This window comes from Lepus europaeus, chromosome 9 (assembly GCF_033115175.1).
Source record: "Lepus europaeus isolate LE1 chromosome 9, mLepTim1.pri, whole genome shotgun sequence".
In the NCBI taxonomy this organism is placed as follows: Eukaryota; Metazoa; Chordata; class Mammalia; order Lagomorpha; family Leporidae; genus Lepus; species Lepus europaeus.
In genome coordinates this window covers 9,778,646-10,054,263 of record NC_084835.1, presented here as the reverse complement: position 1 = coordinate 10,054,263, position 275,618 = coordinate 9,778,646, and the positions used below count along the sequence as shown (strand labels likewise).

The following is a 275,618-nucleotide window of genomic DNA, read 5'->3' as shown; positions in this document are numbered from 1 at the left end:
GGGGCTTGGGCTGGGGGAACGTGGTCCCAGCTTCCGTTGGCAGTCCCAGGCTGGCGGTCAGGAACCAGCTTCCCGGAGAGCAGCCTGCAGCTCACTTCTCCTTTAACGGCTTTTTTTTTTTTTTTTTAAGATTTTATTTTTAGGATAAGAAAAAAAAGTGGGGGGAAAGGCTCTTTCGAAAATTCTTTCGGTGCAGAATTAATGGCTTGTGAAGTCGGGGCGGGCGGCCGAGCCCGGCTCCCAGCCACTCCCCTGCGCCCGCTGCCCTGGCCCATCGAGCGAGAGCAAGTGGGGCTCCTGGTCTGGGTCTTCCCAGGACCCCCACCCTGGCGCCGTGGGGGGCGCCATCGCAGGGCCCAGCGCAGAGAGCCCCAAGGGGTCACCCCGACCTCCCCTCCAGAGCTCACGGTCTCTGGGTGAGGGTGTGCGATTTTAATTTTAAAACAACTTAATTTTCAGTAATCCATATTCAGGGAAGAAAGCTTATGTAACTGCTGCAAACAGGGCTGGGGCCTGGGGGCCTGGGCCCCCCTGCTCTCCTGCCCACCCACCCAGGACAGCTGAGGGGTGGGGCCCTGCCCGGGAGAGGCAGCCCAGGAGCTGGGCCAGTACCTGCTTTGCAGGGCTGCCCCCCGACTCAGGTGCACACAGGGGACGTTGGCCCGGGGAGGGCTGAGGGCTGAGCGGGCGCCTGTGATCCCAAGAGCTAGGGCCTGGAATTTGGGCAACGGGATCAGCACGGGCAAAGGCCCTGGGGCAGGACCCAGCCAGGGACGAGGGAGGAACGGGAGTGAGGCTGGTGTGGCATGGAGAAGGGATGTGGTTGCCCAGGCCACTCGCAGCCCTATTCTGGAAGACCGCGCCCTCACAGGTTTTGGCCCAGAGTCCCCCAGCCCCACCCATCTCTGAGCCCGGGGCTCAGCCCCCAGGGGGCTCCGCTGTTTGCTGGCCCAGGCCAGCAGGGCCCGCTCGCTGTTCACTCTGCTTTGAAAACCAGCTGGGCCGTGTGCAGAAGTCAGAGGCGGAGGCCTGCCACAAGCACGCACAGGAGGAGCAAGAAGTCTCCCCGGGCTGTGCCCGCATGGCCGTCCTGGGGTGACTGCCCTGCCCCTGCCTGTGGTGGGCAGGTGCAGGCATCTGGGGGCCCCAGGGTGTGGGCTGCTCCATGCCTCAGTGTCCCCAAGTGTGAGGTGGGACCACCCATGTGGATCTGGGGTGTCACTGGGGCTGAGGGCCAGCTCCTGGCCATTGTGTGGTCATTCACTGTGCCCTTGGCCATGCACAGGGGTTGTGTCCCCTTCGCACGCGTTTAAGCCACGCTGCGCCTGCGTGTTTGTGTGCTTGGCCCGTGTTCCTCTCACAGGCGCGTCCTGTGCATTGTTGAGCAGGAGGAAGCTTTGCCAGCACCCCCGGAACCCAGGGAAAGGCAGGGAGGGCGGGAGCAGGACCAGGGGATGGCCAGGGACGAGGCCCCAGCCGCCAGCAACCCTAAGCCGGTGTGCACACAGGACTGTGGCTAGACGCACCTGGCCTCAGTCTGCCCACCTGCAGTGTGGGTAGATGAGGGGATACGTGTGTGGGAAAGGAAGGGCCTTGGCTGGTGGATGCCTCCCTCTGGTGCGTCGTGAGCTGCTGGGGCATGGGGGTGGCCTGGGGCCAGCAGAAGGGACCTCCAAGGTTGCTATGGAGACGCAGAGGCTGGGGCTGCACGAGGACTCGGCCCTCCTTGCTCCCCTCGCCCGACTCCCGTCCTTGGGCAGCCCGGTGACTCAAGCCAGGGTTGGGGATCGGGGACAGGGTCATGTTTGTGTCTGGGGAGCCAGGTCGCAGCGGCGCCGAGGCCCCGTGCCAGCCAGCCGTGCAGCCCGGGAGCCTGATGCTCTTTCTCTTCCAGCTGCAGCCCGAACAGCTGGACTGCGGGGCTGCGCACCTGCAGCACCCACTGTCCATCCTGCAGCCGCTCAAGGCCACGCCCGTGTTCCGTGCCCCAGGCCTCACCTCCGTGGCCGTGGCCAGCGCCAACAACTACACAGCCGTGTTCCTGGGCACGGTCAACGGGAGACTGCTCAAGGTAGGGTCGGGGGCGGGGGGCTGAGGGTGGTCTTGGCAGTTCAAGCGAGGGTGCTACAAAGGAGGGGTGCAGAGGCTCAGAGATGCGCTTTCTCTGCTCGGGAGCTGGGCAGGGCTGAGTGCCAGTCTCACTGCCTCTTGGACCCTGGGCACTGCACGTTCTCTCCACGGCCCTCAGTTTCTCCATCTCTTTAGGGCCGTAAGCTGTCGTGGGCCTCTGATGGTGTGAGGCCACAGCCTGGCAAGTAGGGGCCCCTTCACGCCTTCTGCCCCCCACCCCGCCCCAGCGGCACAGGTGTCTGGAGCGATTCCCAGCAGGCTCCTGGCCCCTTGCTTCCCGGAGCTGGGAAGGGCCGTGCAGAGCCCGCCTTTCCCACACTGGGAGCTGAAGCGCCCCGCCCGTGCCTCTCCCAGCCACCGCTCACAAGCACCGTGGGAGAAACCAGCTGCCCGGACAGCTCCCCTCCTGCGCCAGGCCCTGGCCTGATTGACTCTGATCTCATAATCCAATTGGCAGCTGCCTGAGCAGACGCCGCGGCTTGTTAGGGGCTGGGGAGAGAGCAGGGCCCGGAGGTCAGGGCAGTGCTGGGCAACAGCAGGGGGGTGGGGCTCGGGGTGTCCCCCGCTGGGGCTCCTTGGGAGTAGAGGAGGCCGTCGGGCGGAGACTTGTGCGCTGGGGTCAGATGCTTGGATTAGGATCCTGGCTTGGCCACTCCTGGCCATGTGACCTGGGGCAGCTACTTCTCTGAGCCTTGATTTCCCTGTCCGGCGGAAAATAAGCCAGACTGTCCAGGACCGTGGTCCGATTCTCCCCCACCCCACCCATGAAGCTGCAGTGACTAGGCACCCACTGTCTACGTGGCACCTCGAGGGCCGTGGGCATCTGGGGGCTCGTTGGATCCTCACACCCCTGTGAGGGAGGCAGAGCCACTGTTCCCGCCCTGCCCCGCTGTGCCTGCGACTTCCCAAGACAGGACGGGGAGGCCCGCAGGGTCAGCCCCTCCTGACGGCCCCCACCCCACAGATCAGCATGAACGAGAGCATGCAGGTGGTGAGCCGGCGCGTGGTGACTGTGGCCTACGGGGAGCCCGTGCACCACGTCATGCAGTTTGACCCAGCAGACCCTGGCTACCTGTACCTGATGACGTCCCACCAGGTAAGGCCCGGGCCCAGACCGACGCCACCGCTTCCCCCCCCCCCTTTGCGCATGCTCGTCCTGTTTCCTGCCCCGCCCATTACCTGCTGCCCGCCTCCCAGCATAGCCGGCACCCCGTTCCAGGGCCCAGCCTCAGTTTCCCCAGCCTCCCTCGCCCCGCTCCTGGCAGCCTCACTGAGCTGGGCCCCGCCTCTGCCTCCAGATGACCAAGGTGAAGGTGGCCGCGTGCGAGGTACATTCTACCTGTGCGGACTGCGTGGGCGCCGCGGATGCCTACTGCGGCTGGTGCACCTTGGAGACGCGGTGAGGCCCGGACGCCTGCGCTGGGCGGGGTGGGGGGCTGTGGTGGGTAGGGGGCGCCACCCCCGGGCCTGCGCCCTGACCCTGCGTGCTCGCCGCTGCAGGTGCAGCCTGCAGCAGGACTGCGCCAACGCCAGCCAGCCGCATTTCTGGACCAGCGCCAGCGAGGGCCCCAGCCGCTGCCCCGCCATGACCGTGCTGCCCGCCGAGATCGATGTGCGCCAGGAGTACCCGGTGAGCTGCGGCGGCTGGCAGCCTTCTTGTGCCTGGCGCACAAGCCCAAGAGACGGCGACTCCTGCCCGTGGGGGCCCAGCCAGCTGGGGCAGATAATGAGGACGGTGCCGGTGACCCCTAGGAAGCGCCAGGCACGTGTGGGTGTGCAGGCTGGGTGCCCCTGCTAGGCCTCACCCAACCTGCAAAGCGTGCTCCTAGCACCCCTGTCTGATAGAAGAAGAAACCTTGGCACAGAGAGGCAGAGCAGCCTGCTCAGGGCTGCACAGCTGCAGAGCACAGGAAATGGAATTGGAACACAAGTGGGCTGGTTGCAGAGCATCAGGAGGAAGGGGTACGGTGAGGGGAGGGGAGAGCACGCCTGCCTTTTCCTGGTCCCGGCACAGGGAAGGAACCGGCTCACCACATTTCTCAGAGGAGGCCGCATGCCGGGCCTGTGGCTGTGTGCGGGGGCTCTGTCAGGCGGCAAGGGAGAGGCCCTGCCCAGCCCGCCCTTAGCGACTCCCTTGTCTTCCTGGGGGCTCCTCTGCCTCCTCTCCCTCCCCCAGTGTTCCAGGTCACAGGGGTCCTCCTGTCACCTCCGGGCAGACTGGGTGTGGGTCTGGCTGCTCATTCATTCATTCATCAAGGATGACTGTGCACCTGCCGTGCGCCAAGCACAGTGAGCAAGACAGAGTCCTGGGGGAGGGAGGACCGCGCGGCGAGCTGTCCAGATGGTGACACGCACCACAGAGGAGGAGGGGACACGGGGGGGCTGCATTTTAGGCCAGGTCCGGGTGAGGGGGTGCTGCCCCCGGTGAAGGTGACATTTGAGCCAGTGTGAGCAGCTGGGGAAGGAGGTCTGGGGCAGAGGGGACTGCCAGTGCAAAGGCCCTGAGGCGGGAAGAGGATTAGAGGCCAGATCTTTTTTTTTTTTTTTTTTTTTTAATTTTTGACAGGCAGAGTGGACAGTGAGAGAGAGACAGAGAGAAAGGTCTTCCTTTTGCCGTTGGTTCACCCTCCAATGGCCGCCGCGGTAGCGCGCTGCGGCCGGCGCACCGCGCTGTTCCGAAGCCAGGAGCCAGGTGCTTCTCCTGGTCTCCCATGGGGTGCAGAGCCCAAACACTTGGGCCAGAGGCCAGATCTTGACCAGGGCAACTTAATGGGATTCAAATGGAGTCCCTGAGGCCCAGAGGGTCACGTGCAGGGTCCAGCGCTCAGACAGGGGCCAGGCTCAGGGGGGTGGGGCAGGCCTGGGCCCCGGAGCTGAGGACTTCTGGCCCCCAGGGCATGATCCTGCAGATCTCGGGCAGCTTGCCCAGCCTCCGTGGCGTGGAGATGGCCTGCGACTACGGCAACCACGTGCGCACTGAGGCCCGGGTGCCGGGCCCCGCCTATGGCCACCAGATCGCCTATTGCAATCTCTTGCCCAGGAACCAGTTCCCGCCCTTCCCGCCCCACCAGGGTACGTGCCGATGCCCAGCCCCAGAGGGGTAGGGGTGGAATTCAGGCATGTGGGGGCAGGGCAGGATGTCGGCAGGGATCCCTGCCCCCGCCCCATACCCCATCCTCTCCCTGACGCTCCATCCACCCCAGACCATGTGACCGTTGAGATGTCCGTGAGGGTCAACGGGCACAGCATCGTCTCGGCCAACTTCACCATCTACGACTGCAGCCGCGTGGGACAGGTGTACCCCCACACTGCGTGAGTGGCTCGTGGGGGGAGGAGCCGAGCCCCAGGGCCGGGTCCTTGCTCTCAGGCAGCCTAGAAGCAGACACACCCGGTCCCCCGTGCACTCACACATTGGGCTGTTAGCACGCAGGCCTCTGCAAGCGCTCTGGCTCCCAACTCACACCCTGTACTCTCCTGAAGGCCCTGTGTCCTCCTTGCATACCCCCTGCAGCCGGGAGCTCACTATCTGACAAGGATCCCAGCGGCTCCCAGGCAGCCTAGAGCAAGCCCCCTCTCTCTGTGCTGGCCGCTGCCTTCCGGGTCCCGGTGCCCGGGGCAGGGTGGGCCGCGGGCTGGGAGCTGGGAGCGGCTCTCAGGAGTGCCCTATCTTCCAGCTGCACCAGCTGCCTGTCGGCCCAGTGGCCCTGCTTCTGGTGTACCCAGCAGCACGCCTGTGTCTCCAACCAGTCTCGCTGTGACGCCTCGCCGAACCCCTCGGTAAGCCAGGCCTGGGGAGGGCGCCGCCGCCACCCCCTCCCCATCCCACTGCCTTCTTTCTCGTGAGTAAGCTCCTGTGTTTGAGGACTGGCGAGAGCCTTGCCGAGCACCCCGGGCACCGCCTGTCACAGCTGTCAGGGCTCCTCTGTCCACCGCATGCCCAACCAGCAGCCAGGGCACTGGGCGTGCCCTTGGTTAGTCCCTGAAGAGCGGTATTTGGGAGCTCGCTGCCTCCCTCCTGTGCGCGGCAGGGGTGCCCGGGTGCAGCCGCCACGTCGGGACGAGGTGATGGTTGATGTTTCAGCAGCCCCAGGTGATGGTTGATGTTTCAGCAGCCCTGGGAGCTCAGGACCCATGGCCACGCGGCCAGCAGGTACTAGACCTAGACCTTGAGCTCCACCCCGCTGTTCTGTGCTGTGCTTTGAAGGCAGCGGGAGCCAGGCGCTCAGCCACGCCCCTCGCAGCTGCTATGCAGGATGCCAGGACATCTCGGCCCAGCGGGACTCCTCCTGCTACTTTTTGGGGCCATGTCTCAAGGGCATCTCTTCCTCCCTCCGTGCTTGGCACCCAGCAGGTGCTCTGGGGTGGGCCCAGGAGGCAGTGTCCCGAGGGGATACTTGGGTGCCAGGTCTTGCGATGCATAGGAACTCGTGGGCTGGGCAAGGCGTCGGTGGCACGGCCCCCCAGGCCGCTCTCACCAGGCCTGCGGCTTGGGTCTGGAGGAGGCTGTCTCGGAGGATTACCCTAATCCAGCAGGAGAAGAGGCAGCGTCCGCCCCAGGTCTGCGGAGGCTCTGAGCCCTGTGTAATTGGGCGCTTAATGAAGTGCCAGTTAGCCGCAGAGGCGCCAGGCGGGGTCTGCACAGACGCTGGCACCCCCGAGCTGGGGGTGCTGGGGCCAAGTCTCCTGCACTCTTGTCCCTAGGGATGCCCACATGAAGAAGTGGGGGTGCAGCTCCCGGAGTGGAGGATGCTGGCAGGTGGACGGGGCTGGTGAGGGAGAGTGAGGAATGGACACCCCCTTTTTCAGGGGCCTCCCCCTTGTGAACAAGATGAGGTGGTGGGCTCCCTGTGTGAGGAGCCTGGCAAGGCCGCACCAGGGCAGGCGGGGAGCCTGTGGGGTGCCGGAAGGAGAGAGGGACCAGGCTAGGTGGGTTCTGGGTCGCTGGTGGGCCACTGCTCGGCTGCTTTCAGACACCTGCTGCTGTGGGAGAGTCCTGAGGGCTCCTCCAGTCTCGGGGCCCAGCTGGCCTGTGAGGGACCCCTGCCCCCTGAACTCAGGCCCCGGCGTGGTGAGGGCCCCGGTGAACGGGTGCCTGCTGTGTTTACCGTAGCCCCTGTCCCCTCCCCGCTGGCCTGCAGTCTCACCCTGCCTGGGTGGGAGGGACCCAACTACTTGAGCCATCGCTGCTGCCTCCTGGGGTCTGCATGGGCGGGAAGCTGCGGCCGGGAGGTAGAGCCGGGGCTTGAACCCAGGCACTCTGAGATGGGACGTGTGCTTCCTCACTGGCCCCTGAACCCCCAGGCCCAGTGCCCACTCCGGCTTGCCCCTGCCGAGGCCTTGATGGCTTGGGCTGGGGTGGAAGATCCTTTGGTCGGTCGCAAGCAAGAAATGCCCGGCTGACACTGGCTCTGGCCCCAAGGCATTAACTGGCCCGTGCAAGTGGGAAGTCCAAGGCACGGGGCTCCACGGTGTCGTCAGGGCACCCCACCCCTCTGAGTGGGCTCCATGCCCAGGCAGGCCTCCCCCTAGCTGGCCCCCACCGCACAGCCCCGGGAAGCTGGAGCATCTCTGTTCCGGGCTCAGTGGCAGCCTGTGGCCCAGTCTCACTGCTGGACCTGGGGTCGTGTGCTCTCCCTGGGACACTCACTAGGGCCCAGGGAGGGGGAGCAGGGTCAATCTTCCCAAATCACAGGCCTTGGGGGCTCCCCAGAGGCCAGGCCAGACCTGGAGGCTGGCGGTGGAGCTGGAGGCTGCAGGAGACCTCGGGGAAGACCTCGGGGCAGGAGACAGGGATGTGTCAGGCCCTCAGCCTCGGTTCCGCTCTGTAGAATGGGTGCAAGCATGCGAGTGGCCACGAGTTCCAGGTGGTCCAGGACCCTCAGGGAGGCTCCTGCGCCATCCACTGTGGCGGCTGCTAGTGCTGGCTCCCTCTGCCATCGTCACCTTGCTCCTGTGGGGTGGCGCCAGGACAGGGCCCCCAGCTGGCCAGCTGCAGAGCAGATGTGGCGACAGCACCTGTGGGTCCAGGCCCCCAGATTCCCGGGCTCACCCAGCAGACGGCACAGGGCTGCAGCTCAGGGCCTGCGGGGCTCGCTCCATGGTAGGGCTTTGCCTCGAAAGCCCTCGTGATGCAGGCAAGAGCACGGAGGCCCGGAGAGGGACAGGAGCCGGGCAGCAGCTCCCTCCTCCCGCGGCCAGCTCCAGAGGCCGCCCCATGCCTGGCTCTGGGACTCGTTTGGACCCTGGCCCTGTCCCCGGGGAGACTCAGCACTCTGGCGCGTGGTCAGCAAGCAGCCTGGACAATGAGAGCCTTCTTGTGCTGCTTGGTTCACCCCGGGCAAAATGCCACTTTGTGTCTCTGCGCCTCGGTTTCCTAGTCAATAAAATGGGCGTAAACGACAATGCTGCCTCCTGGGGCTGTTGGCAGGAGGGGTTCGGGGAACTGACACAGGGCACAAGTAGGGGCTGTGTGTGAGCTGCCGGCTGCCACTGTCATTATCACCATCGAGTGTTCCCGCAGGGGAATTGGCCCCTGTGCCACCCTCTCGGAGCTCGACGCCTGATTAAGAATACAGAAGAAAGACCTCTGGGTGGCCCTATGCCATGTCCCCAGAGGCCTTCGGCCCTAGCTGATTGACCTCGAGTCAAGCACGTGGTTCATTGGTCGCCTTCCAACCTGGTCCTAACAGAGGGCCTCCCCCGGAAGTGCTGGGCTGTTGTAGGCCCTGGGGGAGGGCATGGCAGCTCCAGGTCCCTAGCCAGCCAGAGTGGCAGCACAAGGAGGCAGGATGGGCCTCTCTGGGGACCCTGGGGGCTCCAGGATCCCCGACAGGTGGGGCCCAGACTTCCAGCTCTGAGAGACCACTGAGGGGGACATGGTAGACACTGCCCTCCCCTCTGCCTTGGTCCTCAGTTTCTCCCACTGTGCTAGGGGCCTGGATCCCAGCAGCCCATGGAGAACAGCTCCCAGACCAGGCTGGCAGTGGGGTCGGGGGGTTTGGGCGGAGCCCTAGAGACCGGGTGCAGCCCCTCGCTATGCACACACAGAGGAAGCAGAGCCAGGCCCCCCACTCAGCCTCCTGCCTTCCTCCCACAAAGCCGGCCCCAGTGCTGGCGGGTTATTTTGTCCGTCTGTGCCTCAGTCTCCGCGTCTGCGAAACAGGGGTAATAAAAGCTGCCCAGGTCCCACCGTGAGAGTCAAATGAGGCAGTGTGGGTGGGCCAGGCTCGGTGCCCTTGGCTTTGGGGGGTTCCCCCCATAGGCTGCTGAGCCCCCAAGGGCGGGGCTGCAGGAGGCTGTTCCCCTCCTCTCCGCCGAGCCTGGTGTGAGCCCACCCGTGTTTCCTCCACAGAGCCCTCAGGACTGCCCCCAGATCCTGCCCTCGCCCCTGGCGCCCGTGCCCACCGGCGGCTCCCAGGACATCCTGGTGCCTCTGGCCAACGCCAGCTTCTTCCATGTGAGTAGAGGCCAGGCCAGGGCCAGACAAGGAGGCTGGGAGAGAGCTGGCGCGGGCTGGGGACCCCTGCTCTGGGCCCGCCCCACGCCCTGGCACCAGCGTGGGCTCTCCTTGCTCTGAGTGTCCAGGCTCTGTCTAGGAACGGCCCGCTCTGGCCATGTGGGGCTGGGGCACAGGAAGCGAGGTGGGCCGGGCCCGTGGGGGTGGCTGGCGCCAGCAGCTGCTGAGAGAAGCCCTGGCCAGGGTCCCTGCCTGGCCTGCAGCCCATTGTGGACATGGCCGAGGCTGTCCCTGCCCTGCACTGCCCCTGGGACACCCATTTGGTGGCCTCAGTGGCTTCCGTGGAGAGCGGCCAGCCCTGGGCCACTGCAGTCCCCTTGTCCAGATGAGGAAATCAGGCTCAGGGCGGGGCCGGGGATGATGCCAGGTCACATGCGCAGGGCTGGCCTTGCGTCGCCTTGGACTCCCGATCCAGTGCTCTTCCCAGCAGACAGCCGCCCCGCCCCCAGTCTGGGCTGGGGGAGGGGACGCAGCCCTTTCTGGGCCCCTGCCGGAGGAGCGTCCCGGGTGGGAAGCGTTGACGCATCCTGGAAGCGGGCCAGCCACCCCCTCCCCAGCTCCCAGGGACTCGCCATCTGTTGCCTCCACACAGTTGCTGAGGCCCGTGACGGCTGTCACACGTGGGGGCCACGTGCCGGGCATCTGGGCTGTGTCAGGGAGCCGCGTGGCGGGGCTGGCGCTCTGTGAGGGGCCAGGCTGTGACTCTGCCCTGCTCCCAGTGGGGTGGGAGCCTGGGAGCCGCAGGGGACCTGGGGTGGGAGGGGCGGTTCTGCACCCTGGGCCCAGGGGACAGGGACAGAGAGGCCTGAGCCCTGATTTGGGTCCTGGCTGACTGTTGCCAGCTGCATAGCCAGGCGATCTCCGCTCCCTCGGGCACTTCTGGAACACTCGGGGCGGGCGGGCCAGGACCTTGTGTGCCAGGCCACACCCTGGGGAGCCCGGCAGACGACTCGGGATCCACCTGCCTCCAGCTCGCCCAGTGCGGCAGGGACGAAACGGGCGTTTGGCCCCGTCAGCAGCCACGTTCCTATGTTGCCTTCCAGCCTGGGACCCCAGATAGCAGAGGGTGACCTGCCTTCACCCCAGGGTGTCCCCTCTGCCGGTGACAGGGACGTAAACAGGAAGTCCTGCACAGGCAAAACCCAGCACTCAGCAAACAGTTCCTGGAGCTGCTCCGGAGAGGGCGAGATGGGACTGGGGACTGAGCATTTTTTATTCAGCCCACACACACTTATTGAGCACTTCCTGCATACCACAGTAGTGGGCACATATTAGGCACCTGCAGGGTGCAACCCATGATGTTACATGATCCCCAGTTTCCCACCAATCCTGTGAGAGGGAGGAGCCTCTCTCCGTGGTTCAGTTAAGGAGACCAAGGCTCAGAGAGGAGTGACTACTGTCACATCACATAAAGGAAGCAGCAGGGGTGGGATTCGAACCTGAGCTCTTCCAGCTGCTTTCTGCTCCCTAGCAGGTGTCAGAGGGGCCGAGGCCCAGCGCAGCCCTCCCCAGCGGACAGGGAGAACAGCCTGGGTCAGCGGATGGCGTGTTTGTGACACAGGGTGGGCGCCAGGCGTAGGAGAACTCCGTAGAGCCCCAGCATGCACCCAGAATTCGCTGCTGAGGGGACAGGCCAGGTGGGGGTGCCCCTGTGACTTGAGGGGAGCCCCTGGGAAGGTAGGGAACATGAGGCCTTAGGCTGGGCTGTGGCGGCCGCGCTGAGCTTGGCTGCGTGGTGCGGGGAGCCTGAGGGTGGGCAGTCTGCACCTTGCTGGGACCGGGACTCGGCCCGGAGGGCCCCACCTTAGGTTGAAAGAGCAGAGGGAGCCTCGCCGGAGTCTGAGCCCTGCAAGCAGCCCTGGTGGGCGTGGGAGAGGCGTTTAGCAGCACAGAGAGCATGAGGCCCGTGTTCTAGGCGTTATCTCGCTCCTTGCCTGCCCGGGGCACTGGCCCTGATGGCCAGGGAGGGAATTCTGGGGGCGGGGACCACACGGGCTAAGGCCTGGCAGTAGGACGGAGCCCTCCTCTAGGGCAGCCGTCTGCGAGATGCTCAGAGCGTCGGCGGGCAGTGGGCGCTGCTCACACACACACACCGCACCCCCATACCCTGCAGGGTGCAGCCTTGGAGTGCAGCTTTGGGCCAGAGGAGACCTTCGAGGCTGTGTGGGTCAATCAGTCAGTCGTGCGCTGCAACCAAGTGGTGGTGAGTCACGTGGCTCCACATGGCACAGGAGAGGCCTGGATGAGTTCACCCCCCTCCCCACCTTACCTCCTGGACCTTTGGGTGCCCGTCCCCAAGAGCCCCGCCCTCAGCTGTCTCCATGACCCCCCCGCCCCCAGCCGAGAGCCACCCCCTCAGCGTCTTTCCTGTCCCTTGCAGCTGCACACGACCCAGAAGAGCCGCGTATTTTCCCTCAGCCTCCAGCTCCAGGGGCGGCCGGCCCGGTTCCTGGACAGCCCTGACCCCATGACAGGTGGGCGCCCCACCCCTGGGCACCAAGGGATCCACGCAGTGGGTGGGGACTCATTCCAGTGCTCGCCACGCTGTCACCGCGTCCCACCTGGCATTCAGCACACACAGCCCTCGGATGCCAGCCCCAGCGCGGTGGCCAGGCGCCTCTGTTGATGGCCGTGCTGCTCTGTGCCTCCCCGTGCCAGTCCCTCCTCCATGGGGCTGTGATGGCACGTTCACCAACGCCTTGAGAATGGTCTTGGGGTTACGTGGCGCCCCCAGACTCGGGTCGGCGCCGGCACTGCTGCTGCTACACACTGAGCGTCCTGAATCCGAGAACCAGACCCACGCGGGTCCGGGCGCAAGGCCCGGCGCTGCCTCGCACAGGCTGTGTGCGCTGGGGCCAGTCACTCTGCCTCTCTGAGCCTCGGTCTCATCGGTGCCGAGGGCTGAGCTGTAGGAGCAGTGAGCAGCAAGGAGAGTAACGGGGCTCCTGCCTCCCCGTGCTCAGCACAGCCGAGCCTCTCCCCCGTGGGAGCGGGTGCGGATGGTGGGTGTGCACTGGGGGCAGACGCTGCACAGAGTGGCCGGCCCATGCCGCCCCCGTGTCTCCCTAGTCGAGGTCTACAACTGCGCCATGGGCAGCCCCGACTGTTCCCAGTGCCTGGGCCGCGAGGACTTGGGTCACCTGTGTGTGTGGAACGACGGCTGCCGCCTGCGGGGGCCCCTGCAGCCCCTGTCTGGCACCTGCCCCGCCCCCGAGATCCGCATGGTAAGCACCCTTCCCCACCCCGGGTCATTGCACGCTGGCATCTGATGTGCACAGGCACATGGAGCCCCACATCCTCGGGGACTCGGGGACACAGCCAGGCACACGGGTGCAGGATCACCCAGGAACAAAGTGCCCACCTCAGAGGGTTTAGTGGGGGAGTGGGCGGTAATACGGTAGGAAATCGGGGCCCACGTGGGGGCAGGAGCCCCGGAAAAGGCCAGCAGGGCAAAGGCACGGATGTGGGGGGTGGAAGAGATGCTGGGGCCTGCATGTACGAGTCAAGGGAAGCCTGCCCACGGGCTCATACTTGAGGGCTCCACTAACTCCCAAGACTGTTTTAATTAAGCAGGGAAGGACTCTGATTGGCTTAACCTGTGTCAGGTGCTCAGCCAGGCCCCAACAACTTCCAGCTTGGATACAGGGCCATGTGGTCAGACGTGGCCACTGGGAGCTGACCCCAGCGTCTCGCGGGAGACCCCCCTGCATCCCCAGGCCCCCAGGGGCTGAGTGACGCACACACACTCTTGCTGGCCAGCCAGGGACCAGCACGTCCTCTTCTGCACAGTGGGTCTGTGGGACCCTCCCCCTGTTGCGTGTGGCCATGGACGGGGCAGCCCAGCCTCAGGAACCCCACTCACCCCCTCTCTGGTCACCTGGCAGATTGAACCCCTGAGTGGCCCCTTGGACGGCGGGACCCTGCTGACCATCCGCGGCAGGAACCTGGGCCGCCGGCTCAGCGACGTGGCCCAGGGCGTGTGGATTGGCAGCGTGGCCTGCGAGCCGCTGGCCGACAGATACACCGTGTCGGAGGAGTGAGTGGCGGCGGGTAGCACTCAGGGTCCCGCCCCACGCAGCACTGTCCCCGTCAGCCCACACACGGTCCCAACTCGGATGCCCCCGCCTCCCAGCTCTTGCTTTGAAGCAAGCGGTCGTAGTTTCAGACATTTGGGGTCCCGGGCAGTGCTGTGGGCAGGGAATGGCTGGATCTCCTCCTAGGGAGTCGGAAGTCAGGCTCAGAGGCTGGGGACGCCACCCATGCGACCCAGAGTTGCAGAATGGTGGGAGACAGTGGGGTGGGCGGAGGCCCCTCTGCCTGGCTTTCCCCAGCTGCTGGTGTTGTTTTGGGATTCCAGAGTTGGGGGGCTGCTGTTGGGGGTGTCCCTGCTGAGAGCAGTGCAAGAACGGGGTCCTCACACACCCGCTGAGCAGAGCTGCCTCCCCCAGGATCGTGTGCGCCACGGGGCCAGCCCCAGGGCCCTTCTCGGACGTGGTGACCGTGAACGCCTCCAAGGAGGGCCGGTCCCGGGAACGCTTCTCCTACGTGGTAAGGGAGGCCGCAGCCCACCACTGTCCGCCCCCAGCTGGCGCCCCCACCCAAGGCCTGACCTGTGCCTTCCTCGCCACAGCTGCCCCAGGTCCAGTCCCTGGAGCCGGACAAGGGCCCCAAGGCGGGTGGCACCAGGATCACCATCCACGGGAGCGACCTCCATGTGGGCTCTGAGCTCCAGGTCCTGGTGAACAACTCGGACCCCTGCACGGAGCTTGTGTGAGACCCCCCTGCCCGTCCTACCCTTGCTGCCCGGAGACAGCCAAGAGGGGCCCCAGGGTGGGGGCGCAACCTTGCTGCAGATGTCACCCGGTCTTCACTGGCCGTGTCCACTTGGCCAAGCCTAGCCTCAGTTTCCCCTGTGGTGAGAACAGCACCAGTGGGCGGTGGGAAGGGCTCTGCACGAGACGCTGCACCAGTGACGGTGGCCGTGAACTTGGTGCTTCTGGGCTCCTTGCGCAGGCCCAGGGGGTGTGGCCTGTGGCAAGAGTGTGGACCCCAGCTCTTAGTGGGACCCTGTGTTGATTGGGTTCTTAGACTGGACCAGGCCCAATGGAGGGACATAGCTGGGGAACACTGAGGCCCTCGGGAAGGATTGACATGCCCATAGGAAACAGGGTCATCCTGATAGGACGGCGAGAAAACAGTGCTTCTGGGGCCTGGGGAGCAGGAGGAGAGGGGTTCTGGGAAGGCTTCCTGGAGGAGGTGAGATGGGGCTGGGTGCACAGGTGGGCCCACGCTGTGCTGTGGGAGTGGGAAGTGGGAGTTGTCTGCCATCAGCCTCTGCTCAAGGGGGCAGGAGACGAGGCCGGGACCAGTTGAGCAGCTTTAGGGGCCTCAGCGGTGGGCGAGCAGGGTAGGGGGCTCTTCTGATGAAGTCCACTGTGCCCGCAGGCGCACGGACACCAGCATCACCTGCACCGTGCCCAGCGGAGCCCTGGCGGCCCCGGTGCCCGTGTGCGTGCGCTTCGAGCGCCGGGGCTGTGCGCGCGGCAACCTCATCTTCGAGTACATGCAGAACCCGGTCATCACGGCCATCAGCCCCCGCCGCAGCCCGGTCAGGTGAGACCCGGACACGCGCAGCCCCCGGGCTGGCCTCCGTGGGGAGTGGGGGAGGGGCTCACCAGACTCCTGTACTCCCCAGCGGTGGCAGGACCATCACGGTGGCCGGCGAGCGCTTCCACATGGTGCAGAACGTGTCCATGGCTGTGCACCACATCGGCAAGGAGCCCACGGTGAGGGCGGGCAGTGCGTGGGCTGGGCGTGGCCAGGCCTCCCCTGCTGCACCTCCTCTCTCTGTCCCTCTCCCTGTCTCTGTGTGGCTCGCTCTCTCAGCCACGTGTCTCCCCCTGCCTCTGTCTCTCCCATCCTCCATCCCCGACCTTGACCCCTGGCCCGCCCACCCCAGCTCTGCAAGGTTCTCAACTCCACCCTCATCACCTGCCCATCACCGGGGGCCCTGAGCAACGCCTCGGCACCTGTGGACTTCTTCATCAACGGCCGGGCCTACACGGACGAGGCGGCAGTGGCCGAGGAGCTGCTGGACCCTGGGGAGGCGTGGCGCAGCCGCAGATTCCGCCTGGACTACCTGCCCAACCCCCAGTTCTCCACGGCCAAGAGGGAGAAGTGGATCAAGCACCACCCTGGGGAGCCGCTCACCCTCGTCATCCACGTGAGCGCCGTGAGGGCCCCGGGCGGGCGGGGGTGAGCGGGCCGCACCCCCCTACACCATCGCTGTCACCGCAGAAGGAGCAGGACAGCCTGGGGCTGGAGAGCCACGAGTACCGGGTCAAGATCGGCCAGGTGGCCTGCGACATCCAGATCATCTCGGACAGGGTCATCCACTGCTCCGTCAACGAGTCGCTGGGCACGGCGGAGGGGCAGCTGCCCATCACGGTGAGCAGACGGGCCCGGCCCCCGCCTCCCTGCCCGCAGCCCCCCGAGCGCGGTCAGGCTCAGCAGCTTAGGTGAGCACAGCGCAGCTCTACACCCCGCTTTGCCGGACGAGGAGCGAGCAGCCTTGCTGAGGGTCACTGAGCAGCTCCCTCCGGGGCGGGACTTGAAGGGGCGGGGACAGGTGGCTGCCAGTCACCGCCAGCAGGCCTGGAGGGGAGAGCAGTAGAATCCTGGGGTGGGGAGCTCACTCCCTTGCAGGACAGTGCTGACTGGGGAAGCTTCCTCTCACCTGCACTGCAGGTCCCACTCCTGCCTCGCCTGCTTCCCTGGTGCCAGGACAGCCCTACAAGTACTCGGGGACATCTGTCAGGCCCCATGTACCGCCCAGGCCCTGTGTCTCCTCTGCCCCTCCTCCCGGGCGGCAGTAGGATTCGCAGGCCCCCGTACTGAGTCTCACACCTGTGCCAGGCTCAGGATCGAGGGCTCACAAGGCTCGTCCTGCCGAGTCACCCGTGTCCCCTGCGGGTGGACGTGGCTATTTCCGTGTTACTGATGAGGCTCAGAGACCTGGGGTGACTTGTCCCGGGCCACGCAGCGAACGAGAAGAGCCCAGGTGCGAGTCCAGGAAAGCGGCAACCCTCTCCCCGCCCCTTTGCACAGATCCAGGTAGGGAACTTCAACCAGACCATCGCGACGCTGCAGCTGGGGGGCAGCGAGACGGCCATCATCGTGTCCATCGTCATCTGCAGCGTCCTGCTGCTGCTCTCCGTAGTCGGTAAGGAGCCCTGGCCCCCGCCGCTCTGCAGACAGACAGGGCGGGGGCTGGAGGTGCGGGTACAAGATGGTGGACGCCGGGCCCAGGCCATGGCCCCGGACGCTGGGCGGACAAATTCGGAAGCTTTTTTGCAGCCCGCAGGGGGCTGGTGCGGAGCCCTAGCGCAGATGGTGCAGAGGGAAGGTTAGGCTGCCCATGTGATGGGCGCCACGGCTGCCACCCTATGGCATCTGCATGAAGCATAGCTGGCGTGGCGGAGAGGTGGCGCCCTCACGGCTGGGAGGATGTCCGGCAGCTCCTCCCTGGGTTCAACACAGAGGCCCACGATCCCACCCCTACCGATCTACCCACGAGCGCGCACACACGCCCAGCCACCCAGAGGCTTATGTGCACGGCACTGACAACCAGGAGGCCAGAGCTGATGGATGGAGCCGCAGCGTGGTCTCGCCACGCGCGGCCTGTCACTCGGCCATAAAGAGCAGTGAGGTCCTCACACGAGCTCCATGCTCCGTGAAGGCAGCCGCACAGACGGCCCCGTCCTGCGTGACTCCCCTGGGTGGACCTGTGCATCGGCCAAGCGCTCGGAGACAGCAGGGCCGGGGCAGGGAGAGGCGGCAGGGGCTGCTTGGCGGGTCCAGGTCTTCTCGGGGCAGTCGGAGTGTTGTAAAATCAGCTGGCGCTGACAGGTGCACAATCCTGAACATGTGAGAAGCCATGCAATGGCACACGCTCAGGGGATCGATTTTATGCTATGTGCATTATACCTCAATAAAGCCGTTTGTAGAACACGAGTATAGTGAGTGTAGAAAACTTCAGGGGAGAAACGCGAGAAGATAAAAGGAAAAAAATACCCCTCTTAACCTGTGTATGTTTTGTATTTCTTCGCAGTCTCTTTTCTAATAATACTGTGCTGTGTGTATGTGTGTGTGTGTATATATATATATATACACACACATTATATATATTCTTGCCTGCATCCTAGATGGGGATCATAATAGAAAGATTACTTTTTAAGAAATGTATGTGTTTGAGAGAAAAAGATCTTCCAGCTGCTGGTTTACTCCCGAAATGCCCAGAACAGCCGTGGTCAGGCCAGACTAAAGATGGGAACTAGGAATCCAACCTGGGTCTCCCACACGGGTGGCAAGGACCCGGGCATTTGAGCCATCAGCCGCTGCCTCCCAGGGTGCTCGTTAGCAGGAGGCTGGAACCCAGAGGGGCCGGCCCTTTGATACAGCTGCCAGGGTCCCGACTGGCGACCTAGCTGCTCGGCCGAGCACCCACCTGTAGAGAGTGCTATGTAAAGTTTCCTAATTCACAAGTAACACCTGGGTATTGTAGGAGGCCTAGGGAATGGTGTTCCGCTGTCCATTCCCAAGCCCCTTGGCCTGCAGGAGCTGTGCCCAGGGCGACGGTGACCCATAGGCTGGGGATGCCCGGGCCCCTCCTGCCCAGAGGTGCAGCACCACGGCCGGCAGCAGGACCCCCCCCCCCCCCCGCACTCCTCACACCCGGGCCCTGCGGGCAGTGGGCGGGGTCAGCACATCCCTGGGCCACGAACGGCGCCTGACGGCCGCTCTGCTGCCCGCAGCCCTGTTTGTCTTCTGCACCAAGAGCCGCCGTGCCGAGCGCTACTGGCAGAAGACGCTGCTGCAGATGGAGGAGATGGAGTCTCAGATCCGCGAGGAGATTCGCAAAGGTAGCTGGCAGGGGACGCGGGGGTGGCGCGGCGGGGCCAAGGGGCCGGGTGGGGCTCGCCCGTCTGTGGCTGACCGTGCAGACCACTCACCGCCACCTGCTTGCCCGCCCGCCAGGCTTTGCTGAGCTGCAGACGGACATGACGGATCTGACCAAGGAGCTGAACCGCAGCCAGGGCATCCCCTTCCTGGAGTACAAGCATTTCGTGACCCGCACCTTCTTCCCCAAGGTCAGCCCAGGGCCCCGAACCCGTGCTGAGGGCGCTTCGGGCAGCAGCTCCGCCGTCGGGGCTGTGGAGGCCTAGAGCGTTCCTCTGAGCAGCATGGGCCTTGAGCAGTGCAAAACCTGCACACCCGTCCACAGTGGGGCTGGCCACCCGTCCACAGTGGGGCTGGCCACCCGTCCACAGTGGGCTGGCCACCCGTCCACAGTGGTGCTGGCCACCCGTCCACAGTGGTGCTGGCCACCTGTCCAGTGGGCTGGCCACCCGTCCACAGTGGTGCTGGCCACCCGTCCACAGTGGGGCTGGCCACCTGTCCAGTGGGCTGGCCACCCGTCCTGGCGCGCTGAGGGAGGGGCCCAGTTTCTGCATCCAATTCCATTTCTGCTTTCTTGATGTTTAACTGTCCGTGCAGAAGCCAGCTGCTGGTCCCTCCCTCCTCGCGGGATCCTGGGCTTGCCACCGGGCTCACGAGGCTGAGAGAAGGGATGGTCGGGACTCTCCCACACCCCACACTCCCTGTAGTCTCTGGGCCCCTTCCCAGGCTCCTCTTGGTCTCGGTGATTGCTCCTCCTGTGCACCACACTGTGCCCCAGCCCCTCCGTGCCTGCCACGCCTCCTCCTGAGTCCCAGGGCTGCTGCCTTGTCCCCACCTTGCCTGACCTGCCCGGACATGTGTGCCTGTGGCCAGCCCCCTCCCAGTCGGTCCACACCATTCACCGTGCAGCAGCTGAAGCCAGCCCACATATGGCCACCCTGTGCAGTGGCTCCCCCCAGCCTCTCTGCCTCAGTTTCCGCATGCATGCTGAGCTGCTTTGGCTTCCTCTTAAGCCTTATGCCCTCCTGCACTGCCTGATCCCGGCTCACATCGGTTCCTGTGTGTGTGATCCCCTGCAGGGAGCCCCCTCCCGTAGAATCCCACAGCCCTCTGGGCCTGACCCATTGCCTCTTTCTTGACACGGGGTATCTTGACACAGTCCTCCCACCCCGTTTCTTCAGTGACCGGCAGCCTGCTGGGGTGATGACCTGAGATGCTGGGGCCCCTCTGCAGTGTTCCTGTTTGCAGAGAGCATTAAATCCTGTCTTCCCACCCCCACTTCCAGGGCAGCTCCCCGGTGCAGGAGACCCACCCTCTGCTGGGCGAGTGGAAGGTGAGTACCTTATCCGCACACACTGGGCTGCGTTAGGACAACCCTGAGCCTCCCTGTCCAGCGGCTTCAACCCTTTCTTTAATCATGGGACACTGGGAGGCACCTGCCCCTGAGAGGTGGTGAGCCCTTCATCCCAGGAGGCATTCAAGGTGTCACCAGGGCTGGCCCTCCCAGGCCAGGTACACAGAGGATTGGGCCCCATTCTACCTGCTGCTGACCGAACGCAAGGTCAGAGGCCCCCAGGTCCCAGGTAGGGGAGGAGCTATCGATTGACGATAGGATTACATGGGGTGGGTAGGTGCGGTCTCCAGCTCATGAACCTGACCTATCTCCCTGACCTTTCCCACACCATTCCCTGCTCAGAGATTTCCGACCCTCACTCTTAGGGGATGCTGAAGGGCGTAGAGTCATCCGATCTTCTGTATCTACTTCCTGCTGACCGCGGACGCAGGCCCTGCCTGTCTTGGGTCAGGAAATCTCTTCCTATGTAATCTAACGAGCTGGAGGACTTTCGGTCACGGCCAGAGTCCGTGTGGCCGTCACGACTTTCAGAAGCGCTTGACCTGGCACTCAGAAGTTGATCGGTCACTATGAGCAGAACTGGAAGCCAGCCTGTTGCACGTGGAGTGCCCTCTAGGATACCGGGGATCCCCAGCCAGTGGGCGCCGATAGGCTGTCCTGTGCAGGCTGTGAGCATCCTGCAGTCTGAGGACAGGTGCAGAGCCCACCGATCACAAGGTTTCTCCTTGTTCTGTCCGTATGTATTCCAAGGTTTGTCGGTTGTCCATAACCTTGGCCAGAGTGTCCATGGATCTAAGTACTTGCTCTAACAGTTGCCCTGAAGTGTAAGCCAGACTGCCTAAGGTTTTTAAAATTAGCTTCATGTGGCACACCACAACCTTCTAGTAATAGAATAGAAGAACCCACTAAGAAGTTCTCCTGCCAATTACAGCTCCCAGAAAGGGCCGAAAGAGGAGGTAGGTACAGCGTGTCTTTAAGAAGAGAGACGATGTTGCCTTTTGAAGAGGTTTTTGAGATCTTCGATTGGCTCACGGGAGCAGGCAGTCTTATCTTTCAAGTGCGCCTGCGAAGACTCAGGAGGTAGAAGTTTCATCCTTGACCCATGTACCCAGCCTGGGATGCCCTGGGGTACCCTGGCTCTTCGCTGGGCCCCACTGTTGGACTCAACTGAGCCATCGCTCCCAGTCACAGGGAGTTAGGATGCGGTGGGCAGCCATCTTAAGTGCTAGACCCTGGTCCAGGCAGGGTTACTGGGCCCCTTCGGAATCCTCACCACCAGCTGCTTCCGCAGATCCCAGAGAGCTGCAGGCCCAACATGGAGGAGGGGATCAGCTTGTTCTCCTCGCTGCTCAGCAATAAGCACTTCCTCGTGGTCTTCGTGCACGCGCTGGAGCAGCAGAAGGACTTTGCTGTGCGCGACAGGTCAGGCTCTCTCGGTGGGGCCCTGGGGTGGGCAGGGCCTGGGTCTGCCCGGCAGAGCCCTGGGACCCAAGGCTGCAGCACGGACAGCTCGCTGCCGGCTGGGCAGCTGCATTGGCTGGCAGCGTGCCCTGAGCCCCGGGCTTCTATTCCCGCCCAGGCTGGGCCGGGATGCCCGAGGCGTGTGCTGTCGCTCACGGCACTGCTGTGGGTGTCCGAGAAGGTGCCTCCTGGGCCAGGCACATCCCAGCCCCGCTCAGCCGCACCGCCCCGCAGGCACGCGGCGGCCCCAGGGCCACGAGGCGTGCCGGCGCTGATGCCCGCCGCCGTCCGCAGGTGCAGCCTGGCCTCACTGCTGACCATCGCGCTGCACGGCAAGCTCGAGTACTACACGAGCATCATGAAGGAGCTGCTGGTGGACCTCATCGACGCCTCGGCCGCCAAGAACCCCAAGCTCATGCTGCGGCGCACGGAGTCCGTGGTGGAGAAGATGCTCACCAACTGGATGTCCATCTGCATGTACAGCTGCCTGCGGGTGAGGCCGCCCGTCGCTGCCCCCTCGCCGGATGGGTTGCCGTGGGCGCAGGGGCGGGCCCCAGTGCCCGTTGTGCACATGGAGAAGGGAGGCTCAGACAAGGCCTGGCGGGCTGGCCGCGAGGGCTCCGAGCTCACTCGGGGAGGGGCAGAGGCCGCACCAGGGCCGCGTCGTCTCAGCCAGCCAGCCCTTGCTGCTGCGTCTCGGGCCGCTGCTGTGGGTTCAGGAGGAACATCACACTGCAGCCCGAGGCGGCCCCGGGCCGGCTGCACGGTTCGGCGTGGCTCCCTGGAGGGGGTGGCGCCCAGTCCGGGGGAGGCGGCGGGGATGAGCCAGGTGGAGAGCTGGGTGGGCAACGGCTGGGTGGGCAGGGTGCACGGCCCTAACACACAGTGGGCAACGGCTGGGTGGGCAGGGTGCACGGCCCTAACACACAGTGGGCAACGGCTGGGTGTGCGGCCCTAACACAGAGTGGGCAATGGCTGGGAAGAGGCAGTGTTCACACCAAGACCGGGGGCAGGGGCTGGGGTCAGGGTCTGATACAGTTATCTCCCAGCGCCCAGCCCCATCTCACCCCCATCCCAACTGCCCTATGGTGGCGCAGGCCAAGGGTTGTTGGGGGCCTGGGAAGAGGGGCAGAAGCCTGGCCAGGTCCATTACCAGAGCTTCAGTCCAGCCTTGGGCACAAGCCAGGCTCTGTGACCCTGGAGACGTTGCCGCCTTCTCTGGGCTGTGGTTTCTCTCTGTGCAATGGGGCCCATACCCCAGCCCCAGGGGTGTCCCATGGATCCCTTGGGAGTAGGGGAGCAGAGGTGGGCCTGGGGAGGAGCCACTGCGTGGGGTGCTCGGGTCTCCTGCGGGCTGCCTCACTCTGGGCCATCAGGGCTGTGTCAGGGACCATGGGGCCACAACGAGCCTGGCCCAGCTCCCCTGGCCTCTGCGTGTGGCCCTAGGCAGGCCTTCCCCCAGAGCCTGTTCCCTCCTTTAGAATACAGGCCTGCACGGCTCCCAGGCCCAGGGAATCGGCTGCATGAGGCGGGCAGGTCTCTTGCAGGGGCTTGCTTTTCTCTTTAAACCGATCCACCGTTTTAGTTAAATGTCCACCGTAGCTGGAACATGTGGGTCACTTGCTCTGCCCTGACCATGAAAATCCCTGCAGTAAGTCCTTCCTGGCCAGGTGCACCTGCTGACCCCGGAGGTGGGCAGGATCAGGGCGTGAGCCGGTTCAGCCAGCGCCTCCCCCAGTCAGGCTGTGATTGCAGTCACTTGAGGCCATACCTGGGTCCTGGTTTCACCCCAAGAGGCTCCCACTTAGTAGAAAGTCACAGGTGTGGGAGTCCGTCGACCCAGGATTCGAATCCAGCTCCATCACTTCCCAGGGAGGGAGCGGGAATGCAGGGGGAGGGGCTGGGAAGAGGCGAGGGGCTGGGCCCCGGCTCCTGACAGCCCTGTCGCCCTGCAGGAGACTGTCGGGGAGCCATTCTTCCTGCTTCTGTGCGCCATCAAGCAGCAGGTCAACAAGGGCTCCATCGACGCCATCACCGGCAAGGCCCGCTACACGCTCAACGAGGAGTGGCTGCTGCGGGAGAACATCGAGGCCAAGCCCCGGGTGAGCCGGGCCGGGGCTGCTGGCCGCTGGGCTGCTGCTGGGTCCTTGTGTGGCAGCGGCGGCCGCTTGCTGACCCCCTGCTCCCACCCTCTCTCTCGCGCAGAACCTGAACGTGTCCTTCCAGGGCTGCGGCATGGACTCGCTGAGCGTGCGGGCCATGGACACCGACACGCTGACGCAGGTGAAGGAGAAGATTCTGGAAGCCTTCTGCAAGAATGTGCCCTACTCGCAGTGGCCGCGCGCCGAGGACGTCGACCTTGGTGGGCAGGGGTGGGGGCGGGGCACAGCCGGTGGTCCCCGGGGGCTTGGAGATGATTCGCCAGGAGCTCTTCCTCTGAGGGAAGACAGGCCCTGGGGTGCAGGCAGCAGCACCAAGCGCTCGGGAGAGGCTTCCCGCAGGGGGCACGCGGGGGCACTCCGCTCCAGGCACAGGGGTCTCGGCCAGGCCGAGAAGCCAAGGCCATTGGTCCCCAAGGGCCTTTCCTGAGCGCTCGCTGGGCACCAGTCCCTGTTCTAAGCAGCGAGCTGTTAGGGTAAACAGGCGGGTGCAGTGGCTGTCCACACGGAGCCGAGAACATTCCATGGCCCACTGGGGCCGGCAGGCAGGAGGCGGCGCAGATGGGCCCTTCCAGAGCCCCCCTCGGTGCCCCCCCCTGGCACCCTTGCTCTGTGCCCCCACGCCCTCTCCCCTGGCCTCTCCACCTCCCCATGTCACAGTTGGGGTCACCCGGGTGCAGAGCGGAGAGCCTGCCCGCGGGCTCCCTCCGTGCCCTAGGCCCTGACCGGCTCCTTGCCCCCAGAGTGGTTCGCGTCGAGCACCCAGAGCTACATCCTGCGGGACCTGGACGACACATCGGTGGTGGAGGATGGCCGCAAGAAGCTCAACACCCTAGCCCACTACAAGGTGCGGCGCGCGCGCACACACACCCCCACCCTGCCCTCTGCCCTCTGCCCTGACCTCTCCTCTCCCCTCAGATCCCCGAGGGCGCCTCCCTGGCCATGAGCCTCACAGACAAGAAGGACAGCAACACGCTGGGCCGAGGTAGCACCACTCACCCAGGCTGGCGGGGGCATCTCCCATCCCGCGCCCACACCAGCAGCCCCAGCGGGGAAACTGAGGTCCCCAGGGTGGGGTGGGGGGAGGACAGGGGTGGGCTGGGGCCAGGCCAGCCGCCTCTGACCCAGTACTGCACGGGTAGGGCCCACAGCCAGGCCTCCCTGAGCTGATTCCCTACGGGCATCTGGGGAGAGGCCGCGGGAGGGCGGGATGTGGTTCCAATGAGGGCTGGGCAGCTGCCAGGCCAGTGGCGGAGGCCAGTGGGCCCGTGTGCCCAGCCTCGAGGCCCCCTGTTGGCGCTCTCAGATGCCCCAGGCTTGGGAACACGGGCGCCTCCAGGTCTCAGGGTCCCCTCTGGAGGTGGGGAGCAGGCCCCGGGCTGGCAGGATTCTGGGCACAGTGGGGTGGCTGAGTGCTGTCCCCTCCCTGCCACCTCCCCCCACCCCGACCCCTTGACTGCATCTGTCCCTTTGTCTCTGCCTCGCTGTCCTGTCGTTCTCCACGTCACTCTCCCGTGCCTTTCTCTCTCTGCATCTCCCTGTGGCTGTCTCCCTCTCTCTCTGCGTCTGTCCCTTGCTTGCTCTCTTTCCCCTCCCCTCCTCTCCCTTGTTTGTTTATCGCGTGTGTTTTCCTCTCGCAGTGAAAGACTTGGACACAGAGAAGTATTTCCATTTGGTGAGTGCCCAGCCTCAGGCCCCGGGGAGCCAGCCCCTCACTGGGCGTGGCCCGGGCCTCAGGGAAAAGTACTCCCAGGCCCTGGGAAAGGCTCGTGCTGGGGAGCAGGAACCCAGGAGCGTGGGCAGAGCCGGGTGCCTGCGGGCGCAGGACGGACCTCCCCCGGGGCGGCTGGGGACGGCGCCCGGCACAGCACTGACACTGCCAGGCCTCTCAGGTGCTGCCCACCGATGAGCTGGCCGAGCCCAAGAAGTCGCACCGGCAGAGCCACCGGAAGAAGGTGCTGCCGGAGATCTACCTGACCCGCCTGCTGTCCACCAAGGTGGGCCCGGCCTCCGCCTTCCCTCTGCAGCCTCCCCGTCTCCTGTGGGGGGCAGGGAGGGAGGGAGGGGGAGCAGCAAAGACTCCAAGGACAGCTGCTGAGGTCGCCCATGTTACAGGCAGGGCAGTGGTGGCCCAGAGAGTCAGTGATGTCCCAAGTCGCACGGCTCGGGTGGCAGCGTTGGTACCGCAGCTCCCACTCTGCCTCCACTGGTTTCCTATTCTGTGTCCCAGTTTCTTGATCAGTCCTTTCAACGCCCCTGTGAGGTGGGTTCCGCTAACCCATTTCCCAGACAAGACAAACCGAGGCCCAGAGAGGTTAGGGGGCCAGCCTAATGCCGCATGGCATCCCCGCTCAGCAGGGGTGCCCACTTGCCCCCTACACACGGCATGGGCTGACGGTGGCCACCCCACTCCCCCACAGGGCACCCTGCAGAAGTTCCTGGATGACCTGTTCAAGGCCATTCTGAGCATCCGGGAAGACAAGCCCCCGCTGGCCGTCAAGTACTTTTTTGACTTCCTGGAGGAGCAGGCCGAGAAGAGGGGCATCTCGGACCCCGACACCCTGCACATCTGGAAGACCAACAGGTGCGGGCGAGCCGGCTGGCGGCGAGGGCCCGGCACTGCGACCCTGCAGTAGCTGCGGTCAGGCCTGCAGCTCCACCTGCCCGGGTTCAGCCCCTGTTCTGCCCCTCCCCCCGTGTGGTCTCCCCAAGCGACCTCACCTGTCTACACTTCAGTTGCCTGTAAACCCCACCCCTTAACTGCCAGAATCAACCGACGAGCAGCCGAGCAGCCGGTGTGCAATGCAGAAACACTGCCCCTAGCACAGTTCTCCCTCCCCCCTACTTGGGGGGCGCCAGCAGCTCCATTTTACGGAAGAGGACATGGAGGCTCAGAGCAGCAGCCCCTGAGCCCACACAGCCCTCGGCAGAACCAGGCTCAACCCCAGATGACTGCAATCCCACATCCAGTCCGCAGCCCTCCTGGGAGACAAAGCTTAGCTTTCAGGGTCACGCATCCTGCCAAGAAGTTGTTGCAAAAACTTCAGCCTGACCCTCAGACAACAATGGCACCAACGAGAATTTTCTGTCAAGTTGCAGCTTTTCAGAGCTCCGGGATCCCCATGGGGCTCCGGCTGCTGAGTCACTGGGTGGCCCTGGGGTGGGGGTGGGGGTGGGGCTGGGGGGTGTCAGCAACCCCCTCTGGCCTCCCAAGGCCAAGGCTAAGCATCCAGACACCGCCCATCCAGCCCTCCCGCCGCTTGGCGCTAGCGGCTGCCTGCACGGTGGGAGGAGGAGCTTCGCTGCCCTGGAGTGCGTGGGGTGGGGGAGCTTTCTAATGAGAACCAGGATCTGGCCCGAGGCTCCCGGGAGGCTCCCCAGCGGGTGGGGGCTGGCAAGGAGGGTGGACCAGCCGGGCCCCTCCGTTGCCAGGGAGGAGCACGCCAGGCTCCCAAAGTCACGTCAGGGATGGCTGCACCATGCAAGGAGCCGGTGCTGTCCTGCCGGCCACCTGCCTCCCTCCCTCCACTCAGAAGCAGCCCCTTTCCCGCTGCCCCCCACCCCGGGGGGGGGGGGGTACTCACGCTGCCCTGCCCTCCCTGCCCAGCCTCCCTCTCCGCTTCTGGGTGAACATCCTGAAAAACCCCCAGTTCGTCTTCGACATCGACAAGACGGACCACATCGACGCCTGCCTGTCAGTCATCGCACAAGCCTTCATCGACGCCTGCTCCATCTCCGACCTGCAGCTGGGCAAGGTCGGCTGTGCCACGGGGCGGCCTGGGCCCCAGGCGGGGTGGGCGGGAGAGGAGCGCAGGTCCCAGGGGGTCGCTCAGCTATGGGAGAACGCCCAGCACCTGGCGCCCATCCACAGAAACACCGCGTCACGAGGGCTCAGCGCTCCTGCCTCAGGTGCACCTAGCACCAGCCCTGAGTACCTAGGCCACGGAGCCAGCGTGGTGTGCAAGGAGGCCAAGCCGCCGGCTGGCTGCAGCTCACAGGGAACCCACGAGATGCACGTGGGACAGGGTGGTGCTGCCAGCAGGGCCCCAGAGGAGCCTGGGCCTCCCTCGGGTTGTTGCCGGTCCCGTGGAAACCCCGCAAAGCGCGGCCCATGGCCAAGGCCACGGCACCGGCTGTCTCACTGCTGTCCTCTCGGCGCAGGACTCACCTACCAACAAGCTCCTGTACGCCAAGGAGATCCCGGAGTACCGCAAGATCGTGCAGCGCTACTACAAGCAGATTCAGGACATGACGCCGCTCAGCGAGCAGGAGATGAACGCCCACCTGGCCGAGGAGTCACGGGTGCGCGCCGGCTGCTCCACGGGGCTCTTGCCGGGCGGGGTCGGCGGAGGGAGAGAAGCTGTCCACAGCGCAGTGCCCTGAGCACTGGGACACGGGAGTTCTGAGTCTGGGAAGCCGCTTCGGCCCGGGAGGGTTGGGGGCGGCCGTGGTGGGAACCGGGGGCTCCTGCCTCGGCTGGGCTGGGTCCTGTTAGACGGCTGGGGTGACCGCGCCTTGTCCCGCCCGCTGCTCCGTCCTCCTAGAAATACCAGAACGAGTTCAACACCAACGTGGCCATGGCGGAGATTTATAAGTACGCCAAGAGGTATCGCCCCCAGGTGAGCAGCCAAGGGTGCGCACCTGCCCTCTGCTCCCGCTCCCGCCCACCTGCGTTCTCCCCGCCTCCTCCTCTGGTGTTCAAGTGAGCGCAATGTCTGGTGGTCGACACCGGGCCATGTGTTTTGCCCGGGGTCAGAGGCGGGAACCTCCAGCTGCAGCCCCGCTGACCCGGTTGCTCTGCCCTCAGATCATGGCTGCCCTGGAGGCCAACCCCACGGCCCGGAGGACACAGCTGCAGCACAAGTTTGAGCAGGTGGTGGCCTTGATGGAAGACAACATCTACGAGTGCTACAGCGAGGCCTGAGCCGGGCGGGGAGGAGCTTGCCGAGCCGCCGCTGCCGCCCAGAACCACGGCGCCACCTGGCCCCCCCTGTATTGGAGTCCCTGTACCTCTGGCTCAGGCTGGGAAGTGACCAGCAGAGATGGCTTGGGGCAGGGAGAGTGGGGAGCCGGGAGGGGCCCATTGGAGCCAGGCAGAGGCGCTCCAGCTCTGGCCCTTAGGGCACCTCCATCCCCTCAACTGCCCCCAGCTTGGCATCTGGGTGGAGCCCTGAATGCCACAGCCTGGCCTGGCCCACCCTGTCCACCAGCGCATGGGGGCAGCCGCTGGGCACAAAGCGGGGAGAAGAGGCCGCCTGGCCCAGAAACACTACCTCATGCACACGCGCAAGGGGAGGTCTCCTGGAAGCAGCTCGCTGTCAGTTCCTGCTTCAGCCACCAAAACGCTGTCTCCACCTCCCCTCCCCCAGAGGGGACCCTGGCGGTGGGCGGCTGGGCGCTGTCAAGCCGGGTCAGATTCCTGCTGCTCCGGCGGTGATGTTGGTGGAGTGGGCAGTGCCCGCTGCCCCGGAGGCGGCTTGGGGGCCCCTCTCCCCAAAGGGAGGGGTGGGTGGAGAGGGGTAGGAGCTGGGGCCTCCTGGCCTCCAGGCAGGGGAGGGGTTGAGACGCACCAAGGCTGTATGTAGCTGGGCTACTCGATCTTGCTGGAAGTGTTTCTAAAGATAGCACCACTTTTTGTTGTTGTTGTTTTTAAAAAAAGCTTTTATATATTAAAAAACTTCTCACGCGCCAACTGTGAACGGCTGCCGCCTGCACAGGGGACCTGGGGAGGGGTCCCCAGGGGCCCCCATGCAACACTGGAAACGGCTGCGCTGGCGAGCGGCCTGCCTGGCAGAGACCCTCAGCGCCCTGTTCCTGCAGCATGGACCCTCGGGGGCAGAGCTGGCCGTCAGCCCCTTGCTACGCCCTGACTCAGAGCCCCCCAGGGGCTGGGTTGGTGGGGGCAAGACTCTCTGGAACCTTCTTTATAATAAAAGTCTGATGGGGAAAACCTACTGTGGGCTCTGACCTTTGTCCTGAGACGCCAGGGGATGTGGGGGACCCTCGGTGCCTGTAGCGTGACTGCCTGGCTCAGCTTGGAGCAGGCAGATTCAATGAGGCACTGGGCTGCCTGCGTGGGGGCCCCCAGGAAGATGTCCCGGCTGCCCGGCCCTGCTGCTTGTAGCATGCCTGAGGCAGGTGGGGACACTAAGTCTTAGGAGGTGGAGGATTTCCCAGGCCAGGGAAGGACACAGCGGGGTGGGGGTGGGAGGGAGGCTCCCTCCAAGCCAGAGGCCCCACCGTGGCCCCCAGAGGACTGGAAGGTCCAAGCTGATGCTCACGTAGAGGCCCCGAACTTCTTGGCGACCTTGAACAACACGGGCCCCGGTTTTCACTCTGGGAGAGGCCAGCACATCTGCCAAGGCCAATGTCACCCCAGACTTCCTCGCACGGCAGGTTGTTGGCAATAAGGAATCCAAGCTGAGGAAGCCCCCCCAACACAACCCCCTCCAGCCCACCCACCTGGCCATGGGGCTGGGGTGGGGCTCATCCCCCAGCCCCAGGAGAGCCCACCCCCGAATTCACGGCAACTTCAGTTACTGTTTTCCTTTTATGAAGGCAAAGCAGCGCACCACATTTATCAAGAGTAAGAACTAGAACAAAAACTCCGTGAAATCTAAACAGAATCCCACCACATCCCAGCTCCAGAATTAATGAGCACAGAATAGTGAGTTGAAAAGCAAGCAGTCCTTTGCCTTAAAAATAGCTTTCTCCCCTAATGGCTTGGGTGGAGAGATGCTTCATCTCTCGAATTTTCTATTCTGAGCCTTGATTCTTATTAAGTGGCAGATTTTTCTAACGGAAATGATCAGCCCATCTGATAGGGTTTTTTGGCGCCGGGGAGGGTGTGATTCTACAGCGAAGACTTGTTTCCCAGGGAGCACACAAAGCAGCGAGGGAGCAAAGGCCGCGCTGACCCTGGCCAGGCAAAGCTGCTGGGTCCCTGGCTCGGACGGGCGGCGCCAAGGGCTGTCACCAGGATCACCGTGGACATGACCACTCTGCCTGCCACCTGCTTCCGCCCCGCCCCCACGCACCAATATGTCAGGAACATCTTTCGATGTCATTAAGTATTCTGCTGCCTGTCTTAATGTCTGATTAGCATGCGGTTCCCTCTTGAAATGGGGAGACGTGCTTGTCAGCGGAGGCAGCCTCAGTTTTGGGGGTCACTTCCCAGCCCCGAGAAGGGGCCCCCGTCCGTCTGGAGCCCTGAACGCTTGCCTGGCACCTGTGGCCAGGAGCGGGGGTGCCTGCTCCCCACCTGAGACTCACGAGAGAGTGGAGATCGCCCTGCTGAACTTGCTGCAAGGCTGGGAGGTTTCAGGCCTGGGTACCAGCCCCTGCCCAGGGCGGCAACGCTGACTTGTCCTGTGTCACCCAGGGAAGGCGGCTCCTCCAGTCGCAGGCCAAGCTTCGAAGCAAAGGAGGCAGAGGTGGCCCCTGCTGGGGAAAACCGCAGCCCCACCACCTGCTCACCGTGGCCCTTGGAGCCACCGCCAGCAGCTGCGCCACAGGTGTCCCTGGGAAGCCGGCACAGGCACAGCAAAATAGTCTCCTGGGAAACTACTGCTTACCCATTGGCCCCGCCCTCCCCAAGCCCCGCCCTGTGACCCCAGGTCCCCTTTGACCCTTCTCCTTGCCCCCTGCCCTCCCTGGCTCAGGTCTCCTGTCCCCTGGTGGAGGCCTCACCCAGGCAATAGCCACCATGATCCCAGCAGCCTGCCCTGCCCTGGGCTCATTCGCCCCTCCCCCAGCCTCACCTCTGCCACATCCATCACTGGTAACCCCTCCCTGTGCGACCACCGGAAGTCCTTTCACTTCTGTGGCTCCTTGCTCTTGACCTTGCCCAGAGAGCCCACTGCCAGGGGCTTCCGAACAGACACCTTGCCTCTGCACTCAGCCCAGGCTCAGAGGGCCCGGGGCTGGGGACCAGCAATGCCCAAGGGGCTTCTATTTCCTGCAGCCAGGCCCGTGCTGGCTTTTCGGTTTGCTTGTTTATTTTTTAAACACTTATTTTGAAAGGCAGTTACAGAGGGGTGGGGGGAGGGATCAACCGCCCATCCGCTAGTTCACTCCCCAAATGGCTGCAACAGCCGGGGGTTGGGTCAAGCTGAAGCCAGGAGCTAGGAGCTCCATCCGGGTCTCCCACGTGGGTGCAGAGGCCCAAGCACTTGGGCCATCATCAGCTGCTCTCCTGGGAGCATCAGCTGGGAGCTGGCTGGGGAAGCTGCCCCCGTGCTATGGGGGTGTCAGCCAGGGCTGGGAGGTTCCTTTCCAGGAACACCCACTCCCAGAGCCGCTGGCTGGCCTGCAGCTCAGGAAGCCGGGGCACCTCAGGTCTCCTCCACAGCGGCCTGGGTTTCCCACAGCACGCTGGCTCAGGTATGGGAGCGAGCACGTGAAAACCAAAGCTGAACACTGATGGTGAGACAGCCGGTACTGTCACAGCCTGGCTGCCACTGTGTGCAGCTGCAGGCCCACAGGGAAGTGAATGAAGGGGCTGGGACCCAGACTCCCCCTCCTCACTTGAGGAGCGTCACTGAGGTTGACGGGGTTTCCATCACTGCCTTCTCTCGCCAGGATCTGGCCGCCTGGGCCTTCGAGCATGTGCCTACCCCAGGACCTTTGCACCCCCCCTTGCTGCTGGCTGCCAGTCTCCTCCCTCCAGACACAGGCCCCTGCTTGGAAAGGCCTCCCCCGCTGGGCCACAGGATATCAGTCGGCCCTGTCTATCCCCCTGGAACCCCTGCCCCTGCTTCTCTGCGGGGCGCAGGCCCCAGCCCCACCCCCGGGGAGCTCCACCAGGGTTCAAAGATCCTCAGCTCTGCCCAAGGGTCTCAGCTCCATTCCACCTCACAGCAGCTCTCCGAAACACACACGTTCCTCGTCAGTCACACACCGCACCCCGCTGGGGACCCCCCTCAGCTCCCCCTGCCCCAGAACCAAGTCCACATGTGCCATCCCCACCCTCCTCTCAGAGCCACAGACCCCTGCCCTCAGCCGCACCTTCCAGCCCCACCGCTCCCCAGGGCCCTCAGCCTGGAAGGCCCTTCCCTCCTGTATCTGGTACCAAAAGCCACCTCCTCCTGGAAGCAGTCCCAGATCTGACACCTGCGGGGCTCCCACAGGCCCCTGTTGGTCCCAACATCCATGCCCCCAGCTGCTGATGCCATACAGCCTGCCTGCCCCACACTGGCCTCCGCGCCAGCCAGGTAAACAGTAGGTGCTCAGGGGATGTTCATGAGGCACCAAATGGCCACCTCCTTGCATCTCAGCCTCTGGCCACGCCAACTTGCAAGGAAGAAGAAACAAAGCCTTTATTAATAAATAGGTGGCAGTGGGACAGAGCACAGCTCCGTGGGAAATAAAAACACGCACGTGTGTGTCTTCACCCGAGCCCCGAGCCCTCGGCTTTGGCCTTCTTGCCGGACGTCTTGGACGCCGGGGCCTTGGGGGGCAAACCAGGCTTTCTCGGGCTCCTGGGGCCCTCGGACTTCCCAGACAGGGGCACAGGCCCCACCTTGGACCCAGGGCCCTTAGAGGGGGTGGTAGCCTTGGCTTTGGGCCTGGCCCCCATCCCGGGGACCACCCCTCGAGGGGCCTTGGTGGTGGTCTTCTTTCTGGACGGGGAGGCAACACCATTCTTGACCTGCAAGTAAGCCCAGCTTGGAGCCCGCGGGTGCCGGGTTGAAATCCCAGCTCCACACGGCTGTGGGTCAGCAGCCCCGCCTCTCCCAGCCTCAGCCCCTGGGCCAGAAACGGGGACCGTGGCACCTCCAGGGTGCCTCATGTTTGGCAGGAACAACAATGGCCCTCCCGCCCTGGCTGACCCCGGCCCTCCCCGGGACCCCTACCTTGTTGGCAGTGGGTTTGGAGCTCTTGCTGCCAGCGCTGGTCCTCCCGTGGGCCTTGGAATGTCCTGCAAGGGCGGGCGGGGGCCTATGGGAGGCACTCCTTCCAGGGGGAGCGGCCGCAGTCCTGGGCCCCAGGCCGGCACTCGGATGCTCACAGGCTCTGAGACCGGGGCTCTGAGCCTTGCGGTCCTAACTGCCCATACCTGGGTCCCCCTTGCAGGGTGCCTAGAGAGTTCCCTGGACCCCTGACGCAATGCTTGGCCCTGGGGGGTGGGGGACACCTGCTGTGCACCTGCCCCTGCCTAAGACTCCCAGAGGTCTTTAGCTTATGTGCCACGTGGCAGCCAGGATGAGTGTTAGAACAGCACAGCCTTGAGCTGCCTCCGGCCTGCACTTGCCCTGTCTCCCCACTGCCCTCCAGATGGGCTCCCATCTCTCGCCTGTCCGTCGGCTTCTCCCTCCTTCCGCTGTGGTTCCTAAGAGTGCTGTGTTCTTTATACCCCCAGGCCTTTGCACAGGCTGTGCTCCTGCCTGGGACACCTCCTCCAGGAAGCCTGCCTCCTGATTCAGGGGCGACTCAGGCTCCAAGCTCTCTGGCCTTCCTTGCCCCTTCACAACCCTTGAAATATCCAACTGCTGCTCACTCGCAGCCCCCAGCCACCGTGGGCTCTCTGTCTCTCCAGGTCAAGCGTGCACCTAGGACGCCTTCACCTAGAAAAGCAAGTCCCTGCCTCCCGCCCCCAGCCCCTCACACACTCACACACTCACCTTGGCTTTGCCCGTGGCCTTTGATCTTGGACTTCCCTTTGCGCATACTGGGACTAGCAGAGGCCTGCATGGCCTTGTCTAACCCCTCGGACGCCTTTCTGGCCTGGCCCACTTTGGCCTCCGTGTCCTTGGCCTTGGCCTTCCCACCTTTCTTGGGGACCTTCTTGGCTGCACCTGGTTTGGGAGGAGCCCTCCCTGACCCGTCCGGCTTCTTGGGTGCCCGTTCCCCCTGGCCCTGGCTGGAAGGGCCTGGCCTCGCCTCCCTCGGCTTCTCGGGGCCCGGCTCCTCGGGGCCCGGCTCCTCGGCCTTCCTGGCCTTCCTGGGGGCCGCTGGGGCGGACGTCTTCCTGGGCCGCGTCCTCTTGGGCTTGGGCACTAACTGCAGGGAGAGAGCGGGGCTGGGACGGGGAGCAGAGCTCTGGGGGGCTCCCGCCCTATACCCCCAGAAGATGCAGGGCAGGAAGCCCCCTCCCAAATGGGGCTAGGGATGGGTGAAGGCTCGGCTGCTGGAGGCGCCACGTCCTCCCATCGACCACACTACCCTCAGCTTCCCATGGGCTCTCAGCTCCACCTGCTCTGCCCCACCCCAAGACCCCACCCCCTTTACCTCTGCACAGCCCCCTGCTCCCCTCCTTGTTGCCTCCCTCTTCCGCCCTCTCCAGCTAGGCTACTCCCCACTAGCCTCAGTCTTCTCACCTTTACAATGGGCACGCACAGAGGGTGTGAGCACTCCTGGAGCCCAGCTCTGAGGCTACTGCTCCCCTGCCCTCAGACCCCCTCGATTCCCTGCTGCCACCCAGCAGCATACACATCCCGAACCCCAGGACACAGGGGGCTCTGTCCTCGCCCCAGGCCCACTCCCCCAGCACCCCCTCCTGTTCTCCTCCTCGCCCCGCCCATCCACCTGGCCCTGCTGTGACTTGAGTCCCAGCTCCAACCCCTGACCAGCAACTCCACAAGGAGGACCCCTGGCACAGGCCACAGAGCAGCTGTCAGAGAGACTGCTCTGTGCCAGGTGTCGGACAGGGTGCAGGGGTGACCAGGTAGACCTGTGCCTGGGTCCTTGCCATCTTTCTGGTGGCCAACGGCAGCCAGCAGGCTGGGGCTGCCCCCAGCTCTCCCTTCCTCAGAGCCCCCTGATGAGGCAAGGGGACAATGGGGTGGCGCTGGGCAGGGCTGGCCATTGCACGAGTGGAGCAGGGTAAAAGGAGCCCCATGGTGGCAGGGAACACTTGGCAGGAAGGAGCTGGGCGCCCAGCACCCAGATGCAGTCCCTGGGCTCGGAAAGCACCCGGATGGAGACACACAGACGCCACGAGGGTGCCCAGGGCAGGCGGGAGCCCAGAGGGGCACAGCCACCGCCCCCCGCCCCCGGGGAGAGGGCAACTCTGCAGAATGAACAGGCAGCACCCAAAGGAAGACAGGAGGGCAGAGGCCGGGCGGAGGCAGTGGCGCAGAGGCTGGGACAAACGCAGGCAGGGCCCCCCACCTCCCCTCCCGCTGTCCCCTCCGGCGTCTCACTTTGAAGCTGCCGGTGGCGCCCCTGGCCTTGGAGTTGAGCGGCCTGGTAAGGAGGCCACGGCGCACGCCCGTGGCCAGGGCCTGCTTCAGCAGGTACTTGAAGCGCAGTCCGCTGACGCTCGGGTACTTGTGCAGGATGTACAGCTTGATGGCCACCACCGACGTGCCCCGGCGCTGCTCGCCCGCCTGCAGCGCCTCCAGCACCATGCGCAGCATCGGCGGGTTGCGGCGTCCCACGAGGACGCTCCTGCGGCTGCAGCCTGTGGGGTGCACAGCGGCTCATCACCCTGCGCCCGGTCGCAGTCCCCTAGCCAGCTCGGCGGGGAGCCGGGGGTCAGGTGCAGCCCTGAGGGTGCCCCTGAGGACAGGCAGAGTGGGCTGCCGTCTCCCAGGAATGCTCACCTCACCTGTTTTTAAACAATCAATTATTCCTTTTAAGAAACTAAAGTCAGTCCGGCCCCTTTTCCAGACCTAATGACCTCATACGGCACCAGCAGCAGGGAGAAGGAAGAGAACATGGGCTGGCAGGGGCTCTGGGGCACGCCCCAAGCGTCTTCTGCAAGTCAGCTCCCGGTGCAGCCTGTTGATTAATGACAGGTCCCTTAGGGGACCTCCTGCCAAGGGCAGCAGGACCGTGCTCAGGCTGAGCCCGCTCTGAACAGCCCAGCTAGGAAGCGGGCAGCCGACCAGGGTGTGCGCTGGAAGGAACTCTGAGAGGGACCCAACCACTCCAGGTGCGCTGATGGTAGGGCAGCTACTTTTGAAAATGTCCTGAGTTGTTGGAGACAAATGCTGGACTACTTACAGAGGGAAGGATACCTCTGGTGTTTGTTTCTAAATTACTCTGCCCCTCACCCATGACACCAGTTGGTGACTGTGGAAGTTGGTGACAGGTGCAGGGAGCCAAGTCAGACCATTCAGAGGTCTGCTTTTGCATCTGCTTGATTGTTTTTGTAGTAACAAGTAACAACAGGAATCTCCTTCTGGGTCTTGGACCAGGAGAAACGGCAACACAGCTACTGTACTAGTGTAGGTCCACCCAGGGAACCTTACACAACCCCAAAAAGGAACGAAGGACAGCTACACGCCACCACAGGACGAGCCTCCCAACAGGTGGCTGAGCCTAAGAACTATGTCACCAAAAGCCATCTACTGTAAGATTCTGTTTTTATGAAATGTCCGGAGTAGGCAAATTCATAGGCTGAGGCTTGTTAGGGGCTGGGGGCCAGGAGGGGTGGGGGTGACCATCAGGGGGTACAAGTTACAAGTTTTCTCGCAGAGGAGATGAAAATACCCTCCATGGGTTGTGGGGGCGTTGCACAACTCCATGAAAACATTCAAGCCACTTGACAGTTTTAATGGGAGAGTTAGGGAGCAGAGAGTTAAAATGACTCCTCAGGAAGTCACAAAGTTGCAAATGAGACTGGGTGGGGGGTGGGGAGCCAAGAAGCTGTCAGTCATGGGTGTGTGTGTGTGTGTGTGTGCCTGTGTGTGGAAAGAAACTGCAACATGAAACTGGATTTCAATGTGGCGATTGGAAATGTTGATATGATCAGTTTGCAAAAATTTGACGACTTAAAAGAGTCATCAGTTGGCCACAATATATTTAGAAAATAATTTTAAAAAAAATAGAGAAAGAACCCTGTACCCAAAACTCCAGGTCTAGAGCAAAATTGCCAAGAGACTCAATCCGATTTGCCTCCCACCGCCTCCTGGCCAGGAAGAGCTCCCAGCCAGGGAAAGCTCATCTTGGGAGCAAAGCCTGTGGGTTGGCAGAGTCCTGGCTCAGTCACTCCCAGGCCCCGGGAGTTTCGTCTGCTCTCTGGGTCTCAGTCTTCCCATCTGTGCGGTGGGAGTGTGGCCCCCTGCGGGGGTCTGAGCCTTCACAGTCTCAGTGTTATGGGGTTCCCAAGGGGTCCTCAGCCCGCATTCAGGCAGTAACTCCAACTCCTCAGTGTCGAGCCATGCCCAAGTGTCTTCCCCAGGACTATTGTCTCCCTCCCTTCAGCCTCTCATTCAGCAATTATTCAATGCCTGCTGTATACCAGGATGTCCAGAACAGAACCCATTCTCTCCACTCCCCTAAACCTGAAGAGCCAGAAGGAGGACCTGAACTCCCAAGTGCTCCGCCAGCCCCGCCGCCCCAGGGCCTTTGCCCGTGCTGTGTCTGCCTCTGCTCACCCAGGCAGACCTCATTCAGCCTCAGAGCCTCCCCCTGTTCCCAGGTGAGAGCAAGCCACTCTGCCCTGGGCTCCTGGAAACCTCTGCCCGCTCCTCTCCTCGAGGGGAAACCCCACTTGCAGGGCCACCTCCCCTAGGAAGACCTCCCTGACCTCTGCTCATCAGTGGGAGGCCACCTCTGCCTCCAGCGGCCCTCTGGGCCAGCACACGGAAGCCCAGGCCGCAGCACTGGCAGAGCGGCCACCCCAGACAGACTGGGAGCGTCTCGAGGGAAAGCTATGTCTGGTTCACTCGCGGAGACCCTCCTGTCCAAGAGAAACACTGGGTTGTTTGTTGACTGAAATCAGGATGCGACCGAAACCTAAAGCCCAGCCAGCCCTGAAAGGCGCCTCGCTCCCACCCCTCGGCCCAGACAGGAAATGGGCTCCAGCTGGGCCGGCTTCAACCCCCAGGCCCTGCTTGGCCTCGGCAGTGGCCTCCGTCCTTCTCCCAAACAGTGGTTGGGCTCAGCAGCCCCTGGCGTGGGTGCTGGAACCAGGCTGGGAGAGGAGGAGGAGGAGGAGGAGGAGGAGGGCGGGAGGACGAAGGCCCAGGAGAGCCCCGGCAGCGGGTGGTGTCCTCGCTCACCTGGCCATGTGGACGCTGGCAGCTTGGACGAGCCCGCTGCGGAGGTGGAGGTGTCACTGGGAACGCTCTTGGGATCCATCCGGCGGCCAGGTGCACGTAACCAGGCTGCCCCAGGTGCGAGGCTGCTGGGCCTGCCTGCACCACTTAAATACCGGCGGCCCTCATTGGCTGGGAGCGCTCTGAGCCGCTGATTGGGGCAGGAGGGCTGGCCCCGGGCTTGACAGCCCTCCCTTCCGCACTGGAGCCCCAGTGTGGGCCTCTGCTCCTGGGTGGCCTTGTGTGGGTCACTGGCTTCTCTAGGTCCCAGCCCCCACGACAAAGCGATGGGGCTGAGATCCTTGATCACTGTCCGGCCCTCCGCTCCCCAGGGGCTGGGGGTGCTAATGGGGAACCGGGGGCACCTGGGTGACCAGTCCCTCCAGGCCGACAAAGGGCCGTCCCAGCTACGGCTCCTGTTTTCAGGCCACTGCTGGCCTCGGTTTCTCAAAAATGACAATTGAAGGTGGAAGTGCAGTTGGCAAAGGGAAGATCGGCCAGGCCAGGCCAGGCCAGGCCACGGGGCAGCCTCTGCTGACATCAGCGGGGTGCTCGGCACCTGTGCTTGCCTTCTGCCTTCTGTTTTTTTTTTTTTTTTTTTTTTTTTTTTTTTATTTTTGACAGGCAGAGTGGACAGTGAGAGAGAGAGACAGAGAGAAAGGTCTTCCTTTGCCGTTGGTTCACCCTCCAATGGCCGCCGCGGTAGCGCGCTGCGGCCGGCGCACCGCGCTGTTCCGATGGCAGGAGCCAGGTGCTTATCCTGGTCTCCCATGGGGTGCAGAGCCCAAACACTTGGGCCATCCTCCACTGCACTCCCTGGCCACAGCAGAGAGCTGGCCTGGAAGAGGGGCAACCGGGACAGGGTCGGTGCCCCGACCGGGACTAGAACCCGGTGTGCCGGCGCCGCAAGGCGGAGGATTAGCCTGTTGAGCCACGGCGCCGGCCTGCCTTCTGTTTTGAGAGCGAGATTGGAACTGAAAGCTACAATTACTTAGCAAAAGTCTTCGTGAACAAGGACGAAATCACCTGGGAAAACACACCCTCCCGGCGTTCAGGCGCTTCCGCAGAGAGCAGGATCAGAAGCAGAGCAGCCAGGACTTGAACCTGTGCTCTGAAATGGGACGCAGGCATCCCAGACACCTGCCCCGGGGAATGTTCAATGGAAGCCATGATGAGATAGCCCCGTTAAGCTGCCAGCAATGGGCGTGTCGGCAAGGATCAGGACCTGCTTTCTCTGCCCCTACCCACTCCCACGGGTGATGAGGCTGACTGAGTGAGTTTCACAGCAGCAGAGCGCCCCACGTCCGAGCATCTGTCCACACCGCAGGTCAGCATGGGGTGACACCATGGCTGCCGGGTAGGGGAGCTGCGTAGTTGGGATCTGGTTTGAGTGTGACCCCAAAGCATGGTCCCAGTGAGCAGAGCCACGCAGCAGGTGCACAGTTCCGCACCGCCATGTGTGAGACCTGGCGGATGGACACCCGTCCTGGAGACCTCCTTTGCCTTTGTTGCCTGCTCTGGCCTCAGGAGAGATGGCAGTCCCCGGGCCCCTCCAAGGCGAGGGGCCCTTCTTGGGGGTGCCCCAGCCCCTGGGCTTGCTCCCCGGGGACCCTGAGCCCTGTGACGTGGCCCAGCCCTAGCTCTTGAGCTCTGGGAGAGAGGCAGGGGCTGTGGCTGGCTGCTTTCTGGAGGTCTCCCTGTTGCCCAGTGTGGTCTGGCACACAGTAGGTGCTCAGCACACGTGGCTGCGATCCTGTGGGAGCCTCTGAGCCGGCTGAGTAGATGGAGGCCTGAAAACCGCGCCCTGGGTCTGGGCCAGAGCAGGAGTGAGCCAAGGCGAGCAGCGAGCAGCGAGCGGAAGCTGGCACGGGCGGGGGCGGCGATTTTGATCACATCTGCCGGGTGCTTCCAAGAACTGAGCAATAGAGCAACACTCAGCGACAGAAACATCCCCACGAGCTCCGTCTGAAACCCTCTCCCGGCTGTGCCAAGGTAGCGATTCGCATTCGAAGGCAAGGAGTTCGAGAATGTGTGTGCGATCTAAAAACTCCTCCAGAGGGTTGCCTTTTGTCGGGGAGAGGCTGGTGATGAGCTTCGGGCTGCAGGGGAGGGCGTGGAATGGGACCAGTAGGGGCCCCCCTGGAAAGCCGGGTGGAGCGACGGCTCTGTTCTGGCTTCCTGGGCGGGCTCAGGGTCTGCCCCGGCCCCTGCACTCCTATAATGTCAGCACATTTCTGACTCCCTTTCCTGATGATGGGCTGAGATTTGCAGAGGGCTGGGTTCGCAGAGCAACAGCTGCCATGTCCAGTGTCTATGAAAACATTCTAGGTTTGCTGCATTTTTACTTCTGCAGGAAGAAGCCCAAGTTCGGGTCCTTGGCCATGACCCGAAGGCCCTCTGTGTTAGCTAAGAGGACATGGAGGGCTCCTCCTTTCTCTGAAATCTACAACCAGAGGAGGCACCGTCATTTCCAAGTGCACGCCAATGGCTGCACCTTAATGTGACGCCACCAGGGTGCCAGGGAAACCGGGAGGTGCTGGGCAGTGATGTGTCCAGCTAGAATTCAGGGGAGGAACAAAGACTTGCTTCCCCCTTGCCCTGAGACCTCCCTCTGTGTGTTAATTTCTCTCCAAGTCTGCCTCGCACCACAGCAGAGGATGGCTCCTTAGAACCCTGTTCACCTCTCAGTCCCCAGCGTGTCTAGCCTGGGACCATTTCCTTGGCATTGGCTCAACAGAGTGGCGACTGCACACAGCAGGCGCTCCATCATCCTGCTGCTGCTGCGGCCTGGGGCCCGGTGGGAGCCCCCTGGCAGCTTAAGTCAGCTGCTCTCTCCTTCTACACACGCAGCCCCCTAAGGGGCTATCAGACCAAGGGTGAATTAAGGACACAGGGAGGCTCTCCTTTCCTCCAGGAAGAAACACAATACTCTGGTTTTGGGGCCAGTGTTGTGACGTAGCGGGTTAAGCTGCCACCTATGGTGCTGCCATCCCATGGGAGTGCTGGTTCATATCCCAGCTGCTCCACTTCCCATCCAGCTCTCTGCTATGGCCTAGGAAAGCAGTAGAAGATGGCCCAAGTCCTTGGGCCCCTGCACCCACATGGGAGACCCAGAAGAAGCTCCTCCTCCTGGCTTTGACCTGGCTCAGCCTTGGCCATTGTGGCCATTTAAGGAGTGAAGCAGTGGATGGGAGATCTCTCTCTCTGTAACTCTTTCAAATAAATAATAAATCTTAAAAAAAAAAAAAAAAAAAAAAAAAAAAAAGGATGTTCTCGTTGTAGAGTAGAGCTGCCCTGTAAACCTCTGAGCACTGCGGCGAGAGGCCCAGTGGGCTGGGTGAGGTGAGGTGCGCTGGGACCAGCTGCCCGGGACACAGCGTCCGAAATGGAGAGTGAGACCATGGAACCCCCCCACGGCCACCTTCCCCTTTGTGTCCCAGGTGGGAGGCAGGCCTGGTCTAGCCACGTGCCCTGACGTCACCAATAGCAAGACGCTTCCTCCCCTCGGGACCCTTGCTGCTTCTGCCCATGCGGCTCGCTCATGCCCTCCTCCTCCTCCTCACAGCACCCCTGGGTTTCCTGGGGGGATCCTACCTCGCCCACCCCGAGGCTGCACGGCTTCTGTGAGGTTGACACTAGCAGGGTCCGCAGGGATGATCAGGTGACCCAGGTCCAGCCAATGGGAGGACGGCTCTTCAGGACAGTGGTTGGGATGGGCTTAGCAGTAATCAGGTGAACCAAGCCTGGCCAATCAGAGCCCCATCTGGGAGGAGAAGCCCAGTCTGCAGGGTTTGCTGAGCCTGGAGCTGCCAGGGGCAGGTTCTGCCCCTTCGTGGGAACAGTCACCCTTGAACAAGGCCGCTTTGGGTCAGATTTCCTACCACTAGCAACCAAAGGCATCCCGAGTGACATCACCAAGAGGCACGGCACAAAGACACGGTGGTCCTGAGGGTCTTCACAGCCTCCTGCCTCACCTCCCCACCTCAGAGAGGGGGTCACTAGCAGGAGTCTATCTCCATCCCACACCCCTTGGGGATGGGGTCTCTGGTGAGGCCCGTGCTGAGCCATGGCTCAGCAACACCAAAGTCTCTCACCACCTACTGCGTGCCAGAAAGTGGGGGCCACACAGAGTCCACCCCTCAAGGCCACATTTAAGGTCCCCTTCTGCAGCTAAGGAAGTCAGATAGGTGACAGAACTTGCTTGCAATTTCATGGGCCACTTTGGTCTCTAGGACTCCAAACTCAGGGTTTTTCCTATTCCCAGGACTCCTCCTCTGACCCCACCCCCAAGGGGCCCTGGGCGGCTTGGCTCCACCCACTGCTTGATCCAGAACCCCCAAGGTCAGGTGGAAGCCCCCCAGTTTCAATCCAATGCTAAAGAGCTGGAGAGTAACAAAATCCACCATCATTAATGCCAAGCATAGGAGCTGAGCTTTTAATGCGCAATTTGCCTTTGTCTCCAGGCAGAACTGGGGAAGGCTAGAGCTTCCGGCTTTGGTTACGTTGAGGAGGGGCAGTTACCGAGGCAGCTCAATTCTGAGCAAAGACTCCAGAATGGAGAATGGACCAGCAGCTGCTGAAGACAGGATCTCGGCCAGCCGGCAAGCTGGAAACTGAGCCCCACGGACATCCCAGGGAAGGGGGACCCAGCCGAATGTCCCACTCTTTGTGTCTAAGCTCTTGGAGATAAGGGTGACATCAGGGACTCAGCTCTTTGTTAACTGTGGGAGGTGAGCAGGGCTTCTGGGAGCTCCATGCTAACCCAGAGATGCTGGGACCCAGGTGCCAGGGCTCCCAGAGGCTGCGAGAAAGGCCTGTCTTTCTGCAGGCTGCATTGGGAAGGGGAGGCCCTGGGCCTGGGCCTCACGCTACAGGGCCACGCTAGGCCTGGAGGTTGTTCTATCAGGCCTAAGGCTGCGTTCGGCGTCCTGAGACTGTCCCTCTCTGAAGCCCAGCCCCCAGTCCTGGGCTGGCCTTGATTCCTGGCTAATTTTGTAAAACCTCTGGAGGCTGGGTGAGACCCACCCTCTGAATGCCTGGGGCCCTGCCCAGTTCCAAATGGTCACTTGTCGAGAGGAGAGGATCACATGCATTGTATTAATTGATCTTATTCATAACATTGGCTACAGTCTGTACCGCTCCTAACTATTTACAGAGCGCTTCAGCTCACACAGGCGCACGCGCACGCGCACACACACACACACACAGCAGCCAGGGGGCCGGGCAGGGCGTGAGGATTCCCATTTTATGGGGGAAGCAAGTGAGACCCCAGGGAGAGAGACAACTGCTGCCACTCGTCAGCCAGGTGCGAGCTGCTTCCGCCAAGGGAGCTGGAGACAGCCGGTGTGTTCTCCCGGCCCACTCATCCCTTCATTCATTCCTCCACTCACTCCTTCATCCACTCTGTCCTTCCTCCATCTAGCATTTATTAAGCACCTACTGTGTGCCCCGTTCTGTGCTAGATTCTGAGCCCTAAGCTGGGACACTTTTTTCCAGAGAGCAAGAGTTCTTTTGTTCCTGAGAGATGAGTTAGGGGAGGAGGGAAACAGGCAGGTCCCATGGGCCCCTGGGAACCTGGGACTCCAGGTCGGGGTCTCGGTGGGTGCCTCGTCTTGGGCTGCCCCGCTGAGAGGGGAGCATCATTTTTCTCATTATTTTTTTTTTCTTTAGGGAAAAACAACCCTCTCACGGAGCCTGCGAAACTTGGTTCCGACAGGCGCTGCTCCTGGTGGGGTGGCTGTGGCTGGGGGTGGGGTGTGAGGGATGGGAGACTCCTACAGTCGGCCACGGAGTCCCTGGCAGCGCTTAGGCCGGGGCCACCTGGCTGGTCTCCGTCTTGGACGCGGTGGCAGAGGCCTCGTCGTCACCCAGTGGGTTCTTGCCGCAGCAGATGGTGGTGAGCATGCAGTTCCGGAACTGGAAGGCAAGAGGCATGGGTCAGGCTGGGAGGCCGCGCCGAGTGTGGAGCCGGGGTGGCGTGGTCAGAGACCGGCCTCCGTGCCCTTCCCCGTGCAGCCCCCTAGCGCCAATCTGGGTCTCTGGGGGCAACCTTGCCTCTACATCTTGCCACCAGGGATGCCAGCGGCCAACCCCAGGGGCTCGGCCACGGAGGACAGTGCAGGGTGCCTTCTGAGTCCGGGATTCTGCCGTTTCTAAACTTGAGGCCGCCAAAGCCCAAAAAAGGGAATGAAGCCATCCAAGGTCATGCAGGACCCAATCTGCCTGACTCAAAGGGCCATGGGTCCCCCACTCATGGCTTCCGCAGAGAAGCCACTGGCTTCCAGCCTTTCAGCTCCTTGCTAAGCTTTCCAGAGACCGGCACCATCCCACCCCCAGGCTCGGGTCTGTGAGCCTTAAAGTGGAGTCCAGAACCAGAGTGAGGGGTGCTTCTCGCACGTGAGCGAGTACTGCCCGTCTCCCCCACTCCCAACAAGGTCCTGGGCCTCCGCCAGGCCAGCCAGGCAGAATCTCAAAGGCGGGGCCCGACAACCTGCACTTCTCACAAGCTCCCAGCTGAAGGGGATGCGGCCTCCAGGAGCCCCGGCAGAGGCCCCCTCCTCTCCCCAGCCTGCAGGCACCTGCTTGTTCATCATGATGTAGATGACGGGGTTGTAGATGGAGGAGCTCTTGGCGAAGAACGCCGGGATGGTCATGAAGATGGGCCCAAAGTTAGAGCCCTGGTGGGTGAAGATGTAGAACGCCACGCTGGCATAGGGCACCCAGCAGATCAGGAAGGCGATGACCATGATGATGACCATGCGGGTCACTTCCTTCTCTGCCTTCTGCGTGGTGGCCGACTCCTGCTGCTGGGCAGCTGCCTGCAGGGACACAAGGCTGGTGTCCGGGCTGCGGGGCCCAGCACCTGTCCCCAGCACCCAGCTCGGGGCCCTGGAGGGCAGAGGAGGAGACTGGACTGTCTGCGGGGCAAGGCCAGCCCTGACTGTACCTCCTTGACAGTAAAGACGAGCTGCCCGTAGCAGAAGAAGATGATGATCAAAGGGATGGTGAAGTGGACCACGAACATATAGATGACGAATGACTCGTTGTTGACCTCGGGCTTGAGCGTGTAGTAGTCGATTCCACATGAGCACTGCATGCCCTCAGGGATGTACCTGAGTGCGCGGGGGGGAAGGGGGGGCTCATCAGGGAGACTGCCCACCCCCACCCCCCGAGAGGGGCTTGGGATTGGCCCAGCCGATGCACTGGCTGGGTCACTAGCCCCTCTCCCGGCCCCCCTCCTCCCCACTCCCTGTAAACAGGGAACAATGAAAGACTGACTTGGCCTGAGGGTGGGATGACTTCTGGGAAACCGTGTTGTGGTGGGCCTGGCGGCCTGGTGGCTCTGTCACCAGGCGAGATCGCCCAGCCTCCCTGCACTGTTGTGTGTCTCCCCCAACACCTCCTTGCTGCCTCAACTGCCTGGCATCTTTTCACAGCCCCTGCCGCTAGTGCCCTTGGACGTTGGCGGAGAGGAGGGGAAAGCCCCCAACTCCGCTTTCCAGGCAGGTTGGACAACCCAGGTCTGCAAGCCACAGGGGAGCAGCATGTTCTAGGCCCAAGAGAGCCACCGGGGGATTCTAAGGAAACAAGAGGTGCCTGGGGCGTGTTGCTGGTGACATTGGACTGGCCTCTGAAAACCCCGAGCACACAGCGTCCGCACTACCAGGCAGTGACGGGCACCTACCAGGAGATGGAGAAAGAGGCCAGGGCAGGGAGGGCTCGAATTCAGCCAGGGCCTGGAAGGGGACCCCAGGCCGAAGAGAGGAGGGTGGGATGTGGAGATGTCCCCTAAACAGCCAGTATGGCCATCTATGCCACCTTCCTTTATCTTAACCTACCTGGGAGACTGGCTGGGGGTTGGGTATGACCCTGTTCCCAGGGGTCACAGTGGCACCAACTCTACGGGGTTACTCCAAAAAGTGCATGGAACGTGGAATGAAAAAATAGTAGTTTGGGGCCGGCACTGTGGTACAGCAGGTTAAGAAGCTGCTTAGAACGCCAGCATCCCATATGGGTGCCAGTTCAAGTCCTGCTACGCCACTTCTGATGCAGCTCCCTGCTATTAAACCTGAGAAGGCAGCAGAAGACAGCCCAAGTGCTTGGGTCCCTGCACCCATGTGGGAGACCAGGATGGAGTTCCAGGCTCTGAGCTTCAGCCTGGCACAGCCCCGGCCATTATAGCCATTTGGGGAGTGAACCAGTGAACGGAAGCTCTAACTCTTTCAAATGAATAAATAAATACTAAAAAAACCCCAAAACGTTATTTAGTGTGAACACTTCTGAAATCCATGGGCAGTTTTTCATAACATGCACTTCTCACAAATGTCTTGGAACATCTTTCGGACATATGGACTCCAAATTTCTTTTTACACCAAAATTAACTTTTAATTCCATTTTCCATGAGCTTTTGAAGGCCACTGGTCTCGGAAGGCTTGGCTTCCCCAGGCGCTGAGGCCCAAGGTCAGAGAGGCGCTGACCCAAAGAGGATTGGAATTTGGCTTAGGTGGGGATTAGGGGCCCGGCCAAGGTGAAGGGTTGGGGTGCTTGGGATTCTCCTTGACTTGGGGCCCCGGAAGTGGGAGCAGCCCCCTTAGCAACGTTAGGGTCTGGCCCCTGCCCCTGCCTGGGCAGAGTCCTGATGGCAGGACCCTAGGAAGGGCTCCCAGGAGACAGACCCTTCCCTTCTGCCCAGGGCTGTTACCTGGACCAGCCGACGAGGGGCGGCGCAGCGCAGGCCAGGGCCATGATCCAGGTGAAGGCAACACCCATGATGGCGTGGTTCTCGCCGAAGCGGAAGTTGCTCATGGGCTTGCACACCACCACGTACCGCTCGATGGCCAGGACCACCAGGGACCACAGCGCAATTTCACCTGCAAGGCAGTGGGCGCTCAGCTCCCCGCCCACCCGCAGCCCACTGCCTGGCTCAGGAGCCCACTCCTCCCTCAAGAAGGCCCCAGGAGCAGGACTGGAGCAGAGCCTTGGATCCCGCAGAGGGACCGATGTGCTGAGTTCCGCAGAGTTCGGGGTTCCTGAGGGGACCTGATGGGACTGGGAGTTCCCTGGAGGGAGGGTGGAGGAAGCAGATCCCTGGTCCTACAGTCGCTGGATTCTCCCTGCGCTGGGCAGGGCTTGCCTCCTGGCGTCTGTCTTCCTCCCTAGCCCACCTGATCCCCGGGATTCAGAGCTTCAGCAGGGAGATCGGCTGCGCGCTTCCCTGGCCAACTGGGGCATTTCTGAGCGTGAGAGGGGACACTAGTGTCAATTATGTCTGGCTGTTAGCGTAAGCCACGACAGACCCTGCAGAGGAGGGTCCACCGGGATGTGGCAGATACGGGGCCGAGCAGGCAAGGACGACGGAGAGCCAGGGTGCAGTGCTGGACTCTGTCTCCTGACTCTGGCTTCCTGCCAATGAGCATGTTGGGACAAAGCCACCCACACGGAGGACTCAGATTGAGTTCCCAGCTGCTGGCTTCAGCCCACTCTGACCCTGGCTGCTGTGTGTATCTGGGGAGTGAACCAATGGGTGGGCGGGAACTCTCTCTCTGTCTTTCTCAAATGAAAGGAGAGGAAGGAGAAGACAGGCAGGAGAGCCACCCTGTAGCAAGCACTAAGCTCTGCTGTCACCCGGCTCTGCCCTGACATCTCGCCTGCCTCCTCCTGTGTCCCACAGGAAACGTTCCTGGATCTGAGCCAGGACACCCAGGCTCTGCCCTCCTGAAACGAGTCTCCGCCCTCTCTGTGCCTCAGTTCTCTCATCTGCCAAATGGGATCTACTCTCCCTGTTACAGCCCCTCAGTCTTCCAGCGGAGTGAGAGGAGGAATTTGAGTGCACCTGCTGAAGCCAAGATCACCACACAGGCCTCAGGCCTCCCCGTGAAGGGGCCGCTTCTGAGTGGGGCGAGGTCCCCCATTCGAAGGGCAGAGCCTGGGGGTACCCGGGGATCTGGTGGACTGGGGAGGGAGAAGACAGATGCCGGGCAGGCAAGCCCACTGCCCAGCACTGGGAGACTCCAGCAACTGCAGGGCCCAGGATCTGCTTCACACCCTGACCGGGGCCCCTGGAGGGCAGGGACCCATCTTGTCTGCTTTCTCCTTGCAGCCCAACCCATCCCAGGGGCCACGGAGATGCAGGCCCTTCCCGCAGCTCTGCTCCTGGCCCCCCTGCGACTCTAGCCAGGTCATCAGCTCCTCGGAACCCCAGGCTCCCTGCTGTGGAACGTGACCAGGGCGCCTCTCCCAGGTCAGTGCACTGTGCAAGGCCCACCTCCCACAAACAGCCAGCCCAGCTTGCCATCGCGACCAGGGCTCACTGGCTAAATCAACCAAGGCCTTGGATCGTGCTGACCGGAGAAGACAGGAGGGGCAAGAATGAATGTCATCCCCCGTCACCAAGCCTGGGACTGGCCCCCGACCCCTCCCAGACCCCGCACTCCCACACCCCAGGCACCACAGCTCTTACCACCCAGGGTGGCAAAGAAGCCCTCCACGTTGCATCCCGTGGGCCCGAAGACGAAGTAGCCATGCAGGGAGGTGTACAGGGTGGTGGTGAAGCCCCCGAGGACCATGAAGAGGTCGGCCACAGCCAGGTTGAGCAGGATGTAGTTGAGGGGCGTGCGCAGCTTCTTGTGCTGCACGGTGACGTAGAGCGTGAGGAAGTTGATGGGGAAGCCGAGCACGATGAGCAGGAACATGTAGGCGGCCAGCATGGAGAACTGCCAGGGCTCGGCCAGGTAGTACTGCGGGTACTCGAAGGGGCTGCGCACCACGCCTGTCTGGTTGGACATGGGTATGTAGAAGTCCGGGCCCTCCGTTCCGTTCATGGCTGCGGCCTTGGTGGCTACCCCACCGGCTGCTCCGACGCGAGATCGCTGCTGAGGCCTGAGCTCAGCCACCCAGGGCTCCGGCTGCACAACTCCCAGCTCGGACCCCCCCCAGACCCTTATAAAGTGACCTTCCCTCCCCCTAAGCTCCTGGTTGAGTCAGCACCGGGGAGATTGGGGGTGATCATAATCATATTAATCCCCATGGCTGCAACTAGGGGCCTAATTGGCTTCCGAAAGGGGCCAAGGTGACACCAGGTAGAAGCCTGGGGCCAGGGCTGGGAGGGCTCAGCACCCTGGGAAAGTGAACGCCCCCAACTTGTTGGTCCCCAGCTCCTCCTGGGAATCTCTGCCCACCTCTGCCTGCTGGCCTGGGCCTGCTTGGGATCAGACCTCGGCTCTCCGGCCCCCTTCCTGGGAACTCCCTCTTGGGCAGAGGCAGGCTCTCTGGTTAACTCCCCCACCCCGTCAAGCAGCCCCTTCCCCAAGCCCTCCCTCCCTAAGGGACCTCCTGGCTTGCCCTGTCACTGAGCTCTGTGTGGGCAGGGGCTGTGCTGTCCCCATGCCAGCCAGGGCCTGGCGGAGCCCCAGAGCTCAGCAACAGCTGCATTGATGTGGAGCTGACTCGCTCCCTTGTTCATCACATGTTCACGTGGAGGCCAGGGGACGCAGAGATGGAGAGAGCAAGGCCCCGCCTGGAGGAGCTGATGGCCAAGGAGGACGATGTGGGGAGAGCACGGTCCTGCCCCGGCAGTGTGCGCTGTCCATCGCGGAGTCAGGGGGCTCCTGCCTGGGCTCTGAGGGAGGGAGGATGTGGGCAGGGGGCCATGGCGACAGGGCTTGAATGACAAGTAGAGGAGCCTGGCTTTAAGCAGAGGGCAGTGGCTCAGGCAGATCTCAGGGGCAGGAACATGGACAACTGTCCCCCAGAGATGGAGGGGACAGAGATCCTCGGGACCTTGGGGGGCTCCAGTCTGGAGAGGGGGCCGGCAGGACACTGAGGCTATGAGGATGCCACGAGGCTAGCAGCCCACAAGGACCGGTCCCAGGCCAGCAGGACGCTGGGGGAGGCAGTCTGGAGTTGATGATCAGGGGCCCTGGAGGCTCAGGGTTGGCAGGTCCCTCACCTCCAAAAGGAGCATGGTGACACCCCAGGAGGGAAGTGGGGTGGCACTTGGTGATGACCATCAGCCAGCATGAGGGTCACTGCCCCTGTCTCTGAGATCCTTTCCCCCCCTTCTCTCTCTCTCGCCCAGTCTCTATTGAATTCTTAAAGCTGTCTGCTCAGAAAAGTGTCCTGTTTCCCACCAGTGCACCTGCCCCTCCCAGGCAGTGTTGGGGTTGAGCATGGAGGACTGAGGGAGCAGGCGCAGAGGGTGGCGGGGCAGGGGGCGAGGCGCAGCCTCTCGCACTTTAAGACGCTTGACCCAGTGATTAGGCTGCAAGCTAATGAGGTCAAGGTGGAAGGTTTGATTCTGACAGTGTCCCGTGACCTGACAGAGGAGCCCAGCCCACCCAGCCCCTTGCACGGGGCCTTGCCTGTCACCTACTCATCATGACAGCTTGCAAGTCCCTTTGTCTGCTCACAGGGCTTTTGCGCATCTCGACTGTAGGATGAGCGCGCAGGGCAGGCTGGGTCTAGTCTTGCTCTCGACAGGGTCCCCACAGCCTAGCAGGGGCCTGGCGTGGAGCTGGGGAGCCAGGGTTTCTGTCTGCCGGCTTCAGAGGCAGCTGCCGGGCCAGGCTCTCCACTGGTACGTGTGGAATGAACAAGTGAGCAAGGCCTTCTCCAAGTCGCGGCCTGCTCTTCTGTGAGGGGCTGTGGTGACTGAGAACCAAAAGCCGTCACCCAGGGAGGGGACGGTACTCTCTGCTCCATAAAGCAATGCTTCCATTTCTTAGCGAAAAAGCGCTCTTCTGTTCAGAATGGCAGACTCAGAATAGGCCGAGAGGAGCGGGGAGGCCGGAGAGACTGAGGCCAAGGCCACAGCAGGCTGCCTGTGCCACACTACTAATCTGTCCTGGGCAGCCCTGGCAGCCCCCTCCCACCTGGCTATGCTCCCCTCCCCCAAGGAGGCATCTCCCAGGACAGGGCTGCCAGTCACTCACACTGTGGTATAAGTGAGTAAAAAAGGAAAGAACCTAGACTGAGTCACACAGGCCCAGGGCAGAGCAGGCCCAGCTTCTAGGCTGTGTCTCTGGGTCACCTGGACATCTAGAAAGTTCTGCTTCCCCTTGCTGGGCCCCGAGGAGGACCCAGGGGACCCACTCGCAAACCTGCCCTGCTGGCCCCACCAGGGCCTGGCTCGCCGACCCCAAACCTTACCCTGGAGGTCTCAGTGCCCTCCTCTCCCTGTGCTGGCCTCCACACAGCCTGGGCACAGCCAGCTCCCTCGTTTCCTGTGCTTCGGTTCCCTGCTCTGTAAAAGGGGGATGGCTGTGGGGAGCGCTGCTGAGTGCTGGTAACACTGGTTCCTGCTGAGTCTCCCGCAGGGCCGCCTCCCCACTGTGCCCACTCTGGGCCTGCTCATGGCTGCCTCTGAGCTCACAGCCCATTGGAACTGCTCAGCAAACGTCCGTGAGTCAGTGGCTGCTCCTGATCCCTGTGAGAGGAGGCTCGCTCCCCTCTGACCAGGAGGAGAATCTGGGGCGCAGAGGGTCATGGCTGCTCAGCAGAGCTGGGAGTGGAGCCAGGCCCAGCTCCCCCAGCCTGAGGTCTTCCTTCCTTTACCAGGCAATCCAGAGGGCCCTGGGCAGAGGCCCATGGCCAAGCCCAAGCAGGGGCACCTGAGATGATGTCCCCTCTGCTGCCCCCTTGTTCGGGCCGGGGAGGAGCTGTAGGGGCCCATGGTTGGCTGCTTCTGACACACACATCCCTCTTGGGACTTCCCTGTGGGATCCAGTGCTTAGGGGCTTAGCCTGCGGCTGCTAATAGCTCTTAAGCCTCAGCAGGAAAAGGGGCTGCTGGGTCAGCAGCTTCCTCTTCTTCCTCTTCCTCTCCCTGTCTCCCCCACTGCGTCACCACGACTGAGAATGTCAAGGGGGAGTAAGGGAAGGAGAGGGACCCAGTCTCCTCCTCCTGTTTCCTTTTCTCCATCCCTTGCACGCTTTTCGCTGCTTCTGGAACATCCACCAAACACGTTCTGTGGCTGGACTCCGGGCTGACAGAGGACCCTGAGACGCACCCCACCCAGCCCCTGCCTCAGGGCTAACTTCAAGAAGGACGTTGGCTACCAGCCCGGGGCTGCAGGGACCCAGCAGTGCCAGAGGTGGACCAGGAAGGCGCAGGGCGGGTGAGGAGGCCCTCAGAGCGACTGGCTTTGGCGAAGAGCCCCTTGGCGCCGTGGGGAGGGCAGCCGCGTGTGGGCGCCGTGGGGAGGGCAGCCGCGTGTAAGTGCTGGGCCCAGGTGGGGAGGGCAGGCCAGCGCAGGGGTCCCACTGGTACTGGTACTGGTGGGGAAGGGGCATGATCTGGCGTCAGGATGGAGGAGTGTCAGGGAGTCCTGGGGTACAGGCTTGGCCCCGAGTAGCAGGCCCATGCAGTGGGGGCCTCCTGCCAACCACCCCCACCATGTGCACACAGACCCTGCGCCAGGGAAGACATGCAGCAGACTGGAGAAGGGACCCCTGCCCACCTCCACGAGAACCACGAGGCTCCTGGCTTCAGCAGCTTTGCTGGGGAGGTGGCAAACCCAGGCCCCCACACACACAGCTGAGGCCAGGTGGAGGCAGACCAACCTCCAGCGACCTGGTCCTCCTCTTCCTAACTTTCTATTTCTAGGACTACAGATTCACTCCCGAGCCCTTGGAGCTAGAGAGCAGGCTCAATTCCCACCCTCACTTCCCCGCGGCTCCTGTCAGCCTGTGTACCCTCTGAAACACACACCTCCACATCCCCATGGCACCTTCTTTGTCGTGGGCACCTGAAGGGCCCAAGGTCACCACTGAGCTCCATTCACAGACGAAGACTGAGGCTGGAAGCTCGGTGTCAGAGCTGGACGGAGGCAACTGGGCCTAGGAAGAGGAGTGGGCTTGGCCCAGTCCTGGACGGGCTGGGGGAGCAGCAGAGCAGGGCGAGTCCATGTCCCCAGGGATCAATGTGACATTGCCTCAAGACCTATTTGTTGAATGAAGAAGAAGAGATTGCCACTGAGCCCCAGTTTCATCATCTGCCCAACGGACAGCCTCGGAGACTATGAGGGTTAATAAAGCACTTCAAAAAATTCATGGAAAATGAGTATTATGAAAAATCTGCGTGGATTTAAAATTCTGCCTCAAAAGTAAACTTGTTTAATTCCACTTTCCTGGGAACTTTCTGAAGTGCCCTTTAGACAAGGCACGAGTAGTGTTCAGTTGAAGTGGGAGCTCCGATCAGGCTCGGCTCCCAGCACCCCGTGCACTCGTCTTCGTCTTTTCCGGCTGACAACGTGCATGTGGGAGTCTGAGGCTGGGCCCCTCCCTTGCCACCAGCAGGGACCATCTGATCTGTCACTGTGATTGACGCCTGTTGGGTAGCTGGAGCTGTTTTCTCCCTTTCCACTTTTTCCCAGCCATATGCAAATGATTTCAGTTCAAGTAACGCGCTAATGGAAATCCTAACACATTAATAAATGTTTAGCGAGAGAGAGCATGCATGATCGTAAGTAATTAGACACTCAACGGAGGAGTTCTGTTGGCACAACTGTCTGGCTCCCTCTCTTTATTTTCCTTCCTCATCTCCAAAGAGAGGTGCAGAGGGAGGCAGGGAGAAGGGGGCTGGCGGGGGTGGGGGCAGGGGTCCTCTGCAGCTGCTCCCCTGCCGAGACCTCAGGCTCTCCATCCCTCCCATGGGCACATGCACCAGGGCCCCCACTTCACAGACAAGGGTGGTTTTGAAAACAACCCCTGACACGCGCCTGCCCATCTCTTAAAGCCCTCTTGCTTCTTGTTGCTCTGGGGCATGGCATCAAGCCCTGTTTCACCACCTCCCTCACGGCAGGCTGCATGCTGCGAGAAGGGAACCGGACACCAGGGATGCACACACAGGGGCCACTCTCAGCTCCTTCTGCTCCCCAACCCAAAGGAAATCCTAGTTCTCCCTCCATGTGCACGTGGCATGTGGCTGGCCAAGAAAAAGTCCCCAAGAAGCAAGCGCTTTCCTTCCCCAGCTTCTCGCCCGCAACGCCTTCCCCGCCTCGAGCTGCAGGACTGGGTTCTCAGGGGGAACCCATCTCTTTGAGGAGAGGAGGGATGGGGAGAGCCCCGCTGAGGGGCTGGGGCATGTGGTGGGCTCAGGAGAGCAGGCTCCGTACCTCTGTGCCACCTCTTTGGAGCCAGGTATCTAATCTTCTTGTCAAGACAGATCCCCATTAAGCCAAAATAAACAAAAAACTACCCACTCCCCTACTTCTTCCCATATTGCCATTTCCATTAGATTAAATTTTAAGAGCACGCAAATGTAATGTTCCTTTCAGATCAAATTAGAAACAGGTGCACTTTTGCATAAGGAAATTAAGCTGCAGACAATATGAAGATTTGCTAAAAGGCAGACACTGATGAAAATAAGTAGCCCTTTTATTTGTCGTTATTGAGGCAATCTGTGGGCCAAGCGTGCATGCTGACGGTCTGACAGATCTGTGGGCTCGAGCAGGCTGCCACAAAAACTCGGAGCCCTTCTCAAAGTCACAGATTTTTTTTTTCCTTAGAAAATATATGTACACTCTCTCCCCATCTCTGGGTGCTATTTACAAGGCAAGAAAAGCCAAAAATAGGAATTCCAAGGATATACAAAGTCCCTCCCAAAAATACAAACTTCATCTGGGCAGGGGACACTCAGCTTAACTCCTTTCTCCCCCTCGGCGCAGGAGCCTGCAAGGCGGCTTCGGGCGGCAGTCAGGCCTGAGGGTGCTGCTCAGGGTCACGGGCCTGAGTCATCGATGCGCCTCCGGCAGTATGGGCAGCAGGTGTGCTGAAGCACCAGCAGCTCGTAGTCCTCCGAATGGAACATCTGAGGAGAGATGACCTTGGCCTTGACCCCAGTCCACAGCTCTGGGTGCTCAGCCCTAAGCCTCGGCCCAGAACGTGCTGCCAGGCAGGGAGGGCGCTTGGCAGTGAGGCAGAGCTAGAAACAGAAGCACCGTGGAGGGAGGGCAAGGAGGGGCTGAGGCCCCTTTTGCTAAAGGAAGCTCGAAGGCACAGGCCCTCCTGGATCCAGCACAGGTCTGGACACACAGAGCCGGGGAAGTCCACTCCAGACAGTGGTGAAACGCAGGGGAGGAGGCAGGAGCTTGGGAGAACACTGGCCGTGGAGAGATCACTGTGCTCCTCCTGGACACCCGGTAGCCCCAGGGGGTACCTGGGAAGTGGAAAGGCAATAGACAGGGCTCTGGGAGCCCGCAGCCACAGGAGCGCCAGCAGTGGGCACCTACCTGGAAGCAGGAGGGGCACATGGTGATGGGGGCGTCGGGCAGCAGTGAGCGGAAGTACTGCCACCGCAGGGGCGGAGGCCAGCGCTTGATGAGGACGTCCCGGCGGCTCATGGAGCGCAGCACTGACCGGCTCACCACGATGGGCACGAACTCCGAGCCACCTTGCTGCAGGGCCAGGCAGATGGGAAGGAGGGCATGGCACCCTCAGTCAGAAATGGTGCATCAGGATCCTACATTTCTGTGGCTGGCTGGGGAGAACCCCACCTTCTGTCCCAAAGGGCCCTGACAGTGACAAGCTCCTGGAGGCGGCAGTGCGGCTGTCAGCCCCTGCAGACAGACCAGCCTCACAGGAAAGGGTCTTAGCTCTTCTCCGGTTGTCACATCCACTGAGGGTCCCCATGCACACAGGAGGGGGCTGAGGCTGCCCTCCCAACAGGCCCTGCGTGCCTTAGGAGCCCATCCTCACAGAAGCGGCCTCACCTCAAAGCTCAGCTTTGCTGTGAACGGGTCGTCATCTCCCGTGGAGTCCTGGGTCTCCTCCAGCCTTAGCATCTGGGCATCTTGCAGGGGGGACCGGTCAAGGATGGAATCAGTGCTATAGACCCCGGCCACAACCCAGCTGAGTGCGCGGTGGGGCCCATGGTGAGCTGAGGCGCCAGTCACAGGCTGGGTCTCCCTTCTTTGCCTGACAACCGGCCGGGTGTTCCTTAGAACACGGTCCAAGCACAGTGGCATCACCTGTGAGCTTGCTAGGAAGACACTCAGCCCCAGACTTGCTTCCTCAGCTGCCGTGTGCCAACACAGGTCCCAGGGGCTGACAGGTGCATGCCCTGTATTCAGCCTGGGAACACAGAACCCGAGCCTGCACCATTGACAGGATCCTTCTTCCTGCACACAGGACAAGCTGAGGTATGGCCCAAGTTATTCCAACAAGATGCACCCTGGGGTTTCTCCCAGCACAGCTGAGTCGCCAGATCTGGGGATTCCCAGTCCAGTGGGAAACAGGGTTGGCACCCCTGGTTGCCATCTCTCACAGTGTTGTGGGGACAGGCAGTGCTGACTAGGGGCAGAGCTACCCAGAAGCCAGCAAAGCTGGGAGAAGCCCAGAGACAGCCTCCGAGAGCACAGAGCAAAGCCCTGGATCTCACTGAGCTTCAGCTGCTGGCCGTCTGCATGTACTTTTGTTGTGCAGCCTCTTCGGGTCATGGCTCCTTTCACTTGTGTGGAAAAGTAGCCTAACCAGAAGAGCTGGAGCCATCAATATGGACATCACACACCATGTTGGCCACTTATTAGCTATGCATGGCCAGAGGCATGGCCAGTGTCTTTCAGGAACAAGGGTGGGTAGGAGACCCTCACGGGAAGGAAACATGGGGGAAGGCCAAGGGGTGGAGGCCATTCCATGTCTGTTGGCCCTGCCTTTCTCTCCCATCTCTGATCCCCACTCTGCTGCCACATGGGCTTCTCAGATCTTTCAGAAGCCATGAGGCTAGGCTCAGCAGTGCCCCAGAATCCTCTAGGCTCTGGTCCCTGTCCTCACCTTGCCCTGGCACAGCCCCGCCTCCAAGCCCCCCTCCCCCTTCCTGCCTTGCTGTAGACTGAGTGCACTGCTAGCCCAGGCAGACTTCAGCCAGGACACAGGATACTGCTGCTTGTGACCTCCTGCCATTTGTTCTCCCGCTTGTGTCTCGGCGCCTCCAGGTCAATGAGGGAGACGGCTTCTTCATCAGTAATCCCCTCCTCCAGGTAGAATTCAACCAGGTGCAGCACCTCTGGGAGACACAGGACACAAGGAAGCAGCTGAGGGGGCATGGTGGCCTTGGGGCCAGGAGGCTGGCACCGGGCAGCAGTCGACAGGTGGTGTGACCACAAGTTCTTTCCCCACCTGCTGGCAGGCTCCTTCAGGGTAAGCAGGGGTGCAGGCCACCCCTCTGCGTAAGAGACAAGCATACATATCAGGCAGGTGCCTTTAGCTTCCCCTCCTCCTAGGAGCTGGGCAGGCTCCTTTCTGAGGGGCGATGAGAGGGCCTCAGCCCAGCTGCTGCAAAGGGTCTCTGAGCCTTCGTCACTACTGGAGGAGAGGGAACTTGGGAGCCACCTTGGTCCTGTACCAGGGCATTGCTCGTACAGAGCCCTGCTGGGTCCATAGAGAGGGTGTCAGGTGGGCAGCCCTGGGTCCGGGGACGCTCTGTGTGTCCGGCAGCCGTGGCAGCAGCAAGGTGCTCGTCAGCCTGGCTGCCCTCTTGCCTGCACCAGGACTCACCATAGGAAGAGGCAGAGAAGACGAAGGGCTGGCGGCAGTTGATGCAGACGGTACCCAGGTTGTTAAGCAGTGGGTTGTTGGTGGAACAGCGGTAGCACAAGGGCACCAGCTCCTGCAGAACACAGCACAGTCTGCCCAGGGGACACTGGTCCTCTCCCTGCCCGACTCTGGCTTTGGCCCCAGGCCCTGGCCACCAAGAAGACCAGCTCCCTGGGGTAGGGCCAGGCTCTGTGCGGTGCTGAAGCCAGACAAAGGTCTACAGCTATGGCAGAGGCCCAGCTGCCTCCTCACAGGCAGAGCTCAGCAGGACCCTGTGCTACCTGTGTAGCCTTGTTTACCCTTACAGCCCACTGTGGGAAAGGTACCACACATGTCCCCACTTAATGGAGGGGGAAACCGAGGCTCAGAAAGATTGAGATGCAGCTAGGAAATGGTGGTAGTGGAGATGGGATTGGATGCCAAGTCTCTGCTCTGAGCTTGAAAGAGACACAGCTGGCTGGGCTGGAGGCAAGTGGGCTGAGACAGAAAGGGTGTGGATACTCTGGGCAGAATGGCTACAGAGCTACTACCTGGTTCCAGAAACGGGGTCGGGTAGGGCAGGGGCTCCTAGGATGAGAGCCAGCCTGTAGCCAGACTAGAGGTATATACAGAGTCCCCTGCATATGGAGGTGTGGAACAGACCAGGTGCCAGGCAGTGGGGGCTGGGCCCAAGCAGTAGCAAGAGAGCCTAGGGGAAGGCTTGGGGACTGAGCTGGCAGACAGACACGGGGCATTGAAAACAAGGCACGGGAATGCTGAGGCTTCCGCAGGGCCGAGCACAGAGCTCCAAAGACACAGAAACCCTCTTAGATGGAACCGAGGCTGGGCAGGAATCCTCTGAAGACACGGGAGAGGACAGAAAGAGGCTCGTCAAGGGGCTGTGTCCTCACCTCGCTGTCGTGGAAGGGCTTCGAGCGGATGGTCAGGCTACCCAGCTCAATGGACTTCTGGAACCTGGCAGGGATCTTCAGGCCCTGCAGCTTGTCATAGGCGTGCCTGGCCAGCTTGTAGGCACCCAGCGCCTTGCTCTGCTTGGCCAGGGTGAAGAGTGTGTTCCTGTCATTAACAAGGTTAAGGATGGCAGAGACCACCCTGGGAGGGAGCCTGACACTGGAGCACAGCTCATGCTGGTGCCAGGACATGGGCGGAAGCCTGCGGAGAACTTTGCTCCTTTGTGAGCTGTAATTATATCTCTTGGAAAGCAAGGTCCAGGGATTTTTCCACAAATAAAGGCAGCACCATTTCCATTAATATTTTAACCCAGTGGAGGTTCTCTGGGCCTCTTGATGGCTCATCCTGTACCCTGACCAAGCCAAAACAGCTATCCCTGATGTGTTGAGCCTACCAGACTGGCTCAAGGACACCTGGCGTCAAGCGCCCTCCCACTCCGGTCCTGGGCCTGGTCTGCCTGGGGAGCCAACTTCAGGTCCCATTCAGAGGCCACTGGACACCCAGCACTCTCTGCCTGCACTTTACCAGGGGCCCACTGGGCCTGAGGCTGATAGGCCTTTGTGCTCTGACCTCAGGCCACCTGAACACTGCTGGGCCTAGGTTCTGTCTGTCCTCCACAACCCCTTCGTTCCCAGGTAAGCTTCCTTCCCAGCTCAATGTTGGAGGCCCAAATCCCATGCCCCCCACTCTTCAAGTGTTATTGCTCCCCCTACCCCAGGGGGCCCCCTTCAACTCAACCCATCTGTGTAGGTGAGGTCCTTGTATGTGTTTCCAATGGGACTCTTCCAAGTCAGGGACCATGTCAGGAGCCATTTCCAGTCCCCAGTGGACAGCAGAGGGTGAGGCTCGCCCAGAGCTTCCTGGAGAGGTCCAATGTAGTGCCATGACCACTGCTCTGGGATGAGACTGACTCGCCAGTGAGCAGGGTCTCAGGCAGCTGGGAGCCCGGTGGGGGGGGGGGGTTCCCCTGGAATGTAAATGACAGGTCTTTGGAGAGGCCGGGCCCCAGGGAGCACACCTCAGGGCCCTGCTCTGGAAGGCCGGGCTGGAACTGCGAAGGGGCTAAGCAAACAGGGAGCTTGTGAAGAGGATGGAGAGAAGGAGGGCTTTAGGACTTCCAGGACTTTGAAGATTTTGGTCATTTCCTATAGTTTCTGGCCACACAATCCCATCAGGCCCATTTTCTGTTCATGGCCCCACGCTGGCCTTCACTGACACAGGAAAGGCAAACTCGCAGGAACCCCCAGGCCCCTCTCCAGCGCTCCCCCCTGCTTGCTGCGTGCTAGGTGCTCCCCTGGCACATCTACATTACTCTTTGCCCTGGCTGCCTCGGCCTCCAGGATGCATGCTGTCTTCCAGGCAGCCTTCCACCTGCAGGCACAGGACACACCATGGATCATCTCTCCCTGGACAGCAGCTGTGTCACCTGCTGCCTCTCCCTGTGTGTGGGGCACAGTAGGTGTTCTGTATACCTGGGTGAACAAACTCCTTCCCCTCGTCACCCCGTCACCCCGCCCCCAACCTGGGGAAGTGACAAAGATTCCAGGTGCAAAGCCTGGTGTATCCTCCATGTCAGTCCCACCCTCACTTGTGGGTTCTGACAGGGCCTGGGACATTGTGTTGGCTGAGCCCAGAGAACCCTGCAGTGCAATCCTCCCTGGCATGGGCCCCTCGGCCTCCCGGGCTGAGCTTCCTCTGCAGCAGAAGAGCGGGAGGAGGGCAGGCGCTCTCCCCTCCCCAGGGCTGCGGGAGAGAGGGAAGCTTCTGCCAGTAAGCGTTCTGGAAAGAACATCTCGGGGCCATTAGACAAGAGGGGTGGGACCAAGAGTGTTGGAGAGAAAGGATACACTTTAGAGATGCCCAAGGGAGTGTCCTTGGTCAGGCTGTGCAGCAGGAACCTGGAGATGTTGAAAAGGGTTTCAGGAAGATGGAAACTGAATGGCTCCTCCTGTCGCAAGAGAAAAGAGAAAGTAAACTGGGACTCCATGGCAGCTCCATAAAGAGCATATGTGGGGTACACAGCCACTGTCTCAGTCTAGTGAGGCACACATTCTCATCGGCACTGAACTGAGGGGCCAGCCAGCCAAGAATGTCTCTTCCCAGCTGCACGGCCTCCGGGGTTGCTCAGGACCCCATCTCCCCGAGCCCGGGTTGTCTTCATGTAGTTTTAAAGGGATACCCCGAATGCAACTTAGGGCATGACCCCGACACAAGCCGCCTTGAAAAGAGGCATTCAGCCTTTCCACCAGGAGCCTGCATGCCTTCTCAGGGCAGTGCAGAGGCAGCCAGCGACAGCACATGTGGGGTTTCACCTGCTGATCCCCGAACCCTGGCACTCGGAACACACCCGTGGGATGAATAGGGCTCTGGACCCAGAGGCTGCTGGCGGCTCAGCGTAGCAAACACAGGGTCTCTTCTACCAGGAAGGGATGCAGGAGGTTGAGGGGACCCCATCTGAGGGAACCTGGCATGCTGCAAGCTGAGACCACCATGTCTAGCAAAGCTGTGGACGACAAGGATTAAAGCTGGCCAGTTCCCACCCCTGACCCAAACGTGGAAATGGTACGAAACTGACACTCCCCGAGGGGTCCTGCTGGGGCTGACTCACAGGGCTTCCTCCTAACTGCTACGAACTCGTGTGGACTCACCTGGCTGTGGACTTCCTCACTTCACAGCCAGCATTTTCTCTTTCATTCCCACTTAAATTTCCACAGCCTCTCGCAGCTGTGAGAACCCAAGAAAACCTGAGACTGCATCCTTCTCTGGGTGAGAGCCAGGATGAGGCAGGCCTCTGGTTCTACTGCTAAGAAACCTCCCAGAGAGAATGGAGGGTCCTCAGGATGTGCCCCTCTCCTCTGGGCAACAAGCCTGCCTCAGGAAGGAGCCCTCGCTTTCCCTGCCAGTCACCTGACCTGCTCTGTCCCCCAGGGCCAAATCCACCACCACTCACGGGCTGTGGCCTCTGCCAGGAATGGCCTTCCTCCTCCTGCTTCCACTGCACTCGTCCTTGCCTTCCTCCTCCTGGCTTAGGGGCCATCACCTCCAAAATACCTCCCCACAGGCCTTGAAGCTCTTCCCTTGAGGGGCTGTTCTGTTCACTAGACCGTGAGCTCCTGCAGGGCAGGGGCAGTGTCACGTTCCTCAATGCAGATCCTGTCACAGAGCAGGCATCTGTTGAAGCAAAGGACAGCAACGACCAGACCCCACCCCCGCAAGCTGTTGTGAAGCCCCTTAGCTTCGGAGCTTGGGCGCAGGGCTCAGGACCGGCTCAGGCAAACCCAGGCCAAACCGGGGTCTGCCCACTGAGCCTGAGTTTGGACTCTTTTTTTCTGGTGGCTTCTCTCTAAATGAGCACCTGAGAGACATCAGCTGCCCAAGGGGGTCTCATCTCAGGGAAAGCAGACGGGAGGGGAGGTGAGGTCCCTTGAGTGTCCTAACTCCGCTGTGGGAAGAGAGGGCAAGGCAGAGTCTGTCAGAGGAGGCTTTCTTGCCACACTTTCCTAAGAGGCAAAGAGTGGTTGGCACAGACGGGGGTGGGGAAAGTGCCCAGGGAAGGGATCGGGGTAGCTGGGAGGAAGCTGGGGCACTGGTAAGAGCTAAGGCTTCCGTGAGGTCACTGCCAGTGCTTTTCCACTAGGAACTCACTTAATCGTCACAACCTTCAAAAGTAGATACTGTTATTATCCCCATTTCATGCTGAAGGGAGCTGAAGCACAGAGCAGGTAGAAGACTTGCCCAAAATTACACAGTACAACTGGAGTGTGGAGCCTTCAAAATTCCCTTTTAAACCAAGCTACGGTGTCCCTAGGTATCTTTAGGGGACTAGTTCCCCACAGATGACAAAATCCATGAATGCTCAAGTCCCTTAGGTAAATGGCACAGTATTTGCAGAGTATAACCACATTTTCCCAAAGACTTTTTTTTTTTTTTGAAAGGCACAGTTACAGAGAAATTTTCCAACCGCTGGTTCACTCCCCAAATGACCGCAACGGCTGCAGCTGGGCAGGTCCAAAGCCAGGAGCCAGGAGCCTCTTCTAAGTCTCCAGAGTGGGTGCAGGGGCCCAAGGACTGGGGCCATCCTATGGTGCTGTCCTAGGCACATCAGCAGGGAGCTGGATCAGAAGTGGAGCAGCCGGGACTTGAACCAGTGCCCATATCGGATTCTAGCATCACAGGCAGTGGCTCTACCTACTAAGCCACAATGCTGGCTGCACAAAGACTTTCTTTTTTTTAAAAAAAAATTTTGACAGGCAGAGTGGACCGTGAGAGAGAGAGAGAGAGAGAGAGAGAGAGAGAGAGAGAGAGAGTCTTCCTTTGCCATTGGTTCACCTTCCAATGGCTGCTGTGGCTGGTGCACCGCGCTGAACCAAAAGCAGGAGCCAAGTGCTTACCCTGGTCTCCCAGGGCCCAAGCACTTGGGCCATCCTCCACTGCACTCCCAGGCCATAGCAGAGAGCTGGCCTGGAAGAGGGGAAACCGGGACAGAATCCAGCACCCCAACCGGGACTAGAACCCGGTGTGCCGGCACCGCAAGGCGGAGGATTAGCCTGTTGAGCCACAGCGTCGGCCAAGACTTTCAATCACCTCTACATTACAAAAAATACCTGACACATGTACTGCTGTGTAAATAGCTGTTACACTGTACTGTTTAGGGGATAAAGAAAAAAAAAGTCCTACATGTTCATTCAGTACAGATTCAATTTTTTTTTGGTCAGTGTATCTGTGGATCTGGAGCAACAGCCATGCAGAGTGGGCTGAACCAGCCTGCCTTCTCTAGGTTAGAGGGCAGAGAGAAGGGAGGCTAAGAGACAGCCTGTCAAGATCCAAATACTGAAACTGCTACGTAGCAGCGGTGAGACCTTGCCCTGACTACACCTATACCTATATATCTATGCCTGTCTATACCACGGTGTCTCATCTGTAAAGTGGGGGTGTTGGTACTGATCTATGGTGTGACTGGCAGCATGAAATGAGATGATGTCATAAAGCTCTTGCCACACTGCCTGACATATAGTCAGTGCTCAGAAAACACTAACATGTTTCCAGCCTTACAGACAGGACCCGCTCAAACTGCAGGAGCTCAACCAACATGTGCTAAGTAACCGTGGAGACACACAGTACAAGGATGCTGTGTACCACCTGCCACCTGCTCCCCACTGCCACAAGAGTTAAAAACAGGGGCCAGGGATGCGGCACAGTGGATTCAGCCATCGCCTACCATGTCAACATGCCATATCATACCATATCAAAGCACCAGTTTGAGTCTAAGCTGCTCTGTTTCTGATCCAGCTCCCTGCTAATGTACCTAGGAAAGCAGTGGAAGATGGCCCAAGTACTTGGACCCCTGCTAACCATCCAGGTGGGAGATCTGGACGGAGCTTCAGACTCCTGGCTTAACCCTGGCCCAGCCCCAGCCATTGTACCTGTTTGGGGAGTAAACCAGCAGATGGAAGATCTCTCTCTCTCTCTCTCTTACTATCACTCTGCCTTTCAAATAAATAAATAAGTAAATAAATCTTTTTTAAAAAGAGTTAAAATGGTTTTGGGGTGGGCCTTTGTTTAAGACACCATGTTGGATTCCCACACTGCATAACTGAGGGCCTGGGTTTGAGTCCCAGCTCTGCTCCCAATTCCTGCTTCCTACTAATGCAGACCCTGGAAGACAGCAATGATGGATCAAGTAATCGGGGTCCCTGTTACCCACATGGGAGATGTGAATGGAGTTCTCAGCTCCTGGCTTTGGACCAGCCTAATCCTGGGCATCTAGGAAGTGAACCAGTGGATGGGAGATCTGTGTGTCTGCCTGTCTCTGTCTTTGCCTCTTTGCCTTTCAAACAAAAAAAATAATAAAATAAAATAAAGCCTATAAAATGGCTTCATCCAAAGAATTAGAAAATGAGTAAAAAGAACTATTTGGGTATCTGGAGCCCAAACAATTCCTTGTATTTCATAGACAGGAAACCGAAGGGCAGAGAAGTAAAGTGAATTGCACACTGACTCACAGCAAGCCAGTGGCAGGGCGAGGGGAAGAACTCAAACTTTTGGTTAACCCTGGGCTTCACTTGTCTAGGGAGAGAGCCCCACGGAACTTGTACCCCCCTGGCCATTCTGGAGAGACAGTCCTTACCTAGGTGATCCACAGCTGGCCTGAGCCATCAAAGCCTGAACCAAGTATTCATAAAGACTTGTCCCAGCTCTGGACTGCAATCCAGGAGCCCAGTTCTTGCTGCAAGTCAAACAAGTAGCAGACCAAGGAAAATCAAAGGTTTCTCTCCCCAGAGGAGACCAGGATCTCCCAGCAGTTCATCACCCCCGAGGGATATGTCTCCACTCCACAGCCGTGGCTCTTTAAGACAGGTGCAGTGCACTGGCTCCCACTCCCCTTACCGTGTACCGCTGAATGGCGTGGTAGCCGTGGTACAGCTCAGCCAAGTGCTGGAAGTGGTGGAACTTGCCAACCATCAAGTCCTGTTGGGCAGGATCTGCTGTGCACAGGGAGGGGAGATGTGTCATATAGTGCCCGTGCCTAGCACTGGCCACAGAAGAGCCAGGTGATGGCGCTACTGTCGGCATCAGTTATTCTGCAACACCAGACCCACTCCTACCCCAAGGTCAGGAGCAAAGAGGGGCAGTGATAAGAAGGGTGCTCTGCTTAGGAGTGGTGGCCACCCCAGGACGCTGAAGTCTTAGCTGGGCAGAGCAGATGGCCAAGAAGCATGAAGACATTCTCTCAGGCTCCCCTCAGACCTCACACTGCACCCTCCCAGGTCATTCCATGGCAAGAAGGGGTGGCTACCAACCCGGACCTGCAGAGGAGCCTGGCTCAAGGGCACGCTGATGCCAACCTGACTCATGCTCACCTGGGGCCTCTTCCCTCTCTGCTCCTTCTCATTAGAAACACAAACCACAGGCCAGACAGAAACCTTAGGGGGGAAGCAGGACAGAGTGCCCCCATGGGACACAGGGGCAAGCAGAGCTCGGAAGGAACTAGGGCCTGCTCAGATCCCCTCTGCTTCCAGAACTCCCTCAGTGAAAGAAAGACACACTGAGACTGTCTCCCCCTAACCCCCGCACGAGTGAGAATCCAGTGTGTATCATTGTCAAGTGATCTCTTGTTCATCTTTTCATTTAATTAAGCTTTTTTTTTTTTTTAAAGCCAGTGCTTACCCTGGTCTAGCTATGGGCTCCCAGGTAGGAGGGGAGAGAGATGTTCTAAATTAGCTGCATAGGGCAGGACCTCCCAACCGCAACCCAGGTGGCCCCCATCCCACCCTTATCCTTACCACAAACTAGGGAGAGATGACACTGCAGATTATGTGCCGCAAGACAGGCTGATGGACAATACACTCAATAAACAAGCCCAGGGCTTTCATTAAAACAGCCTAGCTCTTTTGATGTTTATCTTGGTGCCAGAGCGGGGCTGGGGAAAACAGCGGCCTGGCCGATGTTCCCTTACCTTGAGCTATCTCGAGGCACTGCATGGACAGCATCCAGTAATAATAGGCGGCATCATTAAACCTGCTCTCCACCACGGCGTTGTGCGTGAGCTGCTCCAGAACCCGGACAGCTTCTCCCTGCCGCCCGGCCTTGTGGAACGCTGAGGGCACAAGAGCACACGTGGTCCGGAGAGCCTGACGAGGAGGCAGGGGAGAAGTCTACGGGGCTTGCGGGGGCGGCGTTGGAAGTAGGACACTCACTGCAGAGCATCTGTAGTGCCTGGCTGCTGGGCTGCCTCTCAGGCAGAAACCTATAAATAACTGAGGCTACACCCTGGTTGTGTGAGACACAACCCTCTGTGGCTGGGAAAAGGCAACCAAAGTAGGGAAAGCCTGGCCAAAAGAAGACCTGAGGGGCCAAACTGCAGGGCAAAGTGTGATGACAACACCTGCTCATCTTTTGGTGGGTTCTGCCCCCTGCTCCACTCCAGGACAAAGCTAACTGAGGCGACACTAACCGGATCTGACATTGCGGCCTTGGCCGGGCTGCACTGTCTATAAAGCGTTTTCTTTGCTAATTTCCTCACAGGCGCATCACAACAGACACAAGAAGAGAAAATCATCCCCTCTTCTGTCAGGTAACAGAGTGGGCTCTGCAACATAGAGATGAGGCATCGTACCTAAGGTCAAAGAAGAGGACCCAGCTCAAGGTCTCTCAAGTTGGTTTCAACTGAGCACTTTTTGATAACAATCTAGAAAGATCTGGCTCAGTTACTGAAACCCGACACTTGCACAAACAAGCCACAAATCTTTCAGTCTTCTCCCTATCCACCAAACAGAAATTCCCTGAGCACTTCCTCTGTGGCCAGCCCCTCTGGACGTCAGGGGCTGCCAGCGAAGCACCTGTGGCTGTGACACTCATCCACATGTGGGCCTCCAGATGATCCCAACCTTCTGCCTGAGAGAAGGAAAGGTCTGGCCTTTGTCCCATCCTCCCCTCCAATCTCTTGTCTGAGCACCAAGTTACTATGGCGATGGATTCTTGGAAGGGCAGGCACAGACAGATGGATAGGTTGATGTGTTTTGCCCAAACATGCAGATACTTCAGCAACTGGGTGCTCTGGCAATGCTGCAGTAGGGGAGAACACGCTGTCCTTCAGCCTGGCTTTTAACTGCAGGGCTCCCACAGAGAGACATTTGTTCCACAATGTGTCCGAGGTGGCAACTGTTACCATATAGAAGTGCAAATGAGATGCTATGGATTATGACACACCCAGCTTCAATTAAAGACATCCTAAACAGGCAGCGAAACACAGGCAGAAGAATCAGGTTCCCCAGCTGGACAGATCCTGGTCCAAGTCTCTGCCGCTCACTGCCTCTGTGACTCTACGGCACACTGAGCCTGTGTCTCTGTGGGGCTGTTGGCAAGACTCAAGGTTACGCAGGTTAAGTGCCCAGCCGGTGCCTCACACAGCAAAGGCAGCTGAGTTTTAAAATCATGATTCCCATTATCAGTTAGAGCTTACTTGCTTGGTTTCTATTTCAGCTCCCGCCTACCTTGTGTGCAGCCCATTTCACCCACAGAGATGCTAAGGAGCAGAGGTCACCCCACTGACTGCAGACAGAATGGAACCTGGGTTTCTATTTTCAGTAAGGAAAGAGGAGGTGACTGTGCTACACATCTGTGGCAGTCCTCTCATTTTGTCCTCACTTAACCCTGGTCCCAGTGACCTCTGCCACTTCCTAGCTATAGGACTTCAGGCAAATGCTTTTACCTCTTTCAACCTGCACTTTCTCATCTGTAAAATGGGAATAACCACCACAGTACCAATACCATGTGACTGTAGTGAAGATTAAGTGAGAATACAGACTGATGTGCAAAGCACCTGAGAGAGCAGACAGAACCTGCGAAGGTCCCTAGGCAGTGGGTGAGGGGCTCACGAGCCATGTACCTCCAAAGTCTGCATCCTTTCCACTGCTTCCATCTCTCATCCCCAAATACATCACATCCCCACGGAACATTGCCTATCTTGGAGAGTGCAGATGTGAGGGGCCTGGCAGCTTTCTTGAAATGTGTTCTTGGGCAGTGCCTACCTTTGCCCCTCCTGCCAGTTGCCAGTCTGTCTGAGTGCCTACCTTTCTGAGCTTCCTCAAAACGATCGTTCTCTGCCAGCCACTGGGCATAGGGCACATAGATGTCATCCTTAAATTCAGGGTGCTTCTCGCCCAAAGCAAAGGCCTGGAGGAAGGAGCAAACCCATCCTTAATGAAGCAGCCCTGCAGCCCCCACGAAAACATGGCACTTGGCTGAATCCATTAGGGATGTCCTATTTTGCCAGCCTGACAACTCAGAGGGGGAGAGAGCCTCCCCACCCAACCACCCCCAGAAACACAAAAACAAATCAGCTCTTTGAAAACAAAAGGCAATTAACAGCAATATGCAAGCGACTGGATTCAATAACAACACAGTCTGTTTCTGAACTACAGAATCGGAAACATTTTATTTTGAGGGTTTGCGTAGGCTCATGGAGCGCAGCAAACAGATTTCTTTTAATTGCAGGCGACACCTAAGGAAACAGAACTGACATTCTCATCATCACTGCTTATCAGCTGTCAAAGATGACTGTGGGCTTGGGGCTGTCCAGGACCAAGTGGCTGCTTCACCTAAGCCCCAGATCACTGGCAGGCCAGAGGAAGGGAAGCAAGCCATGGCACCAAGTCTGCCTCCTGTCTGGCCAGGCCTGTTCCGTGATGTCACTTATGGCCACTTGAGAAACCTCCTGGTACATTTTTCTCAAGATGCCACTGTAGCCTGTCAGTGGCCTGTCACCCTCGGAGGGCAGAAAGCAGCCAAGTCAGCTCTTAACCCAGCAAAGGTCTCCTAGCTGCCCTGTATAAGAGACCGCCCTGGCTGGCTGACAAGGGGAGAGGCCCGGGGTCACTTTCACTCCAGGACACAAGTGGCCCGAGCTGGAGGATGGGAGCCAAGCATGGAGAGGGTGGCATCGGCTGCTCTGCAGTGGCCTGGCTAACCCTCCTCATCCACCCTTCACAGCAGAGGAATTAAGATTGGGTAGGCCAGGAAGGAGAAACTTGGACATGGAAAGTATAGGTGGCATTGCTACAAAATGCCAGCCAGACGGTTTTAAATGTCACCTAAGTGTGTTTCCACACCAGAGACAGTCTGAGCCTGTTGGTGCTGGTCAAGACAGCTCAGACCAACTGCAGGTACTGGAGCCCTTGTGTGAACACTCATGCCCTAGTGCCTACCCTAGAGCCACAAAAGAGCAGATAGCCAATGAAGATTTTCTGGAAGGAAGGGAGGGAGGGAGGTGAGGCGAGGGGAGGGGAGGGGAGAGAAAAGTATTATGGGAAAGCTCTCCAAGACACTATGGCTCAGAGGGTTCTAGGCTCTAGGGTTCTGACCACCAGGCCAATGTTCATTCCACCATGGGAGGCTTATAACCATCCAAATCCCAAGGGGCACCTGTATACACCTGCCTGTGGCCCAGGGCTCAGGCTGCACCCCCCACCCATGAGGCACACTCTGCCCTCACCTCGTCCCAGCACTGGGTCTCCACGTGCAGCTGCACCAAAGACTTCAGGTCACCCATCTTCAAGTAGGTCTCGGCAGCATAGCCGGGGTTATCCAGCTTCTTGAAGTAGTGAGCACAGAGCAGCAGGGGCTCACGCTCAGCTTTGTCCAGCTTCCGAGCGATGTCAATCAACCTGGAAAGTGGAGAGGGCGGGGAGGAGAGGGCCCTGTGAAGTGGTCTGATAGGAAGCAGCAGCAAGGGGCTGTGGGTCTCCTCAAGGGCGGCTCTGCGGCTGTTTGTTCTGTCGTGCCCAGCGCTACCACAGCACCACGGCCTCAGGAGGTGCTGTCAACGGCAGTGAATGGGCTCTGGAAACATAGCCAGGGACCAGGAGAGGCTGCCTGTGAGGGGCATCTTCTGTCACCTCACGTGTCTGCCACAGAAGTTACTAACCTGCCCAGCAGAAAAGAAGGTCTGCCAATTTCCTGCTGGGTCCAAGGTGGTGCTGTGAGCTTTCTCATGTGTGAATCTTCCCTAACGGGTGGGTGCTCCTGTTCTCATTTCACAGATGTGAAGACTAAAGCCTAGGGTGGAAGGTGCAGCCTCCCCCAGAGGCTTCAGAGCCAGGAAGTGGCAGAGTGCTGTCTCTACCACCAATTCAGGAACGCTCACAGGAGAGGAGAGGCTGAGGCGTGAGAATTCTCCAGGGATGCGCGCTAGGGGAGACATGAGCGGCTTGCTCTGAGTGCCAGAAGATGGGTCTGCAGGAAGCCCTGACTGTGCCCTCTTACTGGCCAAGGGGCTGACCACAGTGAGGGGCCACAGGGACCAGTTGGCTCACCCCCTCTTCCCAATGGTGACCAGCCCTCCCGCTGCACATGGGGACATGGGGTGGATGGAATGCACCTTTTCCCTCTGGTCAGGCTGGTGTTTGGAGTGAGACCAGCTCTACTGGGGTAAGGGCTCCGAATCCCAGCCCGCTGAGAAGGAAGGGGAAGCAGCTGCAACAGATCCCATCTCAGAGACAGGCAAGCTGGGGAGGCCTGTCAGTTTGCACTTAGAATAATAATGGCATCTAAAAATAACGCTGCTCAGCAGGGAAAGGACACATTTTTAGGGAAAGGTGGCACAGGCAGCCCCTAAGAGCCCTCTCCCATCGAGTCCCATGGCCCTGGATGAGAGCACCCTTTACAATCAGACCTGGAAGAGGGACAGAACATGCTTCTGATTTCTTTCCTGAGCTAGCTGAGTGTCCCCAGGGTAACTTGAAACACAGCACTTAAAAAGAAAGCGACAGATGAAACACCAGAGGGTAGAGTGGGGCCTATGTTGCTTGGCTCTCCTCTGTGCCACCCCTTTCATGAAAAGAAAAATTTTGGGGGCAAAATCTTTGCCTCCACATTCAAGAAACCTCATTCTTGGACAACAGGATGCAGCAGTAGGTTCCCCACCCCCCCACCAAGGTCTCTTTGGGACAGGCCCAGAGGCCAACCACACAATGCAGCTCAAGTGCTCACTTCAGCGGCATATATACAATGCAGTTCAACAGCACAACTTGTCATGAACCAGCCTGTTCCCCATCCCAGGACCTGGCTGGGCCACTACTAACCTAGAAGCAACTTTGATTCCAGAACAACCAACAGCCTTCACGGCGCAGACTGAGCTAACTTCCTTCCTGACCTTCTCAGTCAGCCGTGGCAACACACGGGCACACGCCTGCACGACCAAGAAGCCCAATGGAGCTCACCAAGCCTATCACATCTTTGAAGCCCACTTCTTTTATTCTATTCTCTACCTTGCAGGTGGCATCGAGCTCGAGGCGGCCCCTCAGTTGCAGCTCTTCTGTGTCTCATACCTTCAGCCCCTGTCCATCTCAGCCTGCTGCGCTGGCCTCTTCTGCGTCTCATACATACCTTCAGCCACCACTGTCCATCTCAGCCTGCTGCGCTGGCCAGCCATTCTCTCTTGCTCTAATTTCCCCTGATGACGGGGTCTCCCCACCTGTGCAAATCTAAGTGCCTCCACTTGGTACCCGAGGTCCTAGTGTGGCCGGTGTGGGCAGCCCTGCTGGCAGCCCGCTGCCCCTCCCTCCAGCTCCCACACCAGCCTCATTCCAACCAGACCCACTTGCTCTTGGGCTCTTCCTCCTGCCATCTCTACCTCTTGACATCTTTCAAGGCCCCTTCCTGCAAAGACGTCCACAGCTGCTCCCAGAATCCTCCTTTCCTTATTACTTAGAACTTTTCTTGCACTTGTTTGGTTCCCACCACCAGACATTTCATGGGCACAGAAATTGCTCAGCAGAGGCTGAAGCTCAGCACATGGCTTCCTTACTATTTGGCCTTTGGCAATAGTGTGTTCCTGGGCCTCGGTTTACTCAATTGCAAGATGGATGCAGAAATGTCACCCGAGGGGCCTACAAACTTACCGCAGTGCCTCGGTTGTAGTGAGGGCTCAGTCCTTGGCAGCTCTGCTGTCTGGGTGGCCCCCTCCTGGGTCCCCAGCACCCTTTGCCCCAGGAACTCGAGAAGTTCCTCAAAATCAGTGACTGCCTGGCTCAATCTCCTGACTCCGCTATGATGTAGTCGCTACCACATTTGGTTTAGATATTTAGAGAATAGCTATTTTTTCCTCGTCAGTCAAAACCAAGAGCTGACATGACAAGACATGCTGCCAAACGTTCTGGGGGCAGGGGCTAAAACCTACATGTCGACCCAGCCGTGGTCGCCGCTCAGCTCGATGGCCTTGACGTGCTCTCCCGCCGAGATGTACATCTCCACAGCGGCTTTGGGCTCGTTGATATTTCTGGCCCAGTCAGCCTGCTTGGTGATTAGCATCTTTGTTTCTTTGGGGTCTCCAGATCCAAGGAAATCCTGAGGAAGCACAACAAACAAAAACACTCCGGATCAGAGCTTCCTGTGCCAGCATTACGTCAGGCTGCCGAAAGCTGGAGCAAGGAAGGGTTCCATTTGGCTGCTGCGGGCGCTCAGGATGTGGCGGGGGCCCATCCCTGTGTGGCTGAGCAGGGGGCAGTCCCAGGTGTCGGGGAGGAGTGCTTGTGGCTGCCCCACAGGTGCTCCTGGGGATGCTGGGACAGTGTCAAGGACTGTGGCCTTCAGTGTTTCCTTCCTTTACTAATGAACACTTGTTCTTCAGCCAAATGGCACTTGCCAGGCCATGGAGCATTGTGGGTGGATGTGCGTGCACACACACTGCAGTGGACAGTCTCTCTCCACTGTCCTGCAGAGTGACAAGCAACACGGCTGTTTAACTTCAAACAGTCGGTCCTAGACTCTGCTCTGCTGTGTGGATAATACCACATACCTGGAGATCTCAGCGGGACTGGCATGTGGTCCCCTCAATGCCAGCAAAATGAGTTCTAGGTTCAGCCTCCTGTGGCCTCCCTCAGCTACCACCACACTCACCACATGCACCATTCACATCTGTTTTCTGAGATGTTCTGTGGCCTGCCCTTAGGGAATCATCCCATTGGCTTGCCCAGGTATGCGTTGAGAACAGACAATAAGCAAAACTCTTCTTTGGTTCATGCATTCTCAACTGAATGTTACTGGACCCAGGTCTGAGTCAGGTCTGCAGGGGTGGGGACCTGAGCCAAGGTGGGCCAGCAGGAAGGGATCTGAAGTGGACCAAGGCCACCAGGAGAGAACTGTGAAGGAAGTGCGAAGCCTGCAATCCCAGAGGCTCAGGGAGCAAGGTGCAGGGCCTGGGTTTCCCCTGCCACGGACCAGGGCTATGCCCAGCTCCCCAGGGCTGTCCCTATAATTTTGAGAAATAGCCTCAAAAAAATCACTGGCATGCAAAATACACACATAGGAGTCACCATAGTTGAGACAGCATTGGTGCTGACATTTAAGAGGTGGGGGCTTTTCAAAAGGGGACACTGAGAGCATTTTCAGTCCAGATCTGCATCGTAGGTAAGACAGAGTTGTTGCAGGGATCATGTATCGTGCAGAAAACTCATCCCCCTGATGACTGTTCATTGGTCAAAGAAGCACAGTCAATGCGTGTAGACAAGACCTCTAACAATTAGCTCACTGCCCCTTACCCATTATTTGCTTTCAAGTCATTGTGTAACCCCTGAAATTGCCCTAAGACAACCCAATGTTTAAGAAAGAGAAGAAACAGTCTAGTTTACCCTGATGCTAGAACCTCAGTTAAAAGAGAGGCCTAGGCGCTGTGGCATAGCTGGCAAAGCCGCCGCTCGCAGTGCCAGCATCCCATATGGGTGCCAGTTCAAGTCCTGGCTTCTCCACTGCTGATCCAGCTCTCTGCTATGAACTGGGAAAACAGTGGAAGATGGCCCAAGTCTTTGGGCCCCTGCACCCGCGTGGGATGCCCAAAGGAAGTTCCTGGTTCCTTGCTTTGGGTCGGCACAACTCTGGCCACTGCAGCCAATTGAGGAGTGAACCAGCAGATGGAAGATCTCTCTCTGCATGTAACTCTTTCAAATAAATAAATTTATCTTTAAAAAAAAAAAAAAAAAAAGACAGGCTTAACCTTGGCTGGCATCTGGTTCCCTCTGGAGCTCAGAGGGGAAGGGGCCTGGAAAGCAGCCACTTACTGTGCCTAGTTTGGGCACTGCAGACTCACCGTTTACTCTTACAGCTACTACAACGTGCACTCTTTATGCTGCCACTCTGTCTACCAATGGCTAAATGAAGTCAGCAGCGGGGAAATAGGCATCTGAGAATGGCAATGTCCTTTAAACGGTCTTCAGCAGACTCTGGGCGCTCAGCGTCCTGGGAGTGACTAAGAAAGGTCGGAGGCTAAGAGACAGCCATGAGTCTGCATGGTCGACCCAGAGAGACCAGCCAGGCCCGCAGCACACAGGCTCGAGGGAGTCTCCTAGGAGGAGCCCTGAGCCGTACAGCTCAGGGAGTTGGGACTTAATTGAGGCTGAGTCTAAATGGTTCCTTCAAGGCTCAACTAACTGGGTTTTCAAAGGCTTTTTGGTTCCATGAATATAATTGACATGTTATCTGGAGGCCACAGCCAAGATTTTGTCCTGCAGTGGACAGAAAAAGGCTGTGCTGAGTGATGAATGAGACTTAACAGTGTTCTCCTGCGTGGTGATTTCAATCAGGACATACTACAGAGAGTGAAGAGCATTATCATTCCCTTTATCACCACATAAACATGTCACTTATCCGGAAAGCATACAATTTATTTGTATGTGGGAATGTAATTTAAAAATTTTCTGAAAACCAGATTGAATCTTGGGAAGCAATTTTCAAGTAAACAAAAACATGCCATGTTAATAAGCACTGTGTCCCCCACTCCCCCAACATAATGCATATGTACACATTTTCTCAATCCCGACTACCGGGCAAAGCAGGGAGGGGACTGAAACAGAACCAATCTACTTGGAACTGTGATCAAAAACTGAAACCCAAAACAAGCTCCACAGTATTTACCTTCCTAGAGACAAACCAGATGGACTGTGTCAGTGGGCACATTTCTGGGTGGGAGACTATGGGTGCATGAAGCCCACCTGAGGAGGGATGAGGGGCCTCCCAGCAGGGGCAGGATTGGGTGTACTCTGTGGTCATGCTGGGCCCCTCTTATTTCCACCGTCCTACAGCCTGGCATTTGTAAAGTGCCCCATGCATTGTTCTGTGCACTCCTTATAACTAAGCTGAGGAGGACACAGAGGCTGGGCACAGGGAAGATCTGCAACCAAGATCACCCCGCAGGAGGAATCTGGACTCATACCGGGCCTCTGGATTCTGGGGCCTTTTCCACCGCAGCAGGGCTGCCGACTTGAGGAGGCTCCAGGGGTTCCAGAAAGGACCATCAAGTGCAAGAAACAAGCAGCTCCAGCTGTTTCTGAGGCCAACATTCTACCTCCAGGGATCTGATCTTTGTTTCAGGCTGTGCTCCCAGTTAAAATGTTGTTACAGCCAGAGGAGAGCCGCACTGATTTAGGTGTGCTCAGTATGCATGTTTCATGAAATCTGGTGGGGGCTGTGGGAGGAACAGGAGCACAGGGAAGCATGAGAAAGGTGAAGAGGAAAACGAGGGAAGCTACCCTGGATCTGAAGAAGGAATCAAGGTGAAAAGGCAGCCTGGCTGGGGCCCAGGTGCTTGGCCACAACAGGTGAACAGTAACTCCTGGGCCACATCACAGGGAGCCAAACACAGCCTTCAGCCCCAGCATCGAGCAGATGGTAGAAGATCAAAGAACACAGTCATCTTCAGGAATAGAAACGGAAAAAAAAAAGGGGAAGATTTTCCATCTTGAACTCGTGAGTTAGATAATTACCATTAATAGCCACTAATTGGTTGTGGCTGATGACTCACTTAATAATATTCTGAGAACTTCTGACACTACCGGGAAAGGCAGGTTAACAGCGGTACCTCCGTAAAGGAAGAGCCCTGCTGCTCGCTGCACCTTGTGCTAGGCTCAACTGCAAATGTCTTGACTGGTTTGAGCTCCTTTGTGGGAGCTGCTCAGGAGCCGGGGCCAGCTAGCTCTTCTCCTATATGGATTCTTAGAAGTCCACACCTGCTGGGGACTAACCTTGATGGGGGACCCCAAATCTGAAAGGGAATCTCCACCTTGAGGAAATGCTCTGCAGCCATCAGGGCAGAGAGACACACGGAGCTAACATGTGAGGGCGGGGTCTGGCATGGCCTCTGCACCCAGCACAAAGGCCCCGTACAATCAGAACACAGGCACCCAGGAACCTAGGCTGCAAGGCCCCACACAGTCCCACTGGACTTGTAGGAACAGCATGTGTCTGAGGGCACTGATGCTTAAAAGCTCCTGACAGAGGTCTGAGAGTTTTGGGGAGGCAGCCCCACAGCCTTGCACTCAACACTTTTGAAGGGGATTGTGCTGGGACAGACTCACACCATCCAACTCTGTCACTCAGGAAGGTCTGAAATGTCACATTCTGTCCCTCTGACACATGCCCAGAAAGTAAGTTTTAGACCAGTTTCAACCAGTGGCCAATGATGGTTCCTTTGTTTACCCATTTGCCCACACCCTGAGACCACTGCTGTTTTCCATCTAAACCACCTCTTGGGGCAAACAACTTGGACACTGCAGGTCAGAACCCTGGGGTACAGGTGGTTACCTTGGCATACTCAAACATGCGCAGGTCAGTGTACATGTCGAGTGCGAGGTTCTCGTGCCCACTCTTCTTGTACAGTTTGGCGGCCTCGTGGAACTTCCCTTGGTAGGAAAACACATCTGCCAGGAACAGGTCATTGTTGGTCTCTCCCCGCTTCTTCCTCTCCTGGAAAAATTAGAAGCACAGGAAATGGCCTCTGCAGCCATGGGCAGGAAGCAGCCTCTACAAAGGGTAGACGTTGCTATTTCCAGTTGAGCCCCTGGGCGTTCCTACTGGAACCCAGGCTTGGCTCCCAGGCTGTTGTGTCTCACCTACATCGCTGGTGGGAATGCTTGACAACAAAAGCAGGTTTTTTTTTTCCAGACAAGTTAAGACCAAAAAAAGATGCAAACCTTTGTTTAGTGGAAATTCCTCAGTTTTGCTTTCCGGTCTATTCTTCCAAGGCAACTGGACAGTTTGGACAGTATGTGTCACCCGCTAGCTGGTGGTTCCTAACTCCCACATCTCAGCCCTGGCTGGCAAAGTTGTGACCCAGAATGATGACAGACAAGGGCACAGTGTAGGGTTTCTGTCCAAGATGGAGACCACACAATAGTAAAACAAGCCTCACTATGTTCCTCTTTCTACAGAGAGCACACTGAATGCATGCTGGGTGCCAGGTACACACTTTCCACACGTGTGGATTCTTCACTCCTCACGGCAGCTGGAGGGGTAGTGATCACCACCCAAGTACCACCGTGAAGGGAGCTCGGATTCAAGACAGACAGGCAGAGGGCAGACGAAGCTGGCAGGTGCACTCAGTTCTGTGGGATCCCGAGTGCTCCCTGCACATCACAGAGCTCTCCCCATGCCACGAACCACAACAGCCCCTTCTGACGTCAGCAGGGGGTTCTCCCTAACACTCCCGTGTACGCATGCGCATGCTTAGCAGTGCCAGGATAACTCAAGGGACTGCACGTTCCTGCCTCCTGGGTTAGGAAATAGTCCCTACTCCACAGCTCAAGTATTTGTAAACACTCAGTCACACCCGACCCCTCATCTGCAGCAGTTGTCTTTTGCTTGTTTTCTCACAAGTGTATCATAGTGGAGGAAGATGATGAGACGTTGAATCAAACTCCTAGACAAGCTGGTGAAAGTTTTAACAGCTGGAGGCATCGTGCCTCCCCACTGACAGAAATAATTTAAAAAAAAAAAAAAAACCTACATATAGTTCTGGCTAATCTGCCCAATAAACTAACTCCGAATAGTTGGAAATGAATCAAGATCTTGCATTGAAATTAAAAAAAAAAAAAAAAAAGAAGAAGAAAGAAAGAAACAGGTTTTAGCAGGCATGGAATCTATGCCCTATTCCCTTGGGGCCCCCGGCAGCTCATCATAATCAATTGAAATGATCTGTGGATACTCAGAAGCCATCTAGCAGGATGGGCAGAGTCCTTGCCTCCTCTTAGCAAAAGAGGAACATTCGCCTAGGCAACTAAGGAACCTCAGTCTGTGGGCCAGGCTGAACAGCAGGCAGCCATGGCCTCGGAGCAGTCCAAGCGGATCTTCACTGAGAGGTACTTTCCTTTCTGTGAAGGGCAGAGTCCTCCAAGTTACCTTATGGAAGCCCAACTCATAGCACCTCAGAGGAAGCACACATTCTGAACTCAGCTGGCCTTGACAAATGATGGGAGCTGGCCTGCGAAGAGCCAAGCTGCTTTTGCACAGAGAAAAAGGATGTTCATGGCTTCAAATGAAGACTCCCTAGACCCAGGCCAGTGGATTCACAAACAGCCTGGGCAACAGGCAGCACTGGACTTCCCAGGCCTCTAACAGGCAGGCAGGTACACAGAAGGTGACACAGACACTCCGTAGGATGCGCGGGGGTCTGCGGTGCGTGAGGAAAGGGTGTACGGCCTAGACTAAAGCAGTAGAAGCTTGGCAAACAGACAGTCGTTGGCTGTGCAGCCTTACGGAGGTGACACGGCCTCTCTGAGCCTGTTTCCTCCTCTACTGCAGAGGTCTTACAGAAGTACCTGCCCTGTGGAGGTGCTGGCAGGATTAGAACAGTGCACACCAACTATGCATGGGATACAGAGCAGACTGCAGTCACGCTTTCTGGTGGTGGTGGGGGGAGGGCAGGGGGAGGGCTCCTGCAGGGCTCTCTTGGGCTCAGCCCTTTGCCCACTGGGATCAGCACAAGGCTTGGCCCATGACAGTATTTATTATGCGAACTGGATTAGAGGGACAAGACATTTGAAGATTTCCTCACCCTTCCATCTGGGAATTCAATGTATCTCACATTCCCTTAGGCTCACAATAAATCTGTTCAGGAGAAAAAAACAAGCACGCCTTTTTACAGACAGCCAGACAGCATGCAATGTGTGGAACTTAAGAACAGCAGGGCCCAGCACCTAGCAACCGGGGCACCTAGCACCAGCTTCTTCAGCCCGCCCAAGGCCTGTCTGGGTTTGGCTGTCAAGGTCTGTGTTCTCGTCAGGAATGGCAGGGCTGGAGGTGCTCTAGAGGCCCGGGGAGCTCAGTTCAGCCCCAGGTGCATTTCTGGGGCTGAGGCATAGCCCATGTACACTGGGGAAGCCTCTGCTACACTGCAGATACTTGGAACCTGAGAACACAGTAGCCAGTTACTGAGGACCTTTTAGTCTGCACAGCCACCTTGCCAGGCAGGTCTGATCCCACTTCTGGACAACAAACCAGTGCTCTGAGAGAGCAGGAACCCATGTGCCCCATGGAGCACAAAGCAGCAGACAGTGATCCTTGCCCCAGGGTGCTGTCTCCACTAGCGGCAGCTCTGCCCTGCAGGGGCAGACACCTGGGCCTTGTTCACGTGTCCTCAGGGCACCTGCTGCCGGGAGGGCTAACGCCAAGCCTGTGCTTGCTTGGGAAGGAAGAATGCTTCATCTGTTACCTCAATGCTGCTGATGAGCTCCAAGTACCGCAGGTCCTGCACCCTGGTGAAGGCCTACAAGGGAAGAAACAAGGAACAACATCAGCTGCCGTCTCAGCTCCCCAAGTGGGCGAGTGGCTGGGGGGGGGGAAGGCAGGCTCCAGAAAGTCAGGTGGCGCAGAGGGGGAAGAGGCAAACGCTGATGATCCCCGTGTGCTCAGGAGGGCTGTGGCCCCCACGAGGCTCGGCTTCAGCCCCAGCATTCGTCCACACAAAGAACAGCAAACAAGTCCTGGTTGCATCCATCACTTTAGGATTAGGCAAAACAAAATCCTGATAGTGCAGCCTGCGACAGTGCCTCCTTGTGAGGCTCCCCACCCGAAAGGAAGGAACAAGTTGTGTGACGCTCTGTGGCAGCGGCATCAGGGCAGGAGTGGTAAGAGGAGGTGCCAACTGATAGGTGACACACACACACCTCCTGGTGGCTTGGATAGAAAGTAGAAGATAGAGACGCCTACCTGATGGTGCCATAAAAACAGGGAACCCAGAGCCCACAGTACTGGTGCAGGGGGAAGCTGAGAAGGAAGAAAGCTGGCTTCTGAAAGCAGTGAGGCAGGCAATGAATCACTCCAAGCAAGCACTGAAAAGCAAACTCCCACATAAATCGAAGTGTAACCCTTGCCTTGGACTCCCTGTCAGTACAGATGCTTTAACCCCTGCTGTAAGTTCCTGAGGAACAGGAAGACAAGGCTTACTGATGATAGCTCTGCTTCTTTCAGATTCTGCAAGGAGCTTAGAGGAACATAACCCACTATGTCCAACCCAATCTTCCTGTGGTTTTGCGGTCAACATTTCTACCCAGCTGCACTTCTGTAATCATCCCATTTGAAATGGGCTGACATAGGCTTAGAAGGGCAGCAACTCCAGGAGCCCTTGGAACTTAAAATGCATAAAATCCTTGGCTGCTGGAAGCCTCTACTCCGCAGCATAACGTCCCCCTTCTAAAAAGACACGGGAAAACAAGCAATTCATCTGGCCTCACTGTGGCTGCTGCACAGAGGACCACAATACGACATCACCTTTCATCCTGCAGAGCCAGGCACCCTGTCAGGCTGGGGACCCAGATGGGAACAGGACTTGGCCCTGCTGCCTTCCGTAATTCACAGGCCCACATTCTACACGGGAGGTAGGCAGGGTAAGCAGATCACTAAATCTCCCTTAGCCAAGAGCTACACAGTGGGAACTGGACGCTCTTGGGAACACAGACGCACTGTCTGGGCATGGGTCAGAACAGGAGACAAGATGAAGTAAGGCCTCCCAGGGTAGGCACCTGGCAGGTGCCATACTCCTGCAGCAGAGTTCATAGACAGGGTAAGGAAGTGGGGGTCACTCAGGGAAAGGACAGAGAGCCAGGAGCACCCATGGTCCACACTGGAGGTCTTGGGGCGACCTTCTCGATCTGCCTTTCCTTAAAGTTCCCAGGAAAGGGGAAAGCCGCGATGCCTGGTGGAGGGAGGAGTTTCTCACATCCTACTCCCAGCTCTGAGGCTTTCCAACTGGAGGGCACGGCCCCACGTACTCCCTGCCTCGGAGCTTTAACACGTTCCTGTGGAAAGGGGCAAGCTTGTGATGCCCTCGACAAGGGTCTTTCTGGTTCTGCTGTGCTGGATTCTAGGATGTGAGAAATCCCCGTGAGAATTCTCCTTCCAAGGTCCTTCAGCCCTGACACATTCTGCAGAGTCAGGGTGAATGGTCACGGTGGTCAGAGTCACAAGGCCAGCCCGTGAGCAACTCCAGCAGACAGGAGTGTGGGAGCGGCCACAGCTCTGTGCAGGGCCATGTCCGGCCGCCAAGCAGCTCTCCTCTGCCATCTAGTGGGCACTTGGTGACAGTCCAGAGCCACCTTCCACAAGTCTGAGCCCTGGGTGAGCCAGGGCAACTTGCACAGGGGAAAAAGAAAGGGTAGGGATTCAGGATTTGGATGAAAGATCAAGTTCTTGTCAATAGCCAAATTCTGTGGCTTTTTGAAAACACATTTTTCACAATAAATATACATACAAGTGTTGTTTACAAAAATAAACAAATGGGGACAGGCATTTGGTGCAGAAGCTAAAGACGCCCCACAGGATGCCTGCATCCCATATGAGTGCTTGGGTTTGAGTCTTGGCTCTCTCCGGATTCCAGCTTCCTGTTAATGGGCATTCTGGAAGGCAGTAGTGACAGCTCAGGTACTTGGGTCCCTGCCACTCTCATGGAGACCTATATTGAGTTCCTGGCTCCTGGTTTCATCCTGGCCCAGCCCCAGTTGTGTGGATTTGGGGAGTGAACCAGAAGATGAAAATCTGTGTTCTGTCTCTCTCATTCATATAAATAAGTAATTTTTAAAATGCACAAACAATATTCTAAAAAAACTGTGGCTTTAATATAATCACTTGTGTTCTCAAGGAGTGCTTTCAGATATGAGGTGGGGGTGGTGGTGAGTAAACAGATGGGGATCATTCCAATTTCGTCTCTGCGCATTCTAACATTTGCTAAGCACTACTCTAGGTGGTGGTGGTGGTGGGAGGGACCGAAGAGGTAGATACTTAGTTTCCTGGGTGTATAGAGATGACAATGAGAAATTTTTTCATTTCATTCCATGCTAAAAACAAGCAAACACACACATTATAGAACTCCTTTGTTCCTCTTCATCCCTCCTGGCACTGCTGGGTGGGGCAAGAGATAAAAGCTCCCTCCAAGGAGAGGCCTCCTCCCTCCTCTGAATTCCCAGAGCCTCCTCCATTACCACGTTGCTGACACTGAGGAGGTCTGAAAACACAATACCATTGTTACTGCAGGACGGCAACTTGCCTTGTTCTAACACAGCTGGCGCTGGTTCTAAATTCCCTCACAACCTCTCAGTTAAGCCTCATGGCACTGCGGCAGATCACACGGCAGTTTGTGTTGCCCTCTCCCCACTGCAGAAACAGTGGGGGCAGGGGGTGTGTGCCAGCCCAGCCAAGTGGCAGCCTGTGGGTGCAGAGCTGCTGCTCCTCAGCCCAGCTTTGGGGCCTCATCTCGTCCAGTCTGCTCTCTCTTCTCAGGCCTGTAATTCCTTACTTCACACGACACATACGTTGTGGCAGTCAAAGGCCTATCTCCTTACTTGACTGGGAAAGCAACAGAGGAAGGATGAAACAGGGGAGAGACCCTGCCTTGGGCTCTGGAGAACAACTCAGCTCAGAACCCTAACTGGGCCTTTTCTGACGTGCAGAAGAGTCACGTGTTTTTAGCTGTGTCTCCAGCTTTAACAGACGAAGGTAGAGACACAGCAGATCAGGTCCCTGCATCGCACTGTGAAGGGATGTGGGAAGTGACCACACTGCTGTCCCAAACAAAATCTGACCATCCTGTCCTCAGCAGAGGGCTAAGGGAAACAGCATGGCGTTACAAACGGACTTACTATTTCTACTGAAGTAAAAGCTACCACTTATTGAGTATCTATATGGACCAGGCTTCCAGGCTTTTAGCTAGGTACGTCACATAAATAGAAGCTACTGAGAGTGACAGCAGCAGCCACCAGGTGCTCCTCCTGTGTCAGGATTCACAGCTACTGTCCCTTCAGAGCCTTCTAACTTGGTGATGGCACCGTTGATCATCATGCCATCTCCACAGAAAAGCCACCTGAGCAGGGCTGGGATCTGGCCTGGGTCACAGTGAGAAGCGGCTGAGCTGAGACCCATACCCAGGCCAGTCTTGCCCTGGATCATAGCACAGTCTGCTTCTGCCTTTCTGCATGACCAAGGCCCTGTCTTGCCTCCTTGGCCCAAGCTCCAGCACACGCTGACCAGAAGCTTACCTTCTTTGCAGTTTCAAATTCTAATCCTTCTAGGGCTTCCATGGCCAGCTCACGCCAATCAGTGTCGGTCACACCCAGGCAAGCAATCTGGTAGGCTTCTTTGAACATTTTCCTATCCAGGTACTGGTACATAGGAGCAGACTATAGGATTTTGTCAATAAGAAAAAAGAAAATTATTGTCAGAGAGAAACGGGGAAAGTCAGGTTCACACAAAGCCTGTCTCCATCACCAGATAGGTGTGCCGACTTCATTACTAACACCTGCAGACAGACACGCCAATGAGTGGCAGCATGCTTCCCAGCCTCGCCCAGCCCACCTTGCCGCCTTCCCTTCTGCCATGCCCCCAACACACACACACACACACACAGCAACAGTGCTCCAAACGCAGATTTCCTTCCACTCTCTCCTCTTTCCCACCTCCAGGACTGCCTTGCCACAAGATGTCACCCTGGCTGCAGACCCTCTGCCCTCTAGAAACTGCTTGATCAGCTTCCAAGATACGTTAAAATGTCGCCTCCTCTGCAAAGTCTTCCTGACCCCTCAAGCCCCCACCTCAAGGGAAGGAGCCTGAACTTAACTCTGCCCTTGCCAGATCTCAGGCTGTGCTGTAATCACACACCTGTCTTCCCAACTAGGCCATGCACAACTGAGGGCCAATAGCAGGGTTTTACTTAACCTACACCCATCCCTCAGCAGGCTTGTGGTTTATGTCTGCTGAAGGAATCAATGACATCACCGGCAGGAAGGGGTCTAATACGGCCTCTTCTTAAGAGAGCCTGAGTCCGAGAAAGGAAAGTGGCTTGTTCCAGGTTACTCGGAAGGCCCTGGAGACCAGCCTCCCAGACTCCGGAGCTAAGGACCAACTCCCTCCAACAAGACAGCTACCTTGCTATGAATACCTGTGAACACACCTAGGAACTTCCCTTTTTCAGGTTTGCACAGTGTTTCCGGATCTGCCCAGCAGCCGGCTCAGCAGGCATTATTCTCCCTGTGGGGAGCCCAGGAGGCTGAGACTCAGTGACTGGTCCCGCCACACACACCTGGCAAGTGGAAACCCTGAGGCTGGAGCCAGAGTGCCTGGGTTCCAGGTTCTGTGCTCCCCTGCCTTGTGAAAGTGTGCACGCATGTGTGTGTACACGGCGTCTTTAACAGCGACAGCGCCTGTCCTTGCTCTGGGACCAGTCAATGTGCTTCAGGGACGTGCATCTCCCCTCTGGGATTCACAGACAGTAGCGATCAATCAGCCAGTGCTTCTGCACTAATGGTTCCCAAATGTGGAACTGGATGTGCTATTTTCTCCATTTGGGGCTTTTATCTTTGAAATTTCCAGATCCATTTTTCGGCTTTAGAGTTGAAAGCAGTGTTTTTTGCTTCAGCCAGGCCACACTGTGGCAGACGCAGCTGCTCCTCTGCGCTTCTCCTCTGTGCTGTGCAGGGCCACTCCCTTGCTTTCCTTTAGTGGGGCAGCAGGGCAAGACCTGGAGAGCGGGTAAGCCCAGTTCAGCCATGTTTGAGCAGGGCGCCCACTGAGTAAATCCTTGACTTCCGTTAGGTGCCCTGCCCAGCCCAAGCTACCACGGCAAAGACAGAGATGTTTTGAAAATAATAACTTGTGGGACCGGTATTGTAGTGCAGCTTGTTACACTGCCACCGGCAGTGCTGACTTCCCATAGGAGTTCCACTTCTGATCCAGTTCCCTGCTCACGCGCCTGGGCAATCAGCTGAAGATGGCCCAAGTGCTTGGGCTCCTCCACCCATGTGGGAGACTCAGATGGAGTTGCAGGCTCCTAGCTTCAAGATGGTCCAGCCCTGGCAACTGCAGCCATTTGCAGAATGAAGGAGCAGATGGAAGATCTATCAATTTGTCTCTCCCTTTCTTTCTGTAACTCCCTTTCAAATAAATTTGCTTTTTTCTTTTTTTAACCATTTATTTATTTGAAAGTCAGAGTTACACAGAGAGAGAAGAAGCAAAGAGAGGTCTCCCATCTGATGGTTCACTCCCCAAATGGCTCCAACGGCTAGAGCTGTGCCGATCCAAAGCCAGGAGCCAGGAGCTTCTTCCGGGTCTCCCACATGGGTGCAGGGGCCCAAAGACTTGGGCCATCTTCTACTGCTTTCCCAGGCCATAGTAGAGAGCTGGATCGGAAATGGAGCAGCCAGGTCTTGAACCAGCGCCCACATGGGATGCTGGCGTTTCAGGCCAGGGTGTTAACCCGCTGCACCACAGCGCCGGCCTCTCAAATAAATTTAAAAACAATAACTTGCTGGGCAGATAGCAAGTGTGCCCATTGCCTCCTTTGTATTTCTCAAAGCCAGCTCCTTTTCCCCCTCCTCTCCAGCCACAATCCCCTTTTCCTCTTCAGGAAACACCTCCTCAGGACTTGGTTCAAGTTGCCCCCCCCCCCCCCAACCAGCGTTCAGCCTTCCTGAACTCCTTTAATGAGCACCCTCTGTACCAAAGGACGAGTAATTGCACTTTGTGGGTTTTGGCTATTTTATGACTCTCTGTAATAATAACAAATAATAATAGGAATTGGGCCACACAGACCTGAAGATGACTGTAATTAACCCCATTTCACAGAAAACAAAATAAGACCCCAAACAGGAGATAAGTTGCTCAAGCTGCAGCTGGTCAAGGTGGCAGGTCAGAGCGTGGAGCTGCATGCAGCTCTTCCCCTAAAGCTCACGGCGCCCTGCCACACAGAGCGTCCCGTGGGGGCACATCAGCTGGGAGCAGATGACCGGTAACATCTGGACATGCTTGGGAGGCACAATCTGAGTGGGAGTTTTAAAAATATACAAACTGAACAAATACCGTGTGAGCTATACTTTACCTCGCTGCTGCATTCCAAACACGTCACCACAGTGCGCAGAAGCCTGACCAGGCCCTGTTGCCCTACTTGGCAGCCCTGACAAACCAGTGTTTGCACAAAATGATGTCAATTTCTAAAGGAAACCAAAACTCCCAAGAGCGAGTTTTATGCTCTCTCCCCTGTATCTAGGCCAAACTCACTGGAAACTGGAGGCTGGAGGCAACAGAAAAACAGCCTTTGTCTGGGGAGGGCCTTTCCTAACCCTTGGCAGTCTGGACCTGCTGCCTCAGCAGGATGGCTCGGCGGCAAGCAGGACTTTGGCTACTGCCTTGGGAGGTCCTGTCAGAGGAAACCCTGGGCCGCCCCTTCGGCTCCTCTTGGCCAGGCAAAGTCAGGGAACAGCAAACTGCATTTATTTTTGAGGTCAGGATGGCAATCTTGGGAGAAAACTTCCAATAAAGCACAGCCTGTTTGGCGCGACTGAGTGGGTTCCCGCGGATGTGGTGCATGGGTTTGGGAAGGGAGCAGATGGGGACAGCAAGAATCCAGGAGGGGCTGGCCCCCCTGGCTCCCTCCTGCCACCACTTCCATCGGCCTCACTCCCTTGCTTTCTCCTGCACTCCTTCTGCTTTTTCCATGTCCTGAGATCTGAATTCTACTACCACTTCCTGAGGAGCTGCTCTGTGTGAGCACCAGTGAGGGCACTTGGCTGTAACTCCTGCAGCCATGAGCCACAAGGACTCATGGCTCAGAGGAAGAAGTGAACCAGCCTAGGGGAAAGCGGTGTGGCAGGCACAAGGGCAGAGCCCAGGAGAAGGGAAGTTAGAAATCAGCCCAAGAAACTCCAATGTCTACAACCTCTGGCCCAGCCATTTTGCTCCTAGGAATTTCTACCAAGGAACTAAGTGGGCTTGATGCAGAGCCTGAGCTAGAACGATGGCCCCTATCTTCAAGAGCAGAGGACTGTGAAGTGTGTAAAAGTCCAACAACATGTGCTGGCTGAGGAAGCTGAGCGACATCTGTACGGCAGGATGCAACGCCGCCATGACAGTGCCAGGAGCAGGGTGTGGTTGCAAAGGGCAGGGCACTGGGGATCTTGTGATGCCAGAGTGCAGTGTCTGGTGCCAGGGGGGCCCCAAAACTGACCAAGGGGATGACACTGCGCCTCAGTTCTGCAAGCTGTTAGTATGACTCCTTCTTGAGGATCGAGTTCTGGAGCTGAAGTTTCTCCTTGGTGCCCGTCTCCATTTGGCAGGCCACACCCACATGGCTTGTCAGTCTCTGATGTCTGCTCTCCACCACTCCAGGCCGGCATACGAAAGCCCCACTTCTGTTCCGGCCTCTGTCCATTCAGGGGACTATGCCGAGCCCCATGCTCCCTCTTGGGCTCCCACATTCATTCTCCCTCTCCCTGTCTCTCACACACACACCACCACACATGCTTGTGTGCACACCTGGCTGGACTCCTAACTTTGTCAGCTCAAAGATGCGTAACTCACAGTAAAAGACCCCAGCTGCTGACAACACTGCACAGCTCTCCCCATCCTTACCAGACGGGAGGTCAGAAAGACATGGAGGATCAGTGATGCCGGGTGTTCACCCAAAGACAGAGCGGCTGCACAAGGTGGAGACAAGGCTTCAGCTGTCCAGTACACAGCGCCTTTCTCAACACCACATCTGCCGCTCCGCTCTCTTCTCTCCTTGATACTCTCTCCAAAGCTGGGCTTCCCTGCCTCATCTGCCCTGCCCCGAGGACAGCAGGCTGGGCCTGGGTTACCTGCGGCACCTCCACTGCAGACATGGAGAAGACATGGAGGCAGAAGATTTTGGAGCCATGGAAGCCGACCACGAAGCCCTGTAGCTTTTGCTGGTGCACAGGGAAGGTGCTGGCTTTGATGTTAAGGTAGCCTCCCCCCGAGAAGCAGAGCATGTCCTCACACTGGGTGTTCCAGGCCACACTGTTGGCATTGGATTCCTACGGGACAGTGAGAAGCCTATGAGAACAACTCTGACCTTCGACACCCTGCCCATATTTTAGTTAAGTGCCCCTTTAAATAATCACTCATGAAAAACTGCTGACAGTGGGTTGGAGGGAAAAGAAGAAAAGTAAAGCCAAAAGAAACGGATAGAGACAAGCTTCTTTATGCATACAGGGCTTTTAAACAAACAAAAAGCTGTTTTTGAGAGGCAGAGAGACTGAGACAGTCAGATAGAAAAAGAGATAGAAACAAACACTCTCATCCATTGGTTCATTCCCCAAATACCCACAAAAAGCACCCAACAGAAAAGACCAGGCCAGGGCTGAAGCAGGGAGCCAGTAAAGCAACCCAGGTATTGCACTTGAGTGGCGAAAACCCAAGCGCTTGAGTGATCATTGCTGCTGCCTCCCAGGGTCTGCACTGGCAGGAAGCTGGAGGCAGGAAACAAACCCAGGAACGACGATGGACAACACAGACATCGAAACAACTAAGCTACTGGGGTTTCTGACTCTCCATTATGTTTGAAAAAATTAATATTCTCCCAGTATTAGCCACCACGTAGTAAGTAGAAAATTAGCAAAGTGGGACTCCATTGCCTTTAAGACTAAATACACATCTCACACACACATTTAAAGGGATGTTTGCCACAGGATTAATGGTGATTGTTTCTGGGCAGGTAGAATTGTAGGTGCTTTCTTTTTTTTGGTTTGCCTGGATTTTTTTTAAGTTATTTTAAACTAGAAAATAATTTATTATCTCTGCAATACACAATTCACACAGTGTATTTTCATAGTCACCCTGGGAGGTAGCCCCTGTTGCCCCCCTCCCACTTCTCTGCTGAGCCGTGGAACCCCAGGGACCAGCAAGACAAATACCTTGATGTCTAGAATCTTTTACAGTGAGCTCAGATTATTTTTATAATAAGAAAAACAATATAGTTGTTTTCATTTGTAGAGGACAGAGTCAGTGGAGAAGAGAAAAAACTAGAAGGTTACAGAGAGAGCTGGGACCTTCTCCTGGCAAGGTCTGAGCATAATCTTCTGGCCATCAGCCGGGACTGGGGAGGACACGCAACTGTCACCCTCCTATGATTCCAGGCTCAGATCAGAGCACACCTGGAAGCTTCTAACCTCCCCCAGGTGTAGCAAGGAAGGAATTTTTAGGGTCCTACTGGGTGCTGGACACTGAGCTACGCTCTAGTCTGTTTCTCCCAGTCACAATTCTGTCAGAGGGTAACTGCTAGCTGCATCTTAGAGGTAAGGAGAAACAGGCTCAGAGAGGCTCACCAACCTGCTCAGGATCACACAGCAGGCGATGTGGGCAGGACGTGAACCTATGTCAGCCTGAGGCTATGGCCCTGCTCTCTGTCTCCTTGGTATTTCTCGGCTAGTGGCAGCCAGGTGCCACCCTCCCTCCGACTGGAGCAGCTCTCACCCTCCAGGGACCCCTCCACCCTACTAGTTCTGTTGCCAAAGACAATGAGGAGCCCTGCAGGGGAATCGATCTGCCAATGGCTGGGAAATGCCACAGTGGCTGTGGAAACCAGTTAGGAGAACTTCTGGCTTTGAGGGGAATTCAGTTCAGGCAAACTGGCACCGACCATTCACAAAGCCCTAAAGAAGCAAAGAGGGACAAAGTCAAAAGCCAGCCAGGTCCTGGGCATGAAGCTTTTGGGCTTCTCCTCCAGAGACACGTCTCTTCCAGCTGCAGGACTGAACGACACTGAATGACGTGTAAACAATGCCTTTCCCTAGAAGGACCTTAAAAGCTCACTTTTTTTTTTTTTTAAACAGGCAGAGTGGACAGTGAGAGAGAGAGACAGAGAGAAAGGTCTTCCTTTTGCCATTGGTTCACCCTCCAATGGCTGCCGCGGCTGGCGCGCTGCGGCCAGTGCACCACGCTGATCCCAAGGCAGGAGCCAGGTGCTTCTCTTGGTCTCCCATGGGGTACGGGGCCCAAGCACTTGGGCCATCCTCCACTGCACTCCCGGGCCACAGCAGAGAGCTGGCCTGGAAGAGGGGCGACCGGGAGAGAATCTGGCGCCCTGACCGGGACTAGGACCCGGTGTGCCGGCACCGCAAGACGGAGGATTAGCCTATTGAGCTGCGGCGCCAGCCAAAAGCTCACATTTTTATAGCATCCCCATGGAAGAAAGAGAAAGGGTGCTCCCCCAATCCCTTTCCTTCTTTCAGATGAGAAACCAGTCCTGTGTCCTTACTGCGCCTCAGGTCACTCACAGAAAGACAGGCCTCTGGGAGGCAGGATGCAGACTTTTTCAAGAGAATCGTCAGGCTAGTCCACCCGCTGAGAGCCTACAGCAAGCTTCACCTGGACTATTATCTCATTTATTGCTCAGCGTAAACAAGCAAGAAGGCTGTTACCTGTCCCTCCTCCTAGCAAGGAAACCAAAATCTAGAGGCTGGCCCAGGCCCTGGAACTCTGTGTGCCTAGAGCAGCAGGCCTCTCTCCCACCTCCCCAGATCTGTGCCTGTGCCCAGCCCCTATCGGTCACTCCTCCTCTCAGAGACCCCCTCAGAGACCCCCACAGCCCGGGGCAGGCGAGCACTTCCTGCAGGGACTGGGAAGTACAGGAGGGTCTCTAATCAAAGGCCCATGTCCTCCAGCACCTTGCAGACTTCACCTGAAAAAGCAGCTCCTTGGTGTGGACGTCATAGACAAGGCATGTGTCGTTTTCATCCACCACGGCCAGCTTGTTTCGGGAGGCACTCATGTCCAGGCAACGCACAGCTGTGGCCTGCTTCAGCAGGACAATGGCAAAGAGATTGTCCACGAAGATCTTCAAGATCTGGCGAAATTTCAGAGAAAAAAGTGTGAGTCACCATGGCAACAGACCCTGGAACACCGCCAGGCTGTTGGAATCCCATGTGTTCTACAAGAACAACTCCTACTAACTCCACCAGAAGCTCTGTGCAGAGAAAAAGACTCATTAAAAGGAAGACAGGGTGAGGGTGTGGCTTATCCATAGGAGACCAGAAGTGTGGTTCATCAGAGGTCCTTGAAGAGATGCCCGACACGCCAAACTCGCTTCAGGGCCTGCTCAGCCTGGAGATTTGCTAATGACATCACCCACACTGCAGGGTCAGAGAGACCCTCTCGCAAAGATCTGAGGCACACACTCACACAGGAAGAGGCTACTGTAAACACTGATAAAACACCTGGCATAAAATGGTGATGCTGCTGCTCCTGACTCCAGCTACCATTCACTGACAATCCTGCAAAAAAGGCAGTATTACCCTCTTTTGTAAAACCTGCATCTCAGAGAGGCGAAGTGATGTCCTTAGGGTCACACAGGTAGAGTAGCTACACAAGAACATGACCCCTTGGGGCAGGCATTATGGTGCAGCTTCTGATCCAGTTCCCTGCTGATGCATCCTGGGAAGCAGCAAACAATAGCTCAGGTGCTTGAGTTCTCTGCTACCCACGAGGAATGGAGTTGAACTCCAGGCTTTGGCTTGGCCCAGTCCTGGCTGTTGCAGGCATTTGGGTAATGAATCAGTGGGGAGAAGATCTCCCCACCCCTAGACCCTAAACCCCAGCTTGTCATTCTGCCTTTCATATAAATAATAACATGACCTCAGGCCAACCTGAGTCCAAAGACCAAACTCTCAGCCTCATATGAGAAGTGACAGCTAAATGCGACAAAGAAGCAGGCTCTTCCCCTACTTGGGTATTGCTGCTCAACTCCTGCTGATTTCATGCTCTGTGGCTTCCATCCCCAGCAAAGACCTGACAAGCCTCAGCCACAAGCCATCTGCTACACAGCTTGGCTCTCAGGCTAATGCAGTTATATTTTCACTCTCAAACTTCCATGTAGCCCACTTAGAACTTCTCTTATTTTGATCAAGGAAAACACACACACACACACACACATATACACAGAGAAATCTGTTAAACTCGGGTAACCCAGATTTTCCATATCTATTTGTCCAAAGGATCCATTCTTCTTACAGCTTCTGCTAATATCCTGAGGATCCAGCACTCTCTAGGACACACACTAAATACACTGTGATAATAGGGACCTGACCCAAGTAATGATCTCTGCCTCCCTCCCCAGCAAGCCACCGAAGCTGCATCTCCCACAAATCTCCCACCTCCTGGGGTGACCTTAAGCACACTAATCTCCTCTACATGCGATCCAGAGACCGCAACATCACCTCTCCAGAATGTGAGTGTGCCCTGAGTCTGAAGGCCACTGCCCCTTTAGCCTGAAGCTGTCCTCATAAAACTAAACTCCAGGCTGCCCTCCAGTGCACCAAGTCCTTTCTCTCATTGGGAACCCATCTCAGGGTCACCACTAGACAGGTCACATGTGGGTCAGACAGTGAGTTGATGCGACTCACCAGGAAGCACTCACCTGTCCATTCTTCAGGCCCACTAACAGACCTTCCCTTCCAGGAGGCCCCCCGATCACTTTGATGTACCGAATGAGAGACTCCATCTGCCACTCCCGTTCCTTCACTCCGCTGAAAGACAGGCACTGCAGGCGTTTCTCCTAGAAAGTAAGCCTAGTTCTGCATGGGTGTTCAAGAGAGTAAGCACCCCGCCCCTCCAACGGAGGTCTTCCCGCACCTGATGGGTGAAAAATACCTAGCCCTCAGTATCCCATCTCCTCCCTGTGGTTGGCACCATGAGTCCTTCACAAGTCTTCCCTGTGGAGCCCTGTGCAGCTTCAGATCTTCAGCACAGCTCTCCAGGCAGCCAAGGCCACAGGTAGCACCCAAAAGCACGCCTAGCTGCCACACTGTCCGGCAACTGCAGCACTACTGGGCTGCTCCAAGTTCTGGGCTCATAGAGCAGTTTCAGCAGTATTTTATACTACAGTGGTCTCTAAAAGACTTGTTCTACTTCTACTACTTCCAGGAGGCCTGGGTGAAACCAAATCTGCCTTTACTTCCAAGACTAAGGCGCTGGACTAGCCTTTTCGCAGTCTTCCCAAACTTTTCTTGGCACTGAGCTACATACTTCCTAGGAATCTACAGTGAGAACACTCTTCCCACGAAAAACTCGAGGAAGTAAAACTTCCTTGACTATCAGTGAGTTAATAAAAATTTTCATGTGTCTATGCTTCTTAAAATCTGTCTTCACTGTGTGAAATACCAATTTTTGTCTAATCCTGGTATAATAAAATAACTTCAATACAGAAAAGTATTCTCCAGTTTATGGCTCTGACTTTCCCAGAGAGTCCAACTCATCCAGAAGTACAGTGACAGACAACGAACAGCCACCGGGTTTGAGGGACCAGGACTTGCTTTCTAGTAACCCTAGTGGGGGCATCCCACCCATGGGGGGAGCAGAGGCGGATTCTGCCTGACCTCTCCAACAGGCTGCTGCTCACCTGGCAGAGGATGATGTGATTGGAACACACCACCAACAGGTTGCATTCAAACTTCTTGACCATCTTCTCCTTCACCCGATAATGCATGTCTGACGAGTCACTGGAATATAGCTCATAGATGAGGATTTTCTCCGGCAGCTGGATAGCTAATCGATTTTTGTAGATGGCAATTTTCTTGACAAGCTCTTTACATTTGATACGAACTGTCAAAGAAAATGAAATCCAGCTCTAGTGAAAGGTTGTTAAGTAAGGTAGAAGGGAGAGAAATTAAAAGCTATCATTTACTTAGTGCTACTGGCAATTACAGCAAGATACTCTCATTAAAACATCCTTGTGGAGCATTCTAATAATCAGCTCGGCTCAGCACTGGGATCCAGAGCAGCACATGGGACTCTCTGTGGTCCAAAGCATACAACCCAGTATGGGGACTCAAACCCTGAGGGCTTCTAGAAATCAGAAGCTCCACTGCATGGCCCCTAATGACCGGGAGCTGCCTACACAACCCACCTCACCTCTGACCACTTCCCACCCACTTTCTTGACAATAGGGTCCTGCCCAAAGTTTAAAGGACACACTAGGCTGCACATGCTCACTGTGGACCAGATAATGTCCCAGAAGGTACACTATGCTGGGCCTGGAACCCTGACCCTCTGGTTGAGCCTCTGCCCACCACTACCCCTGCTTATCTCTGGCAGAAGAACTGCCAGCAAACAGGTGGAGACTGGGCTGAGAGAGAAGTAACCCAGAGTGACTCTGACCAGTGAGGACAAAGGTCCAAAGGACCCATGAAGTCCACCTACCCAGCTCTCAAAGCCATCTTCCCTTACTCAGGGAGTCCATGTACTCCTAGGAATTATTCATGAAATGTTTTAAGTTTGTGCATTCTTCTAGACAGGGTTCACTGCTCTTGTGAGACTCTCAAAGAACTCTAGATCTCCTGGCCCCGGATGAAAAAAGGGCCTAATGGTCTAATATGTTTTCCAAAGGCCAAGGGAAAAAGATTTCCTGTCATTTCAAATGCCCTATCATTGGCGCTCAGTCTATCCCTCTTCCAAATGTCTGGAGGGCGAAGGCGCTGCACTTGCTTCTTACCTTTTTGCTCTGTGATCAGGTGCTGCACGATGACATCAGTCATGCTATCCCTATAGGCATAGCGGTCCTTGTAGAGCCCGTGAACCGTGCTGAAGATGAGCTGGTAGAAGGAGATGGTGCCGTCCTGGCAGCCCACCACCTGCAGGGGTACAGAGGTGCGCATTTCCCACTCTCCACTGGAACCTACTCCCCCATTTGCCAGGATACATGGTCATGATCCAGTTGGCTGAATGCAGCCAATTCTCAGTGCCTCCTGCAATGGACCAACAGAGTGAACGTCCTGTTCTTACCACATAGTTGGAGTCGGGTTTCACTCTGCATGTCCACACCCAGGAGTTCTGCTCCCCAACAGTCCCAAGTCGCACTCCATCCTTGGTGAAAAGGGACACTTGCTTGTCTGACCCCCCCAGCAAAATGTACTCCCCTTTAGTAAAGTAGCTGACGCAGCAGGGGTCAAAGTTCAGTGATCGTTCCCTCATAATCTGAGGAAAGAGAACACACATCAAAGGAAAAACCATTTCTGAAGTCATAATAACTTCAAATAATTAACAGCTTTTCTCACCAACTTTATTTTTTTTTTTAACAATTTACGTGAAAGGCAGACTTAGAGAGACAGAGAGAGAGAGAGAGAGAAACAGAGAGAAAGTCTTCCACCTGCTGGTTCACTCCCCAAATGGCAGAAACAACCAGAGCTGGGCCAGGCTAAAGTCAGGAGGCAGGAGTAAGAAGCTCCTCTGGGTCTCCCACGTGGGTGCAGGGGCCCAAGCACTTGGCCATCCCATGCTGCTTTCCTAGGCGCACTCTCAGGGAATTGGATTGGAAGTGGAGCAGCCGGGACTTCAGCTAGTGCTCATATGTGATTCTGGCATCTCAGGTGGCAGCCTTACATACTATGCCACAATGCCAGTCCCCTCACCAGCATTCATAGGGGAGAGTTGGGAAGAGAGAGAGCTGGCTGGCCTTATCTCTCCAGTTATTCCAACATGGACACACCCTTCTCTTCCCCACCATCTGGTCAAATCCTCAGTTCCCAAAGTCAGTAGCATCTTCCCCAGTCCCACCGAACTGGCCCGGGAATGTGTCAGTCCTCAGCCATCCTAGGTGCTGGGATGGTCTGTATCCTGTAGGCCCTCCTCCACAAAGAGCCCGAGCTATGGCTCAGTGGTTCTTTTCAGCCCCTCAGCTTCTTTCTTCCATCCCCTCTCCTGCACCCCCAGTATTTCACAAAGTTGAGTCTAGTCAGTTAAAAAGGCTGCCCTTAGGGCTGGTGCTGTGGCATAGAAGGCTAAGCCTCTCCCTGCAGTGCCATCATCCCATATGGGCATGGCTTGAGTCCTGGCTGCTCCACTTCTGATCTAACTCCTGCTAATGCTCCTGAGAAAGCAGCAGAAGATGGCCCAAGTACTTGGGCCCCTGCACCCACATGGGACATCACGAAGAAGCTCCTAGTCCCTGGGTTCAGTCTGGCCCATCCCTGGCTGTTGTGGCCACTTAGGGAATGAACCAGCAGATAGAAGATCTCCCTCTCTCTCTCTCCTACTGTCTTTCAAAAAGTAAATAAACCTTTAAAAAAAAAAAAAAAAAGACTGTCCTTTAATTCTGAAACTATGCCCATCCTACTTCTCTTTATAACTAATTTTTTAAAAGATTTATTTATTTGAAAGAGCAACAGAGAGAAGAGACAGAAATCTTCAATCCACTAATAAACTGTCCAAATGGTCACAACATCCACATCTGGGTAAGGCCAAAGCCAGGAGCCAGGAACTCCATCCTGGTCTCCTACGTGTGTGGCAGGGACTCAAGCACTTAGGCCATCTTCTACTACCTTCCCAGGCACATTAGCAGAGAACTGGATCAGAAGTGGAGCAGCTGGGCCTTAAATCCGCACTCTGATATGGGACGCTGTCATCACAAGTGGAGGCCTTTTTTTTTTTTTTTTTAAGATTTATTTATTTATTTAAAAGGCAGAGTAAGAGAGGCAAAGGCAGACAGAAAGAAAGAGAAAGAGAGAGAGAAACAGAGAGAGGTCTTCCATCTACTAGTGCATTCCCCAAATGGCCACAATGGCCAGAGCTGGGCTGATCCAAAGCTAGGAGGGAGGAGTTTTCTTCCAGGTCTCCCAAGTGGGTGCAGGGGCCCAAGGACTTGCGCCATCTTCCACTGCTTTCCCAGGCCATAGTAGAGAGCTGGATTGTAAGTTAGGCAGCCAGGACTTGAACTAGCACCCCATATGGGATGCCAGCACTGTAGGCGGTCGCTTTACCCATCATGCCATAGCATTGGCCCTGAGGAACTTCTTTATAACTAATTTTTGTTTTTTGACAGGCAGAGTTAGACAGTGAGAGACAGAGAGACAGAGAGAAAGGTCTTCCTTCCGTTTTGAGACATAATTAACATACCATACAATTCACCCATTTAGAGTCTATAATCAATAGCTTTTTTATATATACATTATTAATCTGTTACATATTATACACTAATAGATTGGATTATTATATTATTATATATTGTTATCAACTTCCATGTATAAGGTAGAACATGTGGTATTTGTCTTTGCATATCAGGCTTTATTATCTTTATAATGAAATAATTAAGTGATTTCTATATTCTTTCCTAGCCCCACATTAATGCTGTGACTTAAGTTTTTGATTATTTCAAAAACTGAAGCTCATCAGTAAATTGTTTTTTTTTCCCTTATCAGCAAGCAAGGAAAACAAAAAAGTAACTAAATTGCTTGTATGGTTAATATACAAATTGAGGAAAATGACACCCCAAAATATTAATGGTTAACTGTAACAAAGTAGGAAATTTGGCAAGAGAAAGGTTAGTTTTTTTACAGTATACATAATGAATACTTGTTGTTTTAAAAATTTTTAAGATTTATTTATTTACTTGAAAGAGTTACAGAAAGAGGTAGAGCTAGAGAGAAAGAGAGGTCTTCCATCCACTAGTTCACTCCCCAAATGACCACAATGGTCACAGCTGAACTGATCTGATGCCTGGAGCCAGGAGCTTTTTCCAGGTCTCCCATGCAGGTGCAGGGGCCCAAGGAATTGGACCATCTTCCACTGCTTTCCCAGGCCATAGCAGAGAGCTGGATTGTAAGTGGAGCAGCTGGGAAAGGAACCAGAGCCCATATGGGATGCCGGCCCTGTATTCAAGGGCTTTGACCTGCTGCGCCACAGCACTGGCCCCAATAAAATGATTTTTAAAGACAGTAACAGGAAATAACACTAGAACTAAATAACATCGAGATTTCACTGGTTTAGTAGCAATTTCGAAGGTAAGCCCTGAAATCAACTTCAGTAGTTAAAATTTCACTCCTTGAGTCAAGCACTGCTGCCCAAGCAGATCTGCTCCATGCACGGTTGGGAGGCGCAGTCTGGAGCTGGTTTCTAGAGATTTGTGGGTCAGGTAACCGCAGGGTGGTAACCAAGTATACACCGGGCAGTGTTGTGACAGAAGAGCTCACCTGGGATAAGGGAGGCCCATGTCCTTACTGCTGTGTGTTTCCACAAGGGTTCTCTCCAGGTGTATGGAGGCTGGAGCAGAAGGGACAATCCTAGACCGAGTCATCTTAGAACACTTCACTCTGTGATCACCAGTCAAGAGACTATAAGCTGGGGGTCGGTGCTGTGGCGCAGGGGGCTAAAGCCCTGGCCTGAAGCACTGGCATCCCATATGGGCACCGGTTCTAGTCCTGGCTGCTCCTCTTCTGAGCCGGCTCTCTGCTATAGCCTGGGAAAGCAGTAGAAGATGGCCCAAGTCCTTGGGGCCCTGCACCTGCGTGGGAGACCCAGAGTAAGCTCCTGGCTCCTGGCTTTGGATCGGTGCAGTTCCGGCCATTGCGGTCATTTGGGGAGTGAACCAGCAGACTGAAGACCTCTCTCTCTCTGTCTTTACCTCTGTAACTCTTTCAAATAAATAAAATAAATCTTTAAAAAGAGAGAGAGAGACTATAATCTGAAGCCAGCTCCCAGGCTGGCTACAGCTCAGCAGTCGCTTCTTCCTTCGTCAGCACCAGTTTACAGCCTGCACTCTGCTGGTGGTTCGAGTCCTGCAGGCAGTGGATCGCTCTCCAGCCTGTTTGCCACAGCACTTCCTTTTGTTTCCCCATAACCAGCTTTGTAGAGAGCTCTGAGATCTCTCCTCTGTTGGAGCTTCTGAAAGACCCTATTTCCTTTTTTCTTTTCAATATAGTCACATAGTTGTGTAATCATCATTTAATTCTACAACATTTCCATCAACTCCCAATAAAACACTACTACACCTGTTAGCTGTCAATCTCAATTCCTCTCTCTTTATTCCTGACAATCACTAACCCACTTTCTGTGTCTACACACATAGATTTGCCTGAGCTAGACATTTCATATAAATGGAATCACATACTATGTGGTCTTTTCTGTCTGTCAATGCAAAATTGAATTAAGTAAGTTTATTTTGGTGCAAAAAAATTTTTGAAATCCACATTTTTTTCATAATATTCATTTTTTGGGAGCCGGTGCTGTAGTGTAGTAGGTTAAGCCTCTGCCTTTGAAACCGGCATCCCATATGGATGCCATTTCATGTCCCAGTTGCTCTTCTTCCAATCCAGCTCTCTGCTAACAGCCTGGGAAAGCAATGGAAGATGTCAAAGTGCCTGGGCCCCTGCATCCACGTGGGAGACCCAGAAGAAGCTTCTAACTCCTGGCTTTGGGTCAGCCCAGCTCCAGCCATTGTGGCCATTTAGGGAGTGAACCAGCGGATGGAAGACCTCCCTGTCTCTCTCTATATATATAACTCTGTCTCTCAAATAAAAAATAAATAAACATTTTATAAAATAATATGTATTCTCCATGAACATTTTGAAGACCTCTTGTATACTAGTACTGCATTCCTTTTCATTGCCAAATCATATGCCATGACATGCCATACCATGTTTTATTTATTCCATCTTTTGGCTATTATGAACAATGCAACTATGGACAGTGATGTACACGCTTTGGTGTGGACATGTTATCATTTCTCTTCAGCAAATACCTAGAAGGGGATGACGCTGTGGTGCAGAGGGCTAGGCCACCACTGTGACACCTGCATCCCACATGGGAGTAACAGTTTGAGTCCTGACTGCTCTGCTTCCCATCCAGCTCTAATGTGCTGGGAAAGCAGCAGCAGATGTGTCAAGTGATTGGGCCCTTGCATCCATGTGGGAGAAACAGAAGCTCCTTGCTCCTGGCCTCAGTCTAACCCAACTCTGGCCATTGTGGTCTTCTGGGGGGTGAACCAGCAGATGGAAGAGACTTCTCTCTGTATATCCCTCTCTCTAACTCTGCCTTTCAAATAAATATATGTCTTTAAAAAAAAAATCGGGGCCGGTGCTGTGGTACAGCGGGTTAAAGCCCCGGCCTGAAGCGCTGGCATCCCATATGGGTGCCAGTTCTAGTCCCGGCTGCTCCTCTTCCGATCCAGCTCTCTGCTATGGCCTGGGAAAGCAGTAGAAGATGGCCCAAGTCCTTGGGGCCCTGCACCTGCGTGGGAGACCCAGAGTAAGCTCCTGGCTCCTGGCTTTGGATCGGTGCAGCTCCGGCCATTGCGGCCATTTGGGGAATGAACCAACAGAGGGAAGATCTCTCTCTCTGCCTCTCTTCTGTGTAACTCTTGACTTTCAAATAAATAAATAAATCTTTTTTAAAAAAATCTCCTGAGCTTAGCTTCCAAGATCTTTCTCTCAGCCACAATGAACATCTCACAGCTGCTCAAGTGGCTCCAGGCCTCCAAGCCCTCACTTGTGCTGCTCTCTACCCAGTCCCAGCCCCGGCCACGAGCACTCTTTCCCTTTCCTCTGCAGATAGCACCCCCTCCAGGAAATGGCCACGTCTCTCTGCCCAAGGTTGGTGCTCTCACAGCCTGTGTGCCCAGCTCCCCAGCTGTCTCTCACTATTCTGCAGTTACAGGCTCAAGTTCATGTCTCCCCGACAAAATAAAGCCTGAGCTGCTTATTGCCACCAGAGGTTTATGCTGCCTGAGGGGTGTCTTTGTGAATAAAAAGACTATGGATGATTAAAATTATTAAATGAATACTGTTTGTTAAAGAAACAGCTCTTGAGGGGCAGGCGCTGTGGTGCAGTGGGCTAAAGCCCTGGCCTGAAGCACCGGCATCCCATATGGGTGTGGGTTCTGGTTCTGGCTGCTCCTCTTCCAATCCAGCTCTCTGCTGTGGGATAGCAATGGAGGATGGCCCAAGTCCTTGGGGCCCTGCACCCATGTGGGAGACCCGGAGGAAGCTCCTGGCTCCTGGCTTCAGGTTGGTGCAGCTCCAGCTGTTGTGGCCATCTGGGGAGTGAACCAGCGGATGGAGGACCTCTCTCTCTGTTTCTACCTCTCTCTGTGGCTCTTTCAAATAAATAAAATAAATCTTTTTAAAAATATTTTATTTATTTATTTGAGAGGTAGAGTTACAGACAGTGAGAGGGAGAGAGACAGAGAAAGGTCTTCCATCCGTTGGTTCACTCCCCAATGGCCGCAACGGTCAGAGCTGCGCTGATCTGAAGCCAGGAGCCAGGAGCTTCTGGGTTTCCCACGTGGGTGCAGGAGGCCAAGGGCTTGGGCCGTCTTCTGCTGCTTTCTCAGGCCATAGCAGAGAGCTGGATTGGAAATGGAGCAGCTGGGACTAGAACTGGTGCCCATATGAGATGCCAGCGCCGCAGGCGGAGTATTAACCTACTGCGCCACAGCGCCGGCCCCAAATAAAATAAATCTTAAAAAAAAAGAGAAAGAAATAGCTCTTGAAATCCACTTTTTCCTTAAGTTCAATTTATAAACATTTTCCTACTAATAGTAAAAGTGAACAATCAACTGGTTTTGTTCAGTGAACTCAATTTCCAAACAGATCATAAGACATTGTAAATATCCATTTCCATTTACAGCTCTGCTAATTCCCTTACTAATTTAAACTGCAATTATAAGATTAATACATACAATTCTTCTTTCTTTTTCATAAATTTTACATGCCTTACAACCAAAAGTTTCTCTGTTTCTTAGACTAATAAGAAAATGAAAAATCTTGAGTCACAACACAGAAGGCTGGCAGCTCCTGCTGACAGCTCGGTAGCTCCTACTGGCCCAGCCCTCCGGCAGGCAGCAAGTGCAAACTCTGGACCAACTGGGAACAACCGTGCAGAGGCTGTGGGGGTCAGAGAGGCGAGCAGACTCTGGGACCAGCACTGGGAGAGCTTCTCTTTTTTATTTATTTACTTTTTAACTCCTTTTTGCCTAGGGGCAGACCTTGTCAGCATCATGCTGGGTAAGAAAAGAACTTCTGAAGAGACAGTGGTGGAAAGTGAGGCGGGAAATAAGAGAAAAGCAGCACAAAAATTCTGCTGAGTTGTCTGAACACTCTTGAACGTGTGATGCAGAGGCCAAGCAGCCTAACTAATGCACAGAGATTTTAGCTGCTGCCCATCATTGAAAACACAGAATCTGAATTTCGAGTCCAGCAAAGTAAACTGCCTGCTTACACACACACACAGACACAGAAACACACTCATCTTCAGAGGAAGGTGACAGAAATGAGTCTCCAGTTTGTATAATTCACAATTTTCCAGAATACAATCCAAAATTCCAAAGAGCAAAATACAAACAATATTCAAGAGAAAAGACAATCAATAAAGAATGATCTAAGATATCCAGATGTTAGAATTAACAGATGAAAATTTTAAATCAGCCTTTTAAGCTGTGATTAAGGATATAAACAAAAACATGTTAATAATGAATGAAAAAACAGGGGAAAAAAAGAACCAAACAAATTTTACAACTGAAAAACACAATTACCAAAATGCACTGGATGATTCTAACAGAGACTATTAGAGATTACAGCAGAGTCAACGAAGTTTGAATACTCAACAACAGAAATCCTCTAATATGAAGATTAAAAGGAATAAAAAGGGTTTTAAAAAATGACAGGGTACCCCAGTGACCTGGAGGATCCCAAGGGTCTAATGTAAGTGTAACTAAGAAAAGGGCAGAATGCAGAAGACAAAGTATTTGAAGAGATAACAGCCACATTTTCCCACATTTTCTGAAAGACATAAAGACATAAATGTATAGGTTCAAAAATCTCAGTGAGTAAGTAGAAAAATGTAATAAAAAATGTTGTACTTACAATCAGAAGCATAAAATTAATTACTCAATACAACTTTTAAATGGTTATCACAATCTAATCTGATGGATATTCTAATATGGATTCTGATACCTGTGTCCTGGGTTCCAAACCAGGGTTGGCCCCCTGACTAAACTGTGTACCTTTCAACAAACTGCTGACCCTCTCTGTGCCTCAATTTCCTTACACACAAAGTAAGTGAACTGGTAACAGTACCTGCCTCATAAGGCTGATGTAGATTAAAAGAGTTAATCCTTTTAAAGGATTTAAACAATACCTGGAATTCAATAAATATCATCTATTATTATTAAGTCAGATCTTTTAAAATATTACAAGCACCAAAAATGACAAAACTACACAAATTATACCTCAGCCTCATATAAAAGTCTGAGTTTTTGCTAGAGTTAAAACACTTTGCCACCATGAAAACAGTGTTATTTTCTAAAACAAGTTGCAGTTGCCATGTTAGCAGAATGAGTTAGCTTATCATTCAAATGCTTTGGGCCACAACATGAGCTCCAGGGCGGAACAAATGCATGATTATTTCCCATGGCCCTAACCATAATGCTGAACTCTTTTCTTACTGTCACTATTGCAACAAGACCCCCCTCCTTCCCAGTATAGTGTGGTTATCTATTCCCAAGAGTCTTCAACATCCAGGCCTAGGGTCTGGGACAAAGTGAATGTGCCAGTATGTTTTTGTTAGATGACTGTAGACACATATTTGTGGATGGATAGACAGTGCAAGGGAATCGAGATGCAGGATAACGACAAGGAAGCTTTGGGAAATCAGCCACAGGAAACTGAAAGCACTTCATTACCTGCTGCCTTTATCTTTTCTTAATTCAACTGTTGAAGAAATGACCAGTGGTAAGACATGGGCAGAAAAAATGGCCACAAAGCTGGGCTCCACACTCCTGGAACTCTTCTTTTTATCATGACACCAAGAACTGGAAGGCTCCAATTCCGAGCAAGCCATAAAACCTGCTTGGCTACGGTACGTAACCCATACCCGCCTTCACTCCAATCCTTGCCATTTCCTGTCTACTCTCCGGTCATCCTACCATGATGTTCTCCACTTTTTGATCCACATGCCAAAGAAATGAAGAATTCTTGGGACTGGCACCATTGCATAGTGAGTAAAGCCACCACCTGCAGTGCGGGCATCCACCAATGGGTGCCGGTTCAAGTCCCGGCTCCAGCACTTCTGATCCAGCGCCCTACTAATGTTCCTGAGAAAGCAGTGGAAGATGGCCCAAGCACTTGGGCCCCTGCACCCACGTGAGAGACCCAGCAGAAGCTCCTGGATCCTGGCTTCAAATCAGCCCATATCTAGCCATTATGGCCATTTGGAGAATGAACCAGTGGATGGAAGATCTCTCTCTCTCCAAAACTCTGACTTTTAAATAAATATGTAAATCTTTAAAAATAAAAAAGAGAAATGAATTCTTGTGAAGCAAGAATGTGACCAACCCACATCTTGTTTTCTATGTCTCCTGAATACCACAGCGCTGGACCCCAGGTTCCACTCTTTACTACTAACTAGGCAGTACCCTGGGTGTAATATTTCACTGGACTAAGTCTATTCATTTCTAAAAAGTTAACAATGAAGGTCCCTACTTCACAGGATTTTATAAGAAGTCAATGAATAAAGTATATGAAACCATGAGTGCAGTTCCTGGTATGGTATAAATACTCAATAAGTTGGAGTTAACAATGACCATGGATAAGTAATAATGCAAGCTCAGAAAGGGAAAATATACCACAATGGGCTTGACTGCAACAGGCTTTCCACAGAGTTCCATACCTGTTTTCCACTCAGTTGGTAGAAGGAAAGTTTCTGTCCCCAGTCAGCCACAGCCAGGATGTCATTATGATCCTCTCTAATCAACAGAAGACAAAAGAGGTTATGAGGGGCCATGGTCTGTTGATGAGTGTAGCCCTCAAAGTTCAACAAACAACAGGAAAAAGAAAGCCCTGGCCAGGCTGTCAGGCTGCCAAACTGTCCAGTTTTTCTGAGGCCAAAAGTTGTAATTAGGTCCAACCCATCAATCAGTCCAGTGGGAGGAAGGGGAGGTGGGATGTGCTATTTCACTGAACTCCTGCCATGAGCTGATGGTGCTGGGACAGAGCCAGAGACTCCTCATTCCAGAGCTTCCTGGGTAGCACCAAGCTAGAGCAAGCATACAGACCCTAGAGTGTTCTCCTAACACTGGAAGATAAGACAGCAGAGAAACACCTTTTGCAGGGGGAAGGCACGGACTATCTGATCTTTCAATAGAGTGGAAGCTTGCTTCTTCTTAAAAAGAGGAAAAACCTGCTGGCGCTGCGGCTCAATAGGCTAATCCTCCGCCTGTGGCGCCAGCACATCGGGTTCTAGTCCCAGTCTGGGCGCCGGATTCTGTCACGGTTGCTCCTCTTCCAGGCCAGTTCTCTGCTATGGCCCGGGAGTGCAGTGGAGGATGGCCCAAGTGCTTGGGCCCTGCACCCCATGGGAGACCAGGAGAAGCACCTGGCTCCTGGCTTTGGATCAGCATGGTGCGCCGCCCACGGCGCACCGGCCACAGCGGCCATTAGTGGGTGAACCAACGGAAAAGGAAGACCTTTCTCTCTGTCTCTTTCTCTCTCTCACTGTCCACTCTGCCTGTCAAAAAGGAAAAAAAAAAAAAAGAAGAAAAATCTTACTAAAAAGGGAAAATCAACACCTAAAACTAGTTTCTACGGCATTTGGGGTCCTCAGATGAAATGGCTTCTGACTGGATCTAATAAAAAGAGCAATGGACTCAGACCAACAACTAGCTGGTCTCTGAAACCAAGCAGCTGAAGATTGGTGCCTCCCAGGTGGAAGCTGGGAATCTAAGACAGAGGCCTCTGAGGCCGGGTCTTAATCCATCTAATGTCGCCTCTTCTTTGTTAATTAATTTCAGCTTTTCAGAGTGCAGTACTTGGAGTCACTGGAAGCATCAATGAACTGGTAGACACTGCAGTGCAGCCTTGTGTGGAGAACCTAGTCAACAGCAGCAAAGTGGCAAAAGTCACAGAGGCACCAATTCAGAACTCAGAGAAAAAAGACAAAGATGGAGAGGAGTGTTAACAGGAAGGGACCTGGAGATGAGCTCTGTGCCTGGCACGGAAGTCCAAACTCAATCCAAGAGCCCAGCCTGCAGCAAGCCCTCTTGGGGAGGCCACTTATGGGCTGGATTGGTGGGTTTTGTTTGTTTTTAAACTCTTTCCCCTGCCCCACAGGCAATGGAATTCTTTACCAAAGCACATACTCAGGTTGAACAACAAAAGGCTGCTCTGGCTGAAGTACACATGCAAGCCTGAGGCCTACCCTTTCCTCTTTGCCTTGTCCCTCTTTGCACCCATGACCTGGAGGTTCTTCCAAGCAACCTCAGGCATCACAGACACAGCCTGGAAAGTCCAAGCTTGATCACTGTCGCCCAGTCGAATACCCTGGCTACCCCAGCTTTCCCCACTCCCACCTGCCAGTGTTTTCCCTATAGGTCATCTCGACTGAGGAGAAGAAAGGCTGGACAGCCAGGACCGGGGTGCTAGGGCTGTGGGTCAAGATGAGTGACTCCTTGCTAGTAAGTGTCCTAGCAAATGCAAGGCAGGTACAATATGGGACAAGGCTCAGAAATGTGTTCAGTAACAGCGAAGGTGTTAACTGAGACACAGAGCATCCATGCAAGGACATACAGTGCTTGCATTAAAAAGCATGCTTTTCAGAGGATTTCAGTGTTACTGGCATGAGTTCCGTGTACGATGTTAAGTGGGAAAAAGAAGAAAAGGAGGATATGCTATAGCTCGTTACATGAACACACTAAAAGACTGAGAGGAATACACCAAAATGCCAACAGTGACTTCCTCAGAGGAGGGGGTTTTACACCGAAGCTGAACCAACTCCTTTACATTTCTCAGTACTTCCTACAGTTTCTCAGGGTTACATTATAACCTTGACATAAATTTTAAGGGTGTGCTTCCCTGTGTTGCAGGAGCTCCCACCATCAGTTCCCCCAGCCCCTGCACTGCTCCCCTTGGCCAAGGAGTTTCGCAACAGCATCTGTCCCAGCAGGTTTGCATGGGGCTTGGGCCCTTACAAGGAGGGTTCTCACTCCTTGGGACACACTCACGAGTTGTTGTCCCTGAGACTGTCGTCCTCTTCCTCGGGCTCTTCCTCCTCTGCCTCACTACCCTGACTACTGTACACTGCTGACTTCAGAGTGGAAGGGATTTCCTGAAAATATCTGTTGTCAATGACTTCCTCAGCATCCTTGTGCTCTCTGTTCATCCAGAAACTCTCCCAACGGCTGTAGACAGTAAATGGTTGTTCACAATCACATCACCTTGAACTACACTAAAGCTATAATTTCAAAACCTGTCAAGAAGCCCCTGAACCCTACCCGGAAGAAGATGGCCACCAGGTGCAATGGGCATCCTGCTTCTCATGAATTAAAAATGGTAGCCTGAAGCCACAAAGATATCTGTGGCCACAAAATCAAACAGCAGGAACTCTGAGGTAGGCTAATGGCCTCTGATGGCATCAGACATGTATGATACAGTCTGGACTGAACATTATTCAGGAAAGAGCATAACAAACTGGTATAGGAAAGGCATTCAAGTTAAAGAACCTCCCAAGTCAAGTAGGCACCCACCTATAAAATGACATTGGGGTGCTAATTAAGTCCTTCAGTTTGCCTTCAGACAATTTTGTGGGGGTGCTGTTGATTTAATATTACAGGATTATACACAGAGTATTTACAGCTTTTAGTCCACCCTCAGTGTCATATGGGCATAGAAAGGAGAGCATGTGCAAGATGTGACAAGTCAGATGCCAACTGTGGACGTTTAGGATTTTAGGACATTTGTAGACTTAATTTTGGTTTTGGTTTTTGTTTTTGGCATGGGCAGCAGAAAAGATGCACGAAAAGTTGTTTATTAACAAGTGGGCATATATTCTGCCCGGACTTGGAAGGAAGAAGTGAATAAAGGAAAAGACAAAAAGCCACAGAAAGGGCTCAGCTATCAATGCATAAGGATGCAGCCCTCCTGTCTTGCTCACACTCTCCTCACACGTGCACACGTGCACACCCCATGCTCTGGGGGCTGGCCTAGATAGCTCATCTGTTTGGGCAAATCTCTGGGATACTTTCCAAAACTCAAGATAGGCTCTTTTAAAATTCCATTCAAGTGGAATGGGCTCCAAACCAGACCAGTCAAGTGAGGTGAGAAGCTTTTGTACGGAGACCTCTGGAAGACAGAAAGAACGCGGGCTGCCGAGAGAGCCCTGCCTCCTAATTATGTCTGTCCTAGAAGGAATGCAGCCATACAAGTACCTGGAAGGGTTCCAGCAGATGGACCATATCGGGGAGAGGGAGCCCCCCGGCCGCTCAATCTTCACTTTCTCCTCACCATTTTTGTTCCGTATGCTGATGACCCCATTGAACATCCCCAGAGCCAGGTACTGACCATCATTCGTCCAGCTGCGCACACAAGCGACAAAGTGCATGAGAAGAGGAAGGGGAACAGACAGAAAGCAAAACCAGTGAAGATGACGCCATGGTTTAAAAGAACATCTGTTGAGGCCACAGTGGCTAGTTACGGTGCTATCACTCCTGATCCTGATACGAAGTCAGAGCACCTAATAAAACCCCACTTACCTGGAACCAGCAATGAGAAATGAAGGCAGCAGTGCCTTTTCCTGAGCTCCCACAGCCCGCCAGGCATCCCTCCATGACCACCCTTGGCTTTGAAGCAGCCCCACTCCCTACTAGAGCACCTTAGGAATTCACTGAGCATGGTTGTGGCTGAGTGGTGAAGGTGACGGACGAGGGACAGACTCTCTGTCTTGGTGATCCCAGCCCCTGGAATTGGGCATGCCTGGCGGAAGGTGTTCAACATATGCTGAGTCGAAGGGCTACACTAAGAAGTGGAGTAGCAGGAAGAGCCACCCTGACAGAGTGCCTCCTGCGTACCAGGTGTCGTGCTGCATGCTTTACACTCGTTAGTTTGTCTTTCACAACAACACTATCAAGTCAGTGTTTTTTCCCCATCTGTCAGAGACAAGGAGCCTGAAGCTCTATCTCAGAGGGATTCAGTAGCTTTCCTGAGGTCACAGAGCCTGTCAGTGAAGGAATCTGGATTCTAACCCAGGTCTAGCAAGTCGAAGCCTGTGCTTTCTCCCCAGCACACACTGCCCGATGACGGACAACCTCACGTTTCCAGAGAAACTCTGCTTCCTGCGCAGGCCTGCTGCCAGAAAACAGCAGGAGGGCGACTGCAGAGTCCTCAATGGCCCAGGTCTTTCCCAGCAGGAAGATGAGAAAAGCAAAAAGAGATAAAAAAAAAAAAAAAGGCCCAAACCAACTAATTAACCTGACGCCTTCTCAGCTGTGTGAGATAACTGGCTTCTGAGAGCTTCCTCTCCAGAGGCAATACAGCCTGTCTCCAAAGCTGCCCTTCACCTACCTGCAGCAGGTGATCTTGCTGCTTGATTTATATTTGGTGACAGACTTCTGTTCCGGAGACCACAGCCCTTTAACACACAATAATATAAAAGAAGACACACTGGTTGGAATACAACTTAGCAATGAAAAGGAACAAATTATTGACTCATAGAGCAACCCAGGTGGGTCTCATCTCCAGGACTTTATGCTGAGTGAAAAAGCCAGTCTCAAAGTCCTACGATTCTTCACAGCCACTTCGAACAATCTTAAACGATACGATTACAAAAATGAAGATCACAGTCATGGTTACCAGGGGCTAGGGATAACAGGAGGTCAGGAGGGTGGGAGTGGTCCTAAGAGCTGTTTGTGTGGGGATGGAACAGTTCTGTGTAAGGACAATGGAAATCCACACGTGTGATAAAACGACAAACCACTTAGCCATGCTGTGCCAGACCCAGTTTCCTGGTTTTGATACATTATATAAGATGCATCCATTTGGGGAAACTGGATGAAGAGTACAGGAGATATCTCTGTACTATCTTCGCAATTGACTGGGAATCTATAATTATTTCTAGAGGAAAAGTAAACTGGTGATATTCCAACCAACTTTTCAGAGACTTAACTCTCAAAGAAATGACAGCTTCTCCAACCGTAACTAGGACACTGGAGCCAGAGCATATCAGGACTCAAAGTAACGAATGATGCTTTCTGCAAGTCCTGTTTCCTCGCCAGGTCTCCCTGACAGTACATGACCGTAGGTGAGCTCTGCCCCATCCATGGCCCATGGGTCACATTAGGCTTGCTCCTGCCTGCCCCTAGACACCTTGGCTCAGCCCGACAGCACCAGATGAATGCCCACAACACAAGCAAACACTACTCTTTGCCAGAGCTGTGAAGCATGACAAAAAGGGAAATATAATGCACAAATATATTTACACAGCCAGGTGCCTCCTCAAACAAGTTGTTTATTGCCCTCCCCTCGGTTCAGAATGCATCCCCTAAACAGTTCCACCTATGTACATTATCTGCACTCCACCAAGCCAGCTGGAGGAAACCCCTCCCTCCTGGGCCTCCCTCAGCAGTGCCTGCCACAGCAGCTCTGGACGCAGTGACCTGGCCTGGGTCCAAGCCCTGTTTCTACCTCCTACTGGCCAAGTGACCTCCAGTGATCACCAAACTGCTCTGAGGCCTAGTTCTTTCTCCGCAGTGCAGTGGGAATGAGAATAAGACCTGACCTCTGGGGCTGCCACAGAGCACAGGGCCCAGCACACTGTAAGCATACAACAATATGACAACTGAGTATATTCCTACCAATTCTACCACCCTGCAGGACCGCAGGTTTCCTGAGGGTGGGGATTCTATTTTGTTGTTTTAATTCCCAAATGAACCCCTTAGACCAGTGAATCACATGGAGAAAATGCTAACATTTTAAAGTAGCAGTCCCTTACCATTCACTTACACAATATGCTTTCAACTCCACCCTCTTTTTGGAACCTCAGTGAAGTAGAGGGGGACAAAGGGGTGGGGCTGCTATGCTCCACTGAATACGGACGGGGATTAGGTCTCTAACCCTCATCTAACAGCTGTTCCAGTGGACCCACAATCTCTCAGCAAGGAAGACAGAACTCACAGGGCTGAGGACCTTTAATAGAGAAAACCTACACGCCTCTGCCCCATCTCTCCCTCCCGCCCCTCTCTTCCTCCTTGAAACTTTTCCCTGCCACACATGGGGCCAGGAGGGACTCCTCAAGGTGTTCCAGCCTCAGGAAGGACAGTTACAGCCACCTAAACAAGGAACGATGACACATCACACAACCACGCTCACACAGCAAGGAATTTCCCACACACCTGGATGTGGGCGAGTGCCAAGCTGGGGACGGGGAACTGTCCCTGCCAGGTGAGTTGGGGAAGGCTTCCCAGAGGCGGCAACGCCAACTTACGCCTGTGCCCTCTATCCTTCTTACCACTTCCTCCCCTGGGGCCCTTCTTGTTATCTCCAAAGTCTTGCCAGACTCAAGGTCATTATGTGTCTTGGATTCTACACAATTTAAAGAACTGACAGCCTCCCATGAGTCACTGAAGGTAGAGAAATACTACCAATGCTCAGAGAAAACCACCACCTTCTGAAGAGACGCCAGTCTTTTCTGCCCACATTTTCAGCTACTCCAGGACAAATATTGAGAATCATAACCTACCAAAATCACTGGAGGAACAAGATGCCAGCTGGTGGGTCACAGGGTTGTAGGACACACACTGGATAGAATCATTGTGCCTGAAGAGCAAACAACTATAGATTATTACACAGCAAACCATAAGTGTCTCAGTGGCTACAAACGAGGATTTTAACAATGCGACCGCAGCCTGACTTCCCACCGCAGGCTCTCCTGCAGGTGACCAACAAAAGGCACAGGGATTAATGCTCTGTCTCCTGTCTTGCTTCTCAACCCCACTGCCATTACCTAACCATTATCCTGGCCCAGTTAAAACACCACCTCCTCCAGGGCCATCCTGTGGGACACCTCCAGTTTGTAAAACAAATGGAGGCACCTGGTCTGCTGCCAGGTACAGAGGAAGTGCTCTGGTCGTTGCTTTACTCTTTGTGTTTGCAGAATCCTGGAAATACAGGGTGGTGGTGCCATGAAGATACTGCAGACCAAGATTTGGAAACACAGTAAATCCTTAGTAACAGTGACAATTCAGAGTCCCATACAGCACATGGCATCTTGGCTCCAGTTTTATTCTTTCACTTCTGAGTAACACTTTACCTAGTGTTTCCTCACTGGTACACCTGTGTGCACAGCAGCATTATGTATGATGACCAAGAGGCGGAAGCCACCAAGTGCTCATCAACACATGAACAGATGAGTAAAACGTGCTCTCTCCCTACAACGGCGTATTGTTCAGCCTTAACAAGGAAGGCTATTCCAACACAAGCTACCCCATGGAGGTGGCTGGAGGACATTACGCTAAGATCACAGAAGGACAAGTGCTGTATGACTGCACTCATGAGATACCCAGAACAGTCTGATTCGAGGAGCACAAAGTAGAATGGTATGTGCCAAAGGCTGGGGAGAAGGGAAAAGGGAAACTGTTTTAAGCAGGTATAGAGTTTTACTTCTGCAAGATGAGAAGAGCTTTTGGAGACGGGTTGTACCAAGTGACTGCACTTCATAGTCTACTGAACCGTACACTGAAAATGGTTAAGATAATATATTTTATGTCAGGTACATCTTACCACAATTAAAAAACAAAGAAAACTGTTGAGTACATACTATGGACCAGGCACTGCACAAGACACCAGAGACAAAAGAGTGAACAAAAACACATGCAGTGTCTGCCCTTGTTAGAACGCACAGGCTGAGACGGATCAGTCACCAGCATAAATGTAAAACGACAATTGCTGCAAATGCCACAGCGAACCCCACTCCAGGCGAGCAGAGCAGGATGGGCTTCTCAGAGGCAGCACCGTCTAAGCCTGGGGTCGACTGGGTAAGTGGAGGTTAACTTATGGAGGAAGGGGGACCATGAACAGAGCCCCAACAGTGAGAACAGGCCTGGAGCACTCTGACCCTCAACTTCTGGCTTTTACTATGGGTGGATGTGAGACCACTTCCTGAGATGGAGACACTGAGAGGACAGCTTGGGGGTGGGATGTCGGATTAACTGATAGGAGCTGTGTGAAAATCCCCGGCCAAGCGCTGGGCCCACCTGGCAAGTGCTCAAGAATGTTCATTCACTTTGTCCCTAAGCCCACCCTCCCCTATAACTTTTTTTCAAATTCAATTTCAGAGAAAAAAGTTCTTCCTTACGGCTTTTCTAAGGGGCTTTTGCTACTATTCCTCTGTGTCAAACGAACAACAGCACACCTAAATGGTGACTTACGTGTACTTCAAGATGCCTTCCAGCTTTGATGTCCAAATAATAACACTTTTGTCAGCTGATCCAGAAGCAAAGCGCTTGCCTAAAAGTGTTTTTGAAAAGAAAATTCTCACATGTATTTTAAACCAGAATTTCCCAAAGAGTTCTTAAAAAAAAAAAAAAAAAAAAAAAAAGGACCAGTCCTTTAAGTACCTAAGTTTGTCAGCTTTTTCTCAACTACTTGTTGTAAGTTCTAGGAAGAAGGACCATGGAGTTAGAACGCTTGGGTTCAAAGCCTGCTCTGCACTGAGCAAACCAGATGCACTGAGGGCTACCACATGCAGGTATTATATTCTGCGCCCAGAGTAAGCAGTGATTAAAACACACATGCCTGCTGCTCTCAGGGCATTCAGTCCAACGAAGAAGCAGCCATTCAAATGAACTAATCCACCACAAATGAGACATGGTAGGAAAAGATGCGAGTCTGATTAAAAGAACTGGGGGCCTCATTTATTTATTAAACCACAAAATCAACAACAGGAGTCACTGTACACTTGCCCTCCATGTAGGCTCTCTGTCCTTAATGTGTTATACTATGCAAATTAACGGTAAAACTACTACTCAAACAGTACTTTATACTTTGTATATCTGTGTGGGTGCAAACTGTTGAAATCTTAATATATACCAAGATGATCTTCCATATATAAAGATAATTGAAAACGAATCTTGATGAATGGGATGGGAGAGGGAGTGAGAGATGGGATGGTTCGGGTGGGAGGGAAAGCCACTATAATCCAAAAGTTGTACTTTTGAAATTTGTATTTATTAAATAAAAGTTTAAAAAATAATAAAATATTTATTAAACCACGGAAAACAAAGGATCCTCCTCCCCTTACTTAACAGCATGCTTCCTTTAGCTGCCCATACTGTCATAGTGACAGCCCGTAACAGTCATCTGCCTGCCCATTGCAACTTGCCCCCCCCCAAAAGTAGTCTTCTGTAAACATCTGTGGAACTGTCTTTTGGGGTCTCTGATATAACCAGACACAACAGGCTGCAGACAATATTGTAACCAGAGCTTGAGCAGGCTGACTCTGATTGACTGGAGAGTAGCTCAATGGTTCATTATAATGTGGCTTTTTTTCTTCAGTTTTTAGATTAAAAATAAAAATTATTTGAAAGGCAGGATGACAGAGAAAGAGAGGAAGGAAGGAGAGATCAAACTTCCACCTTCTGGTTCACTCTCCAAATGCCCATAACAGCCAGGACTGGGGAAGGCAGAAGCCAGGAGCCTGGAACTTCATCTGGGTCTCACGCATGGGTGGCAGGGACCTAAGTACCCCAGCCAACACCTGCTGTATCTCAGGGTGCACACAGCAGAAGGACAGTTTGGAAAAGTAAGCAGGACTCAAGCCCAGGCATTTCAACATGGAAAGCAGAGGTTCCAAACAACAGCTTAACCATCCCGCCACCATGCCTGCCGCTGGCTCATTACAATGCTAACTGATACCTCTGATGATGAGTCAGGCCAGCTCTGAGCGTGGGATGGATGTGAAGGCCTGAGTTATCATGGCGCTTGCTCAGAGGCGCTCTGCAGCCCTTTCCGCTGCACCTCTCACTTCCTGTCACTTAGCTCTGCCCAGTTACATTCCATTTACCACTTATCCTAACTCCATCAATTCCCAAACCCCTTTCTGAACAATGAGACTGATTTGGGTTTTGATCTTATCTGCCCCAGCTCCCTGCAGGCCTGGAATCATAATAAACGTCTCTCTCTCAAAAGATGAATTCAGTGCTTTCATAACAGTAGCAGTGTGCATGCATGTAGGTGGGCTTGTGGTAAAACAACATTTAAATTTTTTTAAAGATTTATTTATTTGAAAGGCAGAGTTAGAGAGAGAGAGAGAACCTCCACCTGTGGTTCACTCCCCAAAAGGAAACAATAGCCAGGGCTGGGCCAGGGCAAAGTCAGGAGCCTAGAGCTCCAACCAGACCTCCCATGTGGGTAGCAGGGGCTCAAGCACTCAGGCCATTATCTGCTGCTTCACCAGGTGTGTTAGTGGGAACTGGATGGGAAGGGGAGCAGCCAAGACTCAAACCTGTGCTCAAATAGGATGCCTGCATCACAGGAAGCAGCTTAACCCACTGTGCCACAACACCAGCCTCAACACTTGGATTTTAATTTGACAAATAATAATTGCACATACTTATGGAATACAATGTGATCTTTTGATACATGTATATATCATACAATTGCTCATATCAAGCTAATTAATATATCACATCAGAAGCTTATTTTTTTGTGGTGAGAACAGTTAACATTTATTCTTTCAGCAATTTTGAAGTATATGCTATTATTGACTATGGTCACCATGGTGTACAACAGACTTCAAAAGCCTATTGTTTTTGTGCGACTGAAACCTTATACTCTTTGGTCAACATCTCCAGGATGACCTAACTGAGATGACAGTACAATGGAAAAGATGAGCAGAGCTTGGCCAGGTGCAAAGAGAGAAGGATTTACCCACATGGGTAGAAGAGATGTGCAAAGGCCCGGAGGGAGGAAAAGCCCAGCATAACTGAGGAGCGTAGGGGCAGCCAGCATGGAACACTGAGAACATGGGGTGAAGTGGGTAGTAGAAGGACCTCCAGGGGCTTTAGGGCCACAACAGAGATCTTGCCCTTTACCACAAAGCAATGGGAAGCCAAAGAAATGCTTTAAGCAGAGGTTTATATTCACACACCGCCTGGGCTTCATGAGAGAAAGGGCTAGAAACAGGCAGTCCACAATGAGTACTGACTTATTACACTGTTACAGGTTTACAAACAGTCCGAAGAGGATCAGGGCATCCCACAGCAAACACTGGGGAGCCCTCGAATACTCTGGAGAGTTGAGCATGGCCAAGTTTTGCAGGCTCGTTAAGAACTTTTAGACTCCATTCTTAGAGCAAGTGGAAGGTGACCTGGGACAAGTCACTGCTCCCTAAGCCTCAGTATCTTTAACCGAAATGGAAAGCACGAATAATCTTTCCTCATAGGCTCTTTGTGGGGGTCCACTACAACAATACCCAGAAAGCACCTGTCATGGTAGCTGCAGCAGGAGGTACTGGGGTGAGCCCCGACACTGCTGCAAAGCCCAAACAGAAGCTGCTCCCTTTCATTATGATCTGTGTGTGTCCTCCCACACCCTGGCAGGCAGCAGATGCATGGGCATGGGCCCTGGGCTCAGCCTCTGATTCAAGAACGCTAGTGATGGGGCCAGCGCCATGGCTCATTTGGCTAATCCTCCGCCTGTGGCGCTGGCATCTAATATGGGCACTGGTTGCTCCTCTTCCAGTCCAGCTCTCTGCTGTGGCCTGGGAGGGCAGTGGAGGATGGCCCAAGTCCTTGGGCCCTGCACCCGCGTGGGAGACCAGGACGAGGCACCTGGCTCCTGGCTTCAGATTGGTGTAGCTCCAACCATAGCGGCCATTTGGGGGGTGAACCAACGGAAGGAAGACCTTTCTCTCTGTCTCTTTCACTGTCTATCTGTCAAATAAATTTAAAAAGGAATGCTAGTGACATCACTGACCAGCTGTGTGACCTGCAATGATCTACTGACTACCTCTTTGCTTTCACTTCCTCATCTGAAAAAAGGATACAATATTTGCATTTACCGGCAGAGTTAATGTGAAGATTAAAGGACCACACACGCACACACACACACACACATTCACTGTATCATACCAAGTGTTCAAAACATAGAATCAATGCTTTACAAAATTAGCTATTATTATTACTATTATTTCCAAGTTGTTTTATGTTGTTTCCCTTGAATAAAAAATAACAAGATTTTATCTTTGTAGCATGGTTGCTCAATAAATATTTAATAAATTTAAGACAGAATTCAGAATAAGCAGACTTAAACAGCACACTGAAATCACCTTGTGCCTCAATTTTCAGGGGGGAAAAGACCAGTTTAGAGGAGTCCAAAGACTTCAGTCATTACATTGGCCTCATCAATACCTAGGGCTCTGCAGTGGGAGGCCCGGGCTGAGGCCTAGCTCTGCCCTCGAGATGGCGCCAAACCTGTCTTCTCATCTACAAGACAGGCAGGAACCCTTATGCTTCCCAGGGTTGCTGGGCTGTTCAAAGGGTCAGATGAGAAAGCGTATCAGACAAGGCTCTGCAAAGTACTGTCCAAATGCCTCTGTGGGCAGCTCATACTCCAGCATCCCCCAGGGCCTTAACAGTGCTACAAGTCAAAGAGCCCTCTAGACTTAGGAACTCCTAAGGCCCACCAGCCTAGCCGTACCTCCTGAGCCTTCTACAAGGCCCTGGACTGGTTCATGTCCCTGGGGACTTCCAGGACGTAGCAAACAGTTGAGCTCTCTAGGTTCCCTGTTACAGGTCTTCCAATACTTCTATGAACTTGAACTCAAATGTGTACCAGAAAAATGTGACCACCATGGTACAGCACTCCTTACTATGAGGCAAGAAATCAGTATTATACTGTTGATATCAAGTTGTTGAATGATCTTGGCAAGTCACTTGCATTCTCCACATCTTTATATAGATCTAACGTGAACAGATTGCATGAATCAGACCACAACTACATGTATGACATTTTGTATACCTACAGAGTAGGTGTATTTTGCTAGAGAGGGGTTTGTCTATACATAGCTTTCATCTGTCAAAGAGGTCCCACATCCAGAAGTCACAAAGCTGGGGCCTGAATGATCTCCTGGGTTTATCCAAGCACATTGCAATTCCGTGCCCTCTCAGCAGCAGTTCCAGACGTCATCTCTAACTCCACATTCGCCTGATACATGAGGAACTTGAGACTGAGCGGCTCCATGACTAGACCAGTAACTCAGAGCTTCTGGGGTTAGAACTCAGAGCTGTCTTGTTCCAAGTCCACGTTCCTTCCACTGACACTATTCTGTGGGGTAGCAGCGATTCATTTTTTAACTCTCAATTTCAATTTCAAGCACCCAATCTCTGGCCAACACCTCCCCACCTTCTCAACTTTCCTAGTGCCCCTTGAGCAAGAATCCTTCAACCTCACCTACCACGTCTCCATTGCCCCTCATGCTCCAAGGTCCCCTTCTCCCCTCATTACTCAGAAGACATGTCAAGGCCAATGTATACAATCACTCTTCTGTATACACCCTCTGCTCCCTTGCCCTCTCCCTTCACTTGGAGATGTGAAGGGATAGGGCATTTGCAAAACCACTAATCCAGTTAAATCCAACACAATTCCCCCTACATCTATGCTACTCAAAGTGTCGGAAAAACAGGTATCATCACCCAAACCATCGATCTCACCTCAGTTCTTGACCACCAGCTTCTCGTGGGCCTTCCTGTCCCAGGGAACTACAATACCCGGGTCCATCCCACTCTCCTAGGCAGGGAATTCACATTTTTTCCTTTTATTCCAAACTCTGACACCTCCCTCCCCATTCTTACTCTCAGCTGATGTTACCTCTTATCTCACTGAAACATGGAAGGAAATGAAGAAAATTTCCAGTAGATTCATAATACCACACACTCCCACCTGCCAGCACCTGAGGTTGCCACCATGCCCCCATCCAAAGCAAATGCCCATCCATGCCCTAAGCCCCATCTCTTTTAGCCCACTCGACATCCCTATCCTAGCAATTCTCTACCCTCTGTCCTATAGCATCAACTTTCCTCAAGTCCAACATATCCAAAACAGAACCCCTGATCTTCCACAACAAGCTTTCTCCACCCACTGCAGTGGACAGCAACCCCATTCTTTCTTCGCTCAGGTCAGAATCCTGGGACTCAGCCTTGGCATTTTTTTCACATCCTGTATCCATCTCCCCAGTGAACGCTGGCTCCACTTTCAAAACATGTCTGGGATCCTGATTACTTCTTGCTACTTCCTCTGCCCCACAGAGGTCTGACTGGGGGCCACCCTTCGCCTGCAGGATGCTTCCTCACTTGTCTCCCTGATGTGATCCTCACCTCTTATCAGCTGCTTCCAGGAGGCAGCTAAAGGGATCATTTCAAAAATGTAAACCAGATCTGAGCCCTCCTCAAGTGCACTGAGAACCAAAGCCAGAGTTCTTACAACAGCTGACAATCTGGCTACCCAATGTGCATCACCTCTCCACCTCATCCCCTACTGTTCTCTGAGTCTCTATGCCCAGCTCCTGGCAGGCACAATCCCATCTGAGGGCCTCTGCAAAGGGACTCTTCCCCAGATGCCTACTGCGTCAGGCCTTCAAGTCTCTGCTCACCTGTCCCCACCTCCACGACCCCACCTTAACTCCCCTACTCAATACTCCCAGGTCTGTTACTCTCAATCCTCCTTACTCTGCTCCACTTTCTCTTTTTCCACACTTCTTACTTTCCAGCATCCTGCTTAAGTTACCTATTTTTAAAAATATTTATTTTTCATCACTTGAAAACTGAGAGAGAGAAAAAGAGAGATATAATGAATGAATCTTCCATCTGCTGGTTCACTCCCCAGTACCCACAATAGCCACTGCTGGACAAGGCTGAAGCCAGGAGCCCCAAAGTCCACCCAGGTTTCTCACATGGTAGCAGGAGCCCAAGCACTTGAGCCATCATCTGCTGACTCTCAGGTATCTATCAGCAGGAAAATGGATCCGATATGAGCAGCTGGGATTCGAACCGATTCCAATACGGGATGCGGGCATCCCAAGTGGTGGTTTAACCTGCTGTGCCACAACACCCACCCTTTATTTTACTTATTTACAATGTTCACAAGTCTTCCCTCATAACTTCTTCCTTCTCCCCCTCCCCAGCAGAATACAAGCCCCACAAGGGCAGGGACCTTTCTTTGTTTTGTTCTCTGAAGCATCTCAAGCACCCTCAACAGTGCCTGCAGCATACTATGACCTTCAAAGAACACTTGTTGATTTGGAGGAGGGAACTGAAGTCCAAGCAATTTCACTATTTTCCGAAGCTACAGGCTACATTTGAGCTTACAAAAAAGTACTAAAGAGTGAATGAATCAGCAGAGCATGAGTAGCTCTGAGGCCGCCTCTCACCATCCTTCGCATATGCCACACAGTACACAGTGTCTTTGTGTCCCTTGAGGGGCTGAAGTAAGGTGCCATCAGAAGTGTCATAAACCTAGGGAAAAAAAGATGAAAGTATGGATCATCTACATGATATCTGTCAGAGTTCCTGCAGGATTGCTACAGCTATTTTAATTTTTATAACAAAATATGTCAATATTCTAAATTTTTATCAAACAAAAACTGCACTGTGAAACCAGAAAATAAGAAAGAAGACTTAAGCGGATGACCAAGGAGTGGAGGTCCTGATTCTACATACATGTGACTAGGAACCACAATCTTGGAGAGACAAAGTTTCAACTACTCCACTGAGATTCTCAACAACCGGCATTTGGCCCTCCCAAATAAAGCCAGTGCATTCAAAGAGCCAGCTACAACATGATTAAATTTTAGTGCCAGCCCTGCCCCTAACATCAACTTCATACACAGATGTTTCATATTTGCTACTAGAGTCTAAAAGTCATGGACCTGAGCTGAGGGCCTTTAAGTAGAAGGGAGTGTTATAAAACCCATCCGGCACCGTGGCTCAACAGGCTAATCCTCCACCGGCACACCAGGTTCTAGTCCTGGTCGGGGCGCCAGATTCTGTCCCGGTTGCCCCCCTTCCAGGCCAGCTCTCTGCTATGGCCCGGGAGTGCAGTGGAGGATGGCCCAAGTGCTTGGGCCCTGCACCCCATGGGAGACCAGGAGAAGCACCTGGCTCCTGCCATCGGATCAGCGCGGTGTGCCAGCTGCAGCGCGCCGGCTGTGCTGGCCATTGGAGGGTGAACCAACAGCAAAGGAAGACCTTTCTCTTTGTCTCTCTCTCTCACTGTCCACTCTGCCTGTCAAAAATTAAAAAAAAAAAAAATCTGTCACAGGAATTCAGGATCTATTATAGCTGTGTAACATCTACAAACACAGAGAGTCAAAAAAACCATGCCACCTGAGAAATTGGGGCAAAATGCTCTGAAAGGGTAAACAATGTTGGAGAACACCTGTGAAGGGAAACTAACAAGACCTCTCGCAGTGGAGAGGAGTCTGCACAACAACCTAACCGCAGTTTTAAGATCATGGAGTTACCATACAAGAATGGAGATCTGTCAGCCTCCGTATCTAGAGACAACAGAGAAGAGGAAGCAGATCTTACGCAGGAAGAAGGAGCGCTCAGATTGAGGTTTTTAGGTCAAACATAAAAAGTTCTCTGAAAATTACTTTTATTCACTGGGATAGGTTCCAGAGAGAGCTTATGTGCTTTAAAAATAAGAAAAATAGGACAGCGTCCATATGGAATTGTTTAGGTATGCCAGGGCCTAAAAGTTAGGGTCAGGGTATCTGGCTTCCCATGGAAGGAGTGCCTTCAGTCCTGTTGCTTCAATTTTTCATGGGGACAAAATATGAATTGACACCAGCCCACTTTCAAAGGCATTTTGATTAATTGTCTTCAACTTTTTTATGGGTGTCTCAAAGAAGAAAGGGAAAGATTAATGACTCCAAAGGAGGTTTTGTTCACAAGTTCCTATCTGATAGACAGTTTACTTACCTGTTTTAAATAGCCCATTTCCTTCCCTATTAAAAAGTAATGACTGGTTTTTCCGCCCTTGCCTTTTTTATCTCAAAAAAAAAAGGGTCAAATTTCAGAGTACTTACAAGGGGGCAGGGAGAAGCACTTAAAAAGGAAACGCAGACAAAACCCTACCAGTAATCTGTTTCCTGCAGCCAAAATCAGTTGCGTTCCATCAGGCTTAAAGGCGAGGTCATATATACTAAACAGGAGACAAGACAAGACAAAGAGACAATTAGGAACCCGAACCATGAGATCTGCTAATGGCCGGGAAAGCAAACTTTGTTTCCATTATGAAACACTTGTGTGTAGTATGGGGAGAAAAATAATGGCTAAGAATCGCATTTGGTTGCAAATTCCATTCAACCACCACACCTTGGCAGTCCGTTAAATCATGATCCATGAGGCAGTTAGCGCTGTGTCCCAATTTCCTCTTGTCCAGAAGCCAGACGCCAGAAATGACTCAAAGGGTCAACAGTTGAGGGCACTAACTCTTCTGAGAATACCATTAAAGGCTAGACAAACTGAGAAACGTGAAGGCTAGTAAATCTGTACAGATATTCAGTGTCCGGTAGGCGCTGGGCACTACTACACACAGGATGAGTAGATCAGAGTCCCTCCCTGCCCTCAAGGAAATTACCCCCAGTGGGAAGCTGTCCTCAGCCTGTTGTTATAGAGAAGGACTACAGTAGGAGGCACGTTGTTTCTGTAGTGATACCCGGCTGGCTGAAGGAGAAGCAGGAACAGGTGATGGCTACATGCATTCCAGTGGGCAAGCTTCTGGATGAAGCAAACTAGGGCTTGGAGTTCTCTGGCTTCCTCTCGTATTATATAGAAACAGATCCAGCCCTTATTTCTTGCACTTTCTTTCTTGGAACCCATGGTAAATGCCCTTGGCCCATTTCACATTCGAAGCACGGGGAGGTAAAAAAAATCTTATCTTTCATCTGGGCTGTCATCTTCACCTATAAAACAAGGAGAGATGCCTTCCCCCCTCACAGTGTACACAAGCCAGCCTTGCAAGTAACAGCTGACACCTGCGGGTTGCTGCAATGGAGTACGAAGAAAGGGGTCTGCACCTTCACCTGAAACTGCCCTGGGTTATGTGGCTGCCTTTCTGCTCTGTGCACATCTGAGCTCATCTCAGCGAGTCCTGTGTGGCCTCTTTTTTATACGGCTCATCTTGGGGTCACCTATCAGGAAATCATGTGTGGGTTTTTGTTTTGTTTTTAAAGATTTGTTCATTTGAAAGAGTTACAAAGAGAGAGAGAGAGATCTTCCATCTGCTGGTTCACTCACCAGATAGCCACAATGGCCAGGGCTCAGCCAGGCAAAACCAGGAGCCAGCTCCTTCCGGATCTCCCAGGTGGATGCAGGGGCCTGAGGATTTGAGCCATCTTCCACTGCTTTCCCAGGCCACAGCAGAGAGCTGGATCAGAAGTGGAGCAGCTGGGACTCGAAACTGGCAGCTATATAGGATGCTGGCATCAGGTGGCAGCTTTACCTGCTAAGCCACAAAGCTGGGCACCAGGAAATCACACTTTTGAGTGTTTCATTTGGATCAAGCTTAAACTATCCTCCTTTCAGATGTGAAAACCTATTTTCCCTGAAATTCTTGAAATTGCCTTCCAAAATTTAACACAGAGGGTCTGATTTACTCCAAAGCAAACTCTTGCTGTACCTGGAATCTGTATAATACAGGGTTGTGCTGAATTCTATAAAGTCTCCTATATTTTCACTGTTTCAGACACTGTGTTGTCTCTCTAGTCGTAAGCGATTCAAGGGCATGGACCACATTTTATACATTTGTAGACCCACTGCATTGTAGGTCCATTGCCTTGTTCTAGACACACAATGCACATACGGTAAATGAGAAGCTGGTAAAATTTCATCTCAACCCCTTCAGACTTTAATGACATCACGAAAGCTCAAGATTTGGGAAGAATCCAGTAGTCCGGACTCCCTCACCTGGGCCAGAATTCCACAGGACAGCCTTCAGCCTCTGCCGGGCAGGCTCACAGGTCTGCAGGCAGTCAGCGCTACTGCAGGAGGCTCCCTCTTCCCACTGCCCCTTTTACCAAAAAGACAGAGTCAAAAGATAGATCATCGGGGCCAGTGCTGTGGCGCAGCGGGTAAAGCCGGCATATGGGCGCTGGTTCGAGTCCTGGCTGCTCCACTGCTGATCCAGCTCTCTGCTATGGCCTGGGAAAGCAGTGGAAGATGGCCCAAGTCCTTGGGCTCCTGCAGCCGCGTGGGAGATCTGGAAGAAGCTCCTGGCTCCTGGCTTCAGGTCAGCCCAGCTCCAGCCATTGCGACCATTTGGGGAGTGAACCAGCGGATGGAAGACCTCTCTCTGTCTCTCAAATAAATAAATAAATCTTAAAAAAAAAAAAAACAGAATTATAAAAAAAATACATCATCAGGCTGGCGCCGCGGCTCAATAGGCTAATCCTCCGCCTTGCGGTGCCGGCACACCGGGTTCTAGTCCCGGTCGGGGCACCGATCCTGTCCCGGTTGCCCCTCTTCCAGGCCAGCTCTCTGCTGTGGCCAGGGAGTGCAGTGGAGGATGGCCCAAGTGCTTGGGCCCTGCACCCCATGGGAGACCAGGAGAAGCACCTGGCTCCTGCCATCGGATCAGCACGGTGCGCCGGCCGCAGTGCGCCTACCGTGGCGGCCATTGGAGGGTGAACCAACGGCAAAAGGAAGACCTTTCTCTCTATCTCTCTCTCTCTCACTGTCCACTCTGCCTGTCAAAAATTAAAAAAAAAAACAAAAAACAAAACATCATCAAATTCCACGGCACAGATAGAGCGTGAATTCTCTATCCAACCTTTGTCCTGTGCCAATCTTGCACCCAGCCCACTGCACACTGAAATTCCAAGATAACTCTCCAAACCCTACACAATCTCACCCAGCGCCACTTACTTGCTTTGTAATCTTGGGCAAATTGTGATACCTCATTAAATCTGTTTCCTGCTTTGTAAATAGGATAACAATTCCAGCCTCACAGGTTGCTGTGGAGATTAACCAAGGTAACGTGTGTACACATCTGGCCTGCAGCAGGTACTCTGTAAATACCGCTGGTGGGAATGGAAAGTTACAGAGAGCAGCCTGACTGGAGTAAGATGGGCCAGCCTAATATGGCATCATGGGTGACATGAACCTGAGGCACTGCATTTACAAGGGAAAACCAGAGTTCACAGATGCCTAAGGGAGCATTTGGGAAGGATCTTTGGTAGGAAAAGTCGGAGGCTGAACTGGAAAGGATAAATTCAAATGTTAGCAAGCCCACAGAGACAGTGATCATAAGACCCACCTAGCCATAGGGACGATCTGACCTGTCATGTAAGCGCAGGCACCACAGTGGCAGGTCTAGAAACAGAGTCTGTCGCCATGTGAAGGTCAGACTGGAAGCTGAAGAGCAGAGGCCGGGTCAGTGAGGAAGGGCTCATCTGTGGCATCTGGGGTTTTTGAGTTCTACTCTCTTTTATAGATTTTGGTTTTGTTCTGCCTCATTCTGGGCTACCGACTGACATGTCTAGCTGCCCTCAGAACCCGTGCACCCTCTGTTCTAACAGAAACCTACGATTCCAAAAACCAAATAATCAATGCTTATTCATTACTCACTCACTTATTCATCCATTCGATGAATACATGTATCCATCAAATAACAATAACCACCACCAACTTGACCAAGCTCTGGAATAATCCAGAAATAAATAAAATATAGCCATTGCTTTTTAAAGAGTTTCTAGACTTCTGGATTAAACAAATTAAAAACTGGTCTTTATTCTGGATAGACTCTAAGTACCACAAGAGAGAAATGAACAAAATTCTGTGCCAGGGGTTGAGAACACAGCAAATCAGGCTGCACTGGGCCAGCAAATGTTTTGTCTGGCCCACATGGTGTTTTCTTTTGTTTTTTCAGATTAGGTGCCAACATTTAAAAATTAGGACATTTTAGAGAGAAGCCCAGATTTGCAGCTTCTGGTATAAAAAGGAAGATCTGAGCACACAAGGCCAGTTCCTACATGATGGCAACTGGCAGAGCAGAGCAGGCACTCTCCAGTTTCCCACAGTCCTTGCCACTCTATTACTCTGTGGCATCCAAGCCAAACGTGCAGGTGCCAGGTATTACCAGTTTGCACTGACGGCACTTTCACAACTGAGGTTTTTTTTTTTTTTTTTTTTTTTTTTTAACGCAAGTCTATTAAAAGTAGAAATAAGCGACGACACACTGAGCGGGCCACGTGTTTCAAGCGATGTAGGGTACAAGATAGAATATTCCTAAGGAACATGGACCATTCCTTGTGTTTACCACACAAATACTCATCTCTCATTTATGTCCCTGCCCGAGCCCTGCACGCTCTTGAGTTTGTCACGCAAACTCTTGAGTTTGTCGCCGCAAAGCCATCACTCGCTACCAGCAGTGCCGCAGCCACCTCCGAAGGGACCCCTAATGGACAACCAGGATCTCACCGTGAGATGAGCAAAGACAGGGAACACATGTCTGACCCCCATGGCCCGCCACTGGCCAGGGGGCTGGAAAGGCCATCCAGGAAGATTCCTGAAAGTCAGGCTGAGAATCACCCATGCAGTCCGTGTTGCCCGAAATGTACCGTGGTGTGATGGGCGGGTGCGGATGACTTTTCCAGGGCACGAAACACGCCAGCAGGCGAGCAGGGCCGGGTTCGCTGCTGGTCACCTTAGCACCTTTCGAGGGCAGCGGCCACCCTCGGGGCCCAGAGGCCCCCCACCCTGCATCGGCGTCCGGGCGACGCCCGCACCGTCCTGCGCCTGCCAGCTGTACTGGGACACTCCCCTGACACTGAAAAGCGAGCGACACTAATTTCTCACACACGTTGTACCTAAGTTTCCGTGGGAAACCTAAAAACCGCACTTGAGAGAAAGTTCAGTGCGGCGGTGTGGAGAAAGCAAGCCACCGGAGCACGGGCAACGCGCGGGGGCGGCCACCCTGACGGAGCACGGGCAACGCGCGGGGGCGGCCACCCTGACGCAGTTCAGCCGAGGCAGCGACGCGACCGCTCCCTGCGGATGCACAAAACGCCTCGAAGGGCCGCCGCCCCCGGGAGGGTGACCCCGCGGGCTCCCAGACCCCCGGCCCGCGGCCCTCCGCCCAGGCCGCAGGCCCGTTGCCCTTGGCAACCACGCTGGTTCCCGCCGCGGCTGCCGCCATCCCCGCAGACGCTCCGCCCTCCCCGCTCCTCCAGACGGCCCCGCGCCTCACCACTGCTCGACTTTATCTCTCCACGTCAGCACGGCCCTCATCGCGGTTTCCCTCACGACTCGGGCCCCTCCTCCCCGCCTCAGCCACCCGCTCCGCTCCACGAGCCAATTTGGCTACCCGCGCTACCCCTGGCAACGCACATGCGCAGTGAGCGGCGCGCGAGCGCCCCCATAGCTCTGAGTGCGCATGCCTATAAGGGAGGGCGAGAAAAGCAGTAAAAGCGTTACGCGCCACCAATGCGTGCGCCATTGGTCGAGACGGGTGGAGGGGGCGGGACGTTTTCCCCGATAAAGGATATGATTGGCGGAGCCGTGGAAGTGGTAGTGATGGAGGCGGGGGCGGCCGGAAAGCAAATGTGTAGTCTTTCGCGCGTTCATTACTACCTTCAGACTGGTTTTACCTAAGCGGTCTGAGGGGCGGAGGTTTTTACCTCTTGCTCCTCTTCCGCTCCAGGGCCTCGTAGCTCTCGGCCGGGGGTCGCGGCCGGAGCCCGCTTTGAGGGTGACACGGCTGAGATGGAGAGCCCGAGCCTGGGGGATGGCGGAGCTGCCCCTGCGGTCTGCTGTAGCGAGCGCACGGCCCCAGCCCAGCCCTGCGACCTCGGGCAAGTGACTGTCCCCTTTGGGCCTCCGCTTCACCCTTGTGAAACGGGAGCTGGCGAGTAGGCGGGGTGGGCCTCTCTGGGCTTGAGGTACTGGGAGCTGGGGTCAGCCCAGGGCGCGCCCCGCTTCCTGCCCCGAAGCGAGGTGGGCCTCTCTGGGCTTGAGGTACTGGGAGCTGGGGTCAGCCCAGGGTGCGCCCCGCTTCCTGCCCCGAAGCGAGGTGGGCCTTTCTGGGCTTGAGGTACTGAGCGCTGGGGTCAGCCCAGGGTGCGCCCCGCTTCCTGCCCCGAAGCGGCTGGGGGAGCTGGGGGAGGGAGGAGGTCTCCGGTTCGACCTGGGCCGCGGGAGCAGCCACCGGACGCTGCTGGCGTGCGTGTGCTGTGAGGCGAGGGCGGCCTGCCTAGTTAGGAATCCTCAGAACTGCGGCAGGGGAGGTCTGCCCTCCTTTTTAGCAAGAAGCCAGCATCGAACGCTGACGTGACGTGGCTTTTGGGCACACGGCTGGTAAACGGCAGAGCCGCCGGGGTGGCGCTGACCTCGCAAGGTTTCTGTCCCCTTTCCTGGGAAATGCAAACAGCCCCAGTCCCCAAACCGTGGTTCTCACTCTGGTTAGTCACTGATTCTTGCTTAGTTTCCCTGTTTGTAGAAAAGAAATGGGGTTAGTTGAGCAGTGGAGACGGATCCAGCGTTGAAAATGTGTGAGTCAGTGAGTAGGATGCACTTGACCGAAGCTTTTCGGGAGCGGCATAGGGGAGAAGTGTTAGGCTAAGGTGTAGTGGACCTGGGTTCTGGTATCAGGTGTGCAAGTCACTTAACTTGCCTCTCACCCACTTTCATCGGTGAAATGAGAGTAAACGTTGCCAAAGTTAGCATCATGAGGATCAAGAATTAGAGAGATTGAGAAGTCAGAATCTGAAATTATTTATTTTAGGAGGCTTGCAATGAAAAGACGCTTTGGCCCAGAAACACACACATATTATAGGTGAAATGTGTACCTCGTTTATTTGCAGAGGGGAGCTGGTGAATGGAGGTGACCACTCACTGAGTGTTTCAAGGGTTTCTGTTAAGGCTGGACTCAGCTGTTAGTTCATATTCTCAGACTTACACCTAGTGCCCCCAGAAATCTCTGTAACAGCCTTATAGGATGATTAGCATTTTTAATAGAGATTTCCCATACTTTAAAACTCATGTTGGAAGAGAAGAAACTTCTGTGGTGGACAAGAGATAACCTGTAGAACAAGACTGGTTCATGCTAACTTTAATCTCTCCGATTTTAACCTGAATAATCCATGTGGATTCTAGAGTGTCATAGGTTGATATAGAAAAAGGAAAAAAGGGGCTGGTGCCATGGCTCAATACGCTAATCCTCCACCTGTGGCGCCGGCACACCGGGTTCTAGTCCCGGTCGGGGCGCCGGATTCTGTCCCAGTTGCCCCTCTTCCAGGCCAGCTCTCTGCTGTGGCCCGGGAAGGCAGTGGAGGATGGCCTAAGTTCTTGGGGCCTGCACCCGCATGGGAGACCAGGAGAAGCACCTGGCTCCTGCCTTTGGATCAGCGCGGTGCACCGGCTGCAGCACGCCAGCCACGGCGGCCATTGGAGGGAAAACCAACGGCAAAGGAAGACCTTTCTGTCTCTCTCACTGTCCACTCTGCCTGTCCAAAAAAAAAAAAGAATAAGGAAAAAAGGAATAAATTTTAAATGAGTTAATAATTTGTGTGTTGTTTTTCCAGGGATGACGTTGCTGTGAGATTGGAAAGAGCGGGAGAAGATGAGAAACAAATGGTGATAAATGGAAGCAGTGCGTGTAACCCTGTGCTGCCAGAACCCATAGCTTCTGCTGGGTGTGCTGGCACTGCAGAGACAGAATGCCCCAAGTCGGTTCCATGTGGATGGGAAAGAGTTGTGAAGCAAAGGTTGTCTGGGAAGACAGCAGGAAAATTTGATGTGTATTTTATCAGGTAAGCTCACGAGGCCGTAAAGACACTACAGCAAAATAATTTTGTCTTGAGCGGTAGTGAGAATATACAACAGACATCTTGGCTTGTGTCTGTTATTACCAAAAAACCATTGAGGATTCTGTTCTTTCAGTGTCGTTGGTTCATTGTAGCAAGTGATTCGTGGACAGTTACACGTTTCATCTCCCCTAGTGTCTGAATAGTTAATGATGAGGTTGCGTTTACGTTATATTTATAAATTTACTTTATGCTGTTATAGAGGATACCATTTTAAAGTACTCGTTAGCACTTTTTAATTTTTTCTTTTTAAATGAGAAAAGCTCATTACAACATTTGGAAATGATTAATGAGAAATCTGAAGTGTAGTCCAATTCTTTTTGAAAGTTGCTTCTTTTTACTAGCATTAAGTTTCATTCAGTGTCATTTTCTAGCCCCCAAGGACTGAAGTTCAGATCCAAGAGGTCACTTACTAATTATCTTCACAAAAATGGGGAGACGTCTCTTCACCCAGAAGATTTTGATTTTGCTCTGGTTCCTAAAAGGGGCACCAAGTCAAGAAAAAAAGATTGCAGCATGGCAGATCTGACATCTCAGCTGCAAAACAGCAGACACGTTTCAAACTGGAACCTCAGGACACGAAGCAGGCTGGGAAAGGATGAGTGTCCTCTGCCAAGTGCTTGTGCAGAGTTGCAAGGTAACAGAGGACTATCCAACCCTGCTTCCATTCATTTGCCTTCGAAAGAAGATGAGGGTGTTCACAATGTCGCCTCTGGAGGAGGTAGAAAGTCCAAAGGAAAGGAGACTGTGTTAAAAGGAATTCACATTAAGAAAACCAAAAAAGAGTTCAGGACGAATCTTTCAGATTCTGTTCAAAGTAGTAGGAAAAGAAACTCTGTGTGTAATCAAGCAGGCGCTGCGAGCGAGCCTGTTCCGCAGGAAAGTGAGCTTGGGGCAAGCAGCGAGCCCTTGGGTGTGGCCAGTGCTGAAAAGAGCCTTGTGAAAGAAAGCTCAAGTTCAGAATCCAGTTCTCATCCTGAACAGTTAACTTCTGGCATCACAAACGACTTAGGTGCGGCCAGAGAAGCAGAACACAACAAGAAGCGTGAGGATACCCCTTCAGAATCAGAAGAAATCAGAACAGGAGACACTGGGGGCAGGAAGGAGCATTTGCATGGTGACATTTTAAGATGTGGCTCTGAGATGGACAGCAGCTGCTCACAAACCGAGAAAGACTTGACTTCTGAGAAAATATTTCAAGGTATTCAGTGCTTTAAAGTGCTGTTAGACATTATGTGATGAGGAGTGTAGACTCCGGGTCTTGTATTTCCTGCCTGTACACAGTTAAGATACGGGAAGAGAGCCGAGAAATAAGGCCACCTGGCAGATACAGTCTACTCGCTCCTAAGGCCTTGTCTAACTGATTTTCAAGTCCTTTCCTGTCGCAGAAAGAGGATCAGCTGGTTACTGCCATGGTGCCTGGGCAAAGCAGTTTTCCCTTTAACAGCTGCCACGTCCTCTCCCCAACGTAGCAGATGGGGCTCCCTTCTCAATGGCTGTTTCCTTTTTTCCCATTCTTGTTTTTTTTAAGATTTATTTATTTACTTGAAAGTCACAGTTACACAGAGAGAGAGAGAAGGAGAGGCAGAGAGAGGGAGGTCTTCCATCCTCTAGTTCATTCCTCAGTTGGCCACAATAGCCGGAGCTGCACCAATCCAAAGCTAAGAACTAGGAGCTGCTTCTGGGTCTCCCACACAGGTGCAGGGGCCCAAGGACTTGGGCCATCTTCTACTGCTTTCCCAGGCCACAGCAGAGCGCTGGATTGGAAATGGAGCAGCCGGGACTTGAACCGGCGTCCATATGGGATGGCAGCACTGTAGCTTTACCCACTACGCCACAATGCTGGCCCCTCTTTTTTTTTTTTTCTTTTTAAAGATTTATTTATTTATTTGAAAGGCAGAGTTTCAGAGAGAGAGGTCTTATATCTGCTGGTTCACTCCCCAGAAGGCCACAACGGCTGGAGCCGGGCCGATCCGAAGCCAGGAGTTTCTTCCAGGTCTCCCACATGGGTGCAGGGCTCCAAGCAGTTGGGCCATCTTCTTTCCTAAGCCATAGCAGAGAACTGGATCGGAAGTGGAGCAGCTGGTTATCGAACTAGGTGGCAGCTTTACCCGCTACACCACAGTGCCAGCACCCTCATTCTCTTTCCAGCTGGTAATCTTAAGACTTGAAGATTAAAAAGGCTTCATATGTGGAAAACTTGGAGCATGCACTTTTGTACCTGAACTGGTCAAGACTAGTCAGTGTCTTTTCTTCACACCCCTCTTACTTACTTACTTCTTACGAGTGACTACCAATTTAATTTTGTGCATATCATAGTCATTTTTAGCTTCTATTATAATGTAATGCTTCCCTAAAATGCCTTGGCACTCTAAATAATTCAGAAGTATAATCACATAGTTCATCTATTATTTGTAGTGTGCTCTTAATACAGAATTGAGAGCTTAGCAGTTCTGCTTTTATAATACCTCCGTGAATAAGAGATAAAAAAGAGCCCATTTGAGCAGCCCTGTATTAGTAATTTATTATGCCATTATGGTATAATGAATAACTCTTTAAAGAAGAATAGTAATTTTACTTAAAACCCTATGGGAAAACAACCTGAACAAATTGGAGGAACAGGGGTGACACTTGATTCTCGCTGTGTCCCACCCATGGCTTTGTGTCTCCTCAGAGACTAGAATTTTTCTGCCTTTAACAGAAAATGGCCATGTCTGCCTAGGGACTGTGTGAAAACTGAGCTGCTTAAAGAAAGCTTTGGAGTTTGTATAGACTGATTACTATTATAATGGGAAAATGTAAATATTAAAAACATACTTTTATGACTAAGTTGGAAAGAATCTTATTCATCCTAAATTTAACCAAGTTAGCTCTCAACATATAGTGAAGTACTCCTGGGTTACTTGTACTTGAAGTACTTGAAGTACTCCTGAGTACTTGATGTACTTGGAGTAGTAGATTTCCCATTGGCCTAGGTAGAAATTGCCAAGTAAACCACAATAAAGAAGGCTAGTTAGCTGGTGCCGCAGCTCACTAGGCTAATCCTCCGCCTGCGGCGCCGGTACCATGGGTTCTAGTCCCGGTCGGGGCGCCGGATTCTGTCCTGGTTGCTCCTCTTCCAGTCCATCTCTCTGCTGTGGCCCGGGAAGGCAGTGGAGGAAGGCCCAGGTCCTTGGGCCCTGCACTGTGTGGGAGACCAGGAGGAAGCACCTGGCTCCTGGCTTCGGATTGGCGCAGTGCACCAGCTGCGGCGCACCAGCTGCAACGCACCGGCCGTGGCGGCCACTTGGGGGGTGAACCAACAGAAAAAGGAAGACCTTTCTCTCTCTCTCTCTCTCTCTCTCTCTCACTGTCTAACTCTGCCTGTCAATAAAAAATAAAATAAAAAAGAAGGCTAATTGGTGATTATTTATAGGAACCTGCAGAAAAAGTTAACAAGTAGCTGGTAAAAGCAGTCTGCTTAGTTCTCTTTTTTTACTTCCTGCTGGGCTTCCTATTCAAACTAGAGAGGCAGGAGCTAGCATTGTGGTGCAGCTGTTAAGTTGCCACTGTGACAGCTAGCATCCTGTATCAGAGCTTTGGTTCCAGTCCTGGCTGCTGCGCTTCCAGTCCAACTCCCTGCTGATGGGCCCGGGGAAGCAACAGAGGATGGCCCAAGTACATCCCTGGGCATTGTGGCCATCTGGGGAGTGACCTATAGATAGAAGATCCCTCTCTCCCTTGCACGCTCTCTCTCTCTCTCCCTCTCTCTGCCACCCCCTACTATCTCCCACTTTCTTTGCCTGTCAGTTTCCACAATAGAATGCCTGTTGTATAAATAAATCTTTAAGGGGCTGGCGCTATAGCACAGTCGGTTAATCCTCTGCCTGCTTCCCAAGTATCCCATATGGGCACCAGTTCCAGTCCTAGCTGCTCCTCTTCCAGTCCAGCTCTCTGCTGTGGCCTGGGAAAGCAGTGGAATATAGCCCAAGTGCCTAGGCCCCTGCACTGACATGGGAGAACGGGAGGAAACGCCTGGCTTCGGATCGGCACAGCTCCAGCCATTGCAGCTATTTGGGGAGTGAACCAGCAGATAGAAAACCTTTCTATCTCTCTCTCTCTCACTGTCTGTGACTCTACCTCTCAAATAAATAAATAAATAAACTTAAAAAAAAAAGCTTTAAATAAAAAGCAGCAACATCAGCAAACTAGAAGAGCAGAAAACACTAGACATTTTTTGGAAACCTAGATGTTTGTCCCAGCCTCCAATCAATCCCATTAACATTTGGGGAGAGCTGTTTAATTTGTAAGCTTCAGTTTCTTCAAGAAGAACCTGTTTCTTACAAGTGACAACCCTCCCTAATCCTGTTTTTCACATCTTTAATATTATCAGGTAAAATGAGAAGTGAAAACAATGGCTTCATGCTATACAAATGTCAGATATTATTAACTGATATTCAGATTTTCAGGGTATAGCTAAAGGAAGTATTTTTTTTTTTTTTTTGACAGGCAGAGTGGACAGTGAGAGAGAGACAGAGAGGAAGGTCTTCCTTTTTGCCGTTGGTTCACCCTCCAATGGCCGCCACAGCCGGCGCGCTGCAGCTGGCGCACCGCGCTGATCTGAAGGCAGGAGCCAGGTGCTTCTCCTGGTCTCCCATGGGGTGCAGGGCCCAAGCACTTGGGCCATTCTCCACTGCACTCCCTGGCCACAGCAGAGAGCTGGCCTGGAAGAGGGGCAACTGGGACAGGATCGGTGCCCCGACCGGGACTAGAACCTGGTGTGCTGGCGCCGCAAGGCGGAGGATTAGCCTGTTGAGCCACGGTGCCGGCTAAAGGAAGTATTTAAATGTGATGATTTTAAGGCCGGCGCCGTGGCTCAACAGGCTAATCCTCCGCCTTGCGGCGCCGGCACACCGGGTTCTAGTCCCGGTCGGGGCACCGATCCTGTCCCGGTTGCCCCTCTTCCAGGCCAGCTCTCTGCTGTGGCCAGGGAGTGCAGTGGAGGATGGCCCAAGTCCTTGGGCCCTGCACCCCATGGGAGACCAGGAGAAGCACCTGGCTCCTGCCATCGGAACAGCGCGGTGCGCCGGCCGCAGCGCGCCGGCTGTGGCGGCCATTGGAGGGTGAACCAACGGCAAAAAGGAAGACCTTCCTCTCTGTCTCTCTCTCACTGTCCACTCTGCCTGTCAAAAAAATAAATAAATAAATAAATGTGATGATTTTAGAAACTGAAAAGTCTGATAACACCGGTTCCTGGGAGATAGAATCTCCCAATAGATAGTGGTCTCAGGTGTTCCAGGGTCCAAATCTTAGGTTTTTCTTGGAACTTACATTTTATCTGCATCCCTTTTTTTGGTTAATATAAGTGTTCACAGAAGAAATTTTGAGCAATAGGGAAAATTAAGAAAAATTATCACTGAGCAATAATGATTATAACATTTTGTTTTTTGTTTTTAAGATTTATCTATGTTGAAAGAGTTGGGGGTGGGGAGTAAGAAAGGATCTTCCATCTACTGGTTTATTCCCCATATGGCCACAACAGCTAGGGCTGGGCCAGGCGGAAGCCAGGAGCCAGGAACTCTGTCCTGGTCTCCCACATGGATGGCAACAACTTGAGCCATTTTCCATTGCTTTTCCCAGGCCAATAGCAGGGAGCTGGATTGGAAGTGGAGCAGCAGCCCATGAACCAGTGCCCTTATGGGATGCCAGTGTCACAGGCAGAGGCTTGTTATGCCTCTATGCTGCTCTCCCCCCGCCAATTTTTTTTTTTTTCCATTTTATTTGAAAGGCACAGACACAGAGATTTTCCATCTCCTGATTGACTCCTTAAATGCCCACAACAGCCAGAGCTGGACCAGGTTGAAGTGAGGAGCCCAGAGCTCCACCCAGGTCTCCCACATGGGCCGCAAGAACCCAAGTACTTGAGCCATCCTCCTGCTGCTTCCTAGGGTGTGCATCAGCAGGAAGCAGGATTGGAAATGGAGTAGCTGGGACTCAATCCAGGCATTCTGTTGTGGAAAGTGAGAAAGTGAACATCTCCAGTAGTGACTTAACTACTGTGCCACTTTTCCATTCTTAAAAAATATTTTAACAAATGCTTATATGAATGTGTCACAGTTTAACATATTCTTTTTTTTTTTTTTTTTTTTTTTTTTGACCGGCAGAGTGGACAGTGAGAGAGAGAGAGAGAGAGAAAGGTCTTCCTTTGCCGTTGGTTCACCCTCCAATGGCCGCAGCGGCTGGCGCGCTGCGACCGGTGCACTGCGCTGATCCGAAGGCAGGAGCCAGGTGCTTCTCCTGGTCTCCCATGGGGTGCAGGGCCCAAGCACTTGGGCTGTCCTCCACTGCACTCCCGGGCCACAGCGGAGAGCTGGCCTGGAAGGGGGGCAACTGGGACAGAATCATGCACCCCAGCCAGGACTAGAACCCGGTGTGCTGGCGCTGCAAGGCGGAGGATTAGCCTATTGAGTCGCAGTGCCGGCTCATAGTTTAACGTATTCTAAACTGTACCTAATTTTCAGTGCCATGAGTTCCAAGCATAAATCATAGAGAACAGAGTGGTTAAAGGCATGGACTCAGGGCTGGCACTGTGGTGTAGCGGGTAAAGCTGCCACCTTTGGTGCTGGCATCCCATATGGACCCTGGTTCGAGTCCCAGCTGCTCCACCTCCAATCCAGCTCTCTGCTGTGGCCTGGGAAAGCAGTGGAAGATGGCCCAAATCTTTTGGCCCCTGCACCTGCATGGGAGATCCAGAAGTGGCTCCTGGCTTCGAATTGTCACAGCTCCCTCTGGCCATTGTGGCCTTTTGGGGGGTGAACCAGAGGAGGGAAGACCTCTCTCTCACTCTCTCTGCCTTTGCCTCTCTAACTCTGCCTTTCAAATAAGTAAATAAATAAATAAATCTTTATCAGGAAAAAAAAAAAAAAAAGCCTTGGGACCTTTCCCAAGGTGGTCAAAGTATATATGTGGGGCTGGCACTGTGGCGCAGCAGATTAACACCCTGGCCTGAAGTGCCAGCATCCCATATGGGCGCCAGTTCTAGGCCCAGCTGCTCCTCTTCCGATCCAGCTCTCTGCTATAGCCTGGGAAAGCAGTGGAAGATGGCCCAAGTCCTTGGGCCCCTGCACCCGCGTGGGAGACCCGGAAGAAGCTCCTGGCTCCTGGCTTCGGATCGGCGCAGCTCCGGCCATTGCGGCCATCTGAGGAGTGAACCAGCAGATGGAAGATCTCTTTCTCTCTGTCTCTGCCTCTCCTCTCTCTGTGTAACTCTTGACTTTCAAATAAATAAATAAATCTTTAAAAAAAAAAAAAAAAAAAAGGCATGGACTTTGGCCAGACTGCTTGGGTTCGAATTTTAGCTCTGACAGTTAACGGCTATGTGACCTTGGGCAAGTTACTTAATTTCTCTGTGTCCCAGTTTTCCTTGTCTGTAAAGTAGAAACAGTCTTGTAACTAGCTCACAGATCATTAGGATTCAGTTGGTTAATTTATGCCAGTGATTACAGTAGTGCTTGGGAGGCATTTTAGTAGCTGTGGTATTGTTACCATTTGCATCCCTGCATCTTTCCTTAGGCTGAACCCTAGATTGTGTGAACAGTGTTCATTCTTCCTTTTCAGAAGACACCATCCCACGAACACAAATAGAGAGAAGAAAAACAAGCCTGTATTTTTCCAGCAAGTATAACAAAGCAGGTATCCCTTTCACAGTTAGAAAGAACATCAGATTTTAAATATATTTCCAGTGTAAAGTCTTGATGCCGTGTGTTTGTTCAGCTCTTAGCCCCCCGCGACGCAAAGCCTTTAAGAAGTGGACACCTCCTCGGTCACCTTTTAATCTCGTCCAAGAAACACTTTTTCATGACCCATGGAAGCTGCTCATTGCGACCATATTTCTCAACCGGACCGCAGGTGTGTGAATTATTTTCACTTTGTTCTCATAGAGACAGTGTAATGAGGAGCAAGAGTGCTGAATAGATTAGGTGGCCTGGGTGCGAGGTCCATGCCAAATCTGTGTGACCATAGGTAGCCTTCATCTTTCAGCCCTCGCACTCCTCACCTGTGAGAGGTTAGATTGGATACTGCCCACAGCCTTTCCAGTGTTAAGGGACAAATGTTCTTTGAAATCAGTTTTCCATCAGTAAAACTCTGTTACCATTTTTCTATCCTTGGACACATATAAAAGCCTGTGTTTCATTGACTGCACCTTGTATTCTCTATGGTTCTGCACTGGTTATCTACCAAAATGATTATCTAAAATTAATCTCACACAAGACCAGGTTTCAGAACTGTTAGCTCAGTAGATGACTAGTGTTGGTATTGTACTCTGAAAGCAGTTGTCTGTACAGGTAGTGGCTTCTTGTCAGTGGTTAAGAAAACAAAAACCTCTCGATGAGATTTCTAGATGAAGATGTACCTGAACTTGAAGACAGCCTATGGGACATCTTATACTCATTTGGTTATTTTTACTAATCAGGCAAAATGGCAATACCTGTGCTTTGGGAGTTCCTGGAGAAGTACCCTTCAGCCGAGGTAGCAAGAGCCGCGGACTGGAGAGATGTATCAGAACTTCTCAAGCCTCTTGGTCTGTATGATCTTCGAGCAAAAACCATCATCAAGTTCTCAGGTGCTTTCCCATAAACCCAAAGGAAAAAAACGTAGATTTTTACCTATCTAAAAAAGCCGTGCCTTAAACTTTAATGTCCTTGGAGGCTCCACTAATAGAGGTTATTCAGCTCAGGCACAGAAGGCTTAAAAACAGGGTCCTTGCCCCCAGACCACAGTCTCCCACTGACCGAGTCAATGCGTATCTCCCTGGCATTGGCTCAGAACACGTGGACAGGATTAGGGAAAGAAGTCAGTGAAGCAGAAAGGCCAGTCCTTGGCTTCCAGGGTTACCAATGTCTAGTTAGCACAGCACAAGACAGTGGTCAGGAAGAGGCAAATCGTGATAAGGAACCTCGGGAATTCAGAGGGAAGAACTGAGGGTGGGGAGAGAGAATCCTCCCATCCCTTTCTGCTGTTCTGTGCGCCTGTCTCACCACCACACATTTAGGGAAGGTGTCTTTCTAGAGGCTGACCTGACATGCAGGATGTTGTATTCCTCAGATGAGTATCTGACAAAGCAGTGGAAGTATCCAATTGAGCTTCATGGGATTGGAAAATACGGCAATGACTCTTACCGAATTTTTTGCGTCAATGAGTGGAAGCAGGTAAGGCCCACTGCTAGCCAGAATGTCCAGCACATTTTGTGTCTGCATCCAATTAGATGTCCTGACCTCTTAGGTTAGAAATAAATCCAGCATTATAGCTAAAACTCTTTGTAGGGCACAAGAGCTATTATAGTCAGAGGCACTTTTGTTCCCAGCTTAGAGACCAGCAATGGGGTTATTGGCAGCAGAGAAAGGAGCCACAGGCTCTCTTGAGTCCATAAAGACTCATTGGTATGGCCTCTAACTACCTCCAGCTGTTTTTCACTTTTTTTTAGATTATTTAATTTATTTGAAAGACACAGTTACAGAGAGGCAGAAGGAGTGAGAGAGGTCTTCCATTTGCTGGTACATACCTCAAATGGCTGCAGTGGCCAGGGCTGCACTGGTCCAAAGCCAGGAGCTTCTTCCAGGTCTGCCACACAGGTGCAGGGACCCAAGCACTTGGGCCATCTTCTACTGCTTTCACAGGCCATCATAGCAAAGAGCTGGATCAGAAGTGGAGTAGCTGGGACTTGAACCAGCACCCATAGGGGATGTTGGCGCTGCAGGTGGAGGCTTAGCCCACAGCGCTGGTCCCTGTTTTTCACGTCTGGCCCTATTTCTGTCTCAGCCTGATGTTTTCCTCCTGTCAGAAGTATCCCACTCGAAGGAGGTGGGCAAGTTTGGGCTCAGATTGTGTATGTTGTGGGGGTCTCTCCTGATGGTCTCAGACTGTTTGGGGGTGGCTGATTCCTACTTCAGCTACCGTTTTACAGACTATGCCCACCCTGATGGCATCCTAGCAGATGGTGTGTGGGCTTTTCACTGCCCTGTTAGCCTGTGACTCACAGGTAATAATACAAGGAGGCAAAGTCTGGTCAGGGCTGAACTGAAGGACAGGGGCCCTGTCCCTGCTACACCAGAACTATCCACTGTGACCCACCTAATCCATTTAATCTCAGGGTCAGTAACCTCCTAGAAGATAAGCCATGGGGCCAGGGCTATGGCATAGCAGGTAAAGCTGCTGCCTGCAGTGCCAGGATCCCATATGGGCGCCGATTCGAGTCCTGGCTGCTCCTCTTCCAATCCAGCTCTCTTCTGTGCCCTCGGAAAGCAGTAGAAGATGGCCCAAGTCCTTGGGGCCCTGCACCTGTGTGGGAGACCCAGAAGAAGACCTTGGCTCCTGACTTTTGATTGGCACAGCTCTGGCCATTGCAGCCAACTGGGCAGTGAACCAGCAGATGGAAGACCTCTCTCTCTCTCTCTCTCTCTCTCTCTCTGCCTCTGCCTCTGCCTCTCTCTGCCTCTGCCTCTCCTTCTCTCTCTTTGTAACTCTTTCAAGTAAATAAATAAATAAATTTTCAAAAAGAAAAGAAAATGAGCCGTTAATACTCCACGACATGGTGAGGATCAGTGCTAAATTGAAAAGTACTCATAAACTGTACAGAACTACCTTAATGTAAGACAAAATTTTATTTTTAAGATGAATTTATTTACCTATTTGAAAGGCAGAGCACGATAGACAAAGAGACAGAGATGGAAATCTTCCGTCTGCTGGTTCACGTCCCAAATGGCCAAATGGCGGGGGATGGGCTGGGCCTAAGCCAGGAGCCAAGAACTGCGTCCTGGTCTCCCACGTGGCTGGCAGAGGCCCAGGAGTAGCAGGAAGCTGGGTCAGAAGCAGAATAGCCAGGACTTGAACTGCCACCCTCATGGGATGCCAGCACCGCAAACAGCAGTTTAACTCACTGTGCTACAATCCCGGCCCCTATTTTTATTTTTTGATTGTTTATTTTGCAAAGCAGAGAAGCAGATAGAGAACTCCTATCTGCTTATTCACTTCTCAAATGCCTGCAGCAGCCAGGGGGCTGGGCCAAACTGAAGTTGGGAGCCAGGAACTCAATCGGGGTCTCATATGTAGATGGGAGGGACCCAGGTACTTGAGCTGTCACTGGCTGCTGCCTCCCAGGGTGCACATTAGCAGTCAGCTGGAATCATAAGCAGAGCAGGCTTTGTGGGTTAAGCTATCCCCTGCATTGGGCATCCTGTTCTGCTTCTGATCCAGCTCCCTGCTATTGTACCTGGGAAAGCAGCCAAAGATAGCCAAGTCTTTGGGCCGCTACACCCACATGGGAAACTGAGATGGCTTCTGGCTTCTGGCTTCAGCCTGCCCCAGAACTGACTGTTGCAGCCTTTTGGGGAGTGAACTAGTTTCAGTTATCTGCCTTTCAAATAAATAAAATATTTTTTTTTTAAGAACAGAGCCAGGACTTGAACCCGGGCACTTTGATATAGGTTATTGGCATCCCAGGCAGGGTCTTCACTCCTGTGCCAAATGCCCACCCCATTAAGTGTAAAGCTTAATTTAAACATTCAAGAATTCCACTATACTAAGTGTTGTCACACACTTCAGTCATTATCATACTGTTCTTCACCAAACCTTTAAAGCATAAAAAATACTTTTTTTTATTTTTAAAGACTTTTTAAAAATTTGTTTAGTTGAAAGGCAGAGTGACAGAAAGAGAGGGAGAGACAGAGAAAAAAAGGGGTATTCTGTCCCCTGGTTCACTTCCCAAATGGACACACAGCCAGGGCTGGGCCAGGTTGAAGTCAGGAGCCTGAACTCCATTCAGGTGGTCTCCCACATGAGTGGCAAGGGCACAAGCACTTTGGGCCTTCTTCAATTGCTTTCCCAGGCTTATTAGCAGGGAGCTATATCAGAAGTAGGACATGAACCAGTGTCACACGTGGCAGTCTAAACTGCTGTGCCAAAATGTGGACCATTGGCCGGCGCCGCGGCTCACTAGGCTAATCCTCCGCCTTGCGGCGCCGGCACACCGGGTTCTAGTCCCGGTCGGGGCACCGATCCTGTCCCGGTTGCCCCTCTTCCAGGCCAGCTCTCTGCTGTGGCCAGGGAGTGCAGTGGAGGATGGCCCAGGTCCTTGGGCCCTGCACCCCATGGGAGACCAGGAGAAGCACCTGGCTCCTGCCATCGGATCAGCGCGGTGCGCTGGCTGCAGCGTGCCTACCGCGGCGGCCATTGGAGGGTGAACCAACGGTAAAAGGAAGACCTTTCTCTCTGTCTCTCTCTCACTGTCCACTCTGCCTGTCAAAAAAAAAAAAAAATGTGGACCACTAAAAATGTATTTCTGACTAACTTACATAAGACCTCTGTTGGGCCGGCTAAGCCTCTGCCTCTCATGCTGGCATCCCATATGGACACTCATTCATGTCTCGGCTGCTTTTCTTCCCATGCAGCTCTCTGCTCTGGTCTGGGAAAGCAGTAGAGAATGCCCCAAGTCCTTTGACCCGCATGGGAGACCCAGAGCAAGCTCCTGGCTCCTAGCTTTGGATCAGCCCACCTCCAGCCCTGGCAGCCATTTGGGGAGTGCACCAGTGAATGGAAGATCTTTCTCTGTTGCTCCCTCTGTCTGTAACTCTGACTCTCAAATAAATAAATAAATCTTTAAAGAAATGAAAAAAAACCTCTGTCTTCTAATGTATTGTATTTTTTCCAGGTGCACCCTGAAGACCACAAGTTAAATAAGTACCATGACTGGCTCTGGGAAAATCATGAAAAATTAAGTCTGTCTTGAAACTAAAGTTTTCAAATTTATCTGTTATGCATTGCTTTGCACTTTCCATTAGCACAGCCAGCCACTTTGCCAGGCATATAGATTTTAATTAGCCCAACTAGAAGCCCAGTTGGTATTTTCTCCCTCCCCCACTTAATTTGAGAAACAAAGGATCATAGGGAGAGCTTCATTAGTATTTCATGCCCCCAGCACCCACAGTGGCCAGGGCCAACCCCAGGAACTCAGTGCAGGTCCCACACGTGGGTAGCAGGAACCCAGACACTTGAACTGGCACCACTGCTTCCCAGGATCCACAGCGATAGGAAGCTGGAATCAGGAGCTGAAACTGGGAATCAAACCCAGGTACTGTGATAGGAGACATGAGCACCTTAACCACTAGGCTGAACACCTGCCCCCTGGTGTTTATTTTCTTAATGTTGTATCACGGGTGGATCTTTGTCACTAAATGTGTTAGAACGTATTTTTAAGACTTAAAAAAAATAATGTAACAGAAATCCCTAAAATGTGTGTGACTCTTTCAATAATGAAATGTGATATTCTAAACCATTGATAATATAAAGCAGATTTATATCAAGGCTGCTAAAGAAAAGATTAGACTTTCTGTTCTTCTATAGAAAGTAATATTACACAATTGTTACATGAAGGAGAGTGTACAGTCCAACATGTAATGAAAGGTTTTATAAAGTATATTAGGCAGTTAATTAATAAAAATATTTTTTGACAGGCAGAGTGGATAGTGAGAGAGAGAGAGAGAGAGAGAGATTAAAAATATTTTATTTTTAAAAAAAGCTAACCTGCAAAGAAAAAAAAGATTACTTTAGCATTGGTGTGTTCTTGATGACTCCACACTGACTTTTAGATTTGACCCCAGCATCCATTTAATAAGCTGATGTGAAAATCCATTGAAGCCCCATTGCATCTTGCAAGCGATGGCTCATACCTGGTACCTTGATGCTTTTGTGAAAACTCACCTCTCATCTCCCAGTCAGAAGGTGAGACCTTGTAAGCTTTATGCCATTTTTATTATAGAAGTTGTAATTATAGTTCACATACTGAAATATTTACCTTAGAACTCACCAAACAAAAAAATTTTTAACTATTGTAATTGCCACTCTAAGGTATAATTTGAAAATTAAATTGATTGAATAAATGAGACATAAATCACTTGGTGGGGAAGCTGCCTTTGTTGTATTGTGTGAACAGAATCAGGATGGGTGTGACACAGGCCTGCTTGGCTGTTTGCACGTTAGTGAGCACGTGTCAAATTTTAAAGAGGGATGGATTTTGACCAGAGAACAGGAAAATTGGCTGCAACTCCCATTCTGTGTGACAAACATCCACTAAATAATTTCCCATCACATTTTCCTTTATCAGACATTAAAGTAGTATTGAAATGCAAAGCCCTGTGCAGGCACAAAGGTGAAAAGGTTCTGTAGGCCCTCACCCGAAGTGAGACAAGAAAGGGAACAAAAGGGGTAAGGTCGAGGGAGCAGGAGTCAGACACCCAAACATGGCAGCTAAGGAGGTAGAGCGGCTCCGGAGCTCCTAGGGCACGGCCAGTGTGGAGTACGAGCCAGCTCAGGGCACCAGGTGACTGTGTGACAGGGCTGGCTGTCGGATCCCCTCCTCTGCCATCTCCATTGTGATCTCCACAGCCCGGTTGCTCAGGTTCCAGGCCTGCCTCTTCCCCTTTACTGCAGGTAAAGTTGCCTCACCTCTGTATGTGTTTCCTCATCTCTTTAAAATGGGGCACTGGTGCCTGCCGCACAGGGTCACTGTGATTTTGAAGTGGGTACATGTAAGTAAGTGCTTGCTTGCTTTGTTAATGTGGCCTCGGGGTGGGCTGAGCGCCTGCCTCAGGGTCACTGTGCACCTCAGGAAAGGCGATGACCAGCACAGAGGGAGCGCTCAAGCATTTTTGTTCCTAACTTAAAATTGAGATAAAATTCACCATTTAACAAAGTGTATGACTCAGTGGTTTTAATACATTCAGTACATTCACAGAGTAACCATCATTAATTCTAGAACCCGTCCATCACCCCAGGAGAAACCCCATACCTGTTAGCAGTCGGCCCCAGCTGCCCTACCACTCTCCATCCCTGGCATCGGCTACCTCCTGCGTCTGGAGATTTGCCTCTTCTGAACATTTCGTGTAAATGGAATCACCTAGCAGGGGCCCTTTGTGTCTGCCTGCCTGCCTGTGGCCACTGTTTGGAAAATTCATTCGTGTTTAGCTTCCGTCAATTCATTCCCTTTTACGGCCATGGAATGCATGGGTGGATCCCATTTTATCAGCTGGTGGACATTTCAGACGATTGTTTATTATGATTGAGTGGTTCTCAGGTTCTGTATTCCAACCCATGGCACACACCCGCTTCTGTTCTGCCTTGGCTCACGCGGGTTCCTGCAGCGCTCAGAGAGGGAGGGAGGCCTAGAGAAAGAATTGGAGATCTGCCAGAACTCCCACAGATGCGTTCGGAAGGCCGGGAGTGTATCACTCCGGATTCAAGGGGCATCGGGCCGAACAGAAGTTCTGCCTTTGACCAGCGCTGGCACCGGGCACGGCCGTGATTTCCCGCTGTCTGACTCAAGATGGGACGAAGGGAACCCGCAGGCGCTCAGCTGCCTGGGCCGTCGGCTCCCGCCGGCAACCAGCAGGTGGCGGCGCAGAGCCAGCCAGCGCTGGGCACCCGTAGTCATGGCGACAGGCTGCCTACACGCTTAGCGAGAGGGATTGTTTTCCTGTTAGGCACCCTCTCCCAGTGCCGCAATAAGGGATGATTCTTCGGAAGTTCATGAGAGCCTGTTGTGGGCGCTTGTTGCCAAGGCCCACTAGCAGCGCCCTCTGCAGGAAGCCGTCAGCGCCCCTCTGAAATGTATGAGGTCCAGGACTCATTGTGTCGTTCCTGCCCTAGGTGAAGTGTTGCCAATGAGTCAGGCCTGGTCAAGTACATTTCGGCCATGTCCGTGCCTCGGTCTGGTTGGAGTACTGGGTCGGGCTGTCCTCCCTTGGCAGAATCCCGATCGAACTTCAGAGGTGAAGAATGGAACTAAGATAATTTCAGAATAAGGAGGGGTGAATGCCGCCAGGTCCCTATGTCACACTCAGGAGTAAGGTCCAGGGAGTGTGGGGGCTGGGAGGAACAGTTCCATGCCCCTCGAAGAGATTTTACACACTGGGGCTTAAAGGATCAAAAGCAGTTTGCTAAACCAAAAGGGGGAAGAAAAGCATTTGAGTCAAGGGAGCAGCATCCCCAGGAGCCCAGAGACCTGGTGTCTTCAGGAAACTGCCGGCAGTCTCTGGAAATGACATAAGAGAGGTCAGAAAGGACCAGGTCATGAAAGATGTTTTAAGCCAGGTGCTGGAGAAGCAGCTGAGTGTGACAGGAGTGGCAGCAGTCCGCTAAGACAGGGACTCAATTGCCAGTCTCAGAATGTTGGGTGTGGGGAGACAGGAGGTCTGGGGCCATCAAGCTCAAGACTGGAGTTGTCACACTTCTCCAGTACCACACTCATCCATGTCCAGTGAGGAAACAGGGCAAGCCAGAGCACTGGCTGCCTCACCCAGGAACCTGGTTGGGGCCCCAGTGAAATACTCAGGCTGCTTGGAGGTGGGGAGGAGGGGCCAGGCAGTAGGGGACTGCAAGGATTTGTGGGCTGATGGAGCTGGGGCCATGGAAGGAGCTGTCAGAGATAAAGCTCCTGTTGGGAGCGAGGGGGACCTGATGGATGAGGTGCCGTTCACAGGGATGGGGCTCCTACCTGAAGGACTGGTTAGGCGGGGACTGGAAACTGGACACAGGTTCATTTTTAGTAGGTTGAGGTTAAGATCATGGAAAGCCAGGCCAGCTCTCTGCTGTGGCCAAGGGAGTGCAGTGGAGGATGGCCCAAGTCCTTGGGCCCTGCACCCCATGGGAGACCAGGAGAAGCACCTGGCTCCTGCCATCGGATCAGCGCGGTGCGGCGGCCATTGGAGGGTGAACCAACGGCAAAAGGAAGACCTTTCTCTCTGTCTCTCTCTCACTGTCCACTCTGCCTGTCAAAAAAAAAAAAAAAAAAAAAAAAATCCTGGAAAGCCGCCCAAACGGAGATGTTTTAGGAGTAACAGGATGTGTGAAACTGGAGCTAAATCTAAGTCATAAAGGTTGATCTGAGTGTCCTCAGTGTAAAGAGAGCCATAGAAACCAGAGGAGAGGAGGTAGATTAGAGAGCGCAGAGAGCCTGAGTGTACGTCTGGAAGGCACTAATGACTGGATAGGCAGGAGCAGCAGCCAGTGAGGACGCGACATGGGGAGGGGTTTGGATCAGAAGCCAAGGAAGAGTGGAATTGTTTGAGACACCTCCATTCTGTCTCAGAAAAAGAGGGGCCAAGCATATTTTGGGGGCATCAGTGGGGAGGACTCGGTAGGACCATTTGGTAGAAATTCCAGGGAAGCAAATTCTGGGTTGACAGGGACATTTGCAGCAGGGTGAGGTGCCCCCATGTGAAGTAGAGAAGTTCATGTCACAGAAAGTGATGGAAGAAGACCACCCTGTCTCACTCCACCTCTGAAGTAGATGAAAATAAACATTTTTTTTTTTTTGACAGGCAGAGTGGATAGTGAGAGAGAGAGAAACAGAGAAAGGTCTTCCTTTTTGCCGTTGGTTCACTCTCCAATGGCCGCTGCGGCTGGTGCATCTCGCTGATCCGAAGCCAGGAGCCAGGCGCTTCTCCCAGTCTCCCATGCGGGTGCAGGGCCCAAGGACTTGGGCCATCCTCCACTGCCTTCCCGGGCCATAGCAGAGAGCTGGCCTGGAAGAGGGGCAACCAGGATAGAATCCGGCACCCCAACCGGGACCAGAACCCGGTGTGCCGATGCCGCAAGGTGGAGGATTAGCCTGTTAAGCCATGGCGCCAGCTAATAAACAATTTTTTTAATGAGTGAAGGGTGGGCATATTGAAAATGGCTAATTTATTTATACAAAGTAACTCTAATAATTGATTCCAAGCATTGCCATGCATTATTCCCATTTTACAGATGGAAACACTAAGACACAGAGAGGTCAAGTGACTTACCCCAAATCACACAATCAGTAAGTAAGTGGCAGTGCCAGGGCTCAGATTTGAACATTCCGGCTCCTAAATGTCTGCTTTTTTTTTTTTTTAAAGATTTATTTATTTATTTGAAAATCAGAGTTTCAGAGAGAAAGAGACAGAGAGATTATCTATTCGCTAGTTCACTCCCCAAATGGCTGCACCTGTTGGAACTGGGCCAAAGCCAAGGCCAAAGCCAGGAGCCCAGAGCTGCTTCTGAGTCTCCACATGGGTGCAGGGGTTCAAGTACTCGGGCCATCTTCTGTTTAGCAGGGAGTTGGATCGGAAGTGGAGCAGCTGGGACTAGAACTGGTGCCCATATGGGATGCCGGCGCCCCAGGCAGCAGCTTTACCTGCTACACCGCAGTGCCATTCCCAAGCGTCTGCTCTTGATGCTATGTGGCCTGGATGATCAGACAAGATCAGATTGGCATTTTTCAAGTTCATCCTCATGGCCAGTTGGAAGAGTTGGGAGCTGCAGGTGGAGAGAATGAAGTAGGAGGAAGTTCCTAAAGCACTTAGCTTGGTGCCTGCTGTGGGGCGTGCCCAGACACATCACATGAAATTGTCTTCCCCATTACAGCGAGGCAGTGATAAAGCCTGGCACCCCAGGGTCCTGGCAGCCTGACGCTAATGCATTTTCCCTTCCTGGCTCCTTTTCTGGAAAGAAACTCGCCTTTTAACCCTCTTCCCCCAGTGTTCTACCACTCTTCAGTCGAAAATGAAAACACCAGCAAGGTGCCTGTCTTCAATCTTGAACCGGTCACCGCCCACTGCTTCAAGCAGTTCAAGCAGAAGGACTTTCACCTGCCTCAGAGCCGCCGGCGAATCATTATCGTGCCTGGCAAGCAGGACCGGGGGCCCACCCATGCCACACCGCAGCCCCACGCTCCTCCACAGCCCGCCCCCCGCTGCAAAGCCCTGGAAGCTGAAGACATCCAGGAGCCGCAGGAGGACTGGAAGACCTGGCTGAGCAAGAAGCTGACGCTGAAGAAGGAGCTAGAGTCCTTTGGTGACTTAAAGAGGTGGCTGGAGAACAAGCCCAGTGTCACGCCTGTGGAGGCCAAGGCGCTGAACAAGGTCCGTGAGGAGCAGGCTGCTCGGCTGGGGGACCACTTGACCCTTATCAGGACCGTCAAGGTAAGCAGCCCCATCGGCCGGATGAAGATAGCGTTTTAGGGACATGCTGTCTTTGTGTTCCTTTGGGTTAGGTGGGAAGGGAATGGCTCACCCCATTTCAGAGAAGAGTAAGCAGAGGCCCCAAAAGGAGGCGTATTGGTTACCTGTTGCTGCTTAACAAATACCCCAAAGTGTCTTAAAGCAACACATATTTATTACTACACACAGTTCCTGAGACGCTGGGGTCTGGGAGCAGCGGAGCAGGGTAGCTGTGGTTCAGTGTCTCACGAGGCTTCAGTCCAGACGTCGGCCTGAACCACAGTCATCTGAGGTCTCAACCAGGGCAGGAGGATCTGCTGCCAAGCTGGCTCACTCACCTCTGCCGGCAGGAGACCTCAACTCCTCCACATGCATCGCTCTGATTGAGTGTCCTCACGGCATGGCTGCTGGCTGCCCTACTGGGAACAGTCTAGGAAAGAGAGCAAGGAGAAGGCAGCAATGTCTTTTTGGGGCAAAAAAAAAAACTAGTTGAAAGACAGAGGCAGGGAGCTGGTGTTGTAGCATAGCAGGTAAAGCCACTGCCTGAAACACTGGCATCCCATATGGGCACTGGATCTCCCGCTAATCCAGCCGCCTGCTAATGGCCTAGGAAAAGCAGTGGAAGATGGCCCAAGTGCTTGGGCTCCTGCCACCCACATGGGAGACCCACATGAAGCTCCTGGCTCACCCTGGCCCAGACATGGCTGTTGGAACCATCTGGAGAGTGAACCAGTGGATGGAAGATCTCGTTCTCTCTTTCTCTTTCCCTCTCTCTCTGTAACTATGACTTTCAAATAAATAAATAAATCTTAAAAAAAAAAAAGAAAATTATTTACCACTTGCTAATGCATTCTCCAAATGCCAGCAACAGCTGGGGCTGGGCTGGGCCAAAGCCAGAAGTCCAGAACTCAGTCTGGGTTTCCTGCATGGGTGGCAGGGACCCAACTACTTGAGCCATCACCTGCCACCTCCCAGGGTGTGCATTAGCAGGAAGCAGGGATGGGTCCAGGACTTGAACCCAGGCCCTCCAATTTGGGATGTGGGTGTTGCAGCCGGCATCTTAACCGCTGCAACCATTGCCCACCATGCTATGCCTTTTATAACCGAGCCTCCGAGATTCTGTTTTAGAAGCTTCACACTATTACTTCTGCCACATTCTATTTTGAAGATTTTTTTGAAGATTTATTTATCTATCTGAGAGGCAGAGTAAACAGACAGAGAGAGCGAGAGATAGAGAGATCTTCCATCCACTGGTTCACTCCCCAAATGGCCATAACAGCTAGAAGTGGGCCTATCCAAAGCCAGGAACCAGGGGCTTCTTCCAGGTCTCCCGTGGGTGCAGGGGCCCAAGCTCTCGGGCCATCTTCCACTGCTTTCCCAGGCACATTAGCAGGGAGCCGTATCCGAAGAAAGAAGCCAGGACTCATATAGGAGTCAGCCAGTGCCCGTATAGGATGCTGGAGGCACAGGCGGAGGCTTTACCCACTGTGCCACAGCACTGGCCCAGGTACATTGTCTTTAGGAATGAGTCACTGAGTACTCCCACTTGTAATGGAAAGGGAAGAAGGTGCCATCGCAGAAGGAGAAGAGTTGAAGAATTTGTGGATATATGTGTTTGTTTACTTGACGAATTTGTGGATGGATTTATTTATTTATTGGAAAGGCAGAGTACAGAGAGGCAGAGGCAGAGAGAGAGATCATCCATCTGCTGATTCACTCCCTAAGTGGCTGCAACTGCTAGAGCCAAGCCGATCCAAAGCCAGGAGCCAGGAGCCTCCTCTGGGTCTCCCACGTGGGTGCAGGGGCCCAAGGACTTAGGCCAGCTTCTACTGCTCTCCCAGACTCATTTAGCAGGGAGCTGGATCGGACGCGGCGCCTCCAGGACTCATATGGCGCCCATATGGGATGCCACCATTGCAGGCAGTGTCTTTACCCACTACGGCACAGCGCCATCCCCCCAGTCCATCTTGTTTTTTGGATGTTTAAAAATACTCATTGTTGGGGCCAGTTAAGCCCCTGTGGGTTAAGCCACTGCCTGCAGCTTGCATCTCATATGATGCAGCTGCTCCACTTCCACTCCAGCTCCTAGCTAATGCACCTGGGAAAGCAGCAGAAGATGGCCCAAGTACCAGGGCCCCTGCTTCTCACATGGGAGCCCTGGATGGAGTTCCAAGCTCCTGGCTTCAGCCTGGCACCTTGCAGCCATTTATGAAGTGAACCAGCAGATGGAAGCTCGCTCTCTTTTGCCTTCTCTCTCTCTCTTTTACCTCTCTCTCCCTCTGTGTTCTCTCTCTCTCTCTCTCTCTTTCTCTCCCTCCCTCCTTCCCTCTCTCTTTCTCTCTCTAGCTCTGTCTTTCAAATAATACGTTTCTTTAAAAAATAAAATACAAATCCTCACTGTTCATTTGCTCTATGTGCCACACTGGTGCCCACCTGGCTGTTGGGAAGGTCACAATGGTGAGGTTGGGAGAAGGAAAATCTTCTTTTGGCAGACATGGAAACGAGCTCAGGGAGGCCAACACTTTGTCACACCCATGGAGACAGGAGATGACCGAGTCAGCACCAACTCCTCGTCTCTAGGTTGTGGTACAACCACTGAAACTTCTGATTCCAGTTGGAATGCGGGGTCAGATACCTTGAACTGAAATACAACGCTGCTACTTCCCTCATCAGTAAAGTAGGGGTAACCATGGTGCCTACCTCTAGGGGTCGCTGTGACATCCAAATAACTAATTCATATAAGGTGCCTCAGCTAGCAGGAACATAGAGAGCCCTCAATAGATGTTTGCCATTTTCATGATCACGGTCATCTTTCTGGAGACATTTGGGTTGGTTGGCTGAGAAACTTGAGGTTCGGTTCTTGCTGTTATCATAGCCAAAATCTGACTCTCCAAGATCTAACCCACCCCTTTCTGCCAGCAGCAGTGTCTGTGAATAAGCAGAGAACTGAGGGTCGAAACCCAGCCCGACTGCTCACCTGCTGTGTGATCCCAGGAACGTCACTTCACCTCTCTGAGCCTGATTTCTCATTTGTCAGCAGATAAAGTAATAGCTAATTCATAGCATCACTAAGTCACGCAGCAAACAACTACTGGTTGCCTGCCCAGGGCCTGGGATTTTGTGAGATACAAGCATTGGAGACGCGGGTGCCTGGTGAAATAAGATGTGTTCTTGCTCATGAGGTCTTCAGTGTTCTGGAGGAGGCAGACATAAGCCAAGTAGTGACCCTCCTGCCTGCTTGGGCCACCCATAAAGGGGGGTCCACAACACTCCATACGCACAGAGTGGCCATGAGCTGGGGACCAGGGAGTCCCTTTGGAAACTGTCCAGCATTGCACAGAGGTACGGGAGTAGTTTCATTACAAAATAATCCCCTTACCCTGGAAGTGGAGCAGGCAGAGAATTTGGACAGATAGAGAAAAAGGGCAAGGTGTTCCAGGCAGGAGGCCCCACCTGCTGTGGAGGGCATGGGCTGTGGTGCCCTGAGAGACCAGTGTCATTACAGACACAGACAGGTGTGCCAGGATAAGACTGACGTTTCCCTTCTCACATCTAGATGGGGGGACAGGCTGAGAGGAGCAAGCTCTCCCAGGTGTTCTGGGGTGCAGAAGTGCTCTCATGACAATGCCCTAAGCAGCTGGGCTGACCTCAGTGCCCTTGGCACTCTGCCGTCAGCTCAGCTTCTCTCTCCCATTCCCTCTGACTCTGGGAAGTGCACCTTCTTGGCCTGTCTCCCTCAGACTCACTCCTCCACCCCACTTTCTGTCTCTTCCACAAGGAAGTCCTCCAAACCCCGCCCCGCCGGATGGTGCCCCAGCTCCGGCTGCCCAGGCCCTCGTCCCTGTCAGCCTTGTACTCCTACCTGCACAGCCGCAAGATCGAGATCCTGGATTTATTTAACAAAGTGGACCGGAGCAAGTACCAGAAGATCACCAGGGAGCAGTTCATCCTGGCTCTAAAGGCAGTAAGTGTCACCTACTCTCCAGCAGGACACACCTGTCCCCTCACCCAGTCTCCCACTCCAGGTTAGGGACCAGCTCAAGTACCACAGGGCGCATAGACTGTCAGCATTATAACTTTTTTTTTAAGATTTATTTATTTATTTGAAAAAGTTACACAGAGAGAGGAGAGGCGGCGGGGGGGTGGGGTGTGTGTCTTCTGTCCGATGGTTCAGTCCCTAGTTGGCTGCAATGGCCAGAGCTGTGCCGATCTGAAGCCAGGGGCCAGGAGCTTCTTCCAGGTCTCCCATGTGGATGCAGGAGCTCAAAGACTTGGGCCATCTTCTAATGCTTTCCCAGGCCATAGCAGAGAGCTGGATTGGAAGTGAAACAGCCAGGTCTCAAACCAGCACCCATATGGGATGCCGGCGCTTCAGGCCAGGGCGTTAACTTGCACCACAGTGACAGCCCCAAGCATTATAAATTAAAAAGCCAGACTGGAAAATGTGGCTTCCCTGTAGCCACATCAGACCCTGGAAATCAACCTTGCACCCCTGTGTAAGTCTATAGAGCCCACCCAACATGAGCCAGCTGCCTGGGAAGTTGCCATTTTGCCTCTCAGACCCCAGAACTGAGCCAGAGACAGCAGGGCCTTCAGTCCTGCCTCTAGAAGCTTCTAGAGTTTCTTAAGCTCTCATTGGCATTTGAATCACATGGGGTCTTGTCAAAATGCAGCATTTGCACCCCACACCGGAGGACCTGGATTTGATTCCCTGCTCCAGCTTCTGACTCCAGCTCCCTACCAGTGCAGACCCTGGGAGGCAGCAGGCCGCAGGTGATGGCTCAAGTGCTGGAGTCTCTGCCTCCCAGGTGGAGACCTGAAACAGGGCCTCAGCCCAGCCCTAGCCCTTGTGGGTGTTTGGGAAGTGAGCCAGTGGATGGAGATTTTCTTTCAGGTCTCTTTCTGTCTCTAGTGCTTAATCTCTCTCAAATAAATAAGTACTTTTGAAAAAAATGCAGTTTCTGACTCAGTACATCTGTGCAGGGCCCAAAATACTGCATTTCTTCTTTTTAAAAAACAATTTTTTTAATCTGAAAGGCACAATGACTCAGAGAGGGAGAATAGAGAATTCCTCCAAATGCTGACTCACTCCCCAAATGGCCACATTGGTGGAGCTAGGCCCAGCTGAAGCCAGGAGTGTGCAACTCCATCCTTCTACTGATTGGTCAGGTACCAGCACCCTGATAGGGGGTGGCAGCGTTGCAAGTGGCAGTTTAACCCACCAAACCACATAGCACTGTCCCCAAGATGCTGCGTTTGTTTTAAAGATTTATTGATTTATTTGAAAGTCAAAGTTAGAGAAAGAAGGGAGGCAGAGAGAGAGAGGTCTTCCATCCGCTGGTTCACTCCCCAGATGGCCGCAACTGTGGGAGCTGTGCTGATCCGAAGCCAGGAGCTTCCTCTGGGTCTCCCATGCGGGTACAGGGGCCCAAGGACTTGTGCCATCTTCTACTGCCTTCCCAGGCCACAGCAGAGAGCTGGATCGGAAGTGGAGCAGCCGGGACCTGAACTGGCGCCCATGTTGGATGCTGGCACTGCAGGCAGCAGCTTTATCTCAATGCCACAATGCCAGCCCCAAGATGCTGCATTTTTAGCAGTGCTCCCAGTGGTCCCACTTTTATTTGTACTATCTATTTAATCATTTAAATTAATTATACAAAAATGGAAATTTTAATCTAGTTCTTTTGTTTTTAAGGAGGACTTACATTTTAAATTTCATTTATTTGAAAAGTAGTGAAATGGAGAAAAACAGAGGGAAATTTTCCATTTGTTTATCCACACCCCAAATTCTTGCAATAGGCAGGGCTGGGCCAGGCCAAATTCAGGAGCTAGGACCTGAGTCCAGGTCTGCCATGTGGGTGTCAGGAACCCAGCTACCTGTGCCTCCCAGGGTGCACATTAGTGGGAAACTGGAATCAGAACATGAGCTGGGGCTCAAACCCAGGCTCTCCAACATGGGATGAGGGTGTCCTAAGTCCAAACCCCACCCAAATAAGTAAAATTTAAAATCCATTTCTTCGGCTACACCAGCCACATTTCAAATGCTCCGTAGTCTCATGTGGCAAGTGGTTTGCTCAATGAAAAACATCTCCATCATCTCAGAGTTCTGTTGGTATAGCAGAGGTCTGCAGCCTGGCACATGCAGCCTACCCCCTTTAAAATGAAGTTTCGCTGGAACACAGCCACACTCGTTCATCTGTGTGTTGTCTCTGGCAGGGACAGAGTTGAGTAGTTGGACAGAGGCCGTGTGCCTCACAGAACCTCCAATGTTTATTGTCTGGCCTTCTCTAGAAAATGCTTTTATGTATTTTGAATACAATAAAACATACCAGAAAACAAACTAGTGGGTGGGTGTTGTGGTACAACAACTGTGGCTCCGTTGGGCTGCCTGCATCCCATTTCAGAATACCTGTGACCAGCTACCACCTCTGCTCCTGACTCAGCTTCATGCTAATATTCCTGAGAGCACCAGGTAATAGTCCAAGGACCTGCAGGCCAGGATGGAATTTCTGGCTGCCGGCTTCTACCTGGCCCAGGCCAGGCTATTGCAGGCATTTGGAGAGTGAACCAGTGGCTGGAAGATATCTGTCTTTCTCTCTTTGTTGCTCTGCCTTTCAAATAAATAAAAATGAATAAACATTTTTAAAATATATAAAAAAAAAACCCCTGAGGGGAACAATTTAGGAAGAAAGAAGTTTTATTAAAAAAAAAAAAAAAAAAACTTAGGAAGTTAACTCCTACCCCATGACCAAAATAATAATAATAATAATAAATATTAAACCCTCAGCAGCAGGAGAGTGCTGAATTTATTTAAGGGAGGCTTAGTAAAGAATTATTATTATTTTTTTTTTTTTGACAGAGTGGATAGTGAGAGAGAGAGAGACAGAGAGAAAGGTCTTCCTTTTTGCCGTTGGTTCACCCTCCAATAGCCGCTGCGGCTGGTGCACTGCAGTCGGCACATCGCGCTGATCCGAAGCCAGCAGCCAGGTGCTTCTCCTGGTCTCCCATGGGGTGCAGGGCCCAAGGACTTGGGCCATCCTCCACTGCCTTCCCGGGCCATAGCAGAGAGCTGGCCTGGAAGAGGGGCAACCGGGACAGAATCCGGCGCCCCAACCAGAACTAGAATCTGGTGTGCCGGCGCCGCTAGGCGGAGGATTAGCCTGTTGAGCCATGGCGCCGGCCAGAATTATTGTTTTCTAAAGAAGCTGAAGGGCTCTATTTCCTTTAAAACTTTTCTTCTTGAATATTCAGTGTTGCTGGAAAACATCACACACCTGCAAAGCTGCTCCCATCCTTAAGAGAGGGAGTGGTAAAGTATCTCTGCTCCCACTTCACTCCCAGCAGGCAGGCGTGGGCCCGAGAGATGAGGGCGGCAGGCGTGGGCCCCCATTCTCCTGGTCCAGTGCGGTGAGTGCTGCCTTGGACGTGGGCATGCAGCAGGGTGGAATGAGAGGAGGACGCAGCCTGTAGGAATGGCCTTGAAAGAGGGATAGGGCTCTTCAGGCACAGAGGAGGGAACTGCCTGGGCGAGGGCACAGGTGGCCCTGGGAGTGTGTTCCGGGACCAGAAAGGGACCTGGCACATGAGCTGGGAGTGGTATGGGTGGAACTAGAAGATGACGACAAGGGCGTAGGGCCCAGGCTGACAAGGCTTTGGCCTTTAGGTGGAAGCCTGTTTGCCTTAGAGATGTCTGTTCTCTCCTTAGATCAGAGTTCCTCTGATGCAGCAGGAGGTGGAGGACATAGTAATCTACCTGGGCTCCCTGGGGAAGCACAATACCATCACACTGGACATCGTCACCACCACCTACAGGAAGTGGGCCCTGACCCAGCAGAGGAGCACCGTGCCCACCGCGAGGGAGTGTGTGTAGTCCCCACTGCCCCGTGCCTCCACAGCCTGTCCTGGGAGCAAGGGTGGGACGGGCTCCTGCAGTGCTCACCTCTCCTGAGCGTGTTCTTCCACTGGCTCCCTGGGCGCTGGCCACACCTCTAGAACTTCCAGACCCAGAATGGACTCAGGAGGAGCCACTTCTGTCCACTCAGACACGTGAGGCCCAGACCCCGTCCTCAGAGGAGGACGCTCAGCAGGCAGCGCCATCCTCACATCCCATCTGACAGGTGCAGCAGTGACCAGGACGGCAAATCTTCCCCAAAGCATTTCTCTGGGTGCCGGTCCAGGGCCTCCCTTCTAGGAATCCACAACGCAATGCTAAAAGCTAATTGAAATTTGTTGTTCACAAAGCAGAATTAGATTGTGTGTGGAGTTACTGGAAAGTCCTCTTTGGAATTCTGTCAGGGGTATATAGTGGCGTTGCCATGAGCAGTTACACAGGTTGTACACACACGGGGTTCCGTGTGGCAAGCTGTGCATTGGTGAGGCCTCATCTGTCCAGGCGAGACAGAGAAGCTAAAGATCTGGCTTTGGATTTACTCTAGAATGCAAGCGGTATTGTGTTTCACATTTTTATGCCATTACTGTTGTTTAAAAAAATAGAAAACTACAACCTCTCCCCTGCATTCCAGCGCACTCCCCGAGTTCAGACACATCTCTTTTTCTCAATGAAATGAGAATGCACCCCTCCCCCACCAGGTAGGCGGGAATTTCATCTCAGATGTGTTTGGGAGGCTTCCCACCATCCTCGAGGTGGCAGAAGAGCCCTAGAGGGGCAGTGGAGGGGTGTCGGGTGTGCTTCCCTAGGTCAAGACGGGGCAGGGCCCCTGGAGTTCACGGTTGTCCTCCCTGGTGTGGTTCACTTAGAAATGGTGTGCGGACTCTCAGAACGTCTTCTTCCAGTTCCCCGGGAGACTGCCCATCGCCAGTTTCCACAGGCTGTACTGCAGAGGCCCTGTCCTCCCATAGGCAGGGTCTCCACCCCTCTGAGAGCCCAAGGGACCTGAGCATCTGGGTCAGACAAAGGCCCTGAGGCAGCTGTGCCTTCAAGGAGGCTAGGCCGAGTGAGATGGGTTTGGTGGGAAGGCTGCTGAGCCCAGACCCGGCCAGCTGTCATGGCCAAGGGACAGGCCCCTGGGTTTTAGTTTAGGTGCCAGGGAAAGCCGAGGAAACAAGGTAATCCTAGTTTATACTTTTTGAAAGTCCTGTTTGCCACTAGGTGGAAACAAGGTGACAGAGGATCAGAAAAGTAGTGAGAAGGTGAGGGCAGCCACAGCAGGGAGGGAGAGATGCAGTCAAGGTGTCTCAGGTGAGCTCTGTCCAGCTGTGGGAAGGAGGCAGGAGGGTGACCTGGCCTGCGTGGTGATGTCAGACAGCTGCCTGGCACAGTCCACCGCTGGGCCCCCTCTGAGCCCCTCCTTCCTCTGTGTCTTCCTCCGACTCCAGACTTCCTCTCGGCGAGACAGAAGATCTCCCTACAGGCTTCGCTCAAGGCGCAGAAAGCAGATTCCGACTCACAGCCTCGCCAGATGGACCTACTGACAGTGCCCGAGGTTGACACAAAGACGGAGGCGAGGCCCTTGACCCTGGAGGAGATGGAGGACGTGGGCAAGCGCTACCGCGAGAGGAAGCGGCTGCAGAAGGTACTCGGCCAGCCCAGGGGGCTCGGGGCTCCAACACCGGCAGCCTGGGGTCCAGCCATTGCGCTGGCCCATCTGCTCTGCCAGGGGTGGGGGGGGACCTTCCAGGGGGCTTCACCTCTCTGGGCCCTTGCTCCCTCATCTGTGTGATAAAAATAATACCTTCCTCACAAGGTGCTTGTGAAGGCAAAATGAGATCAGTCCCTTAAGGACCCAGTTCCCCTCTACCCATTTTTTTTTTTTTCTTTTTAAATTATTATGTGAAAGAGAGAAAGAGACAGAGACAGACACTTCCTAAATGGCCACAATGACCAGGACAAAACCAGGAGCCAGAACCTGCATCTGGGTCTCCCACATAAGTGGCAGGGAGCCAAGCACTTGGGACCGTCTGCCATCGCTTTCCTAGGCTGTTAGCAGAGAGCTGGATGGGAAGTGGAGCAGCTAGAACACGAACCAGTACCTGTAGAGGATGCTGGCGTCGCGGGCGGCAGCTTTACCCAGTGTTGTGGCCCCTCCACCCTTTCTTTTAATTATGATGTTGTGTCTGGAGACCAAGGGCTTGGCACAGGTCCAGGGCTGCACAGATGAGTGAGAAGAAGTGAAGAGCGCAGGAATGAAAGGTCGCTGGGATGGGTTAGCTCGTCCAGTAACTGCTTAGCCAGAGCCTGCCACAGCGCGCGGGGTACATTCCGGGTCCTGTAGTGCCCAGTTCCTGCCCTCGGGAAGCGGCCAGGCTGGTCAGCGAGGCAGACAGCATTGCTGTGACGGTCCTTGAAGTCTGTCCAATCTGAATGCGTGAGTGAACACGGGCTGAAAGGACAGACGCTAAGTGCCATTACATTCACTTCCATGGCAAGAAAAAGTCCAATGTTCGACCAGGAGTCAGCAAATCTCTCTAAAGGATCGGACAGTAAACATTTCCAGCTCTGCAGACCACGCGGTCTCTATCTCTGATACTCAGCTCACACAGACAACACCTCAACGTGTGAGGTGGCCATGTGCCAAGAAAACTTTATTTATAAAAACAAACGGGGAGGCAGACGGGCATGGCAGCACAGTGGAATAAACGTCCACTTGCAAAGCCCACACCCCAGGTAGGAGTGGTTCCAGGGTTCCAGTAACGGCTGCTCTACTTCCAGTCCAGCTCCCTGCTAACGATGAGTACTTGAGTTCCTGTCTCCCACGTGAAGACCCAGATGGAGACCCTGGCTCCTGGCTTTGGTCTCACCCAGGCCTGGCTGTTGTGGCCATTTGGAGAGTGAACCACTCTGTCTCTTCTTCAGTCACTACCACTCTGCCTTTCAAAAACAAACAGACAGACAGACAAAATAGGTTAGGGGGCTAGATCTGGCCTATAGGCTGAACTTTGCTGATTCTGTTAGAATTTTTGAAAAGATACTTTGTTTTCCTTCTTGGAGGAGGATGAATGGCTGCAAGCTGCCACACACTCCCCAGCAGGGCCCCCCCCCCCCCAGCTCCCCCGTGCTACCTTAGCCCCTGACTTCCACTAGTTTAAGTTCACAGGCAGTCTTCTGTACCGCGTGCCCTGCTCTGGGCCCTGCGCCTTTGTCCGAGAGATGCCGCTGCGGCACTAGCGTGGTGCCCTACGGTGTGTGTCCCGCAGCCCTGTGCCTATCCGAGTTCGGGCTGTGCACGCTGAGCCACGTGTCCTGAGCACTCACGCGCTCTTCAGAGTGGCCTTGACTGAGGCACTGATTTCCCCCCCTGAACCGCAGCCTCCCTGGCCCGGGGGTGGGGGCAGGGCGCGGAGGTGGACGTAGCACTGTGCGCGCCTTCCCGCCTTCCGGCCGGAGGAAGGACACACAGCCCCGGCTGTCCGCGCCCTCTCTGCAGCACCTGATCCCGTCCATCCAGTATACGGAGCGCTGCCGCCTGGTGCGCTGCGGCTGCGAGCGCATCGACGAGCACTGCCTCCCGTCCACCCTCTCTGGGGAGATGAGGGAGATGGTCGACAGGACGCGCAGGGACACCTTTCTGGTCTACCTGCAGTGCTGGAAGCTCTGCGAGTTCTACAGCCTCCCGCTGACGGAGGACATCCTCATGAGAGGTCAGGAACGTGACCGGCCCGGGCAGGATGCCAGGAGCGCCCTGGCTAGGGCGAGGGTGGCATCGGCCCGCACTGCGGCCTGTGGTGGGACGCTGGGAAGGAGGGAGAGAGAAGAGGAAGAGCGGTCTGCTTTGCTGCTAGATGGGATTCCCAGGACGCAAGGCCCAGAGGCCTGGGTTCCCCAGATGTGATTTTGGGGGTTCTGGATTCTGGAGCCCGGAGCCTGGCGAGCTGGAATGGCATTCTAGAGCCAGAAGCACCAGGGACCGGAGTTCTGGGTGAGTGAGCCCTCGGGTTAAGCATGAAGGGAACAGCTCCGAGATGGAAGCAGGAGATCTGATGCAAAGGCTCACTGCTGTCAGAGCCCCTCTCCAGGCCAGGCCTGTTCCCTGGAGCTTCTGCAGAAGCCGTGAGAGAGGAAGGCACAGCAGTCGGGGCCGCCGAGGCCTTGCTCTGCTCACAGACAGGGCTCAGGCCCGAGGGTCCCCCCCCCCCCCGCCCCCCAGCCAGCGCATCCTCTGTTTGGGGTAACGATTTTTCCTTATCCAGCCAATGAGAGCCCTCTGGGCAGAGAGCACCTCAGATGGGTGCAGGCCGGGGAGTCCAGCCCGCTGATAACCGCTTAGTAGTGCCAGCAACGCAAACGTGGAAGTTTGTGAACTTGCCGGTTCCATGGGCAAGACTCTCCATGTGCTTTAAGAGCACAAAGGAGCGAGCTGCCTTTAGGGCGGAGCTTTTCCCACGGAAACCTTGCAGGACATCACTGTGGCCATTCTGGAAAACGCAGCAGTGACAAGGGGCATGTGGTCAGTGGCGGGACTAGAGCCAGGGCTAACCGCCATCTCTTTCCCAAGACAGCGGGCAGCAAACACTAAACGTGCAGCACCTTGGGACTGCACGAGGCTACTTCAAAAAGCTCCTGGAAACATGGAGTTGAAGCCTATTGATTTTGGTACAAAAAATGTTGAAATCCATGCATAATTTTTTTCATAGTACACATTTTCCATTTTGCAGTGCCCTCATGTTCATGTGCCAGGGCTACCGTAACAGGACACCCCAGAGCAGCTGACTGACGCAATGGGGTGTGTTTGCTTGCAGTTCTGAAGGTGGAAGCCCCAAGGGGTCAGCAGGGCTGCTGTCTTCCATGGCCTCTGCCTTGGCTCCAGACGGTCACCTTCTCACTGTGTCCTCACATGCCCTTCACTGTGCGTGTGCAGCCCTGGGATTTCTCGAGTGTCCACATTTCCTCTTTTTTTTAAATTTAAAAAAAGATATTTATTTATTTGAAAGTTAGAGTTACACAGGAAGAGAGAGAGAAAGAAAATCTTCCATCTGCTGGTTCACTCCCTAGATGGCTGTAACGGAGCCAGGAGCTTCCTCTGGGTCTCCCATGTAGGTACAGGGGCCCAAACACTTGGGCCATCTTCTGCTGCTTTACCAGGCCATTAACAGGGAGCTGGATCAGAAGTGGAGTAGCTGGAACTCGAGTGAATATCCATATGGGATGCTGGCACTGCACATAGTGGCTTAACCCACTAAGCCACAAAGCCAGCCCCCACATTTCCTCAATTTTAAAAAAATTGAGGGGCCAGTGCTGTTGCATAGCTGGTAAAGCTGCCATCTACAGTGCCAGCATCCCATTTGGGCGCCAGTTCTAATCCCGGCTGCTCTGCTTCCTGTCCAGCTCTCTGCTATGGCCTGGGAAATCTGTGGAAGATGGCCCAGTCTTTGGGCCCCTGCACCCTTCTGGGAGCCTCAGAAAGAGCTCCTGGCTTCTGGCTTTGGATAAACCCAGCTCTGGCCATTGCAGCATATTCGAGAGTGAACCAGTAGATAGAAGACCTCTCTCTCTCTCTCTCTCTCTCTCTCTCTCTCTCTCTCTGCCTCTGTCTGAAACTCTGCCTTTCAAATAAATAAATAAATCTTTTAAAAAATTATTTATTAGAAAAAGTGACATAGAGAAAGAGAGAGAGAGAGAAACTTCCATCTGCTGGTTCTCTCCCCAGATGGCTTCAACAGCCATGGCTGGGCCAGACCGAAGCCAGGATCTCTGAACTCCACCTGAGTGTCCCATGATGGGTGGCAGGGACACAAGCATGGGGTCCATCATCTGCTGCCTTTAGGTGCATTAGCAGGAAGTTGGGTTGGAAGTGGAGGACCTGGGCCTGGAGTTTGATTCTAGCATGGGATGTGGGCTTCACCTGCTGAGCCACAGCACCCACCCCCACATTGCTTCTTCTTCTTCATCTAATATTTTTTATTTATTTACTTGAAAGGCAGAGTTATAGAGAGAGAGAGAGGAAGGGAGGGAGAGACAGAGGTCTTCCATCTGCTGGTTCACTCCCCAGATGGCTGTAACGGCTGTGGGTGGGCCAGGCCAAAGCCTGGAGCTCAGAGCTTCTTCTGGGGATTCCACATGGGCTCAGGGGCACAAGGAGTTGGGCCAGTCTCCTCTGCTTTCCCAGGTGCATTAGCAGGGAACTGGATTGGAAGTGGAACAGCTGGAACTCAAACCAGTGCCCATATGGGATACTGGTGTTTCAGGCAGTGGCTTAACCCACTGTGCTGCAACACCAGCCCCACCAGCTCCATCTTAATTGCCCCAGGCCTCCCACGTCCAGTCTCACTGGCAGGACAGCCCAGTGCCCCCTTCCTGGTAACGCACTATGACTGTGCCCTGTCATTTCTGGGAGGCTGGGGGAAGGGTCCAGGGACCAGTTTGCACTATTTTTTAATTCTGGTGAATCTACAATTCTTCAAAAATAAAATGTATATAAGGACAATGTATAGAAGGAAGAGCTGTGTGAGATCTGGTGTTCTCTTGCATGCTGGAATGGCTGTGGTTAAGGATACTGTGTTTAACGCTTCAAAGGAGCTATGAGAGGACTTTGTTCTCACCACAAAGAGATGATAAAGTATGAGGTGACTTATCTGCTACGTTCATTGATTTGATTCTTTTTTTTTTTAAAGGGATCTTTATTTTTTTTTTTTATTTTTGACAGGCAGAGTGGACAGTGAGAGAGAGACAGAGAGAAAGGTCTTCCTTTTGCCATTGGTTCACCCTCCAATGGCCACCGTGGTAGGTGCGCTGTGGCCGGCGCACCGCGCTGATCCAATGGCAGGAGCCAGGTGCTTCTCCTGGTCTCCCATGGGGTGCAGGGCCCAAGGACTTGGGCCATCCTCCACTGCACTCCCTGGCCACAGCAGAGAGCTGGCCTGGAAGAGGGGCAACTGGGACAGGATCGGTGCCCTGACCGGGACTAGAACCCGGTGTGCCGGTGTCGCAAGGCAGAGGATTAGCCTAGTGAGCCGCGGCGCCGGCCATGATTTGATTCTTACACAAGGTACATATACATTGCAAATCACACTGCCCTCCAGAAACACATACGATTGTGTGTCACTTAAAAACAAGACAGAAGGAGCCAGCCTCGCGGGGCAGCAGGTTAAGCCAGTTAATACCAGGATGGAGTCCCAGCTTCTCGGCTTCAGCCAGGCCCAGCCCTGGCCATTATGGCTGTCTGAGGAGTGAACTAGCAGATTGAAAATGTCTTCCTCTTTCTCTCTATCTCTCTCTAACTCTGCTTTCAAATAAATAAATAAATAAATAAAAATACATATGTAGGGGCCGCTGCTGTGACATAGCAGATAAAGCCACCGCCTGCAGTCCCAGGATCCCATATGGGTGCTGGTTTGAATCCCGGCTGCTCCACTTCCGATCCAACTCTCTGCTATGGCCTGAGAAAGGAGGATATGGCTGAAGTTCTTGGGCCCCTGCACCCGCAGGGGAGACCCAGAACAAGCTCTGGCTTTTGGCTTTGGATCAACTCAGCTCCGGCCATCTAGGGAGTGAACCAGCAGATGGAAGACCTCTCTGCCTCTTCTTCTCTGTAACTTTGTCTTTTAAATAAAATAATCTTTAAAAAAAGAAGAACATATGTATAAAATTAAAGAAAAGGACATTTCATACTTAAAAAACATTTTTATTAGAATTGTATCTATGAAACACATGATATCTGTTCTCTTTATATTAAGTTAAAAATTTAAAACAAAAATGTGCATTTATTTACAGAGAAAAAGAGGCCCCTGTCTGAGCCAGGCCTGGCTGATGCGTCTCACACATGTCCCTTGCTGCCCGTAGCCCTGCTGTATCCGGGAGACAAGATCATCTTCCAGAGGGACCAGGTGCGCCCACTCCGGCAGCCCGGCGGCTACTACTCCGACAAGAAGGCCTTCGCTTGGAACCGGTCGCTGCACCAGGTCCAGGGCCTCGAGCCCGGCTACAAGAAGATGGACAAGACCGACAAGCTGAGTACCACATCTGCTTTCTCCCTGCCCTTGGCTGCCTGCCCCTGCGTTTGCAGGGACTGGCGCCCCGATGTGCTTGGGGTGTCCTGTGCCCAGGGTCACCTGCGGCACGTGTCTGAGGAGCAGGGCCAGTCCCCTCCCCTGCACGCAGTGCTGCAGATGCCAGGGTTACTTCTCCTCGGAGAGCCACTGGGCCCGCCGAGGACAGCGGGGCCCTTCTCCACCTGCCACTCTGCAGTAGCAGAGCCGGAAGCAGGCTCGCGCTGCCAGGAGAAGACAGCTTTCCCTGGGGCCCTGGGGCCCTGGGGCCTGGCCTGGCTCTCAGACCAGCCTGTGCCTTTTCTTAGATCACCTCCTTGGGTGGGCCAAAGCCTGGACCACCCAGATCTGGGCCGAGCAGTAGGCGACAACCCGTGGCAGCATCAGTGTGCTTCTGCAGGTGGAAGAACATAGTGACACCCCTGCAGGGGGTTGGGCAGCCTGGGAGGGAGGGATGCCGTGAGTGGGAGGGGCCCAGGCCCTCCCTAGCACCTGATGTCACCATCAGCTGCCCACCGTGGTCGTGTGTCCAGAATGCTGGGGAAGGGTGTGCTGAGTAGAGATCAGTCAGGCCTTGGGCTGAATGGACAAGTTACTCCACTGTTGGCCTCAGCATCTTCATGTGTAAAATGGGCCTGACAGCATCCCCTCCCTCCCCTCCCCTCCCTGTCCTCCCCCACCCCTGCCCCCAGGCCACACACTCACAAACACAGGACAGATCCGCAGACAGCACCCGGTCACTGCCATTGTTGACTGTGCCGCTTCTCTCCTGCCCTGGCCTCCAGTGCAGAAGCAGGCCCAGGCCTGCAGGTGGGCCCTGTCCACAGCCCTGAGCACGGGCCAGGCAGGTGGTGGCCTAGAGGCCTTTCTGATCACCCGGTGACCGCCTTCCAGTGCCAGGTGGCTGGGCTGGTTCCGAGCCATGAACTCCGTGAAGGGTGAGGATCTAGGGAAGAGCATGTTGTCCTTAGACTGGACAGAGCTGTAACCGTTAAAGACAGGGCCCCTAGGTCAAGGAGAGACCTTAGCGCTTCCTTGCGTCATAGACTGAGCTGTGAAAGATTCAAGGCCAGGTGTACAAGGAGACTTCAGAAAGTTCATGGGAGATGGAATTCAACTTTGGCAAAAAATTTCAAAATCCATGCATCTGTGGGATCTTCAGACAGCTCGTAGTGATGTGTGCCTGGCCCGGCTTTGGGAAATTAGTGTTTATCACCGTTGTCCTGGAGGCTGGGTTATGCCCTGGCAGGGGGAGCGGGAGTCCGGGCCCCTAAAGACAGATCCGGCAGCAACTTCTATCTGAACATCGGTCCTGACTCCCCCGGAGGCCTCCGCTCTGGGGAGGAAGTGACTCGTCCCAGTCGGCCAGGTTTTGTAGTCAGCAGAGCTGACCCAGGCCTGCCGCGTGTTCCCCTGGAGCCAGAGTCCAGGCCTCACCCCAGAAAGAAGAAATTCTCCTTCCAGAGCTGTGGTTTGAGTCTAAAATGGCGCACCTCGCTGGCTCCGGGCCTGCTTCCCAGAGCCCCTTAGTGTGGCCTCCCCACCTAACCAAACGCCTCACTCTCCTCCACTAGGAAGACACCGAAGAAGCTCAAGAAAATGCTCTTTAAGGAGTTCGAGGAATTCACCAGGTGTGCAGCAGTCCTTCAGTCTGGGGGAGGGAGAGCACACTTCCTGCTGGGGGGGGGGGGCGGAGCACAGCCCCAGGGGCTCAGTGCCCAGCACTGAGAGACGGTGAAGCACGCGCAGAGCGGCTGGTGGGCGCTGCTCTGGGCGCAGTCCCTGCGTCAGTCCGTCCCAGACCTCTGTAGCCCTCCCTGCGCGGTGATTGACAGCTGCACACCCACTTGACGGACGGGGAAGCTCAGTTCTCCCTCAGGGTCACCGTCCCCTGCGTGGCAGAGCAGGGATTTGAGCCCTGGGCTGGCTCCAGAGGCTGCTGTCCGAACAGCACTTGGGAAGGTTCCTGGCGGACAGACGGCGTACGCTGGAGGGCTTGGGTTTCAGAGACAGCCCACTGCGAGTCAAGTTTGCACTTAGCCACTTGCTCCCTGGGTAACCCCGGGGCAACGACAGCCTCTCTGGGCCTCTGGGTCCTCCCCGGGGAGGTGGACCGGACGACAGCACCTGCGCGTGGCGCTGTGGCGTGGCCGGCCCTGTGGTGCTGGAGTTCTCAGCACGGCACTAAATCTGTCTTGGTCCCAGCTGGCGTGCTGTGCTGAGGAGCAGCCCCGGCCCGGGCCTGGCCGCTGTGACAGTACCCGCCCCCATGTCTCCCCCTTTCCAGGAAGCTGAAGGGCAAGAGGTCCAGCGGCTCCCAGCAGCACACCTGCCCCAGTTCCTTCTGGCCGGGTCAGCTTCTGGACAAGCTGCAGCTGTACCTGCCCACGGTGATCGCGGACGGGAGCCTGGTGCTCTTCAGCCGTGTGCGTCCTGAGCGCCACGCCTATCCCGCCACCTACCACCCCGACCGCTGGTGGCCTGTGAAGGACAACAGCTACATGGTCCACGCCTACTATGATTCCACCAAGGTCTACCACATCGACTAGAGCGGCCCAGGCGCCGCCGACCTGGGCGTCCGTGACCCAGAGCCCGAGGCGTTGCGCGGGGGCCTGGCCTGGGGCCTGTGTCTCCGAGGGTGGATGTGGACAGGGAGAGATCGTGTGTTTGACCCCTTCCCCCTCCTGAACTCTGCCCTCAGAAATAAACCAGGTTGGCGTTCCCCCATGCCTCCTGTGACCCAGCTGGAGCGAGTTCTTAGGAGCCGGGCCAGAGCCTGCGGCTGGGGGTGTTCAGCAGACCTCCCCCCGGAATGTGTCAGGGATGCCCACATGGCACCCCTGGACCCTGCAGTGCCCGTGGGGAAGCAGCAGCGTGTGGACAGCTTGTACCCTCCTCTGTGGTTGAGGGGGTAGAAGAGGGTGCTGGGGCTCCAGCCTCAACCCCACCACCTGCAGGCTGCGGCAGCCCGGGCAAGACAGTTCACGGCTGGAGGTCCCCTCCAGCACACCTCACGCCTGGACTCTCCCGGCTGTGGACACCACCATGCTCCGCGCACCCCCAGCAACCCCAGCCCGCCTCACTGCCGCCCCCGCCTCTCCTCTGAGCTCCTGCTGTCGGGAGCACCCGTGACATCTGTGGCGTGTGTGAGGCGGGGAATCGAGGTTTCTGTTTTTCTGCTTCTTGATTTTCACAGTCGTCTTCAAAACAAGCGCTAATGGGGCAGCACGGTGGCACAGCAGGCAGAGCCGCTGCTTGCAGCACTGCTGTTAGTGGTCGTGGAGGGGAGGCGGTGCCGGCAGCGAGTCTCAGGGGTTCTGTCCTCAGCTCAGTATGGAAATAAAAGGCCGGGGACAATCTGCAGACAGAAACCTTTATGGGACAGAAAAGCGTCTGGTCCCAGGGGAGAGCAGGCCGAGTGCCCGAGGGGGGCGCTTGCTTGGAGACGGGTCCCAGGTGTTTAATGCATGACTGTCGTCTGCTCACTGGGTCATTCTGTGCGATGCTCAGTGGACGGGGGTTTCACATACAGCATCTGGATTGGCTTGGGGCTCAAGGACAAAGTGGGGGTCTCCTGGAGGCGGCCTGTCTCCCCCTTAAGAGTTCAGCCCCGTCCTCTGCCAACTCTGGGTGAAAGATTACAGCCAACCTGGAGTTGTGGTTTAGAGCCGCGCCGTCGCACAAGATAGCGGGGTCTCCTGGAGCCGGTCTGAGTCTCCCTGGGGCACAGCCTCTTCCCTGCCAGCTCCCGGTGAGACTGCACCCACCCTGGGGTGTGATTTAAGGCCACGAGGTCACACACGGCGCATGGAAGCTGTCAGTGGGGAGATGCCGGTCGGTCGGCAGGCAGGCTTTGCAGCCGCAGCAGACAGCTTGCCTGTGATGGACGTCCTGCCTATGCCTGAGGGGCCCTCGTGCCCCCAGCCCAGGGCACGGCCTCGCCAGCATCCCAAATGGGCGCCATTTCAGTCCCCCTTGCTCTGTCACTGGAGAAGAGGCCATGGAAGTCCTGTGCAAGAAAGAATTCAGGCCGGCGCCGCGGCTCACTAGGCTAATCCTCCGCCTTGCGGCGCCGGCACACCGGGTTCTAGTCCCGGTCGGGGCACCGATCCTGTCCCGGTTGCCCCTCTTCCAGGCCAGCTCTCTGCTGTGGCCAGGGAGTGCAGTGGAGGATGACCCAAGTGCTTGGGCCCTGCACTCCATGGGAGACCAGGAGAAGCACCTGGCTCCTGCCATCGGAACAGCGCGGTGCGCTGGCCGCAGCGCGCTACCGCGGCGGCCATTGGAGGGTGAACCAACGGCAAAAGGAAGACCTTTCTCTCTATCTCTCTCTCACTGTCCACTCTGCCTGTCAAAAATTAAAAAAAAAAAAAAGAATTCAGGCGTGAGACGGAGAGCAGAGTGATAAGGCCTTACTGGGGACAGGGCATCCGTCAGAATGGAAGGGACAGAGAGCGAGCACCCAGTCGCTCAGAACGGGGGAGAGCGAGGATACATGGTTGAGTGGAGAGAACACACCTGGGCAGGCCAGGCGGGCGGCTCAGCTGAGAGACCGAGGGCTGAGCGCGCAGTCTGTTCGGACTACCTAGGTTTTTAAGGGAGTCCATTTGCCCTCCCCCCTCCTCCATGTTATCAGGTCAGGTAACCCATTTGGTCCTGAGGACAGAATTCTGGGAGCTGTCCTTGGGGAAAGGCTAGGACCCCTTGGAGGTTATCAGGGTCTGAGCAGGACTGAAGTGCACAACGCTGGGCTTCTGGAGCTTCCACAGTAGGTGCTGGTCTTCAGGCTAGTCTCGCACATGGGCTGAATTTCTACCTTCCTACCTAACAGCTCCACCTCTGATCCAGCTCCCTGCTATTGCACCTGGGACAGCACAGAAGACAGTCCAAGTGCTTGGGCCCCTGCACCCACTTGGGGGACCTGGAAGAAGCTCCTGGCTTTGGTAGGCCCAGCCGTTGCGGCTGTTGGACAATGGACCACTGGATGGAAAATCACCCCCCCACACACACACACACACTCTTTTAAATAAATAAATAAATAAATCATAAAAAAAACCCGCTAAGTGAAACAAATCAAGAACAATTTACAAAACTAGGCACAGTTGGCAAAGTGTGGACTTCGGAGGCAAATCTCCAAGCTGCATTTTCCACAGACGTAAAATGGAGAAAATAACAGGACCACCATATAGGATCGTGGTTAAAAGCAGTAACCCCACTGGCTGTTCCCTGATACAGACAACCGCTGTATGCACACGGCGTGAACTCGCGGGAGCCGTTTTGTTCCCTCCTGGCCACTAGGAGGAGCACTTTGCGGTAGGCCAAAGGCGGGCGGAAACTGTCTGAGTTCGGCTTCACTTCTGGCGGAAGTAGATACGCCTCCACCTGGTTTCATTTCAGAAAGAATTTCGAGTTTTCTGCGTAGTACTAAGGGCAGGTAAGACGCATTTTCGGTTACATTCGTAGATGTGTAAAACACAGGTATGCCCAGCATTTTTGGCACCATTAGTTCTGTGACATCTTTATTCTCTTTGCGGGACCCGGACCCGGAAGTACTCGCCCTTTCCCTGCCAGGACCCAGAGGTTACATCCCATCAGCCTTTGCGCACCCCCCTTCCTTCTCTTCCTCGGCGCTGCCTCCGGAGGTGGCGGCCTTCTCGGTGAGTGTTAATCGTGGGCCATCCGCGCTTCTGCGGCCTCCCTCGGGCCCTGTGGCGCCCGGGTGAGGAGGCCTCCCCTTCCGCGGCTCCTCTCTGCGGGCATTGCCTTGTCGGCCTGCTGGAGCGTGTGCGGGGACAGCGAAGCCCCCGGCCCTGGGGAGGCCTGAGCTGCGGAGGCCGCCTGGGGTCCGTCCGAGCTGCGGGCAGCGGCTCAGCGTTCTGGTTGGGACCGGCTGGGCCGCGGAGTGACCTCAGGGGCCCCGGGTTGACGGCCGTGGCTCGGGAGCGTGGATGCCGGCGTTCGCGGGTGACCGCCCATGTGTGGTGTTAACGCGGCGCGGAGCCTCTAACGCGTCTGCGCTCGGGGTGGCTGGGCCGCGAGTGGACTCGCTTTCGGGAGCTAGCAAGTGTCCGCCCGTGCGTCCGCGTCCCCGGTCCCGGCGCGTGTGATCCGGGGCCCTGCCCTGCAGCGGAGGGGGCCCACGTGCCTGGGCTTAGGGAAGACGTAGCTCCTTGGCCTTGGAGAGCGCTCTTTCCTGAGCATTGACTCGGTGCCGGGCACCGGGGGGCGCTCGCTGTGGCCACGGAGCAGGTGAGAAGCCCCCGGTCAAGTTCGAGTAGGCCGGCCCGGGCCGCCGAGGAGGTGCTGGGCTCAGTTCCGTTCCAGGTCGGCGGGTGGGCGAGGGGGCCCTGGCCTCCCGGGATCGCGTCTGGAGAGTGCCCAGTGCTCTGCCAGCTTCGGAAGCGGGAGGGAGAGCAAGGCGGCGGAGCACCCATTCCATTCCCAGCTTGCTCGGTAGCTGGTGACTGGAAGACCCTCTGCTACAGGGCCCTGGGCCCAGCGGGAGAGCCCGCCCGCGGAGGGCTGAGCTAACTCGGGGCTGCTGCTTCCTGCAGGCACCATGGCCGCCCTCAGACCCCTGGTGAAGCCTAAGATCGTCAAAAAGAGGACCAAGAAGTTCATCCGCCACCAGTCGGACCGCTATGTCAAGATTAAGGTATGTGCTTCGACGTGGACGTGGGTGACGGAGGAGTCGGGCTCAGCACCACCTCTGAGCCCGGCTTCCCGAGGAACCCTCCGGAGTGTGCCTTGTTGGGGGTCAGTGCTAGGGGACACGGAGCTGTCGGGTGGTGTTGAGGGTTTTGGATTCGTGGCCTTGTGACAGCGGGAGAGGTGGGTTATCCAGGTCCAGCCCTGCTCCTGTGTGTGCACAGCTCTCACACCCGAGCTCTTACCCCACCCCCAAAGCATGGAGGTCACCGAGTCTTGTTAGGCGGCTGCTGCTTGGCGTTCTTCCGCGTGGTGGTGGAACCAGGACGTGAGCCTCTGCCCTCTGTTCTGCGTCCTTTCGTCCCCAGAGGGGAGACGGGGCGGTCTGCCCAGACAGCCGGCTCACCGCTGTGTTGTTTCTCGCAGCGTAACTGGCGGAAACCCAGAGGTATTGACAACAGGGTGCGGAGAAGATTCAAGGGCCAGATCTTGATGCCCAACATTGGCTACGGGAGCAACAAGAAGACCAAGCACATGCTGCCCAGCGGCTTCCGGAAGTTCCTGGTCCACAACGTCAAGGAGCTGGAGGTGCTGCTGATGTGCAACAAGTGAGTGGCCCCACCTCTGGGTTCCGGAGGCGAGCCTCTGTCCCCGGGCACGGTCAGCAGGAACCCGGCAGCCTCTGGGGTCGGGTCTCGTCCTAGGGAGTCTGAAGTGGTGCCTAGCAGGATCTTAGAGAATGCTCGTTGGGGTCGCAGTGTTTCCTTGGCTGGGGGGAGAGTTGTCCTCACAGCAGAGGGGCTGGCGTGGTGCAGCAGGGTCCGCCTCCGCGTGCTACACTAGCCTCCCATGGAAGGGCTGCTCTGCTTCCTGCGCCTGGGCGTGTGGGAGTGCAGGTGAAGGTCAGGCTCCCGCCTGGGTCAGACTTGTCTCTGGGGAGCGAACTTGCAGATGGAAGGTTGAGCGCTCTGCCTTTCAGGTTTTTCTAAGAACCAAAGATAGAGACCCAAGACCAGAAAAAAAGACTTTGCTTGACACCACGAACACTATGTTCATGTCTAGTACGTCGCAGCCTCACGCCTAAGGGGCCCTGATTCCCCAGTCTGTGGGTGCTGTAGGAGCAGGAGTTGGCGCCCTGCTGAGGCAGGAGGACATCAGCCTGGTGGGACCTGAGGTTCAGAAAGGAGTCGGGGGGGGGGCACACAGGGCTTCTCCGGGCAAGCTCGGGAGGGTGGGAGGTGGCGTGCAGGGACCGCTTGGCCTGGAGTGGGAGCGCATGGGCAGCTTGCTCGGAGGAAGTGGGGTAGCAGGCTTGGAGGGAGTGTATCTGACTGATACGCACAAGGCAGTGTTTTCTCATCCTGTAAGTTGAAGTCCAAAACACTGCGTTTAGAAAGTGGGCTTTCGGCCTGTACCCCAGTGACTGAGTTCCACAGCTGCTTCTGCCTTCAGCGTCCCGCAGTGCAGACCCTGGTGTGGGCATTTGGGGAGAGAACCAGCGGATAGGGAAAATTCTATGCCTGTAAAATAATAATTTTAAAGCAAAGGATGTGGAGGGAGCCCGATGTTTGTGTGCTTGTTTACATGGGGTCTAATCCATAGCGATTGCAAACACGAGAAAATGAGTCAGTATTTTTTTATTTGAAGGCAGAGTTAGAGGTCTTCTGTCCACTGGTTCACTCCTCATATGGTTTCAACTACTGCGGCTGGGCCAGGCTAAAGCCAAGAACCTGGAGCTCCATCCCAGTCTCCCTAGCAGGTGCGGAGACCCAAACACTTGGGCTGGCTTCTGTGCTTTCCCAGGTGTGTTAACAGGGAGCTGATGAGTCATATTCTGATTCGGTTGTTTTTAGGTTGATAATTTAACTGTTCAAATGCTGAGAATTTCGTTTATAAAAAGAATAATGGTGGGTGCCCAAAGCAGAGTGAACAGGTTGAGAGTTGAGTGAAGACGGAACACAGTACCTGACGTATAGCACAAAGGGTTGGCGCTGCTGGCTGCTGTGCGTGTTCCGAGGGTAGTGAGACAGTGTTTGTTTATAAAGACTGGCAGAAGGACTGCCCTTTGAGCTGGCACGTTCCGTTCCTGGGCATTTATCGCTGAGTGAGTGGACAGCAGGCAGGCTTTATGAAGCAGTGGTCAGTTGGAAATAAACAAGACTGTGATGCGTAAATGGTGGGTGCTGGCTGGCAGTTTGCACGTCTGTGCCACGTGACTCCTAGAGCAGTGGGAAGTGCCAGGGCGGGTACGTGTGATGTGTCAGCCACGTGGCGGGTGGGATTATTGAAAATGCAGATGGATGAGGGCGAGGGAGAAGCAGGTGGAAAGCGATGCAGCTTAAGGCTTCGTGAAAATAGTGTGGAGACAGAGGTGATACCTACCTACTACCTGCTTGGAACTGGCATGGGCTCCCAGCTGCAAAACGGCGTTTCTTTGTGGTTTGGTTCGGTTCGGCCCAGATTTGCTTGTGCAGAGAGTGAGGAAGCTTTTCTTGGCCCTCTGTTTGCTGTGCAAATCGGGAATTCGCTTCCTCTTCTGGGAACTGGGCGGAATACTCGGATGATAGGGCTGTGGGCATTCACAGGGCGAGGGCGGTGTGAGTGATTCCTCACTACAGTCCCTCTCGCTGCCAGGGAGCATTTGGCTGGTACGGGGGGATCGGGGAGCTGAGATTGGGGATGCCCGGGTCTGGGGGAGCAGCCGTGTCCCAGCGCCCTTCCCAGTGGGCTGTGTGACTGCAGGGAGGTGACCACAGCCAGGGCCTGCTCCTCACCCCTTGTTCTCTTCCAGATCCTACTGTGCAGAGATTGCTCACAACGTCTCCTCCAAGAACCGCAAGGCCATTGTGGAGCGAGCGGCCCAGCTGGCCATCAGGGTCACCAACCCCAACGCCAGGCTGCGCAGTGAAGAAAATGAGTAGGCGGCTCGGGTGCGCATTTTATTTGTGTTTAAATAAAACCTTGAAAACCACGGGCGCTGTGTCTTCCATAACTGACAGCGTGTGGAGGAGGTCCTGCTGCTGTGGAAATGCCCTGTGGAGGCTTCACTGGGAAGGAGCTTGTAAGGGACGTGGGGCTCTTCCCAGGAGCCTGGCCGCAGGTGCGCAGAGCAGGCTTGGCCAGCTCTTGGGGCTGGGGAAACAGGGGAGGTGGGTGCCGAGCCGGGGCTGAAGCAGCCTGTAGCTCCAGGCAGCCGGCTTCATTCCTGGCCTCCCAGTGTCCCGGTGGAGAGAACGCACTGGAAGCTTCCCTCCGACTGCCTTAGATTCTTACGGAGTGCTCGGAGGAGCCCGCACCTGCTGCCTTAGGCCCAGTGTGTCGGGACAGGCGGGGACAGCGGGGCCGCACTGCTGCTCAGAGGGAGACTTGGGGCTCACAGCTGCAGCTAGGATGGCGCGGGCTTTGCTAGGGGCGCTGGTCCTGCCTGGAGGTCAGCCCCTTGGTGCCAGAGGTAGTGTCCGTCTTCACGTTCACAACAGAGTGAAGCATTTAGGTTTTCTCCAAATTGACTAGGGATGTGTTCAAAAGAAGTGCAGGAAGGAGACGGTCACGGGTTCTTTAGAATCTGTTTTATTAGCCTGAGATGTCACAGAAAACACTTCAACCTATCCTACCGCGTTCTAAATCTATGCGTTCAGAGCCTCCTTGGCATACCGGCCAGGCGTGCCTGGTGGTGATGTGCCGGTGTCTTACGGCTTCCCCATTGGCTACCTGAGTTTCGGTGTTTGAAACACTAGTTCCAGGCCTGCCCAGCTGCCTGTGTCCGTCCTGACGGGTTTCCTAAATGTTTCTTCCTGAGATGCCCGCCGAGCAGTCCTGTGGGCTCGTGTCCAGGTCCAGTGAGGCGGAGGAGTGGGGGTGCTGGGAGCGCGGCCCAGTCTGCAGGGGACAAATGGAGAGGTTTGGGGACACTGCCTTGCCCTGCCCCTCTGCCTCCCGGGGCGAGGGGCTCCCTTCTGGAGGGGGGCTCACCTGGGAGGGCCCAGCTAGCTGAGCTCCATCGAGTCTGTGCCGGGGGCTGAAGCAGAATCCTTCTGGATGCTTTCAAAAAGGGTATTGAGTTCGGGGTTGGACCGGATTTGGGAGGAGAAGTCGGCCATGACGGGGCTCTTGCCCACTTCAGGGATGGTCAGCAGGGCGGCCACGGCCCTCATGGCGGAGCGCTTCAGTTCGTCTTGTTTCTCAAACTCCTGCTTCACGGACCCGGCCTTGACCTGCAGGGGGGGAGGAGCGTCCTTGCCGGAACCTGGCCGTGGCACCCACCCGGCCGCTGCCTAAGCTCTGCTCACCCTGGGCTCCTAGGCTGCCTGTGTCCCCACGGGGCTTTCTGCCATCAGTTCCACTCCAGAGTAGACTGCCTGTGGCTGACTGGGTGCTGACAGGTGGCCCTGTAGGCGCTTGGCTGCACCTCACTGGCAGCAGGCGCCTGGCCAGCACCTCGTGTGCCTGAATCCTGACAGTCCAGCGTCCCGCACACCCCACCAGCAGAGGCGGCGTCTTGCTGTCTGTCGGCTCTTCACCCAATCTAATTCCCGTGCCGTTGCAGAGTAAGCTGATGGCCTATGTGGGGCTCTTCCCTGAGGCATCTGGGCTAAGCCTGGCACTGGTGTTGGGCAGTCCTGGGTTCCAATGGCTCTGCCTGTGCAGCTGTGACCGCTCCATCTAGAGAGAAGAGCCCTCGCAGGGTTCCTGAGACACGGGCCACCCTGGCCAGAAGTGCTTTGGAACCCACGATCTGGGGGGTTTAGGTAATGTTCTCCTGTTTGTTCCACTAAATGGAGTAGCCCTGATATTACAACAGAAAGAGGGAGTTAGAGGTCACAAATAGCCTCCAGCCGGTGAAGTCCAGTTTCCTGGCCCAACAGGTTACCAGGAAGCTTTTGGCTGTAGAGCCTATAGGTCAGCAGTGTGGGCAGGGACTGGGTGTGGTGCGCCAGCACACACCGCACTGCCGGGCACTGCCTGGCTCAGACAGCTGCTCGGGATCTGGCCCGGGGCGAGCCTCTGCCAGTTACAACTCCCCTCTTGAGGGCTGGGAGTTGTCTGGGGGTAGTTTTCCTTTCTAAGCTCCCCGCCCATTCAAAGCCCAAGTTAGTTCTCTGATTCAGTGGGTACTTACCGGCTACCCGCTGGGCACAGCAGCAGCTTTTCACAAGGCGTCCGTGAGGCCAGCCAGGCCAGCAGCTCGGACCTGTGTCCACCAGCCGCCTGCGGCTGACCCCGCTTCCCCAGCCGGGTTTGAGCAGACTAACCGTAGAGGGCGCATCCAACCAGTGCTGTTTCCTTCCTACCTCTAGCACAGGCCTGGCCCTCAGGGAGTGTTCTAGCTCTGGCCCAACTTCCCCTCTCGGCCTCCGTTCCCTGCAGGTGCACACAAGGGGCTTACCTTGGCGGTGCAGGTGGCCCTGAGCGGCTCGATGAGCCGGTCCACCCTCTGCAGCACGGGCGCAGGACACAGGGTCGCCAGCCGGGCAAGCATGATGAAGGTGAGCATCTGCTCCGGCACAAGGAGACAGGCAGGTCTTGGTGGTGTGGCCCAGGCCCAGAAGCCAGAGACCACGCCCAAGCCAGTGCAAGCCCCTTCCAGGGCACTCGCTCCCCAGCCTCAGTTCCCTCTGGAACCCGCTCATGGAAACTCGGTCAGCCACACCCCGCTGAGGACGCTCAGGTCAGGAGAGCAGCAGGGAGGCCACACAGTGCTGGACGTTCTCACAAGAAACCTCTCAGTCAGACCTCACTTTCTCAACACTGGCACCCTCAGAACCAACCCAAACCTGTGCACCAACCACACAGCCAGAGGCCCGGCTGCCGCCGAGGGGGTCACGATGACCGCTTTGTTCATTTGGTTGGAAAGGTAGATGTTCAGCGGCTGGTTCCCTCCCTGGTGCCGACACAGCTGGGGCTGGGCCAGGCTGAAGCCAGCAGCCAGAACTCCATCAGGGGCCCATGGGAGTCAACTTCTAGGACAGCTCCAGATCACGGACTTTTGGTGTGAAAAGGGGGTGGGCACCTGCTGCACGGCACCATGAATGCACACAGTGCCTCCAAACCACAGCCAACACGGGAAGAAGGTCCCGGTGTGCTGCGTGTGTGTGTCACAACCCAAAGCAATGAGCCCCGCTAAAGGGAACAGACTAAAGTTTCCAAACAGTGGGGGCAGAGGGACAGCGACAGTAGCATCCCATATGGGCACCAGTTCAAATCCTAGCAGCTCCACTTCCCAATCCAGGGCCCTGCAGATGGCCTGGGAAAGCAGCATGGGATGGGCCAAGGGCCTGGCCCCTGCCACCCATGTGGGAGACCCTGGTGGAGCTCCTGGCTCCTGGCTTCAGCCTGGACCAGTCTCAGCCATTGCAGGCGTCTCCCTCTCTCTAACTCTGCCTTTCAAATAAATCTTAAGAAAAACCACCACATTCCAGAAGGTATGACACGAAGAAACCTGGCTCCCGACTGCCCCTCCAGCCCTGGCCCCACTGCCATGGGGAGACAGTGGACCACACTGCTGGTGCCGTCTCCTGTCAGTGCAAGATGAGACCGGCTCCCTCGTTCACGCTCTGGCGCTACAGGACTGGACTTCCCTGAGCAAGGGCACAGGGGCCACTGAGACCACATAGACCTGCTGGGCCCAAGCGGCCATTTTTCCAGTTTCTGCCCTGGTGCCCAGTCTGTACCCCAGGTGGCCAAGACAGGCTGTTCTGACGGGGAGGGAGAGGGGGCAGGCAAGCGCGGCCTGGCTGAGCGCGTGGCCTACCCGGATGTCGTAGTGGTCCTTCAGCCCATCCTCCACGTGGTTCAGGAACTCGCAGATGTCCAGCTGGCCCAGGCAGCTCTCGAGCAGCGAGTACATGCACTCGAAGGCCGCCTTCCGCACGTCCAGGCCGTCGTCCACCGTGTGCTTAAAGGGCCCCATCTCCACCTGCAGGAGGGGCAGACGGGCAAGGTGGGGTGTGGCCTCGGGGGACATGGCCTGCCCCACACCCCGCACCTCTCTGCTGCAAGCGGCCCCTGTGCCAATCCCAGTCGGTGTCGTTACTGCCCCCACTTAACCTCTGAGCAGCTAAAGCTCGGGGCCTAACTGGCCTCCCCGGGAACTCAAGGGTGGTAAGTGGTGGCCTGGAACGGAGCAGCCACGTCTCCGGGTGGGCCTGGATGCAGCGGGCAGGATGCCACCTGGGACACGGGCATCCCCTAGCCGAGTCCTGCCTTGTCTGCTGCCGACTCCAGCAGGCTCAAGTACTTGGGTCCCTGCCACCCACACTGAAGACCCGGATGGAGTTCCAGGCTGCTGGCTTCAGCCTGGCCCAGCCCGGGCTGTTGCAGGCGTTTGGGGAACAAACCAGTGGATTCAAGACCTTTCTCCTGCTTTTCAAATTAAAAACAATAATAAGGAAAAAAAAATCCCAGTCTCTCTGAAGCTCTGAACAGCAAGGCCCTGCTCTGAATGGTAAACTCAGCCTCAACACCCAGCCCCTCTCTGGGGAAATCGGCCTGCTATGGTTTGCATGTGGCTTGGCGCCCAGATGGGGAGCAGGTCAGGCCCCTGGGCCGCTGTCCTCAGGGGGACGCGGGTCTCCCTAGCCCAGCCCCCAGCTGGTGTGGAGGAGCAGCAGCGGCCTGGGCCGCCCTGGCTTCTGTCTCACATGCGATGCTCTTGCCTGGCTTCGCCAGAGCCCTTCCCAGAGGCTGAACCAACGGGGCCGTGCGGCCTGGAACTTTGAGCCTCCAGGACCGCGAGCTAAGTTAACCTCTGCCCGTCACACGTCACACGTCACCCAGCTGCGGGTATGTGGCTGTGATGGCAGACAGACGGCTCACCTGCCTGCTAGACATGGCTGCTTCCTCCTCGGGGAGGCCAGGTGGCTCGGACCCTCGGACATCACTGTGTGACGTCCCCGCTGGTGGGTGCCCTCAGATCCCTGCTGTGCCTGGTGGGCTTAAGCCGAGGCAGCAGCCCAGTGAGTTTGTCCCTGCTTCATTCCTTGGGGGCAGAAACCAGCCCAGCTGAGTGCGCCTGATCCGAAGTGCTGGAGCCTGAAGCATTTCAGATCTCAGAACTGGGGGCGCCCTAGGACATCTATACACAGCGAGCCGCCCTGGGGATGGGACCTCACACACGCAGCCCGAAGGCACAGTGTGCCTGGGGCCTGTGTTTGACTGTGACTTATCTCACAAACTCATACATAGATTATTCCAGGTGTGGTGCCCTACCAGTTCTCAATACATTTTGGATTTTGGAGCATTTCAGACTTGGGATCAGGGATGTCGCGAGCACCAGCTGTATACCCGGAGTGGTCCGGAGCCCCTGGGGGATCTAGCTCGCGCGCCCCCCTGCCCTGAGGAGAAGCCGAGGGTCAGAGAGGGTCAGGTGAGGGTGGAGAGCAGGACCTGGCTCAGGCCACGTGGCCCCCAGGCACGCCCAGGAGGCCATGTCACGGGGCAGCCCGGGGGCTCACCTCGCGGATGAGGTCCCGGCGGATCTTGGTCTCCTGGTAGAGGAGCGGCAGGATGTCGCCCAGCAGGTCCCGCACCAGCGAGGGCTTGTTGTGCACAGCCGAGTTGAAGAAGGCCAGCGTGGCGCGGCGCACGTTCAGGTCGGGGTCCTGCAGGCTCTCCATGAACTCCCCTGGCATAGGGCGAGACGGGGTAAGAGGCACGGGGGATACACAGCCGCCTGCTGGGGCGTGGAGGAGGCCGGAGCACGTTTCCCCAGAGGCTCAGGTGTGGCCACGGGAGAGGTGGTGGGGTCTCGTGGGATGTCCCTAAGAAGCTGCCCTGGGTGAGGACTAAGATAATTCTTAGGGGACCCCGAGCTCTCGCCAGGCTGCTGTTCTAAGAGCAAGCTCACTGCCTGACTTGCCTCCCAGTGCCCAGCAGGGGGCGAGGCGGCCTCTGCGGTCTCCAGCTCCCCTTGGCTAAAGTGCTACACACATGCGTCCAAGCTGCAGGGCTGTGCTGGGGCAGGGGTGGGAGGGCGGCGCTCACCAACAAAGCTCTTCAGCAGCGGGTCGATGGGATGAGGCTGGTCTGAGATGAGGAACTTGACCGCCGTGATGACAGTGCTCCGGGTATGCGGCTGACCTGCAGGACAAAAGGCAACGGCTTGGCGAGAGGCAAGGACGCTTCTGGGTGTCAGCAGGTGGCGAGGCGCTGTGGCTGCTCCCTGCCTCCATGGTGCACAGAACCACACTCCCTTCTCACTCACAACTCCACGTCCCGAGTGTCACCCATGGCAACCCCGAGTCTGCCTTTGCCTCTTTCAGCTGCAGGCGAGAGCCCGCCGTCGGGTGAGCACACTGTGGAAGCAGAGAACCAGCAACCGGGGACAGCAGGTGCACCACGCACGACGTCCCCTCCCGCCTTGGGATGGTAGGCCACTGTGTAGACACCTCTCAGTCCTACTCACTAACAAGCCAAGATGATGCCTGATGAATTCATCAAAACGACTATCGCTCTTAAACCTGAGAAGGGAGCGTCTCGGCGTGGGTAAAGCCACACACACACCACACGGCACACCCAGCCTAGCTGGGCCCTTCCGCCCGGGCGGGACTCAGAACAGCCCCCTTTCCAGCTTGGTAGAGGAGAGCTCAGTTCTGCTTTGCTGTCTGAGGAAGCCGAAGGGAGTGAGGGAGAGAGGAGCATGCTTCAAAAAGTTCATGGAAAATGGAATTACCAGTTTATTGTTTTTCTAATTCATGCATTTTTTTCATAAGCTGCTTTTCCCAGGAACTTTTTTTCAGACTCCTCCTATTTATGGATTTCAAAGTTTCTTACACTGAATTCAACTTCTCTCTCAATTCCATCCTCCATGAACTTTGGGAGTACCCTGGCACTTCCCTTACTGGTGAGGGAAATGAATGAGGGAGCCCGCAGGTGCTACCCGAAGCTGGCAGTGGGGCGAGGAGACTGGACAGAGCGCCAAGCAGCGAGCGCCATTTCATTTCCACTTCAAACAGTGACAGGACACCTGCTCTCTAAGTCACTGGGTCCATGATCGCCTGACAGACAAGAGGTAACCAGACTCTTGTCACCCGGATCCTGGACATGACCGAGGTTCTGTGAAACACGTGAGCACGCCGACTGGTCAGAGCTGGGGCGCTGACAGGTGCGGGCATGGCCAGGGGCAGATCGATCAGGAAGTTCCTGAGCCAGACCTAATGTGAATCCCTGAGGGTTATCTCCTTAACACCATCACCACCGGAGAAGGAGCCATGGGGTCTGCCTTTAGAAGCCAGTTCTTAGGTCTACATGGAATTTTTTTTTTTTTTTTAATTTTTCAGTGTTTCTGAAGACTAATGCTTCAATAAAATCCTTTCTTCTAAAAAATGAAACACACACACACCCAGGCCCTGTACTCCCCAGGGAAGAGGTCCGGGCTGTTTCCATTGCGCACCCTCGACCTTAGCCTGGAGCCTCAGGGAGGAAGTACACTCAGGTGGGTGCGAGCCACTGAAGTCGCACTTCGCATCTCCCCCGTCTTCACCTGGGCCCCAGTTAGCTTCCAGAAAGATCTAGGGTGACCAATGAAGACAGGCATGGAACAGGGCGACGTGAAGGGAAAAGAAGAAAAACGAGGTCAAAGGCCCATCAGGGCAGGGAGGTAAACCGGAGACCAGCACGAGGGGTCTACGGGGAGGCCGTGGGCACCTGCTGGAAGCTGGCCAGGCACTGGGCTCCGAGCTTCCCAGGAGCTGGTGGCCGCCTCCTCCCCGGCCCGGGACGCCCACAGACAGCAGCCTCAACACAGCACTGAGGGCCAGACGAGTGTCTTAGAACCCAGCGGCTGTGAAGGCCCTGGCAGCCGTCACGGGCACACGGAGCCACAGCAGCAGCTTCTCAGGGACCACTCACCGTACCCAGCACCTCCGCTGCCTTAGACCTGCACAGTCAGCGGCCCCTCCTGACGCCAGGACCCCCTGGCTGGAAGCTCAGAGGGCTTCCGTTCCCAGGACCCTGAAGCACCCTGCCATGCCCGGACATCACACAGTGCACCTGGCCTCCTGCCTCCTGCCCAGCTCTCCCCTACCCCCAGGGCTGCATCCTGCAATCCCTGTCTACACTGCCGTCAGCATCAGGCAGTACCCGTGCCGGGAACGATGAAAAGGACCACGCACAACGGTTCGGTGCATGCGTCACGGTCCACGTCAAGGACTCCGCCCCTGCAGCCCAGGGGGGCCCACACGAGGAGCCCCCTGTACCTGGACCTCGCAGGCACCGCCGACTCCCACACCTGCTCTGATCCACCTGCGTACCCAGCGGCCACCTGGGGGCAGGGCCGTACCTGCGGCAAGCTGCTTCCGGAAGCGGGGCAGGAGGAACGGCGGGTTCACCAGGACCAGCTTCCCGATGCACTCGGCCACCACCCCCCGGGTGCCCTCCTCGGCCCCCTCGCAGCGCTGGAACAGCAGAGCCCAGATGTCCTCGGCGTAGGGCTTCAGGCTGTCGGGCTGCGCGGCCCCCAAGGCCTCCCGCAGCGAGTGCAGCAGCAGGTACTGGCGGCGCGGCTCCGCCTCGATCTGCGCTAGCAGGAAGGGCAGGAAGTCGGGCAGGTTGCCGGCGCCCACGCGGCCCAGGGCGTAGGAGGCCGCGGCCCTCACATCCTCGCTGGGTGAGCCCAAGGCTTCCACGAGCACTGTCTTCAGCTCCCGCTGGGGGCCGGGGCCGGCCATCTGGCCCACCTCGGCCAGCGAGAGGAAAGCCAGGACCTTGACCGCTGGACTCGAGCGGGGCGACCTGGCGTCGCAGACCAGGCGGCTGGCCGTGCCTGCTGCCTCCTGGGGACAGGCAGCAGAGAGGGCCGCCACGCACCGCGCCAGCGAGTGGAACACCTGCTTGTGCAGGCCCGGCCCGCCGTCCGCGGCCTGTTCATACACGGGTGCAGTGAGCAGGCGGATAAGCTCGGCGTAGTCCACGCACGGTGGCCGGGTCCCCACCAGGGCCTGCAGGAAGCCCTCGGCAGCCGCCAGCACGCCTGCCGGCAGCAGAGGCGACCGGAGCAACCGGAGCAGCTCCGAGAGCACAGGGCCGCTGACCTCCGCCAGAGAGGCCGGCTGCGCCTGGGTCACCGTGGCGAGGAAGTCCACGGCCAGCTGGGCCACGTGCATGTCGCTCTCGCTGACCAGTGCCGGCAGCTCGGCCAGCACAGCCCGCACAGCGGAGGGCGGGAGGCCGAGCCCCTGGCTCTGGGCCAGGGCGTCCAAGGCAGCCAGCGTGGCCAGCCGCAGCGCCCGCTGATTCTTGCGCAGGAACGAGGCCAGGATGGGCAGCGCCTCGGCCAGGATGGGCTGCAGGTCAAGCCGCAGCGGGGACACGGCCACCAGCGTCAGCGCCTTGACGGCGGGCAGCCGCGTGATCTCATTCCGCAGGCGGTCCAGGAGGAGCGATAACGTGGGCTGCAGGTCGTCCCCGAGCCGGTCGCCCAGGTGGGCCACGAGGTGGCCCGTGCAGGAGATGGCCCGCTCCTTCACCTCCTGGTCCAGGTCGGTGGCACGGAGCCGCGCCAGAGTGGCCGCAGACATCTCCCCAACGTACGGCTCGGGGTCCAGCATCCGGGGCCTGTCTAGAGGCCACAGGGCTCGCACCAGCTCCTGCAGCACCAGCAAGGCCTCGGCTGCGATCTTGTAGAAAGGGTCACCCACACAGGCCATCACAGGCGGCAGGAGGGTGGGCAGGTGCAGGTGGAAGGCCTCGGCCGGCTCCGTGCCCAGCAGCCCCTGCAGGAAGGCCAGCGCGTCCATCCGGATGCTGGAAGAGCTGGAGCGGTCGGCCAGGGAGAAGACAATGCCTGGAACGTGGGGAGGGCAAAGCTTACAGGGCAATGGTCCGCCACCTAACGCAGCCCTGCCTGGAAGCAGGGCCAGGGCCAGAGCTGGACACAGCACCTAAGCTCTTATGTACATGGCTCCCAGGGTCAGTGCATGGCCAGCAGCCAGGGGTGAAGCAACCGAAGCCAAGGGACTCACTCGAAACCAGGCAGCAGGGCTTGGAATTAGCCTCGCTCTCACTGCTGGCAGAGGGAGCACCCAGAGATGGAACAGGGGCTCGGCTTGGAACTGGGGTGCAGACTTGGGGACTAGGGCTCAATGCAGACCTGGGGGCTGGGGGCTGGAGGCGGCCCCGGCCCGCGGGCTCCCCGACGCAGCCCCACCTACCTGACACCAGCACGGGCATGTGCTCCGCCAGGCTGCCCGGGACGACACCCGCCAGCTCTCCCAGGAGACTGAAGCAGCCCTGCCGGCACCGGACGCTCCGGTCTTTCAGGTGCCGCTGCAGGGCCTTCATCACGACGGGCACCTGTTGGCAGGCGGGCAAGGTCAGGGGCCCCTGTGCAACCTCTCAGCCCACCCACAGCCAGAAGGCTCTGCCCAGGCCGGTCCCCGGGGCAGGCTGGCATGAAGAGGGTGTCTCCCGGGCAGTCATCGCCGACTCCACGCTGGACGCTCCATCACCCCCTGCACAGCCTGGCAGGCAGCACTATTCTCACGTCCACCACACAGGGCCAGAGCAGGCAGTATCTGCCCAGGTCACCGGGGCAGTCTGGCTCTCACCACTACACTCCAGAGGGAGGCAGGGGCCCAACTGGCCCCAGCATGGAGCCCTTCCTTCCTTGACTATGTCCCCAGAGGAGCCCCAAGAACCGCTCCCACGCCTGCATCTCTAGCGCTGGACCCGTGCACCACCTGCCTCCCTGACATCGCTACCTGGGCACTGCTGCGGCTTGGCTGTGGTTTAAGGGAGTCCCCTCAAAGGATTGCGTGTTGGGAGCTGGCAGTGTTGGGAGGCGGTGGCCCCTTTAAAAGGCGAAGCCTACGGGGAGGTCACTGGGGCATCAACCTTGGGAAAGTAGTTTCCAAGAGAGAATTGTTAGAGCCAGGCCCTTCTCTCCCATCTGCCACGGGATCCGTTTTCTCAGCCACCATCACATGATGTCTGCAAGGGAGCGCTCCCAAGACCTGGCACCACGCTGGCTAGACTGTGTGTCTATGCTGCAGCCTAACCTCTCGTCTCTACGAATTACCCAGCCTCAGCTGTTTCATTAGAGAGGGTAAATGGTCAACACAGCATCCGTGGAGGCTTCCAGTAAAACACACTCCACTCTCCTTTCCCCGGCCCCGAGCAGCGCACGTCAGGCTTCAGCCAGAAGCCCACGGCCACACGATCCCTCCCTGCCCTGTCCCATTTTTCTGCATCCCCTGGCTGCCACCGTGCCTAGCAAGGGACCCTCCTGTGGGTGCTCGAGCCGTTAGGAACCATTCCTCACAGGGCAGCCAGAGGGCGCTCTCAGCTACAGCAATCGGATCCCCTACGCCTAAGGTTTCCAGGCACTCATGGAACGCAACGAACTGGTCCCCTCGGCCTGGCAGCCCCAAGACTGCACCCAGGGGCATGGACTCCACCCCTTAGTGAGTGGGGGGATGCAGTGGGCGGCCCGGCAGGGGGAGGGCGGGAAGGAGGGGTGCAGGCGCAGCCCACCTGCCCCCGCAGCAGGTGGAGGTTGCTGCCGGTCTGGGTGGGCTCCTCCACGGCTTGCAGCCAGCCCTTGGGGGGCCGCGTCTGCCGCAGCAGCACCACGTAGGCCCCGAAGACGTCGGCCTTCACGTTCTCCTCGCGCTCCTTGAAGCGGCGGATGAGCGCAGGGCCCAGCGTGCGGTGGAACTCGGGCAGCAGGTCCGGCCGCGAGCCGATGAGCGCCGCCAAGCACTTGGCCGCCGCCCGGCGCACCTTCCAGCTCATGTCGTCGTCGTCGCTGTACTCGTCCTCGCTCTCTGGGCAGGGACAGGGGGCGGCTCAGGGGAGGGCTGCAGGGAGCCACCTGTCACTGATCGGTGGTTCCCCCGCGGGCACTGTCCCCTGTTGGTGAACACCCGCGGTGCCCGGGGTGGCCCCAGAGGTCTCCGATCCCCGTCAGCCTTGCAGCTCTCGGCCTCGTGGGACAGGGGGTATCTCCCTTACAGAGGTGACGGAGCTGGGGCCGAGGAGAGGCTAACCCCAAGCGAGTTCAACCAGGGCATCCCCCTGCCTCCTGTCCCTTGACGGATGGACCACATCAGGGGGATGTCTTCAGTGAAGACTGAGAACCCCTCTTTGGGCACAACCCCTCCTGTGTGTAATCTTCTTTATTGGGGTTCCAGAAGGGAGAGTGATGGGGCGCCCCTCAGGCCGCCTCCCCGCCCCCAGCCCCAGCCTCTCGGGGGTCCCGGTTCCGAAGGGGTCTCAGTGGGACTCAGGGTAAGGAAACGCTGGGTGTCTGTGGCTTCCTCTTGATGAAGCCTCGAGTGTCTACCATCCCTATGGGAGTAAAGCACTGCCCAGCCCCACTGCACAGATGGCGAGACCCCACCTCAGAGGGTGAGACCCCCCTCCCCCTCCCCCACGCACACACAGCTGAGATTCAGGCCCATGAGGCCCCGCCACAGCACCTGGGAGACACGGCCGAGGCCGAGGCCGAGGCCGGTGCGTTCTTACCTGTGCGGCTCCAGACCCACGGAGCCCTTCCAGCAGGGATGAGCCAGCAGGCCACACCCACTGGTCAGCTCAGTGCACTGTGACCGCTGCTTCCTCCACCCCAGGCCACCCACAGCAAACATCCTCGGCTCCCTATTCCTGGATCGACAGTGTCCAAACCCCTGGCGTGGCACCGAAGGGCCCAACACGCCCATCTGATTTCATCTCCTATCGTCCCACCTGGCTCCAACTCCCTTCTCAGGCCCCAAGCCCCCGTCTCCCTCCATCAGCATCCTGCATCTGTGCCCCGGAGCCGCCCCAGCAGCAGGCACAGAGGGGAGGTAGCCACGGCGTCCAGCCCCCTCCAGATGTCTCGCCCACCCCGGAGCCGTCCCAGCAGCAGGCACAGAGGGGAGGTAGCCACGGCGTCCAGCCCCCTCCAGATGTCTCGCCCCACCCCGGCAGGGCCACCACCCCGCCATGGGAGCTTCTCTCTGCCAGGTTAAACTCGTGCCTCCCGAACGCCACCAATAACCACTGGAATCCAGAACCAGCAGCACGGGGCGGCTCTGGGCCCCCACCACAGTGCTTCCGAGCTGTGCTGCCCCAGCCTCCTGGTCTAACATACGGAGAGGACAAAGCCAGAGTGCTCAGAGCACCAAGAGACGGGATTACACCCGCCCCTCGGAACCTGGGTCACCCTGCAAATAACACCAACTATGCGTGCTCGAGTTCCTCACCGGGCACAGCGCAGGATTCGCACCTGTGCGCATCTCCTGTGTACCTTCTGTCATCTCACAGGGACTTCCCACACCCAACACAACATAAGCGTCGGGCACACAGGTGTCACGCTGCCGTGTTTAGGACGCAGTGACCCAAAATGTGAGGATGTGCGTAGCCCGATGCAGTTTCCCCCCTGAGAACCCATGGGTGCAGGAGGCTGGGGCACGGAGCCGCCGCTCCAGTAGGCACTGATCTAGCAGTCAGAGGCGGCGGGGCTGGAGCCCAGACAAGAGCTGGCGCCGGCCCGGGGCTCCCAGACCCAGTGCGGCCCGTTCCGGCGGGGGGAGCCCAGCCCGCCGTCTCCCCACCTTGCTCGCTGAAGTCGCTGTCCTCGGTCTCCATCTGCTCCTCCTCCCCGTCGCTGTCGTAGTTGTAGTTGGGGTCGTGCTGCAGGCACTCGAGGCAGAGGCCGGTCACGCTGGGCACGTGCGGGCCCATCTCCTTGGGGCACCTGTGGGCCAGGACGCGGGAGCTCGGCTGAGCCCCGACAGGAGCCCGAGGGGGAATCCCGAGACCTCACGCGTGGGCCCCCCCTCCCAACCCCTCCCCCAGGCTCCTCCCTGCCCCACGTCACGGCCCCGCTGCACCTACTTCCTCAGGAAGGCCTCGAAGGCCTGCAGGCAGGACTCGCGGAGCTCGTCGTCATCCAGCTGGCAGAACGCCTCCACCAGGGGCACCAGGCGGTCCAGGTGCGCCCCTGCAGGGCCGGGGGAGTCACTGCAGCCAGGCCAGACCCTCCAGGGGGCCTCCCTAGCCCAGCCCTGCACCTGCAGCCTTGCCGGCTTCACGCGGTTCTAGCCTCAGCTGTGCCACCCCCGTGCCACACACAGCAAGGGTGACCGGCAAGCGGGCAGAGATGCTGGGAGGACTCGTGCCAGGATTCAAGCAGCACTCAGCCCAGGGCCAGGGCAGGGAGCGACTCCCCAAGCAATGGCTGTTACCAAAGCCACAATTCTCGCCCTGGCTTTATTTCCTGCACCAGGCTGTGAGCCCCAGCTGGGGGGAGCAGGGAGGCAGGTACTGCCCTAACAGAGCAGGCACGGGGACCCCACTTCACAGGATCCTGCCCCTGCCCTTCACCCTGCGCCATGGTGCCAAAACGGGTATGCTGACCTGGAGACCCCAAGCCTCCCTTACAGACCTGGGACCCCACAGCTCCCTGCCCAACTGACCCTGAGCCCTTGTCCCAGGTGGCCAAGGAGTGGCTGCTGTCTGAGGGGGACAGGACAGCGCGTGGACGCATGGCTGGGATGTCCCTTTGCCTGCTTGCCTGGTTCCTTGCAGGGAGGGAGCCAGGGGTTGGGGAGGGGCTAAGCAGGGGCCATCTCTACCCACACTGCCTTGCTCCTGGCTGGGGTCCCAAGGTGCCCAAGGACCTTGAAACACCAGGGACAGAAAGCCGCCTGCAGCAAGACACAGGGGCCCTGGGAAACCGGAAGCGATGGACTCTCTGGGCATCTAAATGCAGTGGCAGCCTCACTCCAGTAACCAACGGCCAGACGGCCCCCAGCCACACGCCTCAGCAGGGTGGCGCACCATAAGCACATCACACCCCAACACAGGCATTTTTTGGTTGTTATTAAGTAGGAGGCTTGGCCATAACCCAGCAGTCTGCTAACAGGGATGTCTGAGCCTCCAGCCCTGCCCCTCAAGGCCACGCCCCTCACCTGGAAGGCGACCCTCCCTAGCCCCGCCCACCACACCACACCCTCTCCCAAGCCCCGCCCCCTCACCGAGGCGGTGGCCGGCCTGGCGGCCGACGCTGCCCAAACACTGGATCAGGGTGCGGATGGCGGCGGGGCTGGCGGGCGCGCGCGGGCCAGGCAGCCGGTCCAGCAGGTGGTCGGCGAGCTCCACGAACAGGTCTGTGTTACAGGCGGCCGCCAGGTGCCCGAGCGCCACGACCGCCCGCTTGCGCACGGCCAGGCGTGGGCTGCTGAGCTGCGGCAGCAGGCAGTGCAGAAGGCTGGCGTGGAAGGCACCTAGCGGGGCACCCAGCCTGGTGGAACCGGAGGGGGCGTCAGGCCGGGGCCACTAGGCAAGCAGCGGGGCCAGGCGCCCCCCACCCCCATCCTGGCCCCTGGAAAAGGCAAAGGCGACATTGAGAACTTGTTTATTTCTTGGGGAGAAACAAAGACACCGGAAGCCGCTCTGCGAGGCCATGCCAGACCAGGTGTTCAGGCTCCCTGCCTGGGGAGTGGGCGCAGTGCCGATGGGTGGGCCTGGGGCTTCCAGTGAGGCTGCCCTAATCCCCTGAGGCTGGGGCTTGCTACAGTTTACCCCATTCCTTCACCAAGACCAGAGTGCGCTAAACGCTACTGTTGGCACGGGCACTCTGGCTAAGCTCTGGGATCACCTGAGCCCGGGCTCCAGGCAGAGGCAACAGCTGGGTCAGGTCTCAGCTTTGCACCAGGCCCGGGCATGTTCCACCCCAATGTCCTGAGACCTCCCTCCTCCCTCCCGAACTCACTGACCACGGCCTCCTGACCCTCTCTGTCCAGCCCAGACCCCTCTCCAGGGTTCCATTTGTTTATCTGTTCACCTACAATGTGGCAGGGCCTGTGCCAGAAGCCAGGTTGAAAAAGACAGATTCTGGCCACGGGGCTTACCGCCATGCAGTTCACGGCCGGTGGCTGTCCCCAACGAAACCCAAGGCCTCCCTCCTCACCCCCTGCTCTGGGAGGGCACCCCACCACAGCGGGCACCTCCAGTCACTCAATGCAGATCCTGGAGCTCATCTCCCAGTCTCTGCCCCTCTGGCCGGCTCCAAGTCCTATGGAGCCCACCTGCTGAGTGCAACCCAAATGCACCCGCCTGTAGCAGCTCTTCACCAGCCCCCACCTGTTCACTCCCCTCCCACCCACTCTCCACACCGCAGAGGGAAGCAGCAATGGAAAACACACACCCTCCCCCTCCACTGTTCTAGCCCGGCCGCCAGCCTCCTCTCTCCCCTACCCGCCTCTGCACAGGACGGGCAGGCCCACCACCCCCTGGCGGGGCCCAGGACCCCATGGCTTCTGTCTCTGCCCCTCCAGCAGCCCCCTCGTGTGCAAACCAGGCCGAGTCCTGCCCTCTTCAAAGGCTCAGCTCTGGCAGGACCCTCCCCGGGAAGTCCCCTCCCCAGCTGGGTTGGGTGGCCCCTCTGAGCTCCCAAAGGCCCCAATTTTGTTGAACTTACTTCAGACACAGCTTTGTTTCTGTCTGAACTCTTCCCTGGGAGCAGCCATGACTAAACCCACCCCAGATTCCCATGCTAGGCCAGCACCTGGCCGGGGAGTGGGTGCTCCAGTCATGGGAGGGTCCACTAACCATGGGCCCTGGGGCAGACCATGCCTCGTCACCCTCTGGGCCCGGACCATTGTGGCAAGTTCTCTTCTGCAGGCTTGCTAGGGTGGTTAAGGAGCCCCAAGCACAGGGCCTGGGATGCAGGAGGAGGTGCTGGCTCTGAGAATCTGAGTTGCTCCCGGTCCCCTCCCCGGCCTCGGCCCAGGGTGCTTCCCCCCCCACCGCCGCCACCACGCACCTGCTCAGCATGTCAGAGAGGATGTCCAGGGCTTCCAGCTGCACGGCCACATCTTCCTGCTGCGTGATGGCACAGGTAAGCTGGCCTGTGATCTTCCGACACACATTGCTGGCCAGCCCGGAGCCTGCGTGGGGCACGAGGCAGGCACGGTGAGGCCGTGGGCCGGGGGAAAAGGCAGCCCCGCCTCTGGTCACAGGAGACAGCTAGGGGACCTGCAGGGCTGGGACCAGCCCCTTGCACAGGGAAGAGGGGAGAGCAGAACCGTCCCTCTGTGCTGTAGCATTGACCAGCTGACCCAGCCCTGGCAAGTGAGATGTGGTTCCGGGTCTTTTGGGGTCTTTTGGGAAAACATGAACTCCCCTTATGGGGGGAGGGTCGGGGCAGAGCCCTCCACCCTGTTGGTACTGAGCAGCTCAACGAATGGCTGCAACATTCTCACCTGATAGACACCAAGCCTGGATTGACTTTAACCTACAGCTGACAGCACTCAACAACACACAGAGCCGTGGACGTGGGTTAGTCCGGGGCTGAATTCTCTGCTGCTTACTAGCTGAGTGAGCTAAGTCCCCTCCCACTCTAATGCCAGCACCTTGTCCCCGGGCCCTGGGTACCTGTGGCTGCGGGGGGCAGCTCCGAGAGGACGGTCTTGAGGCCGATGCCGGCGATGTCTCGCAGCTGCTCCTTGTCCGACCGCATGTTGGCACAGAGGGCGTCCACGATGGTCTCCACCTGGTACTCCTTCACTTTGCCCACCAGAGGGCCCAGGCTGAGCAGGGAGGGAGGGAGGGAGGGCCCCAGTGCCCCGGCTCAGCTCAGTCAGGCCGCCCTCCTATCTCCCCTCTTGCTCTGGGGGCTCTGTTTTGCCCCCAAAGAGGGGTCCCCTCTGGCTATGCTGGCATTATTCCTGGCACTTGCCAAACCTACTTTTCTCACTATGTGGCCAAACACTGGCCCCAAACAAGGGTTCTCTCACTTGAACATGTCCTGGAATCCCCTGGGGGACTCCTTAAATGCGGGAGACCCACATTTAGGACATGAGACAGGGCTGAGGTGTGCAGGGACCATGCGCCAAGAACTCCTGCCTTGAGCCATGTTTCTGAGTCTCCTCCTAGATCAGCACCATCAGCATCACCTGTTACAGCTACAGAATCCCCGGCCCTCACCCGCACCTGCTGAACCAGGAGCCGCAGGTCCACGAGGGCCCATGGAATCGAACGCCTAAGAAAGTTTACAGATGGCGGCACTAGACTCCCGGGTCCTCGGCCTTGGCTGCACACTGCCGTCACCTCGGGCCTTCGAAAAACAGTCACCTGGGCATCAGGCCCACTGCGTCTGAGTTCCCTGGTTCCAGGTGTGGCTTGGATGCTGGGATCATTAAAAATTTCCCCAGGTGATCCTAACAAGTGAGGTCTAGGTTGAAAACCACTGCCTCAAGTGAGTGGTATTCAGAGGTTGGGTGGATTGGAGGCAGACTCTGGGGTGCTGTAGTCCCACCCCCTGCTGCGGCACCTCCTCTCTCTCCTTAATCCCCGCACAGGTACTACAGAATTTTTGCAGACGATAATTCATAATTTCTACAAGGGCCCAGGTGGCAGCAATGCACACCAGGTCTCACACCTGGGCTCTTTCTCTCCCAGTGAAGTAATTTGGATCCTCTCCCTCCTGCAGCGCTGCCTTCCGCCGACAGGGGTGCCACTGCTTCGGCACTGACAGGGGACTCTGGGCATTATAACCACGGAGGAGGCATTTCTGGCTTTGAGGTTGGTGACACAGGAACTGGAGCAAGACAGTATTGCCAAACACAGCACTGTGGGTGTCCTGCAGTGCCGCCGTCCTGCGTGGCATGCACACGGCTCACGGCCTTTGTTACTTCGCCGCGGCTAAGATTTCATCTGATGTGTGCCATGCTTTACGCAAGACTCAGCTCCCAGCTTAGGGGCATGTTAAACCCCAAAGTCACAAGTCAACGGCACCAAGAGAGTGCAAACTTAGCCTCGTGGTGACAGTTAGGAGGTGGCGCCTCGTAGGAGGTCCTTGGGTCACTGGGGGCATGCTGTCCAAGGCAGTCCTTGTGAAAGGGTGATTACATAGACTGGGAGTAGGGGTTTGGGGGGGATACGTTGGGTGCAGTAGGTTAAGCTGCTGCCTGTGCCATTGCTATCCCATGTGAGTGACAGAGTCTTAGCTGCTCCACTTCCCATCCAGCTCCCTGCTAATGCACCTGGGAAAGCATCAGATGGCCAAGTGCTGGGGGAGACCTGGATGGAGTTCCAGGCTCCTGATTTTGGCCTGGGTCAGCCCTGGCCTTTGTGGCCATCTGAAGAGTGAACCAATGGATGGAAGATGTGTCTCTCCCTTTCTCTGTGTCACTCTGCCTTTCAAATAAATCAAATAAACCTTTAAAAAAAAAAAAAAGCTGGAGCCAGCCCCAGCCACTCTCTGCTTCCCAGCTCTCCGCGGGATCCACTCTCCCGCCTCCCTAGAGGGACCTGCTGGATCTGGAACCATGAGATTCCAAAACGGGAGCTGAAATAAGCCCCTTCCTGGAGGAGCAGCTTCTCCAGGGTATTGTGTCACACGACAAAAAGCGAGCACGAACACGTAAGCACAAACTACCGCTTTCCGCGTTGTTTCCACATAACACTAGATCTTTCCAAGAATGCAATTCTCAGGGAAACGAAAGGAAGATGATAGTTCCCCCTCCTCCCCTGGGAAACGTAACCAGGCCACAGTGAGCGTTTCTAAGAGCGAGGCTGCTTGTGGCCCCTGAGGCCCCAGGGCCCCTGCTTACTGTCAGGCTCTGACATCACCAGCTGCCACTGTCACAGGGCCTGGCCAGCTGCACCCCGAAAACCACGCTGTCTTACTGCACACTGCGAGCCGGCTGTTTCTGCTCTAGGTTCCGGTGCAGGAACCTAGATCCGCTTGACTCCCGGCCCCAGCGGCCCCTGCCACTCCGGCGCGTGCCAACCTGACCATGCAGTGGCCGGCAGCAGCGTCTGTCCGCAGGCTTTCTCTGGCTGCAGGTATCTGCAACCAAACCACCTCCCAGAGCAGCTGGCAACTGAGGAGTGACAGGGGGCTGGTGGCTTAATCCCCCGCCTTTGGATGGGACAGCTCCAATGGGCATGTCCTACGCTGTGCCCTAGAGGTCCCCAGGAGGCTAAGCTTGCCTCAGCCACTGACTTGGTGACACGCCTGTCACTGGCTTTCTTCCCATCCGTGTCCCACATCCCTGTCTTCCATAACATTGCCTGGGATCACTTCCCAAATAGACATGAACACTTGGCTCTGAGTCTACGTCCGGGGGGATCCAGACTAAGGCACTTTCTGGCTTCCCGGAGGCCCCAAGAGATGCTGGGGATTCTCCCCTCGAGGCTGGACCCCGAGGGGCAAGGCTCACCACTTGACGGCCAGGTTCTGCACCTCGCCGTTCTTGTCCTCCAGTAGCCGGAGCAGCATCTTCACCACTTTGCGCTCACTGTCCTCGTCCAGCTGGATGGAGTCCTTCTGCAGCTCCGACATCAGGTCGCTGGTGGCCATGAACCTGCACAGGGAGGGCAGGGGAGGATGGCCAGGCAGTCCCTGGGCCCTGGTGTGGGCTTAGGCAGCAACTCAGAGATGCCCTTGGGAAGCAGACCTGGGACCCAAGGTCAAGGAGACTGTCCGGGCTGGAAGTATGGAGGGGCTGCCGCAAGGAGCCCCACCTAGGTCTCTCGGTGACTAGAATGACAGCATGGCTGCCAGGTGCTGAGAGCTTTAGAGTCGAGGCTGCACCCCTGCACTGATGCAAATGTAGATGTGAGTGAGTCACATGGCAAATGGGGGTGGAGCCGAGTGCCTGCCCCCTGGGGGGTTGTGTGTGCACACAAGTGCTCAGTGAAAGGCACTGCCGCCCGCACGAGGACCCCTCATGTCACTCACGTCGCACAACTGTCAGGACGGGGACACCAGGAAGCCGGACAGATGCCTCGCAACAGAGTCAGGTGTTGGCAAGGTGTGTCCCAGATGGCTGGGGTGGGGCTGGCCCTGTCTGCCCTCTCACAGAGAAGCCACTCAGCCCCTGCCCTTAGGTCGGCAGCCCTCCCAGGGAGCCAGCAGCACATGGACCTGCATGGCTTGTCAGCAGCTCTGGCTGGGCCCAAGACTTGGCATTTCTAACAAATTCCTAGATGACAGTCAAGTTGGGGGGTGGGTGCATACTTTAAACCCACTGCCCAAGGCCATGCTGAAGGCACAGGTAGAGGCCGGGGTCAATAGCTCATAGACCAGGTCAGGGACTACCCAACCTCAGACAGGCGGAGCCGTGTGGCCTGGAACTTGCAGCTGGGGGTTGGGAGGCCCTGAAAAGCAGATATGCAGGGGCAGGAGGGGCACCACTCCTGCCTACGTTAAGGTGGCAGAGCACAGGACTTTGGCTGCCACTGGGTACCCGCCTCATGGGAGAGCCTGGGTTTGAGGCCCAGCTCCACTTCCGATTCCAGCTCCCTGCTGACATGCATGGTCAGAGGCAGTAGTTGATGGCTCAAGTACTTGGGTCCCTGCCCCCCACGTGGGAGACCTGGATTAAGTTCTGACTCCCGGCTTTAGCCTGGCCCAGCCCTGGCTGTTGCAAGCATTTGTGAAATGAACCAGCAAATGGAAAATCCCTCTCCATCTTTGTCTCTTTCTTTCAGCCTTTCAAATAAATTTTAAAAATTTAAAAAAAGAAGACACAGTGAGTCTTAAATTGGAAGCCCTCAGCTGTGTCCAGTATGTAAATGAATCTTCCAAACTGGAATTCCTTATTTGAACAGTGGAAGAGTTGATATAAAAATATGGAGTTCAGGATTCTCTCAAAAACAGAACTTTTGGGGCTGGCGCTGTGGCATAGTAGGTTAAGCCTCCACCTGTGGCTCCGGCATCCCATATGGACGCCGGTTCTAGTCCCAGCTGCTCCTCTTTCAATCCAACTCTCTGCTTACGGTCTGGAAAAACAGCAGAGGATGGCCCAAGTCCTTGGGCCCTCACACTCATGTGGGAGACCAGAGGAGGCTCCCAGCTCCTGCCTTTGGATTGGCCTAGTTCCGGCCATTGCGGCCATTTGGGGAGTGAACTAGCAGATGGAGGACCTCTCTCTGTCTCTCCCTCTCTCTGTAACTCTATCTTAAAAAAACAAAAACAAAAACAAGAAAGAAAGAAAAAGAAAGGGAAACAGAACATTTGAATACAAGCTGGCCTATAATCCCTGGTGACGTAACTCACAGCTGCCTCCCCCCCACTCCCCTGGTCCCTGCAAGGCCCACCTGACGCATGCCCAGGCTCCTGCAGGCACCTGCCGTGCAGGCTGGGGACGCACCCAGGGCAGAGCGGCGGGGCCGGGACCAGACAGTGGGGTCTGCAGAGAAGGCCCTGGTTGTGCTGTTCTCCCACCAGCCCCCCTTCCTGTGTGGTCGACCAGCAGCCCTGCCCTCTGCCCCCTGCCCCGCCATGGGGGTCTGGCTTAGCTGGGCACTCCAGCATGGCCCTCCCACCCTTCCCCTCTTCTCTATTTGTTCAACTCCTATTCACCCATCAGGAGCCCCGCTGCAACATCCCTGCCTCAGGACTGCCTCCAACCACACGGCACCGGGAGCACAACTGATCTCCCCAGATGGGATCCTTACAGCACTGCTCACATGGCGGTGCAGGCTTGGGGCCCGAGCTCTCCCACAGGACAACGAACGCCTTCATAGCCCGGCTCTAGGCTCGGCAAAGAACAGGGCCACAGAAGGCCCGGGCGGGAGGGGAGGGAGAGAGAGAGCTGGCCCTGAACGGAGCTGAGTGCTGAGCAGCTGGGTGCAAGCCCGAACTCCGAAACAACTCTTCCGAAATAGCCCCGGTGGGGGAAGAAGCCGGGCTGGATATGCGGGGAGCAGGGACCAGGACGAGGCAGGGAAGCGGGAGCATCGCGGGCTGCTTTTAAGTTGACTGGCGATTAGTTAAGTTTGCCACTCAACTGGGTGAGCTTGGGCAACTGCCTCCATCTCTCTGGGACTCGGTTTTCCAGTGCATAAAATGGGACTTTTGTTTGCCCCTACCCGGTAACATCCCTGGGAAGTTTACAAGGACAGCCAGCTCCTGGCATGAGGCAGATGGGGAAGGCAGGCTGGGAGAGGTCCCGGAACTGCCCAAGGTGCAGCAGCCCATCACACAGGCCCTGGGCTCCTCAACCCACACGTGACGGGTCTGAGAAAGGCCTTGGGAATTCCTGCGAGACCCCCCCCCACACACACACACGCCCCTGTGTTTCAGCCATTGCAATCGGAGCTGCAACGGAGCAGCCTCTCCTGCTCTCGAAGACGGGAAATTCTGCGGCTTCCCGGGACCCCCGCGAGCTGTCACCAGGACCCAGGGGACACAGTCTCGATTTGTTCCCAGAGAAACCCTAGAGGCAACTCAGCTGCAACACACGGCGCCGCGGGCGCCTGGACAGCTGGTCAGCAGGCCCCAGCGCCCGCTATGCAACTTTAAAAATAGACACCATTCTCATAGGCTGGGCGGTTTTAAGTGTTCTCCAGGCCCCTGGCAGAGACAGGCTGGACAGGCGGACAAGGCCAACTCACCCTCCTGGGCACCGACCTGGGGCTGAGGCACCGTGGGGCATACGCCCTGGGCCACCGGCCGCCATGGGACCTCAGGCAGGTCCAGGTCGCTGCACCCCTGCAAGCTTGTGTCCTCCACAGGAGGTGCTCACTACCTCCCAGGTAGGAGGGGCGTGGACTGAAGCCCACCCACAGAGGGCACAGCGGGAGCTGCAGCCTAGCAAGCATTCACTGAGCGCCTACTGTATACCCAGTGCAAAGGAAGTGCCGTCCTGGTGTGTGGCAAAGTGGGTGGGTGTCGAGTCCCCTCGTGTGTCCCCTGCTGTCTGGATCTGCACAGTCCACTCTGGTGGCCTGGCCTGCAGGTGGCAACTTGAATTTCAGTTAATTAGAAGTAAATAAAATGTACTTAGGCTCAGGGGAGGCACCTAACCCTGCCTGGGGTCATCCCACAGAGGTGACCCCAGAGTGGACAGAGAACGCCAGCAGGTGCAGAGAAGGTCCAGGTGAAGCCAAGGACTTCTGGGTGGAGGTCTAGAGAGGGCAGGGGACAGGGCAGATTCTGACGATCGCCGAACGTGGAGGGCATCCACGGAGCAGCCCCACTGACCCACGCTCCTCCGGACACTCCTGCGTGATGGGGTGCGTTATCACACCCATTTCACAGACACAGAAGCTGAGGCCCAGGGGGGTTGAGTACTTGTCTGCGGCCACACAGCCAAGACCTGAAGCCTGGACTATGGCCCTGAGGCTCAGCTGAAGTGGGGAGGCGGGGGCTATGGACAGGCAGGGGCTCTGGGTACCTGAACGCAGGTGGGCCAGGCCACCGGAGGGGGTCTGCATTCATTAAGTCCCCGGCCACCCAGCTCTGTGACTGTACCCAGGCCACTTCACGCCTCTGGGCCTGGGTCCCGGTCAGCAAGTCCAGTGAGGGGGTGTGGCCCGGCCGGTCTCCGAGTCTCCTTCTCCCCCCCCCCCCCCCGGGGTCTCAATTCCCACCTCCAGGATGAAGAGTTGGCCCGTTGGCGCCTTTCTTGCCAGCCCCGATCCTGCGGCTCGGCAGATGCTGGGAGAAGGCGCAGGAGAGAGAAACCTGGCCGCCCCACCCCAGCCAACTCGCACCTGGGCCGGCCCAGCCAGACCCAGGCCAGCCGTGGGCGGTCTGGGTCCCGAGAAGGGGCAGGCGCTGGGATGCTGAAGTCGCCACGGAGAGCCCAGGGCTACTCCGCGGTTGAGGCGCAGGGTCTGCAGGCATCCAGTGCGGGGCCGGGAGGGCCGCCGGCCGCAGGGCACTGGGGCGGCCCGCAGAGGCTGCGGAGGGGCGGGGGGCGCGGGCGGGAGTTGCGGGGAGGTCGAGGCAGGGAGCGGGCGGGGCGCAGCGCGGGGCCGAGGCGGGCGCGGGGCGGGCGCACCTGAAGTCCTTGTCGCTGGACGTCATCTTCTCCAGGAGGCTGGCGATGTGGAAGGCGGCGGTGCTCATGGTGGTGGCTGCGCGCCGCGGGCGGCCGGCGGGAGCGAATATGGCGGCTCGGGCTGCGCGCTCCGGCCCGAAATAGCAGCCCCCGCCCCGCCCGCCGCGGCCGCCGCGGGAGGCGGGAGGCGGCCCCCGGACCGCCCGGCACCGGCTTGCACACCCCCGGGGACGGGGAGCTCCGCACCTGCCGCGGGCCCGGACCTCCTCCCTGCGACTTCCCGTGCGTCCCGGCTCTGTCCTGCGGGCCCCTCGGCGGCGTCGCTGGCCTCAGCGTCTCGGGTTCGGATCCAAGCGCTGCGTCTTCCGCAGCGGTGCGGCTTTGGCCAAATCACTTGACCTCTCTGAGCCTCCGCGGGCCTGGCCCAGGGCCAGAGAGACGTGGAGGAAACCCCCACACACACCCGCAGTCCCTGTTTCCTGGCTCACAAGGAGGCTGGAGCAGCCCCACCCCACCTTGACTGCCCTGGGCCACAGTCTGTCCAGGAAGCTGCAGCGATTTCCCTCAGTGAGGGCTACTGGGGGACAAGGGGACCCTTTCGCAGGTGCCCCCGGGGCAGGAGGGCTGTTGGGGGACAAGGGGACCCTCCAGCAGGTGCCCCCGGGGCAGGAGGGCTGTTGGGGGTCAAGGGGACCCTCCAGCAGGTGCGCCTGGGCTCACTGTGCTGAGCTGCTTGCTGGCTGGGTGGCCTCTGGGCGATGAGTCAACATCTCTGAGCTATGGTTTTCTCATCCCTGATCGGGGATTGGGGAACTCTTGATCTTATCTGTTCCATGAACACACTCATTAGGTAATTAACTCACCTGTCCTCCTGGGCGGCTGCGCTGTGTGACGCTGGAAATGTTCTGCACCCACAGTGTCCAGCACGGTGTCCAGCACGATGGCTAGTCTCTGGGCACTGGAAACTCAGCTCTGCGTTTTGTTAAAATTGCAGTGGCCCCGGCCAGCAGGGGACTAGACCCAGAGAGCCCTGCCTGGGGACTGTGCATTTGAGTGGAGTAAGTGATTAGATAAAGACCATAGGAGCTATGCAGAAATGGTGGTGGGGTGGGGAGGTGTGGGATTGGCTCAGCAGTTAAGACACCTGCACCCCACATCCGAGTACCTGGGTTCAAGTCCTGGCTGCTGCACCTCTGATCCAGCTTCCTGCTAATACACACACTGAGAGGCAGCTGGTGTCCATATCCCATATCAGAGGACCTGGGTTCGATTCCTGGCCTCAGCTTCCAATGTCAGCTTCCTCCTAATGCAGACCCTAAGTGACAGGGTCCCTGCCACCCACACGGGAGACCTGGATGGAGTTCCTGGCTCCTGGCTTTCACCTACCTGCACCAGCCATGGCTACTGCGGGCACATGGGGAGTGGATCAATGGATGGAAAACCTCTCTCCCTGTCTCTCCCTCCTTCTGTAACTGTAACTCTCAAGTAAATAAATAAATCTTTTTTTTTTTAAGTGTCTTTTAAAACACATTTTATGTGCGAGAGCCTCAGCTAGACTGCTGATTGAGGCAGGGCTGTGTCTCTGTTGCCTCAGCTCAGGGAGATATTTGGGGTCAAAACTATTTTCCTAATACCAAGATGTCGGCCTTCACCATCCACTGTCAGAGGCGTGCGCAGGCTGTGTGCCACGTGACAATGCTGATGAACGGTAGTCGTAGCTGTGCAGTGCCACGCTACGCTATTTTAAAAGCTTAAAAATTGTGCTTAAGTGGCCGGCGCCGTGGCTTAACAGGCTAATCCTCTGCCTTGCAGGGCCGGCACACCGGGTTCTAGTCCCGGTTGGGGCGCCGGATTCTATCCCGGTTGCCCCTCTTCCAGGTCAGCTCTGCTGTGGCCAGGGAGTGCAGTGGAGGATGGCCCAAGTGTTTGGGCTCTGCACCCCATGGGAGACCAGGAGAAGCACCTGGCTCCTGGCTTCGGATCAGCGCAATGCGCCGGCCGCAGCGGCCATTGGAGTGTGAACCAACGGCAAAAAGGAAGACCTTCCTCTCTGTCTCTCTCTCTCACTATCCACTCTGCCTGTGGGGGAAAAAAAAATTGTGCTTAAGCACAAACAGAAGCACTTTTTGTCATCTTCTGCAATGTGGTAAATATTTTCCCCAACTTTTCAAATATTAAATATAATCTTAGAATCTAGGAACAGTATTCTATAATACATTTAGATTTTTTTATGTTCAAGAATGGATCGTTGGTTTTTAAAATAAACTTGTTCAGCAAAAAAAATTTTTTTTGAATTATTTAAGAGGCAGAAACAAGATAAATAGAGCTCCCAAACGCTGGCTCACTCCTCAAATACACAAAATGGCAAGGGCCGGGGCAGGCTGAAGCTGGGAGCAGAGAGCCAAGAACTCGACCCAGGCATCTCACGCGGACGGCGGGAACCAGGCAGGGAGCCGTCACCTGCTGCTGCCTCCCAGGGTCTGTGTGAGCTTCCTGCAGGCAGGAGCTCCAGGCAGAGCTCGGACCCAGGCAATCCCATGCAGAGACCTGCCCCACACTTCTCTTCCCACTGACTGAAGTACTCCCCTGTATTCACCAAAAGCATGTTCACAGCAGCTTCATCAGAATGGCCCCAAACTGTCAACAACCACATGGTCAACAGGTGAGTGCACGAACCAGAATGTTCTGACAATGAAATACCACAGAGCCATGAAAGCTGGTGAACTGCCACCAAGTGCAATGACCTGGAACAAAAGAAAGTGACTGCAGCAGGGTGGACATTTGGTGAGGAGGCTGGTGTCCCGTGTTGGAGTGCCTGGGTTCCGGTCCCAGCTCTGGCTCCTGATTCCAGCTTCCTATAAATGCACACTCTGGGAGACAGCAGGTGTTGGCTCCAGTCCTTGGATCCCTGCCACCCCTATGGGAGACCTGGATTGAGTTCCTGGCTCCTGCCAAGCCCAACGCAGCTATTGTGGCCATTTAGGAAGTGAAACAGTGGGTAGGAGTGCTCTCTCAAATTTAAAAAAAATAATAATTTTATGAGTCAGTGTGTATATTTTTAAGTCAAAAATAAGTAAATAAATACTGGTACAGCTCCTCTGGAAAATGACATGGTGGTTTCTTTCTTCCTTTCTCTCTCTCTCTCTCTCTCTCTTTTTTTGGACAGGCAGAGTGGATAGTGAGAGAGAGACAGAGAGAAAGGTCTTCCTTTTTGCCGTTGGTTCACCCTCCAACGGCCGCTGCAGCCGGCGCATCGTGCCGATCCGAAGCCAGGAGCCAGGTGCTTCTCCTGGTCTCCCATGCGGGTGCAGGGCCCAAGGACTTGGGCCATCCTCCACTGCCTTCCCGGGCCATAGCGGAGAGCTGGACTGGAAGAGGGGCAACCGGGACAGGATCGGTGCCCCTACCGGGACTAGAATCCAGTGTGCCGGAGCTGCAAGGCGGAGGATTAGCCTGTTAAGCCACGGCGCCGGCCCAACTTGGTGATTTCTTATAAAGTATGCTTACCATAAGACCAGAGTTACACTCACAGGTATCCCCCAAGAAAAATGAAAACACAGTCACACTAATACTCGCACACACGTGTTCATGGCAGCTTCATTTCACATCACCAGGACTGTAAGCAACGCAAACGCTCACCACCTGGTCAGTGGAGAAGCCATCTGCGGCACACTCGCACACAGGAACTGCGCTTAAGAGAAAGGAGTGGACTGCGGGTGCTCCCCGGGTGGTGACGGGGTTCCTTCCTGGGGAACCCTTCATCAGGTGAAAATGCGCAGAGGGAACAAAGTGCAGCGCACCGCCCGGGCGGCGTGGGTCAGCCTAGCCTCCCGCGGTGTGCTCAGGCCATGCGCTCAGCCCCTGGCAGCGCGCGATGAGTTCATACAACGCCTGTTTCAGAATAGAGCATGGGCTGTGTTCTCCGCGGCCGCCGGCACTGGGAGGGGGGACTGCCTCGCATGTCACCCCGACACGCAGGTCCCACGCTGTCATATGCTTCGTGCCTGTCACGTCTGCACCACTGTCAGGTGGAAGAGTTTAAGCCGAACCGTCTGCACTGATCCGTGCCACGTGCTGAGTACAACGTGCCGGACACAAAGATCTGCGCAGACTTGGACTCCATTTCTGTGCAGTGCCCAGAAACGGCAAAGCTACAGGTGAGCGAACCCAGGTCGGTGGCCGCCTGGGCTGGGGGACGCAGCTGACCGCAAGGAGGCTCAGGGTGCACCTGGGCCCCCTCAAGAAGCAGTAACCATCCCAGCAGGCATCCCAGGGGTCAGATCAGAGTGACCCGTTATCCTATTGACTTGTTCACCTGTGCACCGTGAGCTCACCTGCAGGGCAAGGAGGCAGCTACTCCCAGGGGGCAGCAACCGGGTCAGGCTGGAGATTTTTGTGACCACAAACGACCTCATTTTCCTATTGGTCCCCTTTTCCCACATCTCCTCTGTGCCGCCCCCAACTTCCCTTCCTACTGCTTCTCTGTACAAGACTGAGAAATCCACTTGCTTGGCTAAAAAGAGTAATAGAAAGAGAGAAATGGCGTGTTTGAGTCTGCGTCCCTGCCTGCAAGTTCTGGGGGGCCTCGGGGACCACAGGGTGGGCGCTTCAGGCAGGTGCCAGGCTCCAGCACTGCAGAGGCAAGAGCAGCAGCTTCGCGGGCGACAGAGCTGGGGGTGAGTCTCACCTTCCCCCTCTGTGAAATGGCAGTGCTCGCCCCGTGCTCAGAGGAAAGCTGGCCCGTGGCCAGCCTGCAGCGACATCAGCTGCTGGCTACAGTGGACCAGGGCCCAGGGCGGAGTCCTGGGGACTGTGGAGGTTAATTTTACACACCAGGTGGAGCAGGCTAGGGGATGCCGGGTCTCGGATGAGCCGCCCTTGCGGGGTGTGTCCGGCGCAGCCGCACTGCGATCAGGGCCTGGCTCAGTGCAGGAGGTCTCCTCACCAGTGCTGACGGGTGTCACAACAGAGAAACAGGGAAGGGTGACTTGGCCCGCTTGCTGCGCCACGGCATCGCCCTCCGCCCCTGGACACCAGAGCTCCCAGCGGCGTCAGCCCTGGGGCTCTCCTGGGCCCCCAACCTGCGGGTGGTCGATGTGGGGAATCCTTGTAAAGAACCTCTTTCTGTCTCTGCTTAGGCTGTGGGTTGTGCTTCTGCCTAACGGAGCAACACCGAGGAGGGAGGGCGGGGGACTTGTCGCAGAGGCTGGAGGAGCAGGCACGGGTCCCTGGGCAGAAAAACGGGCACGCGGCCTCCCAGGCAGGCAGCTTGCATCATCATGTCCTCATACTCCTGTCCTGGCGTGCCCGCACCTGCCCTCACACCCACAGGACAGGTGTGTCTGTGACACCTGCCTACTCTTGCGCTGGGTCAGACACTCCTCACAGGGGCCCCTCCCCAGGGCTCCTGGGAGGGTCCCAGCTGAAGGCCAGAGCGAGCTCATTCCCACCTGGGGGCCTTGGGTGCTCTCAGGAGCCAGCTCTTTCCCCTCCCTGTGGATTTGCCACCAAGTCAACAGCCCTGAGATGGCGCGACAGCTCCCAGGGAAGAGAGGCAGGCTGGCAGAACAGACAGCCCCAGACGGGTCCCCAGGCCACGCGGCTCTCAGCTGGAGACGCCCTGTCCAGCTCTTCAAGGCTACGGCTTCCTGGGGGCCACCATGAAATTTTCCTATCCTGGGCTCAAGAAAGACACAGGGTCCACAGTCCAGACCTTTCTAAAGAACAGGGCCCCTGTGATGCAAGGGCCTATGGGACCCGGAACCCCCACAAAGCTTGAGTTACGGAGACCTGCACACCCACACACAGTTAGAAAGAGCACCAGCCGCCCAGCTCCTGCTGTGGGCAGCCTTGGCCACCTTTGCATCTTGTTCCCGTGGCTGGAATGCTGCAAAGCAAACCTCACAGTATCACGGCACCAGGAATCCCTGTGGCCTGCCTCACCAAGGGGTTAACCCTGCGCCGTTAGCATACCCGCCAATAATAACAGCGATTCCTTAATGAAATGAAAACCCAGTGTGGATTCCAATTCCCCAGAAGCATCCAAGTTTGTAAGAGGAATAGCCACAGAATCTTCTGGAATTCCCGCTGCCCCGGTCCTTGGCCCTGCTCAGCCTCAGGTAGGGCTGTCAGCCTCCATGGCCCCATCTGAGGCAGCCTGGGCCCCACCCGGCCAGGCCTAGACTGAGTATGCCCGTTCACTTCTCCCCAGGGAGCCCCACCTTCCACTGCAGTGCCCCCTAAACCTCACCCACATATCGCATCCAGAAACTTTGCTATATTCATAACCACTTGTATTCTTATCTCTCAAATAGTTTGAATTTCTTAATGCTGCGTACTTTGATATTACAAATTTTGAGTAGTACAACGTCTAAAAACTCGTATTTTAAAAGGATTTATTTATTTAATTTATTTGAAAGGCAGAGAGAAGGGTGGGTGGTGGGGGAGATCTGCCATCCCCTGGTCATTCCCCCAGTGACTGCAATGCCTGGGTCTGGGCCAGGCCCACGCTGGGAACCAAGCGCTCCGTCCAGGGCTCCTACATGGACGGAGCATCATCTGCTGCCTCTCAGGCACATCAGCAGGAGAACGGACAGGAAGTAGAATGGCTGGGGCTCCAACTGGCCCTTCGACAGGGGCTGCCTGCATTTAAAACAGTGGCTTAACGTGTTGTTCCACAACACTGGTCCCAAAACCTCCTACCTTTGTTTAAATTATTTATTTATTTGAGATGTATTTATTTACTTAAAAGGCAGAGTTATAGAGAGGAGAGAGATTTTTCCATCTGCTGGGCAGATAGAGAGTTTTTCCATCTGCTCACTCACTCCCCAAATGGCAAAACAGTTGGAGCTGGGCCAGGCCAAAGTCAGGAGCCAGGAGCTTCTTTCAGGTCTCCCACGTGGGTGGTAGGGACCCAACAACTTGGGTCATCCTCTGCTGCCTTCCCAGATCATTAGCGGGGAGCTGGATGGGAAGTGGAACAGCTGGGAATAGAACCTGTACCCAAAAGCGATGCTGGCACTGCGGGTGGCAGTTTAATCCATTATGCCACAGCGCTAGCTCTTAAATAATTTTCTTTTAAAGAAAACTTGTTATCATTCATGATGGAAACCCAGGACTAACTGACATTGATTGAAAATAACTATTTTGGGGCCGGCACCATGGCGTAGTAGGTAAAGCCACCACCTGCAGTACAGGCATCCCATATGGGCGCTGGTTTGGTTTCAGGTCCTGGCTGCTCCACTTCCAATCCAGCTCTCTGCTATGGCCTGGGAAAGCAGTAGAAGATGGCCCAAGTCCTTGGGCCCCTGCAGCCATAAGAGAAGACCCGGAGAAAGTTCCTGGCTCCTGGCTTCAGATTGGCGCAGCTCCAGCTGTTGAGGCCAACTGGGGAGTGAACCAGCGGATGGAAGGCCTCTCTCTCTCTCTGCCTTTCCTTTTCTCTCTGTGTAACTCTGACTTTCAAATAAATAACTAAATATTTTAAAAGAAAATAACTATTTAAAAAAAAATACCAGGCAGCAGAATCAGGCTATTATTCTGCTGGGATACGGCTGTCTGCTGAAGAATTTGACCCTGGGATCTGTGCTCACTTTGTATTTATTATTTATTTACTTACTTACTTATTTGAGATAGCAAGATAGAGAGATATCTCTACCTACTGCTTCACTTCCCGAATGCCTGCAATAGCCAGGGTTGGGCTAGGTAAGAGCCAGGAGCCAGGAACTCCACCCAGGTCTCCCACGTGGGTGGCAGGGACCCTGTCACTTAGGGTCTGAGTTAGCAGGAAGCTGGAGTTAGAAGCCGAAGCCAGGAATTGAACCCAGGTCCTCTGGTGTGGGACATGGACATCTTGAGCTGTAGACTACGCACCCCTCCTCTCCTGATTTTACTAAAACAGAGGACGAGCAGATGGGCGGGACGTGTTTTACACATCAGCACAGCGCGGAGACTTCCTCTAGACCCCATAACAGCCAGCGCTGCTCTAAGTCCTTGACGCGAGCTGAGGGCTGACAGTAACCCAACAACGTAACAACCATTGCTACCTCCCTAACAGGTGAGGAAAAGCAGCTCAGAGAGATTGGACACTTCCCCGAGGCCACACAGGATTCAAACCCTAAGAATTGTTAACACACAACAGCAAACATACAGACAATGCAGCTCACATGCAAACACTCCCCTTAGGAAGTGGGCACAGCTGGCAACCTGATCCCCAACATCACTGCAGGTGGGGAAACGCACGAGACCCACTGCCATGATTACAGCCAGCAAAGGGTGACAGCGCTGCACGCTGGTGGATGAGGCCGCTGGATCCTCGCACGCTGTGGGTGGGCACGTGGCAGTCTCTAAGCTCCCAGGCGGCGGCCAGCGTTGTGGTGCAGCTGGGTTAAGCCACAGCCTGTGCTGCCAGCATCCCCTTGGAGCACCTGTCTACATCCTGGCTGTTCCACTTCTGATCCAGCTCCTGCTAATGAGCAGTGAAAGATGGCCCAAGTGCCTGGACCCCTGCCACCCGTGTGGGAGACCCACACGGAGCTCCAGACTCCTGGCTTTGGCCTCGTCCAGCCGAAGTTGTGGCCATTTGGGAAGTGAACCAGTGCATAGAATATTTCTCCTCTCCATCTCTCTCTGTCACTCTGCCTTCAAAGAAATTAAATAAATCTTTAAAGAAAAAACACACATACACACATAACTGCCTCACACGTGGCCTTGGCACTCCAGGGCATATATCAGAGAGAAATAAAACCTGACTTTCATGCAAAATCCTACATTCTGAATGATTATAGCAGCTTCACTCATAACGGCCCCAAACTGGGAGCCACTGGACGTCTTCGACATGCACCTGCTCCCCAGCAGTGGCCCAGCCGCACTGCGGTGCAGGACAAACTGCGGGTCCACACGGCAGCCCGTCTACCCACCGGAGAAGCACGAGAAAGAAGCCAGGCCCAGGGCTGCTCACCGTGGGAGACCACTTCCAGGACATTTTGTAAAAAGAAACACACACACAGAGAGAGAGAGAGAGAGAGAGTCTCCCATTCACTAATTCACTCCCCAAATGCCTGCAACAGGCAGGGCTAGGCCATGCCAAAGCCGGGATCCAGATCTCCACAGGGGAAGTAGGAACCTAACTACTTGAGCCACTACCTGCTACTTCCCAGGGTCTGCGTGACAAGGAGGCTGAGGTCAGGAGCCAGAGCTGGGTATCGAACACGGGGACTCGATACGGGACACAGACATCTGAACCAGCAGACTGAGCACTCACCCTATGGGACACCCTTGAAATGACAGAATCATGGAAATGGAAAGCACACCCGTGGTGGCCAGGGGTTATGGACTGACTTTCCCCTCCTTCCCTCTTCTTAGCTGTTAAATTGCATGCATGTATTTTCAATTCATGAGAGAGAGAGAGAGAAAGAGAGAGAGAGAGAGAGATCTTTCATCGGCTGATTAACTTCGTAAATGCCTGCAGCAGCCGGGGTTGGACCAGGCTGAAGCCAGGAGCCGGTAACTCAGTCTGGGTGTCCCGCACGGGCAGCAGGGCTCCAAGTACTTGAGCTGTCCCCTGCCTCACAGGGCCTGCACTAGCAGGACGCTGGAGCTGGAAGCAGAGCTGGGACTCAAACCCAGGCCTTCTCATGTGGGATGCCAGAGTCCCAGGTAGCATCCTAACAGCTGAGCCAAACCCCTGCCCACTCCTTCTTTTATTAGAACTTCACTTTAGGGGCCGGCGCTGTGGCCTGGCAGGTAAAGCCGCAGCCTGCAGCACCAGCATCCCATATGGGTGTGAGTTCGAGTTCCAGCTGCTCTATTTTTCATCCAGCTCCCTGCTGAAGCACCTAGGAAAGCCGAAGATGGCCCAAGTCTTTGAGCCTCTGTACCCACGTGGGAGACCTGGAAACAGCTCCTGGCTCTGGACTTGTCCAGCTCTGACCATTACAGCCATTTGGGAAGTGAACCAGCAGATGCAAGATCTCGCTCTCTGTCTCCCTCTCCCTCTCTCTCTGTAACTCTGCTGTTCAAATAAATAAATCTTTAAAAACAAGATTAATAGATTTTTATTTTAAATTTCACTTTAACCCTTGTCTTGGAAGTGGCGTGAGGACACTGGCACCTGTGTTGGGAGGGTCCTCAGGATCCCCAGGCCAGATCTGGGGATGCCTTCAGCCATGGCAAGTTTTCATTATGCCCATTTTACAGGTCAATCAACTGAGGCTTAGAAGCCAAGAGTGAGTCAGTCTTAATCTAAATATAGACATATTTAAAGCGTTGTCTGAAATGGCATCAGCCACAGCCACTGTGTCTCAGAGAATGCAGAGCTGCAAAGATTCCCAACTGGGGCAGACCCTAAGGCTGCGCACGTAGCTTGTTTCTCCCTGCAGTGGGAAGGGGCCCAGCTTTCAGGTCCAGGAGACCTGGGCACATCCTGACTCAGCCACTTCCGGCCACGTGGGCGCGAGCCAGTCACTCACCCTTCTGAGCCTCACTTTGTCACCCATGAATCACGTGCAGTATTCTTTGATTTAGATGCTGTGCGATGACTGAGACAGGCCCTGCCCCCAGTCACATCTTTCTGGTGACTACATAAAGACCCACGTAAAGAACCAGGCTCCCAGACTGGGGCTGTGGCACAGCTGGCTAAGCCACTGCCTGTGACACTGGGCATCTCCTTATGGACCCTGGTTCAAGTCCCAGCTATTCCACTTCTGATCCAGCTGCTTGCTAATGTGCCTGAGAAAGCAGCCGAAGATGACCCACATGCTTGGGCCCCTGCACCTGCGTGGGAGTCCTGGATGGAGTTCCTTGCTCCTGGCTTTGGCCTGGCCCAGCCCTGGTCATTGAGGTCATTTGAGGAGTGAACCACCATGTCTCTCTCTTTCTATCTCTCCCTCTCTCTCTGTAATTCTGCCTTTCAAAGAACTAAATCAATCTTTAAAAAAAGAAGAAGAAAGGAGCCAGGCCTCTGAGTGCGTAGGGTAGATGAGCATTCCTCTCCCCACACCAGCAGAACGCAGTCCTCGGACCCAGCAAGTCAGCCGGGGAGTCGGAGTCAGCCTGACGGGCCCCACGGTCTCATCGCAAGACTGCCAGTCCGCAAGGGCTGGCGACCTGCCAGGCACTGCCCCAGAGCAGCTCGAGCCCGGGTTTCGTGTCGGCAGCAGCGAGCTGTCTGTTGTCTGTGGAGCCTGCGCCTGCCGAGTCAGCGGCCTGGCTGGCTGGCAGCTCTGGAATGCCGGGAAGCCAGATGCCACGCTCAGCTGCTGAGCTGGCTCCAGGGCTGTCAGCTGTGCCCACAGGACAGTGGGAGCCCGTCCCATGAATCACCCCCTTCCCCCTGACTCCCACACACACACACAGGGCAGTGAGGTCACCCCAGGGAGGAGCCGAGCTGGGGCCGCCCTCACACCCCTGTCCACAGCAGAGGGGGAGGAAATGGCCTGCGGTTGTGCATCCATCCTGTGCCAGGTACACACACAACCAGGTGCTACAGCAGGTGCAGAGAGGGCAGTCCCTGCAGCTGAGATGAAGAGGCAAATGGAGGCGGCTTCCTCAGCACCTGCTGTGTGCCAGGCACTAAAATCCATGAATGCGGGGAGGCTCTACGCAGCCTAGCTGTTCTCAAACTTGGTGCAGGCAACAGAATCCGCTGGGCAGGGCTTGTTCAAACACAGATTGCGGGTCCTGCTCCCAGAACTGCTAATCTGGTAGGACTCAGTTGGGATGTTGCATTTCTCAAGTTCCTAGGTGATGCTGAGGCTGCTGGTCCAGGGACCCCATTTTGATCATCCAACCTCCTCTCCCCTCTTACCTCCAGTCTCTTCTGGCATACCTCCAGGCACAGGGAACACATTACGTATTCTGTCACCGATTTCACTTCCACGTACCTCTTGGAAGATGGGAATTTTTGTGTACGCTTGTGTTGAGTTGAAAACTCGGCCTCTGGGCTCCTGCCTGTGGTTTCTGGGCCACATGGTCTCGTCAGAAAGGAGGAACTGGAGGAGAGGGGAGACCCCCAGTTAGACCTAGGGTCTCTCCCACCCCCACAGTCCATCAACTACTAAGTGCTATTGGTTCCCCCTCTCAATCAGCATGGTCCAATTGAAATACTTGTGAGCTTGAGGGGAAACTATGCAGCTACTGAAAATGCAGAACTCCCAGGAGCTACGTTCAACCTGGTACAAGAAGCAGTGAAACGATATATTTAGCCCAATATATCCTACACACAATCATTTGAACAGATGACCAAGACAAGAATTACCAAGTGCTTTCTTGTATGTATGTACTTTTTTTTTTCTTTCTTTTTTTTTTTTTTTGGACAGGCAGAGTGGACAGAGAGAGAGACAGAGAGAGAGACAGAGAGAGAGAAAGGTCTTCCTTTGCTGTTGGTTCACCCTCCAATGGCCGCCGTGGCCAGTGTGCTGCGGCCGGCGCACTGCGCGTCTATCCAAAGGCAGGAGCCAGGTGCTTCTCCTGGTCTCCCATGGGGTGCAGGGCCCAAGCATTTGGGCCATCCTCCACTGCACTCCCTGGCCACAGCAGAGAGCTGGCCTGGAAGAGGGGCAACCGGGACAGAATCCGGCGCCCTGACCGGGACTAGAACCCGGTGTGCCGGCGCCACAAGGCAGAGGATTAGCCTATCGAGCTGTGGCGCCGGCCGTATGTATGTACTTTTTACACTAAGTCTTTGAAATTCAATGTGTATTTTATACTCAGAGCATGTCTCAATTGTGACATGCCACGTTTCAAGCCATGTGTGGCTGGTGGCTCCTGTTTTGGGCATGAGCTCCTAGACACTTGGTCCTTAATCTCTGTCTCCTAGCTCCCCATGGCTCTCAGGGTGACCGCTGGCTCCGTGGTCTGGCCTCTGTGGCCGCCCGTGGCTTGCACCTTCCCCCCCTCCAGCACCCAGGACCCCAGTCTCTGGCTGCACAGGGTTATCAGCAGGTCCTCAACACGGCAGTACCACTGACCTCCATGCCTTGCCCACAGGCCTCCCTCTGCCTCATGCCCTTGGACGCCTCCTGGGCCAAGCTTGCAGGTCGCTCACTCATTCCTGGATCCTGGAACAAACAAACATCATGAGGAAATGAACATAACAAGCAAACCCACAGCACATCAGGTGGCAGGCAATGAAGCCAGGTGACACAGAAAGGCAGTGGCGCGGTTCCTGCTTTGTACGAGGAAGGAGAGAGGGAGGGGGCAGGCGGCTTTTGGGGGAGAGCATTCTCAGTGGAGGGAACAGCCAGTGCAAAGGCCCTGAGGCAGGAGCCTCCTTGGGGTGTTTGAGTCCCACGCAGGTGAGAGAGAGAGGAAGCGGCAGGGGTCAAGGTCAGAGCGAGGGCGTGGGGCAGAGCGTACAGGGCCTGGCGAGGTACAGCTGAGCGGAGGGACCTGAGCTGACCTGGGTTGACCAGGCCCCCTCTGGCTGCTGTGATGAGGATGGGTGATGGGGGTGAGAGCAGGAGCGCTGAGCCCCGTGATGGCACCGGCTGTCCCACAGCCTCAGCAGTGGAAGAGGAGAGAAGGCTCTGGACCGGGCCTGGACTGCAGGGGGGGCCAACAGGAATTTCCAGAAGGATCAGAGACAGCGCACGAGAGCGACGACTCAGGGATGACAGCGAGTTTGGGCCTGGGCTCGAGAGGAAGACGGTGAGAGCCCACAGCTCCCTGGGCCTTGTCTGTCCCCCTGCCGGGCCATGAGAGGCAGGGGCAGGGTGAGCCAGGGTCACCGGCCCGGGCTGGGCTATGTAAGATCAGCTCCCACCCTCTCAGACCTGTGTTCTCCAAAAGCCTTGGCCCAGGAGGGCACAACCAGGCCCAGGCCCCCATGTCAGAGTCCCCTGGCCCTCTATCCCCACCTCCTCTTCCGCACCCTGCCCAACCTCAATGTCCCAGGAACACGGGGCGGGTTGGGACACATGCCTGGGGCCTGAGTCAGCCCCATCAGTGAGTGTGGAGGGGGTACCTGGGCCCTGCTCCACCTCCTGCCTTCCTGGGCTTGGCCCAGCTGCCCCCACATCCCTGCCTCTGTTGCCCCAGGCCACGGCTGCGGCTCTGGGGGCGGGCACAGAGCTGCCCCCGCCTGCCTTCCCTGGGATGTTCTTGGGATGAGGGAGACAGGAAGGCCTGGGGCCCAAAGCACCAGCAGGAAGGAATGCCAGCCGGGTGAGCCCGTGGGGCCCAGGGACGACGTCACGGCTGCCCCGCCCCCGTCGCTGTCACGGGTGTAGCCCGGCCTCTCCTTCCCCTGCCCAGCGCGGCACTCACACAGTCTGCACACAGCTGGCCTTGCTGTCCAGACAGGCCGCAGCGGCACAGGTAAGGGGGCGCGGGGGTCGTTTTTAAGGCTATCGGCGAGGAACAGGATCCTAACAGGCTTCGCCTTATCCTTCCATGGTGGCCCAGGTTGGAAGGCCCCGCTCTGCCCCTGCCTGGCTGGTTGGGCACCCAGTCTCTGTATCAGAAACAGTCAGAGGAGGGAGGCAGATGTCACCTTCTGAGTTGTTTTGAGACTCCCGGCAGCCTGTGCCTGGCCGTGGCAAGTGACCAGCTTCTGCTTCTGTCACCAACGTGCTGTGGGACCCTCTCCGAGTGTCTGTTTCCCCACTGGGCACCCTGTGGCTAGGGGACCCGGCAGCTCAGGAGGGTGAGGGCCCAAAGGCCTCGGCCCCTGGCCCGCAACAGCAAGGGCAGCAGGTGCCTTCCCCCACTGGACCTGGGAGGCCCGAGGCCCGGGGATCTCCGCCTGCCTCGTGCTCAAAGGTGCCTCTGGGAGAACATACTGGGCACAGGGAGCTGGGCCCCGGGGCAGAGCCTCCCATGCAGGTGGCGTGGCCTCGGGGAGGGCTCCACTGGCCAGCCCCTCACACTCCACCCCCTCCCTCCCCAGGGCCGCCAGCCTCACCCTGGAGCTGGCTGGGCTCAGACCCCAGGAGTCCTCGGGACAGAACCGGCTCTCAGGCCTCAGGCCAGCTCCTTCCTCCCGAGGGCGCCAGCGAACCATTTTCTCCTCTTTCCCTTGGAAAATGCCCAGAAAGCCTCAGAGCTCTAACTAGGGTGTTAGGAGCATGGTGGGGGGGTGGCAGGGGGAAGTCAGGCTAGGGGAGCCCCCCAGGACGCCTGCCTCTGAAACCCCCTGCAGAGCATTTGGGGGTCCCTACTTTCACAACCACCCCGGCTTGGTGATCTCATCTTTTCTTAAAATTTTAATTATCATGTACTTGAGAGGCAGATTTACATATATACATACATATATGTATGTATGTGTGTGTGTGTGTGTGTGTATATATATATATATAGAGAGAGAGAGAGAGAGAGAGAGACGGAGCCCTCATCCCCTCATCCACCGGTTCACTCCCCAGATGCCTGCAGCAGTCAGGGCTGGGCCAGGCTAAAGCTCGGGGCTGGGATCTCAGCCCAGGTCTCACCGGGGTGGCAGGAGTCCAGTTCCTTGGGCCACTGCTGCCTCCCAGGGTCTGCATGAGCAGCAAGCTGGAGTCGGGAGCCAGAGCTGACTATGAGAGCCGGGCATTCAGACATGGGGTCGGGGAGGGGAGGGACGGGTGTCTTCCTCCAGGCTGAACACCCGGCCTTCCATGGGATTTGGATTTGCATATCCTGACTACCGTCCATGAGCTGCTGACGGTGTCTCTGTCTCCTCTGGAGAAATGTCTTCCAGATCCTTTGGCTGTTTGTCATTCTGCTGCTGAGTTACTGCGGCCTTGCCCATGTTTCCGGGGTGGGGCGGGTGTAGGGGTGTCCCAGGCTGCAGGGCTGGATGTGACGTGCTGAAGTCCCACACCCCGAGTGAGGCACAGGCAGGCACTGCAGCCGGGTTGGCCTGATACGGAGCCATGGGCAGGCGCTTGCACTGGGCACCTCTCAGGTTTTCATTGCTGCCAACTGTTGGGGTGGGGGATTGGGGAGAAACAGATGGGAAAGAGACAGATGAGATGGAGACAGAGCTGCAACAGAGAAAGGAGACCGAAAGCGTTCTGGGGGGGGGCACAATCCCCGCCCCCACTAGTTTTCTGTGTCCCTAAATCCAGAATGAATTCTGATTAGACCTAATTAGACCTAAAAACTCAAGTGTGGGGGGTGCTGTGGCATAGCAGGTTAAACTGCCGCCTGCAGTGCCAGGATCCCAAGTGGGCATTGGTTCGAGTCCCAGTTGCTCCATTTCCGATCCAGCTCCCTGCTAATGCACCTGGGAAAGCAGTGGAAGACGGCCCAAGTCCTTGGGCCCCTGCACCCATGTGGGAGACCTGGAAGAAGCTCCTGGCTTCAGCTGGCCTGGACCTAGCTGTTGTGGCCATTTGGGGAGTGAACTAGCACATGGAAGACTCTTCTGTCTCTGCCTCTCCCTCTCTGTAACTCTGCCTTTCAAATGAATAAACATAAAACTTAAAAAACAAAAAATAGGCCAGTGCTGTGGCCCACTTGGCTAATCCTCTGCCTGTGGCGCCAGCACCCCAGGTTCTAGTCCCAGTTGGGCGCCGGATTCTGTCCCAGTTGCTCCTCTTCCAGTCCAGCTCTCTGCTGTGGCCTGGGGAAGGCAGTGGAGGATGGCCCAAGTGCTTGGGCCCTGCACCCCATGGGAGACCAGGAGAAGCACCTGGCTCCTGGCTTTGGATGAGTGCAGTGCACTGGCCGCAGCATACCAGCCGTAGTGGCCATTTGGGGGGTGAACCAACAGTAAAGGAAGACCTTTCTCTCTGTCTCTCTCACTGTCTAACTCTGCCTGTCAAAAAGCAAAACAAACAAACAAACAAAAAAACAAAAAAACCCACAACAACAAAAAACAAGGGGTAGGGACCAAGGGCCGTGGGCAGTGGGCTCACGCCTCAGGAGCAATCCGGCACCCCCAGGGACACAGAGATCTGGAAGCTGCAGGTGCTCCTTGGCTTACGACTGCCACACTTGAAATTTCTTACTTTCCAATGGTGCAAAAGTGACCCACGTTCGGTAGAAACTGTCCTTGAAAGAGCGCCAGGCTGTGTGGCTCAGTCCTCCCTGGTGACGCTGGGCAGTGCTGAGCATGGCCGCCACCAGCCCCATGGTCAGGAGGGGACACTGCCGGCGCTGTGCAGGGCGCTGTGCTGCCCGCCTGGGATGCTCCGTAGGTCGTGTGGATTTAACACAGTTGTGACTTATGATGGGTTTACTGGGGTGTAGCTGGCAAGCTGAGGCACCCACCCAGCCCAACACGCCCTCAGCGTGTATTTCATTACCAGTGAGAGTGGGTGGAAACCCACCGTTCTAACAGTCGCCGTCTTCTCCTTTCAGCAGCAGCTGTTTTGGGTGTGAGACCCCACTGACTCTTGTTCCAGAATGAGGCCGGGGAGGGTCTGTCCTGCACTCTCCCTGCCGTTTGCTTGTATCCCCACGGTTAGCGTTAGCTCTGTCTGCATTTCTTACAAGCACGCTTTGAGCCACACAACCATGCCACGAGGGCTGGTTCAGTGAAAACTCGATCGTTGGGCCTCAAGGCCACCCCAGGGCATGGGCCGAAGGCAGAGAAAGGCAGGTGCAGCCACAGGACACCTGTCTGCACCAGGGCTCCGGGGGACCCCAGTGAGGGGATGTGATGTGCAGTGTCTGACACAGGCCGAGGGTACAAGTCAGGGTTGAACTACTGAGCACCGGCCATTTGTAATTCAAAACCAAGTCTAAAGAGATGGACCAGTATTTTCCTCCCGCACTTTGGAGGTTATTTCTTGGGAGGCTATTGAGCTCTGAGTACAGGAAAGCCAAGCCCTGACACTCATTGGTTTGCCACCCCAAAGTCATTGCAGTTTTCTAGAAAATTCTTTAGGCACTGAACTGATAACCGACCTGATGACCCTCCCAAGGTGCCGACCCCTGCCTGGGCTCCCAGCCCTGCCTGCCCCTGTCCTGAAGTAGCCTGCAGAGACTTGGGGATGGTGGCCAGGCCCATCTACGTGGTGCTCATCCCTGGGCTGAACGCCCTGCTCCTCTGCCACTTCTCTGTTAGCAATTTTTATTTGAAAGGCCGAGACACACATACAGACAAACAGAGACAGGCAAAGAGACCTTCCGTTCACTGGTTCACTTCCCAAACGCCCACAACGGCCCTGGCTGAGCCAGGCTGAAGCCAGGAGCCCAGAACCCAATCCAGGTCTCCCAGGGGAGCGGCAGGGCCTCAAGGACCTGAGCCATCACTTGTTGCCTCCTACAGTTCACGTTAGCAGGAAGCTGGAGTCAGAAGTGGAGCCAGGACTCAAACGCAGGTGTGGGCATCCCACGCGGTGCCTTGAACACCACGCCCGCTCCCTCTGCCGCTTTCCTTGGCTGTAGTCTCTGTGCCTGGCATCCAATGCCCAGCCCTTGTTCCCAGCACGGAAGATAAGCCACGGGGGAACTGGGTCACCTTCCAAACGCACACTCTGCCTCTGCCTCTGTGATGTATGGCCGTGCGACCTCTGCCCTGCGCTACACCACCCTTGGCTCATACCCCCCTTTAACAGTGGTCGGGCACCTCCTACGTGTACGCTATGTGCTAACTTTCAAGCTCCACACTTTCGCTAACATCAACTTATCTTTCAGTTTGTTCTCTGAAAACCCCAGATGTTTCCATACGAACAGGCTCCACACGAGGCCCGCCTGTGCTCTTATTGGAACTTGGGCACTGTGCTCAGGGTTGTCCTTTTCAACCCAGTCGCCACCCTGAACTGCTCGGGGGATCCCCAGGCCCTACGTTGTGGCCAGGAGGCCCACCCTGCCGGCGGTCAGCAGGCTGGGCAGTGCGGGGAGTTACGTGGCACCTGTGTGGTCTCTGGGCCTCCCTCACGGTTGCACCTGGTCCTTGGATCTGGTTTCCCAGCCAGGCTCCTCACCAGGCGAGTCCCTTCCCCTTTCCTGGCCTCAGCTTTGTTCTCCTGGCAGCAACATGATGGGATTCTAACCTGGGAGGGGCACAAACCACCAAGGCTGAGCTGTGGAGCAGAGGGAGAGGCGGCCCGGGGCCTGGAGGGCGGAGGGTGGTGGGGAACACGAAGGGGTGGGGAACGGCCATACGGGGCATACAAGGCCCCAAAGATCTTTAGCTCTGGCCCTATCCAGGCCACTGCAGGCTGGACTCAAAATTCAATAAATCTATAGCAGGCTCATTTTCAAGTTGAACACACTGTATGGCCCGTGGATGACGTTATGACCATCCACGTGACCCCTGGCAGAAAAAAGGGCCCAGAACCTGTAAGGCACCACAAGAGCCTAAAGTCCTACTCCTGGAGAACCCCTCTCAACCCTCAAAGCAGCCACTGACACAGCCTCATGTTCAGATGGGGAAACTGAGGCTGGGAGAGGGCCGGTGCTTCCCCCAAATCCACAGTGCTGGGAGTAAAGGGCTGTGGCGGGCTCTGCCTGACCCCGGCCTGAGCGGGGCTGGTGTCCGGGCTGAGCTTGAGGGCCATACCAGCTGCTTTCCCATCCATGGCCCGGAACGCGGGGTGGGGGACCCAGGTCCTTGCTCAAGAGGTGAGGGAAAGCAGCAGAGAAGGGGCAGATCCGAGGGCCGGGCCAGGTTCGAGGCAGGGGTGGACCTGGGGCACCCTGGGGTCTCGTGACAGCTGGGCCATTTCTTCCTCTAGCCTCTCTCCAGTGGCCCCAACTCTGAGGGGACAAAGAGGCCGTCCTCAGGATTCTGGCGAATTCCCTGGTAGCCAGCAAGACCAGGGCAGCTTCAGGACAGGAAGGCCAGACAGGGTCTTTCAGCCCCGCCCCCCAACCGCCAAGGAGGGCAGGTGCTGAAGATTACCTTGATCACCAACGGCCAGTGTTGTAACCAATCACACCTGTGTCCCCAATCGTCCTCCTAAGAGCTGGAAGGTCAGGGAGGGGCGGGCGTTGTGGCGGCGGTGGGCGGAGCTGCCTGTAGCACTGCCACCCCATATGGGCGGCGGCTGGAGACCCAGCTGCTCCACTGAAGAGCCAGCTCCCTGCGAATGTGCCTGGGGAAAGGCAGCAGAGGATGGCCCAAGTGCGTGGGCCCCTCCTACCCACATGGGAGACCCAGAAGTAGCTCCTGGCTTCAACCTGGCCATTGTGGCCATCTGGGTTGTGAAAGAGAGGATGCAAGATCTCTCTCTTTCCCCTCTCTCTATAGCTCTTTCAAAAAAAATATTTTTTAAAAACGAAAGGACAGAGAGCTGCCTATGAGCTGGACGCACTGGATCCTGGAGGGGGCTCTGTTCCTGCCCTGTACCCCACACTGCGCCTCCATAAAAAACAGGTCCATTGGCCCGGTTCCTGCGAGCCGCTCCAGCAAACGAACGGAAGCCAGGAAGGGCACCGTGGGAGCCCAGCTCAAGGCCGGTCAGCCACAGGTTCCAGCGGCCTGCACTTGCCCCTGACGTCAGAAGTTGGGCCGGATGTGACGTCATCAGATGGCGTCAGGTTGGCATTTGAGGACGCCCAGCCTGGAGTGCCAGAGGCCTGATGGATCTACCGTGGCTGGGGTGCAATCCCCCCGCCTCGGTGACCAGGGGTCCCGACCCTACGCTTGATGGTGCTGTGGGAGTGGGGTGGTCTTTGGAAACCCAGCCTGGCGGTGACCAGGGCTGCAGTGTTCGGCCCTCAGTGCCGCGGGACGCGGAAGCCAGCCCTGCTGCCAACAAGAGCCTTCCTCGCGGACCATTTCTACTTATCTTCACTGTTCCTTGAAAAGCTGGGAGACACAGAGCTCTCCTGCCGCCCAGTTCCCTCGCCATGCTCCTGCAGCACCCAGGGCTGGGCTCCCACCCTGACGGCCCCGCCGCCCCCAGCCCTGCACCAACTCCACCTGGGCTCCGGTGCTGCTCCGACAGAAATCCCAGATGGGGGGCTGGGATCTGAGGGTGCCGCGACAGCCCATGGCGGAAGGCAGAGGGCAAGATGGGGCTGTGCTCCTGCGATAAGGAAGGCATTCCCGCCACACAGGACCCGGAACCCTCACGGCGGGACCGTCGTGGCCTAGCCGTGACCCTCCAGGCCCCAGCTCCCAACTCTGCTGCTGCTGTGAGGATGACGGTCCCAGCACAGGAACTTCGGGGGACACACCTGCGCAAGGTTCCTCTCTGCTTCTAGCTCTCGGTTTTCCCATCTGTAAAGTGGCACAATGGCTGCCCCCTGCCTCCCTCCTGGGTGGCATGAGCTGGGTAGGGGGGAGAGCTCTGTGGGGCCCGGGGCAGCTGGGTGTGTGACCTGTTAGCTCCCCCCAACACCCATACTGGCCCCGGCCCTTGCAACAGCAGGAGTTCGGCCAATCTGGGCTGAACTAAGGGGAAATCCAGTTTAGCAAGACCTGTGGGTGCAGAGGCACTGGCATCAGCGGTGACTCAGCAGGGCTGGGTGCTTCGGAGAGAAGGGCCAGGGCTAGGCATCTGGTTCCCCTGTAGGCTCAGCCTCAGAGGAGGGACCCGCCCGGGACGGGGGCCTGAAAGCAGAGTGCGGCGGGGCACGAGGCTCCTCTCCGGGCAAGGGTGGATGTGAGGCCCTGGTCGAACTGGGGACCTCAGCCTCTTCCCGTGCAAAGGAAGGCGTGCACAGGTTGAGCAGGATCACGGGGAACGTGTCGCCTTCCCTTTCTACGTTCTGCTTGCTTCTTGCTCCCCTTCTCTGTCTCCGCTCCCTGTGGTCCATCGTGGCTCCAAAGGCAGTCACTTGCTGTGAACTGAGATTGTACTTATTTAAGAGGTAGTGAGATAGAGAAGTTCCCATCTGCTGTGCCACTTCCCAAACGCCTGCAACAGCCAGGGCTGGGCCAGGCCGAAGCCAGGAGCCAGGAACTCCACCCAGGTCTCCCACACACACGGGTGGCCTGAACCCAGCTACTTGAACCAGCACTGCTCCTCCCAGAATCCACATTAACAGGAAGCTGGACTTGGGAGTGGAGCCGGGAATCCAAGCCAGGTACTCCCCTGCAGTGCGCAGGCATCTTAGCTAGCATCCTAACCGCCAGGCCAAACGTCTGCTCTGACCTGGCGGTCTCTCGGAGCGCCTCGCAGCAAGCCCTCTGCAGCAGCCTGGTGTCCCAGCACCAGGGCTCTGTCCCCGGGTACCAAGCACTGCTCTGCACTGATGCTTGGCTCTTAACTATGTGCAAATATGGCTGGCAGAGGGGCGGGGCAAGGATGCTAGGAGGGGAAATGGGGCTCCCCTGGGTCCTGCCTGCCCGGGTTCCCAAGGCTGTGAGGACACCCACTCAGGGCTCCCCCAGGGGCTAAATATAACTATGCCAGCATCATTTGCATAACACACTGATGACATGACATGCCCCACTGGTGACCTCTTTCCCGGTGCTAATGACAGGGGCCTGGGGTGAGGTGCCGACATCACTGGTTCAGCAGCTACCCTTGCTCAACCTCTCACCAGCTGCATGGTCCTGGGAAGCTGTCCTGGCTTTTCTGTGCCTTGATTTGCTTGTCTCTGCAATGGGCACAATCACAACGAACCTTCCTGGTGTTACGGGAGGAATACAAGAGTGATTGCTGGCACAGGGCCTGGCAGATACAAAGCACTGACAACTCCTTGTCATCATCACCATCATCATTTTTTGCATGTACCCGGCCCTGCACAGGCTGTGGGTGGCGCAGAGATGAGTCAGCCTTTGTCCCTACCTTGGCTGGGTTCACGGTCCAGTGGAGGGGACAAACCCTGGGTGTGTCAGGCCCTCTGCTGAGCCCTGGGCAGAGACTAGAAGTGACCAGCAACAGTGCTCCCTGGGCCTGGGCACCAAGGGGCCCCACCTTGAGAAGAAAGAATCTGCTACTGAGGTACCCAGGGTGGCAGTGCCCTCTGGGTCCCCCATCCCATCCCTCTCTACTGCTACTTCCTGCCAACTGTTTCCTGGGTGGGCCGTGACCTCGTGCCTCTGTGCCTTTGCACCTGCTTCTCCCCCAACCTTTCCAAGCTCAGCCCCAGCAGCCGCTCCTTCAGGAACCCTTGAAATTCCCTGAGGATGGATCTAGAACTTGCTCATGACCACACCCCCAGGGCTGGCACACAGTAGGTGTTCAATTAATGCCTGGCTGCAGGAGAGGGAAGGTACATGTGTTAGAATTGTTTCAGTGACAAATACCAAAAATCCTGACTATGGAAGCTTAAACCAAGGAGGTTTATTTCTCTGAAATAACAAGAAATCAGGCGGTTTCTGGTGACAGCTCAGTGAGCTCAACCACCTCTGCATTTGCTTTGGATTTTCCTGAAGATGTTTACATGGCCACTGGAGCTGGAACCGGGGAAACAAAATTGTAGTCTGGTTAGCAGGAGAGCAGGGAGAGTCGGGAATAGGAGTGGTGGGCTTTCATTAGGCATTTTTAAAATATTTATTTATTTATTTGTAAGAGTTACAGAAAGAGAGGGACAGACAGAGAGATTTTCCATCTGTTGGATCACTCCCCAAATGGCTGCAACAGCCGGGACTGGGCCAGGCCAAAGCAAGGAGCCAGGAACTCCATCCGGGGTCTCCCATGTGTGTGGAGGGACCCAAGTGGAACAGCTGGGACTCAAACCCGTGTCCACATGGCATATCATTGTTGCAGGCAGCAGCTTTACCTGCTACGCCACAGCACTGATCCCTATTAGGCATTTTTTTTAAAAATTATTTATTTATTTGGAAGGTAGAACATGGCTCACTTCCCAAATGACTCCAATAGCCAGAGCTGGGCCAAGCCGAAGCCAGGAGCCCAGCATTCCATCCAGGTCTCCATGTGGGTACGGGGCTCAAGCACTTGGGCCATCCTGCAATGCTTTCCCAGGCACATTAGCAGGGAGCTTGATCAGAAGTACAGCAACCGGGACTTAAACTAGTGCTCATATGGGAGACCAGCGTCGCCGTTAGTAGCATCATCCACTGTACTATGATCCTAATTTTTAAGTGGATAATTGTGTCCGGCCCGCACAGGATGTTGTAAATAAAGGTTCCCCACCCCATTAGCAGACGGTCCCCGAGTGGGGGTGATTGTTGCAAGGATGCGCTGGATGGCCACAGTGGGGCGGGGGTGTTGCTGGCGTCCCAGAGGCAGGTGCTGAGCCTCTCCCCAGGGGGCAGCAGGATGGGCGCTGAGAGGCCCAGGTGTTTGAACTCCTTGTTTTAAGTAGCTTCTAAAGAGGTTTCTTGGACTCAGATTGCTGGCAGCTGGAGGGCCCAAACAGCAGGGGCCAGCATGGTGGAGAGGGGCCCTGGCTGTGTCACAGCATGGCGGACCGGGAAGGGGCCGCGTGCAGAAGAGACGGAACAGCTCCTGGCCTTCCCTGCTGGAGACCAGCACTCAGCCCCAGACCTAACCTACCCTAGTGCCCGGTCTGAGACTTGTGACTCTACCTTCTTCTTCCAGATTTAGAGAAATAGAGACCTGCACCACTCGGCTAAGCTGCTCTATCAAGGACACAAAATACAGGAAGCGTGTGGTTCCTGTGTCCGTGGGGGTCCAGGCGGGTGGGCAGGTCTGTGCAGGGGACCTTGGGCCCAGCTCCCTGGGCCTGTCCAGGGAGTGCTTCCTTGGGAGTTGGCCTTGTTGGCAGGACTGGTTCACGGTTCACCACTCCCAGGTCTGCACCCCTGTGTACATGAAGCAGGAAAGAGGCAGCAGAGAGCAAACAAGAGCCGAAAACCCAGAGCCAGAACCATGTTCTACCAGCTGTGAGAACTGGTTGTTAAAATTTCAGGAATTTGGGGAGCTGGTTGTCAAACACTATTACTGTTCTAAGTTAAGTGGGATAAATATACAATAAGTACACTTTCATTTTATAGTAATAGCAAAAGTGACAGGTACTCAGAACGTATCACTTGGGTTGATTTTCCTACATTTTGCTGGCACCTGTGCCCTGGAGATTACCCCTGTTGAGTTTACCTGTGTGGCTGCAAAACTGTGCGATGTGGGGGCTGGCACACATCTCCTCCCAACGCCGCGCTCCCTGGTAACTTGAAATCAGACACAAGCAGATCCCATTTGTGTTGCTGATTACCTACATTTAACATAGTGATTTAGAAAACACTGATAGGCTAATAGCCCTACAATTATTGCACCTGCAGCCCTGGGCCTTGTGGGCAATGTAACAAGTGAAGGAAGTGTTCTTGCAGAATTTGAAAAGGGCTCTGGGATTCAGCAGAGAAGCCTCGCCGACAGCCTGGTGAAGCTGCAAGTCCTTGTTGTTTCCTTTTGTGAGAGCCAACACCAGCAGCACTCACACAGGAGGGGCTCTTGTGTGATGTGAGCCACTGTCCGCATCTGTTAGTAGCCAAGCAGTTATCTGTGGTCTGATTTTTTTTTTAAAGATTTATTTATTTGAAAGTCAGAGTTACACAGAGAGAAAGGAGAGGCAGAGAGAGAGGTCTTCCATCTGCTGGTTCATTCCCTAATTGGCCGCAATGGCTGGAGTTGTGCCGATCCGAAGCCAGGAGCCAGGAGCTTCCCCCAGGTCTCCCACATGGGTGCAGGGGCCCAAGGACTTGGACCATCTTCTACTGCTTTCCCAGGCCACAGAGAGCTGGATTGGAAGTGGAGCAGCTGGGTCTCGAACCAGCACCCATATGGGATGCCTCTGTTCTTTCTGTGTAACTCTGATTTTCAAATAAATAAATAAATAAATCTTTTTTAAAAATCACAGCTAAAAGTAAAGTTCTTAATAATACCAAAAGATAATCATTATTCAAATTTCCGCTGTTTTGTACATTATTATTATTATTTTTTGACAGGCAGAGTGGACAGTGAGAGAGAGAGACAGAGAGAAAGGTCTTCCTTTGCCGTTGGTTCACCCTCCAATGGCCGCCGTGGCCAGCGTGCTGCGGCCGGCGCACCGCGTCTATCCGAAGGCAGGAGCCAGGTGCTTCTCCTGGTCTCCCATGGGGTGCAGGGCCCAAGCACTTGGGTCATCCTCCACTGCACTCCTGGGCCATAGCAGAGAGCTGGCCTGGAAGAGGGGCAACTGGGACAGAATCTGGCGCCCCGACCGGGACTAGAACCCGGTGTGCCGGTGCCGCAAGGTGGAGGATTAGCCTGTTGAGCCACGGCGCCGGCCACATTATTATTTTTTAAAAAATTTTTTTATTTTTTTGACAGGCAGAGTGGATAGTGAGAGAGAGAGAGACAGAGAGAAAGGTCTTTTTTGCCGTTGGTTCACCCTCCAATGGCCGCTACGGCCAGCACATCACGCTGATCTGAAGCCAGGAGCCAGGTGCTTCTCCTGGTCTCCCATGCAGGTGCAGGGCCCAAGGACTTGGGCCATCCTCCACTGCACTCCCTGGCCACAGCAGAGAGCTGGCCTGGAAGAGGGGCGACTGGGATAGAATCCGGCGCCCCAACCGGGACTAGAACCTGGTGTGCTGGTGCCGCAAGGCGGAGGATTAGCCTGTTAAGCCATGGCGCCGGCCTTACATTATTTTTCTTATTCCTTCTAATACTGGGTGCTTGCCTCTTCCTACTTTATTTGTCAAGCTCTTTATATATTAAAGCACGTGAATGACCATGGGCTTCAGTGACTTGTTCTTATTCTTCCAGGGGAAGCCATGGAGACGTCAGGGTCCTTGTCGCAGTCTCACGACCACGGCCGGGTCCCGAGAGAGACAGAAGATGGTGACTGTGAGTGGGCTACAGGGGAGGAGGAGCCCACGGGGGGGTGGGTGGGTGGGGAGGGACCAAAGACCCTGCTCAGCTCACGTGGTCACTGGCTGGAATCACCGTTCAGAGGTAAGGGTTTCATACACGTACATGCCTGGGCTGGGCTGTCCACGCGCTTGCTAGCTGGGGACCCTCAGTTGCTCTCCAAATCCCCAGGAGCCCTGTAAGGGTCCTGTGTGGCCCCAGAATGGGACCGGCATGGGGACTGGCAAGGTCCCAGCTTGGCTGCAATTTGCCCAGGATCCTAATTGGTGGTAACACCATGGAGTCTAATAGTTTCTGGACGGGCGGGAGCTTGGAAGCCCCTTTCCTGGGGCCAGGAGACAGAGAAGAGTTTGCCTCGGGCCCTCCCGGAGCCCCTCCCCCATCAAGGTCTCTGAGCGCCTCGCCCTGGGAAGAGGATCTAGTCCCTCCTGGCCCCCCAGCCCAAGCCGGCTCCTGGGGAGGCTCGTGACCTTGCCTCGCTGTGCCTTGCAGACGGAGAGACGGGTGTCCAGGAGCAAGACGACCCGTATGAGAGAGACAAGTTGTCGTCGTCGTCGTCGTCCTCGTCCTCGTCTTCCTCGTCATCGTCGTCATCGTCCTCTTCCTCCTCCTCCTCTTCAGGTACAGCTGAGGTTCAATATCATTATCTGTACGTCACAACATTCAAGAGAAATGTTTACGTGAGAACACAACCCCCACCCACCGCGTAACTGAAGCACTTGCTGCTTCGGCAGTTTCTGCCCGTTGCCTTCTAGAACCTTCTGTGCACATGTGTGGGGTCCTCAGAATGTTCATGGGAAAGGGGAACTGTGGAAACACTACCTCAGAAAGTTTTTACAACAAAATGAACTTTTAAAACATTTTTTAAAATTTGTTTATTTATTTGAGAGGCAGAGTTACAGACAGTGAGAGGGAGAGACAGAGAGAAAGGTCCTCCCTCCATTGGCTCACTCCCCATATGACCGCAACAGCCAATCCGAAGCCAGGAGCCAGGAGCTTCTTCCAGGTCTCCCACGTGGGTGTGGGACCCAAGGACTTGGGCCATCTTTCACTGCTTTCCCAGGCCATAGCAGAGAGCTGGATCGGAAGAGGAGCAGCCGAGACTAGAACTGGCGTCCATATGGGATGCTGGCACCACAGGCAGAGGATTAACCTGCGTCACAGGGCTGGCCCCCAAAATGAACTTTTTGATTCCATATTCCATGAACTTTTTGAAGTATCCTTGTACACAGGTGTAACTGATCATAGAGATAAATTTATGCTCCGTTTTAAATTGTGCCTAAGCATTGTGCCATGTTTTTTTGTTATATCTTTACAAGTTTTTTTTTTCTTTTCTTAAATTTATTTGAAAAGGGGGGGGGGCTGGCAAAGAGAGAGAGAGAGAATGCAGTTCACTCCAAAAGCACAGCTGGTCAGGCTGCAGCTAGGAGAGCAATCCAGGACCGCCACGCGGGTGGCAGGGACTCAGACTACCCGAGCCATCACTGCTGCCCCCCAGGGTGTGCACCAGCAGGAAGTGGTGCTGGGGGCCAGAGCCAGGACGTGAATTCAGATGTTCCAAAGTGGCATGGGCCTCTGACTGACCCAGAGTCTAACTGCTAGGCCAAACGCGCTGCTTTAGAGCTGTGTTTAATGTTCACGTTAAACCTACTGTGCTACGTGACTGCATCTTATGTAAGTTTCGTTAGGGGGCGCTCTAGTGCCATAACCAAAGCATTTGCTGTCTGCCACTAACTACATGCCCTTTCTTCAGTACACTCCTTTTTTTTTTTTTTTTTTAAGTTTTATTTATTTATTTGAAAGGCAGAGATACAGAGAGAGAGTAGGAGAAACAGAGAGGTCTTCCATCTACTGGCTCATTCTCCAAGTGGTTGCAACGACTAGAGCTGGGCCAGACTGAAGCCAGAAGCCAGGAGCTTCTTCTGGGTCTCCCACCTGGGTGCAGGGGCCCAAGGACTTGGGCCATCTTCTACTGCTTTCCCATGTCATAGCAGAGAGCTGGATTGGAAGAGGAGCATCTGGAACTCCAACCTGTACCCATGTGGGATGCCAACACTGCAGGCAGAAGCTTAACCTTTTTTTTTTTTTTTTTAATAATTTATTTATTTGAAAGTCAGGGTTACACAGAGAGAGGAGAAGCAGAGAGAGAGACAGAGACAGAGACAGAGAGGTCTTCCATCTGATAATTCACTCCCTAATTGGCTGCTACGGCTGGAGCTGCGCTGATCTAAAGCCAGGAGCCAGGAGCTTCTTCTGAGTCTCTCACATGGGTGCAGGGGCCCAAGAACTTGGGCCATCTTCTATTGCTTTCCCAGGCCATAGCAGAGAGCTGGATTGGAAGTGGAGCAGCCAGGTCTCGAACCAGTGTGCATATGGGATGCTGGCGCTTCAGGCCAGGGTGTTAACCCGCTGCGCCACAGCGCTCGCCCCGTAATGTGTCACAACACTGGCCCTTCCAATAGGGTCTTGATGACAAAGTCCTACATTCTTCTCCAAGAACAATGGCCAAGAAATAGCCAAATCTTTCCTTTTTATTCTAATTCAAGAGGTAGGGCTGAGTTCAGAGCAGCAACACTGCCGTGATTAGAGTTTACTGGGTACTCACTATGTGCAGGCATTTGGCAGGTGGCAACTCAGTTCATTGTCATGGCAACCTGTTGAGGAAGGCACCATTATTATTCCCATTTACAGGTGAGGAAAACTGAGGCACAGCAACTGACCTGCTGTGAGAGGGCTCCCTAATCTGGGTTTCCCTGGAGATCATTCAGGACCCAGGGAGTCTAAGGAGTAGACTCTGGGCTGCCCCTCCCCAGTCAGAGCCCCGGCACTCTGATCTGTTTTACAACATGAACTTAAGGTCTTACCTGATGCAAAGCTCATGGGCTTAAAACGAAAACAAAAACAAAACAAAGCAAACAAACAAACAAGCACACAAAGCCCTGGTCTCAGGTCCGCGTGTTGCAAACGAGGCTCAAGGGTGCAGTGTCAGTGTTACTTCGGCAGGACAGGAAAGGGGACGGCCTCTCTCCCCAGACACAACAGAACCCTGCTCCGGCATGGCTCACTCTGGAAGAAGAGCTGCCAGGCGCGGGGGCGGGTTCCCGGCCTCTGTGGCCACTCGGGGCAGGAGGGACTGCGTGCCCTCTGCCTCTGGCTGACCCTCTAGGAGTGCTGCCCCCTCAGTGTGAGCTGAGCCCCCCCCCCCCCCCCCCCCCGGTCTACACAGCACAGCTGAGCACTAAGAGGAAGCAGTGGGAGCAGAGCCCCGGGGCCCTTGAAGCACCGAGGCAGAGTTGAGGGTCCTGGCCTGCCCCTCACCCACCCCTTGCCCTTCTCCAGGATGTAGACTCCGCCCACCCTGCAGGCCCCTGCCCTGAGTGCCCCCCTCAGCCTGTCTCACACACAGGACCCTACCTCAGCGTGTGGCAACCCACGTGGCCTCTTGTTTTAATGTGTCCTGTGATTTTTAAATGAAGTCTCATTTTCCACTGTAAAACATCTACGTGGGGCAGAAAACATAGAGCATGGAGGGAGACAGAAGGAAGGAAGCAGGCCACCGTCCACCCCGTCCCCCAGAGCAACTGCCAGCACCACACTTGTCCACTCCCCACATTTATTCAGTAAAGATCTTTAATCTTTATTTTCATCGACGGGTAGACCAACAGATAGAGAGAGGGAGAGAGAAAGAGAGAGAATCCTCCATCCACTGGTTCATCCCCCAAATGGCCACAACAGCCAGGCCTGGGCTAGGTCAAAGCCAGGAGCCTGGAACTCCATCTGGGTCTCCCATGTGACTGGCAGGGCCCCAAGCACCTGAGCCATTGTCTGCTGCCTCTCGGGATGCATTAGCAGACAGTTAGATTAGAAGTGGAGTAGCCAGGACTCGAACCCAGGCACTCTGATATGGGACGTGGGCTTACTCAGTGGTAACACCGTGCGCACCCCTATTCAGTAAATAGTTATTGAGCACCAACCATATATTAGTTTTGCGATGGGTACTGACAACACCAGCAATAAAGAGTGAGTCTTTCCTGGTTAATTTCTAAAATAATTGAATCAGAGAGCATTTGCAAAAATTATGCTCCTTTTACACAGCCCACAGTCTTTAACATGTGTATTATAAAGTTTAGACTATAAGTACATCATGGGAGAAAGCTGAAATACTATGTACTCATATGCTGATGGAGGTCCTCTCTGGCTGATAGAGTTTGGGGTGCTTTCTCGCTGTCTTTATTTTCTTTGCTGTTTGATATTGTGCAACGTGCATTTTCTTTGCGGCAATGAAAAAGTCTTTTTTGTGTTTGCGCTGATAAAAGAAGGTAGCTGTGACGCAGCCTTGGCTCCTGAGAGACGCGGCGTTGGTGGAGTTGTGAGGTGCAGTGCCCCCGCCAGACCCCCCCGCCCGGTCCTGCCTCTGTGATTCCTCCAGCTGCAGGTGGACAGTGCAGCCCGGAGCACAGCAGGTGACAGGATGTGTGCAGGCTACTTTTCCTTCTTGTTCCCTAACAACTCTGCCCGAGGCGTCTGCACTGTTAGGTATTGCAAGCCATGCAGAGACACGGCGTCATATCACGGATTATATGCAAACATTGCACCATGTTATACTAAGGGATTTTTTTTTTTTTTTTTTGGACAGGCAGAGTGGACAGTGAGAGAGAGACAGAGAGAAAGGTCTTCCTTTTGCTGTTGGTTCACCCTCCAATGGCCGCTGCGGTAGGCGCGCTGCGGCCAGCGCACCGGGCTGATCCGAAGGCAGGAGCCAGGTGCTTCTCCTGGTCTCCCGTGGGGTGCAGGGCCCAAGGACCTGGGCCATCCTCCACTGCACTCCCTGGCCACAGCAGAGAGCTGGCCTGGAAGAGGGGCAACCGGGACAGGATCAGTGCCCCGACCGGGACTAGAACCCGGTGTGCCGGCGCCGCAAGGCGGAGGATTAGCCTAGTGAGCCGCGGCGCCGGCCAGTATACTAAGGGATTTGTGTATCCACAGGTCTTGGAATCTGTGGGGGCTTAGAACCGTGCAGATACCAAGGGTGGCCGTACTCCCTGATGCTTCTTCCTCTCTCTGTAGGTAGTCGAGCTCCTGTATGTGCTGAGTTATAAGTGCAGTTCAATTGGCTTCCTAGTATCTAAACATTTTTTTATTTAGTTGAGAGGCAGAGAAAGCTCTTGTCTTCTGGTTCACTTCCCAGATGCCTGCAACAGCTGGCTGGGCCAGAGCAGAAGCCCAAAGCGGGGAACGTGATCCAGTTCTGCTCCGTGGGCGACAGGAACCCAGTTACTTGAGCCCTGGTTTGCATTGGCAGGGGGATGGGGTCAGCAGCTGGGACTGGGCATCGAACCCAGGTACTCCGGCGTAGGACACAGGTATCTTAACTACTGAGCTACCCGCCCACCCCCAGTGTCCTGGAATTTTCTGTTTGTCCTTGACTGACCAGGAGATTCCCATGCACATCGAGGGACACTCAGCTCTGCTGGGGCTGTCGTGTCATTCGGAGGACAAGGGAGTCCCCTGCCCTGGGAGCCGCCAACTCCTGGGCCTGAGTTTGTGGAAGATTGACTGGCCCGAGAGTGGAGACCCAGCTGTTCTTCCAGTCTTGGTTAAGCTCTGGCTCCAGGCAAGGCACCCTTGAGAGGCGCAGGACACCGACTGTGAGCACCAGGGGCTCAGGTGCTCGGAGAGGGGAGCACCGTGGGACCCCGGCCCTTGTATGCGCTGAGTCCTGAGTGGCTGCTATACAAACCCCAGAGCGGGGAGGGCAAGGGCCATGTGAGCTGGGCGGTTGGAAAGGTTTTCTCCGAGGAGCGTGACGTCAGCTTGAGCTTCAGGATGAGGGAGAGAAATGGGAAGAGCAGTGCGGGCAGTTGTAGGGGGGAGGCCACGCCCAGAGCGAGCGTGCCTTGGTGGGGCTCCTGCCTTGGTGCGAGGGTGGGCACGGCCATCTCCATACCTGACGTGCCGTGGGGACTTGTCTGCTCTCTGGGAAAGCCTCTGTGAAGCGGACAAGGCAGCAGCCTAGGTGTTAACTACCTACAAAAGCAATAGAAATATCAAGCCATCCGTCTGAGGTCACCCAGAAAGTGCGCGGTGGGGCTGCTCCTCCCACCCCCACCCCCAGCACAGAGCTGCTTCCTCCAAGCCACGCTCACTGGAACGAACAGCTGGCTGCGGGCCAAGGTGCCACAGCCCGGCAGAGGGCGGTGAGGAGGACCAGCCCCCCAGGGTAGCTGGAAATCGTCAGCCCATCCTGTAGGTGAGAGGCCTCACGCTTTCCCTTTGCTGGGGCCTTCCTCAGTGTGCATCCGAGCTTGTCTCGAGGAAGATGTCCCTCGAGGCACTGCTTACCGTAGGGCAAAAAGAGGATTGGCTAACGTCCAAGCAGAGTGCACGCGGTGAACAGTCTACACTCTGTCGGGTCAGAGCCATCCTTTGTCTACCGCTGAAGTATAAGGGCAAAGGATCATTGCACTAATTTGACCTCCGTACTTTACCACCATTCACACACAGAAGGGGACCAGGGAGAGCAGGAAGAAAAGTATCAGGAAGTGGACGGATCGTGCAGTAGGAGCGACTTTTATTTTCTCTTTGCCGAACTGTCCTATCAGATAAAGAATTTACAGTGAGCCTGTTTCACTTTGTATTTTTTAGATTTATTCTTTTACTTATTTGAAAGGCCGAGATGCAGAGAGAGAGAGGAGGAGAGATCCTCCTTCCTCTGGTTCATTCCCCCAGATGGCCACAACAGCCACAGCTGGGCTGAGGCCAAAGCCAGGACCCAGGAGCGTCTTCCGGCTCTCCCATGCGGGTGCAAGGGCCCAAGCTCTTGGGTCATCCTCCACTGCTTTCACCAGGTGCGTTAGCAGAGAGCTGGATCAGAAGTGGAGCAGCCGGGTCTCAAACCGGTGCCCGTACGGCATGCTGACATTGCAGGCAGAGGCTTTACCCACTACACCACAACGCCGGCCCCCAGCCTGTTTTCTTTTTTTTACCACCAGAAGGAAATCATTTTTGCCAAGAAAAAATAAACAACAAATTTCAAGGGAAGAAAAGAACAATGTGGGGGAAAAGCCTGCATGAACGCCTCGCATCGACCTTGACATACCTGAGGGCGTTGCTGACTGCTGCCCAGAAAGCTGGAGTGCGGCCTTGCCCTCCACTTCTGGGGATGAAAAGCCCCAAGCCTGAAGGCTTTCGGTGCGGGACCTGGCTGAGTCTCCCACTGGGGCTGGGAGAGGGACTTACACCCCCTTCATGGGATTTCCCTGAGCACCAAATGAGATGTGCTTACTGGATACAGCGTTGGCAAATGGCAATGATCGTTGGCCTTGGACAGCGCCCAGGTCCTCTCAGGCCCCTGCGCATTTTAGTAACCTGAACGTTGTCTCCACTAGAGAGGCTGGGGGGAGTTGGACAGAAGAAAAGGAAGCACCTGGTGGCCAGCCTGGCCTCCTGCGGACCCCGGTGTCAGGACTGTGTTGTCCTTAAGGCTTCAGGCCCCCCGGAGGTGGCAATGGCCCTGGGTGGCTCTGTGGCGGGGGAAGGGGACGAGGCACGCTCACTGGGAGCGCCTGTGCAGCAGGTGCTGGGTGCGGAGGGGGCTGTTGCTCCCGGAGCTGAGCCTCAGCTCTGTGCAGGGGAGTGGTCCACTAAGCATGTGAGAGCGGGGGCTGGGGACTCTGGGGACAGGAAGTTGTCCCAGGCACACAGACGATGTGGCAGGTGGCACGAGGCGTGTGTTCTACCACGAGGAGAAGGCGCCCAGGGGCTCCTGTGCTGCCCTTTGAGCTGTGACCTTGCCGGGTGGGATGACCTGGAGTCATCTGGCCTTGCTGGGCCTTGGCTTCCCAGCCGGCAGAAATGGACCAGATCAGTACCCCTGTCTCAGGGTGCTGGATGGAAAGGCAGGCGAGGAGAAGTTCAGAACGGAGTCCCGACAGCCTCAGTGGTGTGGTGATTGTTTCTGAGCACCCGGTCGCTCCAGTGGAGACGGAGAAGTGACATGGCACTTTGTTTGGTAGCAGTGCGAAGAATCGGGCAGATTTGTCAGAAAGAAGCAGTTTGCCAAAGAACCTGAAAAGTGCACACTATCAGATAAGAAAGGCTGTTCTGGGCTGGCGCCGTGGCTCAACAGGCTAATCCTCTGCCTAGCGGCGCCAGCACACCGGGTTCTAGTCCCGGTCGGGGCACCGGATTCTGTCCCGGTTGCCCCTCTTCCAGGCCAGCTCTCTGCTGTGGCCCGGGAGTGCAGTGGAGGATGGCCCAAGTGCTTGGGCCCTGCACCTCATGGGAGACCAGGAGAAGCACCTGGCTCCTGGCTTCAGATCAGCGCAGTGCGCCAGCCGCGGTGGCCATTGGAGGGTGAACCAACAGCAAAGGAAGACCTTTCTCTCTGTCTCTCTCTCTCACTGTCCACTCTGCCTGCCAAAAAAAAAAAAAAAAAAGCTGTCCTGGGGCACAGCGGGTTAAGCTGTCACCTGCTACACCAGCATCCCTTATGGGCATCTGTTCAAGTCCCAGCTACTCTGCTACCTAACCAGCTCCCTGCTAATGCACCTGGGAAAGCAGCAGAGGATGGCCCAAGTGCTTGGGCCCCTACATCCAGGTGTGAGACCCGGAAGAAGCTCCTGGCTTCTGGCTCCTGGCTTCAGCCTGGCTCAGCCCAGGCTGTTGTAGCCATTTGGGGAGTGAACCAGCAGATGGAAGATCTCTCTTTCTCTGTCTCTCTTTCTGTATAACTCTGCCTTTCAAATAAACAAATCTTTTTCTCCTAAAAGAAAGGCTGATTAACTTTAAAAAAAAGATTTATGTATTATTTGAAAGGCAGAGTATCAGAAAGAAAGAAGAGACAGAGACAGAGACAGAGAGAGGTCATCCATCTGCTGGTTCATTCCCCAAATGGCTGCAGCAGCCAGGGCTGGTCTAGATAAAGCCAGGAGCCAAGAAACTCTATGTGGGTCTCCCATGTAGGTGGCAGGGGTCCAAGTACTTGGGCCGTCACCAGCTGCCTCTAGGTGCATTAGCAGGGAGCTGAATCAGAAGCAGAGTAGTCGGGACCTAACCAGGCTCTCAGATATGGGGCACAGATGTCCCAAGCCGTGGCTTCAGCCATCACACCCCCATGTCTGTCCTTGCTTGACTTTCTTAAACCACCAATTCCAAAATTGACTTAGTCTCCTAACACCTGATAATGAGCCAAGAAAGAGTGGCAAGCACTTATGTACCCACACAGAGAAAAAGGTCCTATGCATTACACACCAGAGTATGACCAGTGCCTACCTCTGGGTAGGAGCATTGTGGGCAATCCTTTTATAAACCAGCAAGTTTATGTTAACACCTGACTTCTTGTGGGAAACTGAAAGCCTTGTCAGACCCCGCAGGGGATCCCACAGCACCTGTCACTGGCTGGAGGTGGCCGCCCCATCGGATGGAGCAGGAACCCTCCAGGCCACAGCTCCAGATCAAAGGAAGTCTCTGAGCAGGCTCCGCCCTCCCCGCAGCCTAACTTCCCCCTCCCAGAGGGTGGTGGACATGTGATCACTGGTTTTCCTTCTGTGCAGATGGCCCTGGAGATGTGGTGCCCTTGCAGGAACTAGGTGAGTGTCCGGTTAGGGGAGAGGGGTCAGGGGTGCCGGGGCTGGGCCAGATCTGGGCATCAACTTCCCAAGGCTGGGAGATATGGGAGCTGCAGTCCACTTGGGGCGTGGGCTCAGCAAGCGGCAGGGAAGGGATTAGGAAGGGACTCCAGGCACGAGGCAGGGCCACGGATGGCTGAATGGAAAGATCCCATGGTGGACAGGAGAGTTAGGGCAGTTCCTGTGTTCTCCTGTGGCTCCAAGGGTAGAGGCACCTGGTAGGGAGCCCCGGCTGGCCTGGCCCTGACGCTGTTTCTCGTTTCCAGGACTTCGGAGGAGAGGCTCTGACCCAGCAAGTGGTAAATACGGACGCTCAAGGAGAGGGCAAGTGTGGCCTGGGTGCTGGGGCAGTGGGCCGGGCCGCCCACAGCCTGGGAGGCCGGCGGCCATAGCTGGAGGGCCCTGGGCCGCAGGACAAGGACCTCGTTCCCCGGGGGCAGGGGCTGGGAAGGCAGGCTCTAGGGGTCCCACAGTCAGCCACCCCCACCTCCGCTCCTGCAGTGGGCGCAGGAGACAGTCCCTGGTGAGGCAGAGGAGAGAGAAGGCCGCGTCGTGTTACCCATCCGTGTCGCTCTTGTTCCAGGAGAGGTGGAGGCGTCACGCCTGCGGAGACTGAACATCAAGAAGGACGGTAAGGACGCTGCATCGCGGCCTGCGGGGTTCGGGTCTCGGGGGCCCAGGGCAGTGGCAGTCATAGCCACCTCGGCTGTGTGCCCTACGGCTTACAAAAACCTCGGCCCAGAATCAGCCCGAGAAGAGGGCGCAAGGATTCCCACTTCACAGATGTGGAAACTGAGGCTCAAGGTTGGGCGTGGCCTTGCAGCCAGGGAGTCGCATGGCCTGGGCTGGCGCTTTCTGCTCCGTGCGGAGTCACCAGGACCACAAACGCCTTCCAGGCCTGTGGCCAGGATGAGGAGCTGGGCCCACGGCGCTCCTGGGCTTCAGGCCTGGACTCCGTGGGACCCTCAGGGAGGAAGACAAGGGCAAGAGAGGAGACATGGGTATTTTGTTTACTTGTTTGGTTTTATTGTATTTGAAAGGTGAGGGGAGCGATCTTTCTATTGGTTCAATCCCCAATTGCCCACAAGTCAGGGCTGGGCCAAGCTAAAGCCGGGAGCCAGAAATTCAATGCAGGTATCCCACATAGGTGGCCGGGACCCAAGGACTTGAGCCACCACCTGTGCCTCCCGGGCACGTATTAACAGGAAGCTGCAGCAGCAGCGTCACTGAAGCTCAAGCCAGGCATGCGGAGGGCGGAGGCAGCGACGTGACCACCGTGTGCCACTCGCCTGTCCCGAGACCATGGTGGTGTTTTGTTGTTGTTGTTTTTTAAAGATTTATTTATTCATTTGAAAGTTACAAAGTTACAGAGAGAGGGAGAGACAGAGAGAGAGGTTTTCCATCTGCTGGTTCACTCCCCAAACAACAGCTTGGGCTAGGCCAAACTGAAGCCAGGAGCCGGGAGCTTCCTCCAGGTGTCCCATGTGGGTGCAGGGACCCAAGCACTTGGGCCATCCTCCACTGCTTTCCCAGGAGCATTGGCAGGCAGCTGTATTGCAAATGCTGTAGCCAGGAATTAAAGTGGCACCCATGTGGGATGGTGGCATCACAAGAGGTTCCTTAACCTGCTATGCCACAACGCCAGCCCTGACACCATGGTTTTTGATGGCATAGCTGGCGGTTGTTCTAGAAACATCTCTTGCGAAAACCCCACCTCCAGCCAGTGGGAGACCTGGAGCTGGCCCCTGCTGTTCCTCTGTGCAGGGCATGAGCCAGCCAGGCTGTTTAACTTTTCCTGGCCCTAAATCAAGGCTCGCTGGACTAAAACCGAGCGATTCCCAATGAGCAGGCTGTGTCCCAGCTGCTTTGGGACACGCCCCGGGAACCACGGCCTTGGTGCCCCTGGATAAAGCTACTGCCCCGCAGAGACTCGGGAGGACGTGGCCAGTGATTGCCGTCTCCCGCTCTGCCCTTCCAGATGAGTTTTTCCATTTCGTCCTCCTCTGTTTCGCCATCGGGGCCCTGCTGGTGTGTTACCACTACTACGCAGGTGAGGAGAGGGGCGGGCCTGGGGCTGCGGCTCACGGATGCAAGACCTGCAGGCTGATCCTTGTCTCCCTCCCCGTCCTCCCAGACTGGTTCATGTCCCTTGGGGTCGGCCTGCTCACCTTTGCCTCCCTGGAGACCGTGGGCATCTACTTCGGGCTGTGTGAGTGCCCCCGACACACACACACACACGCACACGCACACGCACATGCACACGCACATGCATGTGCTGCAGGGTCTTGTGCTGGCCAAGGGCCCGAGAGTCATGACCCAAACATTTTTTTTTTTTTTTTTAATTTCCTTTCGCTCCTGTTTTCTTCCACTTTCAAGGTCACTGTAAGGCCCCTGGCAAAACCTCATGGAAAAAGTGGGCAGCGCCATAAAAAATGCAGCAAAAACAGTTTCAGGTGGCAAACACAGAGGGCGAGCCAGATAAAGAAAATGGGTTCAGTGTAGCAGGGGCTGCGTTTGCCAAGTTTCCTGGCTCTGTTGTTGCTGTTTTTAGCAACAGTGACTCTGGCACCGTGACCAGGCCCAGCCTGCCGCCTGTGATTCCTCCCCAGTGGGCCGGGCCGCGTCCCGGGGCGGGCATGGGGGGGGCTGACCCCGCGGCCTCGGGGGGCACGGACCTAACGCCCCTCTCTCCTTGTTTCTGAGCAGTGTACCGGATCCACAGCGTGCTGCAGGGCTTCATCCCTCTCTTCCAGAAGCTGAGGCTCATGGGTAACCTTGAAATCCCTGTTCTGCTCACGCTCTCTCCCCGGCAGGGCGAAGGGGGCCGAGCCTGGAGGCAGGGGGCCTGGGTTCCGGTCCGACCTCTGCCGGTCCGCCAGCTCCGTGCCTCCGGCCAGCTCTGCGGCTTCGGCCAGCCTCAGTCTTTCTCAGTGGGCAGAGTGGGTGTGGTGCTTCCTGGGACACAAGGGTGTTGTGAAATGCAAATGAGGAGCGGACACAAAAGGTTTCAGTGTGAGACGGTGGGAAAGTGGAGGGAGTCGGGCCATTTCTCACTCTCTCATAGAAACTCACCCGGCCTCGAACACTACAGGTCTGTGGTTGTGTTGGCCGAATAGCAACTGGGCAGGTACACGTCAGTGTTCTCACTCTTGACTGACGAGGGAGCTGGGGCTCAGAGAGGTGTAGGGCTTCGCCCAGGGTCACCCAGCTGGAGGAGCTGAGCCGGACCAAAGTGGATCCTGTTTATTTACTTATGTGAAAGTCAGAGGCCGGCGCCATGGCTTAACAGGCTAATCCTCCGCCTTGCGGCGCCGGCACACCGGGTTCTAGTCCCGGTCGGGGCACCGGATTCTGTCCCGGTTGCCCCTCTTCCAGGCCAGCTCTCTGCTATGGCCCAGGAGTGCAGTGGAGGATGGCCCAAGTGCTTGGGCCCTGCACCTCATGGGAGACCAGGATAAGCACCTGGCTCCTGGCTTCGGATCAGCGCGATGTGCCAGCCGCAGCGGCCATTGGAGGGTGAACCAACGGCAAAAAGGAAGACCTTTCTCTCTGTCTCTCTGTCTCTCTCTCACTATCCACTCTGCCTGTCCAAAAAAAAAAGTCAGAGTTTCAGAGAGTGAGGGAGAGACAGAGGCAAAGCGATGTCTTCCATTCTCTGGTTCTCTCCCCAAATGGCCTCAACAGCCAGGGCTGAGCCAAGAGCCAGGAGCTTCCTCCAGGTCTCCCATGTGAGTGGCAGGGGTCCAAGTCCTCAGGTCATCTTCCGTTGCCTTCCCAGGCATATTAGCAGGGAGATGGATCAGAAGTGGAGCAGCCAAGATGAACCGGCACCCATGTGGGATTCTGGTGCTGCACACCTGAGCTTTAACCTGCTGTGCCACAGCGCCAGTCCCAGCCCGTTTCTTTACCGGCTCTGAGCCCACCGCAGCATCTCAAAACAGAGAGGCCAGGTGGCTCTGTGTCTCTGCGCTCCTTAAATCCACGTGGCTAATAAAGGAAGCTAGTTGCTACGGCTAGTTATCCCTTCTGGGGTGACCACGCTGAGGGATGGAGGGGCATCCGGGTGATGGCAGGGGCGAGACCTGTCTGCTCTCAGAACCCCATGCTGACCCACCATCTTTGCTTTCCAGGGTTCAGGAAGACTGACTGACACCACTGCCAGGTGGGCAGCTAAGCCGGGCCGCAGCTGGGCCTCCCCTCTCCTGGGCCCGTGAGGACAGAGAGACCGGAATCCTGGGAGAGGCCAAGCCAGAGCAATAAAGAGAGCGCTTTTGCTTCCATGTGGTCTGAACGTTGGCACGGCCCAGGCCGGGGTATCGTATGGGCAGCGTGGGCACTCGGGGCGGCTGCCTGCAGGGAAGGCAGGGGGAGGGTGCGGGACCCGAGCCCTCCCAGCACCTGTACCTACAGGGAGAGTCTGTTTCTCAGGAGACAGCAGGAGACCCCGGGGCCCTGCTGCACTCGGTCAGGGCGTGCGGTTTCTCTGAAATGACCAGGCTGTCCGCGTGGCCTCTGGGACCCTGCGGAGCCATTGCGTGGTGGGCAAGCTGTTGCCCTGGGGTCCAGGCTGGGTCCTCTGGGCGCCCTGATGCTGGTGAGAGGTTGGGGACTAAAACCACAGCTCTGGGCATCTTCCCCCAGCCCCGCCCTCCACCCAGCAACAGCCCTGTTGCCCTGGACTCCAGCAAGATTCAAATAAACATTCTCTTCCCTGTGCTGAAAGCAGCCAGCTCAATGTCCCTGTAGGTTTCCTGAGCACAAGGACGGGCGTGCTTGGGGTCTCCCCGAAGCCCCCGCCCTGTAAAACGTCAGTGGATACAGCCGCTCGCTCTGGCTCCGCGCCTTCAGCTGCACGGGGACTTGGAGAGGTGCTCAAGAACAGGATCTGGGGCTCAGCAGGCACCACCAGGAGACAAAGGCACAAAGCAGAGTCCGTTGCCAACTTGAGTTATGTTCCTGGAGGCACAGGGTCCAGACCGAAGAGGGGACCGCAGGTCCTGCTGGGCCCTGGCAGGGCCACGCCCACAGCCAGAGCCCCCATCTCAAGGCTGCGGGCGGACTAGAGACCACAGACAAGCAGAGACAGAGCCGGAAGATGAGAAGCGACGGGGAGATTGACATCCCTTCAGCTCGCAGAAGAGAAGGTGGGCGCTTCAGGGGCTCGTAGCCTTGCAGAACTGCTCCAGGCACAGACGCTGTCTGGCCTCGTCCTCCCTGCGACCTTGAGGTTGTGCGAGTCGCCCTCACTTTGTATCAGAGGAAATGGAGACTCCCTCGAGTTCCCGCAGCAAGGAAGTGGCTGAGCTGCCGTGTGACCCGAGCCTGTGCTCTCCTTATGCCAAGTGCGTGTCACAGAGCTGCCCGGGGCAGAGTGTCCCGGAGGGCGCCGAAGCTGTCCCCCGTGGCTCCCAGCCTGTTGGATTTGTCAGATAGAAAGAAACCATTGTAATATTTTCTTTGTTTACTTGAAAGGCAGAGTGACAGAGAGAGAGAGAGATTCCATCCATCCTCTGGTTCACTCCCCAGATACCTGCAACAGCCAGGGTTTGGGCCAAGCTGAAGCCAGTGGCCCAGAACTCCACCTGGATCTCCTGCGTGGGCAGCAAAGACACAAGTACGTAAGCCGTCACCTGCTGCCGCCCCGAATGCGCATGGGCAGGCAGCTGGATCAGAAATGGAAGAGCCTGGACTTGAACCGGCGCCGTGATGGAGGGAGCGAATGATCCAGATGGGGACTTACACTGCGGCACCACAATGCTCACCACCACCCCACCCCACCCCCACCCCCACCAGCCCGCTTGAAAAATGTTCTAGAAAGGGAGCACAGGAGCTGCTGACACCTTACTTTGCCGGCTGAGGACAATCAAAGCTGAAAGTGGAGTGCCAGCGTCCTTTACAGGAGGACAGGCTCTGCACCAAGGAGCCACTGAACCCGTCAGACGCCAAATGGTTGAAGTAGAGTAAAATAAACTCTCTGAAAGTCCCTCTGGTGCCTCCTCCCTCAGGTCGCCGGAGTCTGTGAGAATGTTCTGGAAACTGCAAGACTGGAGGATTTCTGAGGACTTCCACACTCTCATTTCTGGGATTTGTCCAGCCTCAGCTCCCGTACCCCACGTGACGAAGGCCTCGCTACTTCCCAAAGCTGCTCGAATTGCCAAAGTGTTTGACTCTTGTCCTGAGACCTGCTCTTCCTAGCTTCAGGCTTTCCTTCAGAAGAGGAGATAATGAAATAATAGTAGAGGATGAGGTTCTTTAATTCATTCACAAATAAAGATTGTGTGTTTACGATGGATGGCATGATGCCCTGATATGTGTGTGTGCAATGCTTACATCCCGTCCGTTGCCACACGCATCGCCCGACGTACTTCACAGCTCAGCTGTGTTGCGAGCAGCTGGGGGCACTGTGTTTTTTGGTGGTCGCGGCCATGCTGGCCTTGACTCTCAGCTCTCGGCTGGGCCCCACCGTCAATGCCTATGGCAGAGTCCTCCAGCTTTGCCCTTTTTCCGGGCTTCCTTGGCAATCCCGGGGTCCTTGCACCTGCACGCAACGTCAGCATCATCTTGTGAACTTCTGCAGAGTGGGGACTCTGATGGGCTCCGGCCGCCAGCCTTGCCCTGGAGCCTCTCCCAGCTCTGCTGCCCGGCTAGAGCTCAAGGCCAGTGCCTGCCCGGGATCTGGTTACATCTCAGGCATCAAGTGGATTCCTGGAACCCCAGTCCCACATGTGATCTAAAAATAATGCAGCCGCTCCTGAGCCCAGGGAGGCAGGGTGGTTAGAGCGCAGGGGAGAAGGCCAGGGCTTCGACGAGGGTGGCGGGTCTGTTTGGGACTCTGTGCGTGGAGCTTCTGCTGCAGTCATGGGCAGGCAGGATTGTGGGGTGGGGGAGCATGGCCAGGCCCCACAGGGCAGCTTGTGCAGGGAGGGGGACAAGAAGCCAGCCAGGGGGCCGGCACTCACTTGTCCCCTTCTCTCAACACCGTCCCAAGAATCCTTGTTTTTTTAGAGACCTGGGCCTGGATCACAGATGGAACAGGGGATGCTGCACACCGAACCTAGGAAGCTGGGGTGGGGAGAGGGTTCATCTTCACTCCTGGTTCTGGTCCAAGGTCAGTCCTTGCTGCTGATGGCCCTGAGCAGGGTTGGGAGTCAGGTGAGAAAGGGAGTGTGTGTGAGCTGTAGCTGAAGTGCTTTTAAAGCAGATCTGCTCTCCAGATTCCCCCTTAGGCCACTGATGACTTGAACAGACTAATCCATGATGAGGGCAGAGCCCTGTCATCCCACCTGGTTCTACCTCTTACCACCACAGCTTGGGGGGAGGGGTGGGGGAACCATGGCCACAGGAAGAAGAAGGAAGGGTGGATGGGAGACAGGCCACAGGTCTGACCCAGGGCGTGCCCTGAAGTGTGCACCAGCATGGGCTCAGGGCTGGCCGTGGTGATCACCTGTCTCCTCCATGCCGTTTTGTCAGTGCCTCAGTGGAGGTGCTGATGGACGTGCAGGATGACCCCAGAGCTCTGGATGGGCCATGTGGCAGGCAGTTGTTGTCGATCCCTGCTCTGTGCCTCCCTGGTGTTTGCTGCCAGAAAGATTTTCCATTCACGACAAAACCGAACTCTTTTGTGCATCCAAGGATGCTTTCAACAGCGTGAAAAGTCACCCCACAGAATGGGAGACTTTTGGAGCTGTCTTCATAAAATGTGTAAAAAATGCAAATTGTGAAAAAAACTATGCATGGACTTCACAAGCTTTTCGCACCAAAACCAGCTTATGTTTCCATTCCATTTTCTCTGATCTTTCTGAAACACACTCCTATTTGTAACTCATGCCAAAGATCTAACATCCGGAGTGTATAAAGAACTGCTACACTTCAACAACAGCAAAACAACCCAATTCAAAAGCGTACAAGAGAAGAAGGCAAAGGACTGGAACAGACATTGCTCTGGAGAAATTCTACTCGGGCGACAGACAAGCCCAAGGAGAGACGCTCAGCCCCTCAGTCGTCGGGGAAGTGACGGTGCGGACCCCGCGGGGAGCGCTGTCCACGGCAGCGCTGCTGTGGGAGGAGTGGTGCCGGCTGCCACTGCAAAGCAGGGTGCCCGCAGTGAACCACGATGCCCCGTGGATTTCAAAGCAGCCAGAAGAGAGGATCTGGAACTTTCTCTCCCCAAAGAAACGATACGTGTTGAAGGCGATGGCCGTGCCAACACTGCTGATCTGCACGAGTGACTGGAGACTGGGTACTGCACCCCAGAAATGGGACAGTGGGGGGCCTCTGCGTAAGACCTGCAGGTGGCGACTGCTAGTGTGTCAGCGCGGTTTCTGGTTCTCACAGTCGTGTCCTTGGGGCCGGTGCTGTGGCGCAGTGGATAAAGTGAATAATTGTATCCTGTTTTTGTGAAACACCCAGGAAAGGGGCATCACGGCTGTAACTTGCTCTCAATTTCAGGGAAGGAAGGTACTTAAGGAAAAAGCAAAGTGGGATGAACACTTGGGAAGCTGGTGGAAGGGACACAGGGACGTGGAGTTCTGTTCTTGTGACACTCCTGTCAGTCTGAAATTCTGTCAAGAGGTAAAGAAAAACTCAAACCAAGCCCTGAGCACCCCACAGCTGCTGACACCAGAGGTGTTCCTGCTACAAACACAACTGACCCAAAAATAATGGACAAAAGCCTTAATCGCTACTGCAAATGAGAGGAAACCCAGCTGGCTAGCACTCACATGTGGGCAAGCTCACTCATTACCAGGGAAATGCAAATTAAGATGACAATGAAATCCTCTATGCACCCACGATTGGTGAAGATTGGTGCAGACAGCACCAGCTGTAGCCCCTAGTCTCAGTGGGAATGTTCAGCCACTTTGGAAAACTGTTTGGCACTAGCAAATAAGGTCAGAGACACGCGCATATATGTGACTCAGCAGTTTCACTCTGAGATACGTGGCATGGAGAAATGGACATAGCTGAGCCACACATGTGTGCGGGAATGTACACAGTACATTTGGAAATAGCCCACGTGCCCGTTAACAGGATAATAAATGAATCGTATCCTGGAGTATTACACAGAAATAAAAATGAATAAACTCCACCTGTGGGGAGGGCATTCTGGTGCAAATTAAGATACCTCTTGGGGTGCCTGCGACCTCTGTTGAAGTCCCTGGTTCAAGTCCCAGCTACTCCGTGCTCCCCATCCAGCTTCCTGCTAATGTCCCTGGGAGGCAGCAAATGATGGACCAAGTTCCTGGGTTCCTGTCACCCATGTGGGAAACCCAGATGAAGTTCCTGGCTCCTGGCTTTAGCCTGGCCCAGCCTTTGGCCTTCAGGCATTCAGGGAGTGAACCAGCAGATGGGAGATCTCTCTTGTCTTCACTCCCACTCGGCCTTCCAAATAAGCCTTCAAAAACAAACAAAAACAGCACTACACCTGCATGTGACCACACGGATGGACCTTACAAACGTAAGACTGAGAAAAACTGTGCCGTTTTATGTATGTAAAGTTCTCAGACTAAACCAGAGCTATCTCGTTTAAGACACAGGTAATAAAACTCTAAACTCGTGCAAGCGATAACAGTAAACCTTCGCAAAGACAGGGCAGCTGTAATTGGCATGGGAGGCAGGGGCTTAGGGCCTGGCGAGGCTCTGCTTCCCTACGTGGGCGGCGGCTACACGGGACTTCACCTTTACAATTTTCAAGCTGTGTGTCATAGTCCACAGTAACAATGATTTAATCACGTGCTAAGAAAAAAACAAACCTCTGTTCTTTGCTCACCTGTGGGTGCTATTACAGGACATGGACACAAGAGGGAGCGCGCACCAGTGAGCCTCGGCGAAGCGAGGTTTCCTAGCAACAGAGAAAAACACTTGAGAAAGAAGCTTCCCGCGAGTCGTTGATGGATCCTGGCTGCTGCACCTGCTGGGTGGGCGGCGGGGGCTGCTCTGGCACCTGGCGCGTGACTGGTGGGTCTGGAGTGTGCCTGACCTTTCGCCATGAGAGGAGCTCTTCTTCCACAGGCCAAAAAGGGTCTTCAAGAGCCAGGGAAGCTGTGCCCTCGGGCACTGAGCTGTCCTGGCTCTCCAGTATCATATAGTGACCCACCCCAGGCCGCAAGGGAGGGCCGTTCTCCTGTCAGCCTCCTCATACTTCTAGTGTTCCTCTCAAAGAAGAGCGGACTACGCAGAGAGGAGTGGACTTGACCTCCAGCCCCTCTCCGAGAAAGCAAGCTCTCACGATTTGGGATATGATAGTTGGTGAACCGGAAGGTTTTATAGTAAATATATAAATAGCAGGTCAACTTGAGGCTACGTGGCCCAACAGCAGATACCTGAAAATGGTTTAGACAAAGCAGGGTCAGCACTGTGGTGTAGCTGGTAAAGCCTACGCCTGCAGTGCCGGCATCCCATATGGGCGCCAGTTCTAGTCCCAGCTGCTCCACTTCTGATCCAGCTCTCTGGTATGGCCTGGCAAAGCAGTAGAAGACGGCCCAAGTGCTTGGGCCCCTGTGCCCATCCACATGGGAGACCCGGAAGAAGCTCCTGGCTTTAGATCGGCACAGCTCTGGCCGTTGCTGCCATTTGGAGAGTGAATAAATAAATCTTTTTTAAAAAGTGTATAGGAAGCAGAAATAAAAGATCTGCTTATTTTGGTGTCAAAAGTTTTCAAATTCACGCCTAGTTTTTTCATAATGGGATTTTCCATGAGTTTTTGAAGGTGCCCTCATAATCTTTAAAACCCATTTACTCATTCAGCATGTTGTCATTGAATGAATCCTACTTTGTGCCATGTGTTTCAGGGACTCAAAGATGAGCAAGCCATAGCAACCCTATGAGGTCAGCACTATGACTGTTCCCATTATACAGATGAAGAGGTTGAGACCTGTGGGGTGACTCGCCTAGGAGCACACGGAGCGTGGCTGCTTCCCCATTTGTGCAGGGTAGGTCTGCTGGCCGCCTGCGGCTTCAGGCTGCCTTGTTCGCTATGGGAGGGTATGGAAAGGTATGGAAGGGACTGTTTTACTTCTGGGTGGCAACGCTTTGTCTTTTTTTTTTTTTTCCGTTACAATCCTGGAAAAATCAAATGTGGAAACATCCTGGCAAATAGTCTAGGAAACAAAGCTTTTTCAAAACCTGGCAGGAACGAAAGCGAACGACACTTTCTCCACCAAGTTTTGTTTCCTGCTTTTAAAAAATGAGGCGAAACTGGCTCCTTTTGATTCCCAAATTAAGCTTGTTAGTAAAACTTCTACCAATAAAAGCTTGAGGGATGTGTGTGGACCTGCAGTGAGCGTTTGGTCAGGTGTTGCTTTTCACTGTCCTAAAGGAACTTCAGCTGCATTGATTGGCTGGGTGACTTAGAGGTTAAGTTTATGAGTCAGGGCCGGCGCTGTGGCGTAGCAGGTAAAGGTGGCATCCATGTGGTCTGCCGGTTCCTGTTCTGGCTGCTCCTCTTCCAACCCAGCTCCCTGCTAACGTGCATGGGAAAGCAGTGGAAGATGGGCCAAGTCCTTGGGCCCCTGCACACATGTGGGAGACCCGGAAGAAGCTCCTGGCTCCCGGGTTTGTATCAGCTCAGCTCAGCTCCAGCCATTGCGGCTGTTTGCGAAGTGAACCGGGGGATGGAAGACCTCTCCCTCTCTCTCTGTAACTCTGCTTTTTAAATAAATAAAACATTAAAAAAAAAAAGCCATGACTCAGACATCTGACAAAGCAGAAAGTTTACAAGGGATATGTTCATAAATCCCAAAGCGTCAGCTTCCTCATCTACAAAGAGCAGTTAAGAACCGGTCAGAGATTTCTACTTCCGATCTAAGGGGTTCAGGGGCAGTGGCCACTACCCATCCCCCTTTGAAGTCACTAACCAGACTCCTGCGAGAACTGAATGGATCCTGGAGACACAGGACTGCAGCAAACCCAACCAAATAGCAGACCCATTGTCATTGCTGGAGTGGGTAGGGTGTGTTTCCTGGCCCAGGCCCATGGTATCCAACCATCCAGCCAGCCTACACATCCTTTTCCATCCCAAACAAAGAAGAGGACCAGGAACACGCCCCTTGTATGAGAGGCAGAGGACAATATCCATCCCCAGTCTCCCTCAGGGCTCTCTGAACCCTCCTGCTCTCCAGACGTCCTGCAAACACCACTGATGGGCCTGGGTGAGCCAGACACGGTGCCAGACAGTAGGAGACGCACTCAGCCAGAACCCCCGAAGGTGGCCGGTGAAGTTTCAGGGGCTCGTGGTGAACCATCAGAGAAGTAGTTAGGGGTTGGGTGGTCAGGACACCTCCTCCAAAGCACAGAGATGCCACCTGTTCCTCCTTATCCAGGAAGCATAGCCCTGGGGTGACACCTGCAGGCTGCAGAGTTGGCGTATCTTGTCCTTGGGAATGCTCACACTGCTCTCACCTACCTTCCGAGAGGCATGGAAGGCTCCTAACGCTGGATCTCAGGGCAGGACAGAGCTGTGCACCGTGGTGCCAGCAGCTCTGCTGTCTGAGCTAAACACCCCAGAAGACCCCATGGTGTTACACAAGCCCCAGGGAGGCACCTCCTCCTCGGCTCCTCGAGTTCTGCCGCCCAGAGTTTCTGTCATCTGGAAATCTCCCCCTGGGGTGGGCCCTCAGAGAGATGGAGTGCCTGCCCAAGGGACATTAAATGACCCGGCAACCACAGCTGCCCATCACGAGCTGCCATCTACCAGATCGACCACGCCGTAGAGTCAGGTGGGCTTGACAGCTTCCGTAGGAAGGTGGGACCTCTGGGATCAGGCACAAGCAGGGCCAGAGAACATCAGTAAGCTGCACAGACGCCCAGGGTGACCTGGCGACCTTGCCATGTCAACACTGCACCAACGTGCCTCCTCCAGCTCGCACTGTGGCCGAAGCAGGGCCCCCTTAAGGCCAACTGGCCAGGAGGAAGAGGGCCATGCTTGAGGCACAGGTGCTTCTGCTTGGCAGGCAGGTTCAGGCTGAACACAGAACAGCTGCACGACAGCCTAGCGATCCGTAAAGACAGCAGGGAGGAGGGATCTCCCCGTCCGGCAGAGCTCTGCGCAGAGTACTTGGTCCTCCACTGTGTGGACAAGAGAAGTGGCCCCAGGGAAGCCTACAGACGCGTGGGCAGTGGGAAGATACGGAGGTCAATGCAGGAAGAGTGGGGCTGAGGAGGTAAGTGTGGCCCCACGGGAGTGGGCACTGCTGTGGCTTGGCTGTGCACCCTAGGTTCGTGTGCTGGAGGCTGGATCCCGAGTCTGGCAGTGTTGAGAGGTCGGGTGGTGGGTGGTTGGGTCGGGAGAGCTCTGGGTTAATGTCCTTGCTGTAGCGTGGGTTACTTGTCACGAGAGTGGGTGATTCTTAAAGTAGCCCACTCTCGCCCACCTCTTGCTGGCTCACTGTTTCCTTCTGGTCTACACCATGCCAGACACCAGACACCAGCACCGTGCCCTTGGACTTGCAGAACGACGAGCCAAATACATTTCCTTTTTTGTTGTTTTTAAAGTCTTTATTATTTGAGAGGCAGAGAGAGAGAGAGAGAGAGAAATATCCTCTCATCTGTTGGTTCACTCCCCAAATATCTCCAAGAGCTGGGCCTGAGTGTGGCCAAAGCTGGACGCTGGGAACTCAGTCCAGACCTCCAGCGAGAAGGAGGCCAGGTGTCCGATGACCTGAGCCAGTACTGAGCCTCCCGGGGCCTACACTGGCAGCAAGCAGAAATCCAGAGCCAGAGCCAGGATTCAAACCCAAGCACCCCGGGATGGGATGCGGGCATCCTAAGTAGCGTGTCAACCACTAGGCCAAATGCCCAGCTCTGGACTTCCTTTCATTGTAGTTATCCGGTCTGTGGCATTTCGTTACAGCAGTAGACAATGGATTAAGGTAGGTACGGAGTGCGAAAGCCTGTGCCACATGTTGATGTCCACAGGAGAGCAACCCTCAGGGCATAAGTCCCACGCAACCAAGTGGACGAGGCATTTGGACAGCTCGGCAGTCAGCTTTGTCATTGGCCATCGTGGTTTTGGCTTACCAGGCTCTGAAATGGAGAAGGCGTGTGGCAGGGGGAGAGGTTCTGCCCCACTAAGAATGATCTAGCTGCTGCCACGGTTCAGTGTCCACTTTTCCAGCAACAAAGGTCAATGGAGAGCCCTCAGGGTGACAGCCACCCTGGAGGAGCCCCACCCGTTACCTGGAGGAAAAATAATTACACTGGACCACACTTACCTGGGAGGGAAAGCAACTCACCTTGACTGCGATGGACATGTACGGGGGTGTGGATTTGCCTTTCCTGTCCACAGAGCCTAAGCCTATGAAAAGACCCACAAAGGGCTTGACCCACTAGTGTCTGGTCTCAGCTCACATCGCACTGACGAAGGGTCTGAGATAACTGACATCAGACCAAGTAGGGGCCAGTTTCCCTATGACCGGCCTGGCAGCCTTTGGGGGGCTTTGGGGCTGTACCTTACATCCAGGCCAGTCAGACCGGGCCTCAAGGGATAAACAGCCGCAATCTACAAATGTCAGCTCCTTGCTACCCCACAGACCTGTACAAAGCCAGAATTTCAGCTCTCGATTTGTTCTCCCTTGCACGCATGCAGGAACCTCTGCCAGGAGGCTCTTGTACCACCGCGCTCCCTGGGGCACCCCTGAGGCTTTCGTGGTCAGTGCTTGGCAGGGCTCCAGCCCCGCTGGGCCAAAGGCTCTGTCATTCCTTCCACTCGCTGCCATCTGAGCAGGTGCAGACCAGCTCTCCAGAGCCACCGGCAAGGAACCCTGCGTAGAGGGAGAGCTGTTCTCCCCCGTGCACTGCCTTTCAGTCCCACAGACCCTGGGAAACTCTTCTGGCCTCGAAAGCCAGCACACTGCTGAGGCCTCGGAAGCTCAGTGGCAGTCCCTGTCCTATTGTTTCCCAAGCAGATGTGGCTTCGTGCTGGGGGGACTCGGGGTACCCAGGCCGCTTGAGAGCAGGTGGGGCAGCCCCAGGCTCTGTCTGCCTTGGCTTGTCCCTGCCCCATGTTTGTGAGGGAAGCAGTCAGGACCCTAAACACCTTCTCTCCCCATCCGGCGCCCCCTCCACCCCCATTGTGATTGTGATTGGAATGTGTGTAGCAGAGAGTTTTGACTTACAAATGTTTGGCAAGTCTACAAATTACAGTCTTTTTAGCTGGAAAGAACTGGTTCCGGGACCGAGGGGTGGCAGTGGGAGTGGCCCTGTGCGTCCCACTCTCCGGGGAGCTCCCGGATCTGTAGGGCCACTCGTTCTCATCCCCAGCAGGGGCTGCTCCCACCAGGAGTCTGACAGACAGAGCAGCAACCGGGATGCTTCAGGCTCCCCGTGCCCAGAGCAGAGCGGGCTAGAGCAGGAAAGCGGGCCAGGGACCTGGGGCGGAGACAGCCATTGTCACACAGGGAAGGACCCACCTGACGCTGCAGCTGACCCACTGCGTCCGCCCTTGGGTCTCCTCTGACTGCTCCGGTCCGCAAACAGGCCAGAGACTGCTCGGGGCCACCTCACTAGGTAAGCCACCTGGACCACAAGAGGTGGCGACAGGGGGTGAGGGGACACAGAGCAGGTACCAGGGGAGGCGGCTGACGGCCCTGAGTCCTGGAGGACGCTGTGCTGTGCTGCCACGATTGCGCCTCCAGGACCAGGCTCTCACTCCCCAGGTGCAAGGAGTCCCCAGACCTCGCCACCCTCTCCGCCTGGGGACTCTGGCCTCATGCACTCTGCACCGCCCCCCTGCGCCTCCCGTCCCCGCAGCGCCAAGCTTCAAGCTCTCCTCCTTGTGGCTGCAGCTGCTCACGGTCCCACCGGTGCCGAATCCCTCCGTTGTTAGGCCACTTACCGTTAGCCTGCCTGGTGGCTGCGAGGTGGGGCCCCTTTTTTCACTGTGGGCCGCACGCCCCAGATCCTTCGCCGGCTCCCATTTTACGCACCCACTCGTGGCAGCTGGCTGGTAAGACACTGAGTGTCGGATTCAGCCCCGGCGAAAGCGGAAGGGTTTCCCCGAAGGCCACAACCTCCATGCACCCTTCCTGCCTCCCCGACTTGACGACACGCGCCCCTGATGCTGCACCCTGCTTCCTCATCCCCCCACCCCACTCCAGCCGCCCCTCGGGTCTGCCCTGCAGGTTGGGGCTGCTCAGAGCTCTGGGCAAGCTCCCGGCAGCCTCTGCTGCAGGTACCCTCTTTATGCACAAATGTTGCCCGTGGTCCTCTCCCGGGAACACCCTGCCGGCGTCGGTGCAGCCACCATGGAACCACGCCTCCCTCTCCACAACCGGCCTGCTGCACAGCATCCCAGTGTCCGTGAACGTCTCAAATCCTGCCCAAAGCCCCGAAGTCCACCTCGCCCTGCATCCGAGCCCTCGGGACCAGAACGGTCAGGTTCCGTTTATCTTCGCCTGCGCCAGACCCACTCCCCACCCTTCCCTCTGCTTTAAGGAGCAGGTTATGTGGGCACCAGGAGTGTGGGCTTCCTCGTCCTTTAGTTTCTGATTGGGTTTGGCCAATGGTGCTTTAGTTATTTATTGCTGCATGATAACCACCCAGAACTTAATGGCTTGAAAATACTATCATTTAGGGGCTGTTGCGGCACCGCGGGGTAAGCTGCTGCTTACAACACTGGCTTCCCATAGTGGAGTGCCAGTTGGGAGTCCAACTCCCTGCTAATGCGCCAGGGAAAGCAGTGGAGGATGGCCTGGGTGCTTGGGCCTCTGCCGCTCTTAGAGGAGACCCAGATGGAGTTCCTGGGTTCTGGCTTCAGCCTGACCCAGCCCTGGCTGTTGCGGGCTTTTAAGGAACCAGAAGATAAAATATCTCGCTCTATCCCCGCCATGCCCCCTCTCTGGCCTCTGTGTCACTCTGCCTTTGAAATAAATGAATCTTTTAAAAATACCATCATTGGCCCAAGTGCTTGGGCCCCTGCACACACGTGGGAGACCTGGAAGAAGTTCTTGGCTCCTGGCTTTGGCCTGGCCCAGCCTTGGCCCATTGGAGTCGTCTGGGGAGTGAACCAACAGGTAGAGGATCTCTCTGTCTCTGTCTCTTTCTCTCTCTCGATCTCTGTAATTCCGTCTTTCAAATAAACAAAACACTTTTTAACAAATAAATGAAAATTTAAAAATTAAAATAAAAATAAGTAAAAAGAGAAGCGCCATTATTTTATTGTTTTCATGACTTTAGGTTGACCGGTATCAGCTGGCTCACTTGCGCTCAGGATGACATCATGTCGGGCGGCGGTCATTCGTGGTACGACATGCAAGGTACCTGTTGGCTGTTGTGTTTATTTGAAAGGCAGAGAGAGAGAGAGAGAGAGAGAGAGCGCGCTTCCATCTGTTGGTTCACTTCCCAAATGCCCACACAGCTGACTTCAAGTCCCACCCATTCCCCACACGGTTGGGAACGGAAATGGTTTTGGTGTGCAGTCCAGCAAGTTTGGGGTGAGAAACTCCTGCTTCAGATCCTGCTCAATATCGAATGCTCCTTTGGCTCATCTGTGCATCCCTCCCTCCTGACACACACACACCTGAACAGACCCAACTGGCTCTTCGAGGAGCAGGCCTTGGCCAAATCCGCAAACGCGGGAGCCGTGCGTTCTACGTCCCACGTGATCCCAGGGGGCAGTTTGACTAAATTGCCACAGCAGAGCTCAAGTCCCTTTCCTTGGTCTCCAAGAGCCGCTTGCTCCTGGTCTCCTTGAGGCTCGTGCAGCCTCTGCCCACCCCCACCCCCCCCCAGCAGAGGTTGCTGGAGCCTAAGCCTTGTTTGGTTTTATCTGCCGCTGACCAGCAATCACTCCAGAGTTCAAGGACTCAAAACAACATTCCTGTCTTGTTACCTCTCACAGTGCTGTGGATTGACCAGGCTCCACGCGGGGGGTCTCAGCTGGGCTGGAACCCCCACAAAGACTCACTCCCCTGGCTGGCAGCTTGGTGGGGACAGCCTGAAGGCTGCGCTCAGCTGGGGCCCTGGGATAGCAGGCCTCTGTCTCCACTTGATTTCTCTGCAGGCCTCTGCCTCCACTTGATTTCTCCGCGCGTTCTTTCCTACTGGTCTCTTCACCAGGGCAGGAAGACCCAGGACAAGTGTTGTCTCTGGGTCTGCCCATTCCTGTCCTCCCAAGAAGGTTCCCACTCGGTATCCATGGCAGATATCTTGTTCAAGCCACCATGTCAAGCCCTGTGCTGGGGACTTACGTGTATTTTTTCTCCCTTAAGCCTCCGGGCAAACATGGTTAGGCACTAAAAAATGTCCAGGGACTTGTCTGAGGTCACGGGACCAGATAAGGCAGAGCTGGCTCAGAGCAAGGTCCCTCTCCCGCCACCGTCTTTGTCCTCTGCTTTCTACCCTCCAGGGTCAAGTAGGGAGCCCTTGGTGCAAGGCCCTGCTGGCCTGGGTGCTTTGGGGTGCTCAGATGGGACACACGCATGGTGAACTGTATAAAGCCCTCCCGTCTTGACGACTGCACAGACTCAGTGACAGCCACCCAGCCCAAACACAGACTGCCCGCAGTGCCCAGCTAGCTCCCTCACACCTCTCCCCAGACTGCATTCCGCTGGCTTCTCTCATCAGCAATTACTTCTGCATATTCTTTTTTTTAAGATTTATTTATTTATTTGAAAGGCAGAGTTACAAAGAGGCAGAGGCAGAGAGAGACAGGTCTTCCATCTGATGTTTCGCTCCCCAGACGGCTGCAACAGCCAGAGCTGTGCCTATCCGAAGCCAGGAGCCTGGAGCTTTCTCCGGGTCTCCCATGTGGGTGCAGGGGCCCAAGGACTTGGACCATCTAATGCTGCTTTCCAGGCACATTAGCAGGGAGCTGGATTGGAAGCAGAGCAGCCAGGAGTCGACCTGGCACCACATGGGATGCTGGCACTGCAGACTGCAGCTTTACCTGCTACGCCACAGCGCCGGCCCTTTTTTAAAAAGTTTTTACTTATCCTCACTTATTTAAAGGGCAGAGAAAGAGAGAGAGAGAAACAGAGATCTTCCCTTTGCTGGTTCATTCCCCCAGATGCTTGCAACAGCTGGGGCTGGGCCAGGGCAAAGCCAACAGCCTGATACTCAGTCATGATCTTTCACATTGACAGCAGGGAGCCAGGTACCTGAGCCATCACCTGCTGCCTCCTAGGTACACATTAACAGGAAGTTAGAATTGGAGGCAAACCCAGGACTCGAACCCAGTTATTCCTATATGGGGGGGGGGGGCGGTTTGTGTGTGTGCAGTGGTCCCAAGTGGTGTCTTCACTGTTGTACAAACAGCCACCCCCTACTTTTGCATCGTCTTGTCTTGGTGATCGTGTCAAGACACAGATCCGAAATAGCAGTTGTGTGGCTTCGGTCAGGTTGTCTGCACCTCTGGGTTCTCACCTGTCTAATGGGCACCTTCATTTCATGGAGAGCACAGCTCTGGCACACGGGTGCTGATCAGCAGGACTGGGAAGGAGTTCAGGAGATTCCACCCCAAACTACACTGCCTTGGACTTCAAACTGAGAGCAGAAATTGCAAAGCAGGGCTCTCTCTGACCTTGTTATCTTAGTAAAGATGGCTCCTCCGAAAGGCACACAGTCTGAACTGTCAACAGTCAGGGGGAGATGAACCACCCCAGGAGACCAGACTGGGGGTCTGCCCCACCCACAGACTCAGCAGTTTCTGCACAGGGCCCGTGTCTTCCCCAGAAATCATTTACTCCGCCCTAAGCTGCCGTATTGCCCCCCTCCCCCCCCCCCCATGGAGAGGGTGCACAGGCTGGCGAGCCACTGGGGCTTCTCCCTGGGGATGCCCCCTTGCACACATGGATGCACACGCCCCGTGGCTGTCCGTCTGCCTCCCGTCAGCTTACTTCACAGGCTCAGTCCTCAAACCATCCCAGGGTCGAGGGAAAATTCCGCCTCCCCCACGAGAGGCACGGACCCAGCGAGGGTTTGCCCCTTCCTCCAGCCAGTTCTTCATGATCCTGAAAAATGTGCTACGCACAGCAAAAAATGACTCCAGGCAGGAGCCTTGGCTCTCAGCTCCAGCTGCGCATGAAAGTTGTGTGGGAAAATTGTGAAGATGCCAGTGCCCGCTGCTATCCCTGGAGGTCGGGTTTAACTGGTCTGGGTTAGCGAGCAGGTGGTTCTTAGGGGCAGCCAGGGCTAGGACCACCGTGCTCCATCGGGAATTAATTACTTGGGAATTCATTTGAGGGGCTTGAAAGGAGGTTACTGTGGCCAGCCATCCCAGTTTGCCCAGCTTTGCAATGGAAGTCCTGCCTCCCAAGGAATCCTCCTCCCGGCCCGTCCTGGGGAAGCTGGGCTGGTTCCCCCGAGTAGGGAGGGTCTGCCAGAGGCCGCTCTGTGCTGCTCAGCGCTAGGGCTTCCTTTCAGGTTTGCAGCCAAAGGACTCCGGAGCCTCTGCAGCTGCCACAGCCCCGGGGCTCGCTCTCCGGTTCTGAAGGGCACAGTGGAGCTCTGGGCTCTGCAGCGCCATCACTGGGCTGGGTCGGAGGCAGCGGTCAGGAGGCCAGGGCTTCCCACACCTGCTCATGGCGGCAGATGTTACAGGCTCCCACAAAACGCAGCTTCTGACCCAGCAGGTCTGGGGCGGACCTGAGATTGCATGTTTCTGGTTTTTTTGGTTTTTTTTGTTTGTTTGTTTCTCTTTCAGGTTTTATTTTGTATTTTCTGATTGTACATTTAACATTTTTACTGATGTATTTGTTTTCATTCTTGTAAAAAGATTTTTATTTATTTGAAAGGCGGGGTGGGGGAGAGAGGGAGGGAGATGGGTGGCAGGGACTGAAGAGCCTGAGCCATGACTTGCTGCCTCCCAGGGTGCGCGGCAGTAGGAGGCTGGCGCTGCTGTGCTGTGCCCCTGACTCTGCACTCCCCAGGAACTTGGCTGCTGCTGGTCCAGGGACCGCGCTGGGCAGAGCCACGTTCCAGGGACACTTTTTGGGAGTGCGGGCACCTCTCTCACTACCCACAGGGCCTTGAGGAAATCGCTTCTTGCAACCCTTTCCATGACAGTAGTTACACTGCTTCACTGGTGCTGCCCAGGCAGCTCCGCACGGTGGGAAAGTGGGAGACTGAAGACAACACACCTGCCACTCAGTGGCTGCGCACTTGGGAGTTCCCATTCCACCCCTGCAGGCATGCACCTGTCACACCTCCTGCTTGGCGGGCTCCCTTTAACACTTAGCAGACAGAGTACCGTGCTGATCCGAGAGAGGCTGGGGAGCAGCTGGGGACTGCTACGCCTTTAAGTGAAGCATTTGTGTGCCCTGAGGAGGAAAATGCCATTTCATTGAGAGGTGATGTTGGTGGCCAACAGTTTTTATTCCAAGGGAAATAATAATAACGCCATGGAAGAAACATTTTGTAAAATAACCTGTCTCCGAATGCTGAGGTTGGACAGAGAAGGCACGAGACTCATAATTTGCCCTGGGGGTGGGGTGGGGGACGTTGTGGTGTAGCAGGTTAAGTCACCACCTGGGTGCTGGCATCCCATACTGGAGGGCCTGGGTTTGAGTCCTGCCTCTGCTTCCCGTTCACCTTCCTGATAGACAACAGGTGGTGGCCTTAGCACTTAGGTTCCTCCACTCACATGGGAGACCTAGGTGGAGATCCCGGCTCCTGGCTTCAGTCTGGCCCAGCCCTGGCTGTTGCAGGCATTGGGGGGAAAGAACTATGGGATGGAGGATCTTTCTCTCCCCCACACACCTGCTTCCCTATCATTCTCCCTTTCAAATAATAATAATAATAATAATAATAATAATAATAATCCAAAGACTTAGAAAAACACAGGTTTGGAATCAGAAATTCCCAGGTCTGAATCCAGTCACTGTGCCAAGGGCCCTTGGCAGTCATGCCCCCTCTGCTCTTGTTTGGTTGTTAAGCCCCACCCAAAGGCGCAGGTGTTAGACATTTGGCCCTCAAAGTTGTGTGTCCATGCACTGAGCAGGTGGAAGCGTAATCTAATTATAGTGTCTGGAGGTGGGGCCTGCGGGAGGCGATTGAATCGGGCTGGGTCGTTTGGGTGGAGCCTGCTCCTTAAATCCTGGCCGCCTTTTAAGAGCCCACAGAGACAGAGCCGCTGGCGCTCCCTCTTGCCGGGTGCTGTTGTGTGCCTCCTTGTGGTTCTGCCAGCAAGGATGCCCTCATCGAGTGCCCTGCGGATGGGGCTGCCCTGGTCCTCCACTGCGAGCCTTCAAAGCTGACCGCCAAATACTTTCTCTTTAAAAGTTTGCTCGGGAAACGCTAGCTCATACACCTCTCTGAACATCAATTTCCTCCTCTGAGCATACAGAGAACAGTCCCTACAGGGTTGGCCGGGGCAGCTGCCTGGGGCTCTCAGCAGGCGGTTCAGGCTGTTGAGGTTCCTCTAGGAGCCTGGCCACGGACCAGAAGCTGTGAGAGGAGGCTACGGCAGGCATGCTGGGACCAGGGGCTCTGCAGACTCCCCCCCCCCCCCCAGCCTTCTTGTTGAACCTTAAAGGCTCCAAATAAATTCCTAGGGCAATGGGCATTGTGGTGCAGTGGGTAAGATGCTGCTCAGAGTGACCGCATCACCTATCAGAGTACCCCGTTCAAGTTCCATCCAGCTTCCTCTAATACATACCTGGGAAGTAACAGGTGATTGCTTAAGTCCTGGCTACCAACATGGAAAACCTGGGTGGTGTTGGAGGCTTCTGTCTTTGGCCTGGCCAAGCTCTGGTTGGTTTAGGCACTTGAAGAATGAGCCAGAAAATGGAAGACATATTTCTCCTTCTCTCTCTCTCTCTCTCTCTCACTCTCTCACTCTCTCACTCTCACTCCCCTTTGCCTTTCAAATAAATAAGGCTTTAAAAATAAAGAGTTGGCTCCAGGTCTCCTGGCTGCCCGTGCCCACTGGGCCCCTTGCCTTTCCTCCTCGCGGTCTGAGGTTCCCGGATGACGGTAGATTCCCAGGTCATCCCAGCCACTTGCCAGACGATGCGCCGGCACGTTTTGCACGTTAATCCCCATGCGTATTCTGAGGCAGGTGCTAACATTAGCTTCCCTTTCCATGGGAGAAGAAGCGGAGGCACAGAGACACTAAATAAGTGAGCCACTGTCACACGTCACACAGCCGGGAAGTAGCAGTACCCGGTTTTTTTGTTTGTTTGTTTTGTTTTTGACAGGCAGAGTAGATAGTGAGAGAGAGAGACAGAGAGAAAGGTCTTCCTTTTTGCCATTGGTTCACCCTCCAATGGCCGCTGCGGCCGGTGCATCTCGCTGATCCGAAGCCAGGAGCCAGGTGCTTCTCCTGGTCTCCCATGGGGTGCAGGGCCCAAGCACTTGGGCCATCCTCCACTGCACTCCCGGGCCATAGCAGAGAGCTGGCCTGGAAGAGGGGCAACCGGGACAGAATCTGGTGCCCTGACCGGGACTGGAACCTGGTGTGCCGGCACCGCAAGGCGGAGGATTAGCCTGTTAAGCCACGGCGCCGGCCCAGTACCCGGTTTTAAGCTCTGGCAGCCTGGCTCTGATGTGTGTGATGCCAGCCGCCACACCACCCTACTGTGGTGGAGACACCGAGCACTTTCTTCCTATTTATGTACGTCAAAGAGACAGAAAAGTTGGGAGACACAAGTGAAAAAGTCCCAAACCCTCACCCCGATGCCTCCCTGGAAGTAACGCTTTGGGGTCCTCTCTGAAAGAACACGAGCCGTGCATACAGGAGAATGTCAGCCACACACAGCTGAGTCCTCCAGCGCTGGGAGAACGGTGCAGAGCCCTCACTCAGGAGCCCGTCCTGCAGGCTGCAGGTCTCCCAGCGCTCGCTCTGCCCATGAGACCCTGGGCAAAGGTGCTCCATGTGAGTCTCAGTCTTCTCTTCTGTAAGATGGGTGGGACAGGTGGCGCCCAGCCTTGCAGCACAGGCCTGTCTTCTAAATGCTTATCCTGCTGCCTGCATCCAGAGAGCTTGCAACAAAAACGTAGTAGCTACAATCAGTCCTGAGGATTCCTGGCTGCTGTGTTGTCTGGAGAGTTGGTGAGGCAGCCTTGGGGCCAAGCAAGATGCAAGGTAAGGCCACTGAGAGAACAGAGGGTGAAGATGAGAGCAGCTCTGAGGGCACAGGCACCAGTGTGGAAGCTCAGGACCTGCAGAAGGGTCGGGACAGTTTAAAATGAGGCGCATGGCGGCCGGCGCCGCGGCTCACTAGGCTGATCCTCCGCCTGCGGCGCCGGCACCCCGGGTTCTAGTCGCAGTTGAGGCGCCGGTTCTGTCCCGGTTGCTCCTCTTCCAGTCCAGCTCTCTGCTGTGGCCCAGGAAGGCAGTGGAGGATGGCCCAAATGCTTGGGCCCTGCACCTGCATGGGAGACTGGGAGGAAGCACCTGGCTCCTGGCTTCGGATCGGCGCCGGCTGGAGCGGCCATTTGGGGGTGAACCAATGGAAGGAAGACCTTTCTCTCTGTCTCTCTCTGTCTCTCTCACTGTCTAACTCTTCCTGTCAAAAAAAAAAAAATGAGGTTCATGGCACCAGGAACTATAGTGACGAGAGACTTCCAAAGTTCAGACTTTTTTAAAAAAGATTCAGTTATTTACTTCAAAGGCAGAGTTACAGAGAGAGAGAGAGAGACAGAGAGACAGAGATCTTCCATCCGCTGGTTCACTCCTTGAATGGCTGCAGTGGCCAGGTCTGAGCTGATCCAAAGCCGGGGCCAGGAGCTTCTTCCAGGTCTCCCACGCGGGTGCAGGGGCTCAAACCCTTGGGCCAATCTTTTGCTGCTTTTCCAGGTGCATTAGCAGGGAGCTGGATTGGAATTGGAGCAGCTGGGACTCAAACCAGCACCCATATGGGATGCTGACACTATATGTGGCAGCTTTACCCACTATGCCACAGCACCAGTCCCCAAAGTCCAGACTTTAAAAGACGCATTGTGATACAATGGGTTGAGCCACACTTGGAATGCCTGCTTTCCATATTGGAGTCCCTGGGTTCGAGTCCCATCTCTTCTTCCATTTCAGCTTCCTGAAGATACACTGGGAGACAGCAGATGAGGACCCAAATGCTTGGGTCCCTGCCACCCATGTGGGAGACTTGGATTGAGTTCCTGGCTCCTGGCTTCAACCTGGCCCACCCTGGCTATTGTAGGCATTTGGAGAGTGAACCAGTAGATGGTTCTGTCTCTCTCCCTCTCCCTCTCCCTCTCTCCCCCACCTCCCTGTCCCATCACTCTACCTTTCAAATAAATAAGTCAATAAAACTTTTCTAAAAATATAAGTCTACTTTGATGCAAAAATTTTTTTTGAAATCCGTGCATACCAGGAGTCTCCCAAAAGTTCATGGGAAATGCGTATCATGAAGAAACTCTGAACAGATCTCAAGAATGTTTTACACCCAGATAAACATCTTTTCATTCCGTTTCTCCAGGAACTTTCTGAGCCTCTGCAGGCTGCACTGTGGGTGCGGTGTGGAGGCTGGAGGAGGCGCTGGCTCCCGCGCGCCGGGGTCTGGGCCTGGGCCAGGTGGGCCCCTGGTAGGGCGGAGAATTCTCACTGAGTGTGATCATTCCTGAAACTGGCCGGGCAGTCTCCGCCCTCCACGTAAATAGGTGTTGCTATTCTGAGCCAGGCCTGTGATAAAAATACTTGCTCTGCTTTGCACGGTGTTTTTTTTTTTTTTTAAACCATGAAAATAACAGGGCACTAGGCTGTCTATTTTAGGTTGGGGCCTTTGGCTGGCTTTCAAAGTCACAGCCCAAATGAGACCTATTTAGAAACAGGCCACCACACACTTGGCGCTCCAGAGCAGGCCGGTGTGAACTGACACACCTAAGCCACACCGGGGCCTTGTTTACCTGTGAATGTCTGCCTGAGCCCAGCCCGCCTGGCCCCCCACCTTAGGAATCCTGCCCCAGCGTGGGACTGGGGTGTGGGGAATGCTCCCCGACTTCTCTATAAATCACCCATCCCCTGGAACCTGGGAGCCAGGCCTGAGCTCTGGCTGGGGCCCTGTCCCTAGATCTGGGCTGGATTTTTCCATCCTCAGGGGCCCAAAGGGTGCCTCTGGGCCTGAGAGAGCAGCTGCAGAGGAAAGGACCTGAGTAGGCTTAGGATGGAATCTTGGCTCTGGCTTTCACCAGCTGTGTGACCTTAGGCAAGTAACCTCACCTCTCTGAGCCCCTGTTTTCTTAGTAAGATGGAAATATGAAAGCCAGCCTTCTAGGACTTTTGGGAAGATTTAAAAAGATAGTATAAAGTATCTAATGCAGGGTGGCTCCCAAGTGTGGAGACACAGGGGCATTTTCCAAATAGATGGTTAATTGATGGTATGCATTAAAATTCTCTGTATTATCAGAGTCTATGATCACTCTATGGAAATAATTGCTAGCATCTCTGTGGTATGTCTGTCAGCACTGTTATAAATGCTTTACAAACATAAACTCTTTGATTCTTTGTAACAGCCTAGAAACTTGACCCTATATTGTACCATTCTTCAGATGCAGAAATTGAGATCCAGAGATGAAATGTTTCAGCCAAGATCATAGAACTAGCAAGTGGCAGAATCAAGACCCCAACCCAGATAGCTAACCATTACACTATAGTTAACTTCTATATTATTATTCGTTTTCGAATACAATGGATGTCTTAATACTCAGATAATGAGTAAAAGTGCAATTACAATAGTCGCAAAGTCCTGGCACTGCACAGGAATCACCCAGTGATTGCAACCTTCACCTCCCTTTCTCAAGAATTTGAGGGGTGTGGGTGTGGGTGTGGGTGTGGGTGTTTGGCATAGCAATTAAGATGTCATTTGGGACACCTGCATCCCATTTAGAACTTGCCTGGGTTCAAGACCTGACAGCATTCCTGGTTCCAGCTTCCTGCCAATGCAGACCCTGGGTTGGGGGAGAAGGGCAGCAGGTGATGGCACAAGTGACTGGGTACCTGTTACCCACATGGGAGGCTCAGATCAAGTTGCCAGTCTCAGGGCCTGGGTCATGTGGGCATTTGGGGGAGCGAAGCAACTCACGGAGTTGTCTTTCTCTCTCCCTCCCTGGCTCTCCCTTGCAAATAAAATAATTAATTTTCCAAAAGATTATAAGGGTACTTCAAAAAGTTCATTGAGTATAAAGACTAGTTTATTTTCGTACAAAAAATAAACTGAAATGTCTGCATATTTGTGCGCTGAACCCCCAGCGGGAAGGAGTGAGCCAGCATTTCTGACCTGGGCCAACCTGGCAGGTGAGAGGCCTCTCGGGGCAACTTCTACAGCTCTGCTGGCAGCCATCTTTTACAGGCTTGGCTCCTTTCTCTGTTCATATCCACTGGCCATTTTCCTACTAGATTCTTGCTTCTTCTGATTTTTGCAGCTCTTTTTATATTAGGGCAACCTTTCATCTGCGAATTGAATTACAAGTATTTGCAGTTTGCTGTTTGACCTTTGGTGTGGCCTAAGGTATTTGTTATCAGGCAAAAAGTTCATTTTTCTCTTTAAAGATTTCCTTTATTCATGTGAAAGGCAGAGTTACAGAGAGAGGGGGGAGAGAGAGAGAGAGAGACCTCCCATCTGCTGGTTCACTCTCCAAATGGCTGCAACAGCCAGGGCTGGGCTAGGCCGAAGCCAGGAACCGGGAGCTTCTTCCACATCTTCCACCTGGGACGCAGGGGCCCAAGTCCTCTGGCCATCTGCTGCTGCTTTTCTCAGGGGCGTTTGCAGGGAGCTGGACCAGAAGTGGAGCAGCTGGGACTCAAACTGGTGCCCACGTGGGATATCAGCAACACACAGGCAGCAGCTTCACCAGCTACACTGGTCCCCCAAAAGTTGATTTTTATGTAGGTGAATTTGTCCATCTTTTATGGCCTCTGGAATTTGAAGCGTGCTTAGAAATAGGGGTTCTTCCTGTATTGAAAAGACAATTTTTAAAAAAGATTTATTGATGTATTTAAGCTGGCGCCGCGGCTCACTAGGCTAATCCTCCGCCTTGTGGCGCCGGCACACCGGGTTCTAGTCCCGGTCGGGGCACCGGTCCTGTCCCGGTTGCCCCTCTTCCAGGCCAACTCTCTGCTGTGGCCAGGGAGTGCAGTGGAGGATGGCCCAAGTCCTTGGGCCCTGCACCCCATGGGAGACCAGGAGAAGCACCTGGCTCCTGCCTTCGGATCAGCGAGATGCGCCGGCCGCAGCAGCCATTGGAGGGTGAACCAACGGCAAAAGGAAGACCTTTCTCTCTGTCTCTCTCACTGTCCACTCTGCCTGTCAAAAAAAAAAAAAAAAAAAAAAAGATTTATTGATGTATTTAAACATCTGCATTCCAGAGAGAGAGGGAAAGACAGAGGGAGAGATTTTTCGTTTGTTTCAATTTTAACAGGGAAATCTGGCCTTCATTGGGTATATTCATGCCGTCACAAAGTACTGTAAATTCAATGGCTCTAAAAACAGAAGTGAATCCTGCCACAGTTCTGGGGACCAGAAGTCTGACATGCCGCCGTCGGCACTGCCACGTCCCTGTGACTTTGGGTGGAACGCCGCCCTGTCTCCTGGCTGCTCTGCCAGTGCGGCCACACCAGGCGTTCCCTGGCTGCAGCTGCGTCGCCAGTCCTTGTTCTGTCGCTACGTGGCCGTCTCTGTGTCCTGTCTAGCTGCTCCTCTTCCTGATGTACAGACATCAGTTGTGCTGGGTGAGTGCCCACCCCACTCCACTCCACCCCCATCTTGCCTTGATTGTGTCTGCAAAGACCCTATTTCCAAGTAAGATCACCTTGACTGTTCTGGGGGTTAGGACTTTGTGAGGGTTCATGGTTCAACCTTATAACACTTAGCTCTTCAAAACTGATCTCTGAAGGGGGCGGCTTAAAGGTCACAGACTAAATCATAAAGAAAATTTTCAAAATGCAGATAAAAGAGCCTCGGGTTTTTTTTTTTTTTTTTTTTTTTGACAGGCAGAGTGGACAGTGAGAGAGAGAGAGAGACAGAGAGAAAGGTCTTCCTTTTGCCGTTGGTTCACCCTCCAATGGCCGCCGTGGCTGGCGCGCTGCGGCCGGCGCACCGCGCTGATCCGATGGCAGGAGCCAGGTGCTTCTCCTGGTCTCCCATGGGGTGCAGGACCCAAGCACTTGGGCCATCCTCCACTGCACTCCCTGGCCACAGCAGAGAGCTGGCCTGGAAGGGGGGCAACCGGGACAGAATCCGGTGCCCCAACTGGGACTAGAACCCGGTGTGCCGGCGCCGCTAGGCGGAGGATTAGCCTATTGAGCCGCGGCGCTGGCCAGGATTTTTTTTTTTTTATAATTTTTTTTATTTGACAGGTGGAGTTGTAGACAGTGAGAAAGAGAAAGAGAAAGAGAGAGAGAGAGAGAGAGAGAGAGGTCTTCCTTCCATTGATTCACTGCCCAAATGGCCTCTACGGCCGGCGCTGCGCCGATCCGAAGCCAGGAGCCAGCAGCCAGGACCTTCCTCCTGGTCTCCCATGTGGGTGCAGGCGCCCAAGCACCTGGGCCATTCTCCACTGCGTTCCCGGGCCACAGCAGAGAGCTAGACTGGAAGAGGGGCAACTGGGACAGAACCCGGTGCCCCAACCGGGACTAGAACCCGGTGCCCATATGAGATGCCAGCACCGCAGGTGGAGGATTAGCCAAGTGAGCCATGGCGCCCTCGAGTTTAAAGACTCCACAACACTATATATATATATATATATATATATATATATATATATATATAGCTATCACAATAATAGCAAATCACAATAAAAGCAAAACAGTTGCAAAGTGAAAAGGCCAATAAAATAGAAGACTAGGAATTGGGGATGGGAGTTGAGGTGCAGCGAGGATGGCCACATTCCATCCTGGGATGCCTGGAATCGAGTCCCTGCTCTGCCTCTGACCCGGCTGCCTGCTAATGCACACCCTGGGTGGTAGCAGATGATGCCTCAAGTACTTGATTCTCTGCCACCTGCATGGGAGACCCAGATGGAGTTTTGGGCTCCTGGTTTCAGCTTGGCCAAGACCTGTTTATTGAGGGCATTGAGGAGTGAATCAGTGGATGGAAGATCTCTCCCTCTCTCGCTCTCTCTCTCTCTCTTTCTCTCTTTCTCTCTCACAAACTCTTACATACTCTCTTTCTCTCCCTCTGTCACCCTGTCTTTGAAAATATAAACAAATAAATCTTTTTTAAAAAAGACTGGGAATCAACATTTGCAGCAAAAACAAATCTTAAGAAGGAAAGTGGGCATTGTAGCACAATGGCTTAACATGCCATTTAGAAAACCTACATCCCGTACCCGAGTGCTGACGTGAGCCCCAGCTACTCTGATTCTGATCCAGCTCTCTGCTAATGCGCCTGGGAAGCAGCAGATGGTGGCTCAAGTATTTGAGTCCCTGCCACCCACATGGGAGACCCAGATAGAGTTCCTGGCTCTTAGCCCAACTCTGGCTCTTGTGGTCATATGGGAAGTGAACCAGCAGATGGGAGATCTATCTGTGTCTCTCCATCTCTCTTTGTGTCAGTCTGCCTTTCAAATAAAGAAAGAAAGAAATCTCTTTAAAAAGTTAACTCCTAGATCATAAAAAAATTCACCTATTGACCGGAAAAAATTCTGATACCCTAATGGTCAAAGAACATGGACACAAATCAGAAAACAGGAAATATCTATTTGGGAAAATATTTACCCCCTGTGACTAAGCACAGAGATATAAATTAAAACAGTGATAAAGTGTTTCTCTTTTTCCAGTAACCAACAGAAAAAAAAAAAATGTTTTGGGCTGGCAGAAGCGTAATGGAACTAGCAACCTCACCAAGCCTCTTAGGAGCAGTTAGGGTGGTGTGTTCCAGAGAGCAAGTTGGCAACACAGATCCAGGGCCATAAAAACGTTTATACCAGTTGGTCCAGTTATTCGACTTCTGGGGCTCTATTAGGGAAATGATTTGAAGGGTGGAAAAGCTATGAGAAAAGGTAGGGAGAAGGATCCGTGGGGGGACCCCAAGCACTTTGCACATCTTATCTCCCTAATCCCCACAATAGCTCCCTGTAGCACGTATGCACTGCTCCTTGAGAGATAAGGACACCCAGGCTCTGGGAGGTGAGGCCCCTGTCAAGGTCATCTAGCTTGCAAATCCCAGAGCTGGGCTTGCAGCCAGGTGACCCACTTCTCAAGCCACTGGGCTCTCAGCTCCCCGGGGCTGCAGGCCAGACGGAGCACTCCGCCCCAACCGGGCAGAATACCGGGGCTTGCACCGAGGGGTCTCTGAGCTCTGAGCTCATGTGCCTGTTGCCGAAAGTAAACTCAAGAAGGGCAAATACAGAAATGAGTAGGAACGGGGCCGAGAAATGTGAGGTTCTCTTCACTGCCCCTTCGGCTGTGGGGCCTGCAGCCAAAACTAATCTTCTATTGGTGCGTTCATTTCCATGTTACTAGTGTTTTCTTAATGAAGATCAGCTACTTAGTGTGTTTGGCTGCCTATTTACTTATTGAGCAAATGCATTGCAGTGATTAAAAGTACAGGTTCTCTATGTGCAATTGTTTTTTGGTAAATTTTCTGCTTGTTTGAAATTATACTCAAATAAGAAGTTATTTAAAAAAAAAAAGAAAGAAATCGGGGGATAGACCTTGGGCACGGCAATTAGCATCTGCTTAGGCTGCCCACGTTCCGTATCAGAGTGCCTGGTTTGAGTCCTGGTGCTCTGCTTCTGATCCAGCTTCCTACTAATGTGCATCGCTGGAGGCAGCAGGTGACAGCTCAGGTACGTGGGTCCCTACCACCCCTCCTGGGAGACCTGCATGGAATTCCAGGCTCCTGTGCTTTGCCTGGCCCAGCCCTGGCTGTTGCAGGCATTTGGGGATTGAATCAGTGGGTGGAAGGCATCGCTCTGTGTCTCTGCCTTTCAAGTAAGATGAAAAGAAAGAAATATGAGTTTTTTTAAATAGGGAGTATCCCTGGGTTCTAGTCCCGGTTGCTCCTCTTCCAGTCCAGCTCTCTGCTGTGGCCTGGGAGTGCAGTGGAGGATGGCCCAAGTCCTTGGGCCCTGCACCTGCATGGGAGACCAGGAGAAGCACCTGGCTCCTGGCTTCAGATCAGTGCGGTGTGCCGGCCGCAGTGCGCCAGCCGCAGTGGCCGTTGGGGGGTGAACCAACAGAAAAGAAAGACTTTTCTCTCTGTCTCTCTCTCTCTTTCACTGTCCACTCTGCCTGTCAAAAAAAAAAAAAAAAAAAAAAAGGGAGGTATGGAGTTGAACAGTTTAAATTGGGTCTACAGGTCACCCACAGTTCCCTCATGTGTAAAATGGGCTCTTAGGAGATTCAGTCATGTTCTTCACAGCCACATGTCCTAGGGCTTTATGCCTGACGTGTGTGAGCAGTGTTCTACCTTTGCTAGCTACTGCTGTGAACGGTTTCCTTCCTTGTTTTATGGCCAGCCAACTTGCTGTGGAGTCATTTGGCTTCTGAGATTGTGTCTAAAAGAAAATGTTGGTTTCCCTGATGGAACCAGTGCCTACAGGATTTGAGTAGACCAGAAGGACCCTCAGGCGGAAGATAAAACCACAGTTGGCCCGATGCATCACCAGGGAATGAACTAAGAGAATGCATCCTGCAGAATTTTAAGCGTGCAAACCCCACTCAAGGCTGAGAGAAGGGCCGCACCGACAGCTGGACTTCGGCCTGTCTGGTGACAGGTGTTTTTAGCTAAGGTTGCTCCTCTCCTTTGAGTCTTTCTGCCCTGGAGCTGTAAGTGAAGCAGCAGAAGATTCAGTGAAACATCAGAGGGCTGCACCGCCAGCTTCAGTTCCCTCCTGGCTGACTCAGAGTTACAGGGCCAGTGTCTGCTTGTCAGGGCTGCAAGCACTTCAGAAAGTTCATGGCAAATGGAATTAAAAGATAAGTGTATCTGGCAGCAAACAATCTGGAAATTTGTACACAATGATCATCCCAACATTCTCGCAGCAGGCTGAGCCTTGGCTGGTGAAGGTGTTCACCTGGCCTCTCCAACAGGGCGGCCTGGGATCTGCAGGAGCCTCAGAGGCTGGCGGGGTGAAGCCAGCCACGGCAATGCAGAGCTGCGGAAGGAAGTGTGGACGGCGCCAGACCGAGCTGCAGCGCTGTTGGGCCTTGGGGCCTGGAACATTCCTTCAGTTCAAAGATGCTGTCCCTCTGAAATGCGTGCATACCCCTCTCCCGGGACTTGCAGCTGTCGTCAGAGAAATGACCTTGGCTGAATGTCAGTACTCGGTTTGCAGAGAGATCGCTGTAGCTCGCACTGGGACTCCATCACAAGCAATGGCAAACTCACCCCGGGGCGGGAGTTGAGGCCCAGAGAAAGGGAACCCAGTGCTGCGTGGAACTGGAAAGCCCAGGTCTGGATGGTTCCAGGGCTCAGCTTGGCCCTCGCTCTCAGGCCTTGTGCACGCCAGGCCCTTCTGTAGTCCTGTACAGGTGGTGGACGCAGCCCCTGCCTTCCCTCCCCTCCAGGCCCAAGTCCATAGGAAAGGCCAGAGATTTATTTGAGAGCTTCCCCACACACCCCAACATTTAACTCTGATTGGGTCCACTGGGTCATGTGTCCATCTGTGAACCAATCACACTGACCCAGGCCATATGCTGAGTCCCAGGCTCCATTCCTTGGACTCAGTCAAACAGGCTGAGAATAGGGGAGGAGTGGGTCCCCAAACTTTGGTTAGGAGGAGAAGGGAAGACAGGCAATGAAGTCCTGTGTAACCAACTACTCCAAACAAGGTGTGGGGCCTGTGGTGGAGGACAACTCGGAGACAGCTCAAATGCCTCCCAGCCCCCACGTGTGCTCCGGGCGTCATTGCCAACTGACCCGACCAGCCCTGCTTCCCTGGGCACTCCCAGTGCCAGTCATCTTCAGCTGCGTCACAAATTGCCCCCAAAACTTGGTGCCGGAAGCAACAAGCATTGATGATCTCACACAGTTAATGGGGGACGACATCAGGTTTAGCGGGCGATAGGGCTCTGGATCTCTGATGAGGCTGTGGTCAAAAAATAACAACAAAAAGGCTGAGGTTGTGGTCGTGGGCAGCAGGGTGCTGGGAAGGCCGACCCGACTGCAGAACCAGCTCGCAAGCTCGCCTGTGTGGCTGGTGGCAGGAGGCCTCTGCGCCCTACCATGGGGCCTGTCCCAGGGCTGCTCATGGGAAACCAGCGAGCCACAGAGCCAGGGAGCCACAGAGAGACAGAAGGCTCACCTGATGTCTTCATCTTTGGGCAAAATTCTTCTTTTTTAAAATTCTCATTCTTCCTTGAAATAGCAGCTTCACATGCTCTCTTTTATGGCTTAGCCTTGGACGTGCATTCCGTTACTTCTGCCATATTTGGGTCCTGCAGACCAAGCTGATGTGGCAGAGAATTCCTGGAAGAGGTAGTCTTTGGGAGTCACCTTGGAGTCTGGCCGCCATGCATGGACTGCCACTTTGTGCCTCTGCTTTGCATTTACCTGCCATTTGCCCCCGCCCCCCCCCCCCCCGCCCTTGGAGAGCTTCCTTTGTGCTTTCAGCTCCTCCAGGCCCCCTTGCCTCGTCACGCCCTCTCTGTAGCACTGGCCTTGGCTTCCTTACATAGGCCCACAATTCATTCGTCCTCCTGAGTTCTGCAGGGTCATTCTCCCAACGGCTGGGACCATGTCCTTATGTCTCTGATGGCTGGCTCCCAGAAAATGTTCACCAATACAAACTTAATGGTAGGTAATGGAGAATGCAGGGGAGAAGGGGGACGATTGTCCACATGATTTCAGCAAAACGAAACAGCGTAAGCATGTCTCCAGCCCTGCTTATCTGCTTTTCATTCTGTCTTTGGAGTCAGCCAACCTGAGCCAACGGAGGAAACCAGAGTGATTTTAGATCATGGATAGTGGTGACAACGAAATCGCCTGCGATGAACGTTCCAGTCATCAGATAAGCTTGGAGCCTTAGGGTTTGTCTCAAGGTGGGAGCCACAGTTTCTCTTCTGTCTTAGCTGGTAGTGAACAAGTGTATACAAAGCACCAAATGGGTGTCAGTGCTCTGCATTGGGAGATCAGGGTGGTAGAATATTACAGGAATGTCTCGGGTGCTCATTCCTGGGCCAATCCTTTTATTTATTTATTTTTTATTTTTTTTGACAGGCAGAGTGGATAGTGAGAGAGAGAGACAGAGAGAAAGGTCTTCCTTTTTGCCGTTGGTTCACTCTCCAATGGCCGCTGCGACCGGCGCATCTCGCTGATCCGAAGCCAGGAGCCAGGTGCTTCTCCCGGTCTCCCATGCAGGTGCAGGGCCCAAGCACTTGGGCCATCCTCCACTGCCTTCCTGGGCCATAGCAGAGAGCTGGCCTGGAAGAGGGGCAACCAGGATAGAATCCGGCGCCCCAACCGGGACTAGAACCCGGTGTGCCGGCGCCATGAGGCGGAGGATTAGCCTGTTAAGCCATGGCGCCGGCCCAATCCTTTTATTTTTAAGATTTTATTAACTTGAAAGGCAGAGTTATAGACAGGGAAGCAGTGGGTTCACTCCCCAAAGTTGCAGTCCCAGCCCAAGCCAGGGGCCCCAAGCGTCATCCGAGTCTCCCACATGGGTGGCAGGGCCCCCAAGCACTTGAGCCATCTTCTGCTGCTTCCCCGGGCACATCCGCAGGGAGCTGCCAGTTCCATTCTGTGAAGCTGCTGGTAGTTGTTTTAAACACAGAAATGCCAAAGCAGACACTGTAACATGGTGGTGAGGGGGCAGGAGCTGTGGTGTAGCAGCAGCTGCCTCTTGCAATGCTTGCAGTCCATATGGGAGTGTCTGGTTCAGTTCTGGCTACTCTTCCAATCTAGCTTCCTGCTGGTGCATCCTGGGAGGCAGTGGATGATGGCTCAAGTACTTGAGTCCCAGCTACACACATGAAAACCCAGGTAGAATTGCTAACTCCTGGCGTCTGTCTGGTCCCACCCTGGCTGTTGGAGGCATTCAGGAGAGTGAACCAGCTGATAGAAAATCCCTATGTCTCTACCTCTCTGCTTTTCAAATAAATAAAAATACATAACCATTTAAAAACTCAAATGGCAATGATGTATTTTAAGTGCTTATATTCAACAAACTAATACTTTCAAATTCATAATCTTCCCTTTACAAACATAGCGGTTCTTCAAAAAGCTCATGGAAAATGTGTATTATGAAAAATACAGTGGATGGATTTCCATTTTTCACACCATTATAAATATCTTTTAATTCTACTTTCCATAAACTTTTGGACATTCCCCCCAAAATTCAAATTTATGATGCTCCTTACATGATCATTAAAAAATTTATTTTAAAGTGTAATCATAGGCATGTCTGATTGTACATCTCAAAGATGGCTACAACAACCGCTCCCACCTCTCACCACTCCAATCCAGAGGTGGACTTTCTCTTCCTTCTTCTTGACTCATGGTCTGGCGGCTGCTTCACCTGACAGAGTCCAGCAGTAGTGATGCTGGGTCACTAGGAAAAGGTCCCTGCTGGGGCTGGCATTTGGTCTACAATTCAGCTCCCAGGTAAGAGTGCCACAATCTTGATCAGAGTGCCTGGGTTTGGTACCAGCTCTGGCTCCTGATTCCAGCTTCCTGCTAATGCAGACCCTGGGAGGCAGCAGTGCCTCAAGTAGCTGGGTTCTTGCCCCACATGTGAGAGTCGGGGATTGAGTTCCTGGCTCCAGCTGGGCCCAGCCTAGCAATGACCACTGTGGACATCTGGGGAAGCAGGACAGCAGACAGGTGCTCTCTCTCATATTTTATCTTCCTTCCTTCCTTCCTTCCTTCTTCCTTCCTTCCTTCCTTCCTTTGATTTTCTACAAACCAGTGTAAAGTTTATTTTTATACTGTATAACATATAGTAAAATTATTTAAAGTTAATAATAAATTTTTATTTAAGGAAGTCCCCATGTTGCAGTTCCTCCCACTGTCCAAAATCATATAGTTAGCTCTTTTAAATCTTTAAGCCCTTTTAAACAAATTGATGCTTAATTCACGGTGTCATATCAGCCCACAATTTCTGGTCTGTTAATCCTCACTTGAACTATATAATAACTTCAAAATTCCACCTAAAATCTTTGGGATATAATTTCTTCAAGCAATTTACTCTTGACACACACACATGTGAATGGCTGTATTTTTTTCCTGTGTAAAAAGTACGAAATAAAGTATTTAGGAACCTTACATATTTAGCTATAAAATTAGACCATACATATAAATCTTGAGATTTCTATGTGTTATAGCCACATCCAACTTTGTTAGAATTAGGTTTTAGTTCATGTCTGTAATCATTCAGCAGTTGAACATAAAAATTCATCATGTGATCTCTCTTTCTGTCTTTATGATTCTCCAAAAAAATTTGCTTAAATTTTTAAAATTTTATTTATGTATTTTTAAAGATTTATTTTATTTATTTGTGGCAGAATTACATACACACACACACAGAGCAGAAAGAGAGAGATCTTGATTTTTTTTTTTTTGACAGGCAGAATTAGACAGTGAGAGAGAGAGAGAGAGAGAGACGAGAGAAAGGTCTTCCTTCCGTTGGTTCACCCCCCCAAATGGCTGCTAAGGCCACCACGCTGCGGCCAGAGAGAGAGATCTTTATCTGCTGGTTCACTCCCCAAATGACTGCAGTAGTCAGGGTTGGGCCAAGCTGAAGCCAGGAACCAGGAGCTTTTTCCCGGTCTCCCACGTGGATGCAGGGGCCCAAACACTTGGGCCATCTTCTGCTGCTTTCCCAGGCACATTAGTAGGAACTGGATTGGAAGTAGAGCAGCTGGAACTTGAACCAGTGCCTGTACGGGCTGCTGGTGGAGCAAGTAGTGGCTTTATCCACTGTGCCACAATGCTGGCCTGTCTGCTTGCTTTTTTTGTTTTTTAAACTAAAGAACTGTCCTGCATCTATATTGTTTGCTGGGGCTCTGAGCCCTCACAGAGGACCCAAACCTTGAGGCCACCAAGAAAGAAGGGCCAAGAAGGAGGTGCTTCAGCTCTGACCCCCAGCTGACTGTTATGCAACAATGGACAAATGGAACAGTAGTTGACCACAGACGGTGTGGTCCGGTGACAAGGCTCCAGGTTAAAATAGTATGATGAATGGTTTCTCTTTTTATTCTGGGCAGTGTACCTCTATAACCTTGTTTGGGCAGAATGGCAAGTTTTAAGGGCTCCGTGACCCTCCTGGCCTCTGGCTAGGGTCAGCTAAAATTTGTGAGGCCTAGTGCAAAATGTAAACACAGGATTCTGTCCAAAAAGCAAGGGGAAACAAGTGCCATTAAAGGTACTAAATGCAGAATTTTTCCACTCTTCCAGAATCTTGCTCGTCCTGTCTCGGTGTTTTGTATTTGTTCTTAAGAGTTGTGCTCCCTGCAGTGCAGGGATACCTCCAGGGGAGAGCAGACCCCCTTAGGGGCCTGCATGTGCCCATCAGCTGGCTCCTGGGTCCCCTTCCTGCTAGCACAGGGCAGGCATGGGAGAGGGAAATCAACTCCCCTTCCCAATGGAACACCGTCCAACTCATGGTGGACATGATCCCACAGAGAGACGGCAGCCTCTGTGCTGGGGTGGCTCTCCCCAACCCCACCCACGCCCCGCCAAACGGGCAGTGGCTCTGCAGAGTCCAGCCTTGACCCCTGACTTTCCCAGGGCAGAGGGCTGCAGCTGAGCTGGGTGGGAGTGAGAGGGGGAGGCCAGGCCAGGCAGGATGTAGGTGAGGGTGGTGGAGAGAGGCTGAAAGTCACAGAGACAAGTAGCCAGAACCCCCTGGGGAGATAGGAGGCAAGGGGTAACCTGCTCCTGAGCTTAGTCCTTGGGAGTCCTGGTGAGGGTGGCCCTGGCTCTGTGGGCAAGGGAGGGTGTGAGCCACTGGGAAGGTGCTAGGGTAGGGAACAGGCTGTTGACCCAGGTCTCCAGCTCCGGGGAGACCACTGAATTTGACCTTCAGCCTTGTTTTTGTTTGTTTTGAGTGGGTAGCACACTCACATGGTTCAAAAATGTAAAAATATAAAAAGCCAGGCGGTGAGACTATTTCTCCTGCTCCCGAGCCCGATCTGCCATGGCCTGTGGTCACCCCGGGTGCATTTTGTGTGTCTTCCAGACGTAATGTCAGCCTCTCTAAGCCCATGTTTTCCTCCCTTTTCACAGAAAGGAGCACACTGTTCGCAATGTTTTGTCTCTTTTTTCACTCAACAGTGTGTCTTGGCCATCCTTCCACAGCAGAGCTCATCGTTGTGTCTTACAGCTGCGTGGTCCTTGGTGAGATGACAAGCAGCTTGGCAAGGTGTAGGCTGTGCGTGCCTCACTTCTCGCGTTTCCCAGCGGATCTGCGGGATGCAGTCCCTGAAGAATAGCTACATCCTACTTAGAATCTCGACGCTGTCAAACTGACTTTCACGGAGGTTGTTCCGCTTTATATGCTCCTGACTTATGAAGGAGCGCATGTCTTTGTAACTTCCTTCTAGAAGGCCGCAGTGACACCCCGGAACGCTGTGGTGGCAGCCCTAGCCGCTGGCCCCCAGCCCCTCCTATCTGCCCACCGTGGGGGACTGAGGCTGAGCCAGGTGCCTTCTGCCCCGCCAGCATTGTCGTAGCCGGGCAATCTTCCCAACCTATCACGCTAGTCACACCTCTCCGCCTTGGCCCAGCCTGTCCCCACCGCCTGCCCAGCACTCCCACCTCTCAGTCTGGAAAATTCCGACTCTTCCTTCGAGACTCAGCTTAGATGTTGCTGCTCTGGAGACCTTCCAGACCGGCCATGGCGGGCAGGCCACTCCCTCCCTTGTTTGGGTGGCCTCCCTCTGCAGGACGGGAGAGCACACTGGTGTCACCTGGTTGGGTAACTGTTTGTTTACAAGGCTCTGGCTCTCCCAGCACCCAGCCCAGGCCCAGCCCGCACTTCCAACTCATCTGTGGCTAAAATTAGACTTGCCAGAGAGGCAGGATGGGATGGAAAGGCCACAGGCGTGGGAGTCAGGCTGGCCGTGACTCCATCCTCTGTCCCCTTCCCACCTCACCTCAGTGCTCCCATTCCTCCCTGTGGCCCTTGTGCGTGTCCCACCTGCTGGGTGTTCTGCCTTCCCCCAGCCCTTCCCCTCCCTGAATGCCCAGGTGCACTGTCAGAGAAGGGGGCCTTGCTTGCCTACTGAGCCTGAAGGCATACCCTTCCCACCCCATTATGCTCCTCTCAATCC

General features: G+C 55.4%; 9 protein-coding genes, 1 long non-coding RNA gene and 2 other non-coding genes across 21 annotated transcripts in view; 7 read left to right on the top strand and 5 right to left on the bottom strand.

The window, feature by feature from the left end:
* PLXND1 (plexin D1) overlaps positions 1–29,520 on the top strand; it is a 40,369-nt gene extending 10,849 nt beyond the window's left edge. The window contains exons 2-36 of the mRNA XM_062200489.1: positions 1,895–2,071; positions 3,095–3,226; positions 3,429–3,529; positions 3,631–3,760; positions 5,025–5,202; positions 5,334–5,442; positions 5,805–5,907; positions 9,482–9,586; positions 11,760–11,849; positions 12,027–12,120; positions 12,716–12,870; positions 13,531–13,682; positions 14,095–14,194; positions 14,277–14,416; positions 15,092–15,259; positions 15,342–15,432; positions 15,606–15,869; positions 15,944–16,093; positions 16,754–16,868; positions 18,460–18,567; positions 18,683–18,795; positions 19,890–19,937; positions 21,250–21,380; positions 21,714–21,912; positions 23,375–23,521; positions 23,625–23,781; positions 24,322–24,425; positions 24,497–24,563; positions 25,219–25,253; positions 25,471–25,575; positions 25,999–26,162; positions 27,186–27,333; positions 27,740–27,880; positions 28,123–28,197; positions 28,386–29,520. Coding sequence (XP_062056473.1) covers positions 1,895–2,071; positions 3,095–3,226; positions 3,429–3,529; positions 3,631–3,760; positions 5,025–5,202; positions 5,334–5,442; positions 5,805–5,907; positions 9,482–9,586; positions 11,760–11,849; positions 12,027–12,120; positions 12,716–12,870; positions 13,531–13,682; positions 14,095–14,194; positions 14,277–14,416; positions 15,092–15,259; positions 15,342–15,432; positions 15,606–15,869; positions 15,944–16,093; positions 16,754–16,868; positions 18,460–18,567; positions 18,683–18,795; positions 19,890–19,937; positions 21,250–21,380; positions 21,714–21,912; positions 23,375–23,521; positions 23,625–23,781; positions 24,322–24,425; positions 24,497–24,563; positions 25,219–25,253; positions 25,471–25,575; positions 25,999–26,162; positions 27,186–27,333; positions 27,740–27,880; positions 28,123–28,197; positions 28,386–28,502 — 4,413 coding nt within the window. The 3' untranslated portion in view covers positions 28,503–29,520. The remainder of the gene's footprint in view (positions 1–1,894; positions 2,072–3,094; positions 3,227–3,428; positions 3,530–3,630; positions 3,761–5,024; positions 5,203–5,333; positions 5,443–5,804; positions 5,908–9,481; positions 9,587–11,759; positions 11,850–12,026; positions 12,121–12,715; positions 12,871–13,530; positions 13,683–14,094; positions 14,195–14,276; positions 14,417–15,091; positions 15,260–15,341; positions 15,433–15,605; positions 15,870–15,943; positions 16,094–16,753; positions 16,869–18,459; positions 18,568–18,682; positions 18,796–19,889; positions 19,938–21,249; positions 21,381–21,713; positions 21,913–23,374; positions 23,522–23,624; positions 23,782–24,321; positions 24,426–24,496; positions 24,564–25,218; positions 25,254–25,470; positions 25,576–25,998; positions 26,163–27,185; positions 27,334–27,739; positions 27,881–28,122; positions 28,198–28,385) is intronic.
* Positions 29,521–32,966: 3,446 nt separating this feature from the next.
* Positions 32,967–38,608, bottom strand: LOC133766714 (histone H1.8). The gene is made up of 5 exons (XM_062200343.1): positions 38,530–38,608; positions 35,722–35,981; positions 34,201–34,579; positions 33,433–33,497; positions 32,967–33,227 (listed from the first exon to the last, which is right to left on the bottom strand). The coding sequence occupies exons 1-5, from the start codon at positions 38,606–38,608 to the stop codon at positions 32,967–32,969; spliced, it is 1,044 nt and encodes a 347-aa protein (XP_062056327.1).
* Positions 38,609–44,299: 5,691 nt separating this feature from the next.
* On the bottom strand, positions 44,300–49,385 carry RHO (rhodopsin). Its single transcript, XM_062200084.1, has 5 exons — positions 49,025–49,385; positions 47,267–47,435; positions 45,512–45,677; positions 45,144–45,383; positions 44,300–44,481 (listed from the first exon to the last, which is right to left on the bottom strand). Exons 1-5 carry the CDS (start codon positions 49,383–49,385, stop codon positions 44,371–44,373), a joined length of 1,047 nt encoding a protein of 348 aa, XP_062056068.1. The 3' UTR covers positions 44,300–44,370.
* Positions 49,386–54,233: 4,848 nt separating this feature from the next.
* Positions 54,234–127,492, bottom strand: IFT122 (intraflagellar transport 122). 6 transcript variants are annotated; one of them, XM_062200486.1, is made up of 30 exons: positions 127,367–127,492; positions 122,254–122,320; positions 120,546–120,630; positions 113,548–113,626; positions 111,861–111,937; positions 109,688–109,754; positions 108,556–108,702; positions 107,353–107,529; positions 105,024–105,099; positions 95,370–95,561; positions 95,080–95,218; positions 93,988–94,190; positions 93,007–93,144; positions 91,273–91,437; positions 88,430–88,627; positions 83,840–83,980; positions 80,023–80,076; positions 77,118–77,279; positions 72,724–72,890; positions 70,039–70,210; positions 68,618–68,720; positions 66,502–66,642; positions 65,433–65,530; positions 60,893–60,993; positions 58,985–59,150; positions 58,056–58,167; positions 57,439–57,564; positions 56,273–56,352; positions 55,793–55,957; positions 54,234–55,371 (listed from the first exon to the last, which is right to left on the bottom strand). In XM_062200486.1, exons 1-30 carry the CDS (start codon positions 127,405–127,407, stop codon positions 55,282–55,284), a joined length of 3,729 nt encoding a protein of 1,242 aa, XP_062056470.1. In that variant the 5' UTR covers positions 127,408–127,492; the 3' UTR covers positions 54,234–55,281. The 6 variants fall into 6 exon arrangements, with proteins under 6 accessions (XP_062056470.1, XP_062056471.1, XP_062056468.1 ...); XM_062200487.1 differs by having other exon boundaries at positions 65,433–65,527; XM_062200482.1 differs by lacking the exon at positions 107,353–107,529 and having other exon boundaries at positions 54,236–55,371.
* A 218-nt stretch (positions 127,493–127,710) lies between these two features.
* MBD4 (methyl-CpG binding domain 4, DNA glycosylase) lies at positions 127,711–148,603 on the top strand. 5 transcript variants are annotated; one of them, XR_009866757.1, is made up of 9 exons: positions 127,711–127,970; positions 129,699–129,926; positions 130,355–131,181; positions 137,577–137,651; positions 137,733–137,867; positions 138,433–138,582; positions 139,065–139,168; positions 142,666–143,735; positions 148,515–148,603. XR_009866757.1 is itself a non-coding variant. In XM_062200481.1 (8 exons), exons 1-8 carry the CDS (start codon positions 127,882–127,884, stop codon positions 142,741–142,743), a joined length of 1,683 nt encoding a protein of 560 aa, XP_062056465.1. In that variant the 5' UTR covers positions 127,711–127,881; the 3' UTR covers positions 142,744–145,864. The 5 variants fall into 5 exon arrangements, 4 of the variants coding, with proteins under 4 accessions (XP_062056465.1, XP_062056464.1, XP_062056463.1 ...); XM_062200481.1 differs by lacking the exon at positions 148,515–148,603 and having other exon boundaries at positions 137,580–137,651; positions 142,666–145,864; XM_062200480.1 differs by lacking the exon at positions 148,515–148,603 and having other exon boundaries at positions 142,666–145,858.
* EFCAB12 (EF-hand calcium binding domain 12) lies at positions 147,031–167,819 on the top strand. The gene is made up of 9 exons (XM_062200342.1): positions 147,031–147,040; positions 148,515–148,957; positions 152,754–152,939; positions 156,681–156,837; positions 158,312–158,508; positions 160,360–160,573; positions 164,712–164,877; positions 166,492–166,548; positions 167,205–167,819. The coding sequence occupies exons 1-9, from the start codon at positions 147,031–147,033 to the stop codon at positions 167,464–167,466; spliced, it is 1,692 nt and encodes a 563-aa protein (XP_062056326.1). The 3' UTR covers positions 167,467–167,819.
* Positions 167,820–170,466: 2,647 nt separating this feature from the next.
* RPL32 (ribosomal protein L32) lies at positions 170,467–174,536 on the top strand. The gene is made up of 4 exons (XM_062200477.1): positions 170,467–170,574; positions 171,472–171,572; positions 171,992–172,173; positions 174,357–174,536. The coding sequence occupies exons 2-4, from the start codon at positions 171,477–171,479 to the stop codon at positions 174,484–174,486; spliced, it is 408 nt and encodes a 135-aa protein (XP_062056461.1). The 5' UTR covers positions 170,467–170,574; positions 171,472–171,476; the 3' UTR covers positions 174,487–174,536.
* On the top strand, positions 171,267–171,404 carry LOC133767375 (small nucleolar RNA SNORA7). Its single transcript, XR_009866859.1, has one exon. It is a non-coding gene; the product is annotated as a small nucleolar RNA SNORA7 (small nucleolar RNA).
* A 587-nt stretch (positions 174,537–175,123) lies between the features above and the next one.
* CAND2 (cullin associated and neddylation dissociated 2 (putative)) lies at positions 175,124–199,368 on the bottom strand. The gene is made up of 16 exons (XM_062200083.1): positions 199,288–199,368; positions 194,716–194,859; positions 191,924–192,078; positions 191,313–191,436; positions 189,523–189,788; positions 188,381–188,486; positions 188,098–188,240; positions 186,035–186,327; positions 184,714–184,855; positions 182,844–184,346; positions 180,548–180,643; positions 180,019–180,188; positions 178,317–178,481; positions 176,952–177,059; positions 175,538–175,779; positions 175,124–175,444 (listed from the first exon to the last, which is right to left on the bottom strand). The coding sequence occupies exons 1-15, from the start codon at positions 199,353–199,355 to the stop codon at positions 175,552–175,554; spliced, it is 3,711 nt and encodes a 1,236-aa protein (XP_062056067.1). The 5' UTR covers positions 199,356–199,368; the 3' UTR covers positions 175,124–175,444; positions 175,538–175,551.
* A 14,158-nt stretch (positions 199,369–213,526) lies between these two features.
* On the top strand, positions 213,527–226,499 carry LOC133766419 (uncharacterized). Its single transcript, XR_009866705.1, has 3 exons — positions 213,527–213,603; positions 225,783–225,863; positions 226,380–226,499. It is a non-coding gene; the product is annotated as an uncharacterized LOC133766419 (long non-coding RNA).
* Positions 226,500–229,878: 3,379 nt separating this feature from the next.
* TMEM40 (transmembrane protein 40) lies at positions 229,879–240,142 on the top strand. The gene is made up of 8 exons (XM_062200341.1): positions 229,879–229,907; positions 235,401–235,477; positions 235,783–235,815; positions 236,100–236,147; positions 237,495–237,566; positions 237,651–237,725; positions 238,223–238,285; positions 239,647–240,142. The coding sequence occupies exons 1-8, from the start codon at positions 229,879–229,881 to the stop codon at positions 239,664–239,666; spliced, it is 417 nt and encodes a 138-aa protein (XP_062056325.1). The 3' UTR covers positions 239,667–240,142.
* A 32,537-nt stretch (positions 240,143–272,679) lies between these two features.
* Positions 272,680–272,752, bottom strand: LOC133767385 (small nucleolar RNA SNORD5). Its single transcript, XR_009866868.1, has one exon. It is a non-coding gene; the product is annotated as a small nucleolar RNA SNORD5 (small nucleolar RNA).
* Positions 272,753–275,618: the final 2,866 nt, after the last annotated feature.

What these genes read in the sequence shown, in the direction of transcription:
- LOC133766714 (XM_062200343.1), bottom strand. Translation starts at nt 38,608, where the DNA reads ATGGATCCCAAGAGCGTTCCCAGTGACACCTCCACCTCCGCAGCGGGC. An exon ending in AGGCCACGGGCAAAGCCAAG is followed by an intron (nt 33,498 to 34,200) that starts GTGAGTGTGTGA and finishes CCGCCCTTGCAG; the next exon opens with GACATTCCAAGGCCCACGGG. An exon ending in CCAAACCCACTGCCAACAAG is followed by an intron (nt 33,228 to 33,432) that starts GTAGGGGTCCCG and finishes GCTTACTTGCAG; the next exon opens with GTCAAGAATGGTGTTGCCTC.
- RHO (XM_062200084.1), bottom strand. Translation starts at nt 49,385, where the DNA reads ATGAACGGAACGGAGGGCCCGGACTTCTACATACCCATGTCCAACCAG. An exon ending in CTTCTTTGCCACCCTGGGTG is followed by an intron (nt 47,436 to 49,024) that starts GTAAGAGCTGTG and finishes ACTGCCTTGCAG; the next exon opens with GTGAAATTGCGCTGTGGTCC. An exon ending in CCCCTCGTCGGCTGGTCCAG is followed by an intron (nt 45,678 to 47,266) that starts GTAACAGCCCTG and finishes CCGCGCACTCAG; the next exon opens with GTACATCCCTGAGGGCATGC.
- IFT122 (XM_062200486.1), bottom strand. Translation starts at nt 127,407, where the DNA reads ATGAGGGCCGTGCTGACGTGGAGAGATAAAGTCGAGCAGTG. An exon ending in AGTCTCAGGGACAACAACTC is followed by an intron (nt 105,100 to 107,352) that starts GTGAGTGTGTCC and finishes TCTGTTGATTAG; the next exon opens with AGAGGATCATAATGACATCC. An exon ending in TTTTGAGGAAGCTCAGAAAG is followed by an intron (nt 66,643 to 68,617) that starts GTAGGCACTCAG and finishes TTGTGCCCTCAG; the next exon opens with CGTTCCACAAGGCCGGGCGG.
- MBD4 (XM_062200478.1), top strand. Translation starts at nt 127,882, where the DNA reads ATGGAGAGCCCGAGCCTGGGGGATGGCGGAGCTGCCCCTGCGGTCTGC. An exon ending in CAGCAAGTATAACAAAGCAG is followed by an intron (nt 137,652 to 137,732) that starts GTATCCCTTTCA and finishes GTGTTTGTTCAG; the next exon opens with CTCTTAGCCCCCCGCGACGC. An exon ending in AACCATCATCAAGTTCTCAG is followed by an intron (nt 138,583 to 139,064) that starts GTGCTTTCCCAT and finishes TGTATTCCTCAG; the next exon opens with ATGAGTATCTGACAAAGCAG.
- EFCAB12 (XM_062200342.1), top strand. An exon ending in CCCTTATCAGGACCGTCAAG is followed by an intron (nt 148,958 to 152,753) that starts GTAAGCAGCCCC and finishes CTCTTCCACAAG; the next exon opens with GAAGTCCTCCAAACCCCGCC. An exon ending in AGAGGAAGCGGCTGCAGAAG is followed by an intron (nt 158,509 to 160,359) that starts GTACTCGGCCAG and finishes CCCTCTCTGCAG; the next exon opens with CACCTGATCCCGTCCATCCA.
- RPL32 (XM_062200477.1), top strand. Translation starts at nt 171,477, where the DNA reads ATGGCCGCCCTCAGACCCCTGGTGAAGCCTAAGATCGTCAAAAAGAGG. An exon ending in ACCGCTATGTCAAGATTAAG is followed by an intron (nt 171,573 to 171,991) that starts GTATGTGCTTCG and finishes TGTTTCTCGCAG; the next exon opens with CGTAACTGGCGGAAACCCAG. An exon ending in GTGCTGCTGATGTGCAACAA is followed by an intron (nt 172,174 to 174,356) that starts GTGAGTGGCCCC and finishes GTTCTCTTCCAG; the next exon opens with ATCCTACTGTGCAGAGATTG.
- CAND2 (XM_062200083.1), bottom strand. Translation starts at nt 199,355, where the DNA reads ATGAGCACCGCCGCCTTCCACATCGCCAGCCTCCTGGAGAAGATGACG. An exon ending in TCCACCTGCTGCGGGGGCAG is followed by an intron (nt 184,856 to 186,034) that starts GTGGGCTGCGCC and finishes GCCTGCCAACAG; the next exon opens with GTGCCCGTCGTGATGAAGGC. An exon ending in CCGGAAGCAGCTTGCCGCAG is followed by an intron (nt 180,644 to 182,843) that starts GTACGGCCCTGC and finishes TTTGTCCTGCAG; the next exon opens with GTCAGCCGCATACCCGGAGC.
- TMEM40 (XM_062200341.1), top strand. Translation starts at nt 229,879, where the DNA reads ATGGGTACTGACAACACCAGCAATAAAGA. An exon ending in AGGCTCTGACCCAGCAAGTG is followed by an intron (nt 235,816 to 236,099) that starts GTAAATACGGAC and finishes CTCTTGTTCCAG; the next exon opens with GAGAGGTGGAGGCGTCACGC. An exon ending in GGGCATCTACTTCGGGCTGT is followed by an intron (nt 237,726 to 238,222) that starts GTGAGTGCCCCC and finishes GTTTCTGAGCAG; the next exon opens with TGTACCGGATCCACAGCGTG.